This window comes from Archocentrus centrarchus, chromosome 15, assembly GCF_007364275.1.
Source record: "Archocentrus centrarchus isolate MPI-CPG fArcCen1 chromosome 15, fArcCen1, whole genome shotgun sequence".
In the NCBI taxonomy this organism is placed as follows: domain Eukaryota; kingdom Metazoa; phylum Chordata; class Actinopteri; order Cichliformes; family Cichlidae; genus Archocentrus; species Archocentrus centrarchus.
In genome coordinates, this window is record NC_044360.1 from 14,728,574 (window position 1) to 14,988,852 (window position 260,279).

The 260,279-nt window shown below is 38.6% G+C and overlaps 1 protein-coding gene across 1 annotated transcript; it reads right to left on the reverse strand.

Annotated features, from left to right (window-relative positions):
• Positions 1–7,643: 7,643 nt before the first annotated feature.
• LOC115793047 (protocadherin-15-like) lies at positions 7,644–240,454 on the reverse strand. Its single transcript, XM_030747761.1, has 38 exons — positions 240,287–240,454; positions 161,318–161,436; positions 150,176–150,190; positions 148,915–148,980; positions 123,917–124,077; positions 122,769–122,924; positions 121,543–121,662; positions 121,344–121,454; positions 118,033–118,203; positions 115,168–115,276; positions 114,923–115,035; positions 111,632–111,838; positions 109,594–109,728; positions 99,985–100,134; positions 98,087–98,280; positions 94,766–94,898; positions 94,464–94,543; positions 85,717–85,810; positions 80,159–80,287; positions 74,158–74,463; positions 71,207–71,437; positions 67,503–67,619; positions 63,971–64,111; positions 62,466–62,578; positions 43,452–43,561; positions 42,760–42,900; positions 37,776–37,903; positions 31,594–31,809; positions 29,112–29,200; positions 26,764–26,940; positions 22,473–22,691; positions 21,128–21,136; positions 19,989–20,108; positions 12,523–12,544; positions 11,820–11,858; positions 11,590–11,663; positions 9,650–9,764; positions 7,644–9,467 (listed from the first exon to the last, which is right to left on the reverse strand). The coding sequence occupies exons 2-38, from the start codon at positions 161,406–161,408 to the stop codon at positions 7,644–7,646; spliced, it is 6,426 nt and encodes a 2,141-aa protein (XP_030603621.1). The 5' UTR covers positions 161,409–161,436; positions 240,287–240,454.
• Positions 240,455–260,279: the final 19,825 nt, after the last annotated feature.

A 260,279-nucleotide genomic window follows, 5' to 3' on the forward strand; every position in this document is an offset into this window, starting at 1 on the left:
TCAAAAATGTGAGCTGAAAAGTGGAGGCAAAAGTGCCGCTCCTGTCACAGCACAGAGCAGGCATACTTTGCTCCTCCCCTCCCCGCAGTGTTTATACCTTCACATGACACATATTTACTTGGGGAAAAAAAGATATTTGTCAGCACTCCCGGCCCGAGGGCCATTTCCGGCCCCGTCCCCTACGTCCTGCCCGTGATTTGATGTCAAAAATACAAGACAATTTGTCCCTTTAAGTTACTTTTTTGTTATTTCGCTTTTCCCTCCATTTAAGAGGAGTTAGAGAAATGTCAAAAAAGTAACTTAAAGGGCCAAACTGTCTTATATTTTTGACATCAAACTGTGGGCCGGAAGTAGGGGATGGGGACAGAAGCGTAAATGTTTTATAACGTTGTGGAGTAATACTTCTGTACAGCTTGTTTATTTAAGAAAAAAAAAATCCAGAAAATTAGTGAATGAAGGGATATTTTTATTACACTTTTCTATTAGACTTTCTGAACACTCTACCTGAAAAAAGTTTTAATTTGTTCTTGAATGATCATTTTGTACACCTTATTTAAGAAAAAAAAATCCAGATATCACAATGTATGGGGAATATTGTTTTGCTACTGTTCTAATGTTTTGATAAAGTATTTTCTATTTACCTATAAACTTTGGTAAAATCCTATCCTGGTTTTTAACTAACTAATGATCCAAAGGGGGAAAAACACTTAAACTTCATGAAAATTCTTCATAATTATTAAAAAGCATCAATATCGGTATCAGTATCGGCAACACTGGCCCTGTATTTACTTGGTAACGGATTGATACCAAATCTTGCAGTATTGCACACCGCTAGTTCGCGTTACGTTCTTCTTCACTGGTATTGTTGTTATTGGTAGACAATGGAGGCAACACTGACCCATAGAATGTTCCTGTAGTGTATTGTAGTTACAAAATCACATGATAAGAGGAAGAAAATGGATGGATGGGTTATAAAATATGACGCAATGACGTTAAAAATCTGTGTCGACTAATTTTTGTAGTTGATGTCATCGATTATGTCGATGAATTGTTGCAGCCCTAGTGGCTAAAAGCCTTGAGCACAAGGTATCAGTTTCCCATGTGTGACAATGTTTCGTTGTACTGTCTTTGTACAAAATAAACAAATACTTAAACAAAAACTTAAATAACAGAAAAAAATTAAGTTGTACTTATAAATATACACTAATGTGTAACTGTCTTCCAACAAACTGATGCATTGTCATGAATTTTGAATTAATCTATTAAATCTACACAGACGCGGGCCCCAGTTTGTGGAAGCCACCATGTTGCCCCACCATCTTGAATACAATGGCCTAGATTGACATCACCATTCTGCCTAATTGCATTTTATGTAGTATGTGGCTAGAGACTGGCTACATATGTAGTATGCTTTATAAGTTACTTTTAATTTAAAGACCCCAAATAGCTCTTTCTAAAAACATAGGACCATTTAACATTTGTACATGTATATCATCATCTCTTTCTCGTTATGGCTCTCTCCTCCCTCATCCTCTTTCTCCTCACCTCAAGCCTCATCTCCTGAGCTTAACTCGGGGCTCTAACACGTGAAAACATGCATAAACATGCTAATTTATTCCCAATATGAAATTACCTATTATCAGTAGATTACCCATGCAACCCTCCCACAGCTAACAAGAGCAGGCTGGTTATAAGCTAACATTAAGCCAGCTAATGTTAGGCTTGGTGTATGCTAAAATGTTTCCCTCTGATAAACAGTTTGATTACATCCTCACATTGTATTAGAGTTTATTCCCAACAATATTAGGGCCACATTAAAGAAAGTTTCATTAATGCCAGCTAACAGCTGCTAACAGCAGCAAAAGCAGCAGCGCTTACTGACAGAAAAGTTCACTGACTCATCATCTCATATTGGACTCCTTTCACAAAGTTTTACAGCCTCCTGTAAATAAACATGGACACCCGGCATATTGACAACTGTGGTAAACAGCAGACTGACAGCCTACACTTTGTACAGATGAACGGTGGCGAGTTGTTTGTCCTATAGTGGCCACTAAGGTCATGCACTTCAATTAGGAGGGATAAGAAAACAGAATTCAGCTGACTGCTATCTGCTATCTACTGACATCTAGTGGTGAGATTTTTATACACTGTATCTTTAATTCTTCATGGCATAGTTTCAGCAAGGGGCTGGAAACACTTCAGAGGTTTATGTCCATACTGACATGATAGCATCACACAGTCGTTGCAGATTTGCTGGTTGCACATCTATGATATGAATATCTACATTCCACCACATCTCCAAGGTGCTCTATTGGATTGAGTGACTGGTGAATATAGAGGCCATTTGAGCACAGTACACTCACTGTCATGGTGAGAAACCAGTTTGGGATGATATGGTGCATGTTATACTGCTGGAAGCAGCCATCTGAAGATTGGAACACTATGGTCAAAAAAGGGATAGACATGGTAAGCAACTGTAACCAGGCACAATTACACTGTAACTGGCTGGTCCAAATAAACCTCTTCGACTCTGCGTTGTGTAGTAATAATAGACGAAGGCTGCTTATCTTTAAGATGTGATCCGTTTTATTGTCTGGATAAGAACAGAACATATACTGGTCAGGCAGGTTGGCTCAGTACGGGGCAGCTCAAGCACAGCGCTCTCAGGCTCGTCTCTCATGATCTGGCCACATTATAACATTGCCAGAGGCATTTATCCATTAACAAACAAATACAATACGAAAATTATTGTGTACCTGGATAAGAACAGAACATATACTGGTCAGGCAGGTTGGCTCAGTACGGGGCAGCTCAAGCACAGCGCTCTACAAAAGGACGGTACATTGTAAAAGCACAGAAGTTCGCTAGCTAGCTTAGCCGGTGCATCCTGTCATTATATGATTGTTATAGCACTCCACGACTGCAATAGTCCACTTAAGGTATTCCGTTAGCAGTTACATCATTTATAGTAGTCATACACTTCATATAATGGCTAGACAGATGTTGATACTTAATAATCATGTACACTGCTGTGCGCTACAACCCACCTCAGGCTCGTCTCTCATGATCTGGCCACATTATAACATTGCCAGAGGCATTTATCCATTGCCTTTTCAGAGAGGGCGCCATTGAGCCAGTAAACCTCCACGTTACAAACTGTGGTTATTATGGCAAGTGGAATCACATACAACATAAATACTGTTACACAACAATATTCAGGAAGGCTGTGGTTGCTTAAAAAAACCCTCCTTAGATCCCACTGTTCTGGGTAATTACAGGCCAATTTCCAAACTGCCATTTATTTCTAAAATCCTTTAGAAAGTTGTCACTCATCAGCTCCTTCATTGTTTTCTTTGAGGAAATTCCAATCCAGCTACCAACAAAACCATAGCACTGAAAGAGCTTTATTAAAAATGACTAATGATATTCTTATGTGCTTGATTATGCTACTCTTATCAACATATTACAAAACTGGGTTGGCATCACTGGATCCACACTTTCATGTTCTAGCACTACCATCCAAATATCACAGCCTAAATCAAGGCTTATCAGACCAGGTAACATTTTTCCAACATTGCGTTTTGGTGAGCCCATGTGAATTGTAGCTTCAGTTTCCTGCTCTTGGCTGACAGGAGCGGCATCCGGCGTGGTCTTCTGTTGATGTAGCCAAACTGCTTAAAGGTTTTATGTGTTTTGCATTCAGCTCCCAGTTCCAAGTAACTTAAATCACCTTTCTTAGTCAATAGTCAATGACGGTACACCTTGTTCACCATAGTTGTTTGACATGGCATGCTAACATTATTTTTGTATGTATTTAGTGTAAAACTGATATGATTGTACTAGAGGAAAAAGTCAATGAAGCTGTGACAAATTATGCTGAGGTGAGAAGGAATAAGCTAACTTTCATTGCAAACCATTCAGCATCTGTCTGCTGTGGGAGTGGTTTACCAGTCACAAGGATTCATCCTCTTTTTGCCATTAATTTATGCACAAAACTTTTCAATCGATCAATCAGCTCACTGATGAGAAGATTCCGTAATGACCACAGTGATGGACTAGCATGAATCATTGTTTTTTTTTAGACACTTGCATTGCCTATACTGCAAATGTTGGCCATTTGTCCAAATCTTTACACACGTTGGTACTCCAAATAATAAATTCAAATAAGAAAATCCCATTTGAGGAGACACTGAATTGCGGGTTTGCTCAAGCTTAACATTCATTAAGAGAGATATGTCCATTCTTAATGCTTTAATTTAATCTACTAAGTGAAATGATCAGGATGAGGAGTGAAAAAAAAAGGCTTTGGACATAATCCTGTGACAAACGGAAATGCTTAGTAGAAATGCTTCCATTATTCATTGGGTCAGCTTTAATCCAATTCATTAGGAGTTTTACAAAAGGAGATTGGTGAAGACCCCTTTTTTAAGATGAAGAGGACACAGATGCATTTCATATCTAATGAAAAATAATTTTGTCTAAGCAAGTTTTCATTTGAAGGCTTTTCTTATAGTGTAGTATATGCATAGAATAAAGGTTTTATAGGAAAACTGGCAAAAACAGTAGATAATATTGTACCCAAGAGCAGCACTGTGCACTGAGCTGACAGGAGTGCTGTTCTGTCAGCTCTGAAGGTTCCTGTGAATGTGCATGCAGAGTGGACTAGGAAATAAACCAGGTGGCTGTTGACAGACAGTGAACACAAAATACATGTGAATTAAACAGGGTCATCTTTGTGCGTTTGTGAGGTCAGGCATCTATATTTTGTTCTTTTTTTTGTTTTGTTTTTTTTTGTTTTTAAGTGCAGAGATAATTTTTGATCCTTAAATACACCAGCCTCGTTGTGGTGGGAACAAGGTTTTCTCCTGACCTATTTATGGAGCATCTTTTCAAGCCGTTTCACTTGCATTCAGCTGCTGCTCTTTTTCTGAACGTGAGCCGATGTAAAGAACTTGACTGGCATTCGCATGGTTTGAATGAGTACAAAACACTTATTGTAAATGTCATCCTGGATGTAGTAGCTGTGCAACGCTATGATAAACCAATAATCTATTCAGGGATGTTATTAAGGTTTCCATTAGGGTTTTCATTTTGCCTTTTTTTCTTCTTCTAAGTAGGCTGTGCTGACAGGTGAGAAAATAGGTTCAGTGCTGTCAGTTTCTTACACTTCCTGGCATACTTCCCACAGCTTTTCAGAGATACAGTAGCTATCCACATCCCCATGTTTGGTGACCTGTCATTGCTCTTCTTTAAAGTGAAAGCCCACTCGACAGAGAAAACATTCTGACAGCCTTCTTTCTGCAGATGCTATATTGCTTTGAGATTACCGCAGAGTTCTGCTGCTTTCTTCCTCATTGTACAATTCAATGGCTGTGTCTTTATAACCTCAAATATTCTTCACAGTATCATAAAGGCACACAATGATGTACTTTCATATTTGAATAAGAGCGAGCTGCTATTAAAATCATTCATATTGCTAAAAAATCCTTCACATTGAGGATAGGGCAAAGCAGCAGAAACATCAATGCCTGAAATTATGCTTCACAACTGAATAAAATAGGTGGAGCTTTATTGTTGAATGTGATACATTTTTTTGGTTTTCCTTCCATTATTATGACATGAACAGACTGAATCTGCATCATGTAAAGGGATTGAAAATAACCACATTCTGTAGGTACAAATGTCCATATAAAAACACTATGATCATAATTTCACTGCTGAAACACAGCAGTGAGTCATGTGGATATGATGTCTTTAATGTCATATGTTAGATTCTTCATCTGTTATCTGTTAGATACAAAATAGACAAAAATAATTTCATATATTTTTCATAAATTTTCAAAAACATTACAGAGTGATCACAACATAAAATAAACAGTGACAATCTGAATTATTTGCATGTACAACCCCATTAGCAAAATAACTTTTTTCCCCATATCACAGACTACATAAACACAATTTCTTCATATGTTCAGCATGATTTCTCTGCAAGTATCTTTAACAGCATAGTGTAATGGACAATCTCTGTGATCTGTTTCAGAAAAAAAAAAAAGAGATAAATGAATGCAAAACAAGGACTCACTCAGTGAAAGAAGTCCATCTTCTATGCTGAATAGAATTAAAACTACACTCAAGAACTCTTCACATATAATTTCATATTTCTCTGAGGCACTCGTTGCCTTTCAGCTCAATGTCCCCACCTGTAACGGCCCTGTCGGTGAAAAAAACTTGTTACAATAAGCTTCAACGTATTATGACCAAATAAAATTTGAATACATGGTCAATCACCTATCTGTGATTGGAGCTTATCCAGCTGAGGCACACATTTTATGATCATTTTCTAAAGGGAAAAAAAAAACACTTGATAAAGATCAGAAAATAACAAGAAGGGGATCAATTTTCAGCATGGCCAGTCAGAGTTTTGTCATTGGTATGTGCAGGCTGTTCCAAGGTCCCATCCACAATTCCTCCTCATCTGATAATGTGTGGTCGCTGTGGGACTCCAGTGTCTCCCTACTGTTCCTGTAGTTGTCAGCAGAAGTTTCTTGCTGCTCATTGACACATGTGCCACTGCCGTTTCTGTCAATTGTGGCCTTGGCGATATTGGTTTTCGACCCAAAACTTTTAAGCTCTTTGATAGTGGATCCCAGGGAACTAGAAGAGGATCGAGTGTTGAGGTTGATGTCCGTGTTCGAGGGAACACATGTACCCCTTTCATTTTCTGTTTCGTTTCCCATGTCCTCAACACTAATAACAGGAGGGGGTTCTTCATGAGTTACACCCAACTTGTCTAGTTTTTTAAAATGCTTACCCAGCCGACACGGAGAGCCCACCTTTAGGTTGTTTAGAAGAGGCGGCCGCCTAGTTCGCACAATAGTGCCATTCTGTGCGAGGTAGATATTCCCGTTTATGTTGCTGTGGCTGTTTGGTAATCGGTTACGTTGTGTCTCTGTACTGCTCTCCTCCGCAGTGGAGCTGGTCTCATTCTCCCGATCTACAATCAGCTTAATCCGCTTCTTTCTCCCAGGCTGAGGAGAAAGTGGAGAGGTCAAGGTCATTTTATGTATTTTTTTTAAGAAGGTACATCATACACAAGTGAAATAAAAAATGAAAACAAAACACTACCAAATATAAAATTCAGATGATAGGACTAGTTAACAATATGAATAGTTCTTATTCTAAGAAAAGGTGAAATAGCACAATCAGAACCTGAGATTAACTCTATTTTATGATTTTTAAGTCTTCCTGTTCTATGCTAGACTTTCATTTATGTCATAAAATCTTGTATTTCTATAGAAAAGTATATGCATGTATATAACCAGGAAGTAATAAGTTGAACATCACACACACACACAAAAAAAAACTTACTGAAGAATAAGTTACTATTGTGACATGCAAAATTTCACTCTAGATACATGGCATGAAACTCAGAGAAAACATCAAAGAGAAGAGGAAGTCAAAGATGTGAGAAAGAGAGATTCCAATATTGCAGCAGGAAAATCAGGTCTTTTCTTGCTAAGGGGAAATGAGGAAAAAGTGAATGTTTGAAACACTCTGTAGAGGCAAGCAATATTTCTTCACTCCCATGCAAGAGTAATTGATTTTATTCACTCTTACTTCACAGTGGACAATATATCTCTCTAGAATGCAGTTGACTTTCCCTCAGAACCTGAATCAGCATCTGATGTTTCTTCTGAGCTCTTTGATGCACTGCGGGCCCCTGATGCAGAGTCCCTGACTGAAGATCTGTCAGAGGAGATGGCATCCTCATCCACCTCAGTGATAGGTGATAGTCCTCCATATGTCTGTTCAGAGATGTCACTGATACTTCTGATCTCAGGACCAGCGTAAGGGGCAGAGGGTCCAGGGTCTCCAGATGCCACACTGGACCTCCTAGAAGATGCGTCATCACTGAGCTCGCTAGTAGACTCTTTGCTCTCATCAGCAGTCTCAGATTCTTCCTCTTCACTCTCCTCTGTGATTGTGTCCTCAGATCCTCGGCTCAGGAGAGACTTTTGAGAACTTCGGCTGCTGCTAGTTGACCTGGAACCAGTTGACCTCACACTGCCCAAGGAACTCAGGTCTGAATCAGACATTTTTCTCTGGCTGGACCGAGATAAAGAGCCTTCACTTCCTGAACCTGACTCTGCCTCTGTCTCGCTGGCTGTCCCTGTCCCTGACTCGGCTTCACTTAGCTTTTCACTGGACTTTTCTGAGGTTGCTACTGATGATCTGGTTCTCTGTGATGACCTAACACTAGTGCCAGATAAAGATGCAGCACTACTACCACTACCAGTTCCACTCTCACTTGCACTTTCACTTTGTCTGCTACCACTGACACTGGCACTCCCACTCCCACTGACACTCTCTCTAGAAGCACTACTCTCCTTGCTGGCTTCAGTGGCAGAGGATCTGATGGAAGAGCGGACAGAAGACCCGCTTTCTCTAGTGCTGCCTGAAGCTTTCTCAGACTCATCTTCAGAGTCTTTCTCTGTTTCTGAATCCTTTTCTGTGCTTGATCCCTCCTCTGTTGCTGTGCCTGTTCGTGATTCTGTTTCTTCCTCAGATTTGGACTCTGCCTCAGACTCAGACTCTTTTTCTGTATCTGACTCTTGTTCTGTAGCTGATGTCTTCTCTGATTCTGACTCCTTCTCTGACTCTGATTCTTTCTCACTGACAGATTCCTTCTCTGTCTCTTCTCCTTCAGACTTAGACTTGCTTTCCTCATCAGAATCTTCTGGCTCTTCATCAGGCTCTTCCTCCGAGTCCACGGTGCTTTCATTGGCATCATCCCGGTCCAAATCTACTTTGAGATAATCTCTGTCAACACTGCTTTTCTCTGAGGTTTCATCATCAGAGCCCTTCTCTTTACTGCTTCCACTAGCGCCTGCTTCTGGCTCACTTTCTGTCACACTAATGGACACCTTAGACCTATCATCCTCACTGGCTGCTTGTGAGGCCTCCTCATCTACTTCGCTGCCAGTGGCCGAGCCACGACTCACACTACTCTGTGACTTCCTCCGGACCTGCAACTTGGTGCCTAAGTTGATTTTCCTCAAAACTTTTCCAAGCCTGCTGCGGGCATCAGACTTGCTGTCTATTGGCCCCGCCAGTGCTGGTCCATCAGCTAGACTCTCCTGGCTGTCAATACGGCGAGCAGACATCAGTTTGGCATAATCCTTGTCCGTCTTCCCGGTGCCAAACATCTTGAACATCTTGGCTTTCTTCCATGGTGATGTGCCAGAAGGACCTGCATCAGATGGCTGTTCTCCTCCCTTGCTGGCTGCCAGAAGTTTGCTGAGTTTCATGACAGACTTCAGTTTCTTGGCAGCCTTAGAAGGCTCCCCCTCCTCTGCTGGCTCAGCTTGTTCAATTTCATCCTCTGGTGACAAATCCCTAAATGCAACTCTCTTCTGTGGACCTTTACCTCGCATCCCACCACGGCCCCTGCCTCTGCCCCGGCCCTAAGATAATCACATTTCATTTAGCAACCATGAATTTGTGAATATAAAGCCACAGTACTGCATAGATTTCACACTGCTGTTTCAGGAATACACTGAACACACAACCTATTAACAAAATACTTGAGATTGTTCTTGAGATTATCACTGAAAGTATGAAATTCACATCCAAGGAAGGGTAATACCTCAGGGCCATGTGGACTGTAGTAATACCCATCATCCTCCACAATAACCTCTCCATATTCATCATACATAGGAGATATCAGCCTCCGCCGACTGCCATACTGAGGAAAGTCGTACCTACAGAAAAGTGGTTAGAATTAGTGTGGGCCGATGATTTTGTGGTTTTAGAAAACATCCCAGTTTTTACACACTGCAAAATGAATAAAAAGGTAAATAAGAAATGTATTACTTTAATATCAGAGACCTTCTGTATCATGTTGGGGACCTGTTATTATTAGTGATAGTAAATATTCTGTAAATATTCTGAAGGAAGATTAGCAATCTTCTATGGGAAGAAGGCAATCAATATACACCCAACCAATCAGGCAGGCTAGAGGGCTATTTAACCCATACCAATGTTTTACACTTTTGTTGTTTTTACAGTACAATGTGATTTGCCAAGTAAGCAATAAAAGGGTTTACGTTTGCTGTTTGGAATTCTTCTCCTTATTTTTCAAGTCCTTCTTCTAAATTGTCCTCTATTATATCAGGCTGATCCCATTAATTACTGCTTTTGGTTGTTGCTAATATAACTGAGAATATCTTCAGTCAGATAGGCAGCAACTGCTGCACTTGTTGAACTTACTTTTCAATTTAGAAAGAACGCAAAATAGACGGGGAAAACATGCAGGCTAAAAGACTAAAAGAGTATTCCTCCCAAAGTAAAAATAAATATATTCCAGTATGTTTGGCTGTGTTTGTCAAAATACTTGAATGAATTACAAGAATGCAACCACATGTAGAAATAGAAACTGTAATAAGCAATCACTAAAAGCCCATTTAAACCACATGAATTCAATTAGGTTGGATAAAAGACCACACACCGTGGATGCAGAATGCCAAAAAGAAAAAGAAAAAAAAAAAAAAGAGAGGGAAAAGTGTTAATGGTCAAATTACACAGCACGGCAGTGCAGATGCAAACATTTTAAATATATAGATCAAATTTTGATTCATTATTCACTGTCAGGCTGGAGGCATTAGTGTGGTTGATGTAGCATCATTTAGGACGTTAAGTTAATATTTACTGTATAATTACAGAGGTGGCTACTTGTGTCAAAGCCACCTTCAGGTCTGTTGTAAGGACTGCACAGTCTGGTGAGTGCAGGATTAAGAGCTTAACTGCTGGTAAGTCTTCACAGAGTGACGGTACACTCACTGGCTTTTACAAAAAATTGTGACATGCCATTAAAAAGTTCAGCTTGCTGGAAATTAAGGTGTGATTCAGCCACAGTAATTAGCATTAGTGAAGATGACTTGTAGGCTAGGCTGGTGAGTGAGTACAGAGGCAATTACAAAACGCATAGTTTCTTTTGTTTTTTTAGTTTGTTAGATTTTCCTTCAGCAATTTACGGCTGTAAGGTGTAAAAGCTTCTTCCAGTTTTTTTGATAAAAACTTGCAGCATAATTCCTCACAGCAGCTCAAGTCACCTGCAACAGAGCAGGAGTGTTTAATGAATAACAATTTCTCAGCAGCTGTTACAGCTTTGAGTTCCATGTTTTTCCTTTTTAGACCATATGGGCACTGTAACAGGGTAGCCAAAACAGCCTTTATCCATTAAGCTATGGGAAGAACATTCAGACTCTCAGGTGCATGACTTAAGGGAGCATAACTGATCTCATTTTGGCAGGAGTAAAGAGGGTAAATGCTTGGATGGTATGCAATACTGAAGGGGCAGCTTAAGTTCTGTGTATCATCTTATTCTGAGCTTCTTTGAAAATCTCATAATTCCCCAAGGATCTCAGAAAAGAGAGCTAGAAGGCAAGGTCATGATGAAGAGGTCCTCATGATGTAAATTAAAAAAAAAAACAAAAAAAAAACCTTTAAATGAACCAATGGAGATCAGTTCCATGGATTAGAGTATGATTGATTAGAGATGAAACAGTCAAACGGCTGCATTCTTACCCTTGGTCATAATTATAGTAGTCCTGTGTGTAGTAGTCCTGGCCTGGGTCGATACCAGACTCCATGGATAGTTCCTGCAGTTCAGAGTGGCAGAGAGAGAGAGAGAGAGAGATTACTGAGCACTCCTCAGAATAAGACAACCAACCATGAGCAGCAGCAACACAGAGGATGGGGGAGTACACAGAATGACCACAATTGCTTTAAATTTAGAAAAGCAGGTGCGTTTCTACCTCAGGTCTCAGAAGAGATGGCCTCAGCAGTTGCTGTTGCTGCCAGAGGTTAGTGGAGGAGAAGGATAAAGTGAAGGAAGGAAGGGACAAGCAGGAGAGACACAAACATAAGAGAGAACTCAATCTACTTCAGATTTAAAGAGGGGGGAAAAAAAGCTGGCCTCACGGAAACATCTTTGTAGAAGGAAGGTGAAAAGATGGATAAATTATTGATAGAAACAAAGCAAGGAAAGAGAGTTAAGATCCTAACCATGCAATGGAGAAGTAAGAAATTGCACCAAAAAGGCAGAAGAAAGAAAACATCCTGTGCTTATCTTGAAATTGACAGTTCAGATGATTTGAAAGATTATTTGAAAGAAAAAAAAAAGACTTTAATGTCAAACTGACAAAAAAAAAAGAGTCACACTGTTTGGTCCCTGATTAGTTATTTTTTTCCAGCCGAGGAGGAAAACTCATCCAAATTCTTATCTGCTATTTGACAAGAACATTGGAGAATACAAAAGACTCTCAAAATCAAACCTAAACTGTAATGTCAGTGTTAGAACTTCTATCACCAGGATCTCATCTTAATCTCATTCAGTGGTTTCCATCAAGCGAATTGTAGATAAGAATAATGGGATATAAGCTTCCTCGAGCTTCCTTTAGTGTCAGAAAGTCTGAGCACAACAATAAGCTATAAACACATTACAACAGGAATCCTTACCTGTCGGCCGTACCCTCGCCTCCTGCGTGCAGCAGAAAGGAGAAAATAAGACAAATAATGAATATGGATTGACAGCAACATTTCAAGTGCTTATAGATAAATTAGGTGTTAAGTCTAGTGTGCCTACATTGTGCTGACCAGAGAGGAAATAACAGCTTTACTTACTCTGCATTTTCATGTGTTAAATTACAGAGTTGCAGATATTGTTCAGCTTTAAAAAGGGTGCCTTAGGCTGCAATGTTATCACGCTGGTGTAGCCCCCCCCCCCCCCCCCCCCCCCCCCCCCCCATCCCCCACCCCCCCACACACTGTTATCTCATCCAAACAGGAATAAAAATAAAAAAAATACAATAAATGCAAATATCAAACAGGCTGGGAAGATTGGAAAGTCAGTGTTTATAAAGTCATATCTAGAGAATCTACCAGCAGATATGAAAAGGACATTGTGATAAAGGGCAGAATTTCAGACCTTAAGAAACTTAATAAAATGTCTTTGGTTATCACGTCATAATATGCCTACAGAAAGCAATGGATTTTTTTGTCTAATGAATTAGGTGAATCTTAGAAATGTCACCGTATTAACCACATGAAAAAAACAACTCAGAACTCCTCCTGAGGATAACGGTGCGTTTGCAGTGCCTTCGGTTCGAGTGAATGAAACGGCGAGTAATGGAGCAGCTCGGCTGAAATCTCCAGCTTCACAGGCGTACAACTGTAACCTGTCTGGGCCCATAAATGATGATGACTCTCGCACACTCAGATATATGGCCAAGCAATGATGTGAGATTCCTCTGGAGAGTGGTAATCTGTTATTATGGGCAAGGACCAGGGGACAGGGCAGAGCCATATGCCACACCTCCCAGGCAGAGTGGACGATGGGACTGGGATCTGATGGATGACCTGTTGGCTTGGCTGCTGGCTACTGCTGTTTCATGCAACATGAAGAAAAATGGCCCAGTGGACAATAGCCATAGGAAGTTTGCACAAGAGAGGACTTTACAGAAGATGTGTGATGAAGAAATGTTGTTAAAAAAAGAGGAAAGAGTGGTGAGCTCAGAATTACAGCAAGACTAAAATACTGAACAGCTCTGTATCATATCTACAACAGGAGGGTGATATTGGCTCTGTAAATAAGTAACTTTACATTTCGGCAGTGCAGATATTTAGTTGGAGACTAAAAATAGGATTTTTATTATTCTGCTGCTACAAAAAATATTTAGTAAAGGGAAGATATACATATAAAAGATCAAAATTATGGAAATTCCTATTGTTAGGAGTTAGATGAGGAGGTCAATACCACTTTTATCACATTTTTATAAATTAGACACGCAGCTGGTGCGATCGCCCTGTTATCTTGGCATAACACAACAAAAAGAAACAGGGAAACATAGTCGCACTAACACCATCTCTGTCCAAAGGTGGTACAGAAGCTCAATAATTAATAGCACGCTGTATCAATAGAAATACATCAATCAACAGGCCATTAATTGCAATTGTAAAACATGTCAGGTAAAGGTGGGTGTAAAGCAACTCATTTTCAGTTAATTATTTGTACCTCTTTCCAGTAGCAGAGCCCTTCATTTTCAGCTGTTTAAGGTGAAAGAAAATCCTGTAACTTACTGAAATTTGGAGAAAATTGTAAAGTTGAATAATTTCTAACATTTCTAATAACATTTTACATTGAAGAAAAGTAGATTTTTGTTTGCACATGCTGTCAGTTATAGTTCTTAGAAAGAAAATCAGACTGACAAAAGTTGGTATTAATCGGTAATTAGAAAAAAAAAAGATTCAAATGGCCAAGGAAAATGCAGTCTATAAATCCCATTCGATCTTGTAACCCTGATATTATGTCAAGTTTGTTGAGGCTTTTGGACAGAGCCAGGATAACTGCAGTTGCTTTATAATGTGCTGCTAGTAGACCAGAATATAACGACTAATGTCTAATGTAACTCAGAGAAAGACAGTTCCAAATCACCAAATGTTGACCTCTTAATAAAAACCAAAAATAAACATGCATCAGTCCTCTCACTAATCAGCATTTTTTGTGCGCACAGCCTAGTATTTTTAATAGGATACTGTATGTTGGTTGATTTGTATTTTCCTCAGTATACTAGATCAGTTTCAGCTTAGCCATTTCTACTCAAAACATACTTCCAAGGTTAAGCTTATCCTTCACTTTTGCTGTTTGAAAGTCAATCAATTTTTTTTTCAAAGAATAATTCTTTAGAAATAAACTTTCTTTTTTCCTTCAGCTTTTTTTTCATATTACTGCAGAGCATGAAATAAAATCCAAAAGAATTTTGATAAAACCCAATTGTTAAAAAAAAAAAAAAAATGAATATAAAGAATACCATCCATTAAGACTACTCTTTGGGTTGAAAGAAACAGCATGTGAGCACCTAGCCTCTTTGCAAAAGAGATTACCCCATGTAGTGAACATGGAATACAGAATTAGCAGGCCTTCGATCGGCCCATCAGGGCAACATATGATGAATCAAACATTACATTGCTCTGGAATTGAGGTATGCTAAGACCATTTGCCTTAGGGCATGGAAGGTGAAACAAACACATGAAGGGTACATTGCGGAAAGACAGAGAGGAGAGAAAGTGAGAAACCTGAGCACAGAAAAAAAAAAAAAAGAAGAAGAAGAGAGGGGCAACAGAGGCTGCATTGCAATGAGTCTAAAGAAGGTAATAGAATCTCCAGAGGACCAAAGGAAAGATTAACAAGAAGAGGCCAAGGATTGGAAAGTATTAGAACTAACTGGAGGGAGAGAGGCAGTGTAGGAGAGAGAAACACAGGCATGCAGAAGGTCAGAGGGATAGAAAAGGAAAGGAGAGGGTAACAGTAGTTGACAGTCCCACAGGCTGCGGCCCTGGTTAACGATTGATTGCTTCTCTAATTAGCCTTTTCCAGAGTGCAGACGAACATCACAGTGACTACTTTATCATGCTGAGAGGATCTTTGCAGACATGTGAATAGACAGGTCCCCCAGCGGTTGGCTCTCTTCATTCAACATGAGCCTCCTGGGAACCAGCCGATGTATATCTTTTTATAGCTGATGCTTCAACCAACATTAAGAGGTTTTCAAATAAATGTGTCTGGTACTGGCATTCACTTGTTTGAGTAAAGGGATTTTGTATAGCTTGTCATATTATATTACCCTGTATTTTTTTTTTTTTATGGAACGTTTGTTTCAGTACACATATTTCTTGATTCTTTATGTACATATTTCACAGCATCCCACATCTTTGAAGTTTATATTTCACTTTCATTCATCATGTTATGTACTTAAATATACCTACAAGTAATAAACAACTTTCTGAATGTGTTTCATCAACAAATATGTGATTATCCTCACTGAATACTGAGAAGCTTATTACATAGATTTATATACCTTTGGGAAATTGGTGAAAATGGTTATTTAAAAAAAAAAAAACATCTAAAATTATGTTTTTCTTTTGCCTAATTTGAATTCTGGATGAAGCAGTCGCATACTAAATGTTCACGCTCTTATCGGAGAAGAAGTAAAAGAACGAGTTTGAAATCCCCAATATGCAGCCAGCCAGTGGTTGAAGAAACAGACCTCAGGGCTGTGGGACTTTTAAAAAAATGGTGTTTAGTATAATTTAATTAAAATAGTTTTGGCTATGAAATCCTAATGTTAAGATTAAGACAGTGCACATGTATAACATGCTGAACTGACTAATCCGTGAACTCAAGGGCATACTTAATGCTATCATAGCTGTCATACCAGTTCATATAATTAAAATATGCAAAAAAAAAAAAAAAAGAAAAAAGAAAAAGCCAAACTCATGTTGGATGTGCAAGCCTTTTTTTTCTTTGTTATAATGCAAACCTGGAAATGTGGCAGATACATTCCTTGACTATTGGCTCTAGAATTTGATTTCCACACAAAGTATTAAGTAAAAAAAAAAAAAAAATGACATGACTAAAGCATATACCAACTGTGAAAAACATAAAATGCAGAAACAACAGAAAAAAAAAACAGGCATGGAAATGTAGAAATGAAAATAATGAAAACATGGGGAGAAAGGAAAAGTCAGAACACTGTGGACTGAGAAGTAACCTGTTCACTGAGCTCAGCAGTGTTTGGGCTGTTCGAGTTCAGTTGGCTTGTCTGCTGAATGTCTGCTGCTATGTTCGGTTTACTTGCGACGCTTCCAGCACAACTCATACTCGTTGAGTTGATTTGGACTTCAGAGCTGGAGTTGTTTGTTTTTGGCATGCTCTGCTCCTCACTGGTGTCAGAGCTTTGCAGTTTGTTAGTACACTCTGATTCCTCAGTCACTTGTGGGTTCTTGTTAAACTTGGACATCTTGCAATTTTTGTCTACTTGGCTGTACAGGTTGGCAACAGACCTTTCTATGTCAGCTAGATTCTGGATGTTTCTCAGGATCCCTTTAAGCTCCTTCCTCCCACCGTCAGCTTGCGATGGTGAAAGTGGAGGGGGGTGTTTGCGTTCCGAAACAGGGCGAAGCGAAGCCACGGGCGGCAGAGAGGTTGGGATAAACTGAACGACTGGGCGTGACTGATTGCTAGCAGGTGACAGAGAGGGAGGGAGAGGTGGCGGGGGCGGAAGAGAAACCTGTTTATTGACAGGAGGAGGAGAAGAGGAGTGAGACATATACTCAGGTTTATGAAGGGAGGAAGGTGAAGTTGGAGAAATAGGAGGACTCGTGGGAGGAGGTGGGGGTGGGGGTGGAGAAGGTCGATGTGGATGTGGCTGCTGTGGAGGAGAAGGCGGTGGATTTTCTGGTGGGTCTGGTATGATCTCCACAGTGATCTGGCATGGCTCTTCTGTCATATAGCTGGAGATGCTGGAGCTAAACTTCTTGAGAACAGGCAGAGTTGGTTTATGGCTAGCCTGGGGCAGTAACTCACCTCCCCGAGTAATGATAACACTGGGGGGCACATCTCTGTCCACAGACATTGGACTGTAGGGGTAATCCATGATGGATAGCAGAGCCTCTGAGGTCAGCTCCAGCATGTCATCACTGTCTCTATCCCTGACAAGAATGGAAGAGAGGGAGCCTGCAGATCCTCTATTTTGCTTGAGGGTTTGTTCCTGGAGGGCCCGATGCTCAAACTGCCCGGCCTGCTGTCGGAATGACAACTTGGTCTCTGCGCTGCCACTCACGTGAGGTATGTCTGAACTCTCTGACCTTTGCTCGCCACTCATGCCTGCCTGAAGTATCTGCAGCTCCCATTTGGCGGGGTCCATTAGAGCCTGTCTCCTTGGTATCTCATAGCCATGTAGCCCTCCATGAATACGAGCAGGCATTGACCAGATGAACCCTGACCCTGCTGAGTGGGAAGGAGAATAGGAGAACTGCTTTTCAGATGGACTCTCCCCCTGTGTGTCAGGACTGCAGAGGGGAGTGTTATCATCATAGACAGGGTTGTGAGTGGTGAGTGGGTTGCGGTCAGAGAGGAAGGTCACGTTGCTCTCTGACTTGGGTAAGTTGACACGGAGTGCTCCATTGCTGCGGGCTGCAATGGCACGACAGGCAAAGGTGCTAAGAATCCTCTGGTGGTCAGCCTCCTCAATGACAGACTTTTTAGCCCTGCCCCGGTAAAAGATGGAGGTGAAGAAGAAAAAGACTTGAAACAGATAAAGACTGATGATTTTGAGTTGAGTGAAGCAAAGAAACAAAGGTGAGGCAAAAGCAACTGTGCAAAAATGTCATAACAGAGTATCACTCTTAGCATTGTGACTCAGATTTTTAGTTAATCCAACAAAAGGTTCAGCTTTCAGATGTTTAAATATCTGCACAGTATAAACTCACTAAAATGTGTCTGCAGTCTGACAGAAATCAAAGATCTGAATAAACTTTGTAAGCTTAAAAAATAGAAATGAAACATAGAAATTGTGAAATTATTACACTGAAATATAGTTTGAAGGTGTAATTGTAGTAATTAACATGAACCCATACAGGATGCATTAGTGCAACCGGTCACAACACTGAGAGATAATGAAGAGCAGTGAAACTAAGAGCAACACAGCACAAAAGGGGACAACAGGGAAGTAAGAGAGGAGACAGCTATGGTGATATCTTATGAAGTGCACTAGCTCTAAATAACAAGAGAAGTACGTGCTACACTAAGTTTGAAAAACCACAAGGCTTCTCTACCCTTAACCAAGGTCAATTACCAAAACTAACTTTGCCACTTAAATTCCAGAATTTAACTATATTTATTATGTGCATGTTTCTTTTTTAAAAAAGCTATAAGCAAAACGGGTTACAAAGGTATTTTTGTGCAACATTTACACACAATACTGCCCACATTTATAGACCTCTTTCGTGTTTTGGGATTACTTACTGCAGTCTGAATCCAGAGAGACAGGGGAATTGAAAATGACGAAGAAGATACAAACACAGACACATGGTAAGAAGACTAAAAGAGAAATGTCAGAGGTGTTAATGAAAAATGGAAACATGGAGGAAGTGTAGGGTACAGCAAGTTTCTGCATTTTAAGCTCAAATACCAGACTGATTATTTTCTGTGTACATTTGACACTATGTTGTGGGGATAAAACAGAAAGCGTTCATATACTATATATATAGTATCGTTACTGATAGACAGCTTTGTTTATTCCAGATGGGAATTTAAAGAGTCATAATTGATTGTTTTTAGGACTTCTTCCTGCTGCAGGCTGGAAAATAAGCCCCAAATACATTATTCTTAGCTACAATACAATACAGAAGAAGTTTCCACCTACAATTAACATCAGCTATGAGCATTGCAGAAGCTCTTTATAGCTTGATGTTATGGTTACATTTTCTTTTTCAAAAGGCAATAGCGACATTAGGAGCAGCACTGCTTGAAAATGCTGTAAATCAAAATTGCTAAATCCATCAGCTCAGCAGTTTAAATTTAGCCTCATTTAATCCGCAAACATTAACATTTCATTACTCATTTTGGGCAGGATTTAATATTAAAGCTAAGCTAAGGAAGCATTTAATGTAGGCTACGTCAGGTTACATTTTAAAGGTAATTTATGACAATGACTAAGCATGGACATCATTCTGTATTTGTTGTTTTTATGAACTTAAACACACTCTTACCTTGAGAGAAGGCCTAAAATGCATAGGCAGTCAACTAGAAATGCATAGATAAGCTAAAATTGAATCACCTGCTGTGCTGCAGCATACAGAATGGTTTGCAGACATCAAAAATGGATCACAGTTAGAAAGACAACAAGCAGAGAGATCCTTTGATGCAACTATTAATGTGTCTGAAGCAGTGGGGCGATTCCTGAGGTCAACATCCAGAGCTGCCAGTGGTCATTTCAGAAAAAAAGGATTGATAAAGGGGTTTCTGAGCTTGAATATAACACTCACAGGAAGAAACCCGCAAGGCCAAATGCAGTAACAACCTGATCATGGGAACTAGGGGAATGCGTGGGATGGGAAATACTTAAAGGACAAGCTTGACTCACATGCTGCTGTCGCCCAACTCTTCATAGAGGTTAGCAGTGGGAGCAGCTGCTGGAGCTGCTTTCCCTCCCGGTGGTAAAGCCATCTGAATCCTGGCAGTTTTGGCACACTCTGCTTGTCGCCTGTGCAAAGTGTTAACGTCGTTAAGAATAAACCAGACACATCACTTATGCATCAAGTCTCTACTATGAATTACCCATATGCTTTGAGAAGTCATTCTCGCTCCAAAAACAGGCACATGAAGAGGTATTCTAGATGTAAAATTAATCTTATCTTACATATTTAAGCAGCATTAAGCTTTAATATTATATTAAATGTCAGGGGAAAAAAAACCTCCAAAACCAATTTACACTAAGTAGCTGTGATATTAATTTTTTATTTCATGTATTTATTAAGGATAGTCAAAACAATTGCCTAAATGGCACTTGTCTTACGCTGCAATTTAGGCTGGTTTGTTCTATCATCTGCAGAGAAAAATAAGCAGCTCCTGCTGGCTTGGTCAAAAGTATCTTCACAAGTATCTTGCTTAGTCTAAAAGCTTCAGAGTTCCTTTTCACCTTTAAATGAGCCATTTGTTCCAGAAATCATATAAAAAAAATATGGGTGAACTGAGCTTTAAAACACGAGAGCACCACAACATAATCCAAGAATGTTTTACATCGTGCAACTAAGATTTTAAAAGCATTTTCATGGTTTTCAGCTATGTGCTACATTATTCAGGGTTATTTCTTTTGAAACACAGACTAAAATTTATGCAAAGGCAGTATACTGTATGTGTAGGAAAACTCACAATTAAGGCGCCAGCTCAACTGTATCCAGCAGAATGACAAGTGTAACTATAATTTTCCTTTTGAATCTAATCAAATTTTCCACATTAAGAGTAACTTTGTAGCCAAAAATGCACATTCAGTGTGTGACCTACAAGATGAATCAGTGCTGCTTTATGGCATTATGCTAGAGACATCTCAAAAGGTTGGCATTAGCTGGCATGTATTTTGCTCATCACATTTTCACAATATTCAGCTCATCCTTAAATAGCTAATGAACAATGAAGATGAAAGAAGCTGGTCTCACATACACAGAGACACACACATCAAGCAATGAGGAAGCAAGCACTTGTAAAACATGAGAAATTACTTACTCTTTGAACCTGATCGTGCCGTTTTTGATGCAGAGAAAAGGAGAGAGAAGAGAGAGATGGGGGACAAAAAAGATGTAATTACACGACTCTAATTACATAATTACAACCTCACAATTTTCATACTTGGAAGTATTTAATGAAGGGGAGTCTTTATAAAAAAGTAGATCCATGTTTAAATCTACATCAGTCATTATTTAAGCACAAAACACACCTCAACTCTCTTTTGTGCATAAGAAGCCCTCAAGCCTCTAACAGTATCTGCAGGGCTATATGCAAAATTAACTACTGCTCTTTTCTTAAGTAAAATGTTTTTGTTTCAAAATACAATCATGTATTCACAAATAAATTCAGTTATTCCACATAAATGAGCAAACTGATGTTTTAAATTTTAGATTCATCCCTAAATTTAGACAACAATAAATTATGTTGACAAACACAACAGAGAAAATTAACTTTACCAGAGTAATGTCGCCACCAACAAAGCACCATCTGCTGTGACAGTTTGTGTGTTAGGTCTACTGTCATCATCAATAGTTTTCCGCTGTGTGTTTGGTCTGTGCATTTGAATAAGGACAACCACTCTACCCATCTGCCATGAATAAATATTTCCCAAATATAACCGTTTACGGTACACTTGCAGCATACCAACATTTAGATAAGAACCTGGCTTTTGCCAAATGAGAGTTCAATTACCACACCGGTTTGAATGATGCTTCACACAAAAAGCGTCATATTTTTGTAAATTGCAGCCTGTGCATCAAAGAGAGAGACAGTGCCACTAAAATAGAGCGGGCGACTGTTTGTTGCGTGTGTTGGGCAGAGAAGACTAAGTAGCATGAAGACGCACTGTGACGGTCACAACTGGCTGTAGATGTTTGTCACAAATGAGTGTTAATTAATCTGCTTTCACACAGCATGAGCAGGGAGATTAGCCCAGCAGAGTGCGCAGTCAGCATGTCTGATGAGCGTGAGAGATACAGAGGAAGAGAGTTGGAAGCGAGAGAGAGAGATAGTGAGAGAAAGGGAGACACGCATAAAAAGGTAAAACTAATGTAAGAAGTGCTCTTGCTTTATCTTAAATACACTTTTCAGGCATGCTGTTTGCGGTTTTGCCGGCTCTGCTCTTGCAAGCCACAGGAAACGCGATATTAACAGTGGGTTACATTCCAACCATGAATATCTGATTTGTCTGTGCAGAGCAAACCCTTTCGGTAAAATCCTGAGTGACACACAATATCTCCTAAGACAATGATCCACTTAATTAAAATTTATTTCCTGCCAACCAGTTAAAGATGGTTAATCAATCATAGAGCCCAGTGATTATTATTAAGGCACGAATACTGACTGTTTGTAGGTGACCATGACGATGAGGATGGCAGGGATGCAGCAAAGGATAATGATGATTGCCAGGGCCAGGAGAGCACCCTCTGTGTAGCCGACAGCCTGGGCAGCCTTCTTCACGCTGGCCACAACATCTGGGGAGCGAATCTCATGAATGCGGCCACCTTCACCCAGGTGTGGCTGAAACTCCTTATTTATTTCCAGCACATTCCCATCAAGAAATCTGCATTTCACAGCATACAATGAGAAGATTAAAAAGGTTAGCTTTCGCTCAGCAAAGACCACTTTGTAATCAGTCAATCTTGTAAAGAATCTATAATAAATACATATTTTTTTATTAAATATTATTAAAAATATGTCAAAAGACAATATATGAGAATTTCACAGCACAAAATTGGATGCTCATGATGATGTGACGACACAGAATTACCATCTGAATCTGCAGCTCTTTTGCTCCTTAAGGGGATTTGTAGAAAGTTTATACTCTTTCACAAGCAGCTTTACTTTTTTGTTTCATTCACAGCATAATTTCTGGCAAGCAACAATTTACAGTGGACAGCTCCAATTATCCACTGTAAACTACCTGCTCAGTACCATGAAACAGACAAGGTACGCGACTAATTGGTGAACAAAGTGAATTCAGCAACTAAAGGGACATATTTTCTAAAGAATGTGTCAGCGTTCAAGCTTAAAGAGAGTAAATACTGAAATTACATTCAACATAAGATATGAATCACACTTTAAGTGCAAATGAAAAATTAATAATAATACTTATACCTTTCTACAAGTGTCAGTTCAGACTTTTGTACATGCATACAAGCAAGGAATCAATTACTGATGATGCAATGTTATTTTGTAAAACTAACCATTCCATACCATTGCCATCATTTTTGTTTTTCTACAAATAAGTGAACATGTAGGTTATTAAGTGGAATCTGTAGCAATCTGTACTCTAGAAGACTGTGACAGGTGTGGCATTCGAGGTGGAATAGGCAGACTACTTCATAATGCACAGATGCACTTAATGTACAATGTTGTATTTCTCTCTCCCCTTCTATGATCTGGCAGCAAAGTCACGGCTATATGACATACAATTACCCCACAACATTGTTAGACATGTGCTGCATGCATAAAAAGCCCTTCTCCCCTAATCTAAATTACTTGACAGTATCTGTACGTAAGGAAGTAGATCTTATTAAAGCAAGGATGTAGCAAACCTCCTTTAAAATTAGCTTGTATGTCTCAAGAGCTGAAACTGTCTTAAAGTTAATGCTACAAGTGCCGCCTTAAACTGATGTGGTGTTCCTCTGATAGAGAAAGGCACAGAGGTGTTTATAGATTCAGTTTCAGTATATTCACAAATCAATTAAAATATAAATTCCAACACGATAATATGTAAAATAGTTATTTGTGAAATGGGACTCCCCAAAAGCTAACCACAGCTTATAGATAGGGGCACAAGCATCAGATAATATGCACCTAATACATATATAATTCCCAACATACAGGGGTTGGACAATGAAACTGAAATACCTGGTTTTAGACCAAAATAATTTATTAGTATGGTGTAGGGCCTCCTTTTGCGGCCAATACAGCGGCAATTCGTCTTAGAAATGACAAATACAAGTCCTGCACAGTGGTCAGAGGGATTTTAAGCCATTCTTCTTGCAGGATAGTGGCCAGGTCATGACGTGATGCTTGTGGAGGAAAACGTTTCCTGAATCGCTCCTCCAAAACACCCCAAAGTGGCTGAATAAAATTTAGATCTAGTGACTGTGCAGGCCATGGGAGATGTTCAACTTCACTTTCATGTTCATCAAACCAATCTTTCACCAGTCTTGCTGTGTGTATTGGTGCACTGTCATCCTGATACACGGCACCGCCTTCAGGATACAATGTTTGAACCACTGGATGCACATGGTCCTCCAGAATGGTTCGGTAGTCCTTGGCAGTGACGCGCTCATCTAGCACAAGTATTGGGCCAAGGGAATGCCATGATATGGCAGCCCAAACCATCACTGATCCACCCCATGCTTCACTCTGGGCATGCAACAGTCTGGGTGGTACGCTTCTTTGGGGCTTCTCCACACCGTAACTCTCCCGGATGTGGGAAAAACAGTAAAGGTGGACTCATCAGAGAACAATACATGTTTCACATTGTCCACAGCCCAAGATTTGCGCTCCCTGCACCATTGAAACCGACGTTTGGCATTGGCACGAGTGACCAAAGGTTTGGCTATAGCAGCCCAGCCGTGCATACTGACCCTGTGGAGTTCCCGACGGACAGTTTTGGTGGAAACAGGAGAGTTGAGGTGCACATTTAATTCTGCCGTGATTTGGGCAGCCGTGGTTTTATGTTTTTTGGATACAATCCGGGTTAGCACCTGAACATCCCTTTGAGACAGCTTCCTCTTGCGTCCACAGTTAATCCTGTTGGATGTGGTTCGTCCTTCTTGGTGGTATGCTGACATTACCCTGGATACCGTGGCTCTTGATACATCACAAAGACTTGCTGTCTTGGTCACAGATGCGCCAGCAAGACGTGCACCAACAATTTGTCCTCTTTTGAACTCTGGTATGTCATCCATAATGTTGTGTGCATTGCAATATTTTGAGCAAAACTGTGCTCTTACCCTGCTAATTGGACCTTCACACTCTGCTCTTACTGGTGCAATGTGCAATTAATGAAGACTGGCGACCAGGCTGGTCCAATTTAGCCATGAAACCTCCCACACTAAAATGACTGGTGTTTCAGTTTCATTGTCCAACCCCTGTACATTCTCATACTAACCTAAATCATTAAGATATCCTAAGATTACCCTAAAGATCCTAATATATATAATAAATAATAAAATAAAATAACACTAATCCAATACATCTAGACAGTGGCCCATGAAAACAATAGTATGAAGCTCATACAGAGAGAGCTATTGCAAGTTTTTAAAAGATCTTTGCCATACAGGGTTTAAAAATCAAACATATTTTAGTAGCAACTGTTGTTTTAAAGTCAGTTCGAAGACAGATGTTCAGTAATTTAGTACAACGCTGTTTAGAGAAATGCTGAAATACTTTGCCAAATCTTAATATAAACACAATGTGGAAACAATTAAAACATCTTCTTTAATTGAAAATAGTACAAAGAGAATATGCTTCTTTTTTTTTTCTTTTTTTTTTTTAACTTTTTTGTAATGCATGGTTATTTCAAGTTATTGGTCAAGCCAAGAGTCAGAACAGGAGCATGTTTACCACTTCTTCTTTTAAGAATTTGGGAACTGAGGAAACCAGTTATTTTAATTTTGAAGGGTAAATTGTTCCCATTCTTGCTTGATGTAGGATTTTTATTTCTCCACAGTCTTGGCCTCCTTAGCTTCATTTTCTCTTTCAGAAGTTGGGGTGACAAGTCTGGATTGCAGTTAAGTACTATTATCAAGTACATGTGTTATTGTATGTGTAATTTGTAAATCATTGCACTCTGCTTTTATTTACATTTTGCAAAGGGTCGCTTGAGTGGAGGATTTCTTAGCTAGCTTAGCTTGGGGTGAGGTTCTCATGTTTATCATGAACAGATGTGGCAGTAAGTAGTAGGTGATTTAAAAACAGAGGATGGTGTCAGGCTGCTAAGGATAAGGTACACAGGTACAATTTAACCAAGAGTGAAAGCGAGAACTCAGAATGATTTTTGTAAGATCTGTTGCTGATCAAGTTCAGCAGAGGGGATGTTAAACATCAAAACAGTGAGTGCAAGACTTTCCTGAGGTGCCAGCTAAGGTCAAGGTCTTCCTTCCTCTGATAGGATGACAAAGTATCTTGCATTTATTTCTACTGTGGTGCCTTGCATCTCTTTGGTGTTTAAGCACACTCTCTGCCAGACCGTGGGCACTCTCTAGCTTTATGCCCGGAAATAAAAGGAATAAAATGTATTGCTGGCATCTCTCCCAGCTCTCAGATCAGTCTTTGAGGTATTGCCATGATGGGTGAATGGACTGACTAAAATATTCCCTGCCCCAGTCTCACTTTGTCCCTCCATGACCTCATCGCTTCCTTTCTCCCTTGTTTCTTCTACTTTCCTGTGACATATTACAGTTATAATGCACCAGCAGGATAATCAAAGTCTTTTAAAGGAAATAGAGGCAGTGAAGTGGAAGTCTGAGTCTCAGAAAGACATATTTGCTGACTGTTTGAACAGAGGGTAAAAAGAGACAGCAGGGAAAACACACAGCACAGCAGGAACATTAGGACATCAATTTAAGCCAAATGGTGGACTGGACTTCTTGTAACAAAATTCACCCACTCACTTGAAGAGCTCCTGACGTGAAATGGCCCTGTTTGTGAGCGGGTCAATGGCATATACCATCAGGTCTGACATAGAGTAGTCTTCTAGCTCAAAGCCATCACCGTGACGACGTGGACCAATGGACTCTACAATCACCTTGGCACCTGGAATCTGGTCCTGGACATGGCGCTCCAGAATACTGAAATGCACACAGATTTTCAAATAAATAAATTATATATATATATATATATATATATATATATATATATATATTAGGGGTGGGACTTTAACGCGTTAATTTCGATTAATTAATTATGGGAAAATTAACGCGTTAAAAATTTTAACGCATTTTAATCGCACTTTGCACCGTGGAACGTTTCTCAGTGCGCGAGTTCCCGGCATACAGATTATATCGACGCACAATGTCCAAATTAGGGGCCGCATCCTGCGAAGGACCCGGCCCACGTCTTTCGCAGCCCACGAACACCACAAAGGCCGGAAGTGAGCAGCTAGCCTTCATATCAGCTGCCGTCACCTCTGCCTAGCTCATGTCGCCTAGCAACCGTGAGTGCGAAGCACAGCTGTGTAAAAGCAGCTGTTAAACGGAGAACGAACTTTTTCTCCTTTTTGTGGTTTAATTTTAAGTCTTTAATTCAAAATAAGCTGTTAAAACAAGCAGAACACATTTCAACATCAAGGAATACAGCTGAGTGAATAATTAATTTCCAACTATAACAAGCATTAATGTTGAATAAATCTATCCAGTTATGATGCTTAACTTTAATTTCAGGTGTTTGCTTATCACAGGAGTACTTCCACCCTTCATTGGTCTGTGTAGTAGACTAGTGGGAAAATAAACAAAATGTTGAAGTTTAAGCTCATGTATATTGATTTATTCATCAACTAAACTTAAATTAATATTTCTCATGTCAAATATTGAAATGCGATTAAAATGCGATTAATTTCGATTAATTAATTACAAAGCTTGTAATTAATTCGATTAATTTTTTTAATCGAGTCCCACCCCTAATATATATATATATATATATATATATATATATATATATATATATATATATATATATATATACACACACATACACATACACACACACCCACACACATATATAAAAAACAGAAGACTTATAGAGGCTAAAATCCAGGTTCAAACCATTTCTGGCACCTTTATGCCCAAAAGCAATATGACAGCCACCAAGCTTGAGTACTCCAATCTGGCAGTGATTGTCCCATTGGGCAGCAGTTTGCCTCTCCACATTGGGCTCTTGGCAAAGTAAGACTCTGATAATCCTTTTCAGGCAGGGAAAAATCCACACCTCAAATTACAGCCAATAAAGGAAAGCCTTGCCGTCTGCCTTTGCCAAGGTGGATAAACAGTTTGAGCACCCAGGTAAAATGGCCCTGGAACATCACTAGCACTGTGCAAAATCTCAAATGACATCACTGTAAAGCGCGTAACACAACTAATGTCTCTGTTTTTCAGCCTAAAGAGCGGTGTCACTTCTGTGAGAAAGACACAGTAAGCTCTTGAAAAACAGCCATTAACACCCATTTGCTTTTCAGATTGACTAATTAAGCTAAACACTGCACCCTAAGAGCTGCAAAAAGATGCTTCATGAATGTCTATCATTAATTAATCTAAACTAGGAGAACTGACTCTAGAGGACAAACTCATCTGTCTAATTGGCTTATCCATGATCTTAATTGATTGGTCAATGTTTACTTTACACAAAAAGCCCCCCAGCGCCACCACCACCACCACACACACACACAGTTTTATGCAATGTCCAGCTTTACTACTCCATATTTGATTTTGCACGGTGGCGCAGTGGTTAGCACTGCGGCCTCACAGTTAGAATAACATCTGATTCCACCTTGGCCCAGGCCTCTCCCATGCACTTACTGGGGTTAGGTTAATTGGCTACTCTAAATTGCCCATAGGTGTGAATGAGAGTGTGAATGTGAGTGTGAAAGGTTGTTTGTCTCTCTGTGTTGGCCCTGTAAAAGCCTGGCAACCTGTTCAGGGTGTACCCTGCCTCTCGCCCTATGACAGCTGGGATAGGCTCCAGTCCCCCCCCGCGACCCTGAATAGGATGAGCGGAAGCGAATGGATGGATGGATATTTTATTTTATTAATTTATTAACACAGCTGAGTCATCCTACTACATTTTAAATCCAAATTAAAGTTTGACCTTGAGCCTTATGTCATAGTACGCAAAACGCTGGACAAAAAGCTGAATTTTATTTTCTGTGCCAGTCTTCGCTGGACAGTTCTTTCGTTCATCTAACATTTGTTTTTTGAGTCATTTGAGTTTTGCTTTTATATTTCATGAAATGTGAGATGTGTCCTACCTAATGAGCTCTTCCTTCTTCTCCTCCACTAAAGTGGGTGGGACAGTGGGCACGACAACCTGCATGTCCAATGCGTTGACCACAGAAACCTGAGAGAAACAGTGAGGTCGAGGGAAAGACAAAGACGTGTCAAAAAGTTTAAAAAAAAGCATTCACACTTTCTACTGCGTGTTTGGTCAAATCACTGAAATGCTTCTTTAGGTGACCGAGTAATTGCCCGCTTGTATCAGTGCCACGTGGCAAACTTAAGAGCACCTGATTTTGATGCCAGAGTTAAGTGCATAGGCAACAGCCTCTGTGCTCTGAAGCCAAGTATTCCATGTGGCTCCTGTGAAATTAGGTTTCCCCTTGAAAATTAACGAGCACCATAGTTAAGCACTCACTGGTCTCTCATACCCAGCCAATGTCCTAGACCCTCCTTCTGTCTTGTTAGAGGCTTGTTAGCTAGACATATTTCACTGCAATAAAAAATAAGCCTGCCCACAGTTAGGAAAGATAAGCATTGAACTGGGGGCAAAGCTGAGCCCAAACACAGTGGGTGCATGCCTAAATTAGTAGGAAAGAGACATGCACACAGAGAAAGACACAGACACATATTTAGATGAACATACACACAGGGAAAAGTGTATAATGTTTGTGGAGTTAATACTCATGGATAAAAGAAAGACTTTAATTGGATCATCAGCTAGTGGCAGAAGCCACATATTGGAGTGTGTTGTACCTCCTGTGAATAATTCAATAGACTGGAACCAAAACATTTAATAATCAACACAAATGAAAACAAAGCAAAACAAACCAAAAGACAGTGATCATCATGTAAGATCATATACAACAAGAGAGCATGATGGGGACTTTTGACTTTGAAAAGAGTCATAAATGCCTACAGATCTGCTTTATAAAAACTCACTTTATATACTACTTTTTTTTATTAGTATGCAGATGCCAGTTTTGTTTTATATACTGTCTTATATATTGCCATGGGCACTATGATACTTAGAAACACCAAATATAACAAATAATGAATAAACACAAAAACACACTTGACTGTAAAACCTTTTTAATATCAGTTTAGCAACTTTTTCACTGAATGCGTTTCTGCATCTTTTCTTTTGAGGATGAAAGTACAGCCTCCCACAGCCACATGTGCGTATCACTACTTTTATGAATACTACACAGGTTCTGAATAGGGTTCAAGAAATGATGGAGGCCCAGGCAATGATTTTTTTTTTTTTGAAGTTTTTTGGGACTGGAGACCCAAGAACCTCACTTGTAATACTAATAACTCATTTGACCTTGACTTTCCTTAATCCAGCCTTAGCACTACTTGTCTGTGCTCTGCATCACACACAGATCTTTTCACAATTCAGTCATCTTTCTACACTTTTCAAAAAATATCAGTGGTTCTCATGCTTCTAGCAAAACATTGCACTCGTACTTTTTTTCTTTAGAAAGATATTTCTTTCTTCAAATACTGCATGACAGATGTGACTCGCTTATTAATGTGATACAGCCTCTGTAAGTAGTTTCAATTAAGATCATCTACTGCAGCAAACTAATGAACGACTGTCTGAGATTCTTGCCAGTATGCAAAAGATATGAGAAATAGAATAGATTTAAAAAAAATGAAAACCTTATTATGCTGAAATCCTACTAAAATGTCTAATTTGGACCATGGTGTGAAAAAAAACAACACATTCAAGGGATACTCCAACAATTTGGTATTGTCCTCTGATGTAGCGCCAGGACTTGGAGAGAGAGAAAGAAAGTTGAAAATCTCTGCACCTCTAATGGTTCGAGCCTAAACAATGGAGATTAGATTTCATCTAATGATCCTGCAAACATCCCAGGAAATAATAATGATGCAATTTCAATTTGGCACACTGTAAAATAGCAAATGGCAGTTTTTGAACTGTGATTTTTAAACAGATTAAACAAATGCACTGTAACGAGTTCAATTAGCAAGCTTTACATATGGAGACAGGTGGCTTGCGTGTGAGACACCGAAGCCAGATTTTTTCTGTTTACAGTCTTTTTGCAGTCATAATTGCCTGATTGTTGTAGTTTAATATACTGCATATGATACACAGACAAAAGTAATTTTAATATTTTTGATTGAAATCCTGCCAAAAGCATATAAGCATATTTCCCAAAATGTTAAACGTTTACAATGATTTTGAAAAGGCTCCTCCAGAAAAACACAAGACATTCCACAACAGTTAGTAAAGGCTGTGCTGCACTCCCTTGTGACTACTACATCCACTCTAAAATTGTTGGCTGTCCTGTATAAATGTACTGCAGGCAAGTGATACAAAAACGGCAGCATTTTCTCCATAAATATGCTGTGGAAGCCACACAACATGCAATCAATAAGCCCCCGCTGTGCCAGTGACACGTAAGTCAAGGACTAGGAGAATCCTGTATTTATCTTTACATACCTCCATTCAGATCTATGCATGCTACAAAAAACACTGCATCTACTCACCACCACGTCAGCGCTGCTGCTAAGACCTTTTCCATAGTCATCAGTAGCAATAACTTCAAACTTGAAGTAGGATCTGCGCATGTTCCGAAACATGATGGCTGACTTGACAATACCCGTGTAGGTCTCAATGACAAAGCTGTCCTGGCCCTCTGGTGTCGGTGGGATAATCAGGCGGTATGCCATAGCACTGTAATTCCTGGTGTCCTTATCAGTGGCCTGTAATACACAACACCAAATTTTAAAAAAAGTATTTGGAAAAATTAAATACTTAAGGTAGTTAAAAAGAGAAAATACTTATTCAGACAAGCAAGTCTTTCAAGAAAAAGTCAGACACTGTATTTGGATATCTGAATACATCTAAAGTCCCAGTCATACAGGCCCAGAGACTGGTTGGGGACCCATTGGCAACCACCAGTCACAGCAAAAAAATATGCATTCCCTGACATCAAGCAATGTGAAGTTCAGTTGTTCAGCTGCTGCTGGAGGTTGGTCAGATTTGGGTTACCAACCCAGGTCTCTAGGCTTGTATGACTGGCTTAGGCTACAGTCATAATCACAAATTATTGTGATCATGTACGATCACCTTGCAATCTCCTTGCCTTCGAAATGTTTGCTTCAAAGATAGGAAACAGAGTCAGTCTGCTATCGGTTTTTGATTGAACTGGGTCAAGTTGGCACTTAATGCAACCTGTTTGTGATAATGTGGCAATTAACGGTGATAAATCTCAAACGGAGATTTATCGGAGCCGGGGCAGATTTGCCACAAATAATTTATACATTTTTAAACAAAGAGACGCAGCTACTTTATTTTATTAATGAAAAGCAGTCTACCAAGACCAGGGCAAACTGGATCACAAAAAAAACTCCTACGTTTTTGTTGTATAACTTACTGCTGATTTAACCCAAAAAGTCCCTCAATTATTCTGGAGCCTCATGACAAATCAAAGATTTTAATTTTTTTTAAATTTTCAAATATGTTGTTCTATGATGGATGCTGTTCATGGATAACCATTTTACTGTTTTACTGTTACTGTGTTGCGTGATGTCTGGAGTGAAAACCACGGGCATTTTGGCAGATCTTATTCACAATTCACTGATCACAGAAAACTAAAACAAATAATATAAAAGTGGAGCTTTTAATTTATGTTGATCTACTGGGGGATTTGTTTATAATTCTATTCCAAGCAGGTGTTCTTTAAAGTAGCTGACAAGATAGAAAAGAGGTGCAGCTGGAGGCTCATAAGTTATCTCTCCCTCAAGTGCTTTGCTTCACGCTGCCGCAGACTGTTGTGCATCAGTCTGTTTCACTGTAAAAAGCTGGTAAGGTTCCCTGCCAAATGTGTGTATTCTTAACATGTATTGGATTATTTCTGTATAATGCCAGCAACAAAATTTTTTGAGCAAGCTGGAATAAAGCTGTGAACACGACACTGACACATCATTACCTTTAAGCTGATATGGAAAGCTCATTAGTTAAGATGTGCTTATTCACACATCCAGCAGATAAACATTACTGTTGGTTTGGTGCAGTTTCTGGTGACCTAACAAATCCCAGTAGCAACTTTCTTTTTTATTAGGTTTCTACAAAAAAACTGCTCACTGATTGAAATATCTGGCTCTTCAGCTGCTAAGTGATAGGCTATACTATGTTTACCAGTTTGTGGCTAACACTGTACGCTATTTGGTGATGTGTACAGTTATGCTTTTTGCTGGAAACAGCTGCCTGCTTTGGTCAAAACCTTCCTATGAGAGTGGTTAGATTGAATCAAACCACTAAATCTGTAGCCAGACAGCAAAACAGTGAACTGGAACACACTATGAAGCTCCATAAAGCAGAGGGGAGCTGCAGAGGCAGGTGGCAATTCATCACTATGAGCAATACCTTACATTCAACTTTTGATACATCACATTGACACTTAAATCAAAATTCTGTAACTGTATTACATTTTAGTAATGACTTTTTGGTGTTTAGGTGATTTGGGATTAATGCTAAGAAAAGTTCCTAAATTAAAAAAAAGAAAGTAACAGGTGATTCCGGAAAACATCTAATTTATGAATCTGGTATGAATCTTGTCAAAGCACTTTATCGAGGCAAAACAACAGAATTTACCCATTGACCTTTGAGGTATGTGTTCTGATTGGCGACTGAGCTTACAGGCAGGCATCAATTTTCACAGTACTTGTCTCTGGAAAGTGACACTGATAAATAGGAGCAATCTCTTTTTTCTCCAGCAATTCGCACAGGAGAGGGTTGGAGGTGGGCGGGGGGCAAGGTCCCAGTGGAAGGACTGCATAAATCAACAGAGTGAGATATCCTCACTGGACAAAATTTGGCCAAATATACTTTATACAGACATCATTTATGTGGGCCAAACCTTTAAAAGTTTTATGGACACTGAGGGAAAATACTGTCACTTAGAGTATATATGGACCTAGATGGTTAGGCCCATACTAAAAATCTGTCAGAACACCAAAGAATGGACTTATAAAGGAGCTTTGAGAGCTTAAGGCATCACCTTGTTTTTTCCTTATTTGCTGTGTTGAATACAGGCAGTCAAGAACAGAGTGACAGTCACTTTTTTTTGGCAACTGCTAAATCCTACTATTTACTGAATAAAACACAGGTAAGTAAACCTGTATGTAATCATGTAATCAGCCTTTCCAGCTTAACAGCATTTACTGTACATCCACCCTGTAACATTTACATACTGCTAAAATTACACTGAACAAATAAAGCAAACCTGTCTGGAAAGTTCATCTGCTTACATAAAAATGTTTGCCAATTACTAGTATCAACTCTTTTTTTTTTTTTTATTATACTATGTTACTGTTTCTGGGAAGAGTCTATCAACAAAAGGTCAGGAGTGTCATAAATTTGTTATTACTTTTAAATATTATCCTGAGGGAGAGAAAGAGGCGCTGAACTTTCTGAAATAATGTTTCACACTAGCAATCTTGCAAAGAATCATGGGACTCGGGGGGAAATCTACTGTGGTGCTTGAAAGTTTGAGAAACATTTAAAATATTCTATATTTCTGCATATGCAGAGCTTGAAATCTCTTGTTGTTCAGTTCTTTCAAGTCCTTAGTAGTAGATAAAGATAATCCAATGAACAAATGGAACTAAAATATTACACTAGGCCTTTTTTTTTTTAATTGAAGAAAATTATCCAATATTAGGAAAAAAAATAGTTGTGAGCCTCTGAGATTACCAGTTAATTTCAAGGTAAAATAAGAACCATGTGTTCAATCAATGGCATGATAATTAGGTATTAGTGAGCACCCTCCTGATTCTATTTAAGGAAACAAATCTCTGATCCTTTCCTCCGGGTACTCCGGTTTCCTCCCACATTCCAAAGACATGCACTTACTGGGGTTAGGTTAATTGGCTACACTAAATTGCCCATAGGTGTGAATGAGAGTGTGAATGTGAGTGTGAAAGGTTGTTTGTCTCTCTGTGTTGGCCCTGCGACAGGCTGGCAACCTGTTCAGGGTGTACCCTGCCTCTCGCCCTATGACAGCTGGGATAGGCTCCAGCCCCCCCGCGACCGTGAACAGGATGAGCGGCAGCGAATGGATGAATGGAAATCTCTGATCCTGATTACACATCTGGGCCAGTGATATAGATGACATTCATGAGGAGAATTGTTGATGCTAACCACATTGGAAAAGGTTTAAAATAATTTCAAGGTCTTTCTTACATTGGCTCCTGTTCATGTTTGTCAGCCCACCTTCAGGAGATCCCTAAACAACAAAGGTGTGCATGGCAGAGCAACAATGAGAAGGCCACTCCTTTCCCAAAAAACAATGCTGCCTGTCTGCAGTTTGCAAAACATCACATAGAACTGCCAGAAGGGTCTCAGAACAATGTTTTGTGTAGGGATGAAACCAAAATAGAAGTTGTTGGTTTAAATGAGAAGCACTGTGTTTGGAGAAAAGAAAATGCTGCATTCCAACATGTGGACTTCTATGAAAAATGGTACCTCCTGTTTTGCTCTAAATGGGCCGGGATGACTTCATGACCGTCACTGAAAAAAAGGAAGATGTTAAGACATTGGCACATGAACCAAATCTTAACTGAAAGCTTCAGAATAGTTAAATAAAGTGAAGGAAGGGGAGCGGGAGACGGACAGAAAGACTGGGGGTGCACCTGCAGTGATGCAGACACTGTACTGGTCTGTCATTGTGAAGAGAGAACTGAGCATAAAAGTCAAGCTGTTACCGGTCGATCTACTTAGTGACCCAAAGAACAAGATCACAGATACGAGCAGAGGATATGAGCTTCCTCCGAAGGATGGCTGGCCTGTCCCTTAGAGATAGAGTGAAGACTGCACTCATTCACGTGGGACTCAGAGTAGAGATGCTACTCCTCCACATTGAAAGGAGCCACTTGAGGTGGTTTGGTAGCTGCCTAGGATGCCTCCTGGATGTCTCTTGGGTGAGGTGTTCCAGGCATGTCCTAGCCTCAGGAGGCCCCGGGGCAGACTCAGGACATGGTGGAGAGATTATGTCTCTCAGCTGGCCTGGGAATGCCCCAGTGTTCCCCTGCTTAAGGTGTAGGAGGTGGCTGGGGGGAGCGAGAGGTTTGGATTTCTCTGATTAGGCTGCTGCCCAGTGACCGGGCCCCAGATAAGTGGGAGAAAATGGATGGCTGGATAAAGTTAATGTTTTGAAAAGGTCAAGTTAAAGTCATCATGTTAATCCACAGAAATTATGTTGCGGGATCAAAAGTGAGCATGGCTGTTCCATGTAGTTGAATGGGCCAAAAACTCCTCCAAACCGACATACAGGCAGGACTGATCAAAAATGACCAGAAACATAGTTACAGTTACTGTTGTTCAAGGGGCAGTCATGATACTGACAATCAATGTACATACTTTTGTCAGTAGCAGATATGCAACATTAGATGACTTTTCACAATAAATAATTGACCATGTGTAATCCTTTTGGTACATTTGTTTCAACTGAGTTCTCTTGATATACTTTAAAAATCTCGTGTGACTTGTTTTAGGCCATATTTATGCAGTTATGTAGAAAATTCTAAATGGTTCACAAACTGGAGATAGCACGTTGGTGTCTATTCCAAGTTAATCAAGAGGCAGAAAAGACTGAGGCAAATCAGTATTTACAAGGTGTTTTAAGCAAATCCACAATTTTTTCAGTCTGTGATTTTTTTTTATTTATTTTTTTGAGTACCACTATGAATTATGGACCATTATTTGGAACTCATTAGAATTATTTAGGATTAAAAAATAATTGGGACTGCCTACTTTGAAAGCTGCGATAATTTCCATCACATCCCGAAGTTTCAGGTTTTACTTTACCACTAACTGCCTACATCTAACCCTTATAGTCCATTTTATAAGATTTTTCTTCGCTCACCAAGTCTTCTATTGGCCTCAGTCTGGTACTGTTTTACACCAGAAGGAGAGCCTGAAAAACATCTTCCTGCAATGCAATTATCAATATAAAACCATGGGAGCACAGCAGAGTGCAGACCTTGCCTTTTTCTTGCTATGAAGATTTCTCATTTTTGGTCCAGCACCCCTGCAAAAAAGTCTTTTTGGATGGGCATACCTTTTCAGCTTGTACAAGCACACATAAGAGATATTGGCTTACAGAAGGCTACTGGAAAAATATATTTTGTGCTAAAGAACATAAACAATATTTAAGTAAAAGAAGGAACATGTGAGAACACAGATATAATACAACTAATATCAAGACTCATTTGATCCTGATGTTGATGATGATGATAACTTTTTGGAGGCAATGCATAGTTCTTTAATAACTATAGAATAACATAAGCCTAAATACACAATCATACCCACTAGTCCCATGCCTATACAGAAAATGGACATACAGACTATTTTACAGGATGAAAAGTGAAATCTTCTTGCTGATATTGAGGCAGGATGTCCAGCTATGCATCTGCAAACATACTGGGATTACATTGCTCAGCTCACTCTGAGCCCACCTGTCTGTGGAAAGGCAAACAGTGGGGAGACCAAAACTGACGAAGAGATGTTGCGAGCAATAGGGGACGAGATCAAACTGTTCTGCACAGAGCATAAATTGTCGCACCATGGCTGCGGAATAAGTTTAACAAAAAGTCAGAGGCCTTAGTTTTTACCCTGTTTCTGTGTGAGCTCATTCAAAAACCAAGCAAAAACCATGTTTTCTTACCACTATCTTGAGCACTGAGCTGAAAATCTTAGTGTCTTCTGTCACGCCGCCTATGTAGAGCTTCCTGGAGAAAACGGGAGGGTGGTCGTTCTCATCTTGAACCTCAATGAACACCTTGGCTGTGTTAGCTGCAACAAATGACACCATAATGTGTTTAAGTTCTGTGGAGGACATTCACTTCAGTGACAAATACAGCTCTATTATGTAGCTAGCGCAGAATAAGATCTAACCCCACTTTTCTTAGTTCACGTGGAGTTCACCTGGCATTGAATCTGTGCACTTAAGTGTACTTATGCATGCATCTTCTGACCCAGGTTAGCGGCACCATCACAAAAGTAGAATTGGGACGCATATGTTTAGAAAGTTTAGTCATCAAAAGAAAATATACACATCTCATTTGATTATTGGAACTGGCATTGCCTAATTTGTCTTCAAAACTGGCATGTCATAATAATTTTTTCATGGACATCAGCTGGTCTACAACTTCAAAAGACTTGAAGGCTTGAAGGCTTGAAATCATTTCCCAGAATATTTTGAAACTTATTTATCACCAAAAACGTCACACAATGTCAACAAAGTTGTTTGTTTTTGTTTTTTTTGTCTTTCTCTGTATATGGCACCAATGGATAGCTGTCACAGATTGTAAATAAAGTCATACATATTTATATTTTGGCCATACTCGAGGAAGGCATCTTTGACCCCTTTTGTTTTATTTTGAAATTGATGCACCTACCTCTCGACTGAAAGAAAATCATTTTATGCAGGAATATTCCCTATTCTCTTAGTTTCATTTTGCCCAAAAGTAAACTGCCTGCATTTTGGAAAACCCCTCTTTATTTAATAGTAATTTAAAGCTGCACTGCAATAACATTTTGAAGTGGATTTGTAATTGCATGCTGAAAAGAGAAACATGTTCCCTTATTACTGTCTCAGCCCTTTCCAACAAAACAGTGTGAGAAGCTATTTTGGTGAAGCTGACAACTTTGAGCCAATAATGAGGAGGTTAATTTTGTTTTGATTGCAGCAAATATTCTGCATGGGGAAAAACTGAGTCTGAAGGATGTTGATGACTTCTCTCTCACTGCCCCCATAAGCAGATCAGGAAAACCACTGAGCCAGTTTGCATTTTGTTTACCAACCAATAAGCAATAACATTCTCACACTGAGTGGAAAATGAATCTGTTAAATAATAAAAATTGATGATGAAATCTTACCTTCTAGACAATTATTTTTAAATGGGGTCTACCTTGTTGAGAAGTTTATTCTTCCTACAACTTGGTGCATTAAAATGCCATCAATAAAAGGCTCTGGAAGCGTAACAGGCAAGCATTTTGCACATTATTGGGAATCATAATTTGAAGGGCAGCCAATAATCATGCAGCAAGAGTTTCCCTAGAGTTATAGGAAACACTGCGAGAGCCAAGCAGGCAGAAAATTGTGCATAATACTAAATTTGCTGGTTAACTGGCCTTTTTGTGAGACTTTTGAAATATTAATTCTGTCCCTTTAAAAAGAAAACACACACATGTACAGAGTACTTCATCCCCCCTATTTTGTCATAGTTACACCTATGAAATGTACAGCATAAGCATGAACATCGCAAAAAAAAAAAATTCAAGCCTGCAGTTTAGGTAAAAAATATGCAGTGTCAAGGACCATTTTTCTTCTAGCAAAATTACAAAAAAAAAGTAAAGCCATGTGGCGTTGGTGCTAAGGATGCACTAGGGGAATTGGACAAACAAAACACAGCACATCAAATTATAGGCACAAAAGCTGTAGTGTGAGACACTGTGGGAGGACTCGAGGGAATAGGAAAGAGGTCTGCAGAGTTTCTCTCCCCCCCCCGCTCTCTGCAGAAAGTAGCCATCCTCCATCAGGCCATAAAAACATAAATACAGTCTCTCCGGCTCACGCTCTGCACACTCATAAAAATGCATGAACAAAACAAGCCTATTATGAGATGGAGAGTGCTTCTAAGTCAGTCTAAGTTTGAGTCCATTACTATTTAGGAAACATGCAATTAAATATTGTCTTATTCTGGATTATTATACTGTATGTGTGCATGTGGGCCACTAGTCCACTAATGTCTAAATACAAACACATTAATGAGAAGAAAGATGATGCACCTTATGAAGCCTTGATCATATACTCATTCAAAACAGAGTACCTGCTTACAGTATACTTGTTAGGGAAGCTCTCTTCTTTGGGGGTATACAAGTGCTGATTACATCTGAGTAATGTTCATTAGTATGTGAGACACACAGTATGACAAAAAGAGTAGTAAAGCATCTATTAAACCTTACTTATTGTTAGAACATTATCCATCATTATATAAAACTTGCATGTCAGTAAAATGAACCATAAACAAGCCCAATGATATTCAGCTAAGGCATGGCTATCAAAGAGAGTGCAGTCTCAAGTCTCTGGAGTCATCTGAAACATCCATCGTGAATGTGGAAGCATCCAGTAATGTATGCATATTTAAAAAAACAGGCAATCAAACAACCATGCCCAGTCCACAAAGCTAGAGGTATTACTAAAGTTTGAACTTTTCTCTCAAGCAACTTCTGTCATGGTTCATGCATACGACTATCAAGAACAATACTATGAATGCCTTTGAGGAGAGCCAACCTAAAAGCAGTATGAATGCTGAATTCCTGGACAGAAAGGAAAGGCAGTGGGATATAAAAGGAAGATGCTGTGACAAAAGGTTTTTGCCTCATCTTCAAGAATCACTCCATCCAACCATCATATTGTGCAATCTAGTTTGTTTCTAGTACACTGAGGCCTTAAGAGCGGAAGCACACACACATTCCATTAACTGAGAATTTGTTATGATTAATGTATTGTTGCCCACCCTCGTTACATGGTGGTCTTCCTAAATGAAGACAAATGGCCTATTTTTTCATCGCTAGATTCTTGGGAGAAATTCTGACATAACATTTTTAACAATTTGCGATTTTTTTTGGACAGTGAAGCTGCAGTGAAGCTTGCATTTATCATCTTTTGAACATTTTTTTTTAAATCAGTGTAACTACAAGATGAGCATCAAATCTGTTGACAGCTGAATTGGTGTGTGAAAGTAGCAATAATCAAAAGAAACTCAACAGTGTAAAAAGCACATAAACGTAGTTATATTTTGCAAACTATGGTACAATGTTTCCCTAACACTGTAGGCAGCACAAATAGTTTAGTATCTCCCAGGTGTATAATAATACTACAGTAAACTAAGAATATGTAAATGCCACTGTTGCCTGCCTTTGTGTTTCATTAAGACCGCACATGTATAATTTCTGGAACTCATGACATTTGTCATCATGAATTTTGTGAGTCTAGAGCCACACCTCATTTCATGATATTTTGCTTCCAAGGAGCCGGACTTTCTTGTTATTTTTTTTTAAAGTAGTCTTGAGCAACAGTGCTCCAGACTTTGAGGGTCTTTAAAAGTTCTTTTTATGGACATTGGCTGCTTTTTCACTCATTTTCAGTCCATTTCTTGGACCTGACCATTTTCAGAGGAATGTTTTTTTAAGCCACCTAACACTGACTCAGCAATCATTTAAGCATAAATAAGGCACCTAACTCAAGAGATGAACCAGTGTTGTTTCGCCACATAACACACAGCTTAGCAAAAACCCAATTTTAAATCTTCAAGCACTGTTACTAGCAGCCCATCAAAAATGCACACAATTTGTTCCCATTTCTTTAATCCCATTTCTACGATAACAAAGCTGGCGAGATATAAAAAAGTATTTTTGCAACTAATGCGATTTGGAAAGTTATTAGCCAAAAATGTTGCACACAACGCTGAGATATGCCGTATGTCCTTAAAAATCTGAGGAAAATAGACCAGTGAAGGACAAAAGATTAAATGGCAGGCCTTAAAAAAAACCTATCTACAGCAGATGAACAGTATCTCAAAGTTATGTCCTTAAGAAATAGGAAAAAATCCAACAAGACCTTACACAGGATCTTAGAGACGTGTCTGGCCTTTCAGTTGTTCCATCTACTATTCACTGAAGCCTCAGCAGAAATGGTCTCAATGGAAGTGTGGCTGCCAAGGAGCCATTCTTAATGAAGGGAAACAGGGAGAAAAGGCTGAGGTATGCCACATTATACAAGACGTGCACAGAAAATCAGCGGCAACGGGTCTTGAGGAGTGATGAATCCCGATTTGAAATTTTTGGTTCAAATCATCATCAATATGTATGGGGGAAGTTAGGAGAGAGGTACAGCTTTGAGTGTCTACAGCCATCTGTAAGACACAATAGATGCTCTTTCATGGTTTGATTCCAGCCACTGGTGTTGGCAATCTTATCAAAACTGATGGAAATATGAATGCAGAAAAGTCTGGCAACAGCTTGGACTGGCCTCCACAGAGCCTGGACCTCAACATTATTGAAGCAGTGTGGGATCATCTTGACACAGAATGGAACAAAAGGCAGCCAACATCCAAAGAAGAGCTTTGAATGTCCTCCAAGAAGCCTGGAGAACTATTCATGAAGACCACCTACAGAAATTGTAAGAAAGCTTGCCTAAAAGAGCTCAGGTTGTGCTGAAAAAGAATGTAGTCATACCAAATATTGACTTTCAAGTTTGTTAGAATTGTATAAACTCTGATTTTGCCTTATATACTGTATTTCCATGTACATTTGCATGTGTTTCAATACATTGCTGCACCTAGTTCCCATTTTCCTAGCAAAATAAAAAGAAATGAGGTGTGGCTAAAGACTTTTGCATAGTACTGTAAACATAAAGAATGAAAATAAGCCATAAGCCATTTTCTAAAATTTAATCAAAAATGGCCACAGTGAGGGTTTTATAGTAATTCCTGAAATCATGTAGGAACTGGACCCTGAATTGGATAAGTGGCTGAGCAAATGGATGGATGGATCTGGAATACCATAATTTCTGTCCTGTATTTAAACAAAACCAATACAATACAACCTCCACTTGGACCCGTTTAGTTGCTGATATTTCTTACTTTTAGAAGGGACACGCAGGTTGGCCATGACAACCACCATGGAGTCGGCCTGGACCCTGAGGACATAGCTGGTCACATTTTCATAATCCAGTAGTTTTGCCGTGGAGATGACGCCTGTCCTGTTGTTTACCTGAAAATGACCTGGACCCAAACAAGTGGACCTCATGAAAAATGGGATTAAAGACAAAACTGCACATAGATATCAGAGGAAACAGAAGCACTGGTGAGTTCTGCAGTGGTTTTTTTTGTTTTTTTTAACTAAATAGTGATATGATCAGCGCAATATGGCTTGCTTTTAACACAATTAATTGCAAGAACTCTTGAGGTGAACACGGACAAGGAACTACTGACTGATGGCTTCCTTCTAGGCTCTTTGGCTTCTCCAGCTCATACATCTCTTCTATTTTTGGCTGACTGACCTGAGTTAGTCTCATCTGTCTAGCCATCTCTCTCTCCATGAGTGTAATGATGCTCTTCAGAGTTTCCCAACAAGTATGAAAAGTGATCTACAGCTGCAAGTACACCAAAACTGTTTTCTCTGATTTGCACCTGAAGTGGAATTTGATAAGCTGGAACAAAAGCGCATTTGGTATTTGTAGAAAAATAAATGAAATAAATGGTTTGTACTTCAAATATAAAGCTTTCATTTCTGTGAGAAACAAATTACATACTGTACAATGTGAAGACCATACCTAGTTCATTTCCCGCAACAATGGAGTAGAAGATCGTTTGATTGATAGCAGCAGCTAGAATAATCCCCACTGAAGTGCCAACAGGAGCCAGCTCACTAACTGGAGGGAACCTGAAAAGACATCAAAACAATCATAAACCAAACAGTACTGCCTGATATAGTGGACCTATATCACAGCAACAGTATAAAAACGATGGATATAAATGCTATTACACAAAAGGTGTGTATTTTAGCCATTTTATAGAACTTTATCACATCTTTGCAAGAGTCATTCCTTCCACAATGCTTCCAACAACTCACTTGGCAAATAATTTGAAAACCTGCGTGAAAGTGTACCTAACATAAGGTGCTTAAACCAGAAAAAAAAAAAAAAAAAAAAAAGACAAACTCACAAAAATACAGATTAATTTTGCACTGCTACGGTAGTGGTAGAGTAAATCCATAAGTGGCTTCTTTTTCCCTTGATCATTTATTCATTAATTCATCAAATCTTTGACTATGATGTTTCTTGAGTGAGTCTGAGCAAAGGTTATCGTGTAATAAGGCTTGTTCTGTGAACAGATTTAAACTTTTTTTCCCCTGGATATGCTACTCTTTTAACAGTTATGCGTGACTATCAGGCATACAAGTGTGTAATCATATCCAGCAGATATGATTGTCACCACTCTCCACAGAAATTACAGCTGCCTTAAATAGCAGGGAACCCTGTCGTAGCAGTGCGGCGGTGAGTGATGATTGAAGACGATAATGTCATCACACTGCAACACCCTCTTGCGATACTGCGTGTGCCTCCTCGCTTATTCTCTCATCTCTGCATGTATGGGTTTGTGCATGCATGGTGGCAAGCCTTCTCTGGCAGTATTCATTCAAAGTTAGATTATTATTCACTGCAGCAGTAAGAAATCTGTGGCAGTGTTTGTGTGAGTAATACTCAATAATCTATGACTGTCATATTCTATTAAACCGTCAATGTCAATGTTGCATGATAACTGCTACCTTGGATATCTGAGTGAAAAAACACAGACTACCTACTGTCCATGTTTATGACATATGTGAATCATATGTCATAAACATGACATTTCTCTAGTCTTTGCTGACCCCTTAGTTATTTTCCAATGGGGGGAAAAATAAACCAGCAGTAGCAAAAAAAGAAAAGAAGAAGAAAATGCAGTCAATTTAAGTTTCTCTTGAGGGTTTATTATAATTTTATAAAGCATCTCTCCCCTTTTAGATGACAGTTGTGAAATGTTCCACAAAAAAAAAAGATTAAATCCATTTATCAATATGCAGACAAACAGCATCTGAATTCAACAGAAATAGGGAAGAGTATTTGCTGAAAAGATGCGTAGGTTTTGAGAGGATGAATTACACTGTTCTTACTGCTCAATTACGTAAAACAGCACACTCAGAATCTTTCTGGACAGTTTGCAGGTGTAACAGTTCACAGAACCTGTTTATTTTTCTCAAAGTTTTAGAGGAAAACAAAGTTTCAAACGGTACAGTTTTAAAGGGCAAAAAAAAAAAAAAGCAAAAAAAAGACCCATCTATTCATCCTTTCGACTACAGTTTGGTCTATGAAGACAAACAGTCCTCAAGGACATTTCAGACTGAGAATAAATCTGTGAAATAATTCTGTGTTCAAGAGCCATTCTCTTGAACACAGAAATGATATAGGATACCATCCTCAGAGATATTACTGTGGACCGCGCTGAAATGACTGCACGCAGTAACAACACCTTGATGAAAAATACAGTGCTCTTATTGACACATCAATAACATGTTGTTTGGGTATTACTAAAAGACTTCTGTTCAGTTTCCCTTCGGGTGCGCTATTGCGCTGTCACTGAATAATTGCTGTCTCTGTGGCATCTGGGAGCAGGAATCCATGCCATGCTCCACAGCAATGGGAACCAATTTATTAATGTGGTCTTCATGTAAGTAGATTACCTGTTTGGCTCAGGAGCTGCCTGACAAACACAGAGGCAATGTGAGCACAGTGATGTGCAAAACAGCCCAAAATGTGACTCTAAATCAGTCTTATAAATGTGCCATTTACTGGAACTGGGGGGATGCTACACGTTGGTTGTCCTCAATTTTAAAGTAACTTTCACTTCACTTCTACTACACTTACAATCCACACACACACACACACACAGTATATAAACATAGAATAGAAATGAAACCCATAGAAAGCAGAGTATATTTTTAATTACAGTACTGTGAAAATATTTTGAGCCACTCATCTTTTCTTGATAATTTGCTTCCAAGGAGCCAGACTTTCTTGTAATTTTTCAAAGTTGTTTGAGCAACAGTCTCATTTTCAGTCCAGTCCTTTTTACCTGACCATTTTCATAGGATTTTTTTTGTTAGTTAAGCCACTCAGTACAGACCTCAAGTACAAAAAAGGCACCTAACTCAAGGGATGAACCAGTTTTCTGTCGACACATAACAGACAACTTAGCAAAGAATCAATCTTGAAATCGTGTTTCAAGGCACTTTGTTGCTAGCACCCTGTCACAAAAACACATAATTGGTTCACACTTCTTTAGTTGAAACTATGGAAAATGTCAAATATCAGTTTAACAGACAAAAAAATTGTATTATTGTACCAACAAAGTGATTCGCAAAGGACTACTACATGAAAACGTGGCATATCTGAGCATAGTGTGTAGTCTGTCCTTAAAAAATTTGAGGAAACTTGACAAAGTGGAGGGCAGGTGGAAAAGGCTAAGGTGTGCAAAATTACACAAGAACTGGACTGAAAATCAGTGGCAACAGCTCATATGGAGTAATGGTTCAAATTGTCATCAATATGTATAGAGGGCAGGAAATGGGTACAACACTGAGTGTCTACAGCCATCTGCAAAACACGGTGGAGGCTCTGTCATCATTTTGGGCTACATTTCAGCAGGTGGTGTCTTGTCATTTGAATGGGTAAGTGTGTCAAAACCTTTGACTGGTAATGTAATCCAGAAAAGGCAACAGCTTGAACTGGTCTCCCCAGACCCTGGACCTCAACATTATTGAAGATCAGATTTGGATCCACCACGAAATACCATCTAGAAATAATTTGATTGGCAACAGCTTCATTTTTCAGCATGACAACAATCCCAAGCACACTATCAATGCAGTTCGTAAAAGCATACAAAAAAAAAACAAACACAGACACCCACACACACACACACACAATGGAACACTATCGGTCACAGACTGGCCTCCCCAGAGGCCGGACCTTGACATTATTGAAGCAGTGTGGGATCATATTGACACAGAATGGGAAAAAAAGGCAGCTGACATCCAAATTACATGAAAGCTTGTCTGAGAGAGTTCAGGCTGTGTTGACAAATAAAGATGGTCATACCAAACACTGACCTTCAAGCCCACTAAAATTCTTCAAACTTGCCTAAAAAAATGCATGTCCACGTATTTTTGGATATGTTTCAATAAACTGCTGTACCCATTTTCCTAGCAAAATATAAAGAAATTATGTTTGGCTCAACATGAATACAAATAGTTTTCATCATCTGTGTTATTTATTGGCATTGTAATTATAAATGTACCCCCTACCAATTTTCCAGTGATTAAAGATCTAAAGGAGGATTAATTGGTGTGTCTAGGCTAATAAATAAATAACTGAAAATAATACAACAATGCCCCAAGGCAGAAATATCTATGTATCTTTATAATACTTTCATGCCATACATACCACATGCCAAACAAAACATAAATGGTATAATTGTGGTTTATTTTTATTATTATTATTTATATTATTTATTTTAAAGTCAAGTGAGCAACTCTATATGGAGTGAATGCTGTGTGGCCTACTGATCACATAAACTGTAACTTACATACTGTATTTAAGATGAGAAAAACATTTTTTTATTTAGTTAATATATGAAACTATGCACAAGAAACCATATTTGCCATCTATATGTTGTTAGTCCTTATGCTACCTGCATATATTTCAGACAAAATGTATCCACTGTGCAAAAAACTTGTGTGAGCCTCATGTGTATCATTCTTGAGGCCTGAAGCTGGGTCTCTTGCTCTTCCTACTGCAGCAACAGCAGCCAGTAAATAACAAATTTGGAGCTCAGTGTGAAGCCCAAGATATGCCGAGGTGGAGGTAAGCACCAACCACCCCAGGTGAGCTTTATAGGCAGCAGACCGTCCAATCAAGGCAAGAGTCACAATCACACAAGACCATGGAAAATATTATCTAGCAAGAGCAATGGACCTCATGCAATGAACTTTTTTTGATATTCTAAACCTTATTAGTTTAGTTTCATGCCAGAGGATTTGAATCTCCATTAAACTGCCTTTCTTGGTGATATACACTGCTCAAAAAAATTTAATACTTTGAAAACACATCAGATCTCAATGGGGAAAAAAAATCATGCTGGATATCTACACCGATATAGACCGGGCAATGTGTTATAAACAAAATGTGTTGGGTGAAAATGAAAATAATTAAAAATGGTACTCAGTAATTTGTATGGCCCCCACGAGCTTGAATGCATTCCTGACAACGTCGGGGCATACTCCTAACGAGACAACGGATGGGTGTCGTGGGGGATCTCCTACCAGATCTGGACCGGGGCATCACTGAGTTCCTAAACAGTCTGAGGGGCAACCTGGTGGCATCAGATGGACCAAAGCAAAATGTCCCAGAGGTGTTCAATTGGATTTAGGTCAGGAGAGCATGGGAGTCAGTCAGTGGTATCAATTCCTTCATCCTCCAGGAACTGCCTGCATATGCTCGCCAAACGAAGCCAGGCACCAGTGGCCACCCTCATGAAGTCTGTTTTTGATTGTCCGGTCAGTGACATTCACAGCAGGGGCCTGCTGGAAGTCATTTTGTAGGGTTCTTGCAGTGCTCATCCTGTTCCCCCTTGACCAGAGCAGATACTGGTCCTGCTGATTGGTTAAGGACCTTCTGCAACCCTGTCCAGCTCTCCTAGAGTAACTGCCTGTCTTCTGGAATCTCTCTTTGAGACTGTACTGGGAGACACAGCAAATCTTCTGGCAATTGATGGTCCATCCTGGAGGAATTGGGACTACCTGTACAACCTCTGTAGGGTCCAGGTATCGCCTCATGCTACCAGTAGTGACACTGACCCTAGCCAAACACAAAACTAGTGAAAAAAAGAAAAGATGAGGAGAGGAAACTGTCAGTGGGGTTGTCTCATTGTTGCCCTTCTAGTGTACCTGTAGTGCTAATTTAATTAACACCAAAGCAGCTGAAACTGATTAACAACCCCCCTCTGCTACTTAACTGACCAGATCACTATCTCTGACGTTTAACTGACTTGATGCTATACTCTGAATAAAAACTGTTCCATTATTTATTTATTTATTTTTTGAGCAGTAAATTATTAGAAAAATGCATTCTCCCAAACTGGCGCCATTTATGGGAACAATATTATTCACAAAAATGGCACCCAAGGGTTAAAACATATGAATAATATTCATGAATTCACAAAAAGGAGAAACAAAAACAATTAGAAAAATGAACATAAAAAACTGGGGAGTCATTATGCTAATCATAGTGACAGGGCATAAAGAAATTTCCTTTTCTATTCCATTTTACTTCACTTATTTAACCAGATTTCTTTAACATAGTGAAATCCTAAAGTCATTCATCATAAGTCTGAAGTCATATTTATTTTTTTTTAATAGTGGAAAAATGAAGGGTATCCCTAAGTGAAAGATTTGTACTACTTGTATATTTGTACTTATATATTAGCTTTGGTGGTTGCATCTTTGGTAAAACTCTGGAGTGAGTGGAGCCGGACTGGATAACCTGTGATGACCTATTCAAAGGTTTTTCTCAGTTGCTCTTAAGTTTGAGTGGGGTATGAAGGACTGTGCGCAGCTTGCACCAAGCTGCATGGTGTGATTGCCAGGAAGAGGCAGAGCTGACATGTTATCACTTCCCTACATAGTGGCTCTGCCTGAGGGTTGTGAGCTGCTGTGAAATGACAAAGGGGGTGTGAAGGTATCTGAAGTGTGCAGATTACTATAAAAGTATATCCACGTGTAGACATGAAGAATGACAGAAGGGTTTGTAGAAACAATACATACTCATAGCTAGATAGATGGAAGGGCAGACTAGGACAAATAAACTGGATAGGCACTTGAAAATCCTTAAAGCAAGATGACTAACCTGCTACAAACATCGTCTCATATCTGATAATTATGTGTCAAGAGTTATGAGATGGCTGATGTACTTGAGGATATCAGAATGCAAATAAAATGTGTATTCAAGAGTCAAGTGGTAGTAAATTTCAAGGAGTCAATTAAGCATAATGCAATATCATATACTGAGCAGGGCCAAATTCACTTTTCAATCCTTTTATATTCAGATGAGGAAAGATGCCATCCAGAGAGAGAGAGAGAGAGAGAGAGAGAGAGGGAGTAAGACAGAGAGAGAAAAATAAAGAGAAGAGGAAGATGCTGACACGTCTACAGGCAGCACAGAGTCCTGGTGTCAACATTAGGGAGGGTGAATGACAAGCCGCTGAGAAGCGTGGGCAGCACACAGGTGTCAGTGAGCACTCTGCCCCAGGGCCAATGGAGAAGTGATGCTTACGAGACAAGGCAGAGGCGTATAAGCCTTGTAGAGCACCACAGGGGCCTCTGTTACAGTGTCTACCATCTTTCTACCTCGCCTTCCCTTTTCTTTCATGCATTGAATCACAGGCAGAACAAAAGGTGAGGGATGGTGACCTTGCTGAGTCTCTGCTGTGGTCTACGCTCCTCTGGTGGATATGCAGATGTAGTGCCGCATAGGTCTGGATCAGCATCAAGTTTACTCATGAGTCATTTAACTGTAATGTGCTCACAAGCACATTTCAGCGTGCAAATGTCCATAAATATCTCCCTGACTGTTGATGTTTTGATGTTGGTAGTAGGCTTCAGTTCGGGTTCAATTATGAATCAGTCTAACTCAGTGATTGTTGAGGTGGATATGTTTGTTAGTTAGCTCTTGTGTCACCCTGGTGTGAACTTGTTTGTTCCTGCCTGGAAGCAAATTCTGCGAGTGACAAACATTGACTCATCTAACTTGAACTAAATTATACATAGGGAATGCACTTCAGCTCTTTCTTGAACACAAGCTGGCACAGAGGAAAAACACTCAATGTTTATGCTCTCTATTAAGACCACAGTTCTAAGTAATTTTGACAGCCCAAGCAAAGTCAGCTCAGTCACAGCATGATTTACGGAGTGAGCAGCCTCTTAGGTTGAATCTTATCACAGGATTTTAAAATTAATTAGCTGGCAACATTCAGAAAATGTGAAAGAGTTCTATAGTACTGCATTTATTGATGAGAGCCTTGTTTCAGACATCGGTGACTGTACTCCACTGTAGTCATCTAAATGTCCAGTTCTAACAAATTTAGTAGACCCCCCCCAGTATAAGGTTTATGCCACAGCTGATGTAAAGTAGCAGTATCGGTAATTACCAAAATCATTTTTAGGCTTCTGTAATAGTTAATCCATGTACAAGCGCTTTAATCAAAATGATATTTTTGATTTAAAAATACAATTATTGTTATTATCCATTAATTTTCAAATTTACTACTTCATGAGAAAGCGGACTTTTTTCAAGCACATTATTATTTTTTGATTAAGATGCTAAATTACAGTTATTAACTTGCATACCTGAACAGAAAAATTAGTTTAACTTGTTTGATAAAAGTCTGACTTCTCAGAGAAGTCCAGTCGGCCGGCTCAAATTTCGGTATAAAACTCTGAATTCAGCTAATTAATTAATTTGAGTTTTACACAACTTTTCTGACAGTTTTCTAAAATATTTGTGTTTTCTTATCTTTAGGTGGTCTAATACATTTGTTAAGTATAATGTATGAAAGTATGTAATGTCCTGTATTTAAGACCAAAGGTATTTCATGCTTTTTTAAACATGTCAGTATAGAAAACTCACACATCCCTCATATCTGCAGAGTGTGAACTCTAGTGTGCTATTGACTGAAGGTCAAACTTTAAAGACTGCAGGTTATGTTTGGCAGGACCAAAGAGGGATGGAGAAGCAAAGTGGGAAAAGGTACGTGATAAACAGGATCTCCACACCACTCAAGATATTTGAAAGTTTTTGGAAACTAGTGCTGTGATAGCCTAGATATTTCAAAGTTATCTTATTTGGCAAGGTTCAATTCTCTTTCTAGGCTACACAATATAATACAACCATCAAACATCCAACGAGGCCACAATAACATATCAGAATAAAGGTTCCAGCAGTAATGCTGCCCGCCAGAAAGTGCACATTAAGTAGCATTAACACATCAAATAGATACAGAAGTACATCTACTACTTAAGAGCTCTCTACACTCCACAAAAATATATAACTGACATTTCAACTGCTTTACTGCCTTCTGCTGTTACATATATAAAAAAATGGAAATCACATTATACGATGCATGTGTTAGCTCTGAGCACAGTAAGAGTGCAGGAATTTGTATCTATAAGTGAGAGCCTATTTTCAAGCAATACAGAGCTATAGAAAAATGCACTGTGATATCTATGGATTAACCAGAGAGTCAAGGACATTTCAAGACAGACACACCACTGTGGAATGTTTCAGATGCACTGTGGCAACTGAAATCAAAAGGCAGATAACCAGCTCCTAGAATGGCCAGTTAGCATTAGAGGTAAGTGAAAAATACCTTATAGCTAAAAACATTTAGAAATGTAAAAAACAACAGCTGGTGAAGACAGCAGATATTATAAATGTGCTTATGCTTATTCATATTTACATCAAGAACAGAGTGAAGTGCAACAGCTTTATCATTTCCAGTGCATACTGCAATATCACCGCTGTGCCTTCCCCTCTTCTCAATTATTTTCTGTCTTATTCTTGCACTTTCTATTTATTGTGGTGGACTGATTGAGCTAATACAATAAAGCAAATAAAGCAAGATAAAGCAATTTCTGACTACTTAGATGGTGAAGCGTTGACACCAGAAAAAACCTACTTGTCTCGCTCTGCATTTCTACAAATGTTTGTGTAAAATGTGTGCTGAAAAGGGCTCCCTGTGGAGTTGTATAGGCTAGTTTACAAGTAACCAAAACAAAAAGGCAAACAAAAGAACCTAGAACATGCTGATCGCCAGTTTAAATGTATGATGCTAAAAGTAGATCGTGAGCCTCTAATAACCATGCTGCAATCTGTCATTTAACTACATGTATAAGTTTCCCAATAACAATCCCTTTTGAAAGGAAAATAATTTCTTCATAACCTAAGGATTATTTTTTTAAGAAAGAGAGAAAAATGTTAACATTTTACATCATGTCCGTCTGCAGAAGCTTAATATCTTAAAGTGCAAAAAAAAAAAAGTTTGTCCAGTATTCTTTAACTTAAATACTGTGGCAACATCTTGTTTTTCAATTAATTTAATTTAGCACTCACTATAGTTCAAGCTATTTCACTGTTTCAATAGTGCAAATTTCTCCTCCCAGGTTGCCAACATTGCATTAATATGACATACCTGCAGCTTTCAAATACAACATTACCATTAAGGCAGTGCAACGATAATGTTTTTCTTGAACTGATTGAGGCGTCCTCATATTTCTAAATGTGTGTACAATTTAACAATTCATCACCTACTCCAGCAAAATTCTCTCTCAGCTGCATACCAAATTTAATACAGGCAGATATTAACAAGCAATGTTTATGAGGTGGTTATTCACATTTACTAAGAGGTTCTTGGAAAAAAATTTAATAAACTACTAATAAACTTCTGAGAAATCTGACATGAAGTGATGCTTAAACGTGTATTCAAATTAAAGCATCCTGTTCTATAAAATTAGAGAAAAATGTTTACAGCTTTTTCTGATCACGCTCCTCCCTGTGCTGTACCACCAGGCACTTATCCAACAGACGAAGAATTTCATTTGTATTCACAGCAGCCTATTTTTCTTCGTTCCACAAGAAAGAAAAGCAGCTTTAATCAAAAATGTCTTCTTGAGGGAAATATGAAAAACACTAGAAAAGCTGGCAAATTAACATTTACTGTGCGGCCAGACCCCACTTGCCAGGTTAGCCATGTCAGCCCACAGGACATCACTTCACATATCATCCACTGGGTCATTTAGCACACAACAGGAGACCTGGCCAATGAATGTTTGGATACTGGCGGATGACTGTGTTGTCCAAACTGAGGCCAGCTTTTGAGGCTTGCAGTGTGATATCACGAGGTGCCATGAGGGCATTGTTGTCATTCTGCATGTTTTACACTCAAATTATCTACTCCACCACATCAACACCTGGAGGCTTTATTCACAGAAAAATACTAGTACCTCTCCACCTAGCAGAATAGAGAGCAATCAGTATACAAATTCTGCTGGACTGGTCAGCACCAACTAAAGAAACCCTTTTTAGTGTTGTGAGTGAGGGTTCAGTCACATGTCTGAGGTTGGAACATCACAGGATAAAAAATACTTTGCTTTAACACTGGACACTACACCATGATGTGGCACTCTTCTTGATAAAGAGAGCCAGTGGGGATTTAGTTCCCTAAAAAAAACTGTAGGTGTTCTTATTGCTCGGGTGCATTATGGAAATCTTGTGAGGCCAAATTCTTTCAAGCAGGAAGGACACAGATGTCTTTTTCAGAAAGAGTTTATGTAGCAATCATGATATCAAAGAGAACAATGGTGAGTTCTTATTTCTTAGCAACTTTTTACTGTTTCAACATGTCCTAAAACATCAATAATATCAAATATGAACAGAATTCATATTTGATATGATATGTGAGTTGTGGTTTAAACTAAGAACTGTGATCGTTTATGTTCTGTCTTTAGTATGTTTCCCTAATTTGTAGGAATTATAGCCTAAGCACACCTCTATATGGCAGAAGTTAGGGAAAGGTGAACGCAGGCGTGTTACAGGTAAGACAACCACTTGTATTTGCAATGCTGTGTTTTGTCATCAAGCTGCAATTGGCTGACTGAAAACTTCATCTATCAAAGGCAAACATTTCTACACATAATTGCTCTATATAGTTATTGACTCTTATTTGGAAAGTTAGTTTGAGCCTATAATAGTTATCATACTGTTGTCTTCCCTGGCTCTCAGCATCGACCTTTATATGATATTTGGGATGTGTGTAGTGAATGTGACTTGTCGTCTGTTAGACAGCCAAGTGAAGCCTGCCTGTTTAGCACAGACAAGTGAAAGGTCAGTGCATTTCTACTGTTTAGATGTTTAAGGCTCAGGGCAGCAGATTCAAACCTGTGGCTGAAAATCAATCATGCCCTTCAGCAGCATGAAAGAGCTCCCCTCCTTACAGCTGTGATTCAGGGGAAGGAAGAAAGGATAGCCGAAAAGAACGATAGATAGATGGAAAAAGAGAGGGCTGAGGTTTTTTTTTTTTTTTTAAATGTAGGTTGTCAGAGAGGCATAATGGTGGTTGTGTGGGTGAGCATACAGTAGGGTTTACAGCTAACCCTTTAAATGCTTGGCAATAACCTTAGCTGAGTAGGCTGTGAGCACCTCCATCACTTGTGTAAACGTCTGGCAAAACAACAGTTCCAAGAAGGCTGCCAATAAAAGTGATGTATCCTATGAAAGCCCGTCATCTGACTAATTATGTAAGAATTACAACCTTGTCTGAAATGGAAATGTGATTTGGATTGGTTTTGTCAAAAAATGATGAAAGCCGTTTTCCGGCTGATGTCAGGAACAGTTGATGGAGGACATGAAGTTGAGTAGCTGTCTTTCTTTTTTAGTAATCTAAAATCAGCTGTGATGGCTTTGTGGAATACATTATTCTTTAATGTGAAGGATAACTCAGTGTTTTTTGATTAGTAGCAAATGGATGTGGAGTCCAGTGCGACTGGTATTTCAAACTACAGGGTATCTTGCTAGTTTAGGCATAGTGAAGCCATTTGTGAGTCAGACTACTGAGAACATTAAATTAGTCACAGTGGTCAGTGGACATCGACAAGGAATTTATACACTCAGTCTCTGTGGTCTATAAATATCAAGAAACTGCAGACTAAAAAACTATATTATACCCTTTGAGCTATTACCACTTTCATTCACATTAATGGCCAGAAGAACAATGTCTTACAGGAAACAGGAAAAAGTTATGTCTCAATGCTATACAAAATAGTTTATACACTACTGTGCAGAAGTCTTTAGCCACACATCATTTCTTAAAAGGCTTATAGGAAAACGGACTGGACTAGCCAGGGATTGAACCACCAACCTTCTGATTGGTAGATGACCTAGTTGCCTGTTGCCACTGATTTTCAGTCCAGTTCTTGTGTAATTTGCCATACCTCAGCCTTTTTTTCCTGTTTTACTTCCTTAAGAATGACTTCTTGACAGCCACCTTTCCACTGAGACCATTTCTGCTGAGACTTTGGCAAACAGTAGATGGATCAAGGCTCAGATTCATCCCTCAGGTTCTTATAGATATGACTTTCAGATATCGTTCATCTGCTGCTTCTTTTGTCCTCCACACCGTGCCAAGATATGCCAATTTTTGGCTAATAGTGCTTTGGGAATCACGTTGTTGGTGCAAAAATATTATTTTATGCCCGTGAAACTGTGTTATCTTTGGCATTTTTCGTAGGTTCAGCTAAAGAAATGGGAACAATTTATGTGTTTTGTGACAGGCTGCCAGCAGCAAAGTGCCTGAAGATACAATTTAAAACTGGTTCTTCGTTAAATTGCCTGTTATGTGTTGACACAACAGTGGTTCATTCCTTGAGTTGGGCACCTTTTTTTATGCTTGAATGATTCATAGGTCAATATTAAGTGGCTTAATGAACAACAACAAAAAAAAGATTCTCTGAAATTGGTCAGGTACTGGACTGAAAATGAGTGAAAAAGCAGTTATAAAAAGAAAAAAAAAACACCGATGTCTACAGTGAGCTGTAGTAACAGGAATAAATAATGCCATGACATGTCACTTCTCAATGGCATTCTCTCCAAATAGTAAAAATGGACTACCGCGGTGTACAAGTAGAATGAAAATGAATCATCTCATTTTTGATACATTTCAGATACAACTATATTTCTGATACAATATAAAGAAGAAGAAAGTAGTACCCTGTATAAAATTACATATGCAAAAAGACAAAGACCTCCAGAGTCATGTGCTTAAAAGATGCTTGAACTCCCCAAAAGAATTAAATGTAGAGTAATGAGGAATATAAGCAATGAACATTTAATTAAAGTGCACACAAAACTTAAAACAATTGCGGCATTTTACATTTACAGAAATACACCCCTTTGCTCAGGTGAAAATGAAGAACTATAAATTCAGGAGAGAAGCAAAGGCAAAAGACAAAGCGAGAAAGAAACTGACAGAGATATAAGCTGAGAGGAAAAATTCGGGGGATGTGCGAGCTTGGCAAGGTGGAGGGGGGGGGAGCAAAATGACATACTCAGAAGCAGTGAGGCAAAAGTCTCATGTGATCTGGAGTAGATTTAGAAGGCGAAGTGCTGTGGGGAGATAAGCACGGAAAACTGCTCAGATCACAGGTTTGTAACATCGGGCCAGAGATGTAGCCTCAGTACAAGAAGGAGGATTCACATAGTGCGTCCATGTTAGATAGCAGCTTAGCCCTCGTCCCCAGTCTCTCTCTCTCTCTCACTCTCTCACACACACACACACACACACACACACACACACACACACACACACACACACACACACACACACACACACACACACACACACACAAAAATAAATACTCAGTTGCTTCCCATGTGCCCTACCCTAAAGACTTCCCCAAAGATTGGTGTGCGTGAGTTCCATTTAAAGGAGCCACTCACTCTGATTTAATGATAGGGCTCCAGAAAAATCTATTACCCCAAAAACCTGAGCAAAATTACTGTCTGCTCATTCACATTACCTATAATTAATCATCCATATTTCATTAAAACAAACAAACAAACAAAAAAAAAACACTGGAAAAGCATTAAATGACTAGAGAATTAGTTCAAGAACAACATATATTTATCCAGTGTCCAATACACATTACTATGATGCTGTTGCATGTAAAAGATAAAGCAAAGTAATTACATCATTTCAGTTGCTAGTAATTTTTGGCTAGGTTGCATCAACCAGAGAACTGATGCCTGACAGTTCAGAAGGCAAAAGGAAGGGAAAATCAGCCGTGTGTGAGAAGAAAAAGTGAGAAAGAGATGAAAAGAAAGCTTAAGCTTAATCTACAGCCCCAGTTCCTCTACATTTGTGTAGAATGTCAATATAACAGAACACAATAATTCACAAATCTCATAAATCCACATTTTATTCACAATAGAACACAGAAAACAAATGTCAAACTGAGACATTTTACTATGTCATGAGAAATTTCAGCTCATATTGAATTTGATGGCAGCATCTACAAATTGTGGAACAATTTGTGTGCAAGGGACAAGGACGAAAATGAATATTGGATGCTTGTGATCTCTGGGCCCTCAGGCAGCACTGCATTAAAAAGAGACATGATTCCTTCATGGAAATCACTGCATGGGCTCAGGAACACTTCCAGAAATCATTATCTGTGAGCACAGTTCGTCATGCCATCCACAAATGCAGGTTAAAGATCTATCGTGTAAAGAAGAAGCCATACTGTATATGAATATGGTTCACAGACACTACTGTCTGCTCTGGGCTTAAGTTTATTTAAACTGGGCTGAGGCAAAGTGGAAAACTGTTCAAAAGTCAGAAAAATCAAAATTCTTTTCAGAAAACATGGATGCTACAAAAGGAAAGAAACCATCTGGCTTGTTATCAGTGCTCAGTTTAAAAGTCTGATGCAATGTGGGTGCATCAGTGTTTATGGATTTGGCAGCTTGTACATCTGAAAAGGCAGCATCAGTACTGAAACATATGCACCATGTACTCCCATCCAGATAACACGTTTTTCAGAGAAGGCCTTGCATATTTCAGTAAGACAATACTGAACTGCACACTGCATCTATTATAACACCATGGTTTGAGTAACACTGCATTCTGTTTTTATTTACATTTTACATAGTGTCCAAACTTTTATGGAATTCACTTTTACATAAACTTAGCACAAAAAGTAAGGACATTTGTGTTTGGTCAATAATTATCTTTGCTGTAACAATGTTTTTGGTCAATAAATCTCATATCATTGGAAAGCCTGTTTATCTGAGTATGTGGGTTGCATGCATGAAAAACTTGCCAAATGCCAAATTTGGAAATATTCAGAAATTGACTCTTGTTTGGTGTTGTTTATTGGATTGGATGACTGAAGTCTGAAGAAACAAGAAATATTGGCAATTTAACAATTTAATCATTTCAGTAGCATGTGGAAGCATGTGGATGTGGAAGAAGCATACACAACCACAACAGCCTGGCATCCCATTCTTCAACCAGCATTTGTCACAAGCAGGGTTATTATAGTTAACGAAAACGAACGAAATAACGAAAACTGAAATTGAAAAAACATTGTCGTTAACTGAAATAAATAAAAACTATAATTAAAAGGAAAAAACGATAACTAATTAAAACTGAATTGTGAGTTTACAAAACTAACTAAAACTAACTGAAATTATCGATAAACTGACTTTCATTTACTTGTTTTTTTTTTTTTAAGCTTTGTGGATTTTTTCCGCTCTCCGAGTTTAAGCTGGGAGCGCCATAGGACAACTGTGTGAGTGCGCATGTGCGTGCGCTCACCGCGCTGTAATGGCTGCGGTCTGCCGAGAAAGCGGCAGAGTCCCGTATGGAGGTTCTTTGAGTACAAGAGCACAGATAGAATCGAAAGTCTTGTTGTGGATGATGAAAAATGTGCGGAACACTTCTCAGTCAGGAAAAACCAGCGACATCAAAGTCCACCTCAAACTGTTGCGTCCTTTTGCGTTTCCGGCTACTTTATCAGTGAGAGAATAACAATCAGGAATAATAATCAAAGCATCAATATAAGGACTCACAACTGTCAGCAAATTCCTGGTAGGAGACTGCTGAAACTATCAGGATGGACGTGAAGGAATGAAGAAAGTGAAAAAAAAACAGGGACAAATATGTTTGCAGCCAAAAAACTGAGCACAAAGAGCGAGGACCAAAAAAAAAAGTCCCGGCCTGCACCGCATATAAAACCCCTGCACACGACCACAAGGTAATTAACACACACACCAGCTACACAAGCATAAATGTGGACATGAGGTCGGACACTTCCGTAGGTTGTGTACAAAGACCCTGCAAGTTTAATTAGCAGCATCTAACCAAGCTAGCTCCAAAACAGAAGCAGCTTCAGGTGGAGAGAACATCAGGATGCAGCTGGATTTGAGCTTTGACTCCTTCAAAGAGTTTGTTTTTGTCAAACACCACATGTAGGTGTTGTTAATCTACTGCACTGATGCTGAAGTTTATTGTGGAGTTTATTGTAGAATTTATTGAGTTTGGGAGTTCATGTTTTTCTTTGTTTCTCCCTGTTGATGTTCATGTGTGTCCTTAATATTACACACATTTAGCATGTCTTGTGAACAGTTGGGTGTTGAATATATTTCTTTAAACGGTATCTTTTGTGAAGTTTTCATTACACAATAGTCACTTTTGCGCCTTGAATCTTGCACCTGATCAGGTATGAAAATACTAAAACTAATACTGAAACTAACTGAAACTAACTAAAACTAAGCATAAAACCAAAAATAAAAACTAATAAAAACGAGAAAAAACACTCTGAAAACTAATTAAAACTAACTGAATTAGAGAAAAAAAAGTAAAAACTAACTAAAACTAAACTATAATGTAAAATCCAAAACTATTATAACCCTGGTCACAAGTCAGCCAGCATGGTTGTGTTGGTCACTCTGGAATGAACAACATGGAATGGGGGTGAGTTTAGTCCCAGACTGTGGATTTGGCAAGTTTTTCATGGGTGTAATCCAGAAATGCATTTTCCTTACAAATATGGCACCATCTGAGGAGAAATAAACAGGCTTTCCAATGGTATAAGATTTAATGCCAAGAAGCATTGCTGCAACAAAGAAATAATTACCCAAACACAGATTTCCTTACTTTTTGTGCTAAGTTTATATATGGTTAATCAAATCAGATTTGAAATTCTGCACATAATATTTGTATTTCCATAGAAAAACAAAAAGATCTATCTAAAGTCTTCTGAAAAGCAAGTGGCGACATGCAGCTAAAGTAGCAACTATGGCATAAGTCGTTTATTTTACCCAACATTGACTGGGAGCTTCTCATTTCCCTCTGACAGATGGAGGGGACCAACCATAAAGCAGTAGAAAAAAATCATTAAGTCAGCCAAAGCCCTGCAGAGTTGTTTTAATTGTGTGCTCTGGTGCTGTAGGCATAGCTCACCTGATTGCTGCTATAACTAACTGCCTTCACAGAGACAGACGAGATCTTCAGTGGACATTTAGAAAGTGATTTGTGTTCAGAAGGTTCCTCAGGGAGAGGACAATGTGGCGAGATAGAGTGACTGGGAATGAGGAGACAGATCATTGCAGAGCGAGCAGATTGGATACTCTCCACTGGAGAGAACCTTGTCCAGCAGGAGAGGCTCAAGCACCTGGCTAATGCTTTCATGGCTCATAATTTAGAGCAGGTCTACCACTGTGTATGGTTAACATTGTCAGTGTGAAACCCTACAGAGGTCTATGCCTATGGTCTCGACCTTCTGAGTGTGTTTCAGACATAGCACTTACTCAAAGCGTTAATCAATGGCCTTTCACCAGCTATGCTGCTGTGCCTGAGTATCAATCATTGAATAAAGCTGAGCAACGGAAGAACGTGAGCACACACACAAAGTGCTGGATTATAAACCATCAAGGAAGCATTTATTCGATGTGCGCACACTGAACCATTTGAGGAAATGCACACATAAAGACACACACTCTACCAGGTACAAACTGCCAAAAGTGAGATGGGCCGAAAGACAAAGCCATGCACAAACAAAGAAATAATACCTTAAGCTCTGTGTTGACAGGTTGGGCAGGACTTCCTGTTTCCCTATCTTATGCCTAAACTCATACCAAATTCTGTTGCAGAAGACAGTCTGTCTAACTGACATTCAAGCTAGTAAATCAATCCACTTAAAACAAGCTTTACATTAAGCTCCTAATGATCGCATTTTGCCAGGTAACTATGCCATCAGTCCTTTAAAGTTCAGTTTGGCGAGGATTCACTGAGCACTGTATAAATATACCTACCGCAGCAAAAAAAACAGACAACTGTTAACACTAGTATTTCTTCATCAAAGAATATTTTTCACAGCAGCATCAGCTGACATGTTAATAATCCAGGTTTATTTTTAATTATAATATAAATATAATTAAATTTATATAATTTAATTATGTATTTCTTGGCCTCCTCCTGAGTCATTGTATTATCTACCCAGCCTTGGATGTGTATGTCTATATATCATATGTGAATCCACAAGTCATCTCAGGCCACTGTAGATTATGTCTCCTCATCTTGCATCTCCCTTTGCAAGTGCAACAGTCTAAGCAGTTAATCTTGTCAAAAGAGACTCTTAATAAACTCAGACAATGCCCCGTTTCTCCCTCAGACAGATAAATGTGGTTTACAGCAGTGATCATATGCAGCATCTACCCTGAAGCTTTAATATATATTTATACACAAAACTCAGTGATCAGTCAAGCACAGAAAAGAGCATGATGGAGATGGGAGATGCAGTGTCAGAGCTGATACCTCTTTGCAGAATATTCATGACAGAAAAACAATAATGCAAAGATAGCCACTGCTTACAAAATGGAATAAATGCATAAGAAACTGTGACCTCAGATCTCTTTGGTGCATTTTACCAATGGATTAAATATTAATCACAATATTGGAGAAGCTGAATGCAAGATGTGACCACAGATCTAAACTTATAAATATGTGCCAAGGTGTTCTTGTCCACTTTCTCCAGTCTTTTTCACCGCATTTCCCTGTCTGGCACTACAATCTAAGTTGCTCTACGGTGTGTGAAGTTACAGGTTGGAGGCAGCTACATCAACAGCTGTGTCAGGGAGACTTACCCATACTCCTCCTGGGTGAAGATTGGGATGCGAGAAGGCTGAAGGACAGTAATCTCCACCAAAGTACTATTAGACTTCACTGGCTCCCCATTGTCATAGGCTATCACAAACAGCTACAGTGGGGCAAGCGAACACATGTTAACAAAACACACATGCAAATGCAAGCACAAAATTAACACTTTTTTTTATCTCAACTGCTGCTCACTCCACAAACAATTTGTTTTTTTGGGGATTGCCAGTCATTTTTGCCGACATGTTCGGCATCCTAATAGAGACATGCTGGCAAAATAGGATCTGGCGAGCAGGCTGCAAAGCTCCCAGAGAGTGAGAATGAATATATTGATCTACATTCATAGACTGTGGAGAAAGGAGCCGGGGAAAGCAGGGCAGGTGGGACAGCACAGAGGGAGTAAAAGGCTGAAAGAGAATAAACATAATTTTTTTATTTTTACAGAAACAGAGTAAGTAAAAGAAAAAAGACAGATTAGGACCCAATATCCTGCAGCGTGTGCTCGAGTGTTCACACCCACAAGCCTACAGTATGTAAAGTCACTGCAAGTTGTTAAAAATATCTTTATGTAAAATGCCCGGGAGGGCATTTGTTTTATCCAGAAAACTCTATATTATTTGTCACTGACAAAAGAAGCAAGTTAGGAAATTGAGACAGTCCCAAAAGGATCTTTGATTTTAAAGCATCATACAAAAAAAATCTACACATATTCGACCCATTAAAATTCAGTGGAACTTATATCACAGTAAAATTTGTCTCCAGGGTGATCTCCTGTTATCTGTAAACAAAACAGATAATCCCAACTATGATTAGGATGATTGTGATCGTTATCATTATACCATTATCATTAATCATCATTGACATTGCTGCTATCACGTGATAATCATCATTGTTAACTCTACATGTCAAATTGTTGTGATTTTTTAAGCTGATATTTGTCTTGTCTTGTTTTATATAGATTTTTCTGGCTTTTTTTTTTTTTAGTCAGCAAAATAAAGTTCTACTTTATTGGGCAGAGTGCTAAAGTTAACTTATTTGATGATTTACAATCACCGGCTATTTCCACAGCTGTCTATCAGCAATAATCGGGTTTGCAGAACACCCACTGTATCTTATACTGTATTCCTCACAATGACTCAGCTAAATAAAAATTTTTAAGCCAACACTGTTTACTGCCACAGCTCCCTCCACTCATATACACCACTCAGCCTCAACATTTAAGGCACAGACAGGTGAAGTAAATAGCAGTGGTCATCTTGTTACAACACAACCTTGAGCCCAGGCACTCATACAGATGTCACTGTGACACATGCAGCCCATCTAAACATAACTCAGCTTTCATTCCTTGAGAGCTCCTTTAAACAGCAGATCCTTTTTCTGACACGCACACTTCTGTAAACATTTACAGACCGAGCAACATAAACAAGTGACACACTGACACTTTAAGCAGGGGCACCTTATCACCCCTCTTGTCAGCATAATCGCTGCCACTCACCTTAAAGGTGACACTGGGCTCTTCATTGAGGTTGACCTTAGTGATAACTCTCCCACTTTCCTCTTCTACATCAAAAATGCTCCCACTGTACGGTGATCTGTTCAGGTCCACTCTATATCGAACAAAACTGGCTGGAGTACCCTGGTGGAGGGAGAAAGAAGAACATGAACCATATCAATGCAGTAACAATCCGCTTGTCTGGACACGAAATTTTATGTATGCCCATGATAAGAAAGATGATGAAGACAGGGGGATAGATCAAATTAATCTGGTAATCAGGCCATAAAGAACTAGTAAAAGTGCTCGCTTAGCAATACAACTCATAATTGTTATATTTGATTATTTTATCATGCAGCAGAGCTGTGGCTGTTGCTCCTCTTTCTATAACCTAAAAAAAAAGAAAAAAGACAATATTTATTGGCAAACCTTTATGTATTTTAGGGAGTGTGAGCTTGTGATAATAGTTTGATTCTCATCAGATATTGTCATTCACTGCTACAAATCTACTTATCTGATAGGAAATAAGATTAATAAAAATAAATGAAAAAAACCTCCTTTAAATTCATCTTTTTAGTCTCCAGGGTAACACACTTCCATTCATTAATAATAGTCTGGACTTTAATATGACCCTCTGATTAAGACTGACCATGGTTGCTGATTACTAATCATCTCTATAGCTTTTCTCTTATTCTAGTTCCATCCCTGCAGACCTCAAATTGATTCTGATTTTTAATAATCTTCTTGAAGCTTTCCTTCTTTGCCTGAACAGCTTTTGCTCCTCAGGGATTGGGTAAAACCTGGAGGTAGAGAGGTAAATCTTGTAGTAGCGGTGCATCTCTCGGGAGGCTTACTAACAAAAAAATGTGTCTCTTAGAGGTTACAAAACCATCTAAGTGAATTCACTAAGGGGATTAAAAAAAATCCAATCTTTTAAAGGCTCTTCAAATTCTTTTCTGACATTTAATGGAAAAGATGTCAGATGAGGGCCACCAATTAAGGAAAAAAAAATCTCCCCCACTGGCTTCAGTAGTAAGACCTCTGCAGTGATGGCAGCAACATTTTTAAACTGCTTCGTTCTGGTATGGCCGGCTTCTGGTGTGTGTATCATTAATTTGCCTTTTGAACTGTCTAACTTAATATCCAGCCCATAATAAATAAATAAATAAACAAAGAAAACAAAAACCCCCAATATTAAAGTTATTCACTGGAAATTAGTACTTGTCTTTATATCCTGAAAATCCTTCAGCAGACACCAGAAATTCAAAGCAACTGGTTTTTCACATAACTCAGAAGAGACGTAAACAAATATGTGAACTGCTGAGCGAAGTGTTGTTACAGGAATGTAACATTTCTGTGCCGTGTCCACAGAAATGTTCAGCTGTACAACCACTAGGTCTTGTATGACATTCTACTCACAGGATATGAATTTTTTATAGACACTGCCTGAGTGAACTCACTGTGTCATTAACATTGCAGATGTTGACATAAAATACTCAAATATAGTGAGGAGGGGGAATCAACCTTACTGTTACTAAGCAAAAAAAAGTAAAAAAAAAAAAACCAAAAAAACCATATAAGAATGTGTTTTTATTTTGTGTGTGTGTGTGTGTGTGTGCTTTTCTTTTTCAAAGAATTAAATTCCCTTCAACACAAAAATAGCAAATTCATTAAAACAGATCAATCTCAGAAGCACTGGGAGGCACTGAACGATGCTTCAGAGACACAAAACACAAAAGCAAGCGTTGATCTGACAGTGTAATAAAGTCAACACGTCAATATGACTTATTTTGTTAGTTTTGCGAAATTACAAATGACTGATTTGACTTGTAAGTGACTAGAAGGTTACAGAGGAAATGGGAATTGCTAAAAGCAGTAAACTTCCTCTGCTGTGATCAACCCAATCACAGAAAAGATTTTCATTTTCACTCAAAAACAACAGACTCTTTAAATCTTCCCCTGAAGAGTAAAGGTTCTTACTGGAACATTTGTCTCCATGGTGATCTCCTGTCTTGTTCAGGGTGATATTAACATTGACATTATGGGGTTGAGTGGCATGCAGAAAATGCAGTTACTTTTTAAAACCCATTAGTATCACTTCTCCTAAGGTGCAGGTAGACAGGTATTAAGCTAGCTTTACAAAATGTGCAAAATGTCCCTCCAAAAAGAAAAAAAAAAAAATCAGCAGAAATGCATTGAAATCTTCACAAGACACACGCACTGGTTGCATGTGTCAGATTAACATGACCACCCTGGTTCTTTATTATGTGGGTAGGCTTTTATTTGCCTGCTTAACAGAGAGAGACATTTGTTGACATGTTTAGAAATCAGTAGACTCAGCTCGTTCCACCTAACAGAAGTGTCTATGACACAAACTGGGTTAGGAAATCTAATAGTCTTTCTATTAAACCCTTTTTCCATGCCTTTATGAGAACATGAGATGATTTTCTATTTGTGTTTTAGTGCTACCAGATTTCTGCAGTGAGTTAGGATGGTGATGCAAAAAGGACCCATCCACCCATTTTCTTCCATTATCCACAAGGTTTTAGGAGTTCAGTATCTTGTCTAAGCACACTTTGATCAACTATCAGCTAGTGGATGGCCAGCTCTACATCCTGAGAGACAGAAACCCAGGATGTGGGAGTGTTCCCTCTGAGAGGAAAGTTAAGATGTGCAGTACTCCCTGCATAAATGTGAATTTCGACCACCTACAGCTGGCACTGACAGGAATCAGTATCTCAGTGTTTACGTGCTCCAGAGCGAATACAAGCCTATCCAAACCTGGTGAGATCCCACCAGCGGGAGCACGACTAATAAGAAGAATCAAGTCCACTTTTCTGAAAAACACATTCAGAGCTGGACACTACTAGGAATCCCCATTTTTGACTGTGAAAGGTTGTAAAGCAAATAAATAAACATAAATTTGTTCAACAAGCAATTTGATGGTGCTCCTTAAAACATAAAAACACACATAAAAGACAAAAGGAAAGAGCCAATGTGATTGAGAAGACTGCTGATTCACTACATGCCATAAAATATTAAGATTTTCTCAGCTAAATAATCCTAAAACAAGAATTCATTAGAAAAAAAAAAGTCTATCATACATTTCCAGTCTCATCTGGTTGTTACAGTTTCTTTGCTGCATGGTGTAATGTTCCTTGGATTTCAGACTATATTAAGAAAGCTCCCAATAGATCCTATTCAGATAGTGAGGTAAAGAAGTTTGAGGAAATCTGACACTCTGAGGCAACTGGTGGATGACTCATACGAGTCAAGATGCACACCTTGCAGATAGAGCTGGTTTGGAACAAACTTTCACACAGCACTGCAGCTCTAATAAGAACACTGCGGTCTTGAAAACATCTTTTAAATGCATCATGTGAAATGTTAGAGCTGTAAAAAGACAAACATTCTGACAGAAACATGTATGGAATATAAAATCATCAAGCAGAGCCCCCCCCCCATTTCATTTCTTTCACTAATGTTGCATAGTTTAATCTAAACATGTATACAGCAATTTTTAAACAGTACTCACTGGTGGGTCTTGGTCTTCAGCAAAAACTGTGGTGATGACTGTTCCTTTCTCCGCATTGGGTGCCACCATGCCTTTATATAGGTCTTGGCTAAAGATGGGGGAGAAGTCATTCATGTCCTGAAATTCAAATAAGTTAATATATTAGTGGTAATTGTAACTGTAGCATGCACTATTTATCTAAACATGGCAATGTACAAATATTTATTTTTACTTCATATGTTAACAGCTAGTAAAGAAGAGGCATATAAGTATTGGCATTAAAAAGGGTCAAATAAATTTAGCAATATTCTATCACCACCAATGTGTTCTAATGCTGTCTGTATAGTGAATTAATAATAATTGGGGATTTTGCAGTTTCTGCTCTATTAGACTTCAGTTAACACTTTAGTAATTCAGCATGCCCCCGGCAGAGCAAGTAAGTTTGTAGCCTTGTTAACATATGCATTTGGTGGTGGTGGTGGGGGGGGGACTATGCTGGAAGACATATCATTAGTGCACAAACAGTTGAGGTTTCTGCAGTTCTGCCTTAGAACTGCAGAAACAGATTAAGTCAGTCAGGGTTTTAGTCAGGGTTTTCATATAACATTTCATTATGTACACCCGTTCAACTGCTCATTAACAAAATGATCTTAATCAGCCAATCACATGGCAGCACCCCAGGGCATTTAGAAGTCCTGCTGAAGTTCAAACATCAGAGCAACAGAATGGTGAAGAAGGTGGCATAATTGGTGGCATAGAAAATCCCAGTCAGTGCACTGACTGGGATTTTCTCACATAACCATCTCCAGGGTTTATAGAGTATGGTTCAAAAAACAGGAAAATATCTGGTGAGCAGCAGTTCAGAGGAGAATGGCCAGACTGATTTGATTTGTGGAAAGCAAGAAAGGAAAGCAACAATAACTCAAATAACCACTTGTTACAACCAAGGTATGCAGAAAAGCATTTCTGATGCATAACACCTTGAACCTTGAAGTAGCTTGGCTACTCCAGCAGCCAGTGTGAGCTTTTGCTGTTATAGCCTAAAAACAGGAAACTGAGGCTACAATTCACAGGGGGTCAGCAAAAATTGGACAATAGAAGACTGGAAAAATGCTGCCTGATCTGATTCTGCTATGACATTTGGATGGTAGGGTCAGAATGTGGCGTAAGTAACATGTAAGCATGGATCCATCTCGCCTTTTATCAACAGTTCAGGTTGTTGGTGGTGGTCTAATAGTGTTGAGGACTGAGTATCATTTAAACACCACAGCCTACCTGAGTATTGTTGCTAAATATGTCCATCTCTTTATGACCACAATGTACCCATCTTCTGATGGATGCTTCCAGCAGGATAATGATCTATGTCACAAAGCTCAAATCATCTCAAACTGGTTTCTTTTAACATGACAATGAGTTCACTGTAGACAGTGGCCTCCACAGTCACCCGATTGCAAACCAGTGGAGCACCTTTGGGATGGAATGGGAGCTTCACATCGTGGATGTGCAGCTGACAAATCTGCAGCAACTGTGTGATGCTATTATGTCAATATGGACCAAAATCCCTAAAGAATGTTTCCAGCACCTTGTTGCAACTAATGAAGTGTCCAGTACCATTATCAGTGGTAATGCCTGATAACAGCAGATAGGAAGAATAGAACATTTACTCTCACTAGTAAATCAGATAATGGTTCAAAAGTTTAGTATAATAATATTTAATCAGGCCAACATGCAAACCATGAATTTTCTGACCTACTTGTATGTATGCTCAGGCTTTCAGGCTAGTAGCCCTGTAAGTGTAGATTTTAAAAGATATTTACTTTAATTATTTACTTGAACCAAGCAACTCTGTAAAGCACACAAAGGTAACATCAAGAGTCCATTGACAAACTAAAGGTTACTATAAAAGCATAGTATTTGCCATATGAAAAAAGAAACTCAGTGATGACTCTTACAGAATTATAAGAACAAGAGTAATAAGATAAGGATGCAGTGTGCAACATTTCCAAAAAAAAAACCAAACAAACAAAAAAAAAAAAACAGCTGTTTTATCAGGATTCAGTGATTAACTGCTCCCTAGAACATGTGAGAATGTCATCACATCATGTCATCACAGCTTTAATCACCTTCTCCTAGTCAGTAATGCATAGAAAAGCTCTACCATGTTTGGGTCTGCAAAGAAATTAATCTTGTCAACTATGGAAACCCTGCTTTGCTGTTTGAAAATGAAAACTCAGAAAGCCATTCACATATCTCTCAGGAATAGCTTAACTCTATTATAACTACTGGAACCTGATCTTCCTTTCTCCTAAAATTTCTCTCTACTTTCCACTGTTTTGGCTGAGCCATTGGCAACAGTATGCGTTCTATAAGCTCAGTGGTGGAGGGCAGCCTCTCTTTGATCTATACACAGGTTTAGTGCTTCCTAGCAGAAAATCTATGATCCAGCCTTTGCTTTGAACAACAAAGTCTGATCCTTGTGTTGCAAGTGTTCACAAGGAAGGTGTGGACAAGATGCATGTGCAGACACACTTATGCTGTGTCTGCACCTATGCGTGTGCTACGTGAGGCCGTACAGCACATATGGGACTTTATCTTTCACCACGCATGCATACAAACACATAGATTTATGAAGTTAAGAACAAAAGAAAAAGTTTGGGAGACTCAAAACAGCAACACAAGAAAAACAGTCGATCCATCACAGCAAGGTATATGTTAAAGAAGACAATAACAAAACAATACAAGGGAAAAATCAAACATAGATTACTTCAAATAACTCTCTGGAGGTGTTACATGAGAAAGGAAGTAAAGTCAGTGGAATCAACTCCATCTCCATCCCTAGTTCCCTGGAAGCCTGTATGAATTCATTAGACTCATTCTATGTCATAGCCACCATTTGGAATGGAAGTCACTGCTTTGATATCAGTGGCTGTGCAATGTTTATCCTATCAAACACCATTCCTGGGCGACAGCAAAAAGAAGGCAACAAAGCTTTTCCTTATCAGAGGACAAACTCACTCTACAGGTTGGCAGACCACATGCTGAGCCTGCTTGAACAAGCTTAGGCACTTGCTCTCATTCTGTGTAATATCGAAAGCTTAATTCTAAAGACTTGGAGACACACACTGTGGGTGGACTGAATTTATAATGCGAACACATTTTGAAGAATTACCCAAAGTGAAAACACATGACCATTAACACACACACACAAACACTCACGCATACACACATGAATAGTATCACAATACAAGGCGTCTAATCCTTTCGTTGGGATTCAGCTGTTAATCTCTTGAAAGGCTGGAAAGGGAACACAAGCTCCTGGAAAACCTGACATAATTGCTGTCACAAAGCTAATGAGTCATTCAAGGCAGGGATAGCACTGTGCGCCAGACAGAAACACATCTCCATCCATTCTTTTTTCCCGGTGATGCTGAGAGGACGAGCAGGTCAGGGGGCCAAAACGTGTTTTACAAAGGGAGCACAATACGCTTTTGCAATAAATGGCATTAAATTTAATTTAATATCACAAAGCAGTGCAGGTACAATACTGTAATGTGTCTCCATTCTCCAATCCCCCTTTGAATTGTGGTTTATGCAAGCTATTACTACTGTAAAACTATGCTAATGATTCACTGCCAGCGCTGCACATCCAGTGGGACAATGAGGGTAGAAGAAAGGAGAATAGTACACAGGAGGCTGTGGTAGACAGGTCATCTGGAGACTCCTACCGTGATGCGGACTGTGACGGTTGCTTGCCCAGGAGGCATGACCCCTCTTTGGTCGACAGCTTCCACCTGGAATGTATAAGAGGCCCCCATGCTCATAGCAGCCAGGTCCTCAAAGTCCAGGGGCTGCAGTACAACTAACACCCCCGTTACAGGGTTCAGGGAAAACAGCTGCCTGGCCGATTCAGTCGTGATCCGATAAGTGACATTGGAGAAGAGATCTAAGTCTACCGCCTAGGAGATGGAAGAGCAAAGGAGAGCATTAAAAACAACAGAGGACGCACCTCTGGAAAAAGTAAGGTGATAAAAGAGGAGAAAGAACGAGTCTAACATTATAATTTATAAATCAGAAACTTTCATATAACCCGGTAAGTATAGACCATAGGCAATGAATAGTAATGTCCCTATTGTAATTTATCATTTTAGCATGGGTTACTTGCATCAATCATTAATCAGGCACTGATTAAATTAAATCGCTAAGGAAAGCTCATTCCATTAAATCAAAAATTGCAAAGTAGACCTAAATTTACAATGGCTGTTTCAATAAGAGATTATTAGATGCAGCATAATGCAGGACACATGTTTTTGTGTGGATGCATCAACCACATACACAGCATTATTCATTCATAAACATAAAGAGGACTAAGAATTATTACATTTATTAAGGAGCAGTAAACAACAAGTGCTGCTAAGGCTAATGGAAATATTATGGGCATTAAGACCATGAATGTCTGAGAGGAATTCCAAGTTTCATTGCAATCCATCCGATGGGTCTAAATAAATACATAAATAAAGCAGCCTCATAGTGGTGCTACAGGAAATCACCAAAGAAAGAAATCCTAACAGTCCAAAGAGTAGACTTCAGGACTATTTCAATGGCAGTTTTGGATACTGGTGTTAGTACCCATACAGTGGGGAAAATAATTATTGCATCCCCTGCTCAATTTGTAATTTTGCTCACTTACAAAGAAACGAACAATCTCTAAATTTTATGGTAGTTTCATTTGAATGGAGAGAAAATATCAACCACAAATCCAGGAAAAAAAAACAAACAACAAAAAAAAAAAACATTACATAAAAGTTATAACTTCATTTGCATGTCATTGACTGAAATAAGTCTTTGGTCATCAAGCAAAACATGACTTAGTACTTGATCCCCTCCTCTTTACAGAAACTGTCTAAATCCTTTAGGTTTTTTTGGCTGCCACTTGGAAACTCAAAGCTTAAGCTCCCTCCACAGATTCTATAGGATTGAGGTCTGGAGACTGGCTAGGCCACTCCATGACCTTAACGTGCTGCTTCTTTAGCCACTCCTTTGTTTCCTTGGTGTGTTTTGGGTCATTGTCATGCTGGATAACCCACCCATGACCCATCTTCTGTATTCTGGCTGATGGAAGGAGGTTCCTATCCGGTATACGACCCCATCCATTGGTCCATCAATGCGGTGAAGTTGTCCTGTACCCTTAGCAGAAAAACAACCCCAACGCATACTGCTTCCAACTCTGTGGTTGACTGTGGTGATGGTGTTCTTTGGGTCATACTCAGCATTTCTCTTCCTCCAAACACGGTGGATTGAGCTGATGCCAAAAAGCTCAATTTTGGTTTCTTCTGATCACAGCACTTTCTTCCAAGCCGTCTCTGAATCACTTTTATGTTCACTTGCAAACTTAAGACCTGTACATGTGCCTTCTTGGGCAGGGGGACTTTGCGGGCACAGCGAGATTTCAATCCATTACGGGGCCGTGTGTTACCAATGGTGTTCTTGGTGAAAATGGTCCCAACTGCTTTCATCTCATTAACAACCTCCTCCTGTGTGGTTCTGGGCTCATCCACCACCTTTCTCATGATCATACTCACTGCAGGAGGGAAGATGTCATATGGAGATACTGTTCATTTCTTTATAAGTGAGCAAACTTACAAATTCAACAGGGGATCAAATAATTATTTCCCCCATTATATAGCATTGCTACTGCCATCAGAGCTGACAACCTATCCTTCTAATGGTTGAAAATCGATTGGTGGTCTATTGGTGGCTAAAGGGGAAGGGCTAAACTCTTAAAAATCTAAAAACCAAAAATTTTGTGATGGTAGAAGAGCAATATTTAAAGCAAAAGTCGATAGGTTGCATCCTTTGGGGAAGAGAGCTGGATGGATGTACACACTGTTATTCCTATTCCACTAACATGACTTAAAAGTTAAAATACATCCAGGATGGAATGTGCTTTAATCCACCTATCTTAGTCACTTTCTCTCCTATGTGAGATAAAAAGTGAGACAGACTCTGGTATATCTCACCTGTGCTATTTAGGTATTTTGCCAACCACCCTGGTGCATTCAGAGTTAATGTGTCATCTAGGAGATTAATGGTGTCACGGTGCCACTGTCACTCACACCCTTCGACCTCAGCCCATACTTCCCCTTCTTCTCACCCTCCCCTCCAGCTTTATCCCTGTCTGGGAGATGTCACTCACAATATGCCAGCAATTACTCGCCCCTCTGCTCGCGTTTGCTCTGCACGCACAGGGTTTCTCCACACTATTTCAGCGCAAACAAATGCACTGCTGTTTGACAGGGTTGAAGCGATGCCAAAGACAGATACCACCAATTAAAAAAAAAAAGAGAAAGTTCTTCTCAATTTCTTTCACAACCAACATTCTATTAATGTTGGTTGTGAAAGATCGAAAAACAATCCTGTACCAAAGCTGGGCTGATGATTTGAGGAAAAACATTTTCAGTCTAAAAATGCCCAGAGAGCTGTCATTGCACTGCATAAAAGATTATATATGTTGCTGTCTGCGTAATTGCTTCTGTCTGGAAGCATTTGACATTTTAAGCACTAAATTGCAAGCTCTTGAAGTTAAAAGATTCTAAAAGCCTTTTAATACAATCACCTGTATGATACAAAAGGAGATGGGAGACATTTGGTGATAATCACTTGAACAGTAAGTTCTTACACTTAGCTGGAGGACCACAGTTCCCACAGGGCTGTTCTCAGGCACATTCACCACATAAGTTTTCTGGGAGAACACCGGACTGTTGTCATCAATATCTGTGACCTGGACTGAGACGGTGAAAGAGGTACGTCGTGGATCTACTGCACCATCTGAGGCTTCAACCACCAAATCATACTGACTTCTTAACTCCCGATCAAGTGGCACTCTTGTGTAGATGCTTCCATTAGCACTTATTGTAAACAAGTCGGGATGATTCACAATCCGGTAGTGCACCTGGCCATTAGCTCCTGCATCTGGATCTGTGGCCTGGGGGAGAAAAAAAACATGATCAGAGGGCTCAGTTATGGGAAGACTAATGATTATCTTTGTTTAGTCAGTGCAGGAATGCACAGAATAATAATATCCAGGCAGCTCACTCACATAAATTAAATACTTAAATTAATTTGACCTCAGCATGAGTTATTTGATCTTTGACACTTGTGGCTTTTCTTATTGTTGCTGATTTCAAGCTATTAACATTATAAATGCTGCAAAATCCCAAAGTGAGTTATTGATATACAATGACCAGATTTTATAATAGAAGCAGTTAATAATATGCAAAATGAACTATCAATAAAATGCCAGAAGCCATTTTAGAAAACCTGCAGGAAACAATAAGAAATCATTTACATATATCAATACTACAAGAAAGATAAATACTCATCAAAATACATCATATGAATAGTTGATTATATAACTAAGATGCACAGGGGTTTTTTTCTAACGTAACCCTGGTATATTTATACTGGTTTCAACTACAAAGCTAGTGATGCTAGAGTGCCACAGCTGAGCTTAAAACGAACAAACAGGGAAAAAAAAACAGCACTTTTTCATGCTTTGCATCTTGTCACATAGAAATCAGCGAATCCGAACTCACCCTTAAACAGCATTCATATCATTCGGTAAACAAAATGAATAATTAAAATAAACTGAAATGATTATTATAGAAATTATCATAGAAAGGAGGAGCTAAAGTGAGGGAAAGCTGCTTTGGTGCTGGGATGATCCAGCAGGGCTAAAATAAATCCCTGTGCCAATCACGGGTCATTACACATGTCTGTGTATATAACAGCAGTAGATAAATTACAGGAAAAACCAATATAAAGTATCTTAAATATCTACAGTCTCTGGAACTGGAGAGATGGAACAGCTTTTTTCCAGAAGACAGGAGCAGAGCATTGCAGAGCTGCATACATACATTTAAAGTTATTGATGACAAGACATTAGATTTAAATTACACCTTATGAAATGCAACACTCATATTAATGGTTATGTATCCAATTTTCAAAACCCACCCCAAAGTTTGAATTACAGTGGTCTGCAGGAGACACAACAAACATGACCTTTAGTTTGTGTTTAGATCATAGACTGTATCTCAGCAGGATGATGAGTTTTCTTCACTGCAGCAGTTTCTGTGGGGATCTTGGACAGCAGTTCTTCAGTCAAAATAGAGGCATTACTTGGTAATCCTAACTTGCACAGAGTTTTAAATTGTGAGATCGTGGGTAGGCTCTATACAGGGACAGAGAGCAACAGAACATCCTGCAGGTACAAGTGGCTGCAACACAAAAAGCAGCTTGAGCAGGTGGGCTTTAAAGAACAGGCCCACGCAGACCTCTAATATAGTATAAGAGAAATGAGTCTACCTGGTGTTCTGCTGGTATGGGCCTACTGTAGTAGGTTTATTTTTTGCATTTTGCTTTGGATGACTAATGTTGAAACCTAAAATTCATTCTTAATTGCCCCTTTATTTTGCAGAAAGATTTTTTTCTATTCCCTGGTACAGTATTTATAAAAATAAATTCAAGCACTCATGTGTTTCTCTTAACAAAACCAAAAGGAATGCGTTTAGCAGAGTAAAGCACAGCATAGCATCGCTTGAAGATGTCTTGAACGATCAAATGAAATTTATCAAGGAATCTGTGTGATTAAAAAACGACACTATGTTGCCAAAGGTATTCACTCACCCATTCGAGTCATTTAATTCAGGTATTCCAATCACTTCCATCATCCCAGGTGTATAAAACCAAGCACCTAGGCATGCAGACTGCTTCTACAAACATTTGTGAAAGAATGGGTCGCTCTCAGGTGCGCAGTAAATTTCAGTGTGGTACCGTGACAGGATGCCACCTGTGCAACAAGTCCAGTCGTGAAAGTTTATACGCATATAAAGGCAGACAAGCCAATACTTTTGGCAATGTTTATTCAACACCTTGTCCAATTAGCAGCAATTTCTCATGATGGTTCCATGATTGTCTGACACAAGTGCTAACCTATCTATCTCCACTCATTTGAATATTCAGACTCCCTGCTAAGAGCAAACAGAATGGGCTTATATGGTTAGGATTTCTAAGTCACAGAACAAACGGTTCTATTAGCACAACCGGCAAAGCTGTCAAGTCGTGATAACCAGCTAAATCGTTTGCAGTCTATATGAATATGTACAAAATAAGAACAGGTGGGAACCAGTTCCAATTACTATAACGATAATCCGAAATGCTTTAAGGCTAACATTAAGCTACTTAATAGCATTAAGCATTTCCACTGCAGTCATCTCCACTGTTGGCAATTGCCTGAAGCTTTGTGGCTGGCTGCAGTGTAACTTCCTTCCTACAGGTGAATTCAAAGTAGTACAAGAAAACTGAGCTGATTTTATTGTAGAAAATCACATTTAAATGTGAAACACTTGCGTTGAAACAAATGAGCTTAATGCCAGCAGTCAGCATCCCACCCTTCCCCTCCTCTGTCACTTAGCATATTACGTGACAGTGAGCTGTGGGTTACGGATTTGATAGGAGATCATTTGTTCCACAAGACAGTTACAGACACAGTACAAAGCTCCTACAAAATCTCCACATCACAAGATGTTTTCTAGGCTCACTGAAAGAAAGCATGAAGTTACCAAACATTGGTTAGTATGTCAGAACAGATGATGAAACATTGAGAAATGTTTAAGTGATGTATGTTAAGTGACAATGCCCTGGATGCTAATTTTTCCATTTTCTTTGCCAAGTTGTCACGTCGCCCCAGTTTTGAACTCAATGCATCAACCCCCACATACTCATTTTCATCTAAAATAAACTATTATTAATCAAGAAACCATCTATTTGTTTTGCTTAATTTCTTATAATCCTACACGTTTAAGTAAATAACATTTTCTCCTGTATATTTCTTGAGCTATTCTTGCTTGCTCCTGATGATTTCAAGAGGCTAAAAAGAGTTAGCTAAATGTCATGAAGGGCATTTTATCTATTCATACACTTATTTTCAACTGGAATGCAAATGGCACATGTCATTTTGCTGAAATGTGGTAATTTATAAAACTAAAAGCCCTCGGCTATCATTATTAACTCTTTTGCACTTTTCCTGCAATAATAAATACTACCTTAGACATAATTCATAATGCAATACAAAAAACAAAAACAAAAAAACAAAACAAACACAAAACAACAACAACAATTGTGTTTTCTGTGTTACGGGCAGAGTTTATGCCTTTCATCCTGAAGGGCATGTTTGCCTCACATAATGTTCAGTGAGCATGTTCACCTAAAATGCAAATATGTGTTCCTTGCACAGAAAATAAGTAAAATGGCACTCCTCCATGAAGGGATTAAACCAAGCAGATAAACCTGAAAAAGCAAAAGGATTTCCCACAGGCTGAAGGTGGACATAGAAATAATACTTAACATAAATCAAATGGCACTGTGGCTGTTTCTAGTGTGACTCCCTAAACTTTGTACAGCTGCCAACACATCAGTATAGTATGTTTTCCAACTTTCAAAGCAAATGCTTCAGCAATTCTTATCCATTAAACAAAGATACACTTTTTTATTGCACACTTCAAACAATGAAAGAGTCTCAATAAAAGGCACTGTGCAGTTAAAGACCAGTTTAAGCGTGATAATAGATTAATCTTTTAAAGGCAGACAAGTATTTTTTAGGACTTAATTATAAATATCAGGAAGCTTTAATCTGTCTGCAGGCTAAATACAGACATTTGCTTTTCACTCACAGCGCTACAAGATGTCATGTCAGAAATGTATTTATGCAATTTGACATTAACAAACTAGAGCAGCACCATATAATCTGTTCTATATCATCTGACAGTGTAAGCCTGCATAATTTAACTATGGTATTATGCTTTATTGCATAAAAAAACTCTTCAACCTTTTCACTATATGGAATTATTTCTATTTTAAGAACATTAACTTTTTTTTTATTTTCACCTCAATTCCAACTCTTTATTTCAGCTTTATTTCAGGACTCTGCTAGAGTATCTGTGCCAGATTAACAATTAATTAACAAATTAACAAACAATTAACAAATTAATAGCTCACTTCCTCCTCCTTTTATTCAGCTTCTTCTGACTGGCTGCCAGTCGCAAAAAGAAGGTTTGAGGGCTTTGTAATATAAAACATTACATTAATACAAGCACAAAAGGTCACCTTACTGCCTTTCAGGATTCTGCCCGGTGGATTGTAACATCAGGACTATGAGGCCAGTCGTCACCAAAATTACTAAAACTAAAAACAATTCATGGCAGTGTCACATTATCTAATCTATTGAAAGAACATATTTTCAGTATATGTAAGCTCTTTATATTGACTGTGCTTGTTTCTTCTTCAATTTTAAACAGTACTGCACTGAATAAAATGCCCCCATTTGTTCTTGATCAGCTACTACAGGCTAAGCTGTAGTGTCTCTGTGTGCATGTGCATGGAGAGCAGGATTGTGTTGTGCTAAGTACTTTAATGTACTTTTCTTTTCAGTCACAAAGGCACAGCCTCAACTCTAACTGGCATGCAGCCAGCCAGCTGAGGAAGAGTCAGCGTGGTGGACTAAGCTTTAATCTAGCTGCTGGCCGCATTTTTGAGGAAATACTTGGGAGTAAGACTGAAGGGAGCTCTACTGCATGCAAACACCAAACTTCCTTCATATGTCCTTTTGTCTCATTTCACACTTCATAAACTTCAAACATTTAGCAGCAGTCCATTTCATCACCCCCTAAAAATGTGATGGGTTGCTTAATGTGAAATGTGTATATCCTGAAAGATGACAAATGTTACTGATCTAGCTATGACTATTTATCCTTGGAGGCACAATATTTTTTTTTTTTTATTGTATGAGCAATTACAAAAAACTTAACATAAATTGTATATAAATGGAGATTTTCCCACTGGTTGCTGGGTAAATGTGTAAACATTTTCATATCCACACAAGGATGAGGCTATTGTTTAGAAATTGTACATCTAATGTATAGTCATATATCTTCTATTATTATTTCATGTTTAAACTACCGACAAATATCAAGCCAGTCACTCTACGACTCTAATTAGAAAAAAAGCAGCCTGCTCAGTTGATTAGTGATGGAAGAAATTACTTTTTACTGTTTTTAAGATGCACTTTCTTTGATTATGTTCACCTAAAATATTTGCCCATATTCCCTCATCAACATGCTCACTTTGTGTTTGCATAACAATAAGTCATGTGATTAAGGTTCTTATTGTTGCTGACAGGTAGCCTATCTGACTCTCTTGTTCACCCACCCATTAGTCAGCTGTCTGATTAAATGTGTTTATGCATTGTAGGATTATATGTTGAATTCCTGTTAGCTGCTTTCAACTGGCATTCATACAAATGTAAGAATGAAAAGTTTGAATCTGTACAGAAGAGGACGACTCAGTTTGTTATACCAATTTCTCACTTTAAGCATCTCTAATTTCTCTCCAAGTGTATGAGTCAATTGACTGGAAACCATGTGGAGCCCAAATTGATTAAACTGTTTATTTAACAGTAAAAATTATGGCCATTAATTATTTTCATTTTTGAAAATAAAATTTAAAAATATTGTAGCGCTTTTGTAGAACTACCCCCTACGAGGGAACCTGAAGGATTATTCTTTTAAAATATGAGGACAAGCAACAATGAATAGAATACATTAGATTTACATGGCAACACTTACCTTGACTTGTCCTATGAACAAGTTGGCCTCTTCTTCTCGCACAGAAAAATTAGAAGGTATGGTGAGGTTAAAGGTAGGGTCATTATCATTGACATCAGTAACAACTACGTTCACAGTAGCCGTGGACGTCTAAAGGAAAAACAGTAAAACAAAGAGCACAATAAAACTAATGTTATTCACTTCATAGTGAGCGTTCATTCATAAAAATACATAGACCATAAACCCACCAAAAATGCATCAAATTTATAGGGTGACTGTTAAAAATCTGTCATACTCAAGTAGACCTGACTATTAAAAATACATTTTTAGTTTTAGAAATACTTTTGAGAGACAAATATATAAGTTAAACAAAATGCATTTAACTAATCTTCAGGAATAGTTCTCCAGGGTTCTTGAAGGACATTATAAAGTTTTTCTTTGGGTTTTGGCTGATTTTTGTTCATTGCCCATCAATAATGTTGAGCTCCAGGCTATGGGAAGGAAAATCCATGACTGATAGTGTTCCATTGTGTTTTTCTATTCAGGTAAGCTTTTACTGCATTGGCAGTGTATTTGGGATCATTGTGCTGGAAAACAGAGCCCTATCCAACACACCTTCCAGATGGTTTTACAGATGACTATAAACTCCACGGCTGTACCTCTCCTGACCTCCTCTGTACATACTGACTCGAACCAAACATTTCAAATTTGGATTCATCACTCCCTCCATAAGACCTGTTACCACTGATTTTCAGCCCAGCTGTTTCGCTTACTGAAGAATGGCTTCTTGCCATCCTTCCTAAGAACATTTCTGTTGAGGCTTTTCCAGATACTGTGCTGTAGATTTTTAGGCCTGCCACTCCTTCATTTGTCCTCCATCTGTCCAGTTTCCTCAGATTTTTAAAAGAACCCTGAACCCCATGCTGGGATATGCCAACTTAGGCTTACGGCTCTTTGGGACACACCTTGTTGGAGTAAAAATGCTTTTTTTTAATGCCTGTCAAACTGTGTTATCTTTGGCATTTTTCATAGATTCAACTAAAGAAATGGGAACAACTTATGTGTTTTTTGTGACAGGCTGCTAGTAACAAAGAGCCTAAAGACACAATTTTAAATTGATTCTTTGTGCCTTTGTGTCTGTTATGTGCATACACAACACTGGTTCATCCCCTTGAGTTGGGTGCCTTTTTTATGAATGATTCATAGGTCAGTGACATGTTGCTTAACAAACAGACAAACAAAAAGCATTCCTCTGAAAATATTCAGGTAAGAAAACATTTGAATGACCTTCTGATAGCATGGAAAACTATCACTCAAGACCCCTTTAAAAAAATACAAGAAAGCCTGGTTCCTCTGAGGCAAAATATTAAAAAAATGAGAGGTGGCTCAAGACTTTTGCACAGTACTGTACATTTCAAAAGTGGCTTAAGTAAAATCACTTTCAACCAAATCTAGCAAAAAGCATTATTACACTCAGAAGCCATTCCTAGTATACGGGAAATGTTAAAAGCCACCCATAAAAATTATTCTGCATAAGAAGTAGAATCATTTGGAACAACAGCACTGCTGTAAATGTTAAAGTGTTTCAAAATGTCAACTTGTTGGTCAAACTATTGTAATGCTTTCTAGCTGTCACAGAGACTCAAATGTACCAAGCAGATCTTTTAAAATTCCATTTATAAATGTCCTCAAACACTTTTGGTGCTTATGTGCATACTGATTGCTGGATTCTCAACAATATTCAAAAGTGTAAAGGCAGTCAGACACGCCAATTAATACCAGCTTGTGGTCACAATCACCATAGTGATGAGTGAAATAATTAAACTTGGTACACTATTTTTAAAAGCAACACAGTGTGTGCAAATGCACAGAAATGACTGTCAATGCTCTCGATGTTGACACCAATAGAAACAGCAACTATATATGGAATACATAAAGAATTCAAAAAGAAAACAGAGGTCTTCTTCATTGGGTTTTGAAAAAAAGATGCATACTTATTAAGAGAAAAGTGTAAAAGGTTATAGGCTAAAAGCATGAAACTAGATCCATCACGTCTTTCTTCCTCATTCATTTAGAAGGCCAGTGTGGGCCACTGTGCTGCTGTTAACCTTCAAACAATGACACAGCACACACACACACACACACACACACCTTTAGCACTTCTATAAATCAACATAGAAAATTGGCTGGATATGCACAATCTATAATCTCACAGTGCCCTGGGAGGAGCTTGTATGCAAATAATGGTGTAAGTGGTCTCCTTTGGGGGAGGAAGGATAGGAAGTGCTGTGGGAGGAGTTGGCCCTTGCAAGGAAAAAAAAAACTTCCTGGGAGACAGCTGTTTGAAGCTGCCCTGGCAGATGAGACATTCAGCGGCACATGACACAAAGAAAATGACCTAGATAATGTCACCTTCATCTCACTGTCCGTTGGGAAAATCTTCACCATTGTTGTTTCTTTGTACTACCTTCTGAGACACACATAATTTCATGTGTTTTGACAGAGCAACCCCCCCCCCCCCCCCCAATGCCTTGCTATACCTCTTCTAAAACTAGGAAGTAAAAGGGGGCAGTCTAGTCAGTGTTCTGTGCTGTACTTAGTTTTCATTTCACAGAAGACCTGAAGCCAATTAGTGTCTTCATCCTGGCGTGGGTGTCCTTATCAAAGCCAAAAACCACTACCACTATGGACACGAGTATGATTAATGAGCAGCTATTATAGATGGAGCTCTGTGATGCCTTGTCTTGTGTCCTCGGTGTCTGAAAGATCCAGAGGTGGATGATGTTCCTTTTTTTTTTTTTTTAAAATGACCCCCAAAACCAAAAGCCATGTTGCAGGGACTGATATGATAAGCTTGTTAGATAGTCATGTCCTCTTTCCTCTTTTTTTTTTTTTTTTGGTAGAAAATGCGTGTGTGTGTCCAGATCTGACTGCACTCAAAGGGAAGTAGCACTGGGGGGAAGCTGGCTTGCTTAGCTCCTTGTGGCAGGTTTCCATGGATACCAAAGTTCTGCACTAATTACACATCCAAATCCCTGGTGTCCCCATCCTTTTCTCTATCGCTCGCCATCTCTTTTCTGTCCCCCTCTCCCTGTGCTTATTTTGATCCTTTCCCTGTATCCAGCTGTCCTGGCAGCACTCTCTCACACTGAATGAGTTCCTCACCTCTGGACTCCCACAAACCTTTACCTCATCTTGCCCATTCAACTTTCTTTCTGTTGTGACAAGATTTCTTCCAAGTTGTGACATTTCGCCCACACAAGTCAGCAACTAATTCACTTTGTGGACAAGATGTTTCTCACACACACAAACAATTTATAGGTAAAGGGTGTTGGTTTGTACAAATTGTCCACTGATATTAGGACAAAGAGCATCAGCTTGTGGTTACCTCACTCTGAGAGGTGAAACCCCATCTTAAATGCTCTTTATTTGCTCTTTCCTCTCTGACCCTGTAGCTGTCCATCTCTTCTGCCCCTCCCACTCTAACTGCTACACTGTGTCCTTCCTTTACACTGCTCCGGCTCTCACAAATACTGGGATACACTAACAATTCCTTGTTGTATCTGTCAGCAGATGAAAACAAGCTGCAGCTCTTAGTGTTTATGAGTGTGCAGGTGAGAGGGGGGCCAGTCAACATCACTCTACTGACAACTCATCAGCTAATGTTCATTGCCTATCAGGCACAGCATCTTAAAAAGGAAACCACATTTCACCTTTGCTTGGAACAGATACAGCTGCAAAAAAGTAAAGAGCCAAGTGAGCTGAAGTGTAATTAAATTATGACAGTTTATGTGATTATCTGTTCTTGGTGGGAGACATAGGAGCCAGCATTTAGTTTTTTTCTCATAATGTCTGAAGTTTTTTCAGGCAAAAATTACAAAAAACAGCTCTGTGAATATAAGCACTCAGCTTCTTGTGATACAATTGAATGGAAAACCATTTTTAAAGATGCACTCAACCAGTGCTGAAAAGACAATGCAATGGTTGATATGTACAACATTCATAACAAAAAGCCTATGCTAAAATTAATTTAAAACATGCTGTGGGTTGCATAATGGGACGTGTAGCAATTCAATGTATTTGGATGCATTTTAGGAGTTCGAAGTAAGTATTGTATGGCAGTACTCAAATCCACTTGTAGTGTGCTCCAAATGACTTTTGAGTTGAGTCCTTTTACTGTCATCCTGTATTAACAAACTAAATATTACATAAGTCATGTTTTTAATGCTACTGTACATTAACCTAGAAATTTAAAGCACATGCAGTAACTGTACAATATATGCAGTTTAAACATATACTCTGTAAATGGTAAAAGTAGCTGTCTGTAAAATTACTACAAACAGCTATGCTTTAAATGACACTGAGCAAGCTGCATATTAGTAGCAGTCAACAATATGCTGGCTCAGGTAGTTCTACCTTAGCATTTGTCATCTGCCAGTTAAAAACTAAAATTGTTTTAAAGGTAAGTTATTTCAGGCCTCCTGTGTAAAAATACTGCATGGCCCAAAATACAGTAATTGCTCAAAAAAGTCTTATTTATTTGTTTAGATTTAACCAAGCAAATAGGTTAGGCCCGCTGGATAATTACTGCACTGATTAATAGTGATTAATTACTGCAGTGGCTGGCAACAGGTCATTTAACCTTAATTGATGCAGTGAAGCTTCTCATTTCTTAAACAATTGTGTTGGCAGAGATATCCTGTGGTCATGGAAAAGATGTTACTATGTTTCATAAGGGTCAAATTATTGGCCTGCATCAAACAAAGAAAATAACTAAGGAGATTACTAACACTTCTAAAATTGGGTTATGGACTGTCCAGCACATTATTTAGTATCTGGAAAGATAGTGGTGAACCATCATCTTCAAAGAATGTGTTTGGAAATTTTTTTTTTTGAATTATCGTGATAAGAACGGTTAAACAGTGGAACCTTAAGAGAACCACTTATCAGTGAGGCTAATCTGGAAAAAAGGCTTCAGTTTGCTAGGGAGCATAAAGATTGGACTCTGGAGCAATGGAAAAAGTCGGGTGGTCTGATGAGTCTAGATTTACCCTGTTCCAGAGTGATGGGTGCATCAGGATAGGAAGAGAGGTGGATAAATTGATGTACTCAGCAACTCTCCCAGCATCAATATAAGAGTGTTTTTTAGCCAGTGACATTCACTCTAATTTGAATGAAGGGGAATGACTAATAGATGGACAGACACAGAAATTATTTCAGATGGACACAAGTGGGAAAGATCCAGTAACTGCACATACAAGTGAATTCAGGGCAGTTATTTTTTACAGCAGGTTTCATTGATCAGTGAAAAACTAAAATTCAAACAATTCTAATATCTACACACACTGCCTGGACTACAATGTCAGTCTGTCACAAAATCACAGTATGATACTGTCTGAGTTCAAAGACACTACTAGAATTTACCAGCATAAGTAGTATTTGGAGTCATTAAGTCAAATTCACAAACTAATAAGCTTGTTTAAGAATGTTTTGCTCATGCTTAATGTGTTACAAAGGTCTGAAGATCATCAAATCTGAGGAATTAGGCCATTTGATTAGATAGAAGGGTTGTCCCTTACCCCTCCAGGGTTGCCATCTGAGGCTGTGACAATCAGACGGTACTGGTCAGTGGTCTCTCTGTCCAGAGGCTTGCCCAGAAGTAGAAGGCCAATCCTGCAGAGAGGAGTCAGAGAAGACACTTGTATTACTCTTATAAAGGAGAACACTACTGTATATGAAGGTGTGAACCATTCCTGTAGTGTCTTTTTATGTCACATTAAAAAAGATCATTAATTTAAAGAAATAAAGAAAGAATGTTAAATTCTTTTGAGTACCCTATCACTTAACAACAGTATGATTTACGTCTGCATTTCACTGTTTATTTACATTCATATTTAAAAAAAAAAAAAACATGGGCAATGATCAAAAAGGATGAGTTCGGGATGAAGAGCAGGTGTGAGCTTAAATGCTCCCACTCTGTCTTTCTCTCTGTAGCTAGTCTCTTGCTCCCAAAGCACATGGACAGGCAAAGATTCATGTTTTCCTTCTAATGACTGCAGCAGACACTGAGGCCCTCCTGCTCGTTCACATGGTATAATTTGGCACTCTGGCATTCCAAACACAAAAAGTGGATGCATTCCCATGCAGCACACTGAATTATCTTTGTTTGCACACAGGCGCACAAGACATGTGAGTAAGTGCAGCCATACAAAAACACACAGCATGCACAAAACAATTTCAGTGCCACACTCAGGAGAGGCTCTGCCAGAACTGCAAAAAAGGAAGGAAAGAGGAATGCATCTGAACGCACTGCTAGATTAATGCCAGTTGAAATTCCCTGCTGTCCCCCTGCTCCTTCACATTTCTAATTTAAAGCTCCTGTGGCCAAGCAGTCCAAGCAGAACCTGACCGCCACTTTTCTACTGCCTCTGCAGCCCATAACTGTGAAACTATAGAGCCTCATTTTACAATCTGACAGGCAAAGTACTGACACCTCCATCAACACTGTCTATTTTCCTAAGTACCTGCCCCAAGGTTATAGTGAACATACTTCTTTGAATCCACCACACCTGATGATCTGTAGTTCAAAAGGCCAAACACAGCTTTCTAAAACCACCATAAAAATGCAGAACAGCATCCTTCCCTGGCTGCTGTGCTCATGTTTATTTATACATAAGCTGGGGAGTAGAAAATAGCCTTCTGTACTCAGTGAAAGTACAGGAAGCCATGATGTGTGACAATGATGAAATATATTGATAACTGTCATAATTATAGTGATAATGATGATGATCTTGATGGTTATTGTGACAAAAATTAGAATGATTAATTCTGCTAGCCTGGGGAGTTTATTTCTCACTGCAGCTAAAGTATTCAACTACACTTGAGCAGCTGGGTCTGAGAGGTTCACTGATCATGTGCGATAGAGCCCTGCCTCCTCTCGACCCAGCCAACACAAATGAAAAGATGGTGTCAGATCTATGGGACCGTGTTAACAGCATCATCTAGAGTGTCGGTGGTGCGGTTTAGTGTCTATCTAAATAATAACACTAACATCTTTCATTCTGCTCTTATCATGACGTTATATGTAAACTGTACTTGATGCACAGGGTATGTCTCGCAAGGTAGGGTATAGAAAGTATATCTCAATTTATACTGAAAACATAATTCTGCCACACAGTGTAAGGTTTCAGAGCAGGGATTATCATGTATGCCAAGACAAAGTTCATTTATACCACAGTGGGAAATTTAAATTGCATTTGTTGCAGTGATGTTGTTATTTGCTTGTACAGTACTGTTTTCTTTACTTTTTGCTTCAAAAGGAACCAGACTTCCTTGTAATTTTTAAACTGGTTTTGAGCTCTGAAACATTTAACTGTGTGACAGAATTATGTTTTCAGTAAATACTGAGATATACTTTCTCCAGGGTTTCTGAAGGTCTTTCAGAGTACAGAGAAAGTCAGGAGAGAGGTATAACAGTAAGTGTCTACAGCCCTCTGTAAAACATGGTGGAGGCTCTGTTATAGTTTTCCTCTGTAAAACATGGTGGAGGCTCTGTTATAGTTTGGGGCTGCATTTCAGCCAATTGCGTTGGGGATCTTGTCAAAATTGATAGAATTATGAATTCAGACAAGTACCGCCAGTTTTTGATATACCGTGCAATACTATCTGGAAACCACCTAATTGGAAACAGCTTCATTTTTCAGCTTGACAGTAATCCCAAACACACTGCCAATGCAGTAAAAGCAAACTTTTGGCACTGAAACAGTGTGGGATCATCCTGACAGAGAATGGATCAAAACACTACTAACATCCAAAGAAGAGCTTTGAATGCCCTTCAAGAAGTCAGGAGAACTATTCCTGAAGACTACCTAAGAAAAGCTTGCCTAAGAGACTTCAGGTTGTGCTGAAGAATAAAGGTGGTCATACCAAATATTGACTTTCAAGAATTGTACAAACTCAGTTTTCCCCTTATTTACTGTATTTCCATGTATGCAGGATTGCACTTGTTTCCATAAATTATTGCAACCATTAGCCATTTTCCTAGCAAAATATAAAGAAATGAGGGGTGGCTCAAGACTTGCATAGTACTGTATTTACTACTGTATTTACTACTGTATTTACTACTGATATATTGTTGCTCAATGTTTAGTTTCACTGGACAGTGAAAGTGTAATGTTGCTTGAACCTCTTTTAATTTCTGTTTCAGTTTCACTTTGAAGCAACATACTGAGCTGCCAACTAGAACACACTGCAAGTATCAAAGCTGGCATGGCCTCCAGGTTAGATTTTCATGACTTTGAGAAGCTACAAAAAGAGAACTGACTTCAAAGACAATGCTGTAATCAAACAAAAGTAGGCAGGGTCAGAGTAGTTAAAGCAGCAGCAAGATCTGCAGACTGAAAACCCACATTAAAATTTATAAGGGATAACAATAAATAATATTGTAGCTGATCCAATATTTGACTTTTTTTGCATTTTATTTGAGTGATATACTGGCCCCAATGTGAAAGGATCTCAAAAACAGACACTTAAAGAATTTATAATCAAAACAGTATGCACCAAGTTGGAAATTATGCATTTGAAATCAACGTTTCATTTCTTTCTAGTGGAAAGTAAGTGAATATGAAGCATTTCCACCTCCTTTAGGGGACCTGCCCCATTTATAGGAAAGTTTTGACTGGAGGGCTCATTACTCATACAAGCTGGATTGAAGCAGCCTGCTATGTAGCCTGTTATCTGAACATGCAGCAATGCAAAAATCTCTTCACTGAATCAAATTAGAGTTCTGAGGGTTGAAAAATGAGAGCGTGCAATACACTCTGTACTGTAAATTGCACATTCGTCAGTGGTACTAATCATTTTTTTGATTCATCATGTGCTATATCAGCACTTGCTTGCAGTTATTATATTGATAGCCTGGTGAGAGCTCGTGATGTGACTGTAACATTTTTAACACACAAAGAATGTGCTTAAGGAGATCTGTCTATTTATTTTAGCAAGATTTCTGTCATATCTGGTTTAGGAGATTACAGTGCCAATGGCAAAAATAGTGATCTCCTGCTATTTTGATTGTGTCACCACGTTTTTGCTTACCATGACTAAACCAGACAGCAAACAACCCTCTATAAAAACATACAATTTTAGCACCATGGAACAAATTAGGAGTATTGAAAAGGTAGCAATACAGTACTGCAACACAGCTTGTCCTCACACAGCTGGAAGGTTGAAAATGCAGACAAAATAGGTTTTAATCAATTAGTGAGACACGTCTGGCAAGGTCCTGCATTTTTAGTCTCCCCATGTCTCTTCACTCCATATTTGCTTGCTCATTTATAGATGAGAAAAGCACTCAGCGCCCACAATATTTTATGCCATTTCCTTACTCCATACAAGCAGGTGAGTGAGCTGGGTTTTATGTAAGCTAATGCTAATGAGATCTCTCTTGCTCTCTCTCTCTAAAAAAAAAAAAAAAAAAAAAAAAGTGTATAAAAAAGTGTATATCATATATATATATATATATATATATATATATATATATATATATATGGGGGGGGGGGTCATCAGCGGCTAGGTCAGGGAGATCAGTCCAACACAGGTCAGAAGAAGACAGGACGGCGGGGGCGTAGAGCATCTGTTTACAAACATCCTGGAGACAATTTGATAAGCGGCAGTCCAAGGCCGCCAGGGAGCCAAATTCCTGATTCTACGACTTGTTTTGGTACAGACTGTAATGATTAATTTGTTGACAGCCTTCAGTCTTTCTGGCACCTCTCTGTGGCGAAAAATCCAATTCATCCAAATCTTCTTGGTTCATTCCTTCACCGTGCAGAAACAGATACATACATCTCCAAGATCTTACCCCTCAGATCAGCTCCAGATATACAGAGTCTGAGTTTGAGTCTGTACCTTCCTGCATTCCCGTCATAAGGAGCCTTACCAAGGCCAGACAGCTGCCTAGACTTACTTAATTACAACGACAAACCAGGTATCTCCAGGTCCAATTTGGAGAAATCCCAGTGTCAATAAGCCAAATGTGTGTGTCCTCCATTGACAATACGGCCAGGCACGTCATCTTCCACACCACACAGGAACCATAACGTAGCCAGCTGGAATGTCAATTGATAAGAGGGAATGGGGTTCTCCTTCCCCCAATCTCCTCATGGTGAAAATTTGATCAAAACAATGGTGTTGAGAGACCAGCTGACTAGATCCATAATTATAAATTCCAGTTTGGAAGTTGTGTGAAGAGAGGCTCTAAAGCAGCAAAGCAGGGGAAAAAGGAAGGGCTGGGGAGAGTGCGACTGTCTCCGCTATATATATTATATATAACACTTTTTAATCAGAGTATAGTATCAGGTCAATTAAACTTCCGGGATATTGATCTAGTCAGTTAAATAGCAGAGGGGATTAGTAATCAGTTTCAACTGCTTTGGTGTTAATAAAATTAACAGGTGCAATATAGTGGCGACAATAATAATATAACCCCCAAAACAAAAACGGTTTTAGAGGTGGAGGCCACTGACATTTTTTTCCCTCCTCATCTTTTCTAACTGTTTTTTCACTAGTTTGGCTAGGGTCTGTGTCACTACTGGTAGGTTATACCTGGACCCTCTCGCCTACCAGGTGTCGTTGCACAGGTAGTCCAACTCTTCCAGGGTGACACATCAAATGTGCCATTGTCAGAAGGTTTGCTGTCTCCCAGCACAGTCTCAAGAGCATGGAGGAGATTTCAGGAGACAGGCAGTTACTATAGGAAAGCTCGACAGGGCCATAGAGGGTCCTCAAACAATCACCAGGACCAGTATCTGCTCCTTTGTGCAAAGAGCAGCATGAGCACTGACAGAGCCAAACAAAATGACCATCAGCAGGCCACTGGCATGAATGTCTCATGTTCCTGGAGGATGAAGGAACTGATACCATTGACTGGGCACCACACTCGCCTGACTTAAATCCAATAGAACACCTGTGGGACATTATATTACCAGGTTGGACCTCAGACTCTCCAGGAGTTCAGTGAGGCCCTGGTCTAGATCTGGGAGGAGATCCCTCAGGACACCATCTGTCATATCATTATTCCACATCATTTGATGGAAATGAACAGTATTAATGTACAGAGGGCTGAATTCAAAGACACCCCGAAATTTCATTGCAGCAACTCAAAGTGGTACTCACTAGTTTGTATGGCCAGTGACCCCCAAAGCCTTGCTTCTATTTTAGACTCTCTTGCTGATGCCAATTGTTAGGTACCACAGAACTTTCTGCTACTTAATACTACAAAATAGGAAATCTTACTGTTCAATCCAAAAAACAATATTAATATGACAAAGTTCTCTTGGTCATTTGTCCACAAATCTAAAGCCTGCTGCCAGAAGCTCAGGAATTCAATTTGATTCAGTTTGTAGCTTTGAAAAACATCAAATAAGAAATGTCACAGGAATAAAACCAGTATTTTCACCCTCATACCTAGAGTAAATTATACACACATTCTTTTCTCAAGGTTCAACTATTGTAACGCACTCCTCTCTGGCATAAATATAAAGTCACTCTCTCCTCTCCAATTGGTTCAAAATGTACTGTAACAGCTTGGCTTCCAACTGGTTTTAGCAGAGAGCATCATATCACCCTTATCCTGGCTTCACTCCTCTGGCATCCTCAGTGATTTAGAACTGATTTCAAGATTTTCCTGATCACTTTTAAAGGCTTGGCTGGGTCTGGAACCAAGCTATGTAGCAGAAATCCTGACCTTATATAAGCCAGTCTGCAGCCTTAGATTCTTAATGCTGCCTTCTTGGCTGTTCCAAAGTCAAGAGATAAGCCTAAAGGTGAACATGCTTTTGCTATCAGGGCTCCTCAGTTTTGGAACAACCAGCCTGAGGAGATTAGTCTCACAGAATCAGTAACTTAAAATTTTTGTATAGACTTTATTTTATATAATGACATTTCATCTGGTGTCTTTTTACCGTCTGGTTATCAACATTATTTACGCTGCCTAAATTTAGTTTTTAATTGATATTTTTGTCCCCCAAATGTCCCATCTTGCAAGTCAGATTTTTATTTATTTATTTAGCTTCTTTTCTTTTACAGTGAACCCTCGTTATAACATGCTTCACCTCTTGCGGCCTCGCTGTTTCACGGATTTTTTTAGTGCAGTTTTTTATGCTTTTTTTTTTTTTTTTTTTTTAACAGTGTATGAACGCGCATCGTGTTCTGCGTCCTGATTGGCTGTCAATCAATCTCCTCCAGCCCTCGTCTCTGTCCAGCACAGAATGTAATCGGCTTGAAAACAGGTTTTGATCTTTGGTTTCCTTCTATAGTACTGTATAATAATTGTAAAAAATAAAGCTGACTACTTCGCGGATTTCGCCTATCGCGGGTTATTTTTGGAACGTAACCCCCACGATAAACGAGGGTTCACTGTATTTCTTTTCTGTTCTTTTTTTTTGGGGGGGGGGGGTTCTGTTCAATCTGTAAACTCTAATTTAAAGGTACTATATAAATAAAGATTATTATTATTATATTCTGCTACCTATTACAAATTTCTTGTGTGAAATGGCAGACTGATCATTAGAATTATCATAATTCAAAGGTTACTGTAAAGTGTGAAGTACAGAAAGACAGTGATGCTTTCTTGTCACTGTGGCTGGAAACTAATGAGAATTAAAATTCACTTTGAAGTCCAGGAGGTTCATAAACAGTCATTTCCAGGACAAATTAAATGTTGGTTCTATAAAATCTAAGCAATACTCAAGAAGAATCAGCAGTTCCATTCTGAAAATGGAAAAGTCCCCATAAATTGACAAATGTGGCTTTGACCTTGAGTACAATTTAGGTGAAGACCCATTAGGTGATCGCTGTGTGCAAGTTTCACCAAAATATCTGTAATACTCTAGAAGTAGTAGCGATTCTTATGAACTGTGGAGGGACGGATGGATAGGTGGATGATGGACGTCTTGCCGTCACATAAGCTCATTGGTCCCTCGGCCGGATGAGCTAAAAACACTAATTATTATAGCTGATCTTACTGATCTCTGCTGATTATAGAATACATACATTTGGCTAGGTGAGCATGTGCAACCTCAGCTTTTGTGGGTTTCAAAATGTCCAAAAACATACACTCTGGAATTAGTCAGAGACCTACTTTAAGTGATGAAGCCTATTCCAATTTAAAATCTTCTAAACTAAAGATTTCATATAATGTGTGCTACTTACAGAACAATGCAAATGCAAAACCAAACAAGGGGTGAAGTATATCAGTTTGTAGTTTGAGAAATCATCACCTCACAGAGCTTCAACTGGCAGCTTGATTAAATGGTACAATTATGAGCCAGACGGTGCCGATATGTGGTTAATACTTCAGGCTGCTGTATGAAAATTTGATATTTTCCGCAAAGTCTTCTGTATGGAATAGCCTTCAAGCCTTCAATAAGAATATTCCGATGAGTTTTTGAAGAAAGTTCCCTCTTTGAGAAGGATTTGCTATTAGATTTGCGCTTAGCAACCTTCCTGTTCTACAGGAATGCAACCAGAATACAAGCTGGTTGAGTAACGTCCCCTCGAGTTCTGTTCATTGACAAAGACTCATTCAGACTGATGGCAATATGTTGGCAATGTGTTTACATTTATAAATTAGACAGCAATTATTTGCAAAGCTTTGATAATCTCAGAGTGATTCCAGTCAGTCTAAGTCTGCGTCAGTCTGCGACTGTTTGCAGAAAGGTTGCCTCGTATCAGATGACCTTTGCAATCGCCTTGCGATCAAAAGTGGTCATAAGTGTGCAACACCCTCAAGCTCCAGGCAACCATTTACTCAGCACAAGTTGCAATCGGTCGTAGAATGTGAAAAAAATAACCAATACAATCACCAGGCAGCTCCCGATTTTTTTGTAGATGCAAGAAGGTTGCAGTCCTATTTTTACTTGCGTGACTGAGCCATTAGTTTGCTCTGAATTATGAGGTAGTTAGCTAAGTGTGTCCAGTCTTGGATGGTTTTTCGGTTGAGCTGATTTAGTTTAAGTTTGCTTGACTGATGTTATCTTAGGATGGTGGTGGATGAGATGAGCCTTTTGTTTATAGTATTCCCATGGTAGTTTCATTTAATTTTAATAAAATGTTGATATTTGGTATTGATATATTGATATTTGCCTGTATTGATACATCACCACACAAAATATCACAAAACCATACTGTATCAATTTTCTCCCACTCCTAGTAAATACAGCCTTTGGACAATGTGTACAAGAGTTTGTCTAACTGCTCAAAAATCACATAAATCTGCTGCTTATAAAAATAAAAATAAAAAATCAGGCATCCATCCATCTGGACTTACGTTTCAGAGAGGTTAAAGACCTTCTGGGAATCTCCACTCACAATGTGATATCTGATCGGATCATTCTCTCTGTCTGTGGCCTGGAGGAAGAAAAAAAACAACAGGAGTCTGAAGGTCATAGGCTGAAGGGTACGAAACAGGACAGCTGAACTGAAAGGATGCTGCACTGGAGTGAAAACAAGCATAGTGTAGGATGTGAAACGGAATGAAACGTCGGAGTAAAAAAATCTGTTGTCTAACGTACAACATATACCGACATTGGAAAAGTCACATCGAGTGCCTTGTGTGAATCTGTGACTCACCTGCAGATTGAGGAGAATAGCTCCTATCCTCATAGCTTCGCTGACTTCTAGGCTGTATGTCAGAAGAGGGAAGCGTGGGGGGCTCTGATTGTTGGGTGGCAAAACCTCAATGTAGACTGTTGTGATGGAGCTCCTGGCAGAATTAAAAGGCACCAACCCACTATCAGTTTCTGTTTGACAAACTATTGAGCTGTAATGATCTATCTTGGCCATAGTACAGTCAAATATGTTAAAAATATGTTAAAAAAATAGGGTATTTACCTTTTACAAATACCTTAAAATGATCTTTATTTTGATTAATTTCTTAAAACAGATTTAATATTCATAAGTCTATACACATCAGTCCTCAATGACACAGCAAAATTATTTTTTAAAATTTAATAAAACAAACAAACTTTAATTTCATAGTTGGTTAAAGCATGCTTTCTTTGCTCCAAGTTGGGCATACATTTGTTTTGTGAATTTTTCACGATTCTTGGCAAAACTGTTCAAGCTTAACAAGGTTGTTTAAGGACTATCAGTGCACAGCCACTTCCAAGTCTCTTAAAAGAATGCTGTACTGGGTTTAGGTCCAGATTCTAGATGCTTTGACTGGGTTGTTGACTTGCTGGCTTTAGGGGATGAAATTGAGACCCAATTACTCCTTGATCTGTGTGGCCATATCTAGGAAAATTGTTCATGGTTCCAAACTTTTTCTATTTGAGAATGACAGAGGATACCATGGCCTTGGGTAATTTCAATTTTTCATGTGTCCTTCCTACATTTGATCTTATACACAATCTTGTCTCACAGGTCTACAGTCATACCTCTGGATTGTTTTTTTCTCTGACATACACTGTCAGGTGTCACATTGTATATGCAGTCAATTTAGTTATAGGCACAGTCAGTCATCACTTAACAGAAACTCTTTGCTTTCCCTTGACAGAAACACCAGAGCTTAACTGACCCTTTGCTAACCCCCTCCATGAAACAGCTACTCTCAGATTCAACATTAGCAACCATTACTTGGTGTGGGAGGCTTGTCAAGCTTCGAGGATAAGGAAAATGTCATATATATGAAACCTTCCGAGTCCAGCAGCAGACAACAAGTGCCAACTTTCAGGATAAGTTTTTTTGCTGTCTCAAACTAAAACTGCAAGAGGGGAGATGTCAAGCATGGATGTAACTGTAGACAGTCTCACTTGCAGGTAAGCCAAAAATGATGCTAACCAATATTAGGTAGCTTAGCACATCTTTCTTAGAAAAGAAATAGCTGAATAATAATCACATGCTTCTTGTGTTTTACAAGATCCAAATGTATGGCTCAAAGCCCTGAAGTGGAAGCAATATCCTAGGATGCTTTACACAAATGGACACTACTGTGCAAAATCTTGAGCTACCCCTCACTTCATTATATTTTGCTTCAAGGGGGTCAGACAAGAAAATCATTTCAATAGTTCTCCAGGCTTTTGGAATGAATTTTGACATTGGTTGCTTTTTCACTCATTTTTAGTCCAGTCCTTGTAGCTGACCATTATTTAGAAGAATGTTTTTTTTGGAGGGTTTTCTTTTTTGGTGTTTCTCAAGCCACTTAACACTGATCTATGAAACATTGCAAAGTGCTGTTATAGTAAAGTCAGTGAACACGTGTGTGAAGTTTGATGGTCTAGCTTGTGCAGTATGCATGTATAATGTGAATCTGAACATCCTAGGTGAGATCATTCTGGGGTTATCATGGTCACAAGATTTTCTGAAAACGTGACCTCTGACCTTTAGCTTAAGGTCAAGGTTGTTCGAGATTCAAACTTGTCCGAGATTTTTAGTTGATGCATCTATGGTGTGAATTTGAACATCCTAGGTCATTGTTTATGAGTTATAGCCAACATTTTCGTTTTGGTGGAACAGCTGCTTCTGCTGCCGATGCTGCTGATGCCGCTGTCGCCACTGATGCCAGCACCAAGGCTACAACAATAGCTAGTGTTTTTCTTCAAAACAGTCGAGATAAAACCATCTCCAGCAGATGAATCATCTGGCCCTTCAGTTGATCTATATACTTTTCACTGAAGTCTCATCAGAAATGGTCTCCGTGGAAGGGTGGCTTGAAATCTTTAGCAATATGTATGGAGGAAGTCAGGAGAGAGGTACAGCAGTGAGTGTCTATAGCTATCTGGGAAACACGAGCCCAGACCTTGTTGAAGTAGTGTGGGATCATCTTGACAGAGTACAAAACAAAAGGCAGCCAACATTCAAAGAATTTTGTCCTTCAAGAAGCCTGGAGAACTATTCCTGAAGACTACTTAAAGAAATTGCAAGAAAGCCTGTCTATAAAAGTTCAGACTTTCAGAAAGTTCAGATCATTAAAGGTGGTCATGCCAAATATTAACGTTTAAGCTTCTTAGAATTGTTCAAACTCTGTTTTGCCTTATTTACTGTATTTGCATGTGTTTTTGAACTTGTTTCAATAAATCGCTGCACCTATTTCCCATTTTTCAAAATATAAGTGGGAATCACTTAGCTACTGTAAGTGCCATTTGCAAGCAGAATAACAAAGTTTCTGAATATCTATGGCAAATTGGATATGTTAGCATTGTATTTTTAATAAATTCACAAAATGCTCAAGACATACAAAAACTGTTTTTACTCTGTCACTAAGAACTTGTGTGTGTAGACTGATGGAAAAAAAAAATGGAATCCATTTTAAGATGAAACTAAAAGAACAAAATCTGAGAAACTTGAAGGCAACTCAAACGCACTGTGTGATGACACATCAAAGCTCACTTGTGTTGAGTTTTAACTGCAGAGATGTAGAAAAGGAGTTTTGGTTGTGTTGTAGTTTTCCTTTGTGGTTGACAATGGTATAATGAAAGTTTCATTAAGTTTCAAGATCAAGCCTCTCATGAATCCTTAAATTCAGCCTTCTTTTTAGTTTCATATAAACACAAAAGTGTAAATTTTTTTATTTACAGCATGTCTTGTTGAGCTGGTACTTAAATGATGTACTGAACATGAAGTGGCATCAGCAGTACAGTGACCAGTTTCTCACCATGTTAACCTCAGCCTGTAAAAACTCAGCTTGTAAAAAGCTTATATTAAATTAGATAAAACTGGCAAAACTATTCATGCAGAATGCACCAACCTCATGAAACTGCACACAAGATAAAAAAGAGAAACAAATTTGCCTTGAAAAAAAAGAAAAGGGCATTTTTAAAAAAAAAAAAAAGGAAAAAAGTACTGAACTGTACATGACATTAATCACAACAACAAAACTCTCATTCAATCAATGCAGAACTCTGGAATGTCCAAAGAGATCACTCGTAAGCATTTTAGAAAGGTGTACTTTACCTTCTCTGGGTCTCTGGTGCATTGTCAGAGGCCCTGACAGTGAGCGCGTAAGATCGCCCGACAGTTAAAGTGACACCAGGTGCCACAGTGATGCGTCCAGTGCGATTACTAATGATGAAATGTCCTTGGGCGCCAGCCAGTATCTCATAAGTCACCAAACCATTCAGTCCCTCATCTGCATCTGATGCTGTCAACTGAGAAAAATGAGGGGGATATGCATTATATACACAGTACTTTTGTGTTTTTTTTCTGTAGTTTTATAGAGGTTTGCAGCTCCCAGAAATATGTTTACTGAATGAGTCAAGCAGTCAATATTTATCAATATGGCAGGCAGGGGGTTGTTACTTTCTTTAGCACATCAGTTGCCGAGGTATTGCCAAAATTATTTGCTGAACAATATCAGCTAACAGATACATGGTGTTTATTTATTGTATAGACAGAAATACAGAGTCTGCATTTAGGTGAAAGCAACTCTTAGTGATTTTTCTGTTGGACTTAATGATCAGTAAAGTTTGGAAGTAGAAGCAGAGTGCCTTTCACATAATGCTAAAAGACAGCTGACAGATATAGTTCTTTTGGTAAGTGTGATGGAAAAAATTATACATCAATATATCATTTATTTCATGCTCTCATATCAAACAAATTAAGAAACGATCGTTTCTGTCAAGGAAAATTATTTAGGACATCCTGCTGCTTGTAAATATGAGCCTTCATAGTGTAGCTGGCTTTATATCTTTAGGGCCTTGAAACTTTAATCCAAGTTACCGTGACCTCTTTTTCCATGCTCCTGTCATTGGAGTAAGAGCTGTAGCATCAAATAAGCAGCAGAATCCTCAGGGGGCTGCAGCTCTCATAAATGGCTTATAAAAATCGGTTAAGCGGTCATACCAGGCACTCTGTGACCCCTGGCCTCATTTCAGGAAGGGTGAAACGGCTGTTTTTTAAAACCGATTAAACTTGACCTTTTCGATATCTGACATTTTTTTCCTTTTCATTTTTTTCCTTTTTTTTTTCTTTTTTTGAGGAAAGGCCGTGCTGAGAGGACAGATCAGCTGAAAGATGAAAGGATCATGCTTTGACTACCAAATGAGACAATGACAGAACTCTTCACTCCTTCTTTGTAGCAAACTAGGGTTAGGGATAAATGTTTTGGAGAAGTCCTCTCCTAGAAAAAGATGCCATAAGGTGTTTGTGCGAGCTGCACATTATGAACTATAGTTAGGTTTCCAAGTCAAGCAGCCTTCTGCATCCCTGTAAATATGTGCATGTAAATTATGAGCTGGTGTTGTCGCCTTCACATGGAGAGACAACAATTTCCAAAGCCTAACTGAATATTCCCTATTCCTTGTTTTTGTTTCTAACCCGAAAAAAATGGTGAGTGAAAAATGTCGTTTTCACTCACCATTTACTTTTTTCATGCATAGATGCGTGCATTAAAGAAGAGAGAAAATGATATCACGACCTTTAAAATCAGTGCACTAATGAAATCAAAATGAACAATGTTCCTAATCCATAAAAATAATCAAAAGACCAAACAAGACAACAATCCTGTTTTTCTGAGCAAAATACTTTGTATGCAAGAGGGAGGATTGATTCATGGTCATCACGAATGTCTTCCACTATGAATTAACCAAGCCTGTGCACTGAAGATAGAGATAAAAGCATTTTCTCCGACTTGTCTGTCATGACTACAGATGAGATGGAGGGCACTATTCCAGGGGTTTGACTGTCAACACAGTGCACTGGATTGTTGTGATTACTTGTTCTGAGCGTGAAAGAACGTGTGCGAGAGAGATTCTGTGTGATGAGGACAAAGACAGAGGCGTGGAGTAGAGTGCTGGTGCAAAAGACCAAAAGGGAAGTAGAGGAGGCAAGAAAACGATTGTTTGATTGATTACCTGTAGCACCGTCTCCCCCGGCTGCATGTCCGTGAAGACTTCAACGCTGTAGGAGACCTTTTCAAACGTGGGGGTATTGTCATTGGCATCAATGACCAGGATGTTGACAGTTACTGGCCTGCTCTGCTGGACGCCATCTGATGCCACCATCTGTAAACACAAGAAAAAGGAATACTTATTGAAGTTTTAGAACTTGTGACCAAACAAAGTCCTTTTTCTCAAAATCAAGTGATTATTTTACTCAAGGGTTTCAGGATTTGATAAGCAAACATGTCAAATAACATTTTTACAACCCCCAAAACACTTTTGTTTGTTTATTTTTAATTCCTTTAACATTAGAAAAGTGCTTAGAGAAAAAAAAAAAAAAGAGAGAGAGAGTGGTTGTCTAAAGCTCGCCTAAAGGACAGATTGCAAACTGAACAAACCACATGTTTATTTGTTCCTGACAGCTCTGATCTCCAGTACTTGGCGAGGGAGAAAGAAAATGGACTGAGTGTGGCGTTGGAGGGGTTAGATCTAAACAACTGTGGCAGCAGCAAGAAATATATGTTTCTGTGTGGGGAATTACTTTCCCTCCCAAAATTTGCACTACGCATCGAAATTGAAATGACAAATCCTACTGGTTATCCTGTACATCGGGAGATTTTAGTAGCAACTAAACACTCACGGTGAAGGTGTTGAACAGAAACAAATGTCAAAATAAAGAACTGCACTTTCTTATCCTATCAAAATGTGTTTCTGTTCTTGAGCCAGCCCCATGAGATGCCAAGAAGTTTTAGGGAGATGAGAAGGAAAGCAGATTTGGATTTACTGAGACAATCCATACTTATATAAATGTGTAAGTATTGACTAATGTAAACCATGTCATGCCTGACTAATGTGTGTAGTGTCAGAGGTGGATTAAACTGCTTCCAGTGTGTGTGTGTGTGTGTGTGTGAGACATTTAACTGGAGAGAGGACCCATAGGCAGAATGCAGAGGCCAGCAAATCAGACACAAAACAAAAAAACACAAATTCAAAATTCGCCCATTACCTTTGATCTTGACCCCAGTGACCCCATATATAATTCCAACCTTACTTTGGTTATAAGCCATCTACCCATGAAGTTTGGTAAATGCAGGCCGAATGGTTCTCGAGTTACTGAACAGACACTTCAATGGACACCACCTGGATGCCTGCCCACCCACTCACCCACTCACCCACTCACCATGGGTGTTCACATAATAAGAATCCAAAAAGAAGCACAAGGAATGAAAGGTACACATTCATCCATCCATCCATCCATCCATCCATCCATCCATCCATCCATCCATTTTCTTCCGCTTATCCGGGGCTGGGTCGCGGGGGCAGAAGCCTAAGCAGAGAAGCCCAGGCTTCCCTCTCCCCAGCCACCTCCTCCAGCTCATCCGAAGGGACCCCAAGGCGTTCCCCGGCCAGCCGAGATACATAATCTCTCCAGCGTGTCCTGGGTCTACCACGGGGCCTCTTCCCGGTGGGACATGCCCGGAACACCTCACCCAGGAGGCGGCCAGGAGGCATCCTAATCAGATGCCCGAGCCACCTCAACTGGTACACATTCAATTCAATTTTATTTATATAGCGTTATTTAACAGTATATAAAACAGTCACCTCAAGGTGCTTTATATTGTAAGACCCTACAATAATAGGGCAAATGACAATGGGACGTGGGCACAATAAAAACCCAAGTAAAACAGACAACCATAAAGGAGAGAAAGGACCAAAAGCAGGAAGTTAAAGTTCTATTGGAAAACTAACCTTCAAAGTAAAAACAGAAGTAAACAAAAAAAGAAAAACACAAAAACAAAACACTATGTCATGAAGAATAAATGTGAAGACAAAGCATAAATTTTTTTGATCAGCGAACCACATCACTCTGCTTTTCAAGGTTAAGTGGAAAGATTTTCATATATTCTGAATCACTCATATAAAAAAAAAAGTGTGAACATGACCAATACATCTTTATAAGCATAACTAAGATGGGAAATAAGCTACAAGCTCATTTTCTAAACAAGCTGTTCCAAGCTGTGAGGGAAAAAAAGAAAGAAAAAAAAAACTACAACAACTGGTCTCCGTGTGCACCCTGTTGTGAGATGAGTGTGAGGCACGTCTACAAAGTGCAAAACCAAATAATACACAATTATTTAGTAACATTACTCTCAAAGAGTATAGAGGTGGAGCACTTCAACTCTGAGAGTCCACAAATTCCAGAGGAGGCGCCTTATGGTGGGAGAGAGTCCATCTGTCTCATCTTGGTTTCTCTTCCCAGGTCCCTGTTGGGGGCAGTGACTGGAACTGGATAATGAAAGATCTGGAGCCATGTGTTCTTGGCTTTCACTCCCACTGCTGTTCGGAGACTTGCGATGGTGGCACTCCCTGTACACATAATTTTGATAGCTATACGCCCACTGCTAAGAAGGCAGAAGATCTGAGAGGCATGGTAATGCCGGAAGAACATCCTGTTCCTGCTCACGGTCTCTTAGGTGGAACCAGGAGCTACTCGTCATGCGTCCCCTGTTGACTTACTTCACAGAGCTTTGGCCCCATTTTCCAAACATAGAAAAACTGAAAGTGCCAGCACTATACAAAACAGGGGTCTCCTGTTGTTCTGTCTAGGCTCCCACCCTCTTTCACAAGGCACCTCTTTTCAACAGAAGCAAGCCTGAGCCTTTATCTGGTCCAGCGGAGTGGGCATAACCAACATTTCCAGGTGCGTAGATAAAGATCTATAGCTCTATCGATGGTTAAGCTTTATGGCCATTCTATGTCATCTTGTCACAAAGGCTTTGGGGTGAGATTCAGTTTTGTGCATTCTTTGGTTTGGCACTTTCTGATAAGAGTCAGGTGAATAAAATCTTTTTTCAAGGTCCTGCCCTTTAAAAAAAAAAAAAAAATTATTCTTAGTCTTATATAAGAGTGAGTTCCTTATGTGTGTTACCAGACACACCATCAAACTATTAGAGAAGACAGGGATAAGGTTAAAATAGCAAAATCTCTCTTTTGCACCTAAAAACAAAGCATCGAGCAAAAGCAGTTTCTCATGTGGGCTCTGGCTGATAATGCAGTTGTGATGCAGTCACAACTACTATTTGTCCACCACAGAGGACATTCCCAGGGTAGGTTGCTGTCAAAACAGCATTTGTCTCACTGGTTGTGTGATGCAATCACACAGGCCTAGAGGCCACCGGCATCCTTCATACTATTGCCTTCTTCTCAAAAGCTCCACAGATGGATGGGTGGTGCAAACATCTGCACAGCAGAATCTTGGGCCTCTTTGTGCATGGGTTTCTATCAGTGCTTTAATGCATGTGCGTGTAAAAGGTGTCTAAATTTCATTCCGTTTTTTCCCACATCACAGGCCTGAATTGTGGCCCTTATCCCAATGATAGCTTATACAGGGTGTAGCCAAAATTAAACAAGATTTATTAAGTACTCTAAATCCAGATTCTATGAGTAATGTTAAGGTAAGGTAAGCTCTCAACTAGCTCCACATTTTAATGGAAGAATTCTCCCAACACTTCCTCACCTTCCTTGATATAAAATACCCTGCTGTAGCAGACCACCAAACCAAGAAGGTATGCATTTTATGACCCCAGAGAGCTAGAAGAAAGGACATCACGGTACCTCTTAAATTAAATTAAATTCAAGGACAAGAGCAGGGGAAAGCTGTATGCCTACTATACTCACAGTCTGAACTCATTAAACTTCTGTTTTAAGAATTCCAACATCACATAGAACAATAAATAGTAGACAATACTCCCAGGGATAACGCAGCCTACAGCACCCTCTCACCTTAAACTTAAATGTGTGTCAACATGCATACTGTCCAGATGACAATAAAACCTCCTCACCAAGGGAACGGCCACACTCTGTCATGATAATTTAACAGCTCAGACATGTTGCCATGTGATAAACCTTTGGCTCAACAAAGACTGGACAAAGAAAAAAAAACAAACACCTTTTTCCAAAGCACAAACCTGAGTTTCATTCTAAAGACTTAATTAAATCTTAGTTCAGTTAAAAAGAATTCACCGGAATAAAAAAAAAAAAGATCTTTAGAGTTTCTCTTTCATGGCCCTAGCTATCAGTGTCTTATAGACACAGAAGCACAATGACATTCCATTCGTCCCACTCTTCTCCTTCAGTCTTCATGTCTTTTCCCATTGTTTGTGTTCCTGGGGTTATGTCCTTAAGTGTGTTAGTGTTACATTTTCTTTTGTAACTGAATTTCACAGTTCATATGCAGTTTTAAAATGATTTAGTTTCATCTTGATCATCTCTTAAATATAAGCTTGCAAGGTTTGACATAAGAATCTCAGTAGTGTCAAGAGTTCAAATCTGCACCCTGTAATAATGTTTAATACATGGTTTACTTTCTTTAACAGGTGTATTATAAACATCACCTTAAAAACCACACTTTTGAAGTGACTTTTGTATTTGTATATGTATAAACACAGAGGTTTTGAGAACTTCCTGTATAAAAGCACCATCATTACATATGCAACTTTGAGTTCTTTTTTGTATGACACTAGAATCCACACTCACCCATGATTCTGCCTCACAACAGGTCATTACCTGGCTAAGCTGGATAAATCTCGCATGCATTCACCTCTTTTCACTCTCTCTGTGTTTCCTTAGATATTATTAATCTCTGGCTCTTCCACAGCATGTCTTTTGTCCTGTCTCCCTCTCCTTACACTAACTGGTCTGAAGTTTCTTCCTGTTAAAAGGCAGTTTTTCCCTCCCACTGTCACCAAGTGCTTGCTCATAGGGGGCTGTCTGATTGATGAAGTTTTCTCTGTATTATTGTAGGATCTTTACCTTACAACATAAAGTGCCTTGAGGTGACTGTTTTTGTGATCTGGCACTATATAAATAAAAATGAATACATGAATGTTTAGGCCAACGTCATGATGGTAGGACCTCCATGACCTATTTATTCATATGTTGCATATTTTCTCTGCAAGTTCTGGCTTTACAGTCATTCATTCAGCCACAGCATCTTTAGTTACGTAAGCAGTGAGTGTCTTTGTTGTAGTATTAGAAATACATCGTTTACAAAAACATTGCCTTTGCTCACTGTGATAATGAGAAACTACTATATGACTATACTATACTAAGCTGACCTTCTCTCCTCAACTGTGTTGCTGGACAGTGGTTTGACTGGTTATGCTTAATAATTCTGATTAATGCTACAGTATATATCCCCATAATCAAGCTAATTACCCTATATTTGTGAGCTGATGAAAAAGTTGCCTCTATTAATGGGAGCAGAACCCAGATCACAAATTTGTCATATACTGCCGTGGCAGACCTCAGGGGGAACCATGTGAAGGACACAAAAGGGTTTTCAGGACTTTGCATGTGAAAAAAAGAAAACCAGTAGCAACATCTCTTGGAGGGCTAGACCTATACTTTATCTACAGTATACTATAGATAAATACATATAAATCTATAAAAATCTATGTTAACAGATAGCCTCATTTTAAAAAGGCACACAAAACATAATGATTGACAACATCCTAGTAGTGCATGATACTGGTATACTGGTCTTAATTTCATGATCTGAATATTTCAAGTACCACTATACTGTAAGTCTGCGGCTAAAAAAGCTAACATTAAGGATAACTGAAACGCATAACAAGCAGCCTGTTAAGTACTGATTCTAATATAGATATAATATATCCTGAGAGAAAAATCAGCCATTATAAATCTTTACAAAGGTCCAGCTACAGAAAAGTGTTATTTTTACTGCAACAGAAAAGAATAATAGAAAAGAATAATAATAATAAAAATAAAACACTCAGTACTACATCAGTATCTAATTTTAGCTCTTACAAGCCACTCCCATCTACTGTTTCCCTGAACCTTATCTATGTGGTAGTCGACTCTGGCAAGTCACGGCTCAAGCAGCTGGAGCCTTGAACACTGATCGGGCTGTCGTCTTACCCTGTGGTTGTAGTGAAGTGTAGCGTTTGCCTTCGAGTGACTCACGCAGCCGTTGACTTAACGTGCGCTGCAGGTGTAGCAAGCAACAGGACATATTCTGTGGTGCACATACTCTGCCAGCGGCCTACCTTTTTAATATAGCAAAGCACTGAGCAGTATAAAGGTGTGACCATCAGGGCTGCGGTGGCACTGTCACATTACAATAACTTTCTCAGAAAATATCATGGTTTCATAGTAACACTGTGCTACAGAACAGATTTTAATATTATCACTTACACCAAGACTAATTACAACTCTGCGCAGTATGTTGTTTTCCCCCCATATCACAGATATGCAAATGCCTCTGTGATGACTACACATTTTCACACATTAGAAGATGTTGAAACTTGTGATTACATGATTAAACAAAATCCAGCAGTAGTAACTCCACAGTGCTGTGCTATATTTACAGTATGACTTTAATGGATTGTCATTTGTCACAGTGGTACAGTACTGTGCAAAAGTCTTGAGTCACCCCTGGAAAATAGGAAAAGGCGATTCACTGAAACACGTGCAAACATATACGCAAACAGAGTATACAGTACAAATTCAAACAAGCCTGTTAATGTCAATATTTGCTATGAACACATTTAATCTTCAACACAGCCTGAACTCTCTTAGGCAGCTTTCTTGTAATTCCTTTAAGCAGTTTTCAGGAATAGTTCTCCGGGCTTCTTGAAGGACAATTCTCTTCTTTGGATGTTGGCTGACTCTTGTTTCATTCTCAGTCAAGGTGATGCCACAATATTTCAATAATGTTCAAATCCAGGATCTGGAGATGCTAATCCATGCCTGATTGTGTTCCCTTCCATGTATGTTTTTACTGCATTGGCAGTGTGTTTGGATCATTGTCATGCTGAAAAATGAAGCCGTTGCCAGTCAGATGCTTTTGGTATTGCATGGTGGATCAAAATTTGATGGTATTTTTCTGCATTCATAATTTCATCAATTTTGACAAGATCCCCCACCCCACTGTCTGAAATGCAGCTCAAAACTGTGACAGAGGCTCCACTGTGATTTACAGATGGTTGAAGACACCACTGTTGTACCTCTCTCCTGACATCCTCCATACATACTGATGACAGACCGATCCAAAAATTTCGCATTCGCCATCATCACTCCATCAGACCTGTTGCCACTGACTTTCAGTCCAGTTCTTGTGCAATTTGGCATATCTCAGCCTTTTCTCCCCGTTTTCTGTCCTTAAGCCTGGCTTCTTGACAGCCACCCGTCCACTGAGACCATTTCTGCTGAGGCTTCAGCAAACAGTAGATGGATCATCTAAAGCGCCAGAAGCATCTCTCAGGTCCTGTCAGGTCTTTGCTGGAGTTTTCTTTTCTTTTTTTTCTATTTCTTAAGGTCATGACTTTCAGATACTGTTTGCCTGCTGTAGATAAGTTGTTAGGCCTGCCACTTCCTCTTTTGTCCTCTACTTATCCAGTTTTTTCAATTTTAGAGGACACACTGCACACCATGATGCAATATGCCAAGTTTTCAGCCAATAGTGCTTTGGAAATCACCTTGTTGGGGCAAAAAGAAGCTAATGTCCAAAGAAAAACTTTGAAAGACCTTCAGAAAGTCTAGAGAACTATTGCTGAAAGCCACTTTAAAAATTACAAAGAAATCTGGCTCCACTGAAGCAAAACATAAAGAAAAGACAGGTGGTTCAAGACTTTTGCACAATACTGTATATCACAAAACAGTCCAATACTGTACAGTACAGTACACCCAGTAACTTACATTATAATGTAGTATTAAAAAAAGAAAAAAAACTACACATGCAGAGAAATAAATGTAAACATCAACACCCCAGAAAATGTATAAACAGAACTTACTAGTCGCCTTGAGGCAACTGTTTGTTGTGATTTGGCGCTATATAAATAAAATTGAATTGAATTGAATAGTATTAAATTAATTAGCATTTAATGTGCTTAAAAAGGCATTACACAACTCAACTGTGATGAAGACAGTAGGGCCGATGCTACTAACTATCCAAGAACATAATATCTCTCTTTACTGAAACAATGCTGAATACTGAACAAAGTCACTTTTCTACAAACCTGTGTAATGACTATTTTAAAAAAAAAATGCAGCTGTACACAATCAGGCCACAACTGACAAGCTTCTCTGCTTTTACTGTAAAGTGTTGTCAGAATGGATCTTGAACTCAAAAGCATTCTTAGCACTTACCAGCTTTTAAGCTTCTCATACTTCAAACCAGAGAGAAAACCACACTGGATAAATAAAGCTGAGCACACATAGCACAAAAGGGTCAACACCGCACACACATAATAAATAAAACATACAGTACCAGTCAAAAGTTTGGACACACCTTCTCATTCAGTGGATTTTCATTATTTAAAAATTGTCTGTCTTGTAGATCAATAAAAAAGTCATTCAAACTATGAAGAAATAAACATGCAATTTAGTAAACAAAAAAACTGTTAAACAAACCAGATTATGTTTTATATTTTAGATTCTTCTAAGTAGGCACCTCTTGCTTAGATGACAGCTTTGCACATCTTGGCATTTTCTCAGTCAGTTTTATGAGGTAGTCACCTGGAATGGCTTTCAGTTAACAGCTGTGCCTGTCAAGAGTTAAGTTCTTGAATTTCTTGCCATCTTAATGTGTTTGACACCATCCGTTGTGTTGTGAAGAGGTAGAACATATTTTGGTTTGTTTAACACTTTTACGTTTATTACATGATTCCTTATGTGTTCTTTCATAGTCTGGATGACTGTATCTCCATAAACTGCTGGTGCTGATGTCACACACAACCAAAATATACCAAATCACTCCAGTTCAGACTCCTGTGGTCCCCAGAGAATCATTTCTACAGAGTTTACTGTAGGCTCACTGCTGCTTTGCTGATACTCTCTTATCCAAAACAATACCCCCATATGAATAGGGCTACTTAATTTTTGAGCAGGTTGCTACCTCTACAAACAAGTAAAACCGGTAAACCAATATTTCTCAGTTTCTGAAAAATAATAATTAATGGACAGATCATTACTTAGAAAAAGGATAATTCTAAATATATGTTAATATCACCAAGCACACAGAAAATTAAAGATAAAATACACATGGATCATTTCATGGGCATTTTCAAGTAATTGAGTGCAACTTGCAGCCTTTCTGTATTTGAGTTTTCTATATGTGCAGCATGTTTCTTGCTTCATAGATGATGTTAATCTGATCAATGTACTACTTGCTTTTGTTTGTGATTTATCTGAGATTCTCTGCCTTGCCAAAGTTTCTCACATTATGCACCCTTAAAAGCATAAGTGGAAGAAAATGGATGGATGGATGGATAACAATAAAATGAACATGCATCACACATTTTACTGAGCACACAAAACTTATGTGTCTCTGGTTCACCTTTGGATGAAAATGTATAAGTGGACAGACTGCCTTACTTCACTGCTACTGGTCCACTAATAAAGGTCATATTGCTCTGGAAGTGTCAGGTCAGCTTTATATCTCCAAGTGCCTCTTGGTATAGTGCTAATCTTGAACTTCTATTTAAATACACAAAATGGAAGATGTGGGTCACAGTGCTTGAGTGCAGTTGTGCAGAGAGCTGCACTGAGTTGTAGGCCTACCGTGAAAGTATAGGACATCTGCTTTTCCCGGTCCACAGGATTGAGGAGCCTCAGGTAGCGGATTATCCCAGTTGGGGTCAGGCTGAAGATCATTGTGTAGTCACTCAAGGTAATCTTCAGAATGGGGTCTTTTGTCTTCCAAAAGAAAGATATCCAAAAAAAAATGAAAGAAAAAAAAAAAAAGAAAAAAGAAAGAAACATGTTACCATGGTGACATGAGTGTTTCATCATTTTTTCAAGGCCGCAGCTGTGGGACTGAGAAACCCATCAAATGGTACATTTTGATCTGCCAAAGAGTTGGGAAAAGTAATCTGTTGGCAGGTCTCCCATCTTTCTCACAAAAACAGAGAAGAAGAACATGAGCCATAAACCGATGTCTTTTTAGCATGAATGTATCTTTTTGAACGTGATTGTATCACGAAAGCAACGGAAAGGAGTGTTTGCTAAATTACTAAACCTGTTGCTTTGATGGGAAAAAATTAAGCAGTTGTCAAAGGATATGGGTTTACAGCTTTTGTTCATTATAGATGAAAACAAAAAGCCTGAAAATATTTTTTAAAAGGAGCCATTTTGATGTGTCATCGCTGCTGTGTTAACAAATAAACCTGCGGCCGATTGCTGCAAGTCGACTTCGATTCACATCCATCAATGAGTCCTCTCAAGAGAGTTTGGTAAACATCAGGACTGGGTGGCTTATTGATTTTGTTATCTCTGTTTCCACTTTGATGTGTTAATCTTCTGCAAAGACTTGCCATATATTGAAAGATGAACTAAAGGTAGTAATCATTTGTTCTGGCTGTGTGTCACTGTGTGCGTCTAACAGTGCAGTAAAAGTTTAAGTGTTCACCACTGAGGTGGGTGTACACACACTCACTTTGTAAGCTGTCAAACAAATTCACACCCCATATAGAAGAATTGTTTTGTAAAGTTTTGAATTAAGAAACGCAGAAATATCAATCTGCACATAGAGGAGGACACTCCAAACAAAGCAAAACACTCCAAACACACTCCCATTCGGGTCCAAAAGTCAGTACATCAGCTGGATTAATCTATGACACACCCATCATTACAGGAGACCTGTTTACCATTTAATTGATCATTTATGCAATTTTGAAGTAACAAAAGAGGACTCTGCTGCAAAATTGTTGCAGTTTTTTTTTTTAATCCAATCTTAAATCCTGTCTCCAGCAGAGATGAGTGCTCTGAATGTATTTTTGCTTTTCACAGTGTGATGCGTGCATTAACAGAAGGTATGTCCCAAACCAGTTTGAGTAAAAGGGAAATAGCAGTTCTGTATTGGCTACATGGAGTAAAGTTTCAATTAATAAGATCTGCACTGACATTGTGCCAGAGCAGGTAAAGTGAGTTGGCAGAATAAGCACAATACAAGGAATGCATTTTAACCTTTTGTTCAAATTGGAGATCAAGAAAATGTCTCTTTCCAAAGCTATTAAAGAAGAAAACTCTTTGGACATCATATCCAATATTGCAAGAAACCAGCTGAAGCTGAGCTATTAAGCCAAATCTCCAAATTCAATTTCCATTACTGATATAAGCACAGGCCAACTTTAAGTTATTAAGTGTACACGCTGCAGCTGCATTATGCAGGAAAACATGAATATTGGATTAAACTCAGCATCAGAAGATAGTCAATCTTTAAAAATGATTTGCAAGATTAGAGCAAAAAAAACTGGATCAGGACATCCCTTTATTACACTGTGTGGGTTTGAGAGTGTGTGTGTGTGAGAGTTTGTGCGTGTCACAGCATTTAAAATCAGCCCTTTTACCTACAGGTGTATCACCAGGAGCCAGCTGTAACAACAAAACAAATATAGCAGGACAATGACTCATGCACATGTTATTTTCTGTGTACAGTACAAGCTCATGAATAAATGTGGTTCTTTACTCAATATTTAATCAATGCACTACAAGCACTTGATGTTTGTATGCAAACACACGCATGGATGGAAATCTTTAAAGAGTAAGCAACAGTAAGTTTAGCCTGATAAAGGCTCTCTCTCTCTCTCTCTCTCTCTACCTCCTCGATGTCATTATCCAAAGCGATGATTCCCAGGGGGACAGTAAGGTTGGCGCTGGCTGAGATGGTCGTACCCACTGGGGAGGACTCACTCACGTAACCCTGATAGGTAGCGAACTGGAAATACGGTGCCTGGTTGTTCTCATCCAGGATTTCGATCACGAGTTTAGCGTAGGCTGGGAGGGGATGACCATTGTCCTGTTCAGCCTTGAGGAAAAAAAAAACAGAAAAAAGAAAAAGGGTGAAAGTCACTGTGTCGAAAATACAGTATCAACTCTGCTGGAAAGTTATGCTTTTCCAACTCTCATGCAGGCACAGAAATAGAAAGGCATAATTTCTCTGAGTGTCATTTCAATTATAAAACAGCTATATTGACTAAATTTAATCAGGAGTCCATTTAGGATTAGAACTTAGTAATTACCAGGGCATTTAACGCAAATACCATCCTTTGTAGGAGAGAGACTGCAATTAGTGGCAGTCCTTTGCTGTCAAATCAGTGACCAGTGATAGGAGGAGGCTCTTGGGAATATTACTAGCTGAGTCAATGCCAAAATTAACCACTTAACTATTAAAAAGGAGCATACCAAATCTGTCTGAAGTGCTGACTGTGGAAAAAAAAATGCTGTTTTTCTGTGAAGTGTCTCTGTTCTGAATCAACCACAGAACAGTGTGATTTAATAAAATATCAATGACAGCTCATCTCTTCAGCGTGTCAATATCCTTTACCAAAAACATACATGCAGTATTCAGCAGGGCTCATGGAAATGTTCCCTTCCAAGACTGCTGAAAGAAAGTGACTGGATAAATAGTTAAAATTACATTGCTCAATCAGGTATCAGTGAGGGGGGGAAAAAAAAAAAAAACTTGAAAAATCCCATTCCCACTACATAAGATCATAAGATCTATTAAATGTTTACAGCTAAACCTGGAACGATAACTCTCCACATTCATACACACTCTGAGAAATGCACAAGTGAAACACGGACCTGCATCCAAAATCAGTTTGGATTTGTATCATATACAGAGAAGCACATACTAAATATCTAACAATCACAACAATGTAAACATTTCTTCCACTTCATTTTGCAGCACAGTCGGTGGGTGACATGGCTACTTTAGTAACATAGTACATTTCTATAAATCAGTATGTTGTCTCAGCCATTCAAAAACCTAATGAAGCTAAACTTACAGCAGCACTGAATCTGACACTACCGCAGCCCAGTAAGCCTAAACTTAATGAATGTGGTGTGGTCAGGCTGTCGCTACAATCTTTCCCCTCCTAAGCACATATGTCACTATTGCCACCCACACTGGGATGCTTCTGAAACATTAAGCCTTTGAAAATACAGAAGGAGAGGGGGACTAAGGCAACATCAGTTTAAGCCATGACCTGGAACTAATTCAGCAGATTAGCTCAATTTCACTTGCCTTTTGTTGCAGAGTGCCAATTGCAACAAAAGTGTGCACTTTATTACTGTAAAATGGTAAATTGTAGGTTGCAAATGACCCTGTGACTTCATGTTTACTGCCTTGCGTGTATAGCTTACTATAAACAACACTCTTGTGGTACATTCAGTTGAGCTTTCCTCCAGCTTAGGTTCATACCTGTTTTTATTTCAATCACAATGTTATGTTAGACTATCTTCCCTGAACATCTTCTACCTTTTCCCCTTATCTGAGTGATAATAAGAACACTAGCACTATACTGACCCATCTGCTCACAGAAATGCCTGAGAGGGGGAAAAAAAATGCTGTCATTGACAGCAATAATATGTGTGCCTAGATGTTCTCTCTTTCACAACACACACACACACACACACACCCACGCACGCACGCACACACATACACACACCCACACACGCGCGCGCACACACACACACATATTTTTGTCTGTTTTGAAAAAAAAAAGGACTGGTTGTAGGATTACAGTGTTCCCTCATGATTTAGCTCTTTAGCGGTGTTCCTATTTCAGGACGGCAGTGCTAAATGTCCTGCTCCCCACCGCTACAACCCACATGTCTGCAGGAGATTCACTGCTACAAAATTCACTGTTTATCATTCAATTTTGATTCAGTGTCCTGATTCCCTCATCCTGAGAGTACCATCTCTTCTTTCTCTTACTTTTTTTTTTTATTTCACCAACCTATTTCTCTGTCTCTCACCATCTGCCTTTGACATTTTTCTTAATTTCACCATAGCCAATCTCGGTGGATGTGCCTCAATCAGGATTAGTGATGACTTTTAAAACACAAAGGACACGCTGTCTAAAATAGTCTTCAGCTTATTTAACCATTACCTTACCTAAAACATTAGCTATGTAGACCTCATACTGTGATGCATTAGTGAACTTTCAAGATACAAAGTCTAATTCTCACTTGCCTGCTCCTCTGAATCCTAGAGCAATGATTCCTTCCCCCTCTATGAATCAGGTAGATAAGGCTCCATCTACCATCTTCCAGATATATCTCTATCTCTATCTATCTTGGTCTTTCCTGCCTCCCCTTTGAACCATCTCCTTTCCTCTAGCTATGCACAATCATCCCAAAGACATGCAGAGTGCCTCTCATCTGATCAGCCTCCCTTCCTCTTGTAGAAATCAGCTCTTCCTCTCATCTCTTTGCTCTCCAGCTATCCTAGTAAATAGCAGGTTACACACTGCTCAGAGGTGTCTAGAGGTTAGTGATGGGTAGATGGAAAGTTCATCTGCACTGCTGCACCAGCAGCACGCAGGCAATCCCTGACTCTGTTCTAAATTAAGATTCATGAAGGCACAGCAGCCTGTCCTGCTAAGTCCATAAATCATAACATATTTTTCACCCCCATCTCATAAGGAGCTAAAGATAAGGTTAATGGCCTTCAGGACAGAGGTTATCTAGGTACAGCAGGTAAGGGTGCATGCTTAAGTTTTTAAGAGATGAGTCAAACTTAATGTTGTAAAAGCACATTAAAATTATAACAAAAGAATTGAGATCTTGAATAAAGCAGCCTAATGTGAAGGGAAGAGCAATCAATATTTCACCGATGAAAGAGACAATTGGGCTCTATCATGGTAAATATTTTAACAATCCTTGTAAGACTGTCTATGTCTGAAAGTTGACAGCAAATTACTACAAATTATTGCCAATGCACTTTGTCATAATTACTACATTACATTGCGCCGTTACATTAATGTAATGAAGAGGTATCGAGTTTAAATGTAATGACATTTCTAGAAGAATTGTGTAGGTGTAGTGCAGATTCTAAAAATGCAACAATTAAGGAGTGAATAAGTCAAATGTTTCTATAATTTACCTTTATGACTAATGTGAATGCTTGATGCACATCCCGGCTGATCGGCTGCAGGACACGGAGCTCTGCAGTGGTTTTGTTCAAAGAGAAATATGCAGAATATGTATTTGGTTCACCTGCAATATAAAATAAGAACATTTATGGTAGAATCAAGCCCAGGAGGAAAATTAAGAAGGAAAATCAGGCCATCAACTGAACCAAATAACACTGAAAGTGTAAAAATCAATAAAGATACGTGATGAACCTACCAACCAGGATGTAGTAGAGAATTTCAGGTCTGGCACTTGGGGGCTGTATGTTTCTGTCCATGTCCACAGCTCGGATAGGGGGGGTGACATTCAGTGGGTTCAGTTTGCTCTGTAACAAGGAGTAGGTGAGTCAGTCTACAATGCAGCAACGTAATCAAAATGCAAATTGATTAATTTCCTCTAGTTCATATTGTTGCATGGCTCCCCTAAAATAACTGACTACATTTTTATGCATAGCCAAAAAAAAAAAAAAAAAAAATGTGTTCGGAAATAGGAGATCCCGCTTAAAAAAAGATCTGCCCCAGAAACTTTTCTGTGTGCTATATATCAATATTTTGGTTGCTGTATAATCTTATGTGATGTGTTGCACATTCCTCACAACTCACAGCTCTTCCACATGAAAAAAAAAAAAACAGCGTTCTCCAGAGAAGCTCCTCTACACTTTCAGCCTTGCCCATTAAGTGTTTTCTGCTTTAAAGTGAAGCTGCTGTGATTAGATGCTGCCTCAGCTCCACCTGCTTATACTGTATACCACTTATTAATGTTAACCGATGGCACGGCTGCTGTTATTGTGCAGTGCTGTGCCTTGCTGTGTTTGCACTTGCGCCTCAAGTGAACAACACTACATATTTAGAAAATTGCAGCCATGTGTTTCTTCCCTACATTTTTGATATCAGCAATTCTTCTCCTCACTTTTAGGATAAGCAGAGATTAGATAAGAAACTCATGATAACGTATATTTAAAACAAGCTAAGGTAAGCTTGTAAATAAGAACAATAATAAAAATATAATCATAAAAATAAGTGCTTTTAGATTATTTCTCATTTCCATAAATCTATATATACACCTAATAGTGCTGGACATCAAGGATAATCTGCTTGTGGTGCTGTTGGCTAATGTCGCTGCTTATGCACACTCATACATCATCAGCACTAACTACCTCAGCTTTACCTTTATGCATTTGCATCAACATCTGGTTAAGTGGGAATATGTTTAGCGCATCACATTTTACAATACCTCTCCTCATGCAAAATGCCTCCATATGGCTGACACAGTATGTGCACGTATGCTAAGAGGCCAGTGCTGAACTTCCTTAGTGTAGATAGGCACATAGCTAACAGCTCACTGGCAGAAGAATCCCTCCCTGAGGGGGTATATTTATATCCATCAGCTCTGGAGTAATCCTTACACCCCTCCCAAACCAACCCTCTCACTTTTACAATGTCTGGAGGTGCGCTAAATCAAATCCCCCTAGCTCTGCACAATGATGATTAGCTATAATACCCTCCTCCAGCAGTCATTATCCAGGGGACTCCAGAGCCCACATTATATCCCCTCGGGGCAAAAAATAAATACAGATCTGTCTGTCTAGCTATTGTGATTAATTACAATACACTCATCAATTATGAGAAGACAAATCTCCCTGTGGACAGACATGTTAGTGTATTGGTTACACTGAAAAATCCCCCCTTCAAAAAAAAAAAAAAAGCAATCAGAGACCAAATCAGAAAGAAGTAATACATGACTAATGTTTTGGAAATCCATGAGAAAGACGTTCAACTATAGGATCCTTCTATTAGCATAAGCATGTATTTTCACAGTAAAGGGTAAGGAGATAGGATGAACCCATGCTGTGTTATAGGAGGGAAAAAAACTGCTAAACAGATGATGAAAAGCTTTGGTTTGTGTAGCTGGTGCTGTCAGGTCTTGCATAGCAGTCTGAAAACCTTTTATCATAAATAATAAATTACAAACTATCAGTAGAAGGTCTGGACAAACAACTGTGACTCACTATGCCACCTCAGCCCCAAAACAACAACTTTAGATTTTTTTTTGAAAACCCATTTACAGTATATACACATATATCCCACTTTGTCTTTATTGTAGTGTCATTTAGTGTCACACTGTATCTGTTCAATGTAATTTGATCCCATTCATCTCCCATGTCCAAAACATGCCACCACAGTACACTTAAGCCACACTTGATGCTGCTTGGACTCAGCTAAATGCAATTTATAAATCTTCACACTCCAGCTGGTGCAACTATAAGTGCATTTGTAAAGGAAATCATACTAATAAAAATAAATAAATACAATAAAAATGCGTTGACTATGAAGTAATCTTTTTACATTAACCATACACAGGAACAGTCTATGAAAAAGTGAGAGAATGCACACACATAATTATACTAGGAAGCAGAGTCAAATTTTTGGCCAGTTCAGAGTAGGGATATTTGAGCAAACTGCAGTGCAAAAAAAAGGTCCACAATAAGAGGAGAGCTTTAGAGATTTAAGCCTCTGAGGACACCACTGTGTCACAGTTTAATTGACTTTGGCTCAGTGTAATGATCATTTCATGCACGGAAATACACAGCACATATAAAACATTATGTAATAGATTAATATCGTTTCTGTTGGTGCACTATTTGTTCTTGCCACCTCTGACTATTTATCCCTAGTTCTCAGCTTCTCTATGAACCTGCTTTCTTTTTTTCCTATCTTGTATGCATTCTGGTGGTGTCAGCTCAGATTTATTTGTTAGCACAATGAACCACAAAATGCATCGACACACTTCAAATTGTACTCTGCCTTCGGGTGAGGAGGCAAGGATGAGGTGCAATCAGGCAATTAGGGTACTTAAAGGCGTGACACAGATTAACATACAACAAGAATGGGAACATATGGCAGAGTTGTATCGCAAATCTTTAGTGCATGCATACAATGCATATGCACACAGAATGACCGCTAAAAACCCAACCTGCATGCATGAAAACATAAACATGCATATATTAGCAGGAGGAAATCTGTTTAAATGACCTTGTGGAATAGCAGTGTGTTCACACTTGCCTGTCTGCCTGGTTCTTACCGGTTCAGTGAATTCAGGGATAGCAGCACGGTAGGTGAGGGGGTTGCAGTCACGAGTGTTGTTCACTAAAACACAAGGCAGGAACATGGGACCCAGGTCGTCTCCATCCTCAACATCCACAGTCAAAGTTGCGGTAGCTGTTAGTCGGTTAGGGGGAAATGGAGCGCGGTCCTGTAAGACAAGCAAATGCCTACAGATTGAGCACCTTTCTGGAACAGTCCAACTAATCTAAAACTACTTAATGTTTTGGTCTCAATACTGTCTACTGAATTCTCCTGAAATATCCCTGAACACCTTGATATGCTTCAGTCATGCATTTAGACTAACTCTGTAGGACCCAGTTTTTACAACTTGAAGGGAGACATACATCATCTCTGTGTCTTTGAATGATTGCCTCCCTACTTTTCAGCAATGGTGGAAAGCATTTCAGCTCCCGCCTTCATATTTCTTCTACTTTCTACAACTGTAGCTGATAACCCAGTGTACAAGCAAAAACTTCATCACTTTGGGTAGTCTCATGAGTATCGAACCATATACTAAAGGTGCGGTATGTCATTTTTTTTGCACAGGTTTAAATGACCATCTTTAAGTCATTCAGGGTAGACTGGCAGGAGGAATTGGGCACTGAAACTGCAGTCAGAGTGTGGAAGACCTGTCTGGAAAATAGTCATAGTACTTCTATCAATGCTTTGCATATTTTAATACAACTCTAAAGTTTCATAGGCAGTGTTTCTCTTCCACTAGATTTTATAAAATATGCAAAAATACCTCATCCCTCTGTATGAAATATTTAAAAGATCAATGTGCTCTATCTCACAATTTCTTAGTCACATATTACATATTTTCTGAGGTCATTTATTTAATTATTTTTATTTATTTATTTATGTAATTTTCTTTGACTGACTCTATTTTATTGTGTTGTGATTAGTGATTTTTAAAAAAATATATTTTTAATGAAATATTTTAATAGGTAATGCTGAATGTGCCATTACCAGAGCACACCATAATGACTGTTAAGTTATCGAACTACATAAAGACAAACTTGTATTGACAGGCTAAAAAAAGTTTATTACAATGTAAATGTAGTCTTATTATATGTTAATACCAGTGACGTGTGGTGAGGGTCGTGACTGGTGAGGCACTGACGTCATCACATCAGATTTACAAACATATAGCTTATTCACCATTTGATTGGCAACAGTTGTTTTGTTTAACCTTAACATAGTCTGAAGCAAACCTTTTAGCTCCGGTGTTGGTCTTCCTTTAATTATTATCTTCTGCTTCGATTGAAAGTCCAGTTTAGAAAATTCTTTCAGTTGAGTTATGTAATCTTCCATGTTGAACATAAGGCCAAGCAACAGGAAAAACTAACTGCCCTTGCTAACTGTTTATGGTAGCTTGCCGCCGAGGAGTCGTAGAGTCCCTGGGATCACCAGCGCCCCCTACCATGAGGCACGAGAACTGCGTGCCTCCCCTAGTGTCTCTTCGCAGCAGTTTCATGATCGCTCAACACAAGAATGCATTACACACACATACAGTTGTTAATGAAAAAAAACAAAAAAAAAACTGTGCATTATATACACCAGCTAAAATATAGAAATTTAGTTCATATAGTAAAAGTGTTAGAACATTTTAATAGCCACATGCAAAGGGAAAGTAATCCGGTCTCACTGCATAGCATGCCAGCACAGTTAGTAGTCATTGGCAATGACTATACTGAGCCGCACCACGGATTGCGCAATCCGTGGTGCGGCTCGCCGGGCTGGTGCCTCACCGTTCGTCTCTTAGTATTTGACCGGCAAATGCGAAAATTCAGCGATTTTGAAAAAACTAATCTAAAAATGGTGTAGTTAAATGGAAAAGAACTTTAAAATACAAATCACTGAATGAATATAACCATTTAATTTATTTTTTAATTTTATATTTCCACGATGACAGGTGCGGCGGTGCCTCACCTGCCTCCCCTGACTGCACGTCACTGGTTAATACCATTGTGCTATATTAAGTTAGATGTCTGATCTGCTTAATACTTTGCTTCATAGCATCTTTACACTCTTTAATGACACTGAACAGCACATTCATTAAAAAAATATTTTCTTCCACAAAAATACGATTCGATACAATAAAACACCAACAGCACTGCAGCTACTCTTAAGATTCCCCTTATAATACTGTTGCTTCCTTGAGTGGTATCCAGAGAAGTGAGCAGCACAGCACTTCAAAGATTTACGTTCTCAGTATAATTGAACTCTTGACACAAGCAGTGCAGAGTTCTAGTAAATACCATGTCTTCTTCTTTTTCTTTACTCTGACATCCTTTTGGAAGAGAAAATAAAATCCCCCTAGAGGACCTCTTGCCAGCCCAAAGAGTTGAGTCTTTTGCTCTTTCATGCAGGAAATGTAGAGAATAGAAAATGAGTTGACTGCTAATTGATTATCTGTCCTGCACCACTTCACCTCACAATATAGAGTGTTATTTTTGACCACTGTTTGTTAGGGAAAGCAATTATATAATCAGAGGGAAAAAATATTATATTATGAACAATGAGAAATGTTGCCAGGGGAGAGGTTCTGGATTTAAAGATTTGGATGTTCACCAATAAAGCTTTGAAACATCCAGTTTGGGTGTTTCTCTGATTGATGTGATTGGCTACCACCTGTGCTGGAACATTTACTAAACATAAACTGATTAGCTCGTGCTCGCGAAGTCACATGAAAAGTTACATTTTTCGTAACTCTTCAACAAAAGCAACACAAGCAAATCAAAGCGACAGACCCTCAAACATCAAACATTCGAAATGAATGCCCAGAAGAGTGATGAAGCCAGAAATGCTTAGGCTCATTAAGGATGATCCCATTAAGGGTCCCTCTGTCCAATGAGAGTGCAAAGGAAGAGAGCACTACCTTGAATAAATAATTTATATTCAAACCTGCTCTGGTATACCAAGCATGTCAAAGATAGCTTAAAATGAAACAAAACAAAAGCTGTAATGAAACCCTGAAGGGTTCATTCCTCTTGATATTAAGAGTCATGAACAATCTGAATATAGTATATTAATTAAATACTAAATGTGTGTACTCAAAAGGAGCAAACTATTGGCTTCATGTTCAGTTCAATTTAATGCAAGTAAAAGATCCAAACATCTAGAGAAACTGGTTTTAGTGGCAACAAAAGTTCTTTAACCTCAACTGTAATGCTGAAGCAGACAAACTCAGGCATGACCTATTTATAAGTGATTGATACAACCCATTTGTTGGTCTGAGCACGTGCGCTCAGAAGCGGTTGTGTGTGTGCAGATGAGTTCTCTTACATTGGCTTGGACCAAAACCAGGTACCGCGTTCTGTCCTCGTAGTTTAGCCTCTCTGCCAAAACAATGCTTCCTGAAAGGCTGTTTCCAACTGCTACTGTATTGTTAGAACTCTGAAAGAGGCAGTCATGAGTTGTGATTATTAAAGGCATTTGCATTGGTTAGAGAATGTTTATTATGCTATGTAATTTGTCCATATACCGGGTCATTGCGGTTGTAAATGATGCTGTATTCTATATGTCCATTGGGCCCATCATCAATGTCTGTAGCACCATTATTTCCTGAGAAGCCAGTGAAAATTGTTGTTCCAGGTGGCGTGAGCTAGATGAAAATATGCAAGGGAAAAAGAAAAGTCAACAGCTCTAACAGCACCCTGTGAGTACAACACCAACTTACAGCAGAAAGAACATTCATATGGCTATTACTGCTGCCACTCCATCCCATTAATATACAAAAAAAAAAAAGAAAAAGGGAAAACGGTGCAGTCAGCAGCAGTCTGAAAGCTTACGTGCACTGCTGACAGAATAACAAAAAGTAAGTATGAGAACCACTGCTGTTCCCCAGAGCCCTCAGCAAAGTCCACAGAACCAGGCAGTGGGCAGGAGATCTCGTTCAGGGAAGTTGACAGCAATGTAGAATGACTCACTATACTGTTAGGGCAGTTGCACGTGGCTATGATAACCCACTGTGACAGGAATTCTAAACACACAAAGTACACAAAGGGTGAACAGTGAGGAACAGAAGTTGCGGTTGCTTAGAACTCAGCAGGGATCTCTCATCTAATCTGAAAAACATATGACTAGAAAGACTGAAGATTTGATGTATTATCTTGAATCACTGCAGGTGTTGCCGATGCGTTTGAAATGGAAAAAAAAAAAGGTTCTCCCGCCTGGTGCTCACTAGATGCTGATACAATTATCCCAAATGTTGACTTCACTCTACTCTCAGCCCTGAAGGTAAAAAATACTGTTCTCACATGCACACTGCATGCAACTTTTGTAAATATCAAAACCCAAAAATATATAGGAAATAAATAATATGAAGCTAACAATAAACTATTAACTAATAGCCACAGGAAGTCACAATTTCAGTCAACAACTTCATTGACTCTTAATGATATTTTGAATGTCTGCCCATTTGAAAAAATGCACGAGATTTAAAAATATGCACCTCTGACCCACAGTTATTCAAAATGTGTTTCTAGCAAACAGCAACACATGCCACTATATTGCATTTAAGGGTCTTGCATAGAGACAGATACATCGACTGAAATTAACACAAAGCCTGCACCAATCTTCACCTGGATTGGTTAATTTTTCAACCAGCACAACTTTAAGCAACCAATAATTTGCAAACACTGTAACATCTTCAATATTCTGCACAGAGTGCCTTAAACTATAAATCCTACAGAGGAATTGCTCCCTTACCTCGTTTACTGCAACATAGTAGCGTGGGTGCTGAAAACGAGGGGCGTTGTCATTCCTGTCCCTCACGACAATCCGTACCTCGTGCAAAATGACAGTACCAACTAGCTCATTTGTGCACTGCACCTGAACCACAATGGTGCTGATGTAGTTGGGGGGCTAAAAGAGAGGAAAAAAAAAAGACATGCTATATAAGAGTGTGGAAATTGTTGTAGAGTCCTAATTCCTATGTTTCTTACATAAAAGAGTCATAATAAGCTATATCTTACTGTATCTGACAGTTTGCAAAGAGCAAAAGGTATACTTAATTAGCAATGGTGGAAAGCTCCATGGTCCCACTATTAAAATCTACTTGTTAATTATAATGCCTGCATAGTATTGGTATAACCCAATCAGGCTGATTGTTTTCACATTTTAGGCTACCCTGGGTCGCCCAATATTTATTTTTGAATATGCCATGCAAGAAACTGATTATGAAAGATGAAAGAGCAAATTCACTATATTGGAAGGCAGCATCTTGTCATACTGTCATCACAGCTTGTCAGATCTTATCTCGATTTAGCACCAAGGATGAACTTTCCATATAGTGTAATGCAGCTAACTAGCTCCCTCCATTCCCTCTCTTCTTTTCAGCTGCAGAGCTTTGTCTCACACATGTTCTTCCATTGTCATTTATTCTGTATATATTTCTGACATATTCACATTAATAGCTCTGCATCCGCCTCCCTCTCTTTAGTCCGTCTAATCTGAACACATGCATTAAAACAGCTTTTTCACTACAACAGCAACACCATGCACTAATCCCACTGCACCCCACATCTTAAATCCTATACTGCACCATTAAGACAAGCGTGTATGCACTGAGGATCTGCAATATATTATGTACAGACACAGGCTGCTTTTATTCATTCACTCACTATATTTAGAGCTAGGGGTGAATTATCATGACATAGTGGCACAAATTACCACCAACTCTGCTGCTACATCACATCTTGTATGATTCTAAATTCATATTTGTTATAACCTGAAACGGTTAATTGTGAATTAAACTGTTGTAAAAATTACAGTTCATTTTCTCACTGTATTGATAATTTTGAGACAAAACCAGAGGAAACTGAAAGAAATTTTTCCACCCTCAGTACTGTACTCACATCTCTGTCCAGAATGCGCCCAGTGCTGTTGAGGTAGAGTCTCTGCCGTGCTGGTTCCAGTATCACCCAGTGGTCAAAGTTCTCCAGCAATGTCAGTGAGATGGTTCTGCCTGGATCCTGGGCACGGCCATTTATCTGCATGTTTTCCACCAAAACTGTACCTATAAATAAAGTGGAGTGTTTCTTTAATCAATGGCTGTGAAGAAAAAAAGACACTAACTTTACAACGAATATTTTATTATTATGATACTCAGTAAACTTGGTGGCTGGAAAGAAATTTAATAAAATAGCTTTTTAAAACACTTATTCTACAAACTGATCAAACTGATTTTGCTTTAAAAATATTCAAAAGCAAATGGGCCTGAACAAGAGGGTCATAAAACTTTAAAGACCCATCGTTAGCCAACCAACATTAACAGTTGCGGTCTGTAAATATGCTTGTATGTGTCATGTGCTTAATATTGGGTATCCATTTTTTAATAACTTCAAATGAAAATGACTTAAAATTTACTCTTATGTGATCATTCAGAGTCTGGCTTGGATAACTTTGAAAATACTGCCTCAGATCTCTGTAGACTATTCCACATATTATGTAGGCAAATCTCTAAAATTGATAATTATCATCCCTGGGAGCACTATCACCTTCTGGTTTATATTTTATAGCTTTTAATCAGCGAGTAATTAAACTTTGCTACAGCCTCTGGGACAACTCCTGTAAAGCAAGTTAAATCTGAGGATTGCTCGACTCCTAAGTGGCCAAATTAGATTTGTAAAAAAAAACAAAAAACTAGGAGCTTACTAAAACAGGAGCTAGCAGCTAACTCTACTTCCTACTTCCCCCAAAACCTCCTAGTTGCTCAAGCCATGTGCTGTTTTATTTAAAGCTACATGAACCCATAAAGCGTTCTTGAAAACGCCAAATATGGACGGATGACACTTAATGACAAAGGAAATTAGGGAAACAATCCTCTTTTCTTTAAAAAGAAAAGAAAAGAAAAATGTATTGCACTTATTGCACTGGCCAAAAGGTTACAATGGCTATGCTCACTTTTGTTAGGTTGGTGTAAGACAGCTATTTGAGAGAGACGCATATCTTGTGACATAATGAGTGTATTCTTTGTGGCAGAATCCATCCAAGTAAACAGCCATCAAATTCAGCAGAAAATATGAGTCACCGCTCTACTTGAAAAAGCTTTAAAATGACATCCAGCTATGACTTACACTAGTTTTACTCACATAAATATTAACACCCAGAAAATCCCTGTGTTTTTCATATTAAAATCCATGTCTTGACTAATTTTTTTTCTTTCTATTCAAGTTAAATGCACATTTTTAAACCAACATGTCTGATGTGTTGTTACTTTAAAATGTTACGACAGCAGACACAAAATGGTGCTCTCATTCTGCTGGCTATCTGTCTAATACTAAACTGAACCTGGCATTGCCTTTATTTGCTTTGTGGCTGTATGGATCACTGAATTTTAACACTTTTTGAAAAGAGCTGTATTAGAGCACAGTGGGGTGTTCTTGACAGCTGTGTGAATAAAATATAGGATTTCTTTTTAAAGGACATACATGCTATGGATGTTGTTGTTTTTTTTTTTTAGATTTGTCTAGTTGCAATTGTGAGGAATGTCATCTCTTATGTTTATGATAAGATCTATAATTGACTTATCTGTATTATAATTATGGGGCAGTCAGTTTTTACACATACACTACACAATACAAGATTAATGTATGCGCATATTTACAGCACTGTGCAAAAATCTTGAGTTGATCTTCATTTCTTTAAATTTTGCTTCCAAGGAGCCAGATTTTCTCAAAGCATAAAAAAGGCGCCTGACTCAAAGGATTAATCAGTGTTGTGTCTATTTTCAAAGAACCACTTTTAAATTGTATCTTTCAATTCACTTTGTTACTAGCAACCTGTCACAAAAACACATTTGTTTCTATTACAGTTCTATTACAGTTTAGCAGGCATAAAATTATATTGTTGCCCCAACAAGGTGATTCCCAAAGAGCCATTTCATGAAACCTTGGCATATCGCTGCATGGTGTGCAGTGTGTCCTTAAAAAAATTTTTGAGGAAACTGGACAAGTGGAGGACAAAAGAACAGGCCTAAAAAAAAAAAAAAACATCTACAGCAGATTAACAGTATCTGAAAGTCATGCCCTCAATAAACAGAAAACCAATCCTGCCAAAAACCTGACACAACACCTGAATAATGCATCTGGCTCTTCAGTTGACTTGTCTGGAGTTCACTGAAGCCTCATCAGAAAAGGCTTCAGTGGAAGGATAGCTGTCAAGAAGGTGGCTCAAGACTTGCATTCATGTATACTGACTTACGAACTCAGTTTTCATAATGCATTTTCTCCAAAAAGTGACTTTGGTTTCAAACTTGTAAATTTAAAATGTACACAGAAATTCTGCAGCGCCTAAAAGCCCTTGACATGCCTTGCTAATCTACCAGCTGTAAAACTTAAGGGGGTGGTGGTATTTTAATGGGCTTTTTAATTGGTGCCCCCAACATCTTGTACTTTATCATTTCATAAAACTGGTTTAGTCATTTAGTCATTAGTCACTCAGGCTCGAAGATTCACAAGAAGGCGCACAGATGGAGTTATGATGGAAGCTTTTGCATTATAATTATAATACCCGCTGCTGCATTTTCATGCTCATATTAATGACTGCGCTCCTCATTTGTAGAAGTCAAGGTTTGATGCATCCCTGTGTTGTGATCACAAGGACCAAAAATTACGCGTCTCCGTTAGACCAAACTCTGCCTGAAAAATGGTTCTTCTAAGAATTTAATTTAAAAGTCAAAAGAGCCCCCTGTTGCTGGTTCATTAATCTAAAACACAGCTTTTCATAATACCTGCTTCACTAACTTGAGTGGTGAGCAACAATTTTTTTTTTTTAAACTCTCATGTTGTAAATTACACAGCTGATAATATTACAAAGGAGGGCACCGAGAGTCTTCTTTCTTTCTCAAGTTAATTGAATTTCAGTTTTTCTGCTGTGACGGGCAAAACTCCGAGTGTTTTGAGCACGTCCTCTCTCAATCTCTGTCACACGGCAAAGTTGCCGTCCTCATCAGTCGAGAAGATGCCAGTCTGTCAGACCTGTGCAGACATAGCCAGCGCTCCATGTGTTATATGCGGTATGTACTACATAAATAAACTAAACATGTCTCTTTAGTAGCCTGTGACTCAGTCAGTGTCATCTCCGGGCAGAAGCGCCTCTGATCTGGGCTTCACAGAAGGCTAACTCCACAGAGACAACACAGAGGGCTCACTTTTATCCCAAATATCAATAATGTTGGCATCCACAGATGATGGCAGCAGATAAATGTGCAGGCCCATTTCTGATAGGTTTCCAAGCTTGGTATGAAGGGGAAAAAAAAAGTCAGTTTCAATGGTAGTTGCACACATTGGTATTAACATCGAGTCCTGTTTGAAATATCCGTTGAGCTGAGGCCACAATCTTCATTTTTAAAATAGGTTCATGGTTGTTAAACAGGATGTAAATGTTGCCACAGGGCAAGTGATTTTTTTTTTTGGGGGGGGGGGGGGGGGGGGGGGGATTTAACAAAATGTGGTTAGCACAATTTGATTTCACAGATCTCCTATAAGAAAACTTCTCATTTTAATGAGTGCAGAGAGTAAGCACACATGTGGAAATGGTGGCATATTGTTGAAGAAAGGGGTCCAAAATGATTTTTGAGTGGAAATAGCTGCAGTCATTATGCACAGCTCCCTTCTGAAATCAGCGGGGTACAACACTAACAACAAATTCTCATATAAACTCAGCAAGTACAAAAGCTCCCCCAGACCAGGTGTTTAAAGGTTTCTCTCGGAAACTCTGAACACTGAACAATTTTTTTGTGAGCAAAGATTCCTGAGGAAATCACAGTTGATCTATAACTGACTTATATGCATGAAAACATTATCTATTTATTTATTAGCTTTTTGCAGTACTAAAACTGCAATAAATAAATTCCCTTCCAGTAGCAGCTAAACTGAAAACATCTCTTGAAATTTTTTATGCAACTTTAGATATAACTGCGATATTACTTAGCTGACTGGGTACTACCAACATTACAGTGGTTTACTGTTTAAACCTCAACTCAAAGCTGCAGTAGAAATTATGGATGTAATTTCAAACCATCCTTGCAAAGGAATTTCTCTGTTTCATTTCATTTGCATATAGTTAATATGCAATGACATGTATTTTCACCTTTGTGTGGGAAGCAGAGTTTTACTTCCCTCAGCTATGACCAGGCATAGCTTGGACCAAACCTATCTCTAGGACATCCATTTATGCTGCTGTTCAAGCCCAAAAAATATCAATACCATCATAGCAAGCAAAAATAACCAATAGCCTTGATTTCTGACCTCTGCAGGCCTCCAACCTTGTTACTTGGCATCTAAGAAATTAATATGAACAAACTCAGTATTACTAAACAAACAACTAGCTGTCTTTCCTCCTTTTAATTGTTTTTATTTTGCTTTAAAAAATTAGAAATAAATATGAATTTAAAAAATGGGACTAAAATAAGATAAATCTATACTGGCATAACTTCAGGAGTTAATTTAAGTGATTTGGATATTCTTACTGATCGCTCTGTAGTACCTTCATATATGCCAACTTGCTGGCTGAGGTCCAGAGAAGCTCCAATTGTAGATGCTACAGAATAGCCTAAAGACTAAATGAGGCATCTGCTTCCATATTTCACATTCAGTCTGATAATTAATAGTAGACATTTAGTGTTGCATTGTATTTCTTCAAAGTCTGTTTCAGAGATGCAACCTAAAGCAGTCTTAACCCTCTTAACGCTTGTGAAATGCTTTTATTGTGTTGTTGTGTGTCACAGCCATAAAATAAACAACAGCCAAAGGTTTGAAGACCTTTTTTTTTTGCTCTCCACGTGGACGGTTTACCTGCATGCAACCAAGGCCTGCTCAAATATGACTGAATAATACATCTGAGATGATGAACTACAAACAGCTATTTGCATATGCAGAAAAACTTTTAGTTTGCATTTATTTACATCTATTTATTCACAGTCTAATATTATACTTTCAGTGCTGTTAAGTGGTAAAATACTTTTTTTTTCTCCCCAGAAAACCCACACTGCTTGATTTTATTTAAAATGTTAGCTCAGTATTTCAGAAATCCTAACTTTTTCTCTGCCACGTGTAACTGCTGCTCCCACATACTGACTCCCGATCTCACCCAGACACAGACTCATTAACACATATGGTACAAACATGCACACCACCTGTCAAGGGACCTACTGTGCAGTGCCAACATTAAAATAGCGCATGTGTATTACAGCCATCACTGAATGAGGAGGGATGCAACATCACTACCATCTTAGCACTCCAAATGTTTTATAAACCCCACAATTACTTCTGACAGAATCTGACATGAAAAACATCTGTCAAGTTCTGCATTTTTGTAGAAAACTGGAGTCAAAGCAACAAATGAAAATGCAGCAGCTGTTTGCTTCAATAAACAGTGATTCTAAGTTTTCTGTGAAACAATCTCTTCCTCTGGGGAAATGTCAAGTGTTTTTTCCCCGTGAGTTTTTTTTTTTTTCTTTACATTGTGTGCAATGTAATATGCACATGCTGAGCTTACATGGAGACCCGAGCATATTTTTTTTCTCCAAGGTACAAGAATGGCCTGCCTTGCCAATATCACCTGCTTATTATGAGTCCAAATGTGAAATAATTCACACTCTCTCTTTCTCTTACTGAGTAATAATGTTGGACGATGCCCAGAAACGTGTTTGCGTAAGAGTTCATCCATAGCTGCTTTTGAGATACATTTCACAGCTGCAAAATTCATCATCTGTGAAGAGGTTTCCGGTGATTAATTGGACAAACTGGTCAAACTGGTCTCATTGAATTGTGATTAAGGTCCTGTGGTAAGCCAATGGAAGCCTTCGCACTGGTTTACCACAGGACCGTTTCAGTTTGAAAGCTCACTGAGAGTCAACAGCACTGCAAGCAGCTCACAACCAGCTCACCACGACAGCGCTAACATGCTCATGTTCAATTTCTTATACATGACAGTTTACTATGTTAGCATGTAATTAGATCTACATACAACAGGATAACTGAGGATAGGATGTTTCTGAGGTATTTAAACTACAGTATAGGATAAACTGAATTGCTGACATAACAGACTTGCTGAAATATCAGGTGAACATCACAGTACTTTAACATTTTACTATTATAGTGGCACGAGAAAAAAACGTAATGAGGCCGCTAAAGTAAATAAAATGCATCTGGGCAATGTCTCTATTAAATTTCAGGTAATTAATCCAACGGTTTGACCAACTGACCAACTGGCAAAGACGCATAACCCTGACATTAATGGCCAGTCATCAGTAAGCTATGACTGGCCATTCAAAAAAATAGATAAAGTATAAAAAGAACAAAAGGTGAAATACAGTCGTTTAGCATTATGTGTGCATGTATGGAAAATTCCATGCTTCAGGCATGAAGCTGTGTTGGTTGTTCTACTACAAACACAGCTTCATTTTTTTTTTTATTTTTATGTTTTTTGTTCAGAGGATTCTCAAATGACCTGCACCAAGAAACTGCAGAGCACAGCCCAGTTTATTCTCATGAATGATATGATGTAGAAATGATGCAGTAACAGTCAGTTTGCAAGTTTGAAGAAGAAACTATAAAATTTTGCAGAGGCTGAGAACTAGAAACTGGGATGAATAATTCCTGACTGCTGTAATCAGGCCAAAACACTTGTTCAATCAAAAATAATAAATGAATAGACATGCATATACACACAAGCACAATAATTCGTTTGACTGCATCCCCTAATAAGTTTAAAATATGGCTTGTGCACTGGTTACAAAACACACCTCACCTAGGCATGCAGGCTTGTTTGCAAATAATGATCATAGAAAAAAAAAAAGGTTGGAAAAATGAACCTTTTGGGCCAGTTGCCAAATGTGACTACTGTTATCCATGCTGCACAGATTTGTCTCTCTACTTTTTTACAGTGATGTATTGCCGCTCGTTAAGGCTTGCTGGTTTTAGTAAAACAAGGATTCCCAACGTCTTACAATTTGTTGGCATCATCTGCTACAAATAAGAATGACTGCCTGTATGTCCTTGTTTTCCTGTTTCCAGAAGTTTCTGGGCTGTAGCCTTTACAGGGTGAAGGGTGGGAGAGTGGGCCTAGAGCCGATGTACGAAAAGCATGTTCACTTTCTATTAATTCCACTGTATTGAAATAAGCTGCAATTAATAGAGTGAACTGACAAGACAGTCTAGTCTTTAATGAACACAATGGATGAGTTTGGGAGTTGGACACCTTCTCTACTTTTAAGTTTGGGCTTAAAGCTTTCCTTGTTGATAAAGATTATAGTTAGCACTGGTCCCTTAGTTATGCTGCTATAGGCTCAGGCTGCTGTTGGACTTCCCATGATGCAATGAGCATTCCTTTTCCATGCAACTCTTTTCTCTCCTCTGCAGTTGCACTGACATGCTCTGTTGCATGTCATTAACTTCTGTCTTCTCTTTCCCACTGTATGCATTTTGTCCTTGTCTCGCTATGCTCTTTTCTCTTCTTTGCCTATCCCCACCAGCTTCTTCTGGAGGTCTCTAGTTAAAAGGCAGGTCTTCCGTCACACCATCACCAAGACCTTTGTAACAGGGGATCATGTGATTGTCAGGGTCCTCCCACTAATGCTGTAGTGACTTTACCACATAATATAATCTTCAAAAAAACAAAAAACAAAAAAAAAAACCCTCAACTGAGCTAAAATAATTATTTGAACATTATTGTTTAGTTGTCAACTTGTCAGTTTGTTTAAATAATCCTATGTCTAGTGCTGCCATTAAATATATAATTTAATAAATACACTGACTCTTGACAGCACTGAGTATGCTACAGTCAGCCTCAACTGTTATAAAACTGGAAAACTACAACTGTTACAACAGCAACAGCAGATGCCACAATGTAATTAAATTATAGTAATGAACTGACAAATCCACGCATTCCTAATTAATTTAGAGTCTCACCCATATCTGCCAAATTGTTCAGATAATTTCCCTTGGTGTAATAATGCCATTTGTTTTGAAACAAATGGGTCCAGCAAGAATTTTGACAGGGCTATTTGCATAAATTCATATGAATGCAAATGTTCTTTTTTGGAAATCATGGATACCACATCCTTCAGAATAGCCATTAAGGGTCCATCGATTTGATCAGCTCACAGTTCAAACCAACATCTTTGATGGTATAGGGGCATGTTATGGCACAAAGTATTGTCTACTCTTGTGCCCACAGCACACAACAGTAGGCATATGTTGGAGGATCGTGTCAACAAGGTCACAAAAAATATGTGGCTTGTATCCTGAGTTACTTAAAATAAGTTTCTTACAATGCAGTGCAGGGGAGTCAAGGCCTACATCTGCTACTTCAAAGCCTTTTAACAGGTCAAAACCTTTAAACAAGAAACCTGTTGCTAGGAACTGCTGAGAAATGGTCATTTGCTTCCTTGGGTAATCTGAAGAGGAATGTGAGACTGAGCTTGTTTCAAAAGAGAATGGAAAGCCATGATCTTTGACTCGGATCCTATCAATCCTGAAATACCAGACAGCTTGGAATATGTCTATGCTGCTATGGTGATCCATCAATGGCATAAAGACTCTTTAACACTTGAGTTAAAGATGGGATGCTTTGAATGACATCCTTGTTGTTAAGAATGGAAAGCATCATATAACTCTTTATAACTGATGCATTACTTAAGATCAAGGGTGATGAGATCTGAATTGTTTTCATTTTTAAGTTCAAAGTGTGCATTACAGTTATCATGAGGCAAATGTGGACAAACACTTACTCATATATTCTCTTAATCAGTTATGCATATTGTAGTGGGCTCAGTTAATAGCTCTATATTTGAAAAGTAGTCTCTCTGAAGCCCAGCGTTCAAGAACCAAGCTTTTATCTGCAGTGGCATTCTGATTTACTGCCCAGAGCTGCTTCATTGATCATGAATGGAGGACTGACTTGATGCATTCCTTGAAATATGTCATATTATTGGAACTGCCATCACGTTAAAGCAATTCGATATCCAACTGTACATTGGCATGACATGAGAGATGGGGCAAGACGATCTCTCCATTTTTTAAGCTTTGGGAGAGATTGATGCATATTCACCAACACAGCAAGAACTGTTACAGGACAGAGAAATGAATTTTCAATGCTGAAATCTAGATTTAACCCAGACAATGTTTCTTGTTCTTGTTAAATGGGATACACACACACACATACATATATATATATATATATATATATATATATATATATATATATATATATATATATATATATATATATTTATTTTTTTTTTATTTATTTTTTTTTGGGGGGGGGGTAACTAGCCTTTCTAGTTCTTTCTTCCAAGTTCTTTCTCTAAGATAAACAGTAGAAAAACTATGTTGTTAAACATTTTACGAAAAGAAATTTTTCAAACTTAAGAATGTGGCTTTGGTGTTGACAAAAGTTTCCCCTAATACTTTGCAGTTTTATCGCAGCCATTGTGAACTTGATCACTGCAAGGCTCTTAACAAGATATGTCAACAAAACTGCCTTCAACAAAATAATAACATTAGCAGTTTTCTGCAATAAAATAAGCTTATAGACACTCTGTTAGAAATACAAGGACTCCTAAACTGAGGTAAAGCCGATTAAGAAAACTTTTAAATATAGAACTTGAATTCCTTTCAGGCATTTACAGACAATATGAGTTTTTACGCGCACGTAACCACAGTCAACTAATGTCTAAACAATAATAATTAAAAAAACTTACAAAGAGAAGGCATTACTGTGTCTTCCAGTCAACCTAGAAAATTCTACAGATGCAGGTTTTGTGGTACCGGCCTCTAAAAAAGTCAAAATTCAATGATTCTTAAACCAAAGTGGTGGGCCAGCTAGCTAAATCATCACTGTCACTGTCATCCCTTGAGCAAAGATGCTTCAAGAAAAGTGAATTCTCAGAAGAATTAAAGGCTGTAGTTTAGGAATTGGTGTGGTGTGATTTAGTATAATAAATTAATTAGTATAATAAATTCTATAAGGTGTTTTTTTTTCTCCCTGTGAAGCTTCAGTTTTTGCCACCAAAGTGGCCTAGCCAGCCTCCAGGTAGTGAAACAAGAGGTGGGACCGGCCAGAACTCGCTAGTTTAAATGAAGTGAAAATATTTAAAGCAACTCAACAAACTTCAAATTGCTCCATGTGTGAGCGTATAAATGTGTGAACAAAAGGCCAGATGTGTTCACCAAGTTTAGCTCACTGGCTTAAGCAGGTGACCCACATGCTGTAAGGCTTAAGCAGAGGCCTGGGTTCAAATCTGCCCTCAGGCCATTTACTGCATGCCTTAACCCCGGTCTTTCTCCTAGCTTTCCTGTCTTCTCTCCACTGTCCTATCAAAAAAACAAAAAACAAACAAACAAACAAAAAAAAGATAAGGGCAGAAAAGTTAAAAAAATAAATAAAAAACTAAAAAGGCAAATTGTAGTGCCTTATCCAATAAATAAGTAGAATTCTGGTAGTCATATAGAAAACTAATTGGTTTAACCTGAGTGGCAATCTTTTTAATGTCGCACAACATAGTGTACTGCTTGAAGGCTTGTGTTGCTTGTTTCAAACATGAAACATGAATGACCAATCATTTTACTGCCTGTTCAGCGTAATGTAAGGATTAAACTAATCCTTGATCTCATTATGTGCGTTGGAAAGTACCTGATGAATGCTCTGCATCTAATCGAAAGAGGAATGCAAATCAATGCAAAAATCATGTGATAAACATAAATATATCCAATAATACATGCAGCACACATTTATACTACAAAGCATGATTGACTAAGTTTAAGCAGAAAAAACTTTGGTAGCACTTACACACATACTATCTATGGGACATATGGTTTTATGTTTGATAGACCTTTTGATATTACTGTATATACAATGAATGACTAAAAGTGTGATCCTTGTTGCTGAGAGGTGTACATTTCAAGAGTCGAGGTTTTTATTAACAGGCCTCAAGAATAAGTGGGTTTTTTTTCTGTCTTACAGTGGGGGATAATTATTTGATCCTCTGCTGAATTTATAAGTTTGCTCACTTTCAACTAAAAGAAACAGAAAAAACACACTACATAAAAGTTAGAAATTGATTTGCTTGTCCTTGAGTGAATTAAGTATTTGATACCCTACAACACAGCCAGAATTCTGGCTCCTACTGATTGGCTCTGTGCCCATGTGGCACACAAATTACAATCAATCAGCCAATTACAGGTACTCGAGATCGCAACTCATTATGTGTATAAAACACACCTGTCTACAGAATCAATTTCTTTCATTCCACCCTCTCCACCACCTAGGGAAAGACCAAAAAGCTGTCAAAGTACATCAGAGACAAGACTATAATAACCAGCAATCACCCTCAGTTTGGAGCTCCATGCAACATTTTGCCTCATGCAGTGAGGATGATCATGAGAAAGGTAGTGGATCAGCCCAAAACTACACAGGAGGAGCTTATTAATAGTCTAAAGGCAGTTGGGACCACAGTAACCAAGAACAGCATTGGTAATACACCTTGCCGTAATGGATTGAAATCTTGCAGCACCTACAAAGTCCCGCTGCTCAAGAAGACACATTCAGGCCCGGCTTAAGTTTGCCAGTCATATTTTGGGTCATATTTTGCCATCTAAATATGACCCAAAGAACACCATCCCCACAGACAAGCACGGCGGTGGAAACATTATGCTAAGGGAACAGGGCAACTTCACTGCACTGAGGAGCCAATGGATGGGGCCATGTACCAGAGACTTTTGATGATTAAGGTCATGGAGTGGCCAGTAGCCAGTCTCCAGACCTTAATCCTATGGAAAATCTGTGGTGGGAGCTCCTGAGATGTGTGGAAACCTTGTGACCAACTATAAGAAACTTCATATAGCTGTGCACGCCAGCAAGGGTTTCTCCACCAAGTACTAAGTCATGTTATGCTTGGGGATCAAATACTTATTTCATTCAATGACATGCAAATTAATAACTTTTATGTAATTTTTTTTTGGATTTGTGGTTGATATTCTGTCTCTCTTCATTAAAACTAAACTACTATAAAAATTAGAGACTGTTGAGCAAATTCAGCGGGTGATCAAATAATTATTTCCCCCACTGTAGATCCTAGATCTAACAAGCAGATACTTCAGGTGTATCTGAAGTTTCAATCTTGTATTGCTGCAGTTGCTGGCACTAGGCTACCATACTGTGAAGTCATGAAGAGGATACATCATAATGATCTCTGTTTATTGTGACAAAAACAAATGGTAAAGACAAACCACGATATAACAAGCTCCCAGCTCTAGATCTTGCAACCCAAGAGAATGGCACAAAAGGGCTATCAGTGTGCTTGGAAACTGGGTGCAAAGCTAGCAGCAGGGACTAGTGAGTGGAGACTTATTAATTACTGATCATAATTACTCAGGGATACTGTCCCATGGGAAGCGTGTGTCCATAAACACATTTTTTAAGTCTCCATTGTTTCTAATAAGACAAAGAGAAAAAAAAGATTCAGCTCAACCAGGATAGATAAATTCACCAATAAATACAGTATTTAGCTTGTAAATTAAATCTCTTGAAGATAAAACAGACTAAACTAACCAAACTAACCAGCAACTAAATATAAAAACCCCTACGAACCAAAGTGCAGGTTAAAGAGCAACAACACAGTGCTGCAGAGAGCAGCAGAGAAATCTCAGTACAGAGTCTACACAGTACAGTTTTGGCCAAGAACCACTGGAATTTCCCAACTGCTGCACATGGTTGGAAAATCATGTTCTGGCTCCAGCAAGTCACTCTTGTTCCAGTAAGTGTTTAAGCAAAATATAATATACATTAGAAAGAATTTCCACTTTATTGTGTCTGGAAGCCACTTCATGGGATGTTTCGTCTTGTTTTCAAAGAGGTCCAAGACAGACAAGGGGTTCTGCAGCCTGAAGACCCTTCTGCAAATAATGCCATTAACATGGTTGGCTAACACGCTTGACTCTGCAGCTTCAAAGGAGAAAAACCTTTCCACTCTTGAGCGAGTTATAAATGTATAAAGAGAAAAGCAGGTGAAAAGCTTCTGCAAATATGCAAACAGCCTGAACAGAATGTGTAAACAGTTTTTGCTCCTTAGTGTATTTGTTGACCAGATTTTCCTGTGGTGCTGCTTATGAAGAGGCCAAACTTTTATAGATTTAAGTTTCCAGACTGCCTGTGCACAATCCAGTGTGCAAAATAATCCCTCTGCTCTATAGGCTCTTCACGCATAGGCTGCTACAGTGGGATTCCCTTAGAGAGATGTGAATAAAAAAAAAAAAAAAACACATATTCTATGATGACACTATTAATCTAAGGCGACAATCCCACCATATTCTGAGGAAAACCAGCTGAATAATGCAGTGAGGGATGTGTGCTCACATCAGCCAGCCCCAGGACTGATAAAACAGAAAAAATCTAGTGTGAGAAAACAAAATTGTTTTGATGAGTTTAGTATAGAACGCTTAATTAACATGTTGTGATTTTCCCTGATCGTGCATAAAGTAAACACATTACGTTAGATTAGGCAATTTGACTCAGGGATTATTTGCATCTCAGAGGCTAAGCATTTTTCATTGATATTTAAAACACCAATGAATTCAAGTATTTTCATGCAAATAATGATACAGTGTAGCATACAAAAAAATCAATGGCCTGCTTCTATGGTGTAATGAGGATAAGCACAAAGCAATTTACAACAGGAACATAAGTAATTATGCTGACCGTTTATCTCAACAATATAATGCAACTGGTGTCTTTATTTGCACATCAAACACTAAAATTGTTCTCCACTTCTGAAGACAAAAAAAAAAATATCACACACACTAGTCTAATTAGATGCAAGTAGACAGTAAGGTACAGGCTGTTGCAGGCCACTCTAAATCTGATTAACAAAGACCTCCAGTGCCTGGAAAGCAGAAAGAGTTTATCATAAATTGTGGTAAATTAAAAACAGCTTGTTGGGCACAAAAGATACAAAAATATAAATGTGCTACTGAGGTAGTCACTGTGTATTGTATGTGGTGTGTAACTGAGGCTCACTGAATGTCCTCCCCTCCTGTTTTGCTCTCTAATCCACAAGGAACAGGTGTTGTGCACTAATCCAAGCCTTTTAGCTACGCTCTAATTATATATTGATGACCTAGCAATCATCACAACTGGACGTGATCACAGAACTGAGACCAGTTTATGTATGTGTGTGCTTGTGTGCGTGTGTGTGTGTGTGTGTGTGTGTGTGTGTGTGTGTGTGTGTGTGTGTGTGTGTGTGTGTGTACGTGTGTAACGCAAAATAGGGAACATAGCCTGCATTGCATGCTCAATCCCTCATCAAACATCTTCAGAAAATAATTTTCAAAAATACATAAATATTCACACACTATAACTGTGCTACAGCAACAAGCACAACCACACATTTCACTAAAGCTCAAATGCATGTGAACACAAGCCAGCACGCCTCCTTTTGTTTGAGTAACAGATGCACAGCTCCACAAAAACAAATTGGTCACTTAGGTGACTCTTCCCCAATTTATCCAGATGTTTCCTCTTCTGCTAAATTGCAATTATTAAGCATAAAACAAATGCTCAAGATCCTATCCCTTGAGTGACCGTGATTAAAAACACTGCTAAAATTTCATATATCTGCTACTCCCAAACAAGCACTAACACACAAAGTAACCCTGGAGTTGAGGGTTACGGTTAGTTTCATGGTTGTGTTAAGTGAATGGACTGTGAGAAGTTGTCAACTACTCTCTGTACATTGCATAATCTGTAAAACATGTAACTTGCAGGCAGTTACAGTGCCATGAAAAAATACTTAGCCCCCCCTCCTGATTTCTTGGGTTTTTTGCATACATGTCAAACATGTTTCAGATCATCTTACAAATTTTAATATTAGACAAAGATAACGTGAATGAGTACAAAATGCAGTTTTTAAAATTATAATTTCATTTATTCAGGGGAAAAAAGCTATCCAAACCTGCCTGGCTGTGTGTGAAAATGTAATTGCCCCCTAAACCTAATAACTGGTTATGCCACCCTTGGCAGCAAGAACTGCAATCAAGAGTTTGCAGTAACTGGCAAGGAGTCTTTCACATCTCTGTGGAGGAATTTTGGCTCACTCTTCTTTGCAGAATTGGTTTAATTTAGTCACATTGGAGGATTTTCCAGTATGAAGGGCCTGTTTAAGGTCATGCCAAAGCATCTCAATTGAATTTAAATCCAGACTTTGACTAGGCCACACCAAAACCTTCATTTTGTTTTTTGGGTTGTTTTTTTTTTTGAGCCATTCAGAAGTGGGCGTGCTGGTGTGCTTCTGATTATTGTCCTGCTCTATAACCCAAGTGAGCTCGAGCTTCATGGCACAAAGTGATGGTCGGACATTCTCCTTCAGGATTTTCTGGTAGAGAGCAGAATTTATGGTTTGGCAAGTCGTCCAAGTCTTGAAGCAGCAAAGCAACCCAGACCATCAGATTACCACCACCATATTTGACTGCTGGTATGATATTCTTTTTATGAAATACTGTGTTAGTGTTTTGCCAGATGTAATGGGAATCAAACCTTCCAAAAAGTTCAACTTTTGTCTCATCATTCCACAGAATATTTTCTTGGGAATCATCAAGATGTTTTTTTGGCAAATATGAGATGAGGCTTTTTGTTCTTTTTCAGCAGCAGTTTTTGCCTTGAACTCTCTCATGGATGCCATTTATGCCCAGTCTCTTTCATATTGTTGAATCATGAACTTTGACCTTAAGTGTGGACTGCAGTTCTGGGTTCTTTTGTGACCTCCTCTATGAGTCGTTGATGCAATCCTGGAGTAATTTTGGTAAGTCAGCCATTCCAGGGAAGGTTCACCACTGTTCCAAGTTTTCTCCATTTGTGGATAATGGCTCTCACCGTGGTTCGCTTAAGTCCCAAAAACCTCAAAAATGACTTTGTAACCCTTTACAGACTGAAAACTGATGCCAATGACTTTGTTTCTCATCTGTTCTTGAGTTACTCTAGATTGTGGCATTATGTGTTACTTTTAAAAATCTGGCATATATCCCTTTATAATGAAAAGGCTGAAGTAATAACAGTAATTCAAGCCTTTATGTCAAACCTGTGTGTATGAAATGAAACTAAAGTTTGGTAAAAACAGATTTTAACCAAAGCATGCTCCACACAACAATCATAGAAAACCACATTATTATGCAATCTGTTTGCTTTTACAGTGTATTTGTGATTTTAAGAACTATACTAACAGCAGCTACTGCCAAAATGTAACACCATTCTGTATTTGAATAACAGTAGTTTGATTTAGCCTCTTGTCACTTAAGTGATGAAAGTGGATATAACTGCATTTTTTCTTTCCATTTAAACTCTTGAAGTGCAAGCATGATGATTATATTTCCTGAGTATTAATCTCAAAGGCAGCAAAGTCTTACAGGTATCGTTTCAGTTCAGGGCAACAGTGGTACACTGGGCCTCATCTGTCTCTTCATCTTGGGATCAATACTTTTTCGACACACTTGGTACAAGGCTTACAAATTATACCCATGCAATTTGTACAGGGTGGCGGTTAAAGTCCCACACATCAGTTTGCTTCCCTACTGACAGCTACTATTGTTTGAGTCCAGTCACATTCAGAACTAAAGGTGTTTGAAAATTCATCTTGGTAAAGCAAAGAAAGTGCTACATGCCTGGGGGTGTTTCACCACACACCTAGCCGACTGTTGCGCTAACCTTGGACAAATGTTACTGCCTTCCAGGTGCAATTAACTGAATACAAATTATAGGTTTCTCAGGTAGTGGCTCAGATTTAATTAAGAAAAGTGACCCTAAATTTGAACTACAAATTTAATTCCCAGCCAGTGCAAGAATGTTCAGATGTTGTGTCAAAAAAAAAAAAAAAAAAAAAAAAAAAAGAATGAAAATGTAAGAAATAAGTAGACATAAAGAAAGGGAAACAGACTAACTATACAACATGTTGATATAAAGGAATGAAGCAACATGAGAGCTTGATTGAACTAATCACAATCCTGGTGGAGAGAAGCAGTCTGAAAGACTGAGTTCACTAATGAGTCCTTGGTGGCTGAGAAAAACACTCACATAGGCTGGATCTCATTAATTGTTTAAACATAACACATCTAGCACTTTCTATACATGCCTACAAGCTTTTTGAATCCCAGATAACCAGAATACACTGGTCCTGCTATTTTGCACATGTGGAAACCCTTCATCATTCATCACTCACTGAGGAAGTCATCCTTGATGAGTTGTGAGACCTTTAAAAAGACACGGTATTCTTTTAATGCCATGTCAAGGTTATTGTGTGCTAGTTATCATGGGTCTTAAAACAGAAAAAGAATCTAAAAACAAAACACCAATACAGCAGTAAGGGCAAAGAGTTGACAGCAGATCAGAGAAAACAGGTAAAAAAACCCACAAGTTTTAAGTGACTCACTTTGTTCATCTTCATACAGACTGTGGTGCTGTTTTCACTCTATAGCTACCTGATGCAAGTTTGGTGACAAGTGTAAAAAGGGAAAGGCAGGAAAATTTTATGAATCGTGTTATTTACATGTAAAAAAAAAAAAAAAAAAAAAAAAAAAAAGAACTCCAAACTGAAATAAAAACAGTTAATTCGGTCTACATGGCATTTTATACATTGCAGAAACGTAAGCAAATTTGGGTGTGTGATTATTTCTCTGTTGTAGCAATGCTTCTTGGCAAGAAATCTTATACCATTGGAAAGCCTGTTTACTTCCCCTTAAATGGGGCCACATTTGTAAGGACAAGGCATTTGTGGGTTGAGCAGCAGTGTGTGTGGGTTGCCCCCATGAAAAACTTGCCAGATCTTCTCTGCCAATGCTAAACAGCTTATTCTGTTATTAACTCTTGTTTTGAGCTTCTGGTTGCCTCCAATGATGACAATCAGGATTGTCATCATTGAAGCCAATCCAAATGCAGAGATATTTAGATGGACTGCAACCAGGGGTAATCCCATATCTCCACAGTCTGGGACCAAACTCTACCCTCCAAGATGAGAACGCTCATCGCCACGAAATGGGGTTTATCAGAGACTACCTCCAGAATTTGGGAGTGGAGATGATGGACTGGCCTGCCTGCAGTTCAGATCTCAACCACACTGAACACTTGTGGGATCAGCTTGGACATGCTGTTTGTGCCAGAGTGACCAAAACAACCACAATGGCTGACTTGCAATAAAATCTGTTTCAAGAACAGGAGGCCATCCCACAGCAGTGTCTGACCAAGTGACCAGCATGAGAAGGAGAAGCCAGGCTGTTGTGGCTGTGTATGGTTCTTCCACATGCTACTGAGGCCCCTGTTTGTTAAATGAATAAAATGGCAAATTGCCAATATGTCTTGTTTCTCCAGACAATCATCCAATTCAATAAATGACACGAAACAAGAGTCAATAGCAGAATAAACTGTTTGGCATTTGCAAAGAAAATTTGGCAAGTTTTTCCATTGGTGCAACCCACATACTCAACTCTGCAGCTCACCCCTTAAATGTGTTTCCTTACAAATGTGGCACCATTTAAGGGGAAATAAACAGGCTTTCCAAAAGTATGAGATTTATTACCAAGAAACATTGTTACAAAAAAGAAATTATCAACCAAGCATAAATTTCTTTATTTTATGTACAATGTTTCTAATAGCCTAGGTCATATTGTTGTTAGTTTGGCAATCTATAATCAAAGCAACAATAAACTGCATAAAAAAGTGCAACTATAAAGACAAAAAAGTGAAAGATAAATAGGCAAATATTTATACTTAATGTGGCACACCCAAAATGTGTGGCCACTTTTGTGTTAATCTTTCCATTTAATTTATTTAATTTGCTTATTGGTTATTTTCAGCAACCAAAAGAACTTAGTATCATTTTGGAAACATGTCATCCCAGGTCATGCCAGGTCATATCTGTAAATGAGAACTGGTTCTCAAACATTTTACCTGGTAAAATAAATGTTTAGACATGTGGTGTAATATCTGTGGTTATTACTGTGTAACATGGACTACAGAAGGACAGTAAAGTGGAGCAACATCACAGGTGGAACTGTTGATTTCAGGTCAGATGCGCCTCAGTTGCTTCAGGGGATGGATGCCCACTACTCAGATGCAACCTGAAAGGCTTCATTGCTCCCGAACATTACTTGTATATGCAGATTAATACTTGTATGCTAAGTATGCTAAGTTTGTGTTCATAATCTTAGTTGTAACACTTATGAGCAGCCGCTTGAGGACCTGCAATAGCCTCACCCAGCGAGGTCAGGCTCTGCAGACCTCTAGTAAATACACGTGACATTGTGGTATTGTGGGCTTTATGCCCCCAAGTGTTGTCATGCAGAAGGGTCACTGTAGGTTTATCTGCTTTACATTATGAATATTTGCACTCCCGCACACTTTACTGTTTAGTATAAAGATTTCTATAAGAACACGTTTTGATACCTTAAGCGTTTGTAGTTTGGAAGAGCGTAGAGTATACAGAAATATGATTTATCTTCAGAGTGCTGCTAAGAATGTGTGCTTAATTTGTTTAATTTCAGTATCCAGAACAGGTACATTTGTCCACTGTAATTTTAAACAGCTAAAAGAGTGGATGTTTTAAATACAGTTGAGTATTGCTGTAAAATGCACTATACTAGTACCTTTTAATTGCTTATGCAAGGGCAACTGTGTACTTTTATTCTGCCTTCATTGAGAGATTGTATCAAGTACCTATAAAATGGTGGCGTGTTGATGTGTGAATGCATTTATTCTTATGCCTATAATTGTTGGAAAGATGGACTTATGTGAACTGTAAGGACACTAGGGCTGAAAGAGAGTAATGCACACATGAATGTTGTTAATGTTTGTTGAAAATTAAATTAGAGATGCAATCTGGAAGTGCACTGTGTCTTCACTGCTCCTGAACATTATCTGTATTTGCAGGGATTTCATCTTTGTTAAGGTGGCACCATCCCCAAGATCCGTAACATTAACATTTGCATTTAGCTGTTCAGCTAATATTAGTCCATGTCATACTGAATCATTACATTAAGCTAGCTCATTCAATATTATATATGGACAATGTTAACCATAATTTGGTGCTTTCCCATTGGTGCAGCATATGTGCCTTCTCCCTTCATTCTCTCCCTCTGCTCTACTCAGGTGCACCTATGGAAGTTCTCAGCCATATAGTATGTGCTATGGCAGGTGGATACTGCTATGTTAAACTAATGCATATTAGGCAGTTGCATACTGCCTGTGTAGACCAGAGGTATATTTTTTGTCATATCTCTCAGTTTTTTTTCCATTCCATTTTTCCATTGTTTTCCAGTTTTTAAGACTTTATCAGTTTGTTCCTAACTGTGTCATATCATTGTACTCAATTTTGCTTTGATTGGTGCTTTTTAAAAATACACATATCTTCAGGGTCCCATGGGGACCCCAGTGAAAAGCACCCAATTCTGGCAACACAATTTTAATAAACTGAACTATTCAACTAATGTTTACCAAATTAAAGTATTACACAGTATCAAGGGGGCAAGAGTACTCTGTCATTTTAAAAGGGGTAAGACTCCATCGCTCCATTCATCATTTAGATGGGGAAATTCCCAGACTGGAAGAACATTAGAGACATCGCTGGATCTACCCGAGACAGCTAAGACATGCCCAGGTCATGCCACACATGAAAAGGTGAACTGATGCTGCTACATTCAGGCCCTAATCTAAGCAGCAATGACCCTCCTGGGACCAAAGAAATCTCAATCTGTTGATGTGACTGCCCAATGCTCGGCTGGAAAATCTACTTGAAAAAGGTGTGCCTTTGGTCTCAAAATGAACACAGGAAGGTAGAAAATGTTTGCTCCTCCTGCCACATACGAGCATGCTGTGAGCATAGAATGTGGCAAGTTGTGTACTAGAACTGCATATAGTGTGTATTTAGGTTTTGTTGCTTTTTGCTGTTTCAGGTCCCTACACAACTATAGTGAGAGCTTAGGTCACAATGTCAGGAAAGTCAGACTCATTCTCAATAGGTGCCGGTCTCCACCAGGGCTCTGTTCAGAATATTTATGGACAGACTTGGTGCAGAGGTATAGCCACGGGGTGGATGATGTCAGGTTTGGTGAGCTAGTCTCTGCTTTTTACAGATGATATGGTTCTGTTGGCTTCATCAGGCGATGACCTCCAGCTTGCACTTGGGTGAGCTGCAGCGTTGGGAATGAAAATTAGCACCTCCAAGTTTGAGACAATGGTTCTCAACCAGAAAAGGATTGGGAACGAGTTGCTGCCCCAGGTGGAGAAGTTTAGATATCTTGGGGTCTTGTTCATGAGTGAGGGGAGAGTGGAGCTTGACAGACAGATTGGTGTAGAGTCTGCTGTAATATGGACACTGTACATGGTCGTGGTGAAGGGTTTGAAAGTGAAGTAATCAATTTACAGGTCTATCTATGTTCTTACCCTCACCAATGGCCACAAGCTCTGGATAGTAAAAGAATAAGATTACAGATACAGCTGGCAGAATTTAATTTTGTTTGAAGGGTGTTTGGGTTCAACCTCAGAGATAGCATGAGGAGCTTGGTTGTCCAGGAGGGACGCTACTCCGCTACTCCTCTTAATCAAATGTAAACCGAACCATTTGTGGTGGTTCAGGCATCTGACCGGAATGCCTCCTGGGCACCTCCCGGATGAGGAGTTTCGTGCATGTCCTAGAGGACGCCCCAGGGCAGACCCAGGATATGTTGGAGAGATTATATCTCTAAACTGGTTGGTTGTGCATTCATTATATTGGGGTCAAAATCCCCCCAATTGATTTCATCATAGAAATACAGCACAAATAATGTTTACTTGAAATCACTGAAAACTAAGCTTCTAAGTAATAATGCGGAGTGTACTTTGGATCAAAGCTGCAATTTGAATAAAAGAAAGGTACAGATTGTTTAGATGACATTAAATCACATAACTAATAATACTTTGAGGAGAAATAGGTTTTGTTATTATTATTTTGCCATTATTTTTGCTTCTTGCTATAAATTATTCTTGAGGTCCCCAGGGACCCAAGACGATAGTCCATGCAAGTTAAATATGCCGGTAGGATAAGAGTTAAATCTTCTTCATATACCCAAACCGGTGCACCTCACATCCCAGCGCAGCCACAGCTACTATGCCAACTTTTCTGGTTGAAAGCCTATACTCACAGGAGAGAAATTCAATATTTTGGTTTTATTTATTACTGCAATTATGTCAGTAGCTGTCAGCACTGATCAAAACGCAATTGCTAGAGTTTAGAGTGGCTCTACCTTGGCAGCACACCTGCATTTAAGTTTGCTAAATTGACTTTCTTTTATTAAAGGCCCTTAGTAACCTTCATTGATGATTTCCTATACTGCATAAGCTGCTCGATAAACAGAGGGTTAAGAGGATCCTCACATGCTTCAGGCAACAGTTGATACAAATCATGAATTTACAGGGACACGATTAAAGCTCAGACAGTGTATCTTCACTTTTGGATACTCTGACCTTACTGATCTTGCAATTATTACCCACCACCACCACACACATCCCTCATCAGGAAGCTCTCTCTCTCTCCTTGACGCTTTTCTCTCTCCACATATGCAGCTGCCCCTAAACAATGAAACAGAAATCTCTCCAATCTGATTAAATGCTTTTGGATTTAGCTTATGGACTGAATAAGCAAAGGAGCATATAGAAAACAAGCTTTGTCTTCCCAATTGTGATCGACTCATCAAGTGAGTTAGACTTTATGTGCTGTGCCTGGCACCTGTCAGTGGATCTGCTCAGATAAATTAAACATGTTATGCTTCATTTGCGCAACTGTGCTGTTATCCCCCCATGATTTTTTTCTTTTTTCCCCTCTAAAAGAACCTCCAAAAACATAAAAATAGCAAGATGAAATGGAAAAAGAACAAAAAATGTGCTTATTTTGCACAGTCTATACCAAGTACTATCCTCTTAGCTGAGTCAAATATATATATCTTTACAGACAATCAATAAATGAACAGCTCCTGATGCAGTGCTTTGACAGTTGCAAATGTTATTATGTTTCTGAGCAGCACAGCTCTTCCACAGGGAACCCTATACCTTCTTGGCTCTTCTGCCTCAGATCAAATTTGTTTTTCTGAGAAGGCAAGGGAAAGAGGATTATATATTTATTTGTTTGTCTATATTTTCTGACCCCGACCAAACAAAACCAGACAGAAGAGTGATTATGTTGTTTGCTTTCCCATTCACAGACATGAATGAATGTAAAGGCAAATGCTCAGAAGAGATGGGATCTTATTATGTGCCATTTGTATGGTTTCTGTGTGACAGAAGAGAAGAAATGAAACACATTTAGATGGATAATTGCTTTGGTCAATAACGGCAGGTTTCCTGTTTTACATTCCATTATGGTGAAGATGGGCTCTGCCTGTTTCATCACAGAGAGATAAATAAAAGGATGGTGGAGCCAGAAGAGACCCATATCCCAGGTAAATGAGAGCTTTATGAGGAAGATTAGTGCAAATCCCTCACACAGAGCATCGGCACATGTGGGGCGAGAGAGGCTTTCGGATACAGGCTTGGCTACCTCCATCTCACAAATTCCCCAAGCAATCGATCAAAGCCCCAAATCACAGCTGCACACACAGGGAGGAAGGAGTAGGTGAGACAGTATGACAGCCTGAATTGTTTTTTATTGCACTGATGAATAGGTGGCCTGATCTGACACAGAGACACTCATTGGTACTCTTGGGATACAAATATGCACATAAGGTGCACGCATATATGAACACATGGTTTCTCTCTGTAACATACACAAGCAATAGGAAAAGCAGTGCCCAGAGTGCATACAGTGTACTCTAAGTGGAGCATCTGTGAAACAGTATTTTGACTGTTTAAATATGCTCTGGATGCCATCTGTAGCGAGAGCTGCTCATTAAACTCTGTTAACCCGCAATACTAATATCTGCAGGGAGAGATGAGTGAGACAAAGACACACCTGCTCCATTCAGGGAAAAGCATTTCTCATTCCCTCAATGAACATATAGCACCTCCCAAGCAACAGTTATCACAAGGAGACACATATTTACATGTAAAGACATACTCATCAACAAAATGCAGGTGGCAAACACTCAAAACTCATTGCAAAAAGCTATGAACATGAGGAAAGAAGAGGAAAAAAAAAAACTAGAGACAACTGTGAAGTAGGTGCAGGTAATGGAAAGTCCAGAGAGAAGATGAAGGGAGAAAAGAAAAGGAGGAGCAGAATAGTTTCACCTGACCCATTCAAATGCGGCAAGTCTGATCTATGGTTCAGTGAGTGTGTGTGTACAACTGAGGCACAGGTATACCAAATACAACCTGCGCAGGGAGCAGACAACTCATTAATGGAGCCCCACACCGCGGTTGTATGCCAAAACACCATCTGCATTCATTGGGATGCACACGCAAATGCATATTTCTGCTTTACCCTGGTAGAACAATACCAATATACAACAAGAACGCCTGGATTTTATCTTTCATTTCAAACATAATCAAACAACAATCTAAAGTGTCGGACAAAAAATCTCCTATAACCAACTATCTTCATCAAGACCATCAACTGTGCAACTGTTCTCATTACAAATGTTTACACTAGAGGAAATATTATTATATACAAGCTCCTAGGTAGAGAAAAAAGTGCTTATATGAATGTGTGTGTGAATGAGCCTTGTAGTAAGAAAGCGAGAGTATAATATAGTAGTGCTACATAAGTACCAGTCGATATATTAATCAACAAAGAAACACCAAACACCAAATTCCAACAGTTCAATACACAACACTGCAATACATTGTGAAGTGGGAGTAGCAGTAAGAGAGAAACATCAGTGGGCAGCTGTTTGGTACATACCGTTTGGGCTCTCCTCATCAACGGTGACTATGGTTGCAGGAGGGCCTGGCCGGGACAGCTTACACTCTGTATATGCAAGAAGAAAAGAATGAATTAACATAAAACTTCTAAAAGTCTATGTCTACATATGCTGTACTACAGTAGAATAACACAATGATAAAGAACCCTAATAAATACAGAAAATTAGAAACAGGGGTAATCCAGAGGTTTTCGAAGCATGTACTACAGCAATTCTAATTTAACCTTCATTTAATTACAGTGTAACATTAACATGCATTAAAATATTGTACGCCTTTAGAAAAGACAAAAAGTTATTAAAGGATTAACAATAAACCTTTACCAATGTTTCCAAAGCTTTCAAATCCATTATTAATAATAATAATAATAAAAAGCATCTGAAATGTAAACATAGATCAGGTTGGATGTAATCTTCTCAGATATATTTTTAAATAAACGTCTGATGAAGAAAAATATATATTTTTCCCAATATTTAATCAAAGAACAGATAAGGTTGGACTCTGTTGATGAAGGAGCTACATTAAATTAGTTACCTGTCCACCAGCTTCAGCTGTAAAATACTACTTTGAGCATGCAATCATGCATCACTGTTAAATATATAATACTGCACTTAGTAACTCACAGTGGGCACTTTTCAGCAGAGTGAATTCTGTAATTATGTATTTATTAATAGAGTCATGAATAAATACATGGTACCTCCTAGAATGGTGCTAAAATGGCAAATTAATAGATGAATAAAATAAATGGACACTGTTCATATTTCAGTGATCTAAGGAAATAAATGGCAACATTTTGTTTCAGTGTCACACATATGCTGTCACACTGATGTATCATTTTACAGCAGGTGGCATCAATGACTGCTGCCACAGAACCATCAACAGTAACGGACTGTGCAATAGTGACACCAGACAAGCAGGGTGGTGAAAGCATGTGGCAACATCATAAGCAGAGCACTGACGATAGTGGCTTCACAGATGGAGGTCACAGCAGCTAGATGGTACGAGCACATGGGACACAGGTAATGGCAGCTTGACAGACAACAGCAGATGGGGCAGCAGGAGAGGTGGAGACAGGAGAAAGGAAAATGTCTAGTCCAGATGAATAGATGCTGCAAGGCAACACTCTCTGCAGCCGATGTAAGGAAAGTTCAAGATTAAATGTCATTCAGAGAAAAGGTAAAAGGGAGAATATGGGAACGTTATAATATGAAAGGAAAACAGACAACAGATGATTGCCCTCTTACCCTCATACTGCCAGTCTGAAGGAGTCAGAGGTTAGTGTAACCAGAGGTAAGCAGAGCAGAAGCATGAAAGGAAAACAAGCATGAAACTGTTAAGTAACAGCTCTGAATTTAAGAAAGAAGAGAAAAAAAATATCATAAAAGAGGAAGAGATATTAGAAAACAGGGGTGAAGAGAGGCAGTTTTATGAAGGATAAACTCAAGAGACCTCCATTAGAGAAATTGTGGGTGTTAGCAAACTACACACAGTTTTTTTTTTAAAAATGTCCAGTGGATCTGTTCCTACTGCCAGCAGCTGACCGCTTCAAGAAATGTGGTGCATAGGAAAACCGAAATCAAGTTAAAGGTTTATAATTTAAACACTGTTTAAATTCAGTTCTTGTGAAAGAGAAAAATCATGGAAGCGCAGCAGAAGCCTTATAATAGTTATGCAAAACATCCTTTAATCCTTCTTTTAAATGGCCTCCATCATGCTTTACATTGAATCTTGAGCAGGTGGTGTCATCTGACATTACATGTAATCAGAGATGGCGATAATGACACCACATCAACAGTCAGTGCTCTAGTGTTTCACACCCACCTTCTGTTGCTTGACTTCAGTTGTGCAACTATGCACCTGTTGCCAGGAAGTAAACAGTGGATAGTTTTCTTATTAAATATGCATACCCATGAGCCTTCACTAATGTAGTGTTTTGAAAGTGCATATTAATCAGAGATAAAAAAAAATAAAATGGATGTGATGTTGCTGCATCTTCTACTAATTATGGCCGTTTGCAAACTGTAGATACAAACAATAATTAGCAGTTAAATAGCAATGAAAACTTGAAGTGAGAAGAGGGGGTGTTTTATGCAAATAATTGCATTTTCAGTTTCTTGTTCCTTCTAAATTAAGTTTTATTAAGGGTTTATCTAGGGCCAGTCTTTACATCCACACAAGACATCTTGGCTTTGGTCCTTTACTGTCACAGTGAAGATTTACTCTCAGTAAAAGACAAAATGTTAAAAAGACATACAAAACATTTTGTAATCTAAAAATTTTAAGGAACATTTTTTACAACTATACTCACCTTGCACAGCTAATTCATGACATATACTGATTGTTAATTTTAAAGTTCCATGAGTTTATGGCAATTATGAAACCAGCACCTGTCGGCTGAAAAAATAGGATTTCCTTTAATAGCGACAAAATGAACAGAGCAACTGGGTCACACCACGCAATCTGAGACATAAACAACAAGCAACATCAAAATCAGTATGCAAATCTGCTCTGAGAGAATATACTCTGTGTGAAGCAGAAGTAGAAGCGTGTGACCGTGAGTATGCATGTGTGTGCAAGCGCGTGTAATGAAAGTTACTTGCACTCATTTTGGGAAGCTCTTTAAGGGATCACAGGCAGTCTGTTTTGTTAGTTTTGCATGTGTGTGTTCAGGCAGTGTTTAGCTGGGCGCACGTTTGCGTGTGTGTGTGTGTGTGTGTGTGTGTAGCTTTAAGTGGTAGTTGCGGCAGTATGAGAGAAAAGATGTGAAGAGTCTGGTTTGAAGACAAAAGACAGAACCAAGCAGAGATAAAGAATAGCACCTCCATTTGCAGTGATAACTTCCCTATATTGCGATCAAAGCGCAACCATAATACTGCACTCAAATGGATGTGAATACAAACACACAGACAAAAACTCAAAGCAGCAAAAGTGTGCTCACTGTCGTGTTCACTACAAAATGGAAATGATCCCAACTTCTTGCCACATTTACACCTTTTAGCAGCGGGTGATATTTTCTAATGACGTTCTACGTCAAGCTTTCCTCCCTTTTAAAAATCCTACCAGTATAATGAAAGAACATAAAAGACATTTTCTGGCCAATTCACTTTCCTGTGGCTCTTTGGATTTGTAAAAAAATATGCTAAAAAGGCATCACCGAAATCACCCGACCTTGCTTTCCCGCAGCATTCAAGATAATAACGCAGGATAAAATGTTCACACCATAACACATCCAAATAAAAAAAAAGGAAGTAAACAAACATAATCAGAAAACTATTTTTCCATTCGTCTACCAATCTGACCTGATCTGACCCATCCCATAAAAGGAGAGAATGATAAACATATTTTTGTGCAGAAGGATATCTGTTTAAAACTGCAGAGGAAAGGCAAGTTTTTATATAATACTATGATAATATAAAGGATGGCATACTGTACTGCTGTGATGTTACACAACTGTGACATGTATAGCTATAAGAAAGAAAGCAGATAAGGATCAAAGTAAAATATTCTGCGAGCTGGGAAAGTTGTGTCTATCTTTTGAAAAACATTTAATGCAACAAAAATGGTAACCAGTCAAAAGCAAAAAAAAAAAATAGAAAAGTTAGCGCAAGGCAAAAGATGCAGTTGAAGAAGAAAAGTGATAATCTGCAGCACGGGGCCCTCAGTTACTAAGATCTGATCTCTGAAGTCTTTGGCATGTGTGTATTTTTAAAAATAACCAGATTTAATAGAAAGCATATGCCTCCTATAAACCTTATTTTTGGGTACAATGTTGTGGTTAGAATTCAAAAAGGCTGGTGACTTGGTGTGTGCTGATCCAAAGCAGCACACACATTGAAAGGAGTTGTAGGCAATGGCCAATAAAAATCAAAACCGAATGAGGAAGTCAGTGATGTAGTGTCATAAGTCAGTAGATGAAAGAGATGGTTTTCAGCTTCACTTCTGTCTGTGTGTATACAGGTGTACTAAAGAAGAACAGCTAAGAGAAATTTTCAAGGCAGTGTGAAGCAACAATGTCATAAAACACTATGCACAAACATATGCTAGCATGGAAATTTTATGTGTACAGATTATGTCAAGATAGCAATTTTTCAAGGGTAGTGTACTCCACTTCATTCACCTCATCTGTGGTGTTGATATAGTAAAGAAAACTCAAAAGGGCTTCAGGTGGCATTGAATAATGCAATCAGAATCTGCTCAAGCTCCCCAGTTGGATAAGTGCAGACCACATATTTGTTCCCACCTCTCATGCTGTGTTGGGAAATTTTATGCACAAAAAATGTAATCAGAATTGCCTACACTGAAGGAACAGGAAACAAAGTATTCCTCTTGTTTCTAAAGTTGATTCATTGATTGTTTGGTATGATAATGTATATATCTATAATGAATATACTGAGTATTCACTGCGAATGCAGTGGACCAGTAGACCGAGGTCTGACTGGTTGAAATGCCCACATAAAACTGCAGATTTTTTTTCATTTATGTGTTTGTGATTCTGTACATTTTCATTGGTTTTACTGCTCTAGTCACTGTTTTCTATTAACAGGCAACAGCAAGAGGTTTTATCAGTAAATCTAATAAAAAAAAAAAAAGTTTTTCATGACTCAGTAATCTATGTTCCAAATTAAATGATTATTGGGTGACTGGGAACTTTAAGATTTAAAAAGATGAGACAAATACAGCAAACAGCATTCAATCACTAAGCAGGAAATTGGGGCACTGTACACTTGAGAAGCATAATCCGCAGACAATCAAAATCTTCTAATTTTGACCTTGGGGTAATTTGTTCTCACCTAAAGAGATCTTCTCACTAATCAACATAACAATGTTGACTTGAAGCCGTAAAAAGTTCAATTACGAAATGATTACAGCCTGTCTTACGGAAAATCAGTTGAGGGGGAAAAAAAATGATTGCAAGCAAGCCTCAATCAACTTGCAGAATGCTTGAAATTGAACAAAGCAAGTCTTTTCCAAGCTAAACCACAACTTTGACAAGGGAGTAGAGAGCTGAGCAGAATCCTTCAGACAATGCAAATGAATACATGAAATGCTTTGTGTTTGACATTTTCCATTTTAACACTAGAACCATGAAACACTCTAAGCCCCCTAGATTCTCAGATTTTGCCCCAGTCCTGCAACAGTCGTAGTGATAACAAAGAAGTCATTGTTTGAAGAAGTTGTTCATTTTCATCTATTTTTGTAATTATATGTAAGTTTTTAGACTTTTTTCACTACATCTAAAAGGTAAACTATATATCTTAAAATCTAATCATAACTCATCTCTGCATTATTACTGTAGAAGAGCATTATGGAAAAAGTTAAAAATGAATCTTCAATAACATGTGGCATTAGTTATTCTAATTTAAAGAAAATATTAAAAAAAAAAAAAAAAAAAAAAAGAAACTATTTCCTTCTGGAGTCCATCCCAGCTGTCACACGGCAAGAGGCAGGATACACCCTGGATAAGTCACCAATCTGTTGCAGGGCTAACACAGAGAGACAGACAACCATTCAAGCCCACATTCACACCTATGGGCAATTTAGAATCACCAATCACCCTGACCCCATACACATCTCTGGACTGTGGGAGGAAGCCAAAGTACCCAGAGAGAACCCATGAAAACACAGGGAGAACATGCAGACTCCACACAGAAAGACTGGATATGATCCCAGGACCTTCTTGTTGTGAGGTGACAGCTCTTGCCACAGTTATTGTAAAAGTAGATAAGTGAAAGTTTATCATCTTGCCCAGATCTGCCTCCTCTTCACCGGACCTGCAGACTCTTTCTAACCCATCGTCCACACTGCTCTGCCCTACTCTGCAGCCCTCAGCTCTGCTCCTCAGGGCTGTAACCAATTCAGCTGCCCTGCTCTGGATTTTGCTCTTTATTTGCTTGGATTAGTACACCACACTCCGGAGTCTCTGCTCAGTTAAGCTATGGTTTCTGCGCTGCTCTGCACAGCCACCAACCTGCCTGGTTCTCCACTCATCCAGTCACACACTCTGCCCTACCCTACCCTGTCTCAACATCCCATCCACAACCCTTTCAGCTCTGCAGTAATCATTAGTCTTTTATCTAACTACAGTCCCCTATAGATTTACTTATCAATCACATCTAACTAGCTCTGGCTCATGTTATAGCAGCCTTCATATCAAAATGTGTGTAATCAATATCTGTTGCTTGGCAACCAAGTATGCTGCAAGTACGTTGACCACTGATTCCCATAGGGGTCAAAATGACTCCATTGGCAGTTGTAGGTATTTGTGGTCTTTTTCTTTTTGTCTCCCACACAGCCCAAAATTCATTATATGATTAATCAACCCATGTTAGGAAAAGTGATGAAATATGAAATGATGGCGTTTTATTTTAACAAATACCATCTGCTTAACATTTTAGTACTTTTAAATGGTGATTATGGCTAAATAATTCAGTGTTGAAATTCATGTTGGCACACTGAATAGTTTTTGGGCTTGCTAGGGGAGTCACTTCACTCCGTTGTACTACTAATAGATAATAAAAGCTTAGCATCACAGCCATAGTACATGGCTGCCCCCCCCACACACACACACACACACACACCTCCATCCCTACCCCACCCCCCTGTACACAGTTCTTTCATTATGATTTTCAAGTGAGACAGCCTTCTGACAAACTCTTAAGCCTTTATCAGGCAGTTCATCAACTGCTACATTGCTGGAGCACCATACCAATGATGATCTGAATTTTGCTCACTGACATATAGTTTCAGAAGGCATTTTTACCTGCCACCCAATTCAATAGCCCGTGCTTTCCTGTGGCTTCATCTGCAAAAGTACCTTTTTAGCAACCAATAAATCAAACTGGTACACCAAGGGAGTGGATATCTCAAAAAACAGACTTTAAAGGACAACTAACCTAACAAGCATGGGGTCCAGGAGACCTGTGCTGGCTCAATCAACAGAGCAGACATTTGCAACAAACCCACAAAAGATAAGAAGCATCTTATTTAGATAACTAAGAAATGCAAATTATTTCACAGACTGGAGTGAACCATGTTTGCCCTCTCTAGATGTTGGCACTCATTAAGACTGTCAAAGTAGGCAAGGGATCAAAAAAGGAAGGGACAGTAGTGGGGGGGTGAATTATTGAGAAAGGGCAAAAGCAATGAAGAGGAAAGTTGGAACTCATTCCTCATCCTGTAGATGGATGGCAAACAGCCAACTCAACACAAAGCTCCTCTTATCATAAAATGCTCGTACCGCATGTCTGTACATAATCACGAACGCTTCCCCACTTTCATATAAATATCAGACCCTGTGTGATAAGGAAATGTCTAACAGAGCCTATGGAAAGTTATTCTGACAGGAAAATCTTGATGACATAATTTCTCATCTTTTTCCTCATTTTTTCCCTCATTTTTCAGACAACACCAGTAGGCTCCCTGAGGGAGGAATGTCTGCTGATCTCTGGTTTGACCAGAATCCATTTAGAAAAACTTCAAGGTTGGAGGTTACAGTCATGACTAATCCCTGGGGTGGCAGAGAGCCCAGGGCAGAGATGAGTGGAGACAGAGCAAACATGGACACGGTTTTAATTTCCCAGTTGGATTGATGGAGTTTATTTTGCACGGATCCATGTCCAGTGGGGCATTCTGGAACAGGTCCAGTTGGGTCTGGAAAAAGATGGGCAGAGGGCAGAGGGCAGCTGTCCAGTGCCTTACGTGTTTGCCAGGGAATGGTTGCATATGGGCAGACAGCAGATGAGAAGTCTGTGTTATATCAATCAGGGCTAAGGCCAGTTTCCACAGAGGCTGGCTGTCAAAGCCATATTACTCTTCACACTAAACAGTAATATATAAGATGAATAACTATTTTGTAATCACTGTCAATTCAAATTTTGTGTTGTTATATTTCTTAAGTCAAATAAGCCAACATTTAGCTTCAAAAACACACATCAGTCATAACAAGAAAACAACACCATCAGAGGATCAGATTCAGATTTATTTATTAATGTTTTAACATGGTCCTCTTGCATTTTCACACACTTGCTCTACTATATATTCCAGTTCACCAAGTCTATACAGTAACGCTCAATATATTTTTCATGCTTTATTTATTACTTCTATGCAGTGTCACTTAGAGCAACTGGGGACTTTTACTTTCCAAAAGCTTCTTTTTCTAATCATACATTATGCGAATGAATGGGGCGTGGTTACAGATTGGGCAGTGACAGCATTGTGTGGATTTGGCACAGCAGTGCATCCCAGATTGCATTTCACACCAACCACTAGCAATGGCAGAAAATAAAACTAACAGCTCTAAAGATTTATGTCCCAGACATATTTATTTATGTGTTTACCCATGTAATTAATATTTACTCATGTAATTATAGACCGCAAAACAACAGTTGAGAATGTGTGAGTCCAGACTGCTGTGTGTTCAGTGCCCCCCTCCCCATATACATTCAGTCATTCACTATTCTCATCCATGAGAGAAAAGAAGCAGCCAAGTTGACTGTCATGTGCTTCTTTTCGCATTGTGCCTATGCTGTGTACAAGGAGTGCAATCACTGTCTGTCTAAATCTGTCCCTTTATTCCTTACAAATGATTAGAGTCTCTCTGTGGGCATCTTGGCGTAACTGTGTGGACGCTCATACTTTAAAGAATCGCACATGGAAAGAATATCTATATCGCACAAAATGGAAAGAGGGGGCATTAGTATTGATTGCAAATGTGAAGACGAAGTTCAAAGAAACAGAGGTGGAAATGAATTCCTGCAGCATCATCACATTCATTAGTGGCTTATATTGTAAGCGAGAAGGGGATTACTTTACTGATGTGTAATCCCTTTCACAGACTCCCCTACTCTTCTCCAGACACTCCCCCACCCCCTTCTTGCCTGTCTTTGTCTGTCTGTGAGGTTAACCACACAGACAGGTTGCAATCACACTCCCAGTGAACAGTTCACCACACGTGTTCACATGAGCTTTAGGATGAACCCGTTAGTATATAACCTGGGCAGCATAGGGGCCAGTCTTACCAAGAGTACCCCCTACCTCCCCTTGTTCTGCCCAGAGTCTGATTACAACCTACTGGCAAGCAGATTAACCCCCCCACACATGCACACACACGCACGCACGCACACTCTAATGCTTCCCCACTCCACAGGCTTCTGCTGCAGCCAGTCACAGTCTGCACATCTGGCTCCTAATCAGACAATCCCAAAAATAGACAAACAATTGTGGGTCAGAATGGATGTGCAGATGGGAAGGGAGGGAAAGAGAGGGTAGCAAGCATAAAGATGGAAATAGTGCGAGTGAAGAAGGTAGGCTGATGTCACGTGGCAGAAGTGTCCACAGGCAGATTAAGTAGTCCACACCTCACCACACATATTCGACATGGCATTCATCCAACATCTGGATTTAGTGACAGAGGGATTTGGATGTATGACTGGACAGTCTGCATCTGTCTGATGTGCTTAGGAATAAAGTTTGACCTTTCATTATCATTAAACTGCTGCATCAGAGTGCCCTCTTACACTGACAACAATTGACATACATACACTGCATGGTTTACCTGCACATAAATAGTGGGAATAAAAAAAAATTCTCTGCCAGGAGAGAACAAAAGCCAGATGCTGCAAGGTAAGGAGGAGAACACCAAGGGATGGCACATGGAAGAGAGGATTATTAATCAAAAATTAAAATAGCAAATCTGTTAAGGACAGGAATTAAGGGACATAATGCAGAGGGAATGATGGAGGATAAAAGGAGGGGGAAAAAAGAGAAATGCTGTTCTCTATTAACTGAAACTAAAAGGCCATTACTGACTTGGCAGAGTTTGAAATTATTAGCACAATAGTTATTTTTTCACAGGGAATGAGCTATTAGTTAATTACAGGAAAATAAAATGACACTGTAGTAATAAATAAGTTAATGGGTTTTTTTGGGGTTTTTTTTTTTTGGTTGTTGTTGAATATGCAGTATACTTTAACATGTCCCTGCATGACTGCATTCATTAAACGAAGTCATTCATTAGTGGGAGAAAGCATGTTTGTCAAATTCAGACTTATTTTCTCTCACAGTCTCCTCATTCACATTACTTAAAATACTAAGTATTATAATATTTCTTTGCTTGAAAGCCAGTGTGACAGCCACATCTCCTTACAGCTCGATGCCATTAAAAAAAGCTCTGGTTGCTGTTTTCATTTGAACGAGAACAAAAACGTCGACAAAGTCAAACACCAAGGGCGCCTTGAGGTGGGCAGAGCAAAGGAGATTTATGAGTGAGAAGATGAGACGTGCTGTTGAAGGAGGCGGAAATCCCTGCTCAAATCAAGAACATCCCTGGATGACAGTGAGTGGCAAAGGGAGGAAACAGCAGCACCCACGTTTACCTTCACCTTTCAAATCACAACAGTTTTCACACAGTCAGTCTCACCTGCTGTTCCAACTATGACACAGTGGATAATTTGTTCACAGACTACGGTCTAATCAGAGATCATTTGTAAACCTCACAATTATTTCTGTCTGCCACCACTCAAATTGCAGGCTGCAACCACATCGATAATCAGTATAAAAAGTCTGACATGATCAGAACAAAGGTCCAGTGAGTCGTTTTTTTGAGGTTATTTAATAGAAAAAAAAAAATCATTCTATGCAGTGGAGTGCTGTGCCCGCTGCAGAGCCCTGCGTTTCTAGAAGAGGAAGTATGAGGTGGGTAACTTTGCAGCCAGGTTCCAGGCTGCCCATCTAAACACATGATTTAATTTGATTGCATTTTATTGCATTGCATTGCCTTACCACTTGACTTAGTTGGCATGATGAAGGTTTGGGTGGGCTAAGCAAGTGTACACTTATTTCTCTTAAATCAGTAACTATACTCTCTGCAGTACTTTATAATGTTTGTATATTGGGAGGGGAAGAAAGACAGATAAGCTCTGAATAGAGCAAATGTGCTTAAGCAAACACACGTTTCCTGAAGGATAGTTTAATTTTACCTCAAGGTCAACGAACCTAAAGGACTATTTGTATTGTATGTTTACCAACACCATACGAGATATTTATAAATAAACACTTTAAATCAATAATATGTTTCAGAAGAGATGTTCCAAAAACCCCCCTAGTGGCAGTATTGGGAGAAATACCTGAGGGAATGAATAGGAAGGCTGACAGATATCTTCTAAATATATTGCTCACAGCAGCATTGAAATGCATAACCATTAGATGGCTAAAACCAGAGCCCCCCCACATATAACATATGGATTCAAAAGGTTTGGGATATTTATTTAATGGAGGAAATCACATACTCTCTAAGGCTTCAAAAACCAAATTTTAATACATGGTGGAGCCCTGTCATGCCCTTATTAATACAGTAATATACTCAGAGGCCTGCCATTGCTATAACTTTTGACAACTCTATTGTTATCTTGCCTTCCTTCGCAAATTTCTAATGTGGAATGTTTACAACTGCAAGAGAAGAATGTAACTATGGAACAATGTCATTATTTGTGGCTAAAAATAAATGAAAACTAAGTTTAAAAAAAAAAATCAATAATATGTTTGTATACAAGAGCCAATACAGGTCATAAAAGAAATTATCCACAAACTCATATTCCACAAGGCTGTTTCCCAGCTGTTACGTTTTGGGTCAATGGTTTCATCACTGCATAAGCCGACACCAATCTATTAATGCAGTCAAACCCTCAGTGAGAATTCATCCAATAAGGAAACCTCAACTTTCACCTTCAAATGTTGAGTGAGTCATAAAAGGATGTCATCTCTCTACTCTTCTCTGTTAAAATGATATCATATAAACCCATGTAGCAAACGTCTCAAAAGGAAAATCTTAATTCAAAGCAGAAGACACACTCTTATCTGAAATGCTTTTACATTAATAAACTTGTCAAGGAAGCCTGGGAAGCAGGTACAGGATGAAAGGAAGAAGGAAACGGGGTTGGGAAAAAGGGAATTTGCTTCTAAAAAGTACAGCACCTTAAAGTTGACCTGAATTGCAATATTGCAACACAAGCGGAATTTGAAGTACATCTGCATGTGGTGCTTCCTCTAAGCATTGTGTTAAAAGACATGCCAAGTTTATACAGCTGAAAATCACTTTTAACTAGCACCTGCTGCAAACTCAGTGAGTAGAAACTACAAATGCCATAATTTTCTCTCTTATACGATAACCTAAGTATTTAACGGCAAAGTGAAAACTGCTTGCAATAAACATCCTCTTCCTAAATAATAACCTCTGAAAACAATTAACATCTCATTTTGGTATATAATTTATCTATAATAATAGTGTGATATTGTGGAAAAAAATTTTTCTAACAATGCAAGAAAACATTGCCTTTCACAGAGTTAACTGAAAAAGGAAGAGTGATAGCCTTAGTGCTGGCTGCTCATACCTTCGGTGTCCTGGCCCCAGCTGTGGGTTAGCAAAGAGAGGATTGCCATTCCTGTCCCCAGCCATCTGACAAGCCACCACCCCCGTCGCATCTTCTGTCAAGCCTTATTGCCTGCCCGCCTGCGCAAACAAAAAAAAAAAATCACAAGAAATAATTTTTCATTCGTTCAATCAGTTTCTGAATTACTTACATGCACATCTGTGCCCAACCCATAGCCTAACACACACACACACGTATTTAAAGAATTATTAGCATTCAAATACTGAGCACTCCTTTCCCAATCAGTTTATCTTGGTACCAAGTACAGAGATGCAAACACATAACACATTATTAAAGTAGAGCCAAACACCTATGACTAATATAAGAGCAGTGCAGCTTATTTTGAAGGAAAACTAAAGACAAACATGCTTTAATGTACGTAGAATACTGTATCACTAGTGGTGTTTTAAAAACTTGTCTCATTTTGTCTTTAGCTTTTACAACTTGTGTTTAATGGAATTTATTTCACCTAAAAATTGCTTTAAGCTGACCTTCTTTTTTCATTTGAGTTCATGGAGCAAATTGCCACCCTGTTAAAGCACCTTGCTCTACAGAGGGTGAATTCTCTCTACAACCAAGGAAAAAAAAAAAAAAAAGATGACATCTAATGGTGTAACACTGCACATCTAACGAAAAAGAAGTCACCGTTGTAACCTTGTATCACGAATATTACAAACTGCACAACATAAGTTCAATATATCTGACCCAATCTGGCAAAATGAGTTGCAGGGGCTTACAGATGTTCTTAGCAACATGGGAGCTATTGCTTACATGTTTTATGCTAGTATCAGCTAGCAGTGATGTCATCATTGAAATTAATTTGCATACATAATTATACCTATCTAATATGCATAGTAATTTTAATGATGACATCACTGGTAGCCGATACTAGGACTCAAAACATGTAAGCGATTGCTCCCTTGTTGCTAAGAACATCTGCAAGCCCCTGCAACTTCCGACTCATTTTGCCACATCAGGTCACATCCAGTATTATGATGGTGCCTGAACCGAACTGACAAAGGGTTCTCTATCAAGTAAAAACACCTATTCAGGCTCTAGTGTAAATTACGAACAAGCCAGCGTGTGCAGATTATATGGTGAGCCTTGTTGTGCAACTCACACACAGCACCACAGCAAATGGCACTCACTCTGAGCTGAAGGAAGGCAAAGTGTCAGCATGAGGAATGGAGGGGTTCTATCTGTCTGTGCTATTTGATGTCACACCTTACTCACAAGGCTTATTCTCAGAGCAGGCGATAAGCTGTGAAATCAGCTTTCATAGCATATGCTAAGGGGACAAGAGGAGGCTCATAAGCATCAACACTCATATCAAAGGATGCTTGACAAAGTCAAATCTCTAACTCACACTATCAGCACCCTCTTCATTTGTAATGTTGACTTCCCTTTATTTTTCACTCACTTTTGTCTTTCACTCACATTGTGGAGCATGTATTTACCCTCTTACTTTCACACAAATCTATTGAGAAGCACATCAAAACGCATTTTAAACAATCGTACCCAAACAATAGCTGTCTTCCACAAACACTCTGTGGACAGCTGGAAACTACTGTGGTCTCTTCTCTAATGGTGCAACAACAGGAGTGATTTCACACTGGTTTCCTATTCTCTCACTGCCTTCTCATCTCTCTTGCTCCCAGTGGTGCTCCCTTTTGAAGCAGATTTGATTTCCCACATTCGTACATCTATCTTTCTTAAGAGGGCTGAGTAAGATTGCTTTGATCCCTTTCACATGAGAAAACCCAGACCTGCACAACCAGCCACCCTGAAGAGAGAAGTCATTTCTTTCGCTTCCTCCAAATCTTCTTGGTTGACATGGGAACACAGTATCTAATTTACATATGCTAACAAGGATTCTCCTTCAACTTTAATGAACAGGGAAACTGGAGAGATTGCTGACCAAATGGTGAAAAATGCCTCCTGTTTATGTAGCAGTCCTTTTATTGTGGCCCGTGAGTCACATCATGACAGATCACAGATATCAGTAACAATGCAATGCCCCCCCCCCCCCCCAAAAAAAAAAGCTCTAAGAGAAACAGTTCAATTCCTTCTCCACCTTAATGCATATCATGTCCCAGTAATTCAATCACAACTACCCCCGCAAGTTGCCGTAGAAATTTTTTTATATGTTTATACAGCATCTCTGCCATCCTCTCTCTTTGATGAAAAGTGATTAAACTTTGGGGGAGGACAATAATGAGAAGATTACAATAGCGTGGGCAGAGTTGAATGGAGCAATCAGAGTTATGGATTACACAGACAGAGAAGATGTAGTTCTCTACCTCCTTGGTGCAGTGGCTTTGCACTTCCTGAAAGGAAAAAAAACAGGCGCTTGTCTCTCTTTCTTCCTCTGTTCATGTTACTTTGATTGCCTCTCATCTGGAATAGAGTTGTTCCACTTCTTCCTGTTCATGTGCTTTGGTGCTGACAAACTGCCACAGATGACTGTATAGTACACGTTTTTATTAAGTCCTACACATAATCTGGCCTTGAACCATCAGACTACAGCTATTACAAACCAATTTCAAAGTTATTCTTTATAGCAAAACCTTTGGAAAAGACAGCCTGCCTACATCTATTTGAAGCACCAGAAAAATAAAATGCGATCTAAATCAGGTTTTAGACAGCATCACAGTACTGAGACAGTCCTCATTAGAATCACAGATGACAATGTAAAAACTACTTCTGAGTGGTTCAGGTAATGTGTGGATACTCATAATTTTCTGGTTTTGATTGGTGACCAATCACTCTGCAGTAAATTGCAAAGCCCCTCAAGAGTCTACACTAGGACTCATCCTTTTGTTGGTTCTGTAAAGTTAGGTCAGAAGATTTTTGGACAAGAAACTATTTTTAATTTATTTTTTGGAATGTTGCTTCAATAAACCACCAACAAATCAATCAAGACTGGACAGCTCTTCACAGTGCAAATGGATAATGACTCAGAGCATACAGCAAAAGCAGCCTAAGAGTTTCTGAAGGCAAAGAAATGGGATAGTCTTCAATGGCCAAGTCAGTCACCTGAGCCCAACCCAACAGAGCATGCTTTTCAGTTACTGAATACAAAACCGAATAAAGAAGGACCCACAAACAAGCAGCAGCTGAAGTCAGCTGCAGTTAAGGTCTGCTGGTTTTTCCCAAGCATGGAAAAACAGCATTTTGTTCTGTCCATGGGTTCTAGATTTCAGGCAGTCATCAACTGCAAAGGATTTTCATCCGAGTATTAAAAACAATCCTTATATTTAAAATTATGCTAGTTTATCCACTTACTGGAAAATTGTCAATTAAAATGTCTAACTTTCATTTTATTTCCATTGTCTATAATTCCTAAAGTGTTAAAGCTTTTGTATGTATGAACTGTTGAATTATAGATAAAAGTCTGCACTTCAATCAAATCTTGACTGTTTGATTTAATATCTAATGTAATAACACACAAAGGTAAAATTACTAAAATGTTTCAGACCCTTCAGAACTCATTGTTGTTGTTGTTTTTTGTAAGTAAAAAAGGAAAGATAACCTCTTAACTTTTCAGTTAATGAATAGAAGGCACATTTTGTAACCAACAAGAAAATTTGGTCATGAGTTTGGCCTTCGGTGGCAAAAAACAAATCATTGCTAATTTCTATTCATTGTGAATTGCTTGCAGCACAAAATACAAAAATCAATCTCCACTTTTACAATATACTGTTATTAAAAATATGGAAGTTTTTGGTTTTATTAAAAACAATTTTACAAAGTCAGAAAGGGACAAAACATTGCAGTCTCTATAGTCTTATTATTATTATTATTATTATTATTATTATTATTATTATTATTATTATTATTATTCAGTCAGACTAGGAAAGATGTGAGAAATCTACAAAAAAGTGAAAATTATACAGAAAGGCTTTTCTTTCTTGTATTATTGAGGTGCATTATCACACTGGAAAAAGATATATGAACAGCAAATGACTGTAACATGGGGTTTTAGCCCCATGCCCATTTCCCTGCTAATAGCTGTGCTTTTGCTCTCACGATGAATGAACAAAGTGAGGGTACAATTAAAGTTGTGCTTAAGAATATAAACAATATATTATAACCTAATCATTTAGATTTAATTTACATGCCGCATGGAGACATGTCTGAAAAATGTCTATGAAAATGAATGGACAAAAAAGTTGTTCTGCACAAGCTTTGTGATCTGCAAGAATAGTACATTGTTTTCTAGTCCTGCTTTGTTTCTTTGAACTGCTTTCCTGTTTTTACATTAAAAATAAAATAAAATACATTTACTCCACTCTAAAATATCGGTGAAATTGTCACAGAATGTGCATCTGAAATGGTGACAAGTTGAACACTGTTGTAATGACACTTCATTGTTGTTTTCCAGCTGCTAAGTGGAGGTGTTGATGCTGTTCCTCTTTGATAGCTGACAGAGGAAGATTTTTAGAGTGAATAGTGTCTGATAACATAACAGAACAGTCAACCACTGTAGGAGAACAAAAGGGACTAGAGGCAAAAAAGCCAAGATTCACTGACAGAAATGTGACTGATATGGCTGTTACACAAGATGGATGACAAATTAAAGGAAAAGGAGCCTATAGTTTGAGTCCACTCATCTCTTTCTTAGACTGATCCACCAAGCACCAGATGTTGCTTTCTGGGCTAAATTTGGTCAGCCAGAAGATGTCCCATTACATCTAAAATTTGGTTGGATATTCCATGTAAAAAATAAATAAATAATTTTTAGACTATTATAAAGACTTGAATTCAACCTAATTATAAATCCTTCATTCAGTTTTTTTTAAAGGTTTAGCACACTTTTCCAAATCACATCCAGCCATTGTTTCAAAAATGCATGCTACACTGTCCACTCTTGTACATAGACTAATAGTACCAGTATTTCTTTGCGTTATTAAAAAACAAACAAGTTCTCCTTTCAGTTTCCTGCCAAATGGGATCACCTTTATCCCATGATGAACCATTTCTGTCCTGATTGAAGTGGTCACTTTCAGGATGGCAATAATACATCTATATACACTCTCAGACCATTTTATTAGGTGCCACAAAGAATTAAGGCACAAATACAGCAGAACCTCAGCTGAACATGAACTGCAGCTGAGGGTCAGCTGAATTTGTTGTGTGCTCCAATTTCATGTTTAAAAATCGAGTATACAGTTCAAAATGTATGTGTATAAATGCAACTCCAGAGAACATGAAACAACATAGGTCTCTACAATGTTTCACTGTTTGGCTCTCAAAGAGGTTAAAAAGAGGTGAATTTAAAAATAAAAGAAAATTCAAGTTAGGTCAGTATTTTGTTACTAGAGACTGCAAGTTGATCTTAACTTGGCAGCTATCTGAAAATCAATCTCAAGGATCAGAGTAATGTGACACCAATTGCTCAACTCTGGTGTGTAACTCAAAGCTAGGGAGTCTAAAAGAAGATGACGCCACTCTAAGCAATGGGCCTGATAAACACAGACCTGCATGCACTCTCAGAAAGTCCACAAAAAAAAAAAAAATAATAATAAATATAGCTGCTGGTAGCGATGGTGGACCAAAAATTTAATTTGCCATGGCAAATTGATACAATCATGCTATAAGCACTGAAAAGAAAAACACATTTCCAGCATCCTCCAGTAGTCAAATTATAGCTTTTTGGAATACTTCAGTAAAGCGTACCAAGTCCATACACTAATGTAAGCTTAGTTTAAGTAGCACTTCCTGCTTAGTGAGTTCACAGCTGATACCACGTGACTATGACATGAAAGATTTTGAAAATCCTAAATCCTTTTGTGGGGCTTGATCTGATGATCACCAGTGACAATTTTGAAGAAGAATGAGGAAATAAATAAATAAATAAACCTTTCCATAAATCCCAGCATGACAATAAATCCAGTATGGTGGAAATGTACATTATAAGGTGCTTTGAATTTAGGCCAAGGAATTAAAGGGTCCCTTGTCCAAGACATGAAATTTGGATTAAAGAATCTTCTCAGTTGTCGTAAGGAAAAAAGTTGTTAGCTTTCATTTCTAGGAACTCCCATAGACTCCAGTGGTATGAGGAGAAAGAAAATGAGCTAGTTAAAAAAATAAAATAAAAGTACCTCTGCAGCTTCAGTACTTGGCTCCCAAATTTAACAAATGTTAGTTTGTGTGATTAGGTGTGCTAGACCAGTTCAGAGCTATTCATTACCTAAAAGATGTAATCAGAGGCAGCAAGGGAGCTCCAGTGCTCTAACGATGGAAGTGATTAGCTCTGGCTAACAGACTCGTCTGCAAATGGCTTGCACCCAAGTAGAAAGAGACAAGGCTAAACATCCAGAGAAGCAGCCAGTATTAAAACCACATCTTACTCATGTGTTTATCTGCAAAATTACAGCTCCTACCTACTGGAATACATTAACCAAGTACCGTTCCATTTGATCATTTTGATACAGAACAACATTTCCAGTTTCAAGATCAAATCTGCAGAACTGCACTGCTCTTTCTAGTTTAAAACATCAGGGTATGGAGAGAGGGCAGCTGTGTAACCCAACACTTGCACGTGAATAAATAATAAGTTACTTGGCCAACTAGCATTTCTGTCGAGGAAAAATGTAGAAAAATGTGTTTAATTCGTTTCAAACTTCACCACAATTCCCATATCACCACAAAATCTTAGTGCTATGAAAAACATGCATTTAAAAATGGACTTGCCATGACTAAACTGCACACAAACAGTTTTACAAATTCAGCGGGTTAGTGTTGCTTCAACGACACTATTACAATGCTACAAAAATACAAAAGAAAATGATCCAGGTCCGTTTGAATGGAGTACTATTTGCCCTTGAAGTCACAGTAAAATATAAAAATGGCTTTTATTCCTCACTAGTTTTTTCACTTTTCTGTACTATGATCCCAGCTATTTAAGCATTAAAAAAAGCTAAAACATTTTTCAAACATTTTCTAATTCAATTTCAGTTTTACTTCCTACCAAAGGCATCTTTTATAAATTTTATGGCAAAAAACTAGGGCCTACTTTTATGCAGGAAAGAAAAATCACTCATCCAAACAGTAATTTTAAGCTCACTGAAACCCCCCCATCTTTCATTACGGTATGACACATTAGAATGTTCTTAAAGACATGAGATGACATGTGAGCAAAGGGGAAGACAGAATATATCATCATGATCAGATATTACATAACGTAACACAATTTTGGTTGTCATCTTCAAAACTGATAATCCAACCTTGGTGTGTTTATTATAAAACATCTATGCACTAAAGAGTGAGTAAAACATGATGACCCACACAAGTTTTGTTTGCAGCTGCCACCTATTTATACAAGCTTTTGTTCTTTGGTCAGGATGCATAAATTGTGCCTAATAAATGGTGTACAGCATAAAGTGTGTAAACACCTGATGCAGCTCTTACATTCAGATAACTCCACAATTTATTGGACAGTTACAGTGAAAGTATTTATTGTGCATTAAAATCCTTTTAAAAAAATTACCATAAGTAATCAGTATTCATATCTATAGCATTTGCATATGAAGTTTTCTTAATAGGGTATAATACACCTCCACTGCATTGCTCTAACATTTAATATACCAGCTTGTCTTTAGTCACCAATACTGCAGGTGCTTCCCTCTGCAGGATGATGTAACTGCTATTATGAGGTGAGTGTTTCCTAAGTGGCTGTTCATCGTACGTATATGTCTGTGGGAGAGAGTAGCGTTCACTGCAAGCAGTGATCTCAGCGTTCACTTGACACAGAAATGAAAAGCTGTTATGCAGTAAATGTTCATTCAGTTTCCCTAATTATGTAACTTTTTTCCCCATCCCACCTGTGTCAGAGGTGCATTTTATCAATTTCCCTGTGAAGAAGCGTGCTGGTTCAAATGCATAAAGGCTGAGCTGTTTAGCATGGCTATGTTGGCTGGGAAGACTGACCCTAATGGGAAAATATATAAACACCATTATGTGCTTTTGTGCTCCTGCTAGCGTCAAATGAAAGATTTAATGTGGGCCTCAAGTGCTCTCATAATTATTGTGATGGGCTGGGATGGTTTAAACAACCTTATGCACCTGTTTATGCAATGTACTTTCAGAGATAAAAATATACTTGAGCCAAGTAAGATGAAAGGAAGAAATTAGGGCTGGCTGTACCAATGATTTAAACTCAAAGGATAAAAAAAAAAAAGCATCAAATATGTCTACATCTTGCTGTGTAACCACTTTTACTAATTAGCAGCACCACTAACAAAGCTACTTAAAAATGTGTTTAAACTACGGTAATTTTAAAAAGTGTGGGGAGGGTGATTCTTCTGTGACTTAGATTTGAGACATTTATTCAGGATAATGTTGATTTTCAGCATTTGATGAAATGTTGATGAATGTCAGTGACGTACAAAGTCATCCAGTTCATGATCCATCAAAATTCACTGGGTTTTATAACGTACCAGGTACAAAACACATTTTTTTAAGTTTTCTTGTCACTGATTGGCTTTATTGCATGAACTAATGACAATTAAAATCTACAGAGAATTCAAGGCAGTTCGCAAACTGTCATATCCAGGACAAATTAATCTTGTTTCACTTAAACCAGACCAATAGTCTAGGAAGAGTAGCGATCTTTGTGAAAATGGAAAAGTGCCTGTAACACGGCCAATACGACCTTGACCTTGAGCATAATTTGGGTGAAGACCCTTTTGGTGATTGTTGTGTTCAAGTTTCAGTAAAATCTGACCAATTCCTCTTAGAGGAGGAGTGTTTCTTGAACATTGTGGAGGGATGTATGAATGATGGACACCTTGCCATTGCCTAAGCTCATTGGTCCTTTGGGTGGTTGAGCTAAAAAAGGGGATAAGGCCGGAAAAATGGTAGGGCTGGACAAAAGATATCTGACAACAGTAATCAAAATTAAAAAATAAAATTTAATCTATGTATTTTGTTTTGTATATATTTGTGATATATTCTGGTGGGGGGATGTGTGTAACTTGACTGTGTTTTACAGGGATTAGGTTAATCAAATATTATTATGCAAGGAAACAAGGCAAACCAGAACTAGGAGGTACATTCAGGATAAGACTATAATCATGTATTATTCCTTATTGTCATACAAACTATTAGATAGTCTAACGTATACAAGGATAACATATAATTAGCATCAATGAGTTCCTAATATTTATGCCTTATTATGTAATTTAGTGTCAAGAGAAAGTGATGGCTGGAGGTTGGCTGAGTGTGGTGTGCATGTTTGTATGTGGATGTGTATGTGTATGTGTGTCTGCAGTAGTAATCGTAGTACTACTGTGCAGAAGTTTAGGCATGCTTATAATCTTCCTCACCGTGCACATTAAAAAAATAATCAGTATAATTCCACAAAATATGAAATCTGATTTTTATTCCCATTTACAGTACTATCAAATATCTAATAGGAATTTCAAAAAGTAGAACAACATACAATACACTAAATATGTATTCAGCTGCATTTAAAGTCAACAGAGCCTGGTGGCCCACTAAAACTCTAATTTTCTCTAATTCAGTGCGAGTGAGGCACAGACCTCAGAGGTTCTAATCCTTTTGCTTTAGTCATCTCATGATCACATTTTAAATCTCTAAACCCTCACTGAGATCAGTCCATGCCGGTGCTACAACTACACTGCATCTGCTTAGCATCAACAATGTCCTATCCATGTCACATGAGACCATTTAGCCGCATGGCTTGAACACATGCAGCTAATGTGAGATAAAAGAGTGCTTTTTCATTTGGGTAATTATTTCACCTCAGTGGGTGACTTTTAACCCTACAAATTGCAGCATGGCTGTGACTGTCACAGGGTTTGTCTCAAAGCTTTTACACATAATGGAATGACTAATCCTTAGAAAATAAATGGGAATGTGTAAATAAGAAAATGAACAAAAGACAGGCAGCTGAAAATCCATAAGCTTAAGGGTTATACACTCCTGATCAAAATCTTAAGACCAGTTAAAAAATTGCAAGAATTTGCATTTTGCACTATTGGATCTTAAGAAGGTTCTAAGTAGAGCTTCACAATGCTAAAAGAAGAAATCGGCGCAAGAGACAAAAACTTCTGAGCAGGGAATTTTTTGAAAACTGCATTTACACTGAAATATGATTTTTTTCAGCTGATCAAAAGTTTAAGACTAAAGCCTTTAAAAGGCAAAAGCTGTGCAAAAATTTGGATTCCATGTCATTTTCTGTCAAGTCTTTACACTGTCAAGACCTCCTGATGGCAAAAGCAAAAAAGCTCACTGACTTTGAATGTGGTAGGATTGTTGAGCTGCATAAGCAAGGCTTCTCACAACGTGCCATCGCTGCTGAGGTTGGACGCAGTAAGACAGTCATTTTGCATTTTTTTAAATGATCCTGAGGGTTATGGAACAAAAAATTCAAGTGGTAGACCCAAATAAATTTCACCAGTGCTGAGCTGCGAGATCCAATTAGCTGTCCGTCAAGACACGTGACGATCCTCTACCCAAACTGAGCCCATTACTGGTGCTGACTGCGCTATCATGATTTGGGGTGCATTTTCCTTCAATGGAACAATGGAGCTTCAGGTTGTGCAGGAGCGTCAAACAGCAGCTGGCTATGTGGAGATGTTGCAGCGGGCATCCCTCATGACTGAGGGCCCTCGTCTGTGTGGTAATGACTGGGTTTTTCAACAGGACAATGTTTCAGTTCACAATGCCCGCCTGACAAACGACTTCTTCCAGGAGAATAACATCACTCTTTTGGACCATCCTGCATGTTCCCCTGATCTAAATCTGATTGAGAACATTTGGGGATGGATGGCAAGGAAAGTTTACAAAAATGGACATCAATTCCAGACAGTGGATGCCCTTCGTGAAGCCATCTTCAACACTTGGAGCAATGTTCCCACTAGCCTCCTAGAAACATTGGCATCAAGCATGCCTAAACGATTGTTTGAAGTGATCAACAAGAATGGTGGAGCTACTATTTACTGAGTCCTTTTCTGGACACTCTGATTTCTGTTTTGAGGGGGTTTTCGGGTTTTTTTGAGCTATGGTCTTAAACTTTTGATCAGCTGAAAAAATCATGTTTGAGTGTAAATGTAGTTTTCCATAAATTCCCTGCTCAAAAGTTTTTGTCTCTGATTTCTTCTTTTAGCATTGTGAAGCTCTACTTAGAACCTTCTTAAGATCCAATAGTGCAAAATGCAAATTTTTGCAATTTTTTAACTGGTCTTAAAATCTTGATCAGGAGTGTACCAGTCACTGGAGAATTTTGCTAGAGAAGTGCTTGTAGTTCAATAGCAGATGTTCTCTGGCCAAAAGCCCGTGTGCAGTTGCTTTAAGTGGAATGACCAAGGCTGCTTTTCCACCGACGGGGTTCCGGTGCCAGTGCCAGTATTTGAACCGTTCAGCGGTTTTTCCACCACGAACGCTCTTGGTGCTCGGCCAAAAAACAGGTTCTACTCGGGCCCCACATCCTAGCTGGTCTGGAACCAAGAACATGTGACGAAAGCGGCAGAAGGGCATGACTTTGCCATGTCAACATAAACTTTTCTACCATATTACATGTGTATTACATGAAAAAAGGGAAGCGATTTTCACGGCTGTGAATCAGGTTGGCTCTTAAGGATGAACTTGCTGCTCTGTATCAGTTCATATCACAGGTAAAAGGAGGCAAAGTGCGTACTTGTCATCTTGCTCGTATTTTCTGTCTGTGTTTACCTCTGAGCTGCACACAGATGGTGCAATAGTTTTGTTTGGACCGTAAAACATGTTCGCAGCACAAGACAGGGGAGCGTGTTCTCCCACGTTTGTGCCCTTCGGCTTCCGTGTCCAGACAAGGACCCGCCCACACTCATACGTAAAGGAGCGATTCGCAAGCGCGGTAGAAACGTGGGCCCGTTTCTTAACTTTAAACGTAACTTTTGGGAACAGCACAGGCACTGGCACCAGAACCTCAGCGGTGGAAAAGGAGTAAAAGTGGACAGAGGGTGAGGGTCACTCTCAGCAGGGGGCCTCTACTGAGCTAGTGTTTGGCTGGAACAACAGCAATCTGTTCCTAACTGAGGATGAAGTTTCAGTAGCTAGTGTGTTTTTTTTTTTTACTCTTGCTAGGCTGTAAAATTGAGTGAAAGTGGCTACAAAAATCTGTGTATTTAAATACAAATTATGATGAGCATGAAAAGTTTTTTCATGCCTATCATAAATGCAGTGCTACTGCTGTCATTTTTTAACTCATAAGTACAGCAACCTGAGCAATACGGACAGAAATCGCTGTGTGAAATGTCCATAAGTAGTCTTAAATTCTTAAATTTGATTATGAAGAAATCGGTCAAAACATCTGTTTAACTTCATGTTTACTGCAGCCCAGCATGCATGTGCTGTTGTAGACTGTATTATGTTTGAAATCACATATTATGGTGTTGTACTGCCATGTCTATTTTATGTGTTTGTTATTCCTATGTAAGAAAGACATGGTACTACAACACTGCAACTGCCTGTTGCTGTCTATGGGTGATGGAGCATTCCCTAATCAATGCATGCAGAGCACTGCATGCTTAACTCAGTGCAGAAACATTTGAATGCGTCTGACAACCTGTTTTATTTTGTGCCCTTCAAAACAAGCTTGTCTGACAAAGTGGCTCCACTGTATGGATTTGCTTGGTTCGTTTATGGACAGAATAAGAAAGGCAGCATCAGTGGTGCAATGTAAACAAGTAACCTACTTAAATGCTGTGCTGCAAGACAAAATTGGGGAATTTATTAACTTAAGTGACACTTATTTTTACCCTTTTTGAGACTTAATACTTCTTTTCCACTTTTCTTTTCAGAAGTTACATTTTAATACATAACATTTATTTGAGAGCCATGGATTTCTGGTAAGCTTACAGAGCTTCAATAATGGGTTATATAGCAGGAGAGCTGAAATGCTTGCAAGAACTACTTTGATAATTGTTTAAGACTTATTTTTTCTGTAACTATACCAACATTTGACTTTTACTACTTTTGTAAATGTATGAAAAAAACTCTTCAATTTTCAATTATTTTAATCATTTAGCTATTTGAGATGTTGGTTGGATAAATTAGCAAAAAAAAAAGAAAATTGTATTCATTTCTTATTGAGGGTTAACCCCTTAACTGGCAAGGGCCCGGTGACGGGCCGTTTGTAGTCCCTTTTATATGGCAGGCTAGACCCTCCCATTTTTATTGACACGTCATTCGGCCAATCATGTAACTGGCTGCACCAAATCACCTGACAAAGCTACGTGACGCCCTCTGAGTATTATTGGCTCTGGGAAACCCATTTCTTAACATGATTGGCCGAATGAGGTGTCAGTCAAAATGGGCGGGTCTAGCCTGCCATATAAATGCACTTCATTCGGCCCGCGGACCAGACGCAGCCGATTAATAGGCTATGAAATGGGTTGTTCAGAGCCAATAATAATAATAATAGTTGTTTCAGGTGATTTTATTTGCTGCCAGTTAAGGGGTTAAAATGCATTCAGAACTGCTTTATTGACAGTGGCACCACACAGTTGCTTTAGAGTTGTCTGCTGCACATCCATGAGGCAAATATCCATTCCACCACATCCCAAAGGTGCTCTGCTGGATTGAAATTTGGTGACTGTGGAGGCCATTTGGCAAAATTGAACTCATTCTCATGTTTAAGAAACCAGTTTGAGATGATCTGACTTTTGTGACACGGCGCATGAATCCATGCTTCCATGTTATGTACAACAAATTCCAACCCCACCATCCAAATATTGCAGTGGAAAATGAGATTCATCAGACCAGGCAACATTTTTAAAATATGCTACTGTCCGATTTTGATGAGCCTATGTGAACTGTAGCCTCAGTTTCCTGTTCTTACCTGATAGGAGTTACACCTGGTGTGGGCTTCTCCTGCTGCAGCCCATCTGCTTCAAGGTTCATGTTGTGCATTCAGAGATGCTTTTCAGTATGCTTTGGTTACAACGAGGGGTTATTTGAATTACTATTGCCTTCTTATCAGCTCACAGCAGTCTGGCTACTCTCCTCTGACCCCTTGTTTCAAGGCGTGTTTGCCGAGAGAACTGCCACTCTCTGGATATTTTACTCTTTTTTTTGGACCATTTTCTATAAACCCTAGACATGGTTGTGTAGGAAAATCCCAGTAGATCAGCAGTTCCTGAAAACTCAGACAAGCCCATCTAGCACCAAAAACCATGCCATGTTCAGATTCACTTAGATCACCTTTCTCCCCCCATTCTGACTGCTCAGTGCACTGAGTTGCTGCCATGTGATTGGTTAATTGTGTATCTTTTTGTTAACAAGCAGTTCAACTTCAACTTGCACCCAACAAAGTGGCTGTGTGCATTTCAAAAACTTTATCTTCTTTATGTAGGTGGTGGCCTCAGAGTTCTGATGTCTCAATTGTTCTTTTTTTATTAATACAAAAAGAAAGAAAGAGAAAAAATTATTAATAAAAGAAAATCTACATTTCTTCTCCTAAAAGGTTGCTTAAGTGGCACGTCAGCCAGAACACAAAGGAATCCACTCACTTCTGTCACTTCCTCTGACTACTTCCAGTGCTTCAAAAGATTCTGTAATGGCCAGTTTAAAATACAGACTGCACACACTTGTACTGAAATGGGCCTTTCATGCGCCAACTCTGTGGGTAACATTCACGCACATAAAAGGTACTCCAAGAAATTATCAGGATTTATATACAGATTAATCTTGAAGTTTGGCCAGATCTTCACCTAAGTTACAGGTATGAACAAAGAATCTGCTTAAACTGATTGCACATCAATCATTGTGTTGTTCTTGTCTAGTGCAAATACATACTTCAAAATCATCATGTAGGCATGTAGGTAGTTATAATCTTAAAAAACTAACAAGACTCCAAAAGCATGATGCAGAAGTTAAGGTAAAAGGAATCACAGTAACAGCTATGCGAATTCTGGCATATGTTTATAAGTTTATCTTGTGCAAATCACAATAACATACTTAAAAAGAACCAAAAGCTGGCACCAACATCCAAATTGAAGACAATGAAACTGCTTTGGTAAGAAACACAGCATGGTGTAAAAATAACACGGTATACCACTGTCACGAACTAGGTGCTGTAGCATCAGCATCTTTACCATTGTCAAATTGATTGCATTATCTTAGTAGATAATGTAAAGGTGACTGTCTACCTACTGGAGCTCATGGGGAAGTGGGTGATCCAGCAGGACAAAAGAAATTCCCTAAACATAAAAAATATACACAATGACTAAAAAACAAAGAAAGACAAAGAAAACCACAAAATCTCTGCATCAGACAGCCAAAGTAGAGAAAAATGTCAGTTGAGAACATAATTAGCTAGCAGTCACAACATAACAAATCATTTTATGACAACAGATGAAGAGCTGATCAGCATGCACCTGCTATTTTTAAATAATTTTCAAAAACATAACTATATCAAATTAAGACACTAATGAGCCTGATGTTCTAAGTAATACATTTGAAAATAACATTTCAAAATGCAGACAGGTAAGCCTACTGTTTTAAAATTTTGGTTGTTGAGCTGCAACATGCAAACTGCTGTAAACTGTTTGTACTATGTTTTTACAAAATGCAGTCAACCCGTGACTGCTTTGACTTGGTGTTAATTACTCTTCAGGATATTCGGAGTAAAGGATGAATAAATTAAGCTGATTAATAAGTTAATAAGTTAGATCTAGTAGTCTCTGTCAGGATTGTATGAGTGTGAAAACAGCTAAAAATAATGACTTAATTATAGAAGGCTATTAATTCATAACTTTTTTCCATAAAGTATCACTTGCAGTTGCCCGACCAATGAAAAGTTGGCCTGATGAGAGAAAATTGACCAAGCACTTGAATAGTTGATAGAAATAGAGAGTGCATCCCTTCCTACAGGATTATCAATTATTGGATTTTTTTTTCTAAAAGCTGTGCATTGCATAACATTGGTGACAAACTCACGGTAGTGGAGTATTAACACCTTGGTCACATTCAATCCTTTTTCACTAGAGCGTTTCACCAATGTGTTCAAACACAGAAAATTAAACAGTTGCATTAATAATATTAACCCATGTTTTCCCATATCAAGAGCTGATAAGTAATCAGTGAAGGAATCCATTAAGAATCTTAAACCACTCACAGCACTGTTAATGCACTAAAAATCAATACCATACTGAATCATAAGAAATCATTTTTTAGATGCATCTTTTTGAGGTTATTTGAAATTATCCATAACATGGAAAGTGGAAGAAGAGGACCCTGTCACTGGTTAACACTGTGAGGCTTTTTCTCAAACAGGACAATTATCAACCCCAATTATTAGCAAACCATTGTAATAAGCATGTCAGCCACATTTAAAGATTAAATAAAACCTGAATTTTCTACCATATCAAAATAATCATGCAATCACATAAAATGCAAATATTACTATAAAATTTAATTGACTCAAGTCAATAAGTCAATTAAAATTTATTTATATAGCACAAAATCAAAACATCTTGAGGAGCTTTATATCGTAAGGTAAAGACCCTACAATAACACAGAGAAAACCCCAACAATCGGATGACCCCCCTATGAGCAATCACTTAGTGACAGTAGGAAGGAAAAACTCCCTTTTAACAGGAAGAAACCTCCAGCAGAGCCAGGCTCAGGGAGGGGCAGCCATCTGCCGCAACTAGTTGGGGGTGAGGGGATGGAGACAGGACAAAAGACACACTGTGGAAAGGAGCCAGAGATTAATAATAACTAAAGATTAAATGCAAAGTAGTGTTTAAACACACAGATAGTTAAAAGAGGTGAGTGAAGACGAAAAACTCAGTACATCATGGGAAGCCCCCAGCAGCCTAGGCCTATTGCAGCATAACTAAGGGAGGGCTCAGGGTCACCTGATCCATCTCTAAGTACAAGCTTTATCAAAAAGGAAAGGTTTAAGCCTAGTCTTAAAAGTAGAGAGAGTGTCTGTGTTACAAGTTAACGTAACAGATAATCCATGGTTTGTAAACACAAAAATTCTGTGATTAATTTAAAGAGATCATATAGTGGAGTCATTTTTTCTTAGGTTAACGATTGTTTAAAATCAGCAAAAGACTTATTGTATTAAAACAATGAGGTTGAACTTATTTCATTCTTTATTGTTAAGAACTAAGTTTAAAAAGCATTAGTGATCTATGAAAGTGACTTTTGGGTGACTTTTTTTTTGCCACTTTTGTGATTATCTCTCCCCTTCAGGGGCATAAACATCTGTCTCTCAAATCCAAAGTGGGAGCTGGTTCCACAGAAAAGGGGCCTGAAAGCTTAAGGCTCTGCCTCCCATTCTACTTTTAAATACATTAAGAACCACAAGTAAGAGTGTAGTCTGAGAGCGAAGTACTCTATTGGGGTAATATGGTACTATAAGATCTTTAAGATAAGATGGTACCTGATTATTCGCCATTTTGTATGTGAGGAGAAAGATTTTAAATTCAATTTGGATTTAACTAGGAGCCAATGAAGAGAAGCCAATATGGCAGAAATATGCTCTAGTTCCTGTTAGTACTCTTGCTGCAGCATTTTGAATCAACTAAAGGCTTTTCAGGGAGCTTTTAGGACAATCTGATATTAATGAATTACAATAGTGGAGTTTATAAGTAATAAATGCATGAACTAGCTTTTCAGCATCACTCTGAGAAAAGATGTTTCTAATTTTAGAGATAGTGCACAACTGCAAGAAAGCAGTCCAACCTGTTTGTTTAATATATGCATTGAAGGACATATTCTGATCAAATATGACTCCAAGATTCCTCACAGGACAAGGTAATGCCATCCAGGATATGTATCTGGTTAGACATCACGTTAAGATTTGTAGGGCTGAGTACAATAACCTCAATTTTATCTGATTTAAGAAGCAGGAAATTAGAGGTCATCCAGGCGTTTATGCCTTTAAGACATTCCTGCAGTTTAACTAATTGGTTTGTGTCATCTGGCTTCCTGGATAGATAAAGCTGGGTATCATCGGCATAGCAATGTATGCTATGCCTTCTAATAATACTGCCTAAGGGAAGCTTGTACTGTACAAACAGAATTGATCCTAGCCCAGAACCCTGTGCAACTTCATAATTAACCTTAGTGTGTGAAGAAGCCTTCATATTTACATGAACAAATTGGAGTCTATTGGATAGATATGATTCAGACCACTGTAGCACAGTACTTTTAAAACCTACAGCATGCTCTAATCACTGTAGTAAAATATAATGGTCAACAGCATTGAAAGCTGCACTGAAGTCTACAACATGTCCTCCAATCAAAACGTAAGCATCAGTCGTTTCTGCAGGGCCTGAAATACGACCTATATTTACATTTCCAAATGACCGCGCCTACCTCCGGCTTTGCGTGTCGTATGGACATGTCCTTGGGTAACGTTGCCATGGCTTGGAGGATAGAATAGTAATTTATCAATCAGAAGGTTGATGGTTCACTCCCAGGCTGTCATGTCAAACTATCCCACGGCAAAATAATGACTTCCGTACATGAATAACGAATGTGACGAAATTGATACTTACGTCTACTTTTGGGGTCTGCCGGACAAAACCCAACACATTATTTAAATTCACTTTCGTCTACGACCACTAGATGTCACCCCCCCCTCCAAAACGTAAATATTGGTCGTAATTCGTGCCTGCAGAAACGACCAATACCTACGTTTTCACTCTGAGGACAGGCTGGAAGTCTAACAGGATAAGCACAGAGATGAGTCTACTGTCAGAGATCATTTGTAACCTTCACTAATGAAGGTTTCTGTATTGTGATGAATTCTGAAACCTGACTGAAATAAACTTTCTCAGCTAAAAAGAAAGTTGGAGATTGGCCTACAATTAGGTAAGACAGCTGGGTCAAGTGATGACATTTTAAGAAATGTTTAATTACTGCCATGTTAAAGGACTGTGGTATGCAGCCCATTAATAGAGACAAACTGATCATAGATCAAGATCAAAGCATTGATCAATGGTAGGACTTCTTTGAGCGGTCTTGTAGGAATGGGGACTAATAGACACATTGGTGGTTTGAAGGAAGTAACTACTGAAGTTAACTCGGAAAGATCAATTGGAGAGCAAGATTCTAAATAAATATCAGTATTATTGAAAGCAGCTGTACATAATACATCTGTGACGAGGTTAGTTTCTCTAATCATTGAAATTTTATTTGTAAAGAAATTAATGAAGTCATTACTAGTTAATGGTAAAGGAATACTTGGCTCAACAGAGCTCTGACTTTTTGTCAGTCTGGCTACAGTGCTGAAAAGAAACCTGGGGTTGTTCTTGATTTCTTCAATGAGTGATCAATAGTAAGATGTCCTAACTTCATGGAGGAATTTTTCTTGAGCAACAAACTCTTTTTCCAGGCTAAATGGAGAGCTTCTAAATTAGAGAGGCGTCATTTCCTCTCCAGCTTACGGATTATCGGCTTTAAGGTGCAAGTTTCTGAGTTATATCAGGGAGTTAAGCACTTCTGATTTGAAGCTTTTTTCAGAGGATCCAAAGTATCCAGAGTCGTACACAGTGATCATGTAGCACTATTAACAAGATAATCAGCCTCTTTGGGAATAGAGCTTAGGTAGCTGCTCTTCCCTGTTGGCACATGGCAATGAAGAAGATAAAAGTGGAGGAATTCTCTCATTAAGCTTAGTTACAGCACTTTCAGAAAGACATCTAATGTACTGAAATTTATTCCCCACTGCTGTGTAATCCATTATTGTAATTTTAAATGTTTTTAAGAATTATCAGACAAGAGGTTTTTCAGAGAATACTGTTAAATGTTCAGTTTCTATGCCATGTCAGAACAAGATGCAGAGTGTGATTTAAGAGGTGGTTGGGCTCACTTACATTTTGAGAGAAGCCAATTGAACCTAATAATAGATTAAATGCAGTGCTGAGGCTGTCATTTTCAGCATCCACATGGATGCTAAAATCACCCACTATAATAACTTTATCTAAATATAGCACTAAATCCAATAAAAAATATGAGAAATCAGATTAAAACTCTAAATAAGGGCCAGGTTTTTTGAGTTTTCCAATTAGGGTGTACAAGGCTAAGAGTCAGGCTTTCAAATGAATGAAAACTCTGTTTGGGTCTTTGGTTGATTAATAAGCTGGAGTGGAAAGATTGCTGCTACTCCTCCACCTTGGCCTGTGCTTTGACAGTTAGTATGACAGTGTCAGACTCTGTAGTTAACAAGACCAGGTTTTCCCCAGAAAGTTTGCCAATTTAAGGAGAACATGCAACTAAACATGTTATTCCAGGTCCAACTGGGGAAAGAACCACAAAAAACTAGAGTATGACATTGTTTTGGCAAAGTAACACACAATTCAATATCAACTTTAATGACCGATTGAAGTAACCGGGTTTCATTACTGCCAACATGAATTATTATTTTACAAAATCTACATTTAGCCTTAGCCAGCAGTTTCAGATTCCCTTCTATGCTGCCTGCTGCTCCTGGAAGACAATCAACAATGCCTGCTGGTGTCTGTTCCTCGGTGGGTGTGTCAATGAGTGGGGAAAAAACGATTTGATGTTGTAACAGGGGGTTCTGTTTATGCTTCCTCCTCACTGTCACCCACCTGGTCTGATTTTTCTGGCTGCTCGGGACAATGTGCTGGGGGGGGGGGGGGGGGGGGGGGGGGGGTAACAGTGGCTAACTACCAGGCCCTGGCTAGCTAATTCACTGAGCCTGGCATTTAAGGCTACAAATTGGCTACATTTATTACAAGTACCGTTACTGCTAAAGGAGACTGAGGAGTATCTAAACATTTGACTCACTGAGCAGGAAAGTGCAGGAGGCGAAGATGCCAATCTAATAGCTATGCCAAGCTAGCAAATTCCTAAAGACAGAATAAGTGAATACTGTGAATATCATTTACAGGTGATTCAGTGAAGAGTGAAAATTAAACTGTGAAATAAGTCTTTATCCAAAGATTTAATCAAGCTACACAGATTAAGTTACACAAAACACAACAGTGTATTGTAACAAGAATTGGAAGTGATACAATAACGCAGTAATAGCCAACACCAAGTGAGCAGAACAGCTTAATAGTATGTTGAGAAAAAGGCAGACAATCTTGAGAACGTTTAGCCTACACTACTGAGCAGTGGGTTTAAAGTATGATACACAGGAATTTCTGCAGAGATGACAAGAAGTACAGAAGTAATTCCAGCTAAAGCCTGACCAATATATCAGTGGTGCAGCTATATCAGCCAATATTAGCCATCCACTGACATATCTGTATTGACACAAAGGCCGTGACTTGTTGTGACATTGTCATAGGCTACGTTCACACTGCAGCCTGAAGTGACCCAATTCCGATTTTTTGTGAAATCCGATTTTTTTTGCGTGGTCGTTCACATTTCCAAATATATGCGACTTGGATGTGATCTGTATGTGAACAGCAGATGAACCTGAAAGTGTCCCACATGTGCAGTAGAGGACGCGATAACATCACATGTAGCGTGCTCAATGTTTGCGGAAGTCACATGTTTTACTTCCCGCGTCCACATAACGGGATGCAGAATAGTGACGTTTGTCGAGTATCAATGATGTGCAGGTCGGATAAATGCGACCTGGCCGTACACACACAGGTCGCATTTGAAAAGATGAGATACATATCGGATTTAGGCCACATATCCAAGTGGCCTGGGTCGCATTTGAAAAAATCGGATCTGTGTTGTTCAGACTGGCATGAAAAGATCGGATACAGGTCGCATGAGGGCAAAAAAAATCGGATTTGGGTCACTTCAGTCTGAAGTGTGAACGTAGCCATATTATCTTATAAGAACTCGTAAATAATTATACATAACAAATTGTAGGCAAATCTATTTATGTTATACATTTGATTTTTGACTTACAAAATATTGGTATCTGTATCAGTTTTAACATCCTATATCCATCAGGCTCTAATGCCCGCCAACCACAAACTAACAACTTGCTAATATAGCAACAAACAAATACATTATGCACATGCTAAAAAAAATTCCAAAAAAAAAAAAAAATCAAAGGCTAAAATGCATATATTTATCCTCCAAGACAGATTGGGCAAACAGCTAATAGCATTTCTATGGCTAGTAAATGTGTCTTAAGGGAGACAGAACTCAAAATAAATGTTACTGGAATTCTGTACCTGTATCTGTTATCTCAATATCCATCTGTAAGCTCAATATCAATACCGTATTTCCCCAATACACTGTCAAAATTTGTCTTTTGGGGGAGAGCACTTGCTCATTTGTAAGATAATCATATATTACGTTTGTTAAAGCTGTCACTCTGTAGATGGAGATAATTAACTGGCACCTTGTACTGATGGACTGAATATAGCTCATGTGGACTATGATTTATCAATATGTAAGTAATTCTCTAGCGTATAGTAGAACAAGTGAACTGGCATATAAAACTTGTAATGGGGATGGTTGTAGCAGTGTTAAAACAGCACTAAGAGGAAAGATAGAGATAATATGAAACTTAGATGGGGAGAAAAAAAATCAGCACTCAGGAATTTCATGATTATATTAAAATATATGTTGTCAAATTACATTGCCACCCCTTGGTGCAAAGATCAGATTACCTGTCAATCACCTGTACTGCACCTGTGTCTTTTACTCATTTCCATGCTCACTGCAGCATGTCATACTGCTTCAGTGCTAATGGTTTTCATTCGCAAATTCCACTCGTTTCATTACACCGCAGGTGGTGAAGATGAAATGGAGAGTTTACTACCTCTGATACCTGACAATGAGCTGATGATCTGATAATGGTGGTCTGGCTGTGCCGTAACTGCCCTTCTTCACATGGAAATGGACAGGTTGACAGTAAATCATAACAAAGGCATACAACCCACACCATTTCCTCTTAATCTGCAAAATAACATCTATGGAAAACAAAACAAAAAAAAAAAACAAAAAAAAAGATGATAAGGAAGAGAAAGGCATTCCACAGTTGCTCTTGTTTCCTCTTCCTCTCACGATGCACTTGAACCCAAATCATTTCAGGCATCACTACCCACAGGTCTCTTATCAAATAATATTGAAATGGTTGCCCTAAGGTGTCCATTGTGCATATGAATAAAGTCATATTTGTTGAATGATAAGTAAGTTATGACAGTAATACACTGTGGGGGAGATATTCTTTATCCTATGATGAAATCCTATTTTAATAACTCACAGTGTATTTTCACTTTGTGAAACTTGAACCCCCCCCCCAAAAAAAAAGAAAAAAGAAAAAGAGGTTCAGGTGTTTTAAAGTGTAAGGATTATATCTAGTCACACTTGAATCTGCCCTAACAAATATTCTTCTATAAAATGGATCATATCACTGCTGTATGTGAAAGCTCATATGCTCATATGAAACCCCATAATCACCAAGATTTGCAGTCTCAATAAACTCAACAGAGCTTTATCACCCTTAAAGCTCAATCACCGTGCTGTTTTGTTTTTTTCCCTTTTGGCACACTTTTGGTAAATTCTCAAATATGTCATCAGTATTGCTTCAACTGGCAGCATGCAGCTAATGTTCATGTCAGCTTGATGTGTAAACTATAACATTTTTATTCACACATTTGCCATAACAGGCTTTATGAGGTGATAATATGCCAGGGTTGTGGATGTTATGTGGCCAACAATCAATGAAACTTTAAAACAATTTGCACCTTTGTAGTTACTTAAATCATGCACATACAAACACACAGACACACGAGTCAGTGCCACAGCTGTGGTCCTGCTGCTGGAAATGCCCACTTGTAGATGGTAGATATATAACCTAATTTATTATCCATAACAAGTTTTAACTCTTCTTTTGCAGAAAATGACGTGCATAGCCTTCTTCTGTCAAATAAAACACATAAGCCTAGGTATTTTGTGACCTATTTTTCTAAGATTTACTTCTTTGGTAACAACAAATGGCTCTGAGGACCAAATATGCCACAGAGCTAGATTAAGACAAGGTTGGCAATGCTCTTCATCAAAAAAAAAAAAAGACAAAATATAAATTGGCACCAGCATCAACCTATAACTGGCATTAGAATATATTACACAATTTAGCATAAGACAACAATATAACCCTAAAATTCGAGCCATGACATAAGTCCCAAGATTGTTTTCTACATTCATTTCTCAAGAGCTGCAAAATTGGTGTAGTCTTATTAGTTTCAGCACCAAAACACATTTTTTTTTTGTAGGGCTCTGATGCAACTGACAAAATGAGATCATTAGTCAGTTATGGGAGTATTGCAGGGCTTGTTAATTACTGTTTTAGCATACACACATACACATACCAATCTGCCTGGTGGGAGCATAATTATAAAAAGGTGAAGCCTAATTGAATTCAAAAAGCTCATACAAAGTGATCTGAGCACAGAGTGCCTTAAACTGTTGAGTGCTGACTGCGGAGTATCATAATTGAATACTGAATGATAATCATGAGTCAAAGTAAAATGGAAAGTCACCCAGTTGTCTTAAAAATCCTTATTCTGAAACAAAACTGCTACATCAAGTTGAGAGTGACCACACAGCGGAGGTCTCATTTTGACTGCCACCTGTATGAACTACACCCTACGGGTTTTCCCTCATTCTTCATCTTTTGGTGTGAACAAGACACTTCATTACTTCTAAGGATAATTCACCACTGCCTAATTTATCCCCTCTGGTTCACTTCAGTTACCAGAGTATTTTATAACCTCTTTACTTCTCTCTATTAATACTTAAAGAGAAGCTGCCCGGAGCTGTCTGTACTTTATCCTAACAATAAAAAAAAAAGGAGTCCTGAAGTCCAAAACAGAGTAAAATAATTCATTTCTAGCAGCACCCACCAAAGCTGCAGTGCAGAATGGACCTAATATGCAATTTGTCCAATTGCAACTAAACACTGGTGTAAGGGACACCTCAAATAAAGTTCAGGAGCTCTATGACAATTCCACACCATCTTGTCCTAGGGGCCATTCTGAAAATTGCTAAAATCCCGACAAACCTGCAAATGTTACAGGTACTGCTCCCAACTTTTATAGTGCCTAAACCTATAATGCTTTCTAAAAAGAGGGATAGTCTTCTAAAAAAGGTTTCTGTCTTGCTTTTAGAAATTATGCAGTTTAAAATTAGAGAAAACTAATCATTAATGATGTTGATAATATTACATAGCCACTGTTATAGATAAGATAGAAAACGAGAATCTCTTTTTAATCAGTTGAATGAATTAAATTAAATGCATTATGTAATACATATCACAGCAACTGCTTCATAATACGTAAAATATGCATTAAATGCACAATGATTTCTGTGAAATTACACAGTTTTCCTAGTCCTTGATTGGTTGAGTATCCAGAAAAGCATCCAGGGTGCTGGATCGTTCTATTTAATTTCTTTATCGAGCACAACTTGAATATAAGCAGGACTTCCAGGGGATCTTCCTCTCAGGCATCTGATGAGCTAATATATTTATAAATCCTATCAGATATTGTGTCTTAGCGCTTGGTTTATGCTGAAAGATGAGATGTAGAGCAAAATAAGAACTCATGCCCACAAGGTCACAAGTTCACATAAAGAAATTGAATATAACTGAGTCTCAAACATGCAGGGGCAGATGTCTAATTATGCATCTCCAGCCAATTGCCTGCCTACATTTAAAGTGCTGGGGGAATTACAAATGTGTAAAGCTCATCTGTGGTGTGCACATTTGAAGTTAACAGTACCATTAAAATAGTTAAAAAACAAACATCTTAATTCAAGGGCCACTTGCTAGCTTTTCCTAGAGCTTTTATGATATTTAATATTAAGGCAGTAAAATGTCCTGGATAGCACTGATTCTTCACAGGAAACTTGACTTGTGATAGCAAGAGCAACACAGGGGTAACTAACAGCAGCAACGAGGTTCACTCCAATTTAAGCATCAAAGTAAGCCAAGCGACTGAAGTCACTAAAGGGAGTGCAGCTGTCATTTATGTTATCAGTTACAGCTGTGCCTTTGAGGCTATGACAGAGGAAGAAGTCCAATTCCAGTCTGAGCAACAACAATGGGAATGTAGCTTTAACACCAAATGTGTTCAAAAATAATTAAAAACAGGGCCCTAAGTCATCATTCAATTCAGAGTGGCTGAGCAGGCTGTGATGCTTTGTCAAGGCGTGACTACAGTCATGTAGTCATGTGGAGTTAGGCTTTAGATTTTACTCCATAAGCTTCTACTGCTATTGGTACATCTTGAACATCTGCATACTCTCACACAGTAGATGCCAGGACCAAGGCACAGTCTTGTTACATTTCTATAAAATACTCTTGTGAAAAACTGAATAGACTGAATGAGTGAATCACGTTTTGAAGCAGCGCGATAGGCTCCCTCTCAGGCTCAGGGGGAAGTTAGCGCATGAATATGCATGGTAGAATGCTGTTATTGATATGCATATGAGGAGAGATTTTTTTTTTTTTAAAGCAAAAAGTCAGCTAATAAAAACTGCAGCTGTCCAATTGAGAAACACGCGGCAGTTTAATTTAAGTGATTACGGTAATCACACTCATAATCAACTGGATCACTGAAAAATTACCAAAAAAACAGCCGCAGTCAGCCAAACTACAGGTCACATCTAACCACAGGCATTAGCTAATGATGTATCAGTGAGAGATGATGCTTTCAGACAGTGTTTGAAAACTTCACCCTCCGGAGATTAGCGCTACACATCAATGGGCAGTTAAAGCGAAAAACTGCGCCTTTCTAACAGATAACTCATTTCACATTGGGAGAAAAAATACTGGCAATGAGCTAAACAAGCTCTTCTTTCGTGGTAAAAGAAGACCAATACGTACACTGAAGTACGAAGACACGAGGCTACGAGTGCGGCGTTCAGTGGCAGTATGGAAATTTAAAATTACAATGACAGTCACCCGACACATAGAGGAAACGGCTTACCATGTTTCAGTTTCAGAAGTACTCATAAAAAATCCTTCTAATTCAGGGGGAAAAAAAAGCGACAAATGCCGGCTTTCAGTGCAGCTACAGCCTCCTCATCGCGCAGGCACATCAGCACTTCTGCCCGGATGGCTTTAAGCAGTCACAGCAAGGCACAACGACACTCCACCCGGACCGTAGCCTGGGTCCAGCGCGAGATAACTGCGCTCGCTCGCTCTTTCTCTCTCTCTCTCTCTCTGTAGTCATGACGTGTGAACCAGGTAATCTTATTACAGAGGTCATGAAAGGTGAGGACGGCTAAAGCTCCTTTGCCCCTCCTCCCTAACATATCTACTTGATATGCACCTGGCCAACTTGGGTGTGTACTCTGAGGAAGATAGATCACACTCAACAGGATGTCTTGCGGAAAAACACGAGGGAGAATAGTCACCGTAGCTACTCATTAAGGTCAAAATAATCCATAACTTATTACATTGTGAGTTGCAGGGCCATTCTCTCGCACAGCTAACCCGGAGTTTCTGAAGGTCAACAAAAAAGCCATTCACTGTCAGCTGTCGATTATTTCTGAGCGAACTCCAGTAGTCCGGCCTGTCTGCACCAATTGTTGCTGAGAAATGATACCGCTGACTGGAGGCAGTCAGCTATGATTCACCTGTCACTTTGCAACAATCACTGGACTTTTCTTCTCTACAGCTTAACCAACAACAAAAAGCCTTCCATCAATATTCTCTAATTAGCCGCTGTGCCCAATAAGTCACAACTAAAGGTTGCACAGATACTCAATAAAACCGTTTCTACACAAGAGACACTGTTGGGGGGGGTGCTCTTGTTCACAAACATAATGTCAGCAGTGAAATTTCAGACAATTTTTCTGAAAATGTGAAATTATCTTTCTCAGACAGCAGAAGTAATTTGGTGAGAACAGCTTGCATCCATTTAGCAGAAACAGAGAGGCACAATAGAGTCATAACAAAGTCAAATTACATGACAGAAAGGAGTATCACAGCCATCTAATTAATGGAAATGAAACTTAACACTTTTGAGTTCATGCGTGATCACAGTCAAGACAGATGTTCTGAACAGTTGAATAGACTGATGAAAATGGTGGGCCAACTGGCTGACAGTACCATCTTTGAGTAAGTAAAAAAGAGGAGATCAAACAGCATCTTTACAGTGTAGAGATTCCAAATTACAACACAGATGTTTGATCTGTGGGAAAAGCAAAAATTACAAGCAGTTACAGCTTTAAACCACATTGATAAATAAATGTAATCAGATTTTCGTCACCATAAGTCGGGACCGTAAGGCTCATTACGGTGTTTGTCATGTCAGTTTGTTTGAAACTCACAGGTAGCAACTACCTTTTCAAAAGAATGCGTCTTTAGTTCTGTATTTCATTCATGTTGGCTGATATTAATCTAGAAGACTCATTTTTAAGTGGTAGATCAGACCCATTATTAGGATGCAATATGTGACAAGATAATTGCATATTTAGTCTGTCACTCTTTGAAAATAAAAATGTATTTTTAAAGATTTCAATGGCATGTTTCACTATGAGCATGAAGAGATAATTTGGGTTAAGTCATCCCAACCCACACTTTGTAAATGGCCTGGTACTTCTGTAGTGCTTTTCTACTTAATTTGGGCACTGAAAGCACTTTCTTACAACAAGCCTCATTCACACATTCATACAACAGCTTTTTTTTTTTTAATTTTGCCATTCACACACACACACACACACACACACACACACACACACACACACACACACACACACACACACACACACACACACAAGGAGAAACTCAGGATTCAGTATCTTGCCCAAGGATACTTTGACATGCAGACTAAAGGGGGGCCAGGGATCGAACCACCGATCAGCAGACAACTCACTCTACCTCCTGATCCGCAACCGCCTAAAGTAAAGCTCAAGCTTTGGAGAGCAAAAGCCCTCTAATAATCAGCATCTGCCACAATAATAATTCTCCTTCCCATCTTTCCTCTGTTGCACCAAGGAGAACGAGGGGGCAGGGTTCAGGCAAGACTGTAGACACTCCACAGAGGAGGGTGATTAAGGGATATTCTGCTCTTGGGAAATGCTCTTGTCTCAGCACCCCAGTGAAGTCTTCTTAGTGAGAAATCTCAAAAAACATCATATATGTCCAGGTTAATGTGTATGTATTATGTATGTCAGTTAATCAGTAAAAACAAGAAGAGACAGTGAGGAAACTGCAGGCACTTGTCTCATTATGTTTCATAACCAGCAATTCACTCTTCATTATTCTATTATTCATAGTATCGCTCTTCAAATATCTGCAGTGTGTGTGCCCATGCTAATAATGTTTATATATAAAAAGGAGTATGGGAACAATCTCTTTTTTATTAAAAGGGATCGGTTTCTGTGGCTTGAGTTGGACAAGTAATGCATAATTCAAATAATGCGTCCAAAGGTTTCACCATTTAAAACTAATTATACAGCCATAAAAAAAATTAACCAGGAGCAGTTGAGTTGACTTTGAGGTGTCATGTATTCTTCTGGGAATGCTCAGAGTTGTATCAGTGTTTGTGGCTTTTGCCTGTACAGCCGGGGAAGCCTGAGGGTTCCTTTATGAATGGTGCACACTGCTTATTTGTATTCAGTTGAAGTTTCAATCACTAAGCAGGCAAGCCTTCTACAGGGTAATTCCTTTTAGTGATGTTGCATTAATACAGCACCTTTAGTCATTTCTTTCAAGCTGAAGAAACTGATTTTGCCGAGCACATGTAGAGTGCACAGAGTGACAGACAGCACCGGTTTAATTATTCTCAATGACTGCCTTCTTTTCTCACATATGGGAGATGCTCGCTCGTTCTTTTTTTTGGGTTAAAGGTGCATTGTTTACATTTGAATTTTGCCAGCCCATTAAAATGGATGTTTTTTCAGACTTGGATAGGCAGTGTTTGGGTAATTGTTTACACACCATCTGCAGGATTATTCAGCACTACCAATTCTCATATTCAAACAACCATCCGGTCAACATGGAAACATGTAAAGTGCAAGAACTGATGCTTCCTTCTTATTGAGGTTTGATTCAGCTGGTGGGGTGTGCGCTTCTTTTCAGCTTATTGAATCAATTGCACAATACATTATTCAGATAGCAAGCTCAGAGAGTGTGGTCATACCCAAATAAGCAGAAAATGAACACTGTTCCTTGGAAGGCTTCTTTCTAAAATCTGTTTGATATTGCCTTACCTATTTAAGTCGTGTTCTTACAGCATATTCTGAATAATCTCATTAAAGAAGCAGCTCCAGTAATGCTATGCACCTTGTAAAAGAAAAGAGCATGAAGATACTGGCAGTACAACAATTCAAGCTTCATCTTGACTTTTTTTTTTTTTTTTAAACTTGGGACAAATTGAGCAATTCTTCTTGGTGAAGCATCATTTCCCTGGTCTGTGTGTATGCACTCAGCTGTTCAGTCCCTAAATCCTCTGCCTGTGAGCTCCCTTTAGGCAATCCCATGGGAGTTTGTACATGTGCATAGAAGTACACGTGTATCTACATATACACACATATGAAACTCCCAAGTGTAAAACAGCTGAGGGGCTCAAAATCTTAGTATTGCATTTTAACATCAATTTGAGATAAGCAGTGTATCTGTTGCTGATTTTAGAGGTTGATGTTACCACAACAATGAGATTGCCAATAAATGAATATTTTCACTTCTCCCTATTTGTAGTACCTATATTGCACTAAGGTGAAAAAGATGAGAAGACTGTGGTGATGTGTGAAACCATGCGTGAAGAGAGTCTAGGGTATGATAGGGATGGCTTGCTTTTTGAGCACAGGACGGAGCACTGACAAATTCTGTCTCTTCCTCTCCCAGTACATTTTCTGGAGCTATGTGAACTGGACTTCATAATGCAGTTCCCAAAAGAGCACCAACCTGCATTTACTAAGCTGCCACCCACACAACTTCAGACATTTTTTCCTTAAAACTTTTTGAGCTATAACTTTAGAACTTTTCTCTGCACAAAGCCTCAACTGAGAATGAGAAGAGTCTTACACCAACAATTACTAAAAAAAATTAATATTTATGCTCAGCTGAATTTTGAATTAGTGTGTGAGGTTGTTAGCTACACTATAGAGCCACTATAGCGCAATCCCTGTGAAATTATTGGTGCTGTCCATGGTGCTGAAAGAAGGCCTTTAAGTGCAAAAGAACCCAGCACTTCCAATGGTGAGCTGTCTACTAACACCTTTAGGAGCACATGAACTAGAATTTCAATAGTTTACTGTTATGACATAAATTATCTATCATAGTTAAAAAAGAAATACAGTATATCCATGGAATGCATTTGGCAAGTTGTTATTTATACTTGTCAATCAGCTGAAAAGATGGCGGGTAGTTAGTACAGATGGCAGAATTGCTACAAGGTGGACTCAGATTGCCTCCATGGGAAAACACATCCTTAAGGAGGTTTTCTACAGTCTGAAGAACAGCAGTTAGTACACACACACACACACACACACACACACACACACACACACACACACACACACACACACACACACACACACACACACACACACACACACACACTTTCTGCTTTGGGCACTTGTTACTGTGTCTTCTACTTTGGCTTATTTGGATTGCAGGCTTTACACTAGCTTCCACCCAACCCTCTATAAAAACTGAAATTGGCTATGTGCAAATGGAAATGCTGCAGGGTGTCTGAGTCAAATAAGTGTCAAGGGACATTCATAGCTTGGCACTGACAGCTTTTGTGATACTGAGAGGTCAGACCAACTGAAACAGCGGCCAAGAAAGAGGGAGGGAACCACGGGGACAGTGGGAGGTCAGAGAAAGCCACCAGGACAGTGTGTGTGTGTGTGTGTGTGTGTGTGTGTGTGTGTGTGAGAGAGAGAGAGAGAGTAAAGAATAGCAAGCGGGTGGGTCAAGAAAAGCAAGTGAACAAGAAATAGAAAAAGATATCAAGAAACATGTGCAAGTGAGCCTTGTCAATCATTCCCCAGATATAAAAGCAGAAAAGTATGAATACAGATAATTTAGCCAATCCTAATACACATATAGTTACATGAGGCCAATACTGATGTCAGGTATATGAAAATTTTAATTGCTGTTTATTCTTAAATTAACTATATATCATTCAGATGTGATTTCAATCAAATTATGAGAGGGGGTTGAGCTCAGAGCAATGCAACTGACTCACCAGTGCAGCACAGAATATCCACAGGCTTAACTCTGCACAGGGGGTGGATTTAAAAATAACTGTCACTAGTTTGTTCAAAATACCACAGGGCATATATCATATCATGGGGCATCTCCCAGCTCTTCCTTGAGGTGGATAAAACACAGTCTAAGCATGCAAGTACTTAACAATTAGTTGAAACCGCAATAAGTAAATATACTGCAAATACTTGCACACTTAGAAGTTTTTCAGTAGACCTGGAGTCAGTTTATATTTTGTTGCCATATCCTGAAATAGCCCAGAAAGAATTCTTTTCATGCCAAGAAGTAATTGTTTGTGTGAAAAGGCTTTTAGTGAAGTAAACTGTATGACACCAGATTAATCATCAAAACAAAGCAACCTGTTGCATGCAGCAGTTTGCTTATAGGCTGCATGTGTTGAGAATTTAAACTTGCATTAACTACTAATATTTTGCCCACTTTGGGGCAACTGAGACATGCTGTAAACACAAATCTTCTTTTCCCTTCTAAACTACATACTTTGTTTCATCTAGTCAAACATTAAGCTGAACAGATGTTGCATCATTGTCATTTAAAACATTTAAAACAAGGTGTCTGTGTAGATTCTCAGTCATCCAGGTCATAGTAGTCTCTGGAGCTTGAAAAAGGCGACTGGACTTCTTTTTGTTTCTTGAAGACGTTTCACCTCTCATCCGAAAGGCTTCTTCAGTTCTCAACCAAATGGTGGAGAGACCCAGGTATTTAAACCCCTGTGGGCGTAGTCCCATGGAGGTGGTTATGACCCTCTATTGATCATGTGCGTGAACACATGTGCCCAGGTGTGAAGAGGGCGTGGGTCATATTTGGGTCATATTTAATCAGTGGTTTCAGTGCGGGAGTATGAAAGGGACTCAAGAAAGCTAGCGGACTACAGGAACCACCTTCGTTTCAACTTGAGATGCAGACAGTCCAGACTGGTTCCCAAGAGTTTGCACCTTGGGTCCACAGTAAAAGGACATAGAGCTGACCAAATTCTATGGAGAGCACAGAACCACCTTTTGAGTGAAAGGATAAGACAGGTCCATTTCACCATAGATGCACTCCAGAACAAAATCCACCAGACTCAGCAGAAACTCTCATCACTCTTACCTCACACCATCGCAGAAGAAGTTTTTACATTTGTGGACAAAGCCCAGCTCGCACAACACATCAAAGGCAAGGAAAGACAACTACGTAAATTTCAAACTCTGCAAACCAAGGCATACCATTCATCTGGTAACAAACAGGACGACACGATAAGCAATGGAAACCAAGGAAAGTGGGTGAAGAACCTATCAGACAGGGTCCTCACCAAACCAGAAGAAAATGTGCTAGCCAAAGGACTCAACTTTGCCATAGCCCCACAACAGCTTCCTATAGTAGACCTCATCACAGCAACAGAAACCGCTATAAGAAATAACAAACTTTCTCATCCTGTAGCAGAACAGATCAGGATGAAAGTTTCAGCCACTCTCTCCAGTGCAAGACTTCCTCCATCCAACCTCACCATTCAGGAGAAGAAGGCCATCACAGCCCTAAGCAAGGATCAAAACATCACCATACTGCCAGCCGACAAGGGGAGGTGCACGGTTGTGCTGAATTCATTGGATTACCACAACAAAATTACTACACTCCTCAGTGACAACAATACTTATGAGGTCTTGAGACGTGCTCCCACAAGCAACTACAAGAAAAAAAGTTGTTTGCTGCCTGCAACAACTTGAAAAGGAAAAAGCCATTGACCGCCCCACTTACTACCGCCTGTACCCTGGAGAAGCCACTCCATGCATTTATGGACTCCCAAAGATCCACAAAGAAGGAGTCCCACTTCGACCCATTATCAGCAGTATAAACTCGGTCACCTACAACATTTCCAAACACCTCGCCACCATCTTATCACCGCTTGTTGGCATCACACCCCACCACATTGAAAACTCTACAGATTTTACTAACAAGGTCCAGAATCTTGTACTGGATCCAGATGAAACCATGGTGTCCTTTGATGTGGTTTCACTTTTCACTTGCATACCCACAACTGAGGCAGTGGAGACCGTCAGAAGACGACTACAGGAAGACGATTCCTTACTGAACAGAACCAGCTTCACCCCAGATCAGATTTGTGCACTTTTAGATCTCTGCCTTACCACAACATATTTTAAATACAATGATGGATTCTACAGACAGAAGCATGGATGTGCCATGGGCTCCCCAGTGTCTCCCATTGTAGCCAACCTTTACATGGAGGAAGTGGAAAGTAAAGCTCTTGGTTCTTTCAAAGGGATGGCACCTAGCCACTGGTACAGATATGTAGATGACACCTGGGTCAAAATCAAAACCCAAGAAGTAGAAGCCTTCACTCGTCACATTAACTCAGTGGATAAATACATACGTTTTACCAGGGAGGACACCAGAGATAACAAGTTACCATTCCTGGACTGTGCAGTGCTTATCGAGGAAGATGGAAGCCTCAACACTGAAGTTTACCGGAAGCCCACACACACAGACCAGTATCTCCTCTTTGACTCCCACCACCCTCTGGAACACAAACTTGGGGTGATCAGGACCCTACAACACCGTGCGGAAAGTGTTCCCTCTAAGGCAGAAGGGAAGCATAAGGAACACACACACATTAAGAAAGCCCTCAAAACATGCGGTTACCCCGACTGGGCCTTCATCAAATCAGCTAAGATGCACAGGAATGAAGGCCAAACACAAACTACAGAGAATAGGAAGGACAAGAAGAAAAACATTGTCATCCCATATGTGTCAGGCTTGTCAGAGAAACTCAGAAGAATTTTCTCCAAGCATGACATCCCAGTATACTTCAAACCAAGTCACACCCTAAGACAAAAACTGGTTCATCCCAAGGACAAACCCGCCAAACACAAGATCAGCGATGTAGTGTATGCTGTTCAGTGCAGTGAAGAGTGCTCGGACCTCTACATTGGTGAAACCAAACAGCCTCTTCACAAACGAATGGCACAACATAGAAGAGCCACCTCGACAGGACAAGATTCAGCAGTACATCTGCATCTGAAGGAAAAAGGGCACTCTTTTGAGGATGCCAATGTTCACATTTTGGACAGGGAAAACAGATGGTTTGAAAGAGGAGTGAAAGAAGCCATCTATGTCCACTGTGAACAACCATCATTGAACAGAGGAGGTGGATTACGTCACCAACTTTCCCCCGCTTACAGTGCTGTCCTGAGCTCCCTTCCCAGACGTCTCAACCCCCATTCACACCTTTGTTCCAGTGACCTCAATAGGCCACAGGAAACAATGGAGCGGAGTCCTAAATTGGTTTCAACTGAAACCACTGATTAAATATGACCCACGCCCTCTTCACACCTGGGCACATGTGTTCACGCACATGATCAATAGAGGGTCATAACCACCTCCAGGGGACTACGCCCACAGGGGTTTAAATACCTGGGTCTCTCCACCATTTGGTTGAGAACTGAAGAAGCCTTTCGGATGAGAGGTGAAACGTCTTCAAGAAACAAAAAGAAGTCCAGTCGCCTTTCAAGCTCCAGAGACTATTTAAAACAAGGGCATTTTTGAGTGATGTAAACTTTTGAGCAGTAGTGTTTTATTCCACTATGAGCCATTACTGTTTAAATGGACAGGTAGTGTGGAGTGAGTTTATTAGAGCGCTCAAAAAGTATTTTCTGGAATAGTAGATATGGTCTCTTTACATAAGAACAGTTCTGCTAGTAGTATGTAAGCTGGTTGCACCTGAAATGAAAACAATTGCAACGTTATTTATGTAGTACTTGTAATTCTTTCTTTTAGTTGCCCTGCAGCTGTGTGGCAGCAGATACTCATAAAAATGTGTCTCAGATGGGTGTAAAAGCTAAAGGGGTTTGATAATTGGATCACATGGGGACTATAGCAGTAGAACCCCAATCTGTTATCAGGAATCCCAAAAGCTTTAGAAAGCAGCAGAGGGCTCTAATGAAATGTTCGCTCTTACTGATTTTTTTTTTTTCTGTTTGTTTCATCTTTTCTTCAAAGTAAATCTTGGCAACCATGGGAAGAGAACTCTTGACAGCTACCACAGTTTATTACTGTCATGACCAATGGCAATCATACCTCTAGAGAGTCCATTAGCACCTAGATGAACTGTTGATCTCTTCAAGAGACCAGCAGACACTTTCAACTGTTAAACTGGACAGAATCATATCAAGTGCTTATTATCCATCAAAACTTAACAAACAAGTTTGGAAACTTGGATCAATTAAGTGCCAAAGTGAGCAGTTACTGTGGACACTAATTGGCGTCAGAGCTCATTTTTTAGATGTCACGGCGTTCTTTTATCACTCAGTGAAATCAGTACACTATTCACTCTGTTTTGAAGGGATATAGATAAAGGGGAGAGTATAAACTATTATAAAAGGATTAAATAATAAATTCAGTCTAAAATTCAAATTTACTGATTTGCAAAATTCATTTTTTTTTAGAAGCAAGGTGACTGACAGATAAAAACTTACTGAGCTTTATGGTAAATGCAGAAAAGGCTTAATTTTTTTCCCCCTCACTCTCACGCACAGGTTATTTTCCATTTCTTCAACTCTATGAAATTCAGAGAGTCTTGTTCTCCCTTTATCTCACTTTTTTGGATTCCCATTCCTTGTGTCTGGCACTATAGATAAGATGCTGGAGATAAAGGACGTAGATGCTATCGAGAGGTAAGACTAAAATGGGGAGATGGGGGCCAAGATAAAGAAGTTTGAGCCAGTACAGAGAGGAAGGAAGAAACAACAATAGCACTAAAACTTTTCCTTCACCGAAAAATACTCCTGACCTCTGCCCAGTAGGCAGAGAACTAATTATAACTGGGCTTGGTTGTATGAAACAAAATGTGTGGCAAACAGGTCCTGACAAAAAGAAGAAAAAAAAGAAGATTAAATTAAAAATTGTGTCCTTGTTTTTTATCTAGATGATATTCCAGTCATCCATCAGCATAAACCCATAAAACCATTCTGTTATTTCCACCTGCAAACACCCCAAATGGTAGCTGCAATCTCATTTTGACACTCACTGTTGTCAAGACTGTATGGATGCACAGTACATGCATGTGCAAGGTGAGTAATACATAATTTATAAGATACATATAAAGGCTTTTCACACTTGCAATCAGACAGAGGTGATGTGACAAAGACGTGTACTGAAGGCAGAGCAAAACTGCTTTCAGGCAAACAGCAAATTAAGCGGTTTAAAGTTTGAATCACATCTTTGGGCTTCACCAAAATGATATAAATGAATACTTTGTCAGCATGACTCACTAATCTATTTTATTTTGATAAAAAAAAAAAAAGAAAAGAAATTTTTTTTTAAATACATATTGATCAGATCCTTTTGTGAACTTGTTTGGTTAAGACTACAGAACATATAGCAGTAAGCATATAGCACCATCACATTTGGTTGTATATACACTCCTGATCAAAATCTTAAGACCAGTTAAAAAATTGCAAGAATTTGCATTTTGCACTATTGGATCTTAAGAAGGTTCTAAGTAGAACTTCACAATGCCAAAAGAAGAAAATCGGCGCAAGAGACAAAAAACTTTGGAGCAGCGTGGTAATGACTGGGTTTTTCAACAGGACAATGCTGCAGTTCACAATGCCCGCCTGACAAAGGACTTCTTTCAGGAGAATAACATCACTCTTTTGGACCATCCTGCATGTTCCCCTGATCTAAATCTGATTGAGAACATTTGGGGATGGATGGCAAGAGAAGTTTACAAAAATGGACATCAGTTCCAGACAGTGGATGCCCTTCGTGAAGCCATCTTCAACACTTGGAGCAACGTTCCCACTAGCTTCCTGGAAACACTGGCATCAAGCATGCCTAAACAATTGTTTAAAGTGATCAACAAGAATGGTGGAGCTACTCATTAATGAGTCCTTTTCTGGACACTTTGATTTCTGTTTTGAAGGGGTTTTCGGGTTTTTTTGAGCTATGGTCTTAAACTTTTGATCAGCTGAAAAAATCATATTTCAGTGTAAATGCAGTTTTCAATAAATTCCCTGCTCAAAAGTTTTTGTCTCTTGTGCCAATTTCTTCTTTTAGCATTGTGAAGCTCTACTTAGAACCTTCTTAAGATCCAATAGTGCAAAATGCAAATTCTTGCAATTTTTTAACTGGTCTTAAGATTTTGATCAGGAGTGTAACTTGCCATTTATGGTACATGTGTACCATATGTTCTCCATGAACTGGTACTACTAATTTCCCAAATCTGGGATTAATAAATTATACCTCATTACCATGTTTATATGTAACATACTGGCTCTTTATTTAACATTAATTACCATCCAACCATCCATCCATCCCCTTATCCTGTTCAGGGTCACGGGAGGACTGGAGCCTATCCCAGCTGTCATAGGGTGAGAGGATATTCTGCATGATCATATTCAATAACATACTGGACCATAAACTATGCATTTTCCCCTCAATAACATTCTATTGATAACTTGTATATGAATTATGATCTTAATATGCTATCCTTAGTGTGGAATATACAAGGTAAGGCATAAAATGTATTTTTGATTGTAGTTTAAATAAACTACAAGAGCTTATAAAGTGTTTTATATATATGAAGTCTTTCTAACATTAAATATATTTCCATTTTAATGTGGAATGCTGCTCTTAACTAATTCACCTTATCACCCAAACTCGTTCACTATTCTAAACCTGCCTCCTCTTCATACTTAGTAAATCTGTATAGCACACAACTACTACAATTAATAAGCACAATTATTGAATGATATTTTTCACCTTGAAAACCAGAATGACTATTAAGCTGTTAAAGTTTCATTCCCATTCATTGGTAGAACAATAAAATAAGCACATGTATAACTATCTCCTTCAATAATGAGGCTCTAAAGAGATTTTTCAGATTTCTTCAAAGCTGTAAACCATCTGACTGAGCTGTAGTAAAGGCTCACACAATAAGCTATATTTTTAGTGTCAGAGGGGATTTGTTATAACCAAGAACTCACATGGAATTGAGGGCAGATATTTACTTAGACTTAATTTAAAGTTATTTGGATACTATTTTACAGTTTTGTGTTTCTTTATATACCAATAAACCACATTTGTTAAATGAGAGAATATATAAGAGAGAATATGTATTTTGCGGGGGGGGGGGGGGGGGGGGGGGGGGGGTACCACCACCACATGAGCCCATATGCAGCTTTATTTGAGGTACAACAACTTCTTTACTATCAGTAAGGAGCAATTAGGAGGTCATTAAGGGAAACTGCTTGGAAAATTCCCTGCAGTTGTAGAACGTTATCTTGCAGTAGAAGTCAACAATGTGTGTGTGCTTTTAAAGGTCCATGACAAATAAAGACCTACTATGCTACTAATATGAATACTAATAAGCAAGTACACATGTAAATACATGGTAACATTTTTTCCAAACAGAAACTGTTAATAAACCAAAGAACTATATTTCCAGAAAAAAACCCCCAAAAAAAACAAAAACCAAAAACCAAAAAAAATCAAGAAATGTGCAATAATTATTTAAATGCATTTCTGCCGTTAACTCCCCTCTTATTTCATTTTGCATATCTTTAAACACCTTACATCTTCGTGATATCTGTATCTACAATAATTGTAATAACACAAGCCTGGTTATGTACTGGACAGAATGTTACATTTTACAACCTCATTTCCAAGAAGTACCTGAGGAAACATTTCACTACAGCTGAGCTTAATTAGGAACATGATTGGATATTAAAAAATAGCATCCTAGACAGAATGATTTGTTCAGAAACAAAGATGTGGAGGGATTCACCACTCTGTAAGTAAGAAGAACATTTCTCACAATGAAGTCATTTTCTTTCAGGTGCTCCCTTCAGTCACCACAGCTAATCATCTGTCTCTGTCTCAACCTTTCAATCACTCCATCTATGTCACACCAACACTCAGCATGTCCTCATTCACTACACCCATGAATCTTCTCTGGGGTCTTCCTCTTTTCCTCCTGCGTGGCAGTTCCATGTTCAACATCCTATGTCCAGTGTAAGCACTATCCCTCCTCTGCACATGTCCAAACCATCTCAGCCTTGCCTCTCTAACTCTGTCTCCAAACCACTCAACCTGAGCTGTCCCTCTGATACACTCATTTCTAATTCTGTCCTTCCTGGTCACTCCAGTAAAATCTTCAACTCTGCCACCTTCAACTCCACCTCCAGTCCTTTTGTTATTGCCACCATCTCCAAACCATACATCACACCAGGCTTCACCTCTGTATTGCAAACCTTCCCTTTCACTCTTGTTGATATCCTTCTGTCACAAATGACCCGACTCTCGTCTCCACCTGCTCCACCCTGCCTGCACTCTCTTCTTCACCTCTTTTGTGCACTGTCCATTGTTTTGAATGGTTGACCCCAGGTATTTAAACTCACCCACCTTCACTATCTCTGCCCCTTGTAAATTCATTCATAATTCATGGTAATATGATATAACTGAAAGAATCCAGAGATACTACGCAATGGACAAGGCTAAAAACTACTGAGTGGCTGAAATCTTCAGATCCTCAGCAGACACTGTGTAAAGAACAAGCATGATTATGTTATACACTGCATGTGCAAAGAAACAGTTCTGAAAAACAACTATTGCATTGTTACACAGATCAGTGGGTGTACAGTTCCCATATCCACAAACTGAAGTTAAAACTGCATTATGCAAAGAAGAAGAAGAAAAGAAAAAAAATGAAGGAATGCTGCAACATACTCTGGGCCTGTGGTTATTTAAAATAGACTGAGGCAAAATTGGAAATTCTGTATGGAAATGAGGAAACTCTCACACACTGGACAAAAAAGGGAAGGGACACTGGGTTATTATCAGGATGGGTGGCATAGCTAACTTGCACCATCATCTGTGATGGCTCCATTAATGCTGATCCGTACTATGTACTATGTTTACTGTGTACTATGCTTGTAGCACCCCAGTTGAAAGATCCACAATTCAAGACTGGGAGATCCTCAAACCCAGATAAATGGGATGGTTGCATGAGGAATGGCAAAAATCGATGCCAAATCAAACATGTCGATCCATCCACTATGGTTCCCCTTGGGAAGTAGCTGAAAGTACCCCTTTTTATTTACTATATGCAAATTTTGAAAAATATTGCATATACCAACAGCCACCTTAAGTATTTTTCAGTTTTTAATCCAATAAATTATGAAATTTCAACAGGTGAAACTACTTGACTATCTCCATTCATACTTCATGCAGTTTCTCACTTCCCTTTGTCATGGTTGTGTGCACCAGAAATTGGTTTAAATGTACAGTAAGATAAAATGTTTCTCCACAGTGACCGTGAACTGGAAATAGAAAAAGAATAAAACATAACTGGAATAAGTCCATTTTCTTGAATACATAGGACTGCCTGAGTGACTTTCAATTCTAAATAAGACAAAAATGATTTCAGTCTAGATAAGTTCATCCTGCTGTATGCGATGCTCCCACACACCACTTGTGTTGCATGTTTCCTGAACCTGTTAAAAAATGAACTCTCCGATAAAGAGCGAGTCAATCTGGCATGTGTTACAATGTGCTAATACGCATATGCACACACAGATGCACACAGAGGAAAAAGGCTAGCTTGTCAGATGGCACAGCCTCCCTCAGTCTCAGTTTGTGCTCTGCATACTGGAACCAAAATGAAATTGACAAGCAAAACAACCATCATAAACATGCAGTTTTAACATCCCACTAAGGGATCCAAGGCAGAGGAAACTATTTACTGATTAATGTTTTGTCAGAGAGATGTATTCAGGGCTTGAGGACTGAGATTAGATTAGTGTTACAGTAAAGCTGATGAGGAGCACTGAATTGGATTGTCTCAAAGGCACACTTTTCTCACTCTCCTCTATTTGGATGAAAATCCCACAAAGCAAGGGGGACTGTTTTGACAGACAACAATGGCAAATATGATTAATCATAAAATGAAAAGGAGGAGGACAGTGGCTTTGGCTCAGCTCGGGCTTTACAACACATAGCACTCTCGCTGCCTTTTCTAATTTAGTACAAGCTTGTATAAATGTGTAGGTTACAAAAATGGATCCAAAGTCATCTTAACACCATGAGATCCAGATGTTTCTGTCTGTACATGTTACTATAACCACTTGAACCCCTCTCCATTCGGCTATACTCTACAACTCCTATATGGTGGTACATGCTCCACTTCCTGCTCCACTGCCTCTTTATTTATCCCATCTTTCCTCTCCTTCCTCCTTGTTCTTCAGTTCACACACACACACACACAAAAAAACTCTGAACCTGCTACTCAATAAGAAGATTGCAAATTTGTGTGCAAAGTTGATATATGTGTGTGTGTGTGTGTGTGAGTGTGTGCATAAGTTACTGGGCCTGTTACCTTCTGAAGTGCTGGAAAGCTAAATTCAATACTAGAATATTCCTATTTACACAACAAAGACATGGCAGAAACTGAGAGAGGAGGAGACTGTTAAAAACAGAAAGTGAGATATACAGAGAGAAATTCAATTTCTCAACACGTGGGTTGTAATTTGCATTTGTTAAAAAACAGAAAAAAGAAGAAAAAAAAAGGTACCACTGAAAGACTTTTCCAGGTGACAGTTACAGAACTTGCATCAATTACAGTAGTGTAGGGATTTACACAAATATCAGCTGAAATTCTGGTGGTTTGAAATGTCACTTTGTAACACATTTTTGTGCACAACACCCCTGAATTGCACTTTATATAAATAATGTGATGAAGCACACCAAATAATGCAATATTGTGGATTTTGGTTTTGGTGACCTTGAAGTGACACACAGGTGATATACCCTGAATGTGACACATGAAAGAAATACAAATTGAGACTATGAAAATGACAAGAACTGGGATTTATAAGGAATCTTTAAAAAAAAACCATATAGTTGTTAATAATCTCTATATGTGACAATGTGCAAAGTTTTGTTGAGATTGGTCCGCCCATTAAGGAGGAGATAGGGTACATACAGATGTATATATATATACATACGCTATGATTATAGTCATTATAGTCAGATGTGTTACTGGATGTGCAGTTTACCAAAAAAGCTAACTGCAAAAATAGAATCATGAATCTTGATTATGAAGCTACAGAGATTATTGGCACAGGAACAGTGATGAGCTTAGAGAGCAATCACAAATCTTGAGCGTGTCAACTACAAGCATCTGAGAAACACCCAAATAGCAAACTGCAAAAAAAAAAAAAAAACCCAAATGCTAAAGTAAAAACATCAGTGCAGCTTCATTTAGAAATACTTTTGCCACTAAATAAAACTATTCTTTGTTATGTGAAACTGCTGAATATACATAGACTGCTCTGTTGCTTTTTGATTCCAAGTTATACAAGCAGTGTGGTTTGTTTCTGTGAGTTCCTTCTGTAGTTGATGTTCTTTCCTAACATCAGATAGAACATAGAACTTTGTAAACCATAAAATTGTTACTCTGCAGGCAGCTCAGTCTGGGCATGGGACACTAAATACCTAGGGAATGGTCAATACTGACAGGGAACCTCTTAAATATTTACCAAGTGCACCCTGGACAAGCAGCTTTATGATGGCAGGAGATTTGCTTGAGACAGAGAGCATCAGCAAATGTCAGGGTGAATCATCTTAGGGACATAAATAAAATATACCAAAGCATTGCTTTAAAACTCTCGGTGGCCCATCCTGTCGGATTCAGTATGTCTCTGAGATGCCCCACTCTAGTTCACCAGACCAAATTCACAGTGTAGCTGACTGGCTAACTAGAACATAGAAAGTAAAGCCCAACGATCCAGGATTTATTAATATTTATTTATTTATTTTTTTTAATAGGTTGAAACCAAATTTTAGGGATTCAAAAAAAAGGTCTGCTTACATTATACCAGTCAGTATTGTATACATCATGGATTTTCCCACAATGTATTTCACAAACTAGTAAGCAACTTACTGCGGAGATACTACTGAACTTTGCACTACTGTCTGTTTAGCTGTGACATATATTCTACTGTGTGTGCTGCAGACAGTAATGAAGAGCAGTGGAGTCTGTGCTCTTCAGCTGGACCAACTGTGAAATGATTCCTAAAATACAATTTCTACATTATGTTCTCGGATAGAGTTTTCATATCAGTGAATATCAGAAAATATATACAGCAACATCAAAACATCTGTGATGGCCCAGTATGAAACAACATAAATGCATTGGAGAATAGGGGTTATTACAGGTTATTCACATAAATGTATGTGCTTAAAATGCATTTATGTTGGCTTTGCTCACTGTGCAAAGCTGGCTCCCCCAGGATGTGGGTTCTTGTTGGTTTTGGGGCGTGTGGCTGGATGTTTTGGTGTGATTGTTGACCTGCTCCCTTGGGTGGGTGGGTTTGGGGGATTCTTGGGCCCTGCCCTGGCCAGCCTCTGCTGGGGTAGGCTGCCTGTTGCCTCTGCGGTCCGGGTCTCCTGGGTCTTTCTCAGTCTGCCTCTGACTCCTGGGGGGCGTTTTTGCAGCTTCTCATCCTCAATATCAAGTATGTTTCGTAACAAAGACACACACAGGCATTCGCCCCCCCATCTCTCTCTGTCTCTCTCTCACACACACATGCAAGACTATTAGTTTGTTTTTTCAGATTTTTTTTCAGGTGCTGTTTGTTTTTGTGCGAGGTTTTTTTTTTGTTTGTTTTTTTTTTTTTTAAACAGGTGCAGCAGTTGGTGAACCACTGTGTTTTTCTACTTGCGCTCTGTCCTTTTATTCTTATCTTTTCTCCTATTTTCTCCCCCTTTTCCTTTTTTAATCTTGCTCTTTTTGTTACTGCCTGTCAGCTCTGGCACTGCCACATTACACATGAACTCATGTGAATAATAGTAGAAATAAATAAATAAATAAAATAAAACAGTAACAAGAAGAGCCTATAGAGAATTTATAGAGCTCATCTTGGAAAAGCAGATATGAAGATGCCAGACAAGACAGGCTAAAAAACAAAAAAAATCATCAATCTAAAATAAATACATAAAAATTATATTTTACAAGTTAAAAAATAGAATACCTGATTAGTGTTTCTATGATCACACCACATCTCTTTCTTTGGTCAGATTCACACACCTATAAACCAAAAGCATTAATCAGAAGTACTGCACAGTATTATAAATCATAACAAGTAGACAAATGCAGAATCATCCCACACTCAGTGTTGTACAATTCACAATCTCTTCCTATGACAATCTGTGTTTATCCTCTCACATTTTCTGTCAGTCTCCATCATAATGTTCAGTGGTGCATACAGTAACGTGCCTACAAACACCTGAGGTTGTCGTGCAAATATGGAGAGCAGCCTTGTCCTACACAAGGCCATGTTTTGAGTTCGTCCTGGATGATTTTTCTTTCATCTGATTGAAATCTAATTTTCCGAACCAAAGCTGAACCCATTTCGACAGAATACATTGTGACAGAACTGCCATGCTGTTGTGTAATGAAACATGACAAAATTACATTTTATATCATTGTGCCTCATGAGACTGAAATTTGAAAAAGTTCAGTTTTAAATAACTGAGCCATCCACCTTCATATCTGTTGCACTACTGCTGCTGAACAACGTACCCAAGTTGGTTCTTCACTATATCAGCGTGCTTATTTCTGACATTTATAGAGCGATAAAGATTAGTATTTCTTTTCTGTGCCAATTATGTTACTTAATTTGGAGATTTAACATTTTGTGAAATAAACTACCTTGATGCTTCTATATCCTTGTATATTTCTATTTCCATCAGAGTTTCTTAGTCTAGTTCTGAGCAGGGGAAACAGCAAAACAAGGGGAAGTAGTTAAGTTAGCTCAATCACCAGTAAAACCGGCTACAACTTTCTTACTTTAGTACAAAAATTAAGACATGCATAAACTGTTAAATCTTTAAAAGGTAACTATCGCAGATGATTTAGATATTAACTTAACCAGCAATAACTGGGGAAGGTGACAGAAACATTTGGAGGGTTAGTAAAGTTGGGCTAGCTGTGGAGCTGTGATTAGGCTAATATAAACACATTAGGACAGAATGTAAGATGAGGGTTAAATTATTCTGTTCATATTGAAGGTCTCTGATGGGCAGAGACAAATATCATCATAGGGCAGGAGGAAGAGGCTGAAAATGGCCAAACTTCAGCCAAGAGACCATCTTAGATGACTGATCCACAACACATGATTAGTCATTAATAGGCTTATGTTGCTCTGTAGTCTGGATTCCTCACTATGAAAAAGCGCTGATCCTAAACTTAATATCCACACTCAAATGTTAGCACACATTAGCTAAATACTTAATGCTTTTTATATTCATCAAAAATATTTAGACAAGGCATATTTTTTTAGCTTTTTTAAAACAACCAAATCAGTTTTGAAACATTACCAGATGTAATGAAACAAGAAACAGCAGTAGCAACAGTTGTTAGATGGAGAGCTGCAGGGGACAGGCTGCACACCTTCAACTTCTCAGCAAGGTAACCACCTCCTTTCACTGTGCCCTGCTGTTGGCAGGCTCATGCCGAGTGCAGCATAAAATCAGATCACGGTTACTCACAGAATGATAGAAAAGGCCAATTATAGCCTGCCCCCAGAATTTTGTGATCTGTAGTAGAAAACCACAAATGCTGTTACCACCACTGATTACAGGTGTGGCCACATCAATCAGGAGTGAAATCTTTGACACTGCCACTGGAACCACAAACACACTAAGAAGAAATCTGATTTAAGAGCTAACCCTACAGTAAAAATTTGGGACGGCTGTACTGTTGTTTCAAAAACTGATCACTGGATCCACTTCAACACTTTCCTTCTGTTCTCTAATCCTGAAAGTAAAGAGAGTGTCTGTCTTCCAAATCCAAACTGGGAGCTGCAGGTTCTGCCTCCCATTGTACTATTAAATATCTCAGGAACCACAAGTAAGCCAGCAGTCTGAGAGCAAAGTGCTCTTTTGGAGTGATATGGTACGATGAGGTGTTTGAGATAAAATGGGGTCTGATCATTCAAGGCCTTGTATGTGAGAAGAAGGGAGCCAATGAAGAGAAGCCAATATGGGAGAAATATGCTCTCTCTTTCTAGTCCCTGTTAGTACACTAGCTGCAGCATTTTGGATCAGCTGAAGGCTTTTCAGGGAGTTTTTAGGACCATGTGATAACAATGAACTACAACAGTCCAGCCTAGAAATAATAAATACTTGAACTCGCTTTTCAGCATCACTCTGAGACAGGACGATTCTAATGTTACACATTGCACAAATGCAAGAAAGCAGTCTTACATATTGGCTTAATATGAAGAACACTTCAAAAATAACTCCAAGATTCCTCACAGTGTTACCGGAGGTCAAGGTAATGCCATCCAGTCAACATTAATTTTGTGGGCACACACCCGTGATGTTGACTTTGTTCTATTGTTGTTGTGTATTTTTTTTTCTTCAAAATGTTTTAAAAATGTTAAAGTGAAAAGTAAAATAAAAAAAACAAACAAACAAACATTTCAAACATGAAATAATTTTTGTGTGGCTCAAAAGTGAATGATTATCGTCACCTTGTTAAAATAATGGCAAAAGTCTTTTTTTTTTTCTGTAAAGTCAAAAAAACTGAACGAAACATCAAAAACTAGATGATTTAGGCAAAAATTAAACTTTCGTTAATAAATGACTTAGGCCATTATTTTAACAAGGTGACATTATTCTTAACCAAAATGACAAAAATGGCCTAAAAACACACTGATTCTAAGGCAGGCCATTTTTGACCCACTTAAGGAAGAGTGCAGGGTCCAGTCATTCGTGCCTCTAAGGGCTAGGATACACACTGAATGACACCTATGCTTGACTGGGTAGAAGATATTATTCTTCCTATCTAGCTGATGTGTTTTATTGCACCAGCTGACAACAGATTTCATCAAATTTAAATGGTCTTCATTCTGATTAACACAGTATTACTCATCACATGCCATGCCAAGAAGTGACAAAATTATTACCTAATAAAATAACCAACTCTCAAATCAGTGCCTTTAAGCAGTCGTCAGTAAAATATACTTGACACCAGTCTCCCTCACTTAGTTGCGTGTCTAATGGAGTGAAATGAACAGCAAAAAGCATACAAAAAACAAAACAAAATAAAACCAGACAATTGTAGCAGCATGGAGAGACCTTAACACTTCACCTCAGAGTAATCAAACAGATTAAATAGCCATTAGATGAAACTATAGGCCACACTGAGAATGAACCAGTGCACCTGCTACAACCCTCATGGTTCTCAAATTGACTGCAGATATATAGAGGGAAAGGAAAAGAAAATATACAGATATGAACTCAAAATTACTGTAATGAAAAATGGGAAAATATGAATGTATATAATTATGAATTCCCTGTGTTTAATCTGTCATGTCATTCTGAAGAAATTTCATCCACTGGAAGTTGAAAATTATAGCATTCCTTCTGAGAAGAGACAGAATTAAAAGCATAAAGGGCCACAAAAGGACATAATTCAGTGAAGGCATTAGCGTCTAGAAAAGAATGAAACAGGCAGACAGAAAGAAGAAATTGGAAAGGAGAGCAGCTGTATCAGATTGCAGAGTGAGGTGCAAACAGGATAATGTGAGTAACTGTAAGATATTGCTTCAAGAAATGTGGGAGTGGATAAAAACATGCCCCAGATGCCTCGGCAGCCAATGGTATATGTCCCAGTCATGGAACGCTTCCCAGAGCACTAATTTTGCTTCATTTCCTGTTCTATCCTTTGATAATGAATAGCATTTATCACTGCATGGATGTGTCTGTGGCTGCATGCAAAGAAAAGAGGTAGAAGGGGTAAGACAGAGACGATGGAAGGACAAGTAATTTTCCCCATGCTCAACGGTGACATGCTGGACTAATTAAATCCTTTATTGCAATCATTATAATCAATAAGGTCTTGACATGCAAATCTTTTGGTCTCCATAATTACACCCTGATAGTCTCTTATACATTGTGTCAAGAAATAGAAGGCAGTCAAGGTTCAACTCTCAGAGCAACAGAGGCAGACAGACATGTTCTCTGGAAATGAGTCGAAGTGTTCATCAACTATGCTGTGCAGCTGTAGTCTGGTTTCAGCTAGGGGGATCAAGGCTCTGTGCAGCCATTGTCACTGCATGCTGACTATACTTCTGATGCTGCCTCCTCCCTTCTCATCCCCATGTGGTCCAGAGGACAAGATTCAGCTACGCTGCACTGTGGCAGGCAGTTTCAGCCTGGACTACTCTATGAGCTTAACAAGGAGTGCAGCCCTCTCATTGTTTAGCACTTCAAAGGAAAGAGAAAAGAGAGGGAAGCAAAAGGAGGAGAGACACAAAAACGAGGGGGGGTGGCTGACAAACACACTGTGAGAAAAGGGAGAAAAAAGGGAAAAGGCAGAGGGATGGGAGCAAAAATATGAAAGAAACAAGAAGAGAAGAGACTCATGAATTGCTGCATGTAGAATGCCAATCCAAAAAGATTACCTGGACTTTGACCAAAAGACAGCATCAAATTAACACAGTTCAGATTCATTAAGTCCTAAATAAATAATATTAATTATCTTGCAAACTGACATGACTGAAACTGCATGTGGTATTTTGGTTTTAGCCATCTTGTGTAGCTGGCCACAGGCAGCAGTTTAATAGACCGGTGGCCTGGGTATTCCTGCCACTCGCTCAACGTCAGCTTGAGTAGGCATCTGTCAGCGCTCCGACCCTGGTCGGATAAGCAGTTAAGAAAATTAGTGTGAGGAAATGTTGGTATTTGGATTTTTATTCAAATTTGTTTTCTTCTTTCTTGAAAAGCCTTAGGAGAAGACAGACACACCTTAAGGACTGAAATCCAGAGGGATCTACACAGCATCAAAAAAACAAACCAAACCAAACAAAACAAAACAAACAAAACAAACCAAACAAAACAAACCCAGCTTTTTCAGTGGGATAAAAAGAAGACATGCAGAAAGACACAAAGCCAGCTTGAAAAGACAGCCATCCCTTATATCTGTGCCAGTAGGACGGCCACGCCGATGTGCGACTTTACAGTTACAAGAGGCACCGTAATAGAGTGCTGATCTAATGGTCCCACAGGATCCCTGCTACTAGGGGTGAGGAGACAGTTAGCTTAGCGTGCTGGCTGAAAGCAAAGCAGGAAAAGGAGGAAAGTGCCCACAGACTTTTTAGAGTACTTCTCGGTCCCCTGTTCTCACAGCAATGAAAAGACTTGAAGTGGTGAGTACACCCTACCAAGAAACACATTAGTGATTGTAAACCAACAACATCATTTTTTACATTTTCATTTAATAAACAGTATGTTGCTTTCATTTTTGAGACTAGCAAAAATTTACTCAAGTCTGTCTAATGTTTTACTTCATGTTGGCAAGTGAACAAACCACCAGCCCTACTTCAAACTTGAGTTGTAGAGTTTTCAGGTTATAAAAAATATAAATTCATTAAATTAAAATCTGCAGAAGGGTCCTTCCTTGTTAATTAACAAAGTGCCGGAACCTCAGCCCACCCCATTGCTCCACCACATACTTGATCATGTGTCTCAGTTTGGTTGTTAAAGGTTGTTCTTTTATCCATATACAGCATATCTGCATATGATCGTAACTAAACAAGAATACACATTCATTTTCAACATGAAGTTTTTGGAGGTTTTTCTGTCTCTCAATGGTCCATTTAGGTCCATAACCATTTGAACACTATTTTTGTAGTTTTGCCTCAGTATACCATCACAGTGGATTTATAATCAGATAAGGTGTGACTGAAGAGCAAGACCACCAGCTTTAACTCCAGGGGTTCAAAAACAGTACTCCATATACTGTTTAAAATTATAGCCATTTTTATACATAATCCCCAATTTTCAGAGGCTAACTGAACAAACCACCAATTTTACACAAGCTGTTAAAAAGTATAATTTATTTTTTATACCACAATCTCTGAAACATATTCATGAGCCAGAATTTGTTGGAAAGCTTTTTGCGTCCCCTTAATTAGTTAAATATTTAAAATGTTGTCAGGTTTCCTGCGCAGCTATGAACAATTTGGGGAGTTCATACACTAAATGAGCGGTACTGTACGAAAGGCTTTATCACAGTGAAAATGTGTTTTTGAAACAAGCTGTCACACCTAAGTAACGTGACACCTACCCTCATGAGATCATTCATTAGGACAGCCAGCCCTAGGTGCTGATGCGGCTACCCTTTATGATTTCCTTCAGCATGTGACATTCAGTGTGACAGCCCTGGACCTGTGGTGGTGGCCATCAGGCTTGGATATTGCTTATTATTAACACGTGTCATAGCTGATGTGCTTTAATGGACAGTAAAAGCCACTGAGACACTCTCTAGTGAGAAGAGTCATAGTCAAACTGCCACATTGAGGGGAAAAAAAAAAAGTGTGGACAGACACAGTAAGTGAGAGGCAAGACAGAGTGATATAAAGAGACAGCTCCTTCCATTTAGTCCTGGAAATTAGACTAGATGCCATTAAACTCAACAGACAAAGTAGAAAGACTAATGCAATTTATTGAGTTTTATCTTATCTTTCTCAGGACAGCGATCATCAATGATGGCTGCTTTCCAGAGTCCAGAGAACACACAGTTGAAGGTCTCAAGTACTCGCTACCTTCAAGATTACATCAAACCATTCAGCAAGTGTCTGCAAAGGGTCAAGGAAATAAACGCATCACGCTGTGCACACGCAGACACACAAGAACAAAATTTTCTCATTTCTTCTGCACTAAAAGAAATTGTATGAAGTGTGAACAAAAATGAGGTGACTTGAGGACACCAGCATAGTGCATGTGCAGAAACCAAGCTGTAAACCAAGGGCCTGCGTATGCAAGCAAACTAATGAAACAATGTGCATACTTCAGAGAGCACGTACACACATTTTTGCGAGCAAGTCAAGCTAAATAAGGTGAAATGAAGATGAAGGACAGAATAAAGTGAGTCAGAATTTCATCAAGCCTGCATTTATTAATATAATTTAATAGTTTTTTTCAGTTTATAAATAGACCTACCAATATTAATATGCACCCTTTACCTTTCACAAATGTCATTGCAAATAATTTAACGTGTTAGCATGTCTTTTAGAAGCAGTATTATTCTAATTATGGGTGCAATAAATAGCTACAGCCAAGCAAAATGGTCTGTTCTCTTTGTACACTGATGTGCTTTTTTATGTCTCCTCACTGTAAGTTCAGAGAAGAGTTAAATACATGGTTGGGCTACAGAGTTGATACCCAGTGATTAATTTTTCTTTCAGTTTTTTTTTTTCTTGTTTGTGTGATTCTAGAACTGAAACCACCAAATAGAAATGTTCTTTTTATTCATCTCTACAGTGAGTGCCTCAGTTTCACATTTGGTAAAACTGCACTACTTTGTTGTTTTCTCATGGTATGCCTAATAATTTAGATACAAACAGTAATTTTGTTATGCAAACACAGAATTACAGGACTAGCCTCTGGACACCCACACAAAATTTTAAAATCAAACAATGCGATGTGATTGAATTTCACACTTTCAGCTTCAATTCATAGGGGTTTAACAAAAGTGTTGCATTAACTGTTTAGGAATTGCAGCCATTTTGATACATAGTCCCCCATTTCAGAGTCTCACAAGTTTTTGGACCACTAACATAATTTTTAATACAAGGATTTAATACAAGGATTTAAACACTTTCTTTTTTTAAGTCAGTGACTGCCTGAAGTCTAGAATCCATGGACATCACCAAATGCTGTGTTTCCTGCATTCAATTCTGTCTCCAGTAACTGCCAAGTGTGCTTTACTGGGTTGAGTTCAGGTGACTGTCTTGGCCAAGGAAGAATATCCCATTACTTTGCATTGAGAAACTTCTGGGTTGCTTTAGCCATATGCTTTGGGTCATTATCCATTTGCACTGTGGAGCTCTGTCTGATGAGTTTTGCAGCAGAATGTGAGCAGAGCATAGCCCTGTATACTTCATCCATCAGCAGTCACATCATCCACAAACACTAGTGACTCGGTTCCACTGGCAGACATACATGCCCATGCCCTAACACCATGTTTAACAGATACTGTAGTATGCTTCAGATGCTTCCCCATACGTTTCTCTTCACATCATTCTGGTACAAGTTAACTGTTAAATAGTGTTGTAGTCAAGACCACCTAACCCGAGACCGAGACAAGACCAAGACCAGAGGGTATCGAGACCGAGACAAGACCAAGACTTTTAGGGTCCGAGACCAGTCGAGACCAAGACCGAGGGGGGGCGAGACCGAGACAAGACCAAGACCAGTGCCTGACACTACATGACACAATAAAATGTGAAACATGATCAAAATCACTTCTCAAATTGATCTGAAAGATCCGCATTCCCATAAAATTACCCTGATATTAAAAACTCACAGCTCAAATAAATATAACCATCTTTATTTAATACTCCTGGGTGACTTCCATCATTTATCACAGAATGTAAAACAATTATTCATAGTTCATCACAATAGTCTTAACTTTTCTCTGCCTTTCATAAACTATGCATAAAGTTGTGTTGTTTTTAAACCAACAACCTTTGTAAAAATGGGTGCTTTTTCAAAACCACATAGCTAAATGTGTAAAACTGAAAAAATGGCAAACACTCATCAACAGTAAGAACTAAAGCCTTTAATCTTATACAGATTAAAGCTGCAGGATGTAACTTTTATAAAAAATCTGGTTTTTACATATTTGTTAAAACTGTCACCATGTCAGACAGTATGAGACCGATAATCTGCGAAAAAAATGGAGCTCCTCCACCTCCTCCCTGAACCGCTCCCAGTCAAAAACAACCAGTCAGAGCCAGGAGGAGGGTCTTAGCACTGTCAATCACTCCTGGTGTATGCTGCTCAATGTAGTTGTGTGCAACACTTCAAGATTTGGTATCGATCCTATGCCAAGTAAACACAGGGCCATTATCACCGATACTGAAACCAATACTTTTTAATAATTATGAAGAATTTCCATGAAGTTTAACTGGTTTGAGATTTTTTTCCTTTGGATCATTAATTAGTTAAAACCCATAGAATTGGGCAAAGTTTATATGTAAGTAGAAAATACTTTATCAAAATAAAAGTTATTGTTCTGAAACAATAGAACAAAACAATTTTCCCCATAAATTGATGTCTGGAATTTGTTTTTTTCATAAATTAAGTGTACAAAATCATCACTCAAGAACAAATGCAAACTTTTTTCCAGGTAGATTTTTCAGAAAGTATAATAAAAAAATTTTATAAAAAATGTCCCTTCATTCACTAATTTTCTACAAATTTACATTTAAATTTGATTTAAATGTTTCATAGCAAAATCCTTTTTTTTCCCAAATAAAATATGTTATGCGTCACATGACAGTATAACAAAACACTGTGGGGAGGGGAGGAGCAAAGTGCTCTGTGCTGTGACAGGAGCGACACTTAGACAGTCAGCTCGCATCTTTGATGAAACCGCAGCACTGCATACAGGAGAGAAACTGAAGCCAAAGTATCGATCTCATCACACTGATATTGATCAATACCAATACAACGTTGGCATCCATATTATCGATATCAGGATCAATCTGCCCACCACTAGCTCAATGTACTAATGGCGGAGAAACAACTTACTTACTTCTCTGCTGTTACCATTGGTGGTGGCCATGGTAACTTCCGGGTTCTAGCAAGAAATATTTCTCACCCCAGCGCTAACGCTAATGCTAATTAGTAAGCTAATGCTAACCACTAAATGCCGCTCCCACTTGTTAATTGAGTGATGGGGCCTAAGACATAACCAGAAAGCAGTAATCAGTTTTTTTGGACGTGTAGTTACATTTCTCGAGGTGCATGTCAGGTTTGCTTCAGAGAGGATTTTCAGTTATACACAAAGGATCAATGCAGAACTCTAAATCAGGCCTTATTAGATTGATAGAATGATCATTTTTGCATATAATCCAGAAAAGTTACATTTATACATCAAGTATTTAATGTGTCCCAGAGTGCCGTTTCCTTCCACTGTGTTTGCAGAAATCACATAAAAAAATACACAACAAAAACATAATCCAGATTCCTCAGCTGCTAATAGCATTTCCTACATTTGAATATCAGCCACCATATTGTGAGCATAAACTATCACGTTTTTAATGCAACAATAGGAAGTGACATCATCTTGCTGGGAACTGTAGTAATTTATTCTTGAAGGCCTCTCATAGCTCTACTGGTGCTGAAAACTAATGTTTGACTATGGCTTTCTGAATACAAGTAGGGCTGCAACTATCAATTATTTTAGTAATCAAGTATTTAATTGATTACTCCGTCAATTAATCAAGTAATTGGATAAGAAATAATTTTTCATTTTAACAATTCATCAGCATATTTTAACTTCCGTACTGCAGATGTTTCTCTGTGTGAAACAAACAGGGTGGATGGAGGAGCTAAAAAGTTCTCTGTTCTTCATGTTGCTGATCAGGTGGTTGATAAAAACATTTTGAAGGAGCCCCTCTGTACTGAAGGGGGTGGGGGGGCACCGAACGATTGCTAGTGCTAATGGCAGCCCCCCTTTCCCCAGTACACTGTGGTTATAGGTCTGTTCTGGTGGCTACAGCTGACGTAAAGAAAAAATAACAGCTGACATCCTCTGCACAACACGCGCACATTCAAACATGCGCACTCACAGCACAGAGAAGTAGGGGCGTGAAAAAACATCTCAGCGATCCACTCGTGTTAAAGGGTCGTTTTTATTTTTTTTGGAAATGCTCCGCTTACACAGAGACACCTGAGCTGCAGAGCTGAAACCAAACATCAAAGCAACAAATTTGTGTCGAGGATTTTTAATAATCGAATTGCGTTATTCCAAGAATCGTTGCAGCCCTAAAACTTGCATAAAATTTTTAGTTTGTGTATCAAAATACATGAAGGTTGGTATTTACCTTTCATGCTGGGATTTTTTTGTTGAATCGGAAGCCTGAAATTTTCCTTTGATCTTCATTTTCCCTCTTACTTCTCTTCGTGTTCATGCCGGTTGTTATTTCGATTTATGCAGCACACGCGTGACCATAGTGAGATCAAACATACACATTGTGAATGAAACTGTCCGTGCTCTGTGGTAGATTGCAAACTGCGGTGAAATGATACAGGCGTAAGCAGCGATAATAGCAGCGACCTAGCCGGGGCGGAGTCTGTGAGGTGCGCTTCTTTGAGAGGCAGAGGAGAGCAATCTTTGTTGGAGTTGAATCAGTACGTTTTGCATCCAATAAAAGCAAAGATGTTAACAAATAAATTGGACAGTATTCTGGCAATTTAGTGATATTTCCACAGCTGTGGTCTTGACTGGTCTTGAAATAAAATCCCGAGTCCGCAAGGTCCGAGTCCGTGACAAGACCGAGACCAAATGCGGTCGAGTCCATGACAAGACCGAGACCATCAAAAAGCGGTCTCGAGACCGGTCTCGAGACCAAGACCGATCTCGAGTACTACAACACTACTGTTAAAAGATTGTTTTTTTTGTTTGTTTGTTTGTTTGTTTTCCCCCACAACTGAGCAGGTTGCCAGAAAACATCTAATCTGACCTTTCTGCATGTAAAAAGTCATTTGCACCTTGTTGTAAACTCTGTTTTTTCCATTCATAACAGTGTCTCTTGATTGTGGACAGCTGGATGTTGTGAACGGCTTTTTCTTAACCAAGGAAAGAATACAGTTATCATCCACTTTAGTTGCCTTCTGTCATCTTTCAGGCTTTTTGGTGCTGCTGAGCTGGCCAGCATTTATTCTTTTTAAGAACGTAATATATTGTTGATTTGGCCACTCAAGTTTTTCCTCTCTCCCTCTGATATTTTCTTTTCTTCAGCCTAATAATGGCCTCTTTCACTTGCATCTTTGGAGCTCATATTGACAGTTCCAGGAAATAACAAATAATAACAAATGTTCGAAGTTCAATACTTTGAATCAACTCCAGATCTTTTACCTACTTAACTGGTCATTAAGAGAATGGGCCTCACCTGGCCAGAAAACTGCCCTTCGGTCAATTGTTCACTTACTTGTGAGACTCTGAAACTGGGGAAATATGGCTGTAATTCCTAAATAGTTATTGGAATAGTTTTGTTAAACCCCTTGAATTAAAGCTGAAAGTCTTTACTTTTATCTATCTTTTTTAAAATTTAGTGTGCTTTACAGTCATTATCCAAAAACCTATGGATATAGGTGCAAGTGAAGATGGTAATTGGAAATCAGGATTGTACACTTTCAAAATCATTTCATGATGAATAATACAAGAAGTCCATATATACACAAGGCCCTATGAATATGACAAAAAGAATGCATATGCAAATTTTTCACCTTCGTGTAGCTTTCAGAAGCAGGGTATTTAGTCTGTGCAGGGTCATTTATTTTTATAATGAAGTGGATTCTCTTTTCAGTTCCTGCGTCTGCCTCCCTGCCCTACTCATCTGCTCAGGGCAGGTCGATGAAAATGCTTGAAAAACAGATTTGGTGCTATTTTTTTGAATTCCCAGCACTGTCTTGAATAGATACAATCATCTCTACCATACAGGAGCCAGAACATAACACTTTGTTGCTTTGTTTCTGAAGGAGAGGCATGTTTTTCTTCCAGTTTGCTTGATGTCTTGGAATAAGAAATAATCTTTATTCCATCTCTGATTATTTATTTATCTTTTTTTTTGGTGAACATGAGCAAACTACTAAATACCCAGAGCAAATGAACCTCAAAGATGCAGTAAATCAGTGTAGCGTCAGAAACAGGTGTGATTTTTAAAACAACTAGTAATTATGTCAAATGAGAGCATCTGGTGAAGATATTAACATGACAGCTACAATAATCACTACAAACATCACCTTACATTGGGTATAATTTAATTATTCAAATGCACTGAATGTCCCTTTCATGAACAGATGAATGGTCATTTGAATTTCATATGGGCTTATTTAAAATGCATAATAAGGATCTCTGAATAACCAGAACACCAAGATTATCACTTACTAGACAGTGATTATATTAGCTGCAATTATTGTTAATCTGAATTTGCAGGAAATGAAAGACCACAACTGTGCCAAAAAAGCCTAATAGTCCATTCCAAAGTACTCTGAGAAGCCTGTATGCTGGTGTCCCTACTTTCTGACTTTAACGAGTGGGTTCTTGCCAAAACATGACCTCAGACTGACCAGCTACCAAAATAAACAGACACAGCCATTAGGTATATATATATATATATATATATATATATATATATTTTTTTTTTTTTTTTTTTTTTTTTTTTTTTTAATATATATATATATTTTTTTATTGTTTTTATTTTAAAGTCTGTCTGTGTTGAGGGCTGTATTCTGTAAAATTCAACATACAAGATTTTACTGAAAATGTCTGGAATATAAGTTAAAAAAAGAAAGAATGCTATCCATTGATTGTTGTGGCATCGGTGGCCTTTTCAAAAGGTAGTCGAGATTTTCTCCGTGTTCTGTGAATTAAAATCGATTACAGGAAAACCATAAGCATAAATAGACCACAGCAATTTCTCTTGTTCTATGTTCTACTGTATGAACTTAAGGTCACAGAGGAAAACATCTATATGGCATGGTGACATGTCCAATTTGGTCGTATAACCTATCATGCTCAGCAGTGAGGTAAGAAACAAAGGCTGCTAAATGGGAACACGTTTGGGGGCACACAGGCACAGAATGGACTGTGTGCTGGATACAAATAATTTATATTGTATATTTAATGGAGTTGCAGCCTACAGCAACCCCGAAGAAGGCCGACAGGAGCAGAGAAAGTGATTGAATGTGTTTGTGCTGTCTTTCTCACAAAAAGAATCATTTAATCTATGATTTTCTCTTTAATTTCAGTATTTTGTCATTCTTTATTTTAGCAACGTTTAAAAAAAATTCATTAAAAGTCAGACATTTTATAGCTAATTTGCTGAGATCACAAGTTGTAAAGCTACTCAACAATCCTGCTGAGTGCCAGTAAAAAAAAAAAAGAAAAAAATCTAGCCCTCATTTCACTTTCAGAAATCCTTCAATGAGTCCTCCAGCAGTGAGAAAATTGTTATGCTGAGTCAAGTGCAAAGTGGTGTCTCTTAAATGTCACTCTCACATGTTGCTTTTTTGTGTCTTCATTGTCATCCCTCAGGAGCACAAACATGATTCTTTTATTTTATTTGTGACCTCATTATTAAATAAAACGGGTCTTTATTAATACATGCTCAAAGAATATTTAAAGCTTAGTAGAATAAATACAGTATGTGAGCTTTCCTGCTTAACAATTGTGGGATCAGTTAATAAAGACTAAATCAGATTGGCTTGAAACTAGCACAATGCTTTGTGCATTCCATGCAGTTTCTAACAGCGTGTGTGGCGCTTGTATGATAAAGTCTGTCTGCAATCACTTGAGGTTTCGGCTGAGTGCCGGCAGGTTGACCACTGACAGAGCACGAGGACTGTACCAACTCCAGAAGCTCTATTTTTCCACCACATCCATCAGCATGGGCCCTGTCCAGCAATTTTCTTCTAAATGTACACAGCTAAACCAGCAATCATCAATAATCATTCACTACCAGATCCAGAGCTGGAATTTTTAAATGTACCTTAGATTAGATTGTATTAGAATTAGATTGTACCTTTAAATCAAATTAAAGTGACCTAAAGTAATAAAGATAAGGCAGCAAAGTTCAGCTCAAACAGGAATGAAATTCACAACTTCATGGAGGGCAACATTGTCAAGCAATGATGAGCGAGACAGAGAGTAATTGGTCGTGAAATTGTCATCACACCTGCAGACATTCTAACACTGCTCGGAAAGTGATAACCTTCACGACGGGATGCAAGGTTACTGAGCCATTTGCTCCCCATGGACTGCCTGCTGAATAAATGCACTGTCAAACTTGAGGAAAAATTTGTAAGAGGCCCCTGTTGGGGGTGTTATGAGAACGGTGATTGCATTTGCCAGCCGGCTTTTGGATACAAATGGAAATTTTGGTGTATAAATATCCCTCAAGCATTGGCTTTTGTCAGCGTTGTTAGAATTCATAAGTGAGATACATGAGCCAGTGGATTAGACAAGAGTACATTCTGGCAACAGGTTTGGGGTCTTCTGTAATGTATGTCCTCATCAGAGTAGAACATAAGAAAGGATTATTTTTAATTTGGCATTATACGTTAATTTATATAAACCAGCCCAATCATCAACTAGCTTGGCAGAGCTCCTCCTGTCTCTCACATTAAGTCATAAATGGCATGCAGCCTTTAATGGTTACAGGAATTACCAGAAGTTAAATAATCTCTGAAAGTTATTCTGTAACAGTTGCTCAAAAAAACAATTGCAGGAAGAGATGTTTTTAGTGGATGGCCACAGGAATTAAACACATCCTGAGATGTTCAATGGAGCATTTAATAATTATTAGTCTTTGGTTGAGTGCTCTTCTGGCTAGCCAGAAGATGTTTTGAGTGTGGGAGACATTATCCATGATGGAGAGGAGTTTTGACAACATCTTCCTCTCTGCTACTGCATGCAGATTGTCCAGATCCACCTCCAGGACTCACTGAGACAGCCTTCTGAATGAGTTTTAGCCTTTTTAGTATCAACCCCCAGGCTTTTTGTCCCAGCAGACCACAGTACAGAAAGTCACACTGGCCACCACAGATTCATAATACATGCGAAACATGCTGCCGCACATATTGAAGAACCAGAATGCTTGGAGGAAAAAGAACAGATTATGGCCTTTATTGTAGAGAGCTGCACAGTTTCTGATCCAGTATGATTTCTCTGACCAAATGAACTCCTAACATTGTAACAGCAGTAGGAATCCTCCTTTTATTTTCTGATGTGGGGCTACAGATGACTCATTTCACACCAGCCCATAAAACCAACCTCTACTACTGTGATGTGGCAGTTCTCTGTGTCGCATGTTAAGTCTGAAGTGCATAAGGGATAAAGAAAAGAGGACAGGACAGTGTATTTTGGTGGGAATTGTTACTATATTATATTATAATCTGCCAGGAGGGATTGGGGGTGGGGGTGGGGGGATCCCATTTCTCTCCAAACCTACCCTGATCCCCTGATCACCAAGCACTGCTGTTTTCAATATAACTACAGCCAGCTAAATGACATAAAAATAAAAATAAAAATAAAATGAAAAGGATTCAATATATCATCATATTTTATAGGACCCTCACAAAAATCTTTGAAATATCAGTACTCAGTGTGAAAACCAAAGCTAATCATCTACATCAGAATTTCCTACAAAGGTAAGATCTGAAACTTCTTTCAACTTGTTGAAATGAATTCATGAACTGGGGGCTGCCTTATGTGGCATCCTGCTAGAAAACCTTCATTTTGCAGAGCATCTCTGAAGAAATGCAGGAGGGGAAGACAGAGAGGACCAGCCATACACTTATGTATGATCCTACCCTGATCATTACGAAGTTAGAACCTGCAACCCACGATGCTATAACACACGTCACAGAGAGAATGAGCTATTTTCAGACATTTATCGATTTCCTAAGTTTGAAAGCCTGCTGTTGATCTCGGTGTACAGACCAGGAGTTGCCTCCTTCCCTGTCTGAGATTTGTAGAGATGTTAGAATGCTCTGCAGATGACCCCTTTCTTCGTTCGCCATGTAAGATATTCTGCAGTGTTCTTTATTTATTTGGTTGCATTTTGAGATAATTCCATATTAAATATTGATTAGTACAGCATCAAATGACTACTTCGATCAAGGAGATATGCTTTCCTGTTCACTGTAAATCCAAAATATGACAGATGGGTTACTTCCATCTGTTAAGATAAGCATTTTGTTGGTTGTGTTAGCACCTTTGATATTCAAGAAAGAAACAGTGTTTTTTTTTTTTTTACAAAAACCCAAAAAGAAATGAAAGAAAAACGAAACTCAATTTTCTGTACATTTTCCTGCATAACTGATTTCTAATTTGATCTAATGTAATCACTCCCAAAGTACTTTACATTAAACACAGGTCTCTCTCTTTTCCCTCGCCTACTCCTTCATTCAAGTCTACATAGAATATCACTAACATTCCACAGTGAGTCTGTTCTCTTATATAAAATAAATAAATATAAAAGATGCATCTCAGGGTAAACAGAAGCTTTTATTGTCAGTGGAAAGTATACAGATGAACAAATCTGTATTCACCTTAGTCACTTCAATGTGGGCACATACTATTAGTTTTAAATACATATGTCGCTGTTATATAACATCCAGTGTCATCGTTAAGCTAAATATATGGCCCTTGAAGAAGCATGTGTAGCTATCATGTGTTATAAACTTACACCAAAGCATGAATTCAGATTCGATTACACCGGGGTACCTATTTTATGCAAATAAGAGACTATTTTTCACTTTTGTGCGTCTGTCTTTTGTGGAGTGACAGAAACCGACTGTTCTGGCAAGCTGCATTTCCAATCCCCATGGCAGAAAAAGTGTTTATCCTCATATATGGAGAAAAAAAAATCACTTATTTCACTGAACCAAAAAGTCATTTTCCCTACTGAATGTACTACCACTCACTGGTGAGGTAATGGGCCTTGACCATGAGCATTTACACGCTGCTGTCAACCAAGAGTGTCATATCCCACACACAGTAAAAAAAAACAAAAAAACCCCCACCAAATTCCTCATATTGTCGAATGTGAAAAAAGATACATAAGCACTGACGTCAAAGACGCGTGAGAGGAGTCTTTACGCAAAAGGTTAAGGATTTCTGCTAAGAAGAGCAACGTGCAGAGAAAAAAAGGGACTTTTTTCAATTTAATTGAGGCTCTCACATTAACTTCAAAGTGACAGAGAAGTAATTCCCACTCTTTGCTGGTGTTCATTTTCCCAAGCTAAAACCTTATCCTCTTCATTAAAGGCCCATCCTTCCTCATTCCCTTAAGCTTGTCATGTTCAAACAGTGTTCTCAGCTCCTTGCTAGGCTGGATTAATGAAATATTTGATCTAAAATGTCAAAATAAGAAAAAAAAAGCAGCATGGACTAGGGACCACAGCAGTTATCAGTAGGAGAGAAAAAATATAATGAAGTACAGTATATATATTTTTTACTCTTACTTTGCCTTGTACAGTACAGCTTAAAAGTTCAAACAGATTGTGCCAAGAGGAAACCTTGCAGCATTCCTTGGAATGACAATTGCAGGTTGAAAACAAATTTTTTACCTCAGGTTGACATAGTCTGGTATTCTCAGATATTTCTCTCTTCATTTTCCTGCATTTTTAATACTGAATATTACAATTCTGTAATTTAACTATGATTAGTTGTTACTCAATGGTAGAAAACCCAAATGCAATGTTATTAGTATGCTATAAGGAGCTGTAGAGACAGCGATAAGTCAGACAGCATAACTTTCATTACTATAGTTTCTCTAAAGCCAGATGACAATTGATTGTCTACTACTGTAATTATAGGAAACAGAGAGAAACTAATCATTTAAAAGAGTAAAACCGATTATTATGACATACTATCAAATCATCACTTCTATCTAGGTATAGTTAATTATAAATTAATTCATAAAGGCAATACCACAAATATAATATACATATGTATATTTTAGACTGCATAATCAAAAACAGACATATAGGGTGAGGACGTTAGGGGTAGGAATTAATAAGCATTTGCTTCCTCCTATTCCTTTTTGAACAAAAAAAAAAGGCACTGATATGGACTTGTTTTTTTATGTGTATTAACTTACATGTTCGAAATAAAGATTGATTGATTGACAATGATGCACTGAACTCTCTAGCACTGTGCTTAACTGATATTAACAAATGGATGACTAAGTTTAGGATGTTAGCTGACAGACACAACTTAAAAGTCACTTTAGATTCTGCTTGAGTTTTAAATCCCACATTGATTTCATCACAAAGACAGACTTCTTCCATCAGGAGTATGGCCAAAACACAACTTTCCTGACTCACCATGACTCTGAAAAACTCATCCTGCATTCATTTCCAGCAGACTGGATTGCTGTAACTCTCTTTTTGCTGGACTTCCTAAAAAGATTACCAGTAGACTGCATCTTATTCAGAATTTTGCTGCAAGGTTGTTAACTAAAATGAACACCACAAAGCACATCACTACAGTTTTAGCAGAGCTACACTGGCTTCCAGCATCTTACAGAACTGTTTTTAATATTGATTTAACACTCTTTTTCTTGCATATAAAATCCTAAATAAACTTGGACCATCTTGTATTTGTGAAAATCACTTTATATCCCATTTTGCGCTCTTAGGCCCTTCTTCCACTGACCGGGTGCCGGTGCCAGTATTTGAACCGTTCGTTTTTCCACTGCAAATGCACTCAGTGCTCGGCCAAAAAAATGGGTTCAACACGGGCCCCGCAAGCTAGCTGGTCTCCAACCAAGAATGTGTGATGAAAGCGGCAGAAGGGCATGACTCTGCCATCTTAACGTAAAGTTTTCTACCACTATTTCACTGCATGTGTGTATTACATGAGAAAAGCTATGCTTTTTTCACACACACTGTGTGTGTGTGTGTGTGTGTGTGTGTGTGTGTGTGTGTGTGTGTGTGTGTGTGTGCATGTATTTATATTTCTGAATTTATTTATGTATCTATATTTCTATTTGTTTATTTAAATATGTGTCCCCCAATCCTTTCTTAATACACACTATATTGCCAAAAATATTCACTCACCCATCCAAATCATTGAATTCGGGTCTCCCAATCACTTCCATGGGGTATAAAATCAAGCACCTAGGCATGCAGAGTGCTTCTACAAACATTTGTGAAAGAATGGGTCTCTCTCAGGAGCTTAATGAATTCCAGCGTGGTACCATGATAGGATGCCTCTTGTGCAACAAGTGTAGTCATGAAATTTTCTTGCTGCTAAATATCTGGGTTTGGTGGTTGCCAGGAGAACGGTACTTGTCTGACTGCATTGTGCCAAGTGTAAAGTTTGGTGGAGGGGGGATTATGGTGTGGGGTTTGTTTTTCAGAAGTTGGGCTTGGCCCCTTATACCATGAGATTTTGGACAGTTTCATCCTATCAACTTTGTGGGAACAGTTGGGGGATGGCCCTTTCTTGTTTCAACATGACTGTACACCAGTGCACAAACCAAAGTCCATAAAGACAAGGATGAGTGAGTTTGGTGTGGAAGCACTTGACTGGCTTGAACAGAGTCCTGACCTCAACCTAAGAGAACACCTTTGGGATGAATTACAGCAGTGATGGGCTGATGGGCTCAAGTCAGAAAATTCAGTGAACAGCAGCAAAGGTGCTATGCTCTCCCCTGCTGCATTATCTGTCAATTTGTTAAAGATTGCACAACAATACTTCAGGAAGAAGATTTACTCTCTTGGGAAGAAGTAGAGTACCTAAATTAATTTTCAGCAGATGTCTCTATATACAGTATCATACCATGGTGCAAAGCCTGTGAGGGTCACTTTGTTAACAGAAGGCTCAAAATTCCTGCAGACACAAGCCTTTCATTGTGGGAATAAGTAGCTAATTATGTGTTCCTTTTCAGGAGCTGTCTTTATGTTACAGTAGTTAGCCTTTTCAAGTTGAAAGCCCTGCACTGAACCCTCATTATTGAGTACCATGACACGAACTTTGGTATTTACAGTAAGTCTACAGGCTTTACAACAAGCATCTACTGCTACAGAAAAAGAGGTTAATTGGTGAAGGTGCGACTAATTGACTGGCTGGCTCACTCATGACTCCCTTACTTTCCTAAAAACACTCCACAAAGAAAGACTCAAAGGATCTTAGAGCTGTACTGAAAAAGCTCAACTTAATTTCCACATTCAGATATTTTGACTTTCACACTCCTTAATCTTCAGTGACTCTAGCACTACTTTAAGCAAGAACATCAGTAATTCAAATCCAAAGAGTGCAATGGAAGATGGAAGAATGACAGATACGCACGTTATATACAGCTTAAATCAAGCGACTCACAGCAGGTGTAAAGAAAGTGAAGTACAAGGTGAAGTGCCATTTCCGTCTAAACAGCAAGGCCTTCGCTGACATTTAAAGGCCAAAATGTAGCTCGATTTTTTCTTTTCCTTCCATTTCTGTCTCAACAGCCATTGATATGACACTAGCCTCGTTTGAGACCCCTCTTCAATACCTGTTGATGTCAAATATATACAGTATGAATAAATTCAATATGTTAATGCATAGTATGGTCTGTGGTTTACTAGCAAGGCCACCTATGCATACAAAACCCATTCATCTGACACCAGTGTCATGTCAGCGCACAACTAATATCAACCTAAATGACGCAGGCTGCAGTCAACAGATTTTCATCAATAATTTCTCCTAACTGGTACCTACATGAAAATATTCCTCTTTAAATAAGCTTCATTTTGACAGAAATTTTTAATACAGATGTCTAAATAAAATGGTGCTATTAATACAAAATATTGATGTTCTTTCTTGGAAAAGTCACAGCGTGAGGATTAGCGTTTGGATTAACTCTGGCAAAGTCACAGACTAAGGCCGACACTTTACCTCAAAATCTGCATGTGTTGCCCACAATGGAATATTCTGAAATTTTGTGACCAAACAGATCTTGTCTTACATTTTATGTCAGTGCAGAAACAAAATTTCTAGGAAGTCAGACTCCAGAGTTATTCTCTGTCAAAGTTTTGCAATAATAGTACACCATTTTATTTATTTATTTTTTAAAATGTGATTCAATCAGCAAAAAGGTAAACACAACGCCAAGATTTGGCTATCCATCCTCTGTCTTGAAAATCTGGATGCCGCTCATTCAGGTCACCGCTCATGTGATTAGATTTCATTGCTGTGACTGGTCGAACTCAGGGTTATATTAGTTTTGGATTTTACATTATCGTTTAGTTTTAGTTAGTTTTTACTTTTTTTCTTTAATTCAGTTAGTTTTAATTAGTTTTCAGAGTGGTTTTGCTCATTTTTATTAGTTTTTATTTTTGGTTTATTGCTTAGTTTTAGTTTAGTTTCGTTAGTTTCAGTATTAGTTTTTCATACTTTGTCAGATGCAAGAGTCAAGGTACAAGAATAACTCTTGTGTAATAAATCTCAACAAAAGATCCCGTTTAAAGAAATTTATTCAACAACCACTTGTTTACAAACAGCAGCACTACGTGTTAAATGTGTGTAATATTAAGGACACACATGAACATCAACAGGGAGAAACAAAGAAAAACATGAACTCCCAAACTCAATAACTTCTACAATAAACTCCCAATAAAGTTCAGCATCAGTGCAGCAGATTAACAACAGCTTCTGTTTAGGAGCTAGCTTGGTTAGATGCTCGATATGTGGCCAACCTCATGTTGCATTTCTGCTTGTGTAGCTGGATTGTGTGTTGGTGAGCACAGCAAGCACGCACGCACGCACACAGCTGCCCGACGGCGCTCCCAGCTTAAACTTGGAGAGCGGAAAATGATCAATCCACAAGGCTTTTAACTAAAATGACAAACAAGAAAAGGAAGGTCAGTTTATCTATAATTTTAGTTAGTTTTTTAAATTCACAATACAATTTTAGTTAGTTAGTTAGTTTTAGTTTTTCATTTTAATTGTAGTTTTTATTTATTTCAGTTAACGACAATGTTTTTTCAATTTCAGTTTTCCTTATTTCGTTCGTTTTCGTTAACTATAATAACCCTGATCGAACTACATCATCAACAGTTCATTTTTAGACTTGTGTGACTATGTGGCACTTGTTTATATTTTACAAAAACACCAAATATTATGATTTGCCTGTTATGACTGCAAACTTTATGAAACATGGTGCAGCTTATGACAAGGACTTAGATACTTTTAATTATATCAAAATGAATTCTGCCATAACCAGTTTCTTCACAGATTTCTATTACAGAGGATCAGAGAATTGTGTGAATTTTGAACAGTTTTGATGATTGTTTTTTGTCCATAACTTTGTAACCCCTTGACTGATTTTAAAAATGTAAAAAGCATCAGATTTGCCTTGAATTGCACTATTGTTTTTGTATCAAAATTAAGATAATTTAACATAATAAAAAAAAAAAAATCAGGTGGTTTTTCTAGGTCTAGAAGAACTGTACTATAAACTGTAATATAATCCCAAGATTGTTGTAGAAAAATCAGATGAAAATTATATTTTTAAAAAGAAACTGTTATCCTCCTGCAGCTCTCACCTCTTGTTTCTAAGCCCATCCCATTGACAGGCTTTGACATTTTCATGTGGGTTATACTGGCTAAAAATAAGAAAATCATGAGTTTTGGCCTCGCATAGGAAAACCTATTCCTTCCAGCAATGGTCTTGAGGGGTTTGCTACAAAGAGTGATTAAGTTAGTAAGGTACGTTGAGCCTGAAGCCGGAGTTTTCAGTATGAGAACGCAGCTTTTTAAAATTTATTTATTTTTTAACCTGTAGGTCACTATAATAAATTATCGTCATCCAGGGGAGGTTATGCTGAGAGTTCAATATTTATCATAAAACTTAATTACATTTTGATATTGCCAAAAAATTAAATGTGATTACTACACATTAGTTCCATTATTAGGCTTTGGGGCAATGTCACCTGAACACACTGATGGGAACCATCCCATCAAGCCTTGAGGCTGTGCAGATAGGAGAGCAACTGATTAAAAATAAAAAATAAAAATACAGCATGGTGACCTTATGAGTCTCTGCCCATTCTTGCATGACATCAGAGCAAATCAGGATAAAGTCGAGACTGAAGTTTATCAAAATGACAGCAGCTTTAAGAAGGGCTTATTGTAGGGCAAATAACTGAATGTGTGTTAAAAAAAAATGAGGTTCCACATTGGTTTCAATCAAGTCAAGCTCTACTTCATTTGACCTGATTAGCAGTAGACATCAAAACAATGATGTCCCCTTTTTATGATGAGTGGGTTTCTTTTTATTTTTTTTCCCAGGCCACATCATTCACAAGAACACATTGATTTAGATTCTCCCTTAAACTCTGCAACAAAGCCATGAGAAGGCATTTTTAACTGCAGACCAAAGTAAATGTTCTTTAAAAATATATCATTTTATTGAAGTTTTTGACTAGAACACCATTCAAGAGCCAGAAGGACCTAAAAAAGCAAAACTACTCTTGCAAGAATACCCTATAATCCAAGAAGTGACAGTGTCTGTGCCTCAAATGGATACAGCTGAAAGTAGTTTATGCACTTAGAACGACAATTTATGTACTTTTTTTGGTCCTGCCACATAGTACTCAGGTGGACAGAGATGTTATAAAGATTATTGTTCAGACAATATATTAGCTTATAATTTGCAAAATACATTTGCAAAATATAATCCTACAAGGGACCAAGTTTTGAATTGGTTTGTACTACATCTTTAAAAAAAAACAAAAAAAAAAAAACTTTAAAGGTTTATTTAAGTGAAACTTGAGGAAAAAGTGATGTGCTAACAAGCCCTTTTCTGCATGCAGCTAACAGCTGGATATTGTTTTCATGCAGAGAAATAGACTGAGGCCCTCTAGCAAGATTATCTTTTGAGACAGCTTAGAACAATATTTACATACAGTGCCAAAGTAATGAAAGAAACTCTTATTTCTATCAAGAAAGATATGACAGCTGGTGCTCTCATCTGGATATGTGGTATTGTCACTGTATCAATATTTGAGCTTCATTTTTATTGTCTTTTATATCATTTTTCCTTACTTTCCTTATTCTCATGCGTCGCATAAAAATAGCTATTAGCGTAAAAATGTTTTCCTTTTATTCTGTTAACTAACCTCTTTGGTTAGTTAACACAATTTCTAGAAAACCTGCAAAAGAAAATGCAATTTAATGTGCAATACCATCCACATCTGCCCCAAAACACATGAGGCAGAACTAGAGGTAGCAGAGTTGAAGATGTTCAGATTTTCAGTGGGAGTGACAATAAGGGACAGGGTTAGAAATGAGTATGTCAGAAGGACAGCTCAGGTTGAGCCGCTTGGAGACAGAGAAGCGAGGCTGAGATGGTTTCAACATGTGCAGAGGATATATCGGACAACGGATGTTGAAGATGGAACTGCCAGGCAGGAGGAAAAGAGGAAGACCATAGAGATGGTTCAAGAATGCAGTGAAGGACATGCAGAGGGTTGATAAGAAAGGAAATGATGGGCAGTGGGTGGGTTTCTGATGGGTTTCAATTTGTCCTCTTATTTTACCCACCTGCCTCCTCTCCCTCTGCCTTCACACAAATTCAAAGCACATATAAAAGGAGGCAGATGGAAATGCATCAGTTACTGCTCCACCTTCAGTAATGGCATACAACAGCAAAGTGTTCAGATCTACAGCTGACCCCAACACCCCAACATTGCTACAGGTAAGTGCTGCAGCTTTAGTACTTAAACTGATCATGTTATAGCTGCATATTTTCCTCTTTTATTAGTTTGTGTGTGGCTTTCAGTGTGCGAGATTCTGTTTTCTGAGGATTTATATTTAACAGCTGTGAATTTAATTTGAACATCACATAACTCCCTCACAGTGTTATTACTGCAGCTTCTGACTGTACATTTGTGGTTTTTACAGACTTTACTATCAAGTAACTCTGCACTGCAATGCACATTAATGTATTCTAATCAACTCATTGAAAACATTTTCAGCTCTTTGTAGGGTAGTAAACTATATATATAGAAGGTAGAGCTTAATGTAAACCACGTGTTTCACTGTATCACCCGTTTGCAGAACGCTGAAGTCTTTCATGATTAATAGGATAAGAAATGTTACGGTCACCTTGACTTTCAGCTCCCCATCCTCAAGTGAATGAAGCCCACTGCCTCACACAAATGCTGCAGCTTTGCTGGAAGTAGGAACTTTTCTATGTCTTGGATAGTGTCAATATTTAATTTTTCACATTAACAAGCAAATAGATTCAATATTTAAGGTGTGTTTTGACTAATTTTTATCAAGTCATACAAGGTCAGAGACTGCTGAATAGGTAACACTGAGTATACACAATATAGTATACTGGAGCTAACACTTCAAGGAATAAACAAACACCAGATGTATGTTAAAGAAAGCACCCACATTTATACATAGATTTTTTTCAAACTAATCCTGAACTTTGGCTTCCTATAACTTTCCAAATCAACTGCTCTTGAGATATAGATATCTATATTTCCATATCTCTATATCTACATACATACACACAAACACACACACAAATATGCTCTGAATACTTTTGACTATTTTGAATCCTAGTAAATGTGTCCTCAAGAGAAATCTCTCTTACTAAGTCACTTGGCAGAAAGAAAAATATCAGACCATTTCATTATTGTTCACACTGAATGGATACCCACGTTTTTAGAAGCCTTAAGACTGAGATTGCTCCTAATGGCACTGCTCCACTGTACATTTCACTTATGATTTTGCTATATAAATAAAGCAGACATCTCAGGTGAGAAGGCACCAATCTATCACCAATCTGCCCCATGATCTTTGACTTTCACCAACAATATGTGCACTTAAGCACAACCAAAACAAGGTTTTTGCTTTTGTTTTGTTTTTTTGCCATCATTCTCCTTGAGGAATTCACTTGTGTCTAGCTTGTTTTCTCATAAGGTATTCAAGAGCTTCAGAAGAATCAATGGCCTTTACTCTTGGCTTTGAGCTTAACTGAATGTTTTGTATGCAGATTAGGTCTTTGTTAATCATCTCATGTGGCGCAAAGTTATAAACAGTCAAATTAAAAGACAGGACTATAATTAGATATAACTGATGTTAACGTCTCAGAATAAAATATAAATACATGCTCAGTTCAACAGCAAAGAGGATCTTTCTCTGTGCCCAACAGTGCTAGAGTTTACATGTAAAAACGACCCGCCTCACCTCGCACTTAGAATACATCTTTATTACTATTGTTCAAAAAAATGATGAAAGACTGGTCAGCAGTTCTAAAGCTCTTTTGGGAACAAAGGACAAAATACACTATAGTGTAAATATAAAATAGAAATAAGATAAACATAGTGAGGTAGCATTGCAGAATAACAGTGCAAAATGCAAATGCAGTGCAAGAGATGAACATGACATGTTTAAAACTGGACTTCTAGTCCTTATATTACATTCTTAGGGAGGGGATGAAGGAGTATGCTTTTTACTGCTAGTGGGAGGAAACTGTTTTTTAACCTGTGGGTTTTGAACTTGATTGATCTGAATCTCTCTCCAGAGGGCAGGAGAAAGAATAGGTGATGTCCAGGGTGGGTGTGGTCCAATATAATATAACTGGCATTTCCTTTGAGTTTGGCTAGAATGAATATCACAGAGGGAGGGTAAAGTCCCACAGATAACACACTCTGTATGTGGTCAGGGGCCATGTACAGCTGGTGGCCCATCAAAGAACCAAATGTGGCAAAAAAACAAAAAAGAACAAAAAAAAAAAAACCCTCACAGTTAACATAGTATTATCATTATAAAACATGAACAAGACTGTGGGCATATCCTGACATGATGAATGAAACCATAAAATAAATGTATAAGTCAGGATAGCATTCATTCATAATAGAAAACCCAACAGACATCTTATTACCTTCTGCAAAACTATTTTGCCCTAATTTGGAACCTTGCCCTAAACTTTTATCCAAATAGTTTTAGTTATCCCCGGGTTAGTAAAATATATAGTACCAGTCAAAAGTTTGGATATGGGTGACTGTGTCCAAACTTTTGACTGTTACTGCATATTCCAGCAAAAAAAGGTTTCCAATATTAACAATGCTCCTTAATTCACAACAATTTTAAGCATGCTATAAGAGATTGCTATTCTGTAATTATTGCTAACATTTCTCCAAAACCTTTTGGTACAAGGGTGTATATTACATAATGCCTATTTATATAATATCTAACAATAAGCCAGATATAATGCAAGGCACAAGGTATTCACATCATATTATACGTGTGTGTACAGGAATATTACTATATAATGAACCCATACTACATAATCTGCTGATATCAATGAATTTTATGTGTAACATCACTATAATCATAAGGCAAGCATGTCATTTACATTTGAGCAATACTGCTGAGCAGTAGGTATGGCTTTAATATTGCTCAATAATGAGTCATAGTCTGTACTATTTATGGCCACGAGTCATCCTTGACCAACATGTTTGACAATGTTCAGCCAATTGTAAGTTGGCATCACAGGCTAATCAATAAGGCTGCTCCCTAGAACTGATGTTTCTATAAACGGACTGGCTCTTTACCTAGAAATTCACTCTCACTATCTAGCTACTGCCAGCTGTTCAGTGACCTAGGTCAGTTGCTAGATATGGGGAATCCCCACTTTTTCCATTTCAGTCAATAATGGTCAAGCAAGCATAGCCAATCACACAGCACAATATAATACTGTAATATTATCAGGCTAAGCCAATCAGGCATGAAAAAAGAAGCTGCATATCATTAGCATATATTATCATAGCATTAGCAGTCAGAAATTCCCCCATGTTGTTTACTCTCCACTTTAGATAAATACATATAAAGTGTACAAAGCATACTAAACATCCAGGAATGTGAATATCGTTTTGCACTTCTTTGAAGAGTAAAGAACACATATGCCAAATTTCATGGCTCAAATCCTTGTGGTTTTAGAGTCTATAGACCAGAATAGTAAAACCTCACTGATGGATGCCTGGACGGACAGTATGATAACAACAACAACAACAAAAAAAAAAAAAAAAAAAAAAAAGAAATCACACAAAACGACAAAAATCCTCCTGCTTTATTTTGCAAAGCTGTATGGTGATTGTTACTTCTTTTTTTTTTAAAGTAAGGTACAATGCTCTTCATTTTGAACTGATTACTAAAGAAAAAGAAAAAAAAACCATTTGACCATGGGGAAAAAAAAGGGGTCTGTGACTCGATGATCTGGACATTGTCCTTTCTGTTCTCCCCTGTGCAGCTGGTGAACCACACTGTGCAGCAGTAGGTCAGAAGGCTGACTACTGTTGATCAATAGAAGCTGGTCAGCAGGTGATAACAAAGGTGGGCATGCTTTAACTTCCTCAGCAAGTAAAGCCTTTGTTGAGCCTTCCCTTTCCCAGCTGATGACAGTTACGTGTGGTCCAGATGACATCAGCCAAGATGTGAACACCAAGGAACTTAAAGCTTCCTACCCTCTCTACTTCCTTCCCATGTATGCAGAGGGCATACAGTTTCCTGAAGTCTATCATTTTCTTGGTTTTTTTTGTGTTTAAATCCAGGTAATTGTGATAGTACTAGTCTGTGAGATGCCTGACCACCTCTCTGTAGGCAGTTTCATCATTGTCTAATATCGGTCCTGTTATTCAGCAAATTTTTACAATGGAGTAGATGAGAGGACTGAGGATGCACCTTCATGGAGTGCCAGTCAGTGTTCAAGACTAAAGTGGATGATGTGTGATCTCCGATCCTGACATTCTGGGGTCTGTTGCTCAAGAAGTCAAGGATCCATATCCACAGTGAATTCACTATAGTGTAGAGGGTTACCACATTCCCCTCACAAGTGAGAGGTCCCTGGTTTGTCCCTGGGAAGCAACACAAAGCCAACTTTGTGCAAGGCATCACAACCTAGTGTACAACACCTGCCAATTCCAAACCCAGATAAAGAAGGTGGTTGCATCTGGTGTACAAACCTATGGTGAACCAAATATGCAGCTCAATCTGCTGTGGGAAATAAGGGAGCAGCTGGAAGCTGTAAAGGCAAAGTTTTTTGCCTACACAACAAAAATTTCAGTGTTTTTGAAGGCAGAATTTGCATGAAGCTGGAATTTTATTGTTAACTTCACAGAAATATTGGAATTAGGCGAACAAGAAAATTCAAGTTGCCAGAACTCTTGCAAAGTAAAGTCAACAACAAGTTGAGAAAACTCAAGGCTAGTGTATCACACTGTCTTGATATTTTGAGTCCCCACCCCCCCATCTTCCCCAATACAATCATGCTCCATGGTGAATTTACAGAACATATAATGTAGCTTGGAACACTAGCTAAAGATAAATACAATTACTGAAGTGTGAAATGAAAACATGGTTGCAATATCATCTGTCCACACCTACAAATGCTGGAACAAATGTTTAGTCAAGATATTGTCATAATACAGTAATTTGCAGTAAGCACCTTTTCATAAAAACATTTATTTTGAGCTGGGGCAAATATTAATTTATGCTAATAGAATTTCAGTCAGCAAGCATATGAACACTTGCAAACACCCTCACAAAAATCAAGAAAATAATTTGGATATCTGCTTCAGTCAACCCCCCCACCCCCCCCAAACAAACAAACAAACAAACAAAAAAACAAAAACAAACAAACAAAAAAAAAACTCTTTTCTGTTTCCATGACAGACATTTAAGAAAAGTTATATTTTCCTTCACAGGGTAGCTGCCGAAGAGAGTTGATGCTTAAAGATAACCTAAGGTTAACGTAAGTTAAACCAATGCAGGATTATGGTAATGAGATTGACATTAACTGAATGGGCAAGTAAAACATCTTTCAGCCTCTCAGGCTGAGACATCAACAATGATAAATGTTCAAATTTTAGCTTCTGCAAAGTTGCTGTTATAGTTTTGTACTGGTGTTACAACTGGCAATTCAATAAGGAGGACAGACCATTATTCAAGTTCTTTATTACTCACAGACACAACTGATGAGGGTTTCTTATGGAGGAAAAGTTCCACATGGCTTACACTCAAACAATCAGACTGGGGAGCTAATCAGCGCAACTCTTATTCCTCTGTTGATCAGTATATTTCTCAAAGGCACTGAGGTCATTATTTTTGAAGGGATGGACTTTATTTTAACACGAACATATTCTCAGTGATTCCAATCAAAAGTTTGGTATTCCTAAACATACTTATCTGACCTTCCATCTTTCCACATGAGACCAATTCCTGGGAGTAGTTACTATACTCTACACTCTCAGATATTTCACATGATGGTGAATGCACAAAAGCTAAGGAATCAAAAATGCCCTTCAAAATTATATATATATATATTATATATATATATATGATTGTGCTCCCAATTAAAATACATTTATAATGGATTTATTCCATAAACCTGCTACCAAATCTAAACTGCTCTTCTATGAGAGACAAATGGAAAGAACTGAAGTGGTCTCCATGTTCTCTGTGTCTGAGATAAGAAGGGTGGAAGAACATGAGCTGGAAAATAACTGAATAGATGAGTGGGGTATTTTTCATATATCAAATATGATATGAATATGAGACTATTAAATTTGAGACTACTGGTGCTGCCACGTGGGAATAACTTACATGCAATCATCTTCTCCCTTCGTGCTCCAATGGGGGTCTGGACACAGATTTCTACTACAGCTGCTGGCCACAACAGTTAGTCAAGCTCTACTATGACCTAATGCAGCTACGAGATTGTCTCTACAAATTTACATCACCTTAAGACTTAACTAATTAAATAATATATTCTACATTTGTCCCCCATGGGCCCATCCAAAATAAAAATAAAAATCTGTTCCAAATCTGACCAGTTCATATTTTTATAGTTGTGCAAATAAAGTCCCATATGTTTTGGCCACTGAGTCTCACAACCTAAATAACTGAAGCAGTTTATCAATAGATCTGCTTAAGCGCGACACATTTACAGCTACTGATCATATATTATGTGACAGGAAAGAATGCACAGTAGCTCTGAATGATTTTTTTCATTTTTAATTCCAAGGTAGTTTGTCAAATAATTTTATTGTAGGCATGCATACACTATGGCAGCAAATTTGAAAGGTGCACCAGCTAAACCAAAAAAAAAAAAAAAGGGTGGGGGGGGATCTGTGCTGTGCTCAGAGTGGAAGCTACTACTCCTCCTACTGCAGCAACTCGTAAACTATTTCACCTGTGTGTGTCAACTTCCATGGCAGTCTTCAAAAGTTACCCTTATTTGTTCATCTCCTCAGATAAATTTCTTTGTTACTCCCCTGTGGTTGGTCCTTTGTACTCATTTCCCTATCGCAAAAAAAAAAGAAAAAAAGAGAGACTACAGCACTGATCATTTCTACCTGACACTGAGTACAGGCAGCCATAACTTGCTACTTTTTTGAGGTTTGTTCCTCTCTGTTACTTCTTTATTTCCCAAAGCCATGGAGGACTTGTTTCTCTCTCTGCCCTGGACAGAATACTGCAGACCACTGCAATTTCACGCACCCATGACAGATAAATCTTTCTGCTTGGTTGGCCATGTATTGTCCACAGGCATGCAGTATTGTTGCATCTGATGAGAAGTTGCACCCTTTGAAAGTTGACATGCAGCTATCTTATTTGAAAACTCTTATTTTTTTGCCTGCCAAGGCAGCATTAAAGGAAATGAAAGACTGTTGGGTCTATCAAATTAGCTCTCTAAATGATTACATTACTGTATAAAGTACATTAGCATACACAAAGACAAGTATCAAGATGCATTTGTATTGAAATACAAGCTAAGCTGTCAATCAAAAAAAACACTGTAAGCTATATTTTTTTCATGGTCATGCAACTCTCACGTAGTGCATAGAAATATACACTGTGTGCCTTTACTGTGAGATCGCACTTTTAACCTTCAATAAATGAACGTTTAGTTTCTTTTTCAAACTGGCTTTCAACCCTCTTCCATACACCTCAATCATCAGATGCTATCCCACTGAGCGAGCCATGACAATGGGCTGCCTATGGAGCAGGACATGAGCAGAATATCAATGGATTCTAGCTGGCCTGAGCCACGCTGCTCTTCATCTCTCATTTCCCAAATGTGCGCCTCTGGAAAGAACAGGCCAAACCCTAGACTGATGAAGACATCAGGCAGCAGTGTTTTGTTTTTTTAAAAAATATTCCCTACACACTTCTAGGGCACTACTACCGATACCTGTAGCTACTGGAAACTGGAATACACATGAAGAGAAGAACAGGATAATTTTCTTGATGTTCATTGTAAGCATGCTCATGCACATACAGTACCGATATATTTCATCTCACTGAATCATTCCTTCCAGAAGAATATCCCTAAATCTGCAACAAACCTACACAGAGTCAAATAGAGAAATGTGTCAGACTTGGACATTAAGTTTGTGCCAAGGGTAAACTTGACTAAATACAGAAATTGTCTCAGTCAAACTTCACTGACCTGCACACTGCCCCTCAGAATACACTCTGCTGCATCCATTCTATTAAGTTATAGAATAAACAATTCACAGTATTTTAGCTCCTACACAACTGTATATATGAACTGTCTGCAGTTTAAGAAATAACAGTCTGATAACAGAGAAGCCAGCCTCATGACATGCACGTTCTCTTGTTTTATCATATATGGTGATCCCAACACCAAACACACCTCTTTTGGCTCCTGGGGGGTATCACGAGCCAAATCACACGTGTTTCTTACATTAGTGGTACTCAGAAAAAATAACCTCACAATGTTTTATGTGCTCGTCTGAGTAGGTAGAAGCATCGTATTACAGCTTTAATAGTGTTACCAAGAATGCACTAATGCAGACTAAAACACGAATGCCTTAACTATCGATTCTCTCCACGGGTGCACATTCTGCAAATTACATTAAGCCTCATGCGTGGAGCTTTGGATATACAGAGCGTTTGAGTAACTTGACGTGATGAGCTTGTAAAATACCGGGCATGGTCCCTGGGTAAAACTGTACAACATACAACGTGAGCAATAATCCTTCACTATCAATTTATCAATGTTCAAAGCGAATGCGTTGGCATCTGTGCGTAACAGGCTCCAACAGAAGATCAAATATTAATTGTTGTGTTGAGAGAGATTTTTTTTTTTTTTTATGTCTAGCACAACTTCACATATTGAATTCAAACAGCCTTAAGAAAACTCAAAAGTGACCAAAATGTATTCCCTTACCTCACGGGTGCAGCCGCTGTATTCCAAGTGCACCAAAGGTCATTGCGCAAATTTTCAGAGGACAAGATGCAGGAGTGATGTGAAGTAGGTTACACTGCACAATACCTAATCCTGTTGTTAGTGTCCTTCAGACGTGGTCAACCCTTTAATCTTCAAAGCGAGAGGGGTCGGAGCCTTCCGGGTGCAGACACTCCGTTTACAATCTCACCACTTACGCGTGTGGCTCACTTTCTCTTGCGCCGCTGTCAGACAAAGTTGTCCATATTTCTTTAACGAACGTGCACAAAAAATGTGAACGTTGTCCGATGCAAAAGTAGAAAGCGTCGGCGCGGTCTTCAGCGAAGCCCGTTTACCATTCCTGACAGGTGGCAAGTCCTACCACCCGCTGAAAAGATTCACACATCACCTAGCGGGATGCGGAGACGGCCGAAGCCATAAAGCGATTCTCCGGGCAGATTAGCAGATGAGTTGTGTTGGTTTTCACCCATTTCCTCTTTTCTTGCGCTCTGGCGCCACCCAAAGTTATACTGGAGTCCAAGTGTCCAGGATTCCCAAATGTGCTGCCCTTTAACAAATTTAGGCCAAGTAAATTCAGTTCACAAGCTGGACATTTTGAGACACAGTACCGGTGACGATGCTTTTATTTTGTGAGGTGCAGATTTTGACATTTAGCTTCATTCTAATATCAGTATTCAAATCTGAGTATTTGCATATCAGGAAAAAAGGAAATGAATCGGAAACTTTCTTGATCCCCACTAAACGTCCTCAATACAGTTAAAGCTGTCCACCCCAAGATGCGTCTGTGTAATATTCCTGCTGGATATCCTGCACTGCAGGGCTGGAACTTTTTCTTCCTTCTGCCGTCACTCTTCTGCCGCACCGCTTGCACCACTTCCTCATTAACCCAATTAGCTTCCGAGATTAAAGGCGAGACTTCCCCGGTCCCGAATTCCTGATTTCCATTTCCCTTTTCTTTTCTTCATTTATTTTTAATGTTTATGCCTAAAACGATTACTTGCTAATAAACCAAACAACCAACATGGTAAACTATTTTTTCCCCACTTAATCTGTCGCATCTAAATCTTAAATTCAGCCCTAATTCTAGACGGCTCAAGCACATTTTATTTTCATTTATTTCTTTGCAAATTGTACACAAAGCTTTACTAAAATAGATACATCCTGCTACCAAAATCGACTTCCGTTTTGGGATCTCAGAAATCCCAGCAACAAAACATCCTGTCAGTCAGCCCTGTTTGTTTTCACTCTCTTTTCTTTATGTTCTTCCTCACAGTTCATACAGTAATATCATTTCACTTCTGGGACATTTCTATTTATCACCTTCATCAAAATATGCAGTTTGTGGCAAGAAGAATGGCTATCACTTCAAAATGATAATAGCTTTTAATGACACCATTTAAAGGGAAAGTGTAGTTATTATTTTTACTTATGTAAGACCCTGAACAATGAATTATTGCAGCCAGTGTCAACAAAGCAAGCTGTATCACTGACACTGACCCTTTATAAGTGTGAGCATGTCTGTTGGCTTCTTGTACATAAATATTTTTTGCTTTTGATTGAAGAGAATGAAGTATAAAAGGGATTAAATGAGATTCTACACTGCACAGAATTATTTATAAGTGCATTATACTTAATTTCATGTCTAAGGAAAAAGGAATAAGAAGGGGATGTTTTTAGCATGCAATGTCTTAAACGTCGACAAGCTGCGTAGTATGTCTCTATCTGGAAGGACTGGATAGATCAGTTGCGATTTGTTCCCGTCTTTACCGTAAATCTTATAAGCACAGTGAAAACACCCTCAGTATCAAGTGCATTAGATATAAGTGCTGAATCTGTATGTGTGATAGCATAGCATAACAATGCCTACATGCCAAAGAATTTCCTGAGCTTATCCTTACACTGATCCTATATAAGCCCTGATCTGGAAATCTGCATGCAAATTTCATCAGCATTTATAATGTTTTCTTCTCACAACTTTTCAGTTTCTTGCAAAGATAGGGAAGATTAGGCCTAAACCTAAGAACTAAATAGAGAATTAAATCAGATGGATCACAGCTGGGGTCAAATTTTGCTTGCAAAAATGGGGGACATAAACAACCCAAACAAAAACCCTTAGTAACAGACCAAAGACATTTTTTGATAACTTTAAAATTGGCAAAACTACCACTGTTCCCTGCTCAAACAAAATCAGTAAGTGATATGTAGTTGGCTAGTTAGTATTACAGATTAGGTCAACCATGAACACAGCCAAAGCCAATCAAACAATTATGAAAAAGGCCACAAAGAACTATAATGAATATCAACAGGTTCAGAAAGACTACAAAGAAATGCATCCATTTTATTTTGCTTATCGAGTTCAGGGTTGCAGGAGCCTATCCCTGCTGTCATAAGGGAACAGGCAGGATACACCATCAACAGGATGCCAGTCTATCACAGGGACAAGACATAGAGACAGGCAATCATTCATGCTCACACTCACAGCCAATTTATAATCACCAATTAACCTGACACAATGCATGTTTTTGGACTGTGGGAGGATGCCAGAGTACCCAGAGAGCACACACAAGAAGAAAATGCAAACTCCACACAGAAAGGTCCCAGACTGGATTCAAACCCAGAGCCTTCTTGCTGTGAGGTGACACTAGTAACCACTGCACTGCTGTACCACCTTGGACAGTTGAAGTGACCATAAAGAAATAGAAAGTGAATAGAAAACAACAATTAGCAGAAGAGCTTTTTATAGGGCTAATTTAGTGTTACTGATCACATGACATACAAACACAATACAAAGACACAAATAGTAACTATTTTTAAAATTTGGTTCTGTATAGGAGTGGTAGTGGTGTACATATCTGTGGCCAGGAGCAATGGACTGTAGAATATTTGGAGCTGTAAATTGCAAGCCAAGAAGTTGGGCTATAAACTTGAGTTTGAACATATTTTTATGAAAGCTAAGCACCCCTGAAAAGCAAACAATTTGTTTAATGTCATTCTAAGTTTCCCATTAATTTTTCATCCACACTATTTTGATTTTATGTTACATTCATTATTTAAAACTCATGTAATTATTCTACAGCTCATAAGCACCGACTCTCTTACACTAATAAATGTGTCATTATGTGATTTACAGCATGCATGTGAAAAGGACAATAGTCAAATGGACTCATCTAATAACAGTTAATTTCAATTTACCAGATCTTGAAGAAAGATTATTTGTATTTGCAATTTTATTTTTAAAACTACAAATTGATTTATAGCCCCACTTAAGAAAAAAAAAAAACACTTTAAAATACCAGTTTCAGTTTAACTATGTGATGTAGTATGAGAATAAAAATTCAGAAAGCTGCTTCCTGGAATAATATTATCTTAATCAGTATTTTCATTCTATAGTGTGACAAACCTAGATTTTCCTTTCGGTATATCTGCTTGTGGCACTGAATGAAAGATGACATATTATGGTTATCAGGGACATTTAAAAACATTATGCTCACGAAGAGGATTTCTCATATTCATAAGCAGAAGAAGATGGATGGATGGATTGGATGGATGGATGGATGGTTCTTACAAGAATGATATAGAAGATGGATGTTAACACAAATGCAAAAATATCCTAAATTTACTTTCTTTCTAATGGACAGGAGGGGCCAGACTTCGATTGTAAAGAGGTCTGTGTGAACTTGATTTATGACTTCAGTGAACACTGTCCTAGTGAGTTTATGATCTCATTTGCTAGTTTCACATTGTATTTATTACACCGTGATATTCATTTTGTAAATTAAAGTCCCATTTAGAGTATAATAGATGATAATGCAGGGTATACCTTAGGGCTATTTTGTGATTGACAAACTGCTCACCAAATTTGAATGTAAAATTCCAACTAATAAGCATAATGAATTAAAATCTAATAAATTGAAAATGTCAAGACATTTTTTTTTTTTAATTCAAAACTTATGTTTTTCTCAGACTCCCTGGTTTGGGTGCTGGAAGGCAGTGGATTCCCCTGTCCTGCTGAGGGACTTTAAAGTTTACAATGACAGTCAAACTGATTTGGGAGATCTCCAACTCCCACCTCCAGCAGAACCTCAATAGCATTCAATGGAAGGCTGGGGATACTGAGTTCAAGTGGACCTGTTCTTCACCTCCATTACTCTGATGGCTGCATGGATCTGTTTGGTGCCTGTTATAGATGTAACCCCCAAACTAAATGGTGGACACCATTAAGCTGAGCAGTCAAGCTGAAAAAAGTCTTCTCCAGCTTGTTGGCTTGTGGGACTTCTGCAAAAGAAGCAGAGTCTGAGGACGACTTCCCCATTAATAAGGCGGAGTTAAAAAAGACAAAAAACAAACAAGTGCCAGTTTCAAGGCCACTGGGGTGGTGAGGTTGGGCCTGATGTTGTGGGATTGTTCTGGTTGAGACACTTTTGCAACATTGCTTGAGGTCTGGAGCAGTGCCTCTGGACTGGCAGAACGGGATAATGTTCCCCCTTTTTAAGAGGGGGACTGGAGGGTTTTCTCCAGCACGAGGGGGATCACGCTGCTCAGCCTGGGAAAATTACTCTCAGGGTACTGAAGAGGAGTCTGCCCTTTAGTGAAACCTCAGATTCAGGAGGAGCAGCTTTTCATCCAACCACAACCAGCAGTTTGCCCAACCAGTTTGCATGTGCTTTGTAGACTTCTATATACTGAACGTGAGCGAGGTGTCCTCTGGTGGGTGCTTTAGGAATATCGGTCCCTTATTATCAACCAAGATGAGAACATGGGTCTAGTCTCTTCTAATAAGTCATAATTTTTATGGTCACACTTTGTAGGTTATGCCAAGTGGTAGAAAATGTATAGAGTTACGGATGGATGGCGTTAACTATTTCTGGCTATTATGCTATTTTGCTATTTGTATCAAGAACCATTAAAAAACATAAGTTGTGGATGGCATGAACCAAAACCTAGTTATTACTGTACAAATAAAAGCAGCACACTGACATAGAGTCAGATAATGAACTTTCATGTGAACACATCTGATGTGTGAGGTGTTTACCCTTCATGATTCCTTGGATGCCAAAAGATTGTCTCTCAAAATAGCATGAGAGGGGAGCTGTGGAACTCTTCAGCAAAGGCTCTACACAGTGTGTGCCTGTGTGACTAAAACTGCTTAATCAATGAGGTGCTTCATGTTATACTGCATCTGAAAGATTTGTGATGTGCAGGTGGGAATGTTACTGTGGATTAAAAGCCATATTTGACAGGAATTAAAGCAGCTTATGCTTCTCTACACAAACTAAATGACTGAGCTCAACTGCCGTATTGAACATAATTAATCACCATGTAGATGCTGGAGAAACCTTATTATGCAATACAAGCTACTTCTCATGAAAGCGGACCTTGAGGTGTCCTTTATTGATTCTTAGGTAGGCAGGAATCATTTGTCCATAAACACCAGGCTTAATCATAATAACTCAATCTGTCAGGTTCAATCAGTAGTCTGGCCATGACTTCGAAGAGATGTTTAATCTAATTAAAACCCATTTGTGTTGTCTGACAGATCCATTAGCCAACAGATTTACAGAATCTGGTATTGTTGTTAAAGCACAAACAATAACAGATATTTCAGGGAGAATTGGTGCTAAATGGCTCAATGTGGAGCACTTGGCTAAACCACAAATCTCACAGTAAGGTCCCCAATGAATAAAACGTGTGGATTATATCACAGCAATGTTGAGATTTCTGCATGTACCAAGTCACTGTCTTTACTTGTTATGCAAATAAAGATGTCAGACAATGGTCTTTTTTTTTCTATTGCCATGCAGTAGCATTTCTTGACAGCTTAAATGATTCATAACACTAGTAGTGTTATACAGATATCTGACATATCAAGACCAAGCACTGCCCTGTCTTAGATTTATTGTTCTCCTTTTGTAACAGTTAAACATTTTGCCACATATTATACACTTCATCTTTACTTTACTTGTCCTTGTTGATATACTGTACATTTACATTTAAACTAAGTTTTATGAAAAAATTAATGCCTTGACCGTTAATTAATGCCATTCCTTTGTTTTTATGTGGGCAGTCCTCTTTTTTTTATTAATAGCAAAGAACTAATGTTGAGCAATTCATATGTATCAGTTTGAAAATGTATGCAAATGTGAAATAGAAATGCTTAATCTACAGAAAAAAAGGCTTGTTTATGGTTAATTAAATGCTGTATTTCTCAAATTCCTCTTGCACATTTTAGACATAACCCTGATACAGAACTGCAGAACCAAATGCCACATTTAGTCAATATGCCCAAAGCACAATGTGCTATGCTTGAGATCGAGCACATTTTGTCAGATCTGCTTCTTGGCCATTAAAACACAAATCTTAACCTACCAGGCAGACACTAGCCTAGTACACAGCAAAATGGTGCTTCATGTGTTGCCAGTCAGTGTGTTTGTGCCATGTGGTAGGAACTTGTATATCAGATTGATATCATTCAAGATATAAAACATGAAGTTCCTACTTCCAGCAATGTTACAGCATTGTGTGAAGCAATGGGCTTCACTCCCTTGAAGAAGGGGGCTAAAATCGTGGAGTATCAGTATGAATTATAAAATTAAAACTACGTAGAATGAATGGTATTCTTATCCTATTAATCATGAAAGACTCCAGTGTTCTACAAACAGGTAATACAGTGAAACTGTCCTGAACTGCTGTGGCAGGCAGCGTTGGACCCCAAAATGCAGACTCCGGAGACAGATGTTAACACAAAAATCTCTCAGCTTTATTGCTGTCAAAACACTGAAAACAGAAACTCACTTCATAGACAGAAATGCACACAGCAGGAAACAATGATGACATCACAACAGAGAACAGAGGGAAATGCAGACAATATATACACAGGGACTAACGAGGGACAACAGGAGACTCCTGAAGAGAACAGGTGACAGAATCATACTAACGAGACTGGGGGAAGCAAAACTGAACACACTGCACAAGAAACCAGATACTACCAAAATAAAACAGGAAAAAACACAAAGAGGATAACCACACAGACACACAAGGCACTGGGGAACCAGAAATCAATATGTAAATAACAGAACCAAAAGGGAACTAAAACACAAAATGCTGGGCCCACAGCCCAGGACCATGACAGTAACACATGATTTGCATTAAACTATGGAGGCCAATACATTTTTCACTGCATAACGCCTTTGTAACTGCCATAGTTATAATTACTTCAAAATACAATTTCATGAGAATGAGGTAACATTGCAGGCTTTAGCAATAAACAGTTAATAAATTGATTGGAATACCAGGGTTCTAGCCAGTGGTTAATCACCTGGCGCTGAGCCATACTGAAGTCATCTTTCTTTGGGCTGAGAATTTCATTCCAACTCTTCAATCATTGCAATTAGCAAATACCAGACTCAGAATTTTTCCCTCTGGCTAGATCACCGCACTACAGTTTACTGCAATTTGCAACCTACCACCAGGACGGCCAGTGTAGCTGCCCTTGGTATTCAATAAATGGAGAGGCTCAATGGGTGCTTAATTCTTTATTTCCATTTCAACATGTTCATTTTGCACCCTGAAAACTTAGATAAAAATACAAAGTGAAAAGGGATTAGTTCCATAAATTTACATAAACTCACAAAATACATTTCACAAAGAAAAGGCTACTCAAAAAAACAAAACTCAACCAGTTTCAAACTAAAAAAATATTGCAAAACACACGCTAGACAACATTGCTATAGTCAATACTATTGACTTAACAGTATTGAACTCAGAACCCAAACAATAAAATTCCACACTTTGTTACGAGGAAAATGTACCTTGTTCCACTACCCAAAGGCACTATTTAAAGTAAACAGGTGTCATCTGTGGGAACCGTCCATCTCTTTAAAACAAACAGTGAAATTCAAGGTGTCCCAGAGCTCCGATTCTTTCCACTAATGTGGTGGAAGAAATTGGAGCTCTGGGACACCTTGAATTCATGATATGTAAATGTAACTCTGCTGGTTTATATGCAAAAAAAAAAAAAAAAAGATCACTCTAATAAGGCCTGAATTAGAGTTCTGCATTGGTCCTGTACATAACCGGAAATCCCCTACCCTATGATAACCTGAGTGCACCTCTGGGGAAATGTAACCACACATCTACAAGGTGGGAAGCTTCAGAGGTGATTTCCAGTTACCCGCAAAGACCGGAGGCAGAAGTACAATTCAGGTCCAACTGTTCACCATCACTGAATTAGCAAGCGGGCATGGCATTTAGCAGGCTAATGCTAATTAGCTACCCCCCCCCCCCCCCGCCCCCCCAAAAAATATGCTTATTAATAGAATAGAACTTATTAATAGAACTCCTTGAAACATAAATAACTCATGTAATGCCAGTTAATAAATGCCTAATAACTTGTATAAAAGATAAAAATATGATTTAGTTTTTCCAGTAGACAAACATTCAGCCTGCAGCTTTTTTTTTTTTTTTAAGGTTCATCAAAATTAGTAAAAGTTGAAAATATTTCCTTTATATAATCAAATGGACTTAAGATCAGCTGTCTTTTTGGAAAGAGATGTATGAACACTTGAAAAGAAATCATTAAATAACCACTGAAAGATCCATCTGTAAAGTCTAAATGAAACTGTGTAGTCTGATTAATAATTTTCTAAATGGCCGTAGTATTGCCTTTGGATGCTGTAAATTAGTAAGTACATACTTTTATAATGGTTCCTATGCAAATATTATACAAAGATAGATGTATAGGACATATACAAATGTGTTTATGTACAGATAAATACAGAAATTCTGTTAAATTTAGCCATTTTAGCTATGGTTCTAACTATCAACACACCACATTTACAGTGGAAGGCATTGTACTTATAACATGTACATCTAGTATCTAGTATTATAGTAACCTTATAATTTTATTGGTTATCATATTCTGCTCGACTAAGGCATGTATATGAGCACATGGGGGTCATACAAACTACTGAGTACCATTTTGATTTGCTGCAAAGAAATTTCTGCATGACTGGAGTAGCCTGCTGCATCTTTTTTTACTTTGAATTTGGGGATTTCTTTGAATTCATCTCTCTTTCAAATAATAATTTTAATTTCTATCAAACAATGTGGCATCCTTTTGTAACTAACACATTACCCAGTCCATATCAATATAGATATCCAGCAAGATTTTTTCCCCATTGAGATCTGATGTGTTTTCAAAGTGTTCCTTTCATTTTTGAGAAGTGTATATGATTGCACGAAAAAGATATGATATACTCTTGTACTCACATCCACAAGAGTAAGCATAAAATAATCATTCATAGTGTATAAATACAATTTCTCATGTAGAAGGAGTGTGATACTGATTATAATTTACATTGAGTAGTCCTAAGTATGAATGAAATCCTTATTTGATGAACCCGTTCAGTGTTATATAATGAAAGGTGAACTCATCTATGATTCCACTGCTCTTGTATTCATCTCGTAGCAATTCTGAATTATGCAACACAAGACATAAGATGTGTCAAAAACATGTAATCCATAATTAAACACTTGTCAATGATTAATGTAATGCAAATTAGAATGACATGAAAGCAAGAGTTTTCCAAAGGAAATATAGATTTACATGCAATGAAAATGTGAAATTTATGAACATCTCTTTTTTTAACTGTACACTGAAAAAAAGGATAGAAGTATTAAATCGTATGAACAAAGTCATGAGCTACATTAACATGAAATATACATTTCTCACTACTGTATGATTATCTATGAAATCTCTGTTGAGACAAAATTGCAGATGCCTGTGATTCAACAGCTAGGGGAAGGAGAGGCTGGATAAGCTCCTGGAGAAACCAGTGGCATTTGATTTCTGATGTATCATATTAAAAGACTGAGGGAAACTGACTCTGTTCACTAAAAAAATGTTTCCCCTTAGGCCATGCACATGAGCTTGAATAAAATAAAACTAGAGGCTCAGTATAATATTTTGTAATCAACACTTTCTTGCTGGGGTTGGCACACATTTAAGGCTTATTTTGTTTGGTTGTTTGTTTATTGTCTTTTTTAAAAGTTAGACAAGCACATTTCAAGAAGTTCAGGCAAGAATTTTTGAACATAACTATTTGAACTTTTGAACATAACATGGTTGTATGCTTTGGAAAATACAATAATTCACCTTCTTTTAAAGGATTACATGAGGAGATAACCCTTTACTCGAGGCCAGGCCTACGTAGTAAGAGTTATAGACCAGCGTCTAGGTTCAGAAGAGGTATTGTGAGATAAGAGTGATGTGCAATGAAATAGCTGGAGCCAGGAAATGAGCTAGAGCAATTATGATTTTAAAAGGGAAAAAAATCAAATATAAATGGATTTCAACTTAAGCCGGCATTCTAAAGTTTACATATATATGAAATATATGTTAACCCATGTAAATAAACAATATGATTTTCTGTTTTTATCTATTTATTAACCATGAAATTATGATTATTTTAAACAATTAGTCACTTTTCTTCATCAAATGAAATAAAGTAAGATTAACCTTACATGGCATCCAACATATAGTAACAGCATAGTTAGCACCACTTTTAGCACCAATTCACAGTTAAAATACCCAGAAACATTACAAAAACAACCATATGTGCTGCATTACATTGCTGCCAGCTTAAATGTCACTCAGAGTGACTTTAAAATAAGTTCAAATAACATTTTAGACATGTTTTTGCAGCTAATTAGCACCCACCATTAGCATGTTAATAGGTTAGTTAATCATTAGCATTTTGCCCTCATCCAAGTGTTGAATTAAACATTAGCTATTAACTTAGCATAAAATGACTCACCTTTTCAAAATAAAATGTGCACATTAAAACAAATATGGAAAGAAATAAAGCTGTTTTCTCTGCTGGGTTACATACGACTATTTCTTAGCTGGGCGCAATGATTTTCTTAAGTCAGCAGGACAGTTTTAAAATGTTTAACTGTGACTGTCCTATCTAACTGCTGTTTGATCTGTGAGATTAACTGTCACAGGATTACAAAAGTTACAGTCATAACTAATGCAATCTTTAAAGAGGATGTGCTTTCCCAGTATTGTCATCTGTGGTGCTAAAACAAAATGTAACTCCAACGTCAACTACACAAAGGTAATCAGGTAGCACGAGCACAAATCTTCAGAAAAAAGCTCACCAATTTGTTCTGAGCATGTCATCAAAAATGCAAACATTACAGTCTTATAGCTTTTTATCAGAACACGAGATAAAATGAAGATGCTGACATTTATATACAGCAGTTTGGAAGATGACTGGCATCTCATCTTTTTAATAACATAACAATAAATAGAAACAAAGTGTATATGATTCTGACTGTTGTTACAAGTTCTATAGTAAACACTCTCTCTTTGTATATTTTGTATTTTGTTCAGAGGAACATTTTAAAGTGAAATCATTATTCAGTCCAGCAGGGGTCATTGTGTTGAGTGCTGAGATCCAAGACATCTCTGAGACAACAACTTTGATAGATTGCCCCCTCTGGCCAGAAGAGTTACATTGTTCAAGTCTAGTGGCAGAATGGCAGGAGAGTGATAGTGTTTAGCTGTGGCATATTCCATGTTTCCTGTGTGAATGGCTGTTTTATGTTCTAAAATTCATTGTTTGAGTCCTCTCTTTGTTTGCCCCATATGAGCTTGATCACAGGGGAATGTAATGATGCTGCATTGCAATTCATGAATCGTTTAATAGGAAACTTCTGCATTTTCCATAACTTAAGTTTCCTGAAGTTTTGTGCAACTGCTACCTGTTTATCATTGTACTGTTAGTTAAAATGTTCAGTCTCCTTCTGTAAGCTTCTAAAATGTTCAATAGGTGTAACTGCATGAACAGAGTTTTTTTTTGGCAAGTTGATGTCCAATCCAATTCATCCAGTTTACAATAACTTCATTTAAAATTCACTCTGAAATAAAGGAAAAGCTGCTATAGCCCCATGTGATGCTGTTGTGTTTGTTGTTGTCATTTGCTTTGGTTTTGTTTTGTCAGAGCCAATCAATACTTGATTTATAAAGAACCGCAACTTGAAACACTTGAGTCACAGCCTGAGGCAGGATGTAAACCTTGAAGCTCAGCATACATTGCCCATCTTTCACATGTTCCTGCAGTAACCAGGTGACTAATAGGCCAGGCTGACTGAGGCTACATGAACAGACAGATGAGTTAAACAGCTTCACTCTTTCACTTGATAGGAAAGATGGTTTTATCATGAAATACCCAGCAATACTCTGTAGGGCCTTAATGGGTAGCTTTTTGGTGATAAACTTAATGCTTGTTTACAACTTGCTACAGGCTAATCAAATGCACCATTGAGTTTTGTATTTTAACCTTCTGGTTGTTTGTGTCAGCATCCAAAGAAGCCTAGATTATGAGCCAAAAAAAAGAAGAATGTATTTTGAACTTAAAAATACAGTTCATGGCAAAACCTATGCAAAATAAGCTGCGTCGTGGCTCCTGACTCGAATAGCCAAATCACATGCACAAGGACAGCAGGCAGACAAAGGATTGTCATAATCCAATCCCTGAATTTGGACAAGACTTTAATCATCATCATGTGTAATTACAGCCTGTCTTTTATCAGATTGTTCTGGTTCTGTTTTTATCAAAAGGTAAAAGATAATACAGACACTTATCTGAACCTATAAGATAAGGGAATCCTAACTGAATTTATTTTATTATCCCTTCATATTTTTCTAAAATCAAATCTCTAATGCACTCCATCTCAATTACACTTCTGCTCTTGTAATACTTTTTGCATGCTTCGGTTCCCAATGAGGTCTAATGTCATTAACCTGGAGACTTAGGTACTAAAGTTCCAGCACACCCCAGAAAACACAGTGTATGTGTGTGTTGTGTGTGTCCTATTATCTCCAGAGAGATTTGATTTATATCCTGCCTCAGTCTGTTGTTTGGTATCGTTCGCTCCCTGCTACCCTCTGTCCCCCAGAGCAGGAGCAACCCAGCCCTTCCCATCAAAACACATTATATCCGTGCCAGTGCTCACACAGCCACATATAACCCGTTTTAATTAGACCTAGACAACTTGCAGGAGTAAAACATCATAAAGATTTTTTTTTAATTTAACATGCTAGAGTAGTTCTTATGTGCAGAGAACATGTGAATGATCACTGTGATCTAGTTTATTTATTACAGTGTGGAAAGAGAAAATAAAATACTAGCATTTTGTCAAAGTTGTCAAAGTGCCTCACTGGGTGTGAAGACAGACTGATCTGTTTTTGTTTCTCAGACAAATGGAGCTCAAGGCCTGAGGCGAATCATTACACAGCTGGAAAAATAGTTCATCTCAGCTTTAAAGAAGAAAAAAAAAAAAGACAATTTAACATTTGTACACTAACAATGCCGGCCAAATGGCACAGCCTGGAGCCATGAGTATAAATGTCAGGATTTGGGAGATAAAGGGGCATAACCAGGCAATATCATCCACAGGTGTCATCAAACTACTAGATGTCAAATAGAATTTATGTAAAAGCAGAAGAAATAAAAGAAAGCTTCAGGGCAATGAGACAGACAGATGTATGGATAGGCCCCATCAGTGCTCTGGTCCAGTGATGAGAAGAAATCACCTCAGTGGCTCCAGGCTGTTACTCAAATCAATACCTTTTAAAAGGTTTAGACAAGGCATATGAAGGCACTCAATGTCTTTCAGCTGCTGCATTTTGTGTTGCTACAGTGTTGCAGATTCACTAGTTATTGGTACAATGTAGTCATATGAAAATCCATATTGTGCAGATTTTAAAAACCATGACCAGGTATGTGCACAAACTCTTCTAGAAAGATATACCAGCGTTTCTAATCGAAAATAATGGGTAGAAGCATCCCCCGGCAAAGCAGCTGTGAGGCAACAGATAAGAATACTTATCTGAATAGGGCAAATATACTATTAAAAAGATGACATTAGCATAGCTTTGCCTTAGAGTAACTTCTTGAGGGAAGTTGTTGACAGTGGCATAGCGAGATCAGACAAAAATATAAGAATCAATAAATTTGTTTCTTCCTTCAAGAAGACAAGGTTGGTGGCAGTTATGGTGTAAATGCAGTTTAATTCTCTGAGGGGCTCACAGCACCATCATTCTTTTCTGATCCTCAGTGAAACTGTTTACCCATCAGTTTCCTCTTTATTTAATTGGCGGATGGAGCAGCATCCTGTGCCTTCTGAACTTGCCTGTAGGTTTATTAGTCCCACTGCAGTAGGCCATCTTATCCATTAGCTCATTCATTTCACTTGGCTGTCAATTTAGGCTGTGATCTCGATGTCTTTGCCCTTTATTTTATATTTTATACCATAACAGATGATGGAATCCAGAGGTAATTACAGAAGAAAAAATCACTGAAAGGAAACATAACATCAGAGATCAGAGAGGCGCACATCCGTTTCCAGAGATTGTGGAATTTTTGTCTTAACATGTGCCAGTTTAATGGAGTATACTGTATATGATACAAAGACATTAATAATATTCATTTTTGCATGATGTTAATGCTGACATCAAATTGTAGGAATCTTGCAAGATGACATTTATTCTAGTTAATTAATAGTGTTTGTTTACATATTCACTTGGCAGGTGAAAGGTTGCTGGTTCAATTCCAGCTGGAGACACAAATTCCCTTTGGGGTTGCATCAGGAAGGGCATCCAGCATGAAGAAGCTCTGCCAAAGCAAACATGTGCAGCTACCCACTGTGGTGATCCCTTCTGACAAGGAAGCAGCCAAAAAGTATCTTCTACTGAACAGTTACTGTCCTGTTAAGATTAAGAAGGAGATAAAATTAGATGACATAATTTGGGTAAAATCTTTACTTTTGTAAAATTAAACAGGTCATAGTGAGACATTTGTAAATTTAATTAATGAAGCTTAGCCTAAGTTCAGTAAGGAAGATCTGCAATCACACATCTGCCTACTTTCCCAGGTTTTCGGTTGCTTCTTTATTTTACATCACGTCCACTTTCCCACGCTGTCAAACTCAGTGCTGACTTCATCATTATCTTTCTGCCCACCTTCCTTGAGCCAATCAGCCGCCGCTCGGTGTACTTTAAATATCACTGCTCACTTGTCATTCTCCCATTCAGACTCATTCATGCAAACTCACCACCTTCCCTTCCCCACCACCCAAGAGCACCTTCCAAGCCAGCATCATGGTCTCCAACACCACCAGGGGGGGTCCTGCCTCAACACCTATCTCCACTGGGATTCCCTCCTGCTTCTATGGACCATTGGAGTCAATAAATCATGTTTATTTTCTCCTAATGATCTCTCCGTATTGAACTAACATCAGTATGCTAACATGCCCACATGTTAACATGCTAACATGAGAATGCTCAGGAGGTACAAATCTTACCATGCTAAAAATGGACAAAATAATGGGTGCAAATAGAGAATGGATGAAATGCATACATAAAGCTAAAATAGTCACATTATAATTAAAATTAAAAATTTTAATTATAATGTGAATTTAAAAATTTTTTGTCACTGTCGCTTTATCACTTAAAATTACCACGTGTCAAAGAGACAGGCTTCCAATATTGCAAATACTGTCTTTAAAAAATTCAAGGTGAAAAAAAAAGCAGTTAGAGAGGCCTTACTACATTTCTCAGCACGATAGTAGAAGATAGTTTTCTTCTGCAGAAGATTCATCTGATTCATATGGTATCATAAGATCTGAGTTTCAAATGAAGAATTGGCTCAGTTGAATGTGTGAAGCAGACAAATGTTCTAACACCCAGAGGGAAGGCCACTGCCATCTATTAGCAACAGTCTGAGCCTAAAAGGTTGATTTACATTTCTGTGTGAGTCATGAAAACATTTATGAGGCTGTAGACTCTTGTTTACTTGAGAAATGTAGAAAAACTTTTCAGACTGCCCCTCACAAAAAAGCTGAAAATACCGCGTGCAAACAAACACAGTGAAGTGTATGTTCCATGGCGTAATGTGGTTTTGTACACAGCCCCTGCCAAAATTTAATAACTCCTCAGAAACTGCTTTGTGCACATATCTATTGTCAAACATCAAGGTTAAATTCCAACTAAATGAAAAAGGTATGCTTTTCAAGCGCCATAATCTTAAATTCCATAATCTGTCATAATGTGCCTATTGTAACATTCAGACCCTTTCCCCTGATTAATAATGGCCTCTTCTCATGGCTTTTGCGGTGTAAAAAAACAAATAAAGCTCTCTTGAGAGCCTAACTCAGCCTTTTAATAGTGCCTCTTTTCTGCTTCTCGAAGGGCTAAAGTCTGTGTGCCTGTGTGTGTTCCTGCTGTCCATACAGCACAAAATGATAAACAACATTGCAGAAGGTCATGTTAGGAACTATGGGAGCACGACGGGAATGGAAGGAGGTAGAGAGAGATTGAGTGTGCCATGGAAAAGCCATCAAGTGTCACCCCCCCCCCCCCCCCCCCCCACCCCCCCACCCCCATTTTCAGCTCAGTGCACTCTTTAGCAGAATTATTGATGGTGCTTGTGAGGTACAGAGGACTGGAATGAAGATGCCTCAATCCCTGGGCTGCAAAACAAGAGTTATGGCAAAGGGCGGGGCAGTGGAAAGAACAACACATGCAGTATTTATTGCTGTGTTCAATATGAGGAAAGACAGGATGAAAAATGGGGCAACATACATCTCACCCTATACTGCAGTGACTGTATTAGCAGCGGTGGATGAAGTAAAGGTGGCAATTACATACCATAAATGCATCGAATTCCAAGGAAAATTTAGTCAATGCGTCACGAAACCCCCCTGAGCAAAAGCAGAGTCATATCAGTACTGCACATATTGAAAATGAAAGTGTTATATTTCTTTATGGTCCTTTGATATTATTGCAGATAATATTTGATTCATTTATTATTACTTAAAGCGCAGTATTTAATCCTGTAGCTTGCGGAGGCAGTGCTCATGTTAGAATGCAGGCGAATGAATCATATGCTCAAATGTCAGATTGACTGACACTTGATGTGGATGCGAAACATATTCAGAAGGGCAAGCACCTTAAAAAACACCTGTAACTGTAAGCGGTTTTGTCAGTTAGCCCAGACTTTGTGATCTTAAGAGAAGTTCAAGCTTTCACTTTAATTTGTGGAAGTGTAACTTAAAAAACAGAGAGAGCGTGAGAAATATCTGAGTTTTATGTAGCGAAAACCAACCCACCCAACTAACCCAAAGTGACACACTGGAAAGCTGGTCTGCATTTTCAATTTTCCTGTATTACACGGAAACTTGCAGCACCTTGTCATGCATGGTCATATTACATTATGTGCGTGAGCCTTCTTGGTAGTGTAGGTGTTTAACAATGGATGACCATAGGTTGTTTCAGGTGTGAAACGTGGCTGTATGATTTGACGGGGGGAGGGGCTGTCCTGTTTCCTTGGTTTCATCAGACTTACAGTACCTTACATGTCTCCACCTGACTTTTAGTGCTAACAGATGTTCCATTTCCCTATTCCCCGAATGTACAGTACATCATCATAATACTGTTGCTGTTGTTGTTGTTTTTTTTTTTTAACACTACACTACATACAGTAAGCGCCTTTGCTGTTGAACTTTTATAGCTCACAGAAAAAAATATCAAGGTTAAATGTGTTGTGTGTTCTTTTGTCTTTGTCTTTGTTTTCTTGGCAAAATTAATATTCCACACCATAACCCTTTCTCACTCACCAACACAAAGAGATGACTCTCATGTTGATGGGTGATGATACACCCATGATGCTCCATGACTCATTAATAAAACTTATAAAAATCAGCCCCCTTGATATTTATTCATAGCATAGGCATCAGGAAAACATGACTCAAGCTAGACAGACAACAGTATGGCTCGTGTCCGTTTTGATAAATGCCACGGTCACAAGAACGTTCCTATGATTCCTGTTTATAGAAATGAGATTATCACCAGAAGGTGACTTTTCACAGTCTCACAAGGAAAAAACAAAACAAACAAACAAAAAACAACCCAAAACTGTCTGATTAAAGGAAGGCAGTTATTTTAATCTCTTTAACCTCACCGGGGAGCTCATTGGACATGTGACAGCTTGTAACAGTTCACCTAGTGAAGTAGTGAGTTTCATATCCACCTCCTGAGCATGATTCACAGCTGTAGCAATTTATCAGCTTTCATCTTTATTGTTTTAGTATAATGCTAAAGCTAATGAATTTTCCTCAATACATGTATTGCATTTAGTTTTAAATGTAGTTATTATGCCCTCTAGAGGTGCATTACCAACATCACAAAACAAAACACAATAAGTCAACAGTTTGAACAAAAGGGGGAGGTGTGTAAGTTTTAATGCCACACTATCCAAAAAGATGCATCCATCCATACATCCATCCATGCATCTTCTTCCACTTATCGATCACCACTAATTTTACCGTTAATTTTAAAAATACCACTAAGCTCAATCAAGCATGCTGGTACAAACAGAAAATAAACATAACTGTCTTTCTATTTTATTTCTTGAGAAATAATATAAACACTAAATAAAATAAAGTAAAAAACAAACAAAAAAAGCAAAAAGATAATCCTAGTTATTTAACCACTCAAAGGTCTTCCATAAACAAGTAAATAAATGCTTTGATTCTGTCCCCAACATTAAGTGTATCACCTCTGCCATTTTTCTTTGTTCAAACATGACGGATTCCACTGACACAGACAGCTGTGTCATTGTAAATGTTGAAAGCTGACACCACAGATAAGAAGATTTCCTTTCATGCTCTAAAATGACAGCTGGTTGTGAAATGTTGTGCCATGAAACATTTTCTGATAAGGAGTGAGTGAAGGCTGGTGAATTTGGCTGCAAGTTAGGACTGAGAGCGACTTCTTTCTGGTTATAAAAAGATCATATTTAATGTGTTTTAGGATTTCAATTTGCTTTCTCATGTTTATAGGGCTGCTGTTTCTCAGGCGTTAGAGCAGGTCGTCCACTACTAGGGGGGTTGGTGCTCCTCTGGTCAGCATGTTGAGGCATGTTCTATGCTTAAAGGCAAGAATAAAGTGCTGCATAAATTGATGGATTTAGCTTGCAGTGCTTGGGGTGCTCAGGAAGAGTAGAAAAGTACTATAAACAGACATGAGAAAAGTTTTGAGGAGTGGATGTCTCAGCAAGACTCTTCTCTCTAAAAAGAACACGGCAGCACAGCTTAGGTTTGCAAAGTTGCATCTGAACAAACCACAAGAATTATGGAACAATGTACTTTTGAACAGATGAGACCAAAGTGGAAATTTTTGGCCATAATGAACAGTGTCACACTTGTTTTCACGCAGCTGGTATATGTGCATGAACACATTGCAGCCACAGGTCCTGTGGCAAAACAAAAAAAAAAAAAAGAACCTCAATGAACGGAAACAATGTGGACCAAAAGTCCTCCACAATACGCTGGTGTACCAAACATATTTGCTTTTCCAAGAATAGCTCTGTAAGTTTTACAATAGGCTACTCTTGTTAGTATGTATTTAGTTTGTACTTTAATTTTATTTTATTTATTTATACCAGGCGTGACAGGCAGAAAGGAAAGGGTAGGAAAAGGAGTGAGAAAGAAAAAGAAAAAAAGAAAAGAGAAAAAAACAAAAAAACAAAAACAAAACAAAGGTGAGAAAAGAATAATCAAAGAATGATATCAACATATACATACACATCCACATATCTACACATGCACATACATACACACATACGCCTTCACACATACACACACACACACACACAATCCTGCTGTTGCTTGCAAGTAATGTGTGTATGTGCCTCTGTCATGGAACGTACTCACCAATGGAGGCAAGAAACTGCAATCATGCCCCCCGTGATCCAGAGGCGAACAGGAAAGGACCCAGGGGACGCGGCCTATCCACGGCCCACCAGGACATCAGAAGACGAGAGGCCACACATCCCGATGGCAACTATGCACACACCCCAGAGGAGGAAGGAGGGAGACCCCAGACGGACCCCCCCACGGCCAAACGGCA

Excerpts from the sequence above, each read along its gene's own strand:
- LOC115793047 (XM_030747761.1), bottom strand. The coding sequence starts at position 161,408 with ATGCGACGGGGGTGGTGGCTTGTCAGATGGCTGGGGACAGGAATGGCA. Across the intron at positions 115,036-115,167 it reads TCTCTACTACATCCTGGTTG|GTGAACCAAATACATATTCT; the intron begins GTAGGTTCATCA and ends TTTATATTGCAG. Across the intron at positions 11,664-11,819 it reads CATCTCTTCTGAGACCTGAG|GAACTATCCATGGAGTCTGG; the intron begins GTAGAAACGCAC and ends TCTGAACTGCAG.